Raw genomic sequence first — 274,059 nt, 5'->3', positions numbered from 1 at the left:
AGATTGGTACACGGGATATAAACGGGTCTGTGTTTCACGTGTGATTTAAAAAGGTAGATTTGTATTTAGGCACGAGGAGAGCACAAATCACTTCACGTGCTGGTTAAATGTAATATGCGAGCACGGGGTTGCACAGAATTAATTCACGTGCTGGGATTCAAGTGAATAATTAATTAGTAATTGAATCCCAGCACAACAGTATATATAGACACATTTTCATTCACTCAGGGTTGGGTGTTCGGTGAGTGGAGAACGGGATTGGAGACGGAGGTAATTGTGAATAGTAAAAAGTGATAAATAGTAAAATCTGCTCACCGTGTTTGTTTGTTTGTCTGTCTAGTCCGTTTTTGTTCGTCTGTTTATTTTGGCTTAAAGTGCCGTGTCCTGTGTTTTGTCTGTTCAAACCTTTTATTTTCTGTTCTGTTTATTAAATGCTGAGCGAAAGCATTCGCTCAGCTTCACCAAACCCCAAATCTCTGTTGTTTATTTCCTGGCTCTGGTCTGACGCCACCCACTCCGGCCGTCTTTGTGACACGTAGTGTCAGAGTGGGATCTACAGCGCCTCCAGGACTCAGGCCAGAGCAGGAACCGCATATTTGGATTAAAAAAAAAAAAAAAAAAAAAAACAACAAAAAAAAAAGTGGCAGAAGACGCCATCAAACTGCGGGACTGGATTCAGGAGAATGCTGGGCTGGAGGCCCAGTCTATCCCAGTAGCCGTCCGGTTCCTGCGGTTTATGGATAGGGAACGATGGGAGGCTTATGCAAGGGAACAGACCGTAAGCACCTGGGAGGAAGGTGTGGGGTTGGTCCTCAGCTACCTGGAGGCAATTATAAGTGGAACAGCAGCCCAGGTAGCAGGTCCACCAGCAGAGGAAGAATGCCTGCTGTCCCCGTCTCCACCAGCAGAGGAAGAATGCCTGCTGGTTTTGCGTCCACAGCCCGAGCGGGAGGAGCCAGAGCGTCCACAGCCCGAGCGGGAGGAGCCAGAGCGTCCACAGCCCGAGCGGGAGGAGCCAGAGCGTCCACAGCCCGAGCGGGAGGAGCCTGAGCGTCCACAGCCCGAGCGGGAGGAGCCTGAGCGTCCACAGCCCGAGCGGGAGGAGCCTGAGCGTCCACAGCCCAAGCGGGAGGAGCCCGAACGTCCTACGCCTGAGTGGGAGGAGCCCGAACGTCCTACACCTGAGTGGGAGGAGCCCGAACGTCCTACGCCTGAGTGGGAGGAGCCCGAACGTCCTACGCCTGAGTGGGAGGAGCCCGAACGTCCTACGCCTGAGTGGGAGGAGCCCGAACGTCCTACGCCTGAGTGGGAGGAGCCCGAACGTCCTACGCCTAAGTGGGGGGAGCCCGAACGTCCACAGCCCAAGAGGGGGGAGTCGGTGCGTCCACAGCCCAAAAGGGAGGAGTCGGTGCGTCCACAGCCCAAAAGGGAGGAGTCGGTGCGTCCACAACCCAAAAGGGAGGAGTCGGTGCGTCCACAGCCCGAAGAGAGGGAAGTCGGTGCGTCCACAGCCCTAGGACCCAAGCTGCCAGCAGAGGGAGAATGCCTGCTGGTTCCACCTCCACCAGCAGAGGGAGAATGCCTGCTGGTTTCCCCGTCAAAGGCGGAGCCGCACCAGTTCCCTGCAAGAGAGGCAGAGCAGCACCAGTCCCCTGGAAAAGGGGGAGACTACACGCTGCTCCCATCTCCATCGGCAGGAGACTACACGCTGCTCCCACCTACACCGGCAGGAGCGGAGCAGCAGGAGCTGCCTCTGCCTCCGCCACCTCCACCGCTTCCTCCACTAGGAGCAGAGGAGCAGGAGCTGCCTCTGCCTCTGCCACCACCACTTCCAGGAGCAGAGGAGCAGGAGCTGCCTCTGCCTCCGCCACTGCCAGAAGCAGAACAGCAGGAGCCGTCTCTGCTTTCCGTACCTCCACCACAGGGAGTACGGTGGCCGGAGCCCCAGAAAGGGGAGCTGTCGGCCACGAAGATCGTGGGGGAGGTCCGGAGACCTGCTCCCACTGCAGCAGTTTCGCTGCCGGAGATCGTGGGGGAGGTCCGGAGACCTGCTCCCACTGCAGCACTTGTGCTGCAGAAGATACTGTGGCCGGAGCCCCGGAAGAGGGAGCTGCCGGCTACGAAGAAGAGGGGAGGTCAGGAGACCATTCCCCAAGCAGCTTTTCCGCTGCCAGGACTGCCCCGGCTGAAGGAGTCAGTCTGGGAGCTGTCAGCACGTCTGCTGACAGCATGGCCAGTAGCAGCCTGGCTACTGGCAACATTGCCACCTGTGGGCCCCTGGAAGCCTCCCTTCCCAGCCCGAGACTTTGGCCTGGACTGCTGGATTTTTAAGGGGGGAGGTGGCCGTTGAGGCCATGTGTGCTTTGCACAGGGGGGGGTATATGTGGCAATGTGCCCCGCCCCTGTGTGCTTATTATGTGTTGTATGTTGCGTGCGTGTGTAAATGTTGGTGTATAGATTGGTACACGGGATATAAACGGGTCTGTGTTTCACGTGTGATTTAAAAAGGTAGATTTGTATTTAGGCACGAGGAGAGCACAAATCACTTCACGTGCTGGTTAAATGTAATATGTGAGCACGGGGTTGCACAGAATTAATTCACGTGCTGGGATTCAAGTGAATAATTAATTAGTAATTGAATCCCAGCACAACAGTATATATAGACACATTTTCATTCACTCAGGGTTGGGTGTTCGGTGAGTGGAGAACAGGATTGGAGACGGAGGTAATTGTGAATAGTAAAAAGTGATAAATAGTAAAATCTGCTCACCGTGTTTGTTTGTTTGTCTGTCTAGTCCGTTTTTGTTCGTCTATTTATTTTGGCTTAAAGTGCCGTGTCCTGTGTTTTGTCTGTTCAAACCTTTTATTTTCTGTTCTGTTTATTAAATGCTGAGCGAAAGCATTCGCTCAGCTTCACCAAACCCCAAATCTCTGTTGTTTATTTCCTGGCTCTGGTCTGACGCCACCCACTCCGGCCGTCTTTGTGACACGTAGTGTCAGAGTGGGATCTACAGCGCCTCCAGGACTCAGGCCAGAGCAGGAACCGCATATTTGGATTAAAAAACAAAACAAAAAAAAAACAACAAAAAAAAAATGGCAGAAGACGCCATCAAACTGCGGGACTGGATTCAGGAGAATGCTGGGCTGGAGGCCCAGTCTATCCCAGTAGCCGTCCGGTTCCTGCGGTTTATGGATAGGGAACGATGGGAGGCTTATGCAAGGGAACAGACCGTAAGCACCTGGGAGGAAGGTGTGGGGTTGGTCCTCAGCTACCTGGAGGCAATTATAAGTGGAACAGCAGCCCAGGTAGCAGGTCCACCAGCAGAGGAAGAATGCCTGCTGTCCCCGTCTCCACCAGCAGAGGAAGAATGCCTGCTGGTTTTGCGTCCACAGCCCGAGCGGGAGGAGCCAGAGCGTCCACAGCCCGAGCGGGAGGAGCCAGAGCGTCCACAGCCCGAGCGGGAGGAGCCAGAGCGTCCACAGCCCGAGCGGGAGGAGCCTGAGCGTCCACAGCCCAAGCGGGAGGAGCCCGAACGTCCTACGCCTGAGTGGGAGGAGCCCGAACGTCCTACGCCTAAGTGGGGGGAGCCCGAACGTCCACAGCCCAAGAGGGAGGAGTCGGTGCGTCCACAGCCCAAAAGGGAGGAGTCGGTGCGTCCACAGCCCAAAAGGGAGGAGTCGGTGCGTCCACAGCCCAAAAGGGAGGAGTCGGTGCGTCCACAGCCCGAAGAGAGGGAAGTCGGTGCGTCCACAGCCCTAGGACCCAAGCTGCCAGCAGAGGGAGAATGCCTGCTGGTTCCACCTCCACCAGCAGAGGGAGAATGCCTGCTGGTTTCCCCGTCAAAGGCGGAGCCGCACCAGTTCCCTGCAAGAGAGGCAGAGCAGCACCAGTCCCCTGGAAAAGGGGGAGACTACACGCTGCTCCCACCTCCATCGGCAGGAGACTACATGCTGCTCCCACCTTCACCGGCAGGAGCGGAGCAGCAGGAGCTGCCTCTGCCTCCGCCACCTCCACCGCTTCCTCCACTAGGAGCAGAGGAGCAGGAGCTGCCTCTGCCTCCGCCACCACCACTTCCAGGAGCAGAGGAGCAGGAGCTGCCTCTGCCTCCGCCACTGCCAGAAGCAGAACAGCAGGAGCCGTCTCTGCTTTCCGTACCTCCACCACAGGGAGTACGGTGGCCGGAGCCCCAGAAAGGGGAGCTGTCGGCCACGAAGATCGTAGGGGAGGTCCGGAGACCTGCTCCCACTGCAGCAGTTTCGCTGCCGGAGATCGTGGGGGAGGTCCGGAGACCTGCTCCCACTGCAGCACTTGTGCTGCAGAAGATACTGTGGCCGGAGCCCCGGAAGAGGGAGCTGCCGGCTACGAAGAAGAGGGGAGGTCAGAAGACCATTCCCCAAGCAGCTTTTCCGCTGCCAGGACTGCCCCGGCTGAAGGAGTCAGTCTGGGAGCTGTCAGCACGTCTGCTGACAGCATGGCCAGTAGCAGCCTGGCTACTGGCAACATTGCCACCTGTGGGCCCCTGGAAGCCTCCCTTCCCAGCCCGAGACTTTGGCCTGGACTGCTGGATTTTTAAGGGGGGTGGTGGCCGTTGAGGCCATGTGTGCTTTGCACAGGGGGGGGTATATGTGGCAATGTGCCCCGCCCCTGTGTGCTTATTATGTGTTGTATGTTGCGTGCGTGTGTAAATGTTGGTGTATAGATTGGTACACGGGATATAAACGGGTCTGTGTTTCACGTGTGATTTAAAAAGGTAGATTTGTATTTAGGCACGAGGAGAGCACAAATCACTTCACATGCTGGTTAAATGTAATATGCGAGCACGGGGTTGCACAGAATTAATTCACGTGCTGGGATTCAAGTGAATAATTAATTAGTAATTGAATCCCAGCACCACAGTATATATAGACACATTTTCATTCACTCAGGGTTGGGTGTTCGGTGAGTGGAGAACGGGATTGGAGACGGAGGTAATTGTGAATAGTAAAAAGTGATAAATAGTAAAATCTGCTCACCGTGTTTGTTTGTTTGTCTGTCTAGTCCGTTTTTGTTCGTCTATTTATTTTGGCTTAAAGTGCCGTGTCCTGTGTTTTGTCTGTTCAAACCTTTTATTTTCTGTTCTGTTTATTAAATGCTGAGCGAAAGCATTCGCTCAGCTTCACCAAACCCCAAATCTCTGTTGTTTATTTCCTGGCTCTGGTCTGACGCCACCCACTCCGGCCGTCTTTGTGACAGTGTTCTAAATAGATAAAAATGAACTACGCATTTTCTGCAAAGGAGCTGGTCATTTTACAGCAGTACCTACGTAGGGGCTGGTCATTTTACAGGAGTACCTACATAGGAGCTGGTCATTTTACAGCAGTACCTACGTAGGGGCTGGTCATTTTACAGGAGTACCTACGTAGGGGCTGGTCATATTACAGCAGTACCTACGTAGGGGCTGGTCATTTTACAGCAGTACCTACGTAGGGGCTGGTCATATTACAGCAGTACCTACGTAGGGGCTGGTCATTTTACAGGAGTACCTACATAGGGGCTGGTCATTTTACAGGAGTACCTATGTAGGGGCTGGTCATTTTACAGGAGTACCTACGTAGGGGCTGGTCATTTTACAGTCATGCAGTGTAATTACGAGAGTGGCCAATCACCTTCGGGATAACATATTTTTCATTTCAGACATGAAATATACTTTTAAAATATCAAGAATAAGGAAAATTGCAAATCATGGTGATGAGAGATTTTCTTCTACGGTGCAAATATAGATTTGCTGAGTGCTGCCAACTTCTTGAGACAGACAGTGTTGACAGAAGTGTGGAGTAGTGGTTAGGGCTCTGGACTCTTGACTGGAGGGTCGTGGGTTCAATCCCAGGTGGGGGACACTGCTACTATACCCTTGAGCAAGGTACTTTACCTAGATTGATCCAATAAAAACCCAACTGTATAAATGGGTAATTGTATGTAAAAATAATGTGTAATAAAAAATATAGTTGTATGTAAAAATAATGTGATATATTGTAACAATTGTAAGGTGCCCTGGATAAGGGCATCTGCTAAGAAATAAATAATAATTATGTTTCTCATAGTATTTTAACTGTAGTACTATTACGTGCTTTGATAGTTATGGATGGGGAAATAAGTCACACAAAAATTATAAAGGGGCATCCCTTTTAAAAGTTTACCCTAGCAAAGTGTAAAAAGCTTAGTGAAAGCATTGTGAAGCTCAGAGTGATAATGTAAAGCATTGTACAACATGGGAAACCTGCACAATTACCATGCAAACTCACTGAGGTCAACTTTAAGGGATAAAGAGGGTTGCTATTCCTGGATCTTAAAATGAAGGGTATTTTTATACCCTTTATAAAGCATGGGAATCACCCAGCCTTACTGTATAAGAGTATGCAGTTAGTCTGAGAGAGGTGCCTGTTAGAAAAGCAACAAGTAAAAGTAATTGTTTCATTGATTTACATTTACTATAATGCTAGTAAAAGGAAAACTACTGTAAATATTTTATATTTTATACATTTAAATCAAACCAATTTTCATAAATGCCATAGCAAACTATTAGTGAATTAGTTTAATTTAATTCATTCATTATATTTAATAAAAAGGACAGCCAGCATTTCTTATTCAGCTGAGTTCGAGGGAAGGATTTATATCAGGTCTTGTTTTATACTTATCCATGTAGAATGACTACTGTTTTATCCCATACAAACTCCCTACAGACAACATATCCTGGTATCCCTAAATACACAACAGATAATCAGGTATTTGTACAAAAGATTTTAATGAACAAGCAAAAACAACATTAGCAATGTAAATGCATACTGTAGTGTCACCATGACAAAGGCATCCCAAAGCGCTTTCAATAAAAATATAAAAACATAATATTCTACAAAACAAAATAATAAAATACAATTACGTCCATTTTCTAGAATTGAAAAAAAACAACAGGCTGTGGGGTGTTTTTTGCCTATTATACTTCAAGTAAATATCTTGCTGTTCTTCAATAGATAACCATCTTCAAGTCCATGCAAATTATATTAATGAATAATCTGTTCCACAAGTGCAGTGATACCCCAAACATCCATTTGCTATCAATGCAGAGACAATGGAACATTCATTTATTGACAAAATTCACCATTGCAGTAACATGAAATGTATTCATTAATAGAAGTATTACACAGTACGAGAGCGCCATACATGATTACAGTACTGAACTATGTAGTCAACCTGATATGCTTCAGTGGGTAATTATCTGTCTTCATTCCTCCTGACAAATGGAATTTACAAACATTAATTCATGACCACTGACTTCAGTCTATCACATTGCTAACTCCCAGCTTGGCTAAATAACCTTTCACCTTTTATAACAAAAGCACTACTTGTCAAGGATGGACACAACACCCACATGAGTCCCTTCCATTCGTTTACCAGAAAACAAATCCCCCCTGCATCGACAACACTGAGAGGCACGGGAGAAGACACATCACCAATAAGACAAAAACCCCTGTCAATTCATTTCACAGAAAATGGCCTATCTTGTATTTGTCTCCAAGATGAATTGTTTAATGAATGTGCTGTGGCTACAGTCTAGCCTGCTTCAGTCTCAAACACAGCCCTGTCTCTGTTTCAGAGATATATTTTTAAAATAAATAAAAAATGTGGGTGGGTTTTGCGACTTGTTTTGACTTCAACACCGGGATTTTTTTGTTCAACAGGCATTCTTCTGCTTTTTTTTCTTGCTTTTTTTTTCTTAATAAAACAATGTAACTTAACTAAGTAAGATTGTGGGGACTTCAAATTGGGTGAAAGTTGCAAGTTTGTGTACTGGGTTGGAAACAAAACAGAGAGTCATTTGTTAATCCAAATTGTATCATAATAATGATAAAATAATAATAATAATAATAATAATAATAATAATAATAATAATAATAATAATAATAATAATAATAAAATTGAGTGTTTGTATTCATAAAGCATTATCATTATCAATTTGACAAAGACCAGTTTATGTAACTTAAATTTGTTTAAAAATAAGACCTTAAGCCTTATAGTCTTATTTTTAAGTGAACTTAAGTCGCATAAACTGGTCCACAGCCCATGTTTATGATGGGCCCTGGAGAACGGATGACAAAATGTCCTTATAGTCTAATCCATTCTCCACCATCAATCAAAACAATAGGGATAAAAACATGTAAGTTTTTCTGTTACAATGCCTGAATGTACTTGTAACAATAAGTTGGCTAGAAGATGTGGTGGTCTGATATATTACTTTCATGCCTAAGGAAGTCTGAATCCTGGAGGTCACAAGTGATGCTGACTCATTAGGCATGGATATCATAAAACCAGCACAATCTGTACCATCACTACAGTATTAGTGGTCTTTGCATGAGAGAGGATTGAATGGCACAAAGTGATCAGGTCAGGATTGAGGAGTGATTGCCCATAGGTTAAGCACTCATGGCATTGTCCATTACTTTTCATGCGCACTAAATCACAAGTTTTTTTCCTGTAACAGGAGGCCATCCCTGAATACAATACTGTAAATATGAACAATCATTCCAGTACATATAGCCCTAGGCAGTGCAGGCTTGGCAGCCCTAAGCAGTGCAGGCTTGGCAGCCCTAAGTGATGCAGCCCCAGGAGTTGCAGGCTTGGCTGCCCTAGGCATTGCAGGCATGGCAGCCTTAGACATTGCAGGCTTGGCACGTCCAGGCGTTGCAGGCTTGGCATTCCCAGGCGTTGCAGGCTTGGCATCCTCAAGCGTTGCAGGCTTGGCATTCCCAGGCGTTGCAGGCTTGGCACGTCCAGGCATTGCAGGCTTGGCACGTCCAGGCATTGCAGGCTTGGCATCCTCAGGCATTGCAGGCTTGGCAGCCCTAGGCATTGCAGGCATGGCAGCCTTAGAAATTGCAGGCTTGGCACATCCAGGCGTTGCAGGCTTGGCATTCCCAGGCGTTGCAGGCTTGGCATCCTCAAGCGTTGCAGGCTTGGCATTCCCAGGCGTTGCAGGCTTGGCACGTCCAGGCATTGCAGGCTTGGCATCCTCAGGCATTGCAGGCTTGGCATTCCCAGGCGTTGCAGGCTTGGCATTTCCAGGCGTTGCAGGCTTGGCATTCCCAGGCGTTGCAGGCTTGGCATTCACAGGCGTTGCAGGCTTGGGATCCCCAGGCGTTGCGGGCTTGGCAGCCCTAGATGTTGCAGGCTTGGCACGTCCAGGCGTTGCAGGCTTGGCATCCTCAGGCGTTGCAGGTTTGGCATTCCCAGGCGTTGCAGGCTTGGCATTCCCAGGTGTTGCAGGCTTGGCATTCACAGGCGTTGCAGGCTTGGGATCCCCAGGCGTTGCGGGCTTGGGATCCCCAGGCGTTGCAGGCTTGGCACATCCAGGCGTTGCAGGCTTGGCATTCCCGGCCGTTGCAGGCTTGGCATTCCCAGGCATTGCAGGCTTGGCATTCCCAGGCGTTGTAGGCTTGGCATTTCCAGGCGTTGCAGGTTTAGCATTCACAGGCGTTGCAGGTTTAGCATTCACAGGCGTTGCAGGCTTGGCAGCCCTAAGCAGTGCAGGCTTGGCAGCCCTAAGCAGTGCAGGCTTGGCAGCCCTAAGTGATGCATGCTCGGCAGCCCCAAGTGTTGCAGCCTCAGGAGTTGCAGGCTTGGCAGCCCTAGGCGTTGCAGGCATGGCAGCCTTAGACATTGCAGGCTTGGGATCCCCAGGCGTTGCAGGCTTGGCATTCCCAGCCGTTGCAGGCTTGGCATTCCCAGGCGTTGCAGGCTTGGCATTCCCAGGCGTTGCAGGCTTGGCATTCCCAGGCGTTGCAGGCTTGGCGTTGCAGGCTTGGCATCCTCAGCCGTTGCAGGCTTGGCATTCCCAGGTGTTGCAGGCTTGGCATTCCCAGGCGTTGCAGGCTTGGCATTCCCAGGTGTTGCAGGCTTGGCATTCCCAGGCGTTGCAGGCTTGGCACGTCCAGGCGTTGCAGGCTTGGCGTTGCAGGCTTGGCATCCTCAGGCGTTGCAGGCTTGGCATTCCCAGGCATTGCAGGCTTGGCATTCCCAGGTGTTGCAGGCTTGGCATTCACAGGCGTTGCAGGCTTGGCATTCACAGGCGTTGCAGGCTTGGCACGTCCAGGCATTGCAGGCTTGGCGTTGCAGGCTTGGCATCCTCAGGCGTTGCAGGCTTGGCATCCCCAGGCATTGCAGGATTTGCAGCCCTAGGTTCTGCAGGCTTGGCAGCCCTAGGCATTGCAGACTTGGCAGCCCTGGGTGTTGCAGGATAGGCAACCTCAGGTGGTGTGGCACAGGGCAGGAGCTGACCTCTGGTGGTGGAGGTGGGAACAACAGTTAGTCTCCCTCTGGTGGCGGAGGTAGCGGCATCTCTTCTCCCCCTGGTGGTGGAGATAGGAGCAGCGGTAGTCTCCATCTGGTGGTGGAGGCGGGAGCAGAGGGTAGTCTCCCCCTGGCGGCAGGGGCGGGAGCAGTGGGTAATCTCCCTTGACTCACCCTCCAAAGCTGGAGACAGCTGGGTGTCTCCCTGTAGCTGGAGCAGGGGACAGTTGCCCGGGAAGTGCCCACACTGCCCGCAGCGGGGTAGCAACTCGAGATCTCGAGAAGGCGGAGGTAGGCGTCCCAATGTCCCTCCGGAAGTGGTTTCTCCTCCTCTCCTGGGAGGGGGCAGTTAGCCGGGAAGTGCCCACACTCCCCATAGGCGGGGCACCAACTCGAGATCTCGAGAAGGCGGTGGTAGGCGTCCTAGTGGCTCTCCTGCTGTGTATTATTATTATTATTATTATTATTATTATTATTATTATTATTATTATTATTATTTTAGTTCTTAGCAGACGCCCTTATCCAGGGTGACTTACAATTGTTACAATATATTACATTATTTTTACATACAATTACATTATTTTTACAGTTGGGTTTTTACTGGAGCAATCTAGGTAAAGTACCTTGCTCAAGGGTACAGCAGCAGTGTCCCCCACCTTGGATTGAACCCACAACCCTCCGGTCAAGAGTCCAGAGCCCTAACCACTACTCCACACTGCTGCCCTCCATGAATAAAATACAGACGGGATCTCCAGCCCTTACTGACGAAATAGAAGAAAAATCTGCCAAAAAAAAAATTGGATGCTGTCATTTTTTTACTGAATTGCCCACTTTCAGTTTTCATAATTAGAAATATTCACCAGGATTAGATAACTAATTGTATACTCATGAATAAGCTGCTATCCTCTGGGAAATGAGAGGTACGTAAATCCCTGTAAAGCCCTTTAGGGCCACCTCAGTATAATGGCCAGCTCACAGCTACAGTCCTCAGTACTAAAGGCACCATCAGCAGTAGGGGTGTAACAGTGCACTAATGTCATGATACAACACGTATCACAATATACATGTTGCGATACAATATGCACCATGATACATGTGATGGCCTTGGTGGTCTACTTGTATTATGCTTAATAAGGTCAAATGATGAACTATTATGTTAAGAGACATAAATTAAATGAGTTAAAGGGAGTAGGTATTCATGAAACACACGCCCTGTTCACACTAGCATTTTTATACCGGTATCGTTGCGGAACCGTACCGAAACAGTAACTAAACATCTGTCCAGACTGGAGTTCTTATCGGTGTCGTACCGATACAAACTCAAAAAAGAGTGGGTTTCGTACCGGTTCTGTTTTGATACAACTCGGAACAGCTTAAGTGTGGACAGGTAACCCGACACGGTATCGATACATTTAAGTTAATATTATGAAGCACGCCCACGTCTTGCTTTACAGTTTAAATACTTAAACAGCTTTACATTTTACGGTGAACAGTACCTTTATCATGGCTGCACCAAAAAATGCCAAAATAAGTGACAAATAAGTGACAAAACTATGAGGTAAAGCATACTAAAATTTTTAGTGCTGCTCTGAAATAAAATCCCTTGCGAGGGAATATAAAAAAAAAAAACTAAAAAAACATGCATTCCCAAAGCCGTGATGCAAGCCCATTGTTTTGGCAACCTCATGCTTTTAAAGACGGCTAATTGTTTTCGCCTTTTTGTTCGTCTTTCCTTTCACGTTCGTAATAATGATTGAACACAAAAACAAAATACTATACATGGACAGGACGGCAAAACATGCTGTATTACATACTGTAAAACTTCAAATAATTGCCTGTCTCCAATATGCGCCGGGTCTGCTGGCAAATAGTGTAAATAAACACCGGCTCTCTGTCATTGCCATTGAAGCTGAGGAGGAGCTTGAGTGTAATGAACTGATAATAAGTGACAGCGATGAAAGTGACTCTCAAGATTAATAAATAATAATAACCGAAAAAGTTTTTTTTTTTTGTTTTAATTTAGTCGTTGCCAATTATTTTTCATTATTTTCTCCCCAATTTGAAATGGCCAATTATTTTTAGGCTCAGCTCACCGCTACCACCCCTGCGCTAACTCGGTAGGGTGAAGACGCGTGTGCCGTCAGCTGACCGCTTTTTTTCACACTGCAGACTCACCATGCAGCCACCCAAGAGCTACAGTGTCGGAGGACAACGCAGCTCTCGGGCAGTTTACAGACAAGCCCGCAGGCGCCCGGCCAGACTACAGGGGTCGCTGGTGCACGGTGAGCCGAGGACACCCTGGCCGACCTAACCCTCCCTCCCCCCGGGCGGCACTCGGCCAATTGAGCGCCGCCCCCTGGAAGCTCCCGTCCTCGTTCGGCAAAGGAATAGCCTGGACTCGGACTCGCGACTTCCAGACTATAGAGCGCATCCTGCCCTCCACATGGAGCGCCTTTACTGGATGCTGTAATGTTTAAATTTAAAGTTACGATGTTACTACAAGGCTGTGGGTTTGCAGCTTCTCAATGACCGCATAAAGTGTAGTGATCTAATATGAACGCCGGTCTCAAATAATCGCTGGCCTCCAAAACGCGCCGGGTCTGCTGGCAAATATTATAAATAAATGCCTTAGGCGTTTAATTGAAGTTTTACGGTAACAACAGATCAATTTCTAACAGATGTGACAGCGGTCGTCATGGAAACGAGTTCAGAACCCAAACACTGTCGATTTAAACATACATGAATGTGGACAGGTATATCGCAACTGTATCGGTACTGTACCGGTATTGAAAAGTCAGTTAGGACAGAAAGTGATTTCGTACCGGTATATTCTATACCGAAACAAACTGTACTAGTATCGTGCGAGCAGAGCATCATTCTTCAATGAAGAACCACTTGGTGGACTGCAGTGTTGGGCTCTGGTCTTGTACAAATGATATATAGCTCTACTAGGACATGACGTGTCATATAAAGAGTGTGTCAGGCGGAATTGATTCAAGCTGAGTCGTTACACCCCTAATCAGCAGTCCAGCACATATACAATCCAAATCCTAGGAGTTATCTGTCCCTGCAAGGTCACCTCCAGCCCACTTCTCCAGCTTGGGAAGGGGCTTTGGATAAAGGGTGCTACTTTATTATAAAAAAAATTAAACTGAGCTTTACAGGGTGATAAAAACCCTGTGATTTAATGGAATCCACAAGTAGTCAATGCGTTTTAAACAAATCTATTGTGCATTGATTTGAGGGAATGTTTTTGCAAGGCTGCACCCCGAAGAAAGCAAATGTCAAACCCTGGCTATTCCTGGATCCTGCTTTTATTGTCCTGTATTGCTCCTGTTAGTTATTTTCATCAAAGGAAATGTTTGCAACTCTAAAGCACAGCTGTAATACAGTGTGGAATGGAATGCATTTTATAACAGTGTACTTCTATTGGTCTCAAATAGGGAACCTCGACAGATCAAAACTGACAAGTGTTGCCATTGTTCTCATGTGAAATATTTGAGAGGTTTGAGTTCAACAACCTTTCTCCAACCTTATGGTGTTTTTGTTTTGTACAGTGTAACAATTGTTTTCCTCTCAAAAGCATTGACAAGGTTAACCTGCATTATTGTGCAGTATTGAAGTTTTCATTTTTCACAAAATAAATATTTCATAAAAGTCTTACATCGAGTCCTTCAGATGCCATGATGTACTGTGAGCATCACACTCATGACCCGCTTGTTACTTCAGTTTACATCCACAATGACTCAGGCCTTGCTTTCTAGCTATAGTTATTTTAGTTCACATGATGTATTCCTGTAATAAAATCACACAATCAGAAAGGGCTAGTGTGGCAAGACTGAGACCCTGCACAAGTAAAGAATATGTTTGTTTCTTTTTAAATTTGTAAATAAAGTTTGTTGAAATGTACACGTTTGTGTAAATATGTCAGGGCTGGAATCCCCTCCCTCCTAAGACAGGTGTGGAGTCAAAGCTAGGCGTTAATTGATGTATTGATTACCCATTAGCCCCAGCCACATGCTTTAAAGAGCAGCTGGAAAGCCAGTTCCTTTGTTCTCAACAAGCTGAAGGTAGAGGTCTATCGATCGGCTGTGAACCTGCATGAGTGTTTTAACCAGGGTGAGCGACTCATCCCACCAAAGTATACCAGGGTGTGTCAGGGAGAAGTTTCCTGGAGCGGGATGCTGTGTCGGCCAGCTTTTGTTTTGTTCGCCCATGTGCTGTCCCATTGTTAGTATAGCCACATGGTCTCAACAACCCTCCTCTATGTATTGCCATTGCTGGTACAATAAGGTGGCCACTACAATTGTATTGCAATCCCTGTTAGTATTGTAATGAAACCTGGATGCCTGTGCTGGCGTGTCAGCCTCAATCCCTCTGTCTCTCTCAATCTCATGCAGTGGATTCACACACCTCTCTTACAGCTACATTCAAACATCCATGGAATGTACAGTACATGAGTAGGGTACCACAATTCAGTGAGATTTTGGACAACCATCCTGTCATTGGATTCTAAAATTAAATCTGGGAAAGCATGCTGTAGCACTGAACACAAAAATGTTGGTTAACAATAGATCTTTCAACACGTGTTGTAGAAACATATTTCTACTTCAGTTTGATGTGCTTCTTAGAGTTTCTGAACTGTGCCTGGAAATCTACAAATATAACTACGTCATTCCTCCCTGTTGAGTTATGTGTAAGATGTCGCCATCGAGGAATGGCAGAATTTGGAAACATACAGAAATAAACACTGATCCAATGTGAACTGTAGTCAGCATTCTTAAACACTGCTATAGCCTCAAGTAGTAAATGATTCACTTCCATACAAGTGTCCATCATCTTGGTTTGTTTCTTTCCAGCTAGTAGTGAGTTTAAAATGTGGTCACACAGTCTCACAAAGTTCCCCCATGCTCTGTTGCTTCAAGCAGGTCAAGTGGGACTTCTGAAGATGCTGGTATACCTGATGCTTTAGTTGGTCCTATATTTAGCAGGCTATGGTTCGCCATTTTCTGAATCCTTTTAGGTACTGAGGCTTCCTAGTCAGTTCCAGAATCACCCTTTGACAGGCCTGCCATGTCTCTGTATCTCTGAGTGAGAACCTTTGTACTAAATCCCCCAATTCCTTGTGGAGTCTTGCTATCTCAATTTCCAGTCTGGTTAATCATCTGGTTCACATGGTACTCAACAATAAAATTCCTCTGGTCACCCCGTATAAAGGTTTTGCAGTCTTTCAATGCATTTACCATGGTTGCACTATGCTTGTACCATAGTTTGGCATGTTTTTTAAATACTCCTCAGGGATTTAAAGTTCTTACCTGTTCTTTACCATGCTTTGTTATGCTTTTACTATATATTTTTTTTTATAAGGGATGTGTTTTACAACACCATCATTACTCTCCATAATATATATCCATGCAGTCCTCAAACAATATGATCCATTACTTTTATTTCATGTGTGCTCACCTAGGGAATCTAAATCTAAATGAGGGGCAAATACTAATCTCCAATAACAAAACAACTGAAATAACTCACATTACAAAGGTTAAAACAATTACTGAGAGGCTCGTTAAAGACACACTGGCATCCGGGATAGCATTCCACAACCCCAAGGCTGTGCCGAGAAGGAATGCGGACACAACCAGAGGGGATAGGAAATGGTTGTCAAAGCAACAGTGCAACCAAGTGGCCCAATCTGCTTGTATCTATCTGTTAAGGACTCATTGAAAATGCAAATGATAAATGACTGCCGATCTACATCATCTGTGTAATTAATAGTTTTAAATATAGTGGGGTTTGGATTCAAGCTTGAATTTCAAACAGCACAACTGTAGTCACTACCATTGCTACGTCATGTGTGTTCTAGTAAATACAAAGCATCTATGGTCTTAAAAAAAGCTTACCACAATAAATGTGCATGATAATTTTGCAGTTTTCCCATAGTTATACAATGCATTTACCATAGTTTACCATGTTATTTAACATGCTTTACCATATCACTCTGGGCTTTACAATGCTTACCCATGCTTTCACTATGCATCATTACACTTACACATAAGGGTGGTTATACAGTATAGATTAAGAATGAGAAACTCTCCTGTAACTGTTCTACTTGCTCTGCTGGAAAGACTCATTCAGTTGCATATGAATTACAGTTTCATCAATACTCTTCAGATAATAAGCATTTTGTTTGTTTAAAAGGAATAAACAATATACTGTATTAAAAATTGAATATTTTGTTGTTGTTTTTTTTCAAATTTAGGTTTAAACCCTGCATTTGGATCACAACAACAAATAACCTCCTCACACATTATCATTATCACCTAAAGTCACACACTTGCTTTTACAATTATCAATACACAACCTATCTACATGGTATGTCCAAGTCTTGGAGTGCCCGGATATTTTCTCTGGAGTCAGTCTTCACCTTGGATGTGGGTGTCTGGAGTCAGTCTTGACCTATGATTTGGGTGTCTGGTGTTAGTCTTGACCTATGATTTGGTGTCTGGAGTCAGTCTTGACCTATGATTTGGGTGTCTGGTGTTAGTCTTGACCTATGATTTGGGTGCCTGGTGTCAGTCTTGACCTATGATTTGGTGTCTGGAGTCAGTCTTGACCTATGATTTGGGTGTCTGGTGTCAGTCTTGACCTATGATTTGGGTGTCTGGAGTCAGTCTTGACCTATGATTTGGTGTCTGGAGTCAGTCTTGACCTATGATTTGGGTGTCTGGTGTCAGTCTTGACCTATGATTTCGGTGCCTGGTGTCAGTCTTGACCTTGGATGTGGGTGACTGGCCTTAGACTGAGGAATTCAATATATTTAAAGAAAACAGTTCACATTGAACTACTCTAATGTAATGAAGTAGTTTAATTTACTAACCGTTTACAGCTGACTCTGCCCTCGAGCTATAAGGCTTCCAGTCTCAGCCTCAACCTCAACCGTGCGGCTTGTGCCCTCATGCTAGCCTCGGATCGACCTTGAATCGAACACTGCTATACACCAACATCAGGATTCATGATGATGTTGGTGGACATTTTGTGTTTTGATTATTATTATTATTTGTGTGCCAGTGAGGGAACTTCTTTGAATACTTTGCAGCAATGTTTAATAACAAATAATAGCTGATGTTATTAGTTACTGCAAATTAAAAAAAATTACAGAAAAATCATATCACAATATACCTGCGTCGATTAAAAAGGTGATTTAGAGGGGCAATCAAAAATCAAGTTCCTACAAATTGGACCAGTAGTAAATCAAGAATAATCTTTACAAAAGCCTTCAATAAAACTGAAAAATGCAAGTGCATATTATTACACTTAGTAATATAATATATACAACTTTAAACTAGCATGGGTTAGTACATATATTATAAACATTAGGTTCCTAATAGGGCTCCAAGATTAATAATTATGCAATCAATGTTTACTCGAGGCTCGCAAAATAAATGCCATGATAACCAATTCATCGATTGCATCTTCAGGGATTTGAAATAAGTGGTCAAAGCAGCACCTATTTCCCAGACAGTGTCACCCATTGTAAGCAGGTCATGTTGTAATGAACTCTTCTAGAACTGTGTTAATGATGTCCTTCTCTTTCAACGCAGATCCTGGAGACCAGGTTGATCCTCACTTACTTTGTGGAAAGCTCACAGACTTCCCTTTCCGGCTGCTCCTACAGGAACACCCACTGGGGAGAAACCTGGCCGCTGAGGGCCTTTGGGGAGAACGCAAATAGAAGCACATCCTTAATCCTTTTCTAAATATTCTGTCAGGGAGATCAAACTAAAAGCAATGTTATAAACCTGAAAAGGATTGGTTCCTGTCCTTGCTGCCTTTGAAAACTGTTGGCAACTTACAACTTTGACCTTACTTGAACTTACAACCTAGAATTGTGTCCTTGGTCAAAATTCTTACCAAAATTTGGACTCAGATCTGAAGCTGGAGTATCTACTGAGCTGCAAATGGCAGTGAGGTACTATACACATTTCTTCAACAAAACCAAAGATAATATTGAGGTTTCATTTTTCCTGATAGCAATACTGTGGACTTTGATATTAACATTTATTAAAAATGCAGCTTTTAAATACACATTATTAGTACACTGAAGATGGCTTTGGAAGTGTTACTGGATGTAGAAACCCAAGGAATTAATTTGAAACTACCAGATGTTTAGATGCATTGCCAAAATCAAAATCTTATTCACATTCAAGGTTACAACTTCTTGGTGGTAATACAAGTTGGGCTTTTATATTGAAAATACATTTTTTATTTTACAGTTTTGAAGCCATTTATGTTTTTAGCATTTAAGATTCATTAAATTGCATTTTATGCTGATATAAAGTAGAGGTATGCTTGGTCCTAAATTTATATTATTATTATTATTTATTTATTAGCAAATGCCCTTATCCAGGGCGACTTACAGTCATAAACAAAAATACATTTCAAGAATCACAGTACAAGTAATATTAAGAGCAATGACTTTGGTTCTAGCAAGTACAAGTATGACAAAATACGATTCAATAACGGAGCAGATAACAGTGTCAGTGATAGTTACATCAGGATATAATTAAATACAAAATACTACAGATTAAATAACACTTGACAGATTACAGTACTCTAAAGTACAGGATTAAATGCAGTAAAATAGGGGGCAGATAAGAGCAAGTAAAGCACATTTAAGGAAGAGTGATAAGTGTCCAGAGGGAAAAAAAGAGGCGTTCTACAGGTGCTGTCTGAAGAGGTGAGTCTTGAGGAGGCGCTGGAAGGTGGTCAGGGACTGGGCAGTCCTGACATCTGAAGGAAGGTCATTCCACCACTGCGGGGCGAGGGTGGAGAAGGAGCGGGCTCTGGAGGCAGGGGAGCGTAGAGGAGGTAGAGCCAGTCTTCTAGTGCAGGAGGAGCGGAGAGGTCGAGTGGGGGTATAACCTTTTATAACCTGATCCGAACCCGACCAAACAAATCTGAACCCGACCTTTGAAATATTTGCATACCCGACCATCTCCACAAATATATTCCAAGTATATTCTCTACCTTCAGTGGAGAGTATTCAAATTAAAACATAAAATAACGAAAGAAAAAATCACTCTCAATTATCAGATCTCATTTACTTCCTTTCCTAGTAATCCAACACTGCGTGATTTAAAAGAAGACAACAACAGGCTTCTTCAGAACTCTGTTACCATAAATAGCCACACAGAAGATGCTCTTGCAAATTCTCATACTCATTCTGGACAAGCCTATCTCATATCAAACCGCTAAACTAACATTCAACAACAAACAGCTACAGGACAAATACATCACTTTTCAGTGTGCTGCTGCAGAGATGAATTTCCTGTCTTTTTGCTGTTGTATTTCAGTAATATTTAGCAAGATTTGCATTGTATAAAGCCACATGGACTTTTATTCTCGCTGAATACAACAATGTCGTAAACAGTGGATTTAGACGTACCCTGTCCAGCAACAGCAAATTTTTTTTTTACTCCATCAGCCTATATACAGATGAACCTGCTTTATATCATGACTGCTGCGCAGGCATAATTTGTGATATAAAACGGGTCATGATATAAACTTTCATGTTTGCCTATGACAGCACATTACGTGTGTGAGAAAAAAAAGAAAGAAAACTAACAGTGAATTAAAGAGCAGTGTTTTAATACTGTACATTTAGTCATTCTTTACATTTAAACAAATGCATATACTTTACTACAGGAGAAATACATTTTGTATCATAAACTGGAACAAAACAGTTTGTGTCGTTATGTAAAAGGCATGACTTGTCGACTGATGAGAGCTATCAATTAGGCGTTACACTTGTGTGCATTTGTATAAGACTGACTACCGGTATGTTAACATTTTGTGTAGTTGGTGTTTTGTAACTGAACTTTATCACGTTAAGATGATTATTGGTTGTTTGTTGCGTTGGAAATTAATTATATCCTGTGGTTACTTAGTAAAGCCCGGCCACGGAGCATTTGACAGGCTCTATGGTCAGAATCTATTGTGCATGGCGAGTGGTTTTTCAAAAATCCTGAAGCAGGAAGTGAGTTTTAGGAAACACTTGCACACTAAAATTAAAAACGTCATAAACTGCTCACTGATAACGCTGATAGCCCGAACTATAATACACAAACTAAACCGGACCCGACCCGAACCTGAACTATAATATACAAACTACACCGGACCCGACCCGAGCCCGAACTATAATACACAAACTAAACCGGACCCGACCCGAGCCCAAACTATAATATACAAACTACACCGGACACGACACAAGCCCGAACTATAATATACAAACTAAACCGGACCCGACCCGAACCTGAACTATAATATACAAACTACACCGGACCCGACCCGAGCCCGAACTATAATATACAAACTACACCGGACCCGACCCGAGCCCGAACTATAATACACAAACTAAACCGGACCCGACCCGAGCCCGAACTATAATACACAAACTAAACCGGACCCGACCCGAGCCCGAACTATAATATACAAACTACACCGGACCCGACCCGAGCCCGAACTATAATATACAAACTACACCGGACCCAACCCGAACCTGAACTATAATACACAAACTAAACCGGACCCGACCCGAACCTGAACTATAATATACAAACTACACCGGACCCGACCCGAGCCCGAACTATAATACACAAACTAAACCGGACCCGACCCGAGCCCAAACTATAATACACAAACTAAACCGGACCCGACCCGAGCCCAAACTATAATATACAAACTAAACCGGACCCGACCCGAGCCCAAACTATAATATACAAACTAAACCGGACCCGACCCGAGCCCGAACTATAATACACAAACTAAACCGGACCCGCCCCGACCCGAGCCCGAACTATAATATACAAACTACACTGGACCCGACCCGAACCTGAACTATAATATACAAACTAAACCGGACCCGACCCGAGCCCGAACTATAATATACAAACTACACTGGACCCGACCCGAACCTGAACTATAATATACAAACTACACTGGACCCGACCCGAACCTGAACTATAATACACAAACTAAACCGGACCCGACCCGAACCTGAACTATAATACACAAACTAAACCGGACCCGACTCGAACCTGAACTATAATATACAAACTAAACCGGACCCGACCCGAACCTGAACTATAATATACAAACTACACCGGACCCGACCCGAGCCCGAACTATAATATACAAACTACACCGGACCCGCCCCGACCCGAGCCCGAACTATAATATACAAACTACACTGGACCCGCCCGACCCCGAACTATAATATACAAACTACACTGGACCCGCCCGACCCCGAACTATAATATACAAACTACACTGGACCCGACCCGACCCCGAACTATAATATACAAACTACACCGGACCCGACCCGAACCTGAACTATAATATACAAACTACACTGGACCCGCCCGACCCCGAACTATAATACACAAACTACACCGGACCCGACCCGAGCCCGAACTATAATATACAAACTACACCGGACCCGACACGAGCCCGATCTATAAAATACAAACTACACCGGACCCAACCCGAACCTGAACTATAATACACAAACTAAACCGGACCCGACCCGACCCGAGCCCGAACTATAATATACAAACTACACCGGACCCGCCCTGACCCCGAACTATAATATACAAACTACACTGGACCCGACCCGAACCTGAACTATAATATACAAACTACACCGGACCCGACCCGAAACCCGATCTGGGCCCGAACTATAATATACAAACTACACCGGACCCATGTCGGGTCCCGTCAGGGGAAGGGGACTCTCAGATGATCGAATGCGAGTGGTCACCATGCTGGAAATGGACATTGCATGGTTAGCAGATTGTGAGCGAAGTACAGAGCCAATAGACCTTGAAATGGGCAGCCAAAAGTGACCAATGGCAGACAGGATATAAGACTCATCATAGCCTCAAGAAATCACACTAGAAATGCAACTCATCTCTGTCAAGATGCTGGCTATAATTTATAGATTATATGTTTACAGACCCAGACATTCAGAAATCGCCCACACAGCCATGGGTTGTATGCACAACTCCCCTACATGCCACTTCTGATGACAAATCACCCTTGTCAGGCTCCACTTCATAGTGCTGTGAGCAATTCAATTTTTTTTTTCAATTCAAAGTGCTTTATTGGCATGACTTATTTTCCAGAGTGTTGCCAAAGCAATTACATACATATTACGAACAGATATATATATATATATATATATATATATATATATATATATATATATATATATAGAGAGAGAGAGAGAGAGAGAGAGAGAGAGAGAGATATATAATGTACAAACAAGGAACCATGGTAACAAAATAATAATAAATAAAATAGAAGATAAATAATAATAATAATACAGAAAGTCAAATAAATATTTAAATAATAATATTGAAACTATTAAATTGTTAAATTGTGCCGTGTCACTGCGTGCCCCTCAGGTTGTGGCAGGTGGCTACATATTTGGCAGCCAGTGGAGCTGTGTGTCCCTCCCCTAGGAGGGCAGCAAGTTTCTCTGAGTCTGCCATTTGTCTGAAAACAGGATATTTTTGTTGTATTTTATTGAAGAATGACTCTCTTGGCTGTATTTTATACAGTGTAGGAGAAAGTGCATCTCCGTTTCCACCTCTCCTGTCTCGCAGTGACCACAGAGCCGATCTTCTTTGGGCAGCCAGGTTTGCCTGTGTCTGCCTGTCTCTATGGCCAGGCTGTGGTCACTGAGCCTGTACTTGGTCAGGATCTGTCTCTGCTTCGTATCTCTGACAGTGGAGAGATACTCTGCTAGGCTGTAGTTTCTTTTTAGGGCCCAATAGCAATCAAGTTTATTTTGGGATTTTATTTCTGTGTCCCAGTGTTCCAGATAGGAGTTTTTGGTTTGTTTTATAATTTGGTTTACTCTGACTGGGGACTGGTAAGCAGTGCTGACCTGAAGCTGGTTGGAGTTAGTATTGAAGGAGGTCAGTGTGATGAGCTTCAAAGCCAGCTGGCATAGGGGACTCTTTTCAGGGCTGAGCTCTTGGGTCTGGAGGGCCTTGTACTGGAGTGAGTCAGGTTCACTTTTTTCAAGGTGCAACCAGAATCTGAGTGCTCTTTTCTGTATATTAATAAGAGCTGGGTATCGGCCTAATTCTGCCCTGCATGCATGGTTTGGTGTATTTCTTTGCACCTGCAGTGTATTCTTGTATAGTTCAGCATGCAGGGTTTTAGTGTAGTCTTGTTGACTGAGTGGACCCCATACCTCACTACCATACAGTGCAATGGACTGGATAACACTGTCAATTAATTTTAGCCAGATTTTGACAGGTATATTGATTTTATAGAATCTTCTTTTGATGGCATAAAAAGCTCTGCGTGATTTTGCTTTTAGTGCATTCACTGCCAGGTTAAAACTGCCTGATGCACTGATGGTCAGACCCAGGTAAGTGTAGCTGGTGGTGTGCTCTAGGGTGGTGTCTGTGTGAATGTTATATCGGGGGTCTCATCAATGATAAGTGAATAAAAACTGTTACCAATATCTGCCAACAGTTCTTTGTGCAACTCAGGACCCACAACGTTAACAATCAATGCAGTACACTTGGTGCGATGAAGTGCAAGCGCCTTTAGAACAGAAGATTGGGGATCTAGAGATGGTAGTAGCTCTGATAAATGGTCAGTTGTTCTAATTGGACAGTGCTCTGCTATGTAACAGGCAAATTTAAATTCTGCTTCTTTGCGTGCTCTAGGAATAGTGACAGTAAAATAGGGATGAATTGGCTAAAGTTCACCTGCAGGAAGCAAGCGTTACTTCACCAACGGGGAAATGAAGAGAAGGACAGAGGATACATTTGAGAAGACCAGAAGTCACCCCGACTAACAAGGAATGCCTACGCTTCAGGAGATCGGCACAGCCAGACCTCCGAGATAGAGCCACGCAGGGTGACAGGAATTCTGAGAGAGAGAACGAAATGAGCATGCAAAGGGGCCAGAGAGGAACACTGGCATAGATGAATACAAGGTTTCCCCCTGGAGAGACAAGCCGATCAGGCTACAAGGCTGGGAGCATGTATGCTGCCCCCAGGGGGATCCTGGAATGATAGAGAGATTGTTAGAAAAGAGTGCAGGGTTTCCCCGTGCCTCAGGGACAGCCGCCCTCTCGGAGGTGAGACCAAACTGATCAGGCTGCAAGGCTGGGAGCATGTATACTGCCCCCAGGGGGAATCTGAAATGATAGAGAGATTGTTAAGATAGATTTGGTCGGGTGTCCCCTCTGGTTCAGTAAACCTTCCTCTCGGAGGTCGAGGCCAGCTTGGCTGGGCATAAGGTTGGGAAGTGAACGTCATTTGCCCACAAAAGAGGACCCCTGGATCCCCGTATCTGTGCTACCAATAAAAAAATAATAATACAAATATGTGTAAGTAAAGAAACACATGGGTTAATTAATTAAATTTTGATGAATATAATTAAGGACTAATCTCACTGTTCAGCGGAAAGAAAAAAAAAACTTTTAGGAGGAAACCTCTGGTGGTCCTGGCAGAGAGATGGCCTCCACTCCGGGCATGCTAGCAATATTGTATTTGGCCGAATAGATATCAGAGAGAGCGAGGCAGACCGGCTGGTTGCGTAAGAGGAGCGAGAATGTAATAGGAGAGAGTGCAGCGGCCGTGTAAACTTGAGTGAACGTGATGCGATAGCGCAGTGTGATGAGATTACGAAATCGATGAATTTAGTTGAATATCAGATCTCTGAATTGGTAGGTTATCTTATATGTGAACAAAGAAAACAAAATTAAATCCTGGTTGGCTTTGTGTATATGCTTTCAGGAGGAGGGTATCAGTGTACCTGTGAGAAAGGGGTCTGAGTGCCCAAAACAGAAAATAAAAATATATATACATACACCCCCTTTCAAAATTTTCACCTTTTGTTGCCTTATAGCCTGGAATTAAAATGCATTTAAATAGTTTTTTTTTTCATTTATCTACACATCCTACCCCACAACTTCAAAGTGAAAAAATATTCTAGAAATTTGTAGAAAATTAATTAAAAATAAAAACTGAAATTGCTTGGTTGGATAAATGTCCACCCCCCTTGTAATAACAATCCTAAATTAGCTCAGGTGTAACCAATCACCTTCAAAATCACACACCAAGTTAAGTGGCCTCCACCTGTGTTAAATTGTAGTGATTCACATGATTTCAGGATAAATTCAGCAGTTCCTGTAGGTTCCCTCTGCTGGGTAGTGCATTTCAAAGCCAAGACTCAACCATGGGCACCAAGGTGCTTTCAAAAGAACTCTGGGACAAAGCTGTTGAAAGGCACAGACCAGGGGATGGGTATAAAAAAATATCAAAGGCCTTGGATATCCCTCGGAGTACGGCCAAGATGATTATTAAGAAGTGGAAGGTGCATGGCACCACCAAGACCCTGCCTAGATTAGGCCGCCCCTCCAAACTGGATGACCGAGCACGAAGGAGACTGATCAGAGAGGCTACCAAGAGGCCAACCTCACCTATCATTTAAATAAGGAATGTTAACTGAAACCTTCTGAACTTTTTTAAATATATTAATTTCTTTTCTTTTCTTTTCTTTTTTTTTAACCTAAGGAAATTCATTGCAAAAACTGTGTTAGAAGGCAGTGTGGGCCAGTCAAGGAGGCAGTGTGGTCCAGTGTGGTTAAAGTCCAGGGCTTATAATCAAAAGGCCAGCGTTTCAAATCCCACCTTTGCCACTGACTGACTCACTGTGTGACCCTGAGTAAGTCACTTAACCTCCTTGTGCTCCATCCTGCGGATGAAATGTTAAATCAATGTCCTATTGTAAGTGACTCTGCATATAATGCACAGTTCACAGCCTACCTCTGTAAAGTGCTTTGTGAGGGTGGTCCACTATGAAAGGCGCGATATAAAAATAAAGATAATTATTAAACCGGTGAGGATGCAACCTCTAGCATGTAGCTGGTACAGCAATTGCAAGCAACAACACTGTTACAGTACAGATTTCTTTCAGAGGTACGTACTGATGTCCACATTTAGCGAAGGTTAAAGGGGAACCCAAACAAACATACCTATGTTCACACTAAACTATCCGTTGATATCATAGAAATACGATATGATGTGTCTTTTTTCAATTTCCAATTTAAAAATAGGTAATTAGCGATTAAGTCTGGATTTTCTTGAACCTTCTTTTACTTCCGTGATCTCTTACTGTGACGTCACGACGTGAACGAATCCAACATTCTACTGCTATTCACACTGAAGACAATGATACTATCCGTGACTTACTTTTAACATAATGCCATGCCGATGTGTTTGAGGTGGATGCAGCAATACAAATCAAGATGGTTTTAACCCACATAAGTGGCCAAATAATCCAAAGGTTGCCAGGGCTTGGACAAAATTTGTTCAACTTACGCGAGTCTAGACGAAGCCGAGCAAATGGTCACGTTTGTGTTCGGCACACTTTGAGAACCAGGGCTTCAACACATCAGAGACAGCCTGATCCTTTGGTTTTGCTCCCAGATTGAGAGATGATGCTGTACCAACAATAAGAGCCAAGAAACAAACAAAAACAATGACCTCAGAAATGTGTAAGCTACGCGATGCGAGAAAGCAAACAGAGCTGTATGAGTTTGTCACGCAGGCCACCTAGATATTTGAGCTCATACGCCAGCAAATGTGTCATACGCCGAAGAAGACCGTGATAAACAACCGAGTCTCTCATCTGTGTCATACGCCGAAGAAGACCGTGATAAACAACCGAGTCTCTCATCTGTGTCATACGCTGAAGAAGACCGTGATAAACAACCGAGTCTCTCATCTGTGTCATACGCCGAAGAAGACCGTGATAAACAACCGAGTCTCTCATCTGTGTCATACGCTGAGGAAGACTGTGATAAACAACCAAGTCTCTCATCTGTGTCATACGCCGAAGAAGACCGTGATAAACAACCGAGTCTCTCATCTGTGTCATACGCCGAAGAAGACCGTGATAAACAACCGAGTCTCTCATCTGTGTCATACGCCGAAGAAGACCGTGATAAACAACCAAGTCTCTCATCTGTGTCATACGCCGAAGAAGACTGTGATAAACAACCGAGTCTCTCATCTGTGTCATACACCGAGGAAGACCGTGATAAACAACCGAGTCTCTCATGTGTGTCATACGCCGAAGAAGACCGTGATAAACAACCGAGTCTCTCATCTGTGTCATACACCGAAGAAGACCGTGATAAACAACCGAGTCTCTCATGTGTGTCATACGCTGAAGAAGACCGTGATAAACAACCGAGTCTCTCATCTGTGTCATACGCTGAGGAAGACCGTGATAAACAACCGAGTCTCTCATCTGTGTCATACGCCGAAGAAGATCGTGATAAACAACCGAGTCTCTCATCTGTGTCATACGCCGAGGAAGACCGCGATAAACAACCGAGTCTCTCATCTGTGTCATACGCCGAGGAAGACCGTGATAAACAACCGAGTCTCTCATCTGTGTCATACGCCGAAGAAGATCGTGATAAACAACCGAGTCTCTCATCTGTGTCATACGCCGAGGAAGACCGTGATAAACAACCGAGTCTCTCATCTGTGTCATACGCCGAGGAAGACCGTGATAAACAACCGAGTCTCTCATCTGTGTCATACGCCGAAGAAGACCGTGATAAACAACCGAGTCTCTCATCTGTGTCATACGCCGAAGAAGACCGTGATAAACAACCAAGTCTCTCATCTGTGTCATACGCCGAAGAAGACCGTGATAAACAACCGCGTCTCTCATGTGTGTCATACGCTGAAGAAGACCGTGATAAACAACCGAGTCTCTCATCTGTGTCATACGCCGAGGAAGACCGTGATAAACAACCGAGTCTCTCATCTGTGTCATACGCCGAAGAAGACCGTGATAAACAACCGAGTCTCTCATCTGTGTCATACGCTGAGGAAGACCGTGATAAACAACCAAGTCTCTCATCTGTGTCATACGCCGAAGAAGACCATGATAAACAACCGAGTCTCTCATCTGTGTCATACGCCAAAGAAGACCATGATAAACAACCGAGTCTCTCATCTGTGTCATACGCCGAAGAAGACCGTGATAAACAACCGAGTCTCTCATCTGTGTCATACACCGAGGAAGACCGTGATAAACAACCGAGTCTCTCATCTGTGTCATACGCCGAAGAAGACCGTGATAAACAACCGAGTCTCTCATGTGTGTCATACGCTGAAGAAGACCGTGATAAACAACCGAGTCTCTCATCTGTGTCATACACCGAAGAAGACCGTGATAAACAACCGAGTCTCTCATGTGTGTCATACGCTGAAGAAGACCGTGATAAACAACCGAGTCTCTCATCTGTGTCATACGCCGAAGAAGACCGTGATAAACAACCGAGTCTCTCATCTGTGTCATACACCGAAGAAGACCGTGATAAACAACCGAGTCTCTCATCTGTGTCATACGCTGAGGAAGACTGTGATAAACAACCGAGTCTCTCATCTGTGTCATACGCCGAAGAAGACCGTGATAAACAACCGAGTCTCTCATCTGTGTCATACGCCGAAGAAGACCGTGATAAACAACCGAGTCTCTCATCTGTGTCATACGCCGAAGAAGACCGTGATAAACAACCGAGTCTCTCATGTGTGTCATACGCTGAAGAAGACCGTGATAAACAACCGAGTCTCTCATCTGTGTCATACACCGAAGAAGACCGTGATAAACAACCGAGTCTCTCATGTGTGTCATACGCTGAAGAAGACCGTGATAAACAACCGAGTCTCTCATCTGTGTCATACGCCGAAGAAGACCGTGATAAACAACCGAGTCTCTCATCTGTGTCATACGCCGAAGAAGACCGTGATAAACAACCGAGTCTCTCATCTGTGTCATACGCCGAAGAAGACCGTGATAAACAACCGAGTCTCTCATGTGTGTCATACGCTGAAGAAGACCGTGATAAACAACCAAGTCTCTCATCTGTGTCATACGCCGAAGAAGACCGTGATAAACAACCAAGTCTCTCATGTGTGTCATACGCCGAAGAAATTCAGAATCAACCAACTAAACAAGACGCAATTGTTCCCAATGCTATACAGTAATATAGTAATCTTACACTGTGTATTTTGATTATATATATATATACACACACACACACACACACACACTAGGCTTAGAAAAAAAACATTAAATATTTTCGTAAATTACTACGTAATGAAATGTGGTTACCACGTCTGTAATGAATAAAAGACGGTTGTGTATAGCTACTGTATATATCCCCCCCCCCCCCCCCCCCCCCCCACTCTCTATACATATGTTTTATTTGAATCATTCTGGGCTTACACTTTTCAGACCCGAAGCTGACTTTTCACAGTAATAAAGGACTCCTTGATCTGAGAGCTCGTCTTGATGTGTTGTGTTTTGGTTTTGTGGAGCTGCAGTGGGAGTGGGATATCATGTAAGCATATAACATGAGAGTTACACAAGCACACTGTCTTTTATGTTAACTGTTCTGTTTTGGAAACTGCTAAAATAACATAATCTGTGATTTTATTTAACATTTTAACTTGTTTTCACGATAGTAAATGTTAATAATCTAATACAAAACTTTACAAAAGTGGAAAATATGATTTACATACTCATCCGGGCGTTTCTTGGAATCGTCTCGTTGTACTGTTGTCAGTACTGGTAATAGGCTGTATCCAGCACCCCGCGGTTGAGACATACTGGGTTGAAGTCTGGGTGACAGGTTACGCATGTAACCGACGGGTCATTATTTTTAAAGATCTCCTGAGTTATGTCAATTTCCTGACAACAAATGCTCTCCCTTTGTGTACCCATTTCTTGGCAGTTACCACAAGAGCACCTGAGATAAGGAACGTGAAACACATACCAGTGGAATTAGGCTTTATTCTCGTTTGTATTCAGGAATCTGTGCATGGACATTGTTGTTGTTTTAGCTGCGTCTAGCGGATTTTGAAGAAACGTTTCTGAATAGGTGAGTTTTTGTTTTTTTATTTAGCTAACTTACATTTTTTACAAAGATATGGTACCCAGCAAAATCCTTACCAGTCAGTGTTTAAAGGATCACGAGATTGTTGTGATCGCTGCTCTTTATCCTTACCAGTCAGTGTTAAAGGACCACAAGATTGTCTTGATTGCTGCTCTTTATCCTTACCAGTCAGTGTTTAAAGGATCACGAGATTGTCTTGATTGCTGCTCTTTACCAGTCAGTGTTTAAAGGATCATGAGATTGTCCTGATCGCTGCTCTTTATCCTTACCAGTCAGTGTTTAAAGGATCATGAGATTGTTGTGATCGCTGCTCTTTATCCTTACCAGTCAGTGTATAAAGGATCACGAGATTGTCCTGATCGCTACTCTTTATCTTTACCAGTCAGTGTTGTTAAATGATCACAAGATTGTCGTGATCGCTGCTATTTTCCGTTTCATCCGTTTCGCTCTCATACGGTTCGAAACTATAGGGCTCTATCAGGCTATCTGAAGATAGTTGCTCCATTCCATAAGGCTTTCATTATTTTACATTGTTTCTGAATATAGAGACACTGTGATGGGGTGCAGCCTATTTTGTGGTGGTTTTGTGTTTTTTGTATTGTTTAGAGTGGATATGAGTGAGTTTGTGTGAGGAATGTGTGGAATGTGCCTGGGCTAATGAAGTGCGAATTGCCCAATTAGCCCAGGCATCTGTATAAAAGGGAGTGGTTGGGTATGTTAGTTGGTGAGTGTTTGTGAGAGTGAGAAGACCTGTGTGAGAGAGTGAGTGGTTCTTTTTGGTATAGTTTGTTTAAAGCCTGTTTTTGTGTTTGTCTTTTTTGTTGGCCATCGTGCCTTATGTTTTGTGTATTTTGTTTAATTAAAAGTCTTATTTTCCCTGAAAAAAAAAGGCACGATGGCCAACCAAAAAGACAAACACAAAAACAGGCACATTCCACACATTTTTTATTAGATTTATTTTTCTGTTTGGGTTCCCTTTAACAATAACAAAATGTTGGTTGACAACAAGACATAAATGATAACATGCTCCTGGTTCAGTTTTTAAAAGAATATTCCAAAATGAAAATGATTTTGTAAAGACATGAATGCATTTTATACGTTTATTCCTCCCAAAAATTACTTATTTGGAATGTCACTTGTGCTGAGTTAGAAAATAAACATACTGCTCAGTATCACCGGATTTATATAGCACCATTTTAAAATTCAAACACAGAATTCATTATCCTCCATATTGTTTATTAGTTTATTAAAATGATGCGATATTAAAATTAATACAGCACTTACCAATTTCAAGCATGACAGAGTTATAATTGATAGGAACACACTTTAAACTCTGGCAATTGTGTTGCACAAAGGGAAAACCATCAGCCATGGTCACTATGATGCCTGGGTGCAAAAAGATGAGCAATGGTTTCAATGTAATGATGCGCAATGCACACAACGCATCAGACTGCATCAAAAACCTGCAGGATTCTTACATGATCTTTCTAGAGAGAGTGGACAGAGCCACACAACATGAAGAATAACTGCCCTCAGCACTACTGTTCAAATTTGTCCCCACCTCTCCAGTCTCAGGTACAGTCGTTGCTGTCCCCACGTCTCCAGCCTCAGGTACAGCCGTTGCTGTCCCCACCTCTCCAGTCTCAGGGACAGCTTTTGCTGTCCCCTCCTCTTCAGCCTCAGGGGCAGGGATTAACATTTTTCACATTTGATTTGTCTACAATAAATCTGGCTTTAAAAATACTTTACATACTTGGTGCATGTCTCTTTCTTCTGTGCTATTTAGTGTCTCAAGTTGTGTTTTCACCACTACATTATGGGCAGATGTGGTTGTTTGATTTTCCAGGATACCATGATTTGCAACTTTCCTTATTCTTGATTTTTTTAAGCGTATTTCATGTCTGAAATTAAAATGATGTTATCCCGAAGGTGATTACGCTGCATTACTGTAAAATGATCAGCTCCTACGTAGGTACTACTGTAAAATGACCAGCCACTATGTAGAAAATACATAGTTAATTTACATTCATTAACTGGCAACACATGAGAAAAAGCGGACTGGGAAATGCCAGCACCAATTGTGACTGTTTAGTACATCTCATTACAATATTTTTGTTCCCTCATTTGCGCTATCTCCACCCTGTGTTTGCAATTTCTGTAGGAACGCCCAGAATTACATATTCATTTAAGGCTAAAGCACAAATAACTGCAGCTTTAAAGCATTCGTTAAAATGATACTAAGAGCGTTGCATTTGTTTAGTACATTTCACACTGGTTTGCAACGATTGTGACAGAAGCAACACTTCATTACATCTACCCGTAGTATTTTATGTGTTCTGATTGGTCCAAGTCAATATCATACATGCCAACGGTCCCTATATGATCGGGACAGTCCCGATTTCCTAGTAAATGTCCTGCGTCCCGATGCATTGGAAGAAAGTCCCGATATATACCCATAGAAAAAAATCATTTATTCTGCACAGTAGAGTTTGTGAAAACCACACGCTGTGCTCTTCGTGCGGCTGACACATCGGCTGATCACTAACTTATACAAAGGTAAGAACGCCTCATTATGTCTATTTTTCCTGTCATGATGTCAATATATGATAATGAGTGTTTTTTGCGTATGGCCCCTCCCATGTGTATGATGCATATGACCCCCTACCCCCTAATCCTAACCCTAACCCTAACCCTTCCCCCCCCCCAGCCCCCCAGGGGTCAAGCGTCCTGCCAAACAGTTTCCAAATGTTGGCAAGCATGCAATACATTTAAAATCGTACTATATATTTAAAATCGCGTACTAAATAACACTTTTTGACCTTCCATAAGAATGTTCATGTAGGACACGTGCTTCCAGCATAACGAAAAACGAAGGTGTAATAACTAATAACTCTATGGACCTTTTAATTCAGGATCTGCCTGGATATATCACTGTCAAGCCGATATATTTCTTGACATCATAAAGAGATGCTCGCCAAATCTCAGAAAATGAATCTCTCTCATCCCTCGTATCACCTTCTGGCATCAGCATCAAGTGTAATGCTTCCCATCCGCGGCACTCGCCGTCATATAAATTACAATAAAACAAATAAACAATACAAAATAACACAGGGGCGGAGGGGGACCCCGCTCTAGAATAAAATAAACAAAACAATGTACAGGGCTGCTTGCCCTGTTACACTCCCAATAATACATTCTTTTAGTTTAATAACTGGTTGTTGTTCTGTTTGAAAGTAATGATATTGTAGCGTAGTATACTGGCAAGAATAGGGAATAGGGGACCCGGCATCAAGCTTTGCATGGGGCCAGCAGGACAAACGCAGCCACTGCACCTATGCCTGCCTCAACTATATTCCAGTCGCAAGAGATATGAAACAGGGGCATAATGTTAGTGTTAGTATGGTTTGCCCAGTTTACAATATACTGTCTCTGTGAATATAACAGACCACATAACACTGGAGACATTCACAGACGTCTAAATCAATTCCTGCACGGGATATGAGTTACCTTCGCCAGGTCTGGTATCATTGGGAGGTTTGCTAATCAGAGAGGGTAAAATAGTGAAACGGTATCTGTTATTCTGCAACTTAGGAATTGGTACGGATGAATACTGGGACTGAAATTGTTGTATGCAGCCGAATGATCCAGGTCTGAGTTTGTATAGTTTTCTGGAGGCCTAATTAAATTAGAACTATTTGAAGTGGCACAAACACTGTTTGTTGTGTAGCCCCCAAGCATTCCATCTTCTCCAGCTGTTTGCTTATTTAACACATTGTGTTGTCTTGGGAATAGTAATGTCACCCCTATCTGAGGGTCACGGGCACTTCACATTGAATGAAACATGGGCAGTGAATCAAAAATGTTGGGAAGCCAAAGGAGAAATGGATAATGTAGCAGTTAACGGTGCATTTCTAGCCTTGATTTGAAGGCATATCATCGTTTGAACTCCCATATCGCTGTCCACTTTATTTTATCTGAAGCAAACCAGGCCGATCCCTGTTGCCACGTTCCTGAAGTGTGCCTGTAGCAGGTGTGGTCTTCCTACTGTGTGTCAGCTATCTCCTGGTTTACTCAATTCATGCAGTTGTCCCTGACATAAAGAACCTCTCTTTATGATAAAACACACATGAACCAATTGAATTGACAGTCTTCCAGATGGAAGTAACCTTGTTCCTCACATTTTTCTAATGCCTCTGTTATTTCCTCTACATTCTGATAGGCCCCTGGTGGCTAGATTGCACGTTGACATCACAGATGTGACATTAGGTCACTCCTCTCACAAACGATGGTGGTCTTAACCCTGGGGAGTTTTAAAACATGGTAATCTATAAGTGAGCTGATTTAAGTACCTTGAAAAACTTTCCAAGCTTGGCATCCCAACAGTGTTTCTATGACCGTCTAACCGCATTTCCTTTGAGCACTAGTCCAGCAAATATCCCTTTGGAGACCGTTTACACTGCAATGAACTTATCTGCATCAAGCAGCTTATTATATGTTGCTGCCAGATTGAACATTCTGTCCTGAAAAGCTGAAATGATATATATATATATACACATCAATGTTTGATATATATGGATTGATATTTGGTATATATATATACATCAATGTTTGATATATGGATTGATATTTGAGATATATATATAAATATATATATATATATATATATATATATATATATATATATACATCATTGTTTGATATATGGATTGATATTTGATATATATATATATATATATATTTATATATATACATCAATGTTTGATATATGGATTGATATTTGATATATATATATATATATATATATATTTATATATATATACATCATTGTTTGATATATGGATTGATATCAGTATTTGTGAACCACTGCATAGCGTTAAAAAAATAAATAAATAAATAAATAATAATTCGAATATAAGGTAAAATCAATATAATGCAACTGCTCATTTTTGTGCTTCATTTGCCGTTTGATGTTTCTGCATTTTTTCTTGCTGAAGCACACCTGGCTTCAGATGGAGAGTATTTGCATACTATTACGATTGAATATCGACGAACAGAAAATAAATAGCGACTAAGTGGATGCAAAAAATAAATACATAATAATAATAATAATAATAATAATAATAATAATAATACATAAGCATTTTATTCATTCTTATACAATTGTATGATGCACATGGTAATTAAGCACCATTATTCATTTTAGCAAAGGTGTAATGGTTAATTTACACATTAATTGCTTTCAGTTAGGGACAAGTTTGAAATCCTGTTGTCTCAATGCGACCACCCTAAGTACAACCTTAGTGTTATAGCTGAAAGCAAGATTGGAAAAGGACATGCTTTCTGCAAGCTGGAGTGATTTTAATGTGGAACACGGAATGATGTGCTTCAGCACGAAAAATCACAGAAACACCAGAAGGCAAATGAAGCACAGAAATGAGCACTTGCATTATATTGATTTGACCTGAATTATTATATTGTTTATTTGCGCAGTAAGTTCCGATTTAAGGTATCGGTAAAATATACATTTGGTATGGTAGTGCATGAAGAGCAATAAGAAATGCAGTTGAAGTACAATATGCAGATGATCTTAAGGACATCTGGATGTGCGTTCAAAACAAAGTGAGCCTGTGCCGCATCACAAATGCATCTGTCTAATTCAAGTAAATACTCTCTTAAACTGTATCTGCATTTGACATTTTAGCGGCAATAATCAATTAAAGTATAATCTTAAACAGAGTTGTTGGTAGTTGGGATCAGTGGACGTAGTTTTAATTACAATAACCATTAACCCTGATGCAGAAAAGGTTTCCTGTCTATGCTCTTGACAATATAAGGAGACTTTTTTGTCCATCCATCTTTTTTTATTTATTTTTTTGACGCTATGCAGCCGTTCACAAATACTGTACACAACACTCCTATTATTCATTACAGATTAGGAGGTAAAGTCGAAAGCCCCTTAGTAGTCCAACGGAAAGCCTAATTCAAAATAATATACCGGTATATATTAATTACTTATTATTTTTTCAATTAAAAAATATACCATTTTAATAACGCTTTGGTTAAAATGAATGTTAGGCTACATGTACTACAAAAGTAAGTATCAGGACCCCACTGAGATTACTAACAATGTGCCTGCTCCAAGTCAATACATATATATCAAACATTGATGTATATATATACCAACAATCATCAATCCATACATAGCGAACATCAATCCATATATGTCAAACATTAATCCATATATATCAAACATTGATGTATATATATATATCAAACATTGATGTGTATATATCAAATATCAATCCATATATCAGACATTGATGTATATATATATATCAAATATCAATCCATATATATCAAACATTGATGTGTATATATCAAATATCAATCTATATATCAAACATTGATGTATATATATCAAATATCAATCCATATATATCAAACATTGATGTATATACTGTATATCAAATATCAATCCATATATATCAAACATTGATGTATATACTGTATATCAAATATCAATCCATATATCAGACATTGATGTATATATATCAACTATCAATCCATATATATCAAACATTGATGTGTATATATCAAATATCAATCCATATATCAGACATTGATGTATATATATCAACTATCAATCCATATATATCAAACATTGATGTATATATATCAAATATCAATCCATATATATCAAACATTGATGTGTATATATCAAATATCAATCCATATATCAGACATTGATGTATATATATCAAATATCAATCCATATATATCAAACATTGATGTATATACTGTATATCAAATATCAATCCATATATCAAACATTGATGTATATATATCAAATATCAATCCATATATCAAACATTGATGTGTATATATATATATATCAACTATCAATCCATATATATCAAACATTGATGTATATACTGTATATCAAATATCAATCCATATATCAGACATTGATGTATATATATCAAATATCAATCCATAAATCAAACATTGATGTATATATATCAAATATCAATCCATATATCAAACATTGATATATATATATCAAATATCAATCCATATATCAAACATTGATGTATATATATCAAATATCAATCCATATATATCAAACATTGATGTGTATATATCAAATATCAATCTATATATCAAACATTGATATATATATATATACATCAATATATATCTCAAAGTTGATATATTGCCTGTTTGGCACCCCATACACATTCAGTATTTTGAGGACTCAAAAGTATAGTGCACTCATGATTTGTTTCAATGATGCAATGCTGAACAGTTTGCAATGTGGAATTAACTGAAACAGAGCGAGTAACCCTAGATGAAATAGGCAGTGTGGAAAGGGTTGACTGGATTCTACCTTAGCCTTGAAACACAATTGATGAAGGCCAGGCAGAGGGGCTGCAATAGCACAGCGTGTCAGGAACATTCCTCTGCGTCCTTGGAGAAGATAACGTATGCTCCTCGCAATGATGACATTGGTGATCCACTGATGATCGGGTTAACAAGTGTGATTTGTTAACAAAAAAACAACAAAACACACAATACTTGGCCTTCATATACAGCTATGGAAAAACAAACAGGGCCCTAATGGTAGTAATACAAAATGTTGCTCAATCACTCATTGAAAAACTTTTCCATATTCTAACATGAGTGAACTTTTTTTTTAACTGGGACTAATTTTGGTGATGCTAAGGATTGTAAAGTCATGCCTGACACTGCACTCACTGGCACTGCTGTAAGTGATGTGTATCATGTCAGCATCTAAAGCATGTTCATCCTGATTGTGCACAGTAACTCGTCTGGTCAAAACTTACAGGGAGAAAACCGAGGCAAGCTGTGATTTCAGCACTATTACTGTTGATGAAAAAAACTAGTAACAAGAGATACGAGAACTTGCACAGAGGCCCGCTGCCAGCACCCAAATAATTTGAGCTATAAACTAAAACCCAGGATCCATGCAAAGTACAGAAACACTGACATGAACTTCTCCCTCTTCACTCTCAGCATACAATTTATAATGTGAAATGTTCATTTATTATTGGTTGTTTAGATCTACCTGTTGTGTTGAATTTTGTGTCAAGTTGAGAATATAAACAAATGTTTTAAAAACATGTTTTCTTTATATTCTGCATGTGTACAGACCCAGAACTTAAAAAAGATCTATCTGAGGGGGCTGCCGTCTTGGAATGACAATAGAAGGTGTAATAGAAGGGGAATTGCATCGGCATTCAACGCATGGTAAACATGAAGTGAGATGCATGTGTGAAAAACCGTGGGATCTGGTCAAGCAATGTGGCAGTGAAACGGTTAATCTGTAATGGAACTTTATTGAGTGAATCATAAAATTCAGCTGTGTACCAGCTGTAAAGACATCCTTTCAAGTGTGTTGTCTGTAGCATCACATAACTTATTTTATAAATCAACTTTGTCTGCCTCCAAGATGTGATACAAGAGAACAAAGACTAATGATGTCACACAAGGCCACAAGAGCACACAGACTAATGATGTCACACAAGGCCCCCAAGATCTGATACAAGAGCACACAGACTAATGATGTCATACAAGGCCCCCACAGCACATCAGCCACCCCTGGGGACATTCTTTGAAATCCATTGTTTTGTAAGAGGTAGGATTCTGTGCACTGAATGATAAAAAAAAAAAAAAACCAGTGATAAGGATATATTGATATTAAAATATAATGCTCATAGCTCAATGTTCTTGCACTCAAAAAACAGAATAAACTTCAAATCCTGTCTAAAACATTTGAAAGGGGTTCCATGAACTGCAAATGTGATTTAATTAATGACAACTTAAAACAAAACAAAACAAAAAAAAACATTCTTTAACATTCTTGGAGCCTGTGTGGTCCAGTGGTTAAAGAAAAGGGTTTGTAACCAGAAGATCCCCAGTTCAAATCCCACCTCAGCCACTGACTCATTGTGTCACCCTGAGCAAGTCACTTAACCTCCTTGTGCTCTGTCTTACGGGTGAGACGTAATTGTAAGTGACTCTGCAGCTGATGCATAGTTCACACACCCTAGTCTCTGTAAGTCGCCTTGGATAAAGGCATCTGCTAAATAAACAAATAATAATAATAAAATAAAGCAGTCCTTTTGGGCATGGGGCCCAATGTATTTTTATTTTGAATATAAGACGTAGGCAACTCATCAATTCATAAGACTATGCTTATATTTTCTGCATACAGTAGTAGTAAAATATGTTCACCACATTGTTGTACATGCTCTAAAATGATGAATAGTGATCAACCTATTTTGTTTGACAATATAAATATTGGAATCTTCCTGTTATACTATCTGTCTCCATATTCAGCACTTCCTGATTTAAAAGAGGTCTTCCTTTAATAATCATGACAGCAGCTTGTCAATGCTGTGCCCTTCTGGCAGCCACACGCTTTTTCTAGGAAACAAGAAAACTGGACAAAATGAAGAGGCAGAAGCAAACAGCCCCACATAATTGTCGGGTTGCTCCATAAATAGTTTTTCTGTAGCCACTTAAAGGCCTGGAGAACAGTAAGCAATGGAATCAGTGAGGAAGGATATCCTGCCCAAACATTCTGGACAGCTGCAGGCAGTTGGCTATTGCAAAATGCTGAGTAGAGGAGCTCAATGAATTGAGGAATTTGCTGCTGTATTTGCAAAGTCAGCACTGTAACGTCATAACACATACAGGGGATATGTCATGCAAACTCATGATATATGTTTTTTCTGTCATGGGCTGGGTACGGGGATAAACCGTATAAATAGCTACAAACAAGATATCAACAAGTGCATCAGTAGCAGATCCCCCATTGCTACAGCTCTAAATTCAGTATGATTAAAAAGAGGGTCAGCATGACATATAGCATCAGTACATGCAGAACAGTACACAATAAGAATTACCAAGTTTCACAACGACTTGATCATCGATTATCCAGATATATGCAAAAATGTAAGTGTGATGTACAGACAGGCGGCTGAATGGATAGGCAGACACCCCAGGATCTGATATATCCACTAAGATCCACTCACTTACTAAGAGCACCCCTCTTATCCCCTTTGCAAAGGATTTTATTAAGAGCGCCCCCTGCTTATCCCCTTTGCAAAGGAATTTATTAAGAGCGCCCCCGCTACATCCCCTTGGCAAATGATTTTACTAAGAGCACCCCTGCTACAAACTCATTTAAAAGGAGAGTAGACAGCAGCCTACTGAGCTCGTCCTTTCAGACAGACAAGCTGGTTTTTACAAGGCAGAACAGAGTAGACAGGAGCCTACAGATCCCTTACACCCTTCCCTCCAGACTACAAGAGCATATCTCAGGAGCCTTTGGAAGTGCAGCAGTGAAGTGCTGTGTTCTCTGTTTCTTATGGTTTCAAGTCCGTATCTCACATAGAAAAGCATTTTTTGGCTTTGGGGTCATACTTGGTTTACTTTCACAATGAGCAAGAAATTAAATCTCCACAATCAATTTTAGAGCACTGAGAGACGTAAAACTATCAATAATTCCAGAAAATACCAACAACGCACCAATGATGCAGGAAGTTGGCGTGACGTCACTAGGGGGAACACATACCAGGAACAGCTGAGAGATATACATAGCTTCAGACTGTGAAAGCGATCATTACGAATTTCTCAGACGTTTTGAGTAGTCTGTATTACAATAAGGACAGTGGGAGTGTGGTGTGTAATGAAAGAAAGTGTGGGGAGGAAGAATAAGTGGTTTGAGGCCCAAGTCCGCACTGTTTTGAACCTCCAGCAGAGAAAATAACCACGCTGGCATGAGCAATGCGAGCGACACGCCCCCTTGTCTGCAGGTCTGCAATTCTGAATGTTGTTCTTGTATACAGTTAACCCTGGCTAGCAGTTCATTTATGACAATAAAAAAATGTGTATTTCTATATTTGGTTTGTTTTACCATTTATATCTTGCAAATAGTGTTTACTGTTTCCCATCCACTTAAAAAATAAAGCATTGAATATTACAGGGCTGAGATGACTTGCATGGTCACATATAGCTCTTCAACCTCATTCATGAAATAAACACTTATGCTTTCCCCGATTTAGTGAAATTAAATAGGCCTAACCGCCTTGTGAACTGCATGTAATTATTATTTCTTGGTAGACGCCCTTACCTAGTAATGTGCATATGAACATTACCTTAAAGATAAAATTGAAAATCGAAAGCTTACCTAAAGAAGCTGGATGAGTGGATTCATTGTTTTGATTTCTGCATCAGAAATCTTGAGCACACAAGGTGTTTGTACTGGTTTATAGTACTCTGATGTTATTGTCAGCAATATGAAAGCCGTGCTCATGTTTATTTTCTTTGGGTAGTTTTGGGCCACAGAGTTTATTTGATAACGGTATATTATATAGTAATAATTATGATAAGAATAATATCTGACGTCTGAAAAAACAAATGCAACACTTGCAGAGAACTGATTATGGGCAGTGAATAGCCTATTAGTATTGAGCACTAGTGCACAGGGTAAGAAAAAAAATCTATGGTAATCATTTTTATATCTGTATGAAGTGTCTTATAGATGCAGCTATTTAAAAATGTATTTTTGATATACAAGTAAACGGTACGAAATTGTTTAATTAAGGCTGGTAAAAAAAAAAAAAGTATTGTGATTTCTAAATGGTTCCGCTGTTGTCGGGGGAAAATGAATCAATGGTCACTTGATGATTACCTTTGTGAACAGCTGTCTTTGTAAAGGTCTGCGTGTGTTTGTGAACTTGTGTACCAGTGTCTTACAAAAGAGAAAAAAATAAAATTTGTATCTGCGAGAAACAAACAAACAACCGACCTAACCCTCCCTCCTCCCGGACGACGCTCGGCCAATTGAGTGCCGCCCCCTCGGAGCTCCCGTCCACGGTCGGCTGTGGAATAGCCTGGACTTGAACCGGCGACGTCCAGGCTATAGAGCGCATCCTGCACTCTAGCGAGTGCTTTTACTGGATGCGCCACTCGGGAGCCCCGGAATACAGTACTTTTGATGTGTGCAATGCATTCCCTTGTGCCTATATGAGGTGAAATGTATTTCTGACACCATTTAACCATCGCGAAATAGGCCTGTATGTATGATCATTTTGTTTATTCCATAGACATATGTACGCATGTTTATGGTTTATGGTTGGTGTTTTCCTCTAGTGACGTCACAGATGTCAAGATTCGAAATCAGGGCTTTTTGGTGGAAGCACTCAAAACAAGCTTTAGATTGTAAACTTCTTACAGTTACAGCGCAAAAGTAGAAATGATATATATATACAGTGCCTTGCGAAAGTATTCGGCCCCCTTGAACTTTGCGACCTTTTGCCACATTTCAGGCTTCAAACATAAAGATATGAAACTGTAATTTTTTGTGAAGAATCAACAACAAGTGGGACACAATCATGAAGTGGAACGAAATTTATTGGATATTTCAAACTTTTTTAACAAATAAAAAACTGAAAAATTGGGCGTGCAAAATTATTCAGCCCCTTTACTTTCAGTGCAGCAAACTCTCTCCAGAAGTTCAGTGAGGATCTCTGAATGATCCAATGTTGATCTAAATGACTAATGATGATAAATAGAATCCACCTGTGTGTAATCAAGTCTCCGTATAAATGCACCTGCACTGTGATAGTCTCAGAGGTCCGTTTAAAGCGCAGAGAGCATCATGAAGAACAAGGAACACACCAGGCAGGTCTGAGATACTGTTGTGGAGAAGTTTAAAGCCGGATTTGGATACAAAAAGATTTCCCAAGCTTTAAACATCCCAAGGAGCACTGTGCAAGCGATAATATTGAAATGGAAGGAGTATCAGACCACTGCAAATCTACCAAGACCTGGCCGTCCCTCTAAACTTTCAGCTCATACAAGGAGAAGACTGATCAGTGATGCAGCCAAGAGGCCCATGATCACTCTGGATGAACTGCAGAGATCTACAGCTGAGGTGGGAGACTCTGTCCATAGGACAACAATCAGTCGTATACTGCACAAATCTGGCCTTTATGGAAGAGTGGCAAGAAGAAAGCCATTTCTTAAAATATCCATAAAAAGTGTCGTTTACAGCTTGCCACAAGCCACCTGGGAGACACACCAAACATGTGGAAGAAGGTGCTCTGGTCAGATGAAACCAAAATCGAACTTTTTGGCAACAATGCAAAACGTTATGTTTGGCGTAAAAGCAACACAGCTCATCACCCTGAACACACCATCCCCACTGTCAAACATGGTGGTGGCAGCATCATGGTTTGGGCCTGCTTTTCTTCAGCAGGGACAGGGAAGATGGTTAAAATTGATGGGAAGATGGATGGAGCCAAATACAGGACCATTCTGGAAGAAAACCTGATGGAGTCTGCAAAAGACCTGAGACTGGGACGGAGATTTGTCTTCCAACAAGACAATGATCCAAAACATAAAGCAAAATCTACAATGGAATGGTTCACAAATAAACATATCCAGGTGTTAGAATGGCCAAGTCAAAGTCCAGACCTGAATCCAATCGAGAATCTGTGGAAAGAACTGAAAACTGCTGTTCACAAATGCTCTCCATCCAACCTCACTGAGCTCGAGCTGTTTTGCAAGGAGGAATGGGCAAAAATTTCAGTCTCTCGATGTGCAAAACTGATAGAGACATACCCCAAGCGACTTACAGCTGTAATCGCAGCAAAAGGTGGCGCTACAAAGTATTAACTTAAGGGGGCTGAATAATTTTGCACGCCCAATTTTTCAGTTTTTTATTTGTTAAAAAAGTTTGAAATACCCAATAAATTTCGTTCCACTTCATGATTGTGTCCCACTTGTTGTTGATTCTTCACAAAAAATTACAGTTTCATATCTTATGTTTGAAGCCTGAAATGTGGCAAAAGGTCGCAAAGTTCAAGGGGGCCGAATACTTTCGCAAGGCACTGTATATATATATATATATATATATATATATATATATATATATATATATATATATATATATATATATATATTTATAATCAGATTGTAAGTGAAATAGGTGACATATGGACTTTAAGAACGCTAGTGAATCTGTAAGGGTCAAGCCACTGATTTTACACTTGATGTGGCTCACCAGTTCAATCCATACCTATCCAGAAGACATCTAAATGGTCAGTTGAAATGGATTTTGGTTAGGCAGTCAACATTAAAACTTTTTGATAAGTCAATGGCAGTTTGTGTAAAGCTGTGTGACAAACAAGGTACTGCGGCTACAGTGATGCATGGGGGTGGACCTATCAATCCAATCTTTCTTTAACATGCCTTTGACAGTTCAGCAAAGGACAAGGACTAAAAGGAAGCATGCTCATCATGCGATTTTTTTCAAAATGTATTGGCATGTAGCAAATACAAAAAGCATTTGAAGCTCTTTATTTTCATGTAGTTTATTTATTTATTAAGGTTGTACTATTAGAAATGTTATCACCTCACAAGACCATGCTAAAATAGGATATTTAAATGTTATCAATACCCTGGTATACAAATCTCATCATTTTCCATTTTTCCTTTGTGTACATTTTAGTTTTGCTTCTCTGAGCTAAGACAGAGCTTTCATATGGCATTCATATCATACCCCCTGCTGATGCAGGTAGTGGCACAGGGTTAATTGGGAGAGTGGACAGAAAGCTTCAAGGAGTATCTTGTGAGCCAAAAAGTACCTCCAATAATGTAAACAAACTTATAAGTCAACCAGACCTGGTTTCTGAGGAAGCAGAAAAAGCTACGGAAGAATAAAGTAAACATTCACCCATCATTCCTGTTTTAGTGTATGAACATGAAACTGCATCCAGACGCAAGGGGGGGATGTTAAAACTGTAAACTCAATTTAGAAATCTTCTATTCATCCAATTGAAAACATTGATATTATTAATACTATAGTATTGACAGCCAGTAATATTGTATGCTGATTTACCTAACTTGTGCTCAATTTATGGTATGATACAAAACCCTGATTCTGTTTCACCAGCTATACGCACCCCTGATTCTGTTTCACCAGCTATACGCACCCCTGATTCTGTTTCACCAGCTATACACACCACTGATTCTGTTTCACCAGCTATACACACCCCTGATTCTGTTTCACCAGCTATATGCACCACTGATTCTGTTTCACCAGCTATACGCACCCCTGATTCTGTTTCACCAGCTATACGCACCCCTGATTCTGTTTCACCAGCTATACACACCACTGATTCTGTTTCACCAGCTATACACACCCCTGATTCTGTTTCACCAGCTATATGCACCCCTGATTCTGTTTCACCAGCTATATGCACCCCTGATTCTGTTTCACCAGCTATACACACCCCTGATTCTGTTTCACCAGCTATACGCACCCCTGATTCTGTTTCACCAGCTATACGCACCCCTGATTCTGTTTCACCAGCTATACGCACCCCTGATTCTGTTTCACCAGCTATACACACCACTGATTCTGTTTCACCAGCTATACACACCACTGATTCTGTTTCACCAGCTATATGCACCACTGATTCTGTTTCACCAGCTATATGCACCCCTGATTCTGTTTCACCAGCTATACGCACCCCTGATTCTGTTTCACCAGCTATACGCACCACTAATTCTGTTTCACCAGCTATACGCACCCCTGATTCTGTTTCACCAGCTATACACACCACTGATTCTGTTTCACCAGCTATACACACCCCTGATTCTGTTTCACCAGCTATATGCACCACTGATTCTGCTTCACCAGCTATACGCACCCCTGATTCTGTTTCACCAGCTATATGCACCCCTGATTCTGTTTCACCAGCTATACGCACCACTGATTCTGTTTCACCAGCTATACGCACCCCTGATTCTGTTTCACCAGCTATACGCACCACTGATTCTGTTTCACCAGCTATACGCACCCCTGATTCTGCTTCACCAGCTATACGCACCCCTGATTCTGTTTCACCAGCTATACGCACCACTGATTCTGCTTCACCAGCTATACGCACCACTGATTCTGTTTCACCAGCTATACGCACCACTGATTCTGTTTCACCAGCTATACGCACCACTGATTCTGTTTCACCAGCTATACGCACCACTGATTCTGTTTCACCAGCTATACGCACCACTGATTCTGTTTCACCAGCTATACACACCACAGTTCATTCATTAAAAAGCACCCGGTGCAGTCTCTTAAGTGCTCCCCTACTTCTCTCAGGTGTGATGGACAGATGTGAATACCAATCATACTTCATTCCACATAGTCCACACCCTTTTGCCTCTACTGTCACCAGAGTAGGTGGAGACAGCAGAGTTCAAAGGTCTTATTAAAACTAAAATTATTTTTTAAAATTGGGTTTGCTGCATTTCTTTCATAACATCATGTTTAAACTCATACTGCTGAAAGCTGCCCACTAGTTTGACCTTATCACCTGCTTCTGAAATGAAATCGTCTTCACAATCAATCAAAAGGAATCTTACACAGTAGCAATTTAACTGAGGCTCAGGCAGACCTAGGAATGCCTAATATTGTCGAAATACCTATAATTGGGCTTTGCCTTTTAACTCTAAAGCTAAACCCACCTTAAATATATAGAGGGATGATGGGCAAGTAAGAGACACCTAGTGGTAAGATATTTAAAGTGCATTACTCCAGTTTTTTTCTTAAAGATAAATTCAAATTGAGTGAATTCATGTTTCTTGAAAGGCTACAATTACAATAGTATCAAAGGTAAAATAAATATGACTAATCAAAGCCTGTGATATTTTGGTGGATGTTTTTCTTATATATTTACCTCAGTATTTCCTATTTTACTGTTTTTGCTAAACTGGTTTAAAATATAGAACACAGCAATGTAAAATACATTCCTGCAATGTGTTTAGTATGCTCTTAGATTCTGCCATATGCTGGTCAGAGCTGTTAGTTTAGTCGCTGGCTGTCGATCTGTATGGTACTAAATTCTCTGGGAGCATCCACACTTACAGCATCTATTGTAGAATATTATTTCAATTGTACCACTGAGGGACTGAATAGCACTGTTGTGATTTAATAGTGACTTTAAGGTTTGCATTAAAGTGATTGTAACTAACACAATAATTCCCTCAATCTTACCTGTAACATTAAGGCACATTTTGACAGGATGTAAGGTGGCTCTTAGCCAAGGACGGTTTACTTGGCGCCATGACCAGGTGCTGCGATGTTTGGCCTTAGCATTGGAAGACAAGCGTAACATGACCAATAAGTTGTCACCTGTTCCATCAAAACATTACACACAAAAGACAACATTCCTCCGCCCAGGAGAGCAACCACCAAGAAAAGGTGTTAAAACCAATCCTCGCCCAGGACAACTGGAAGCTGCTAGAGACTGGAAAATGCTGGCAGATGTTGGTCAACGGCTTATTTTTACACCTGAGATTGCCACCACTAACCTTCGACCAGATATTGTCTTGTGGTCTGGATCAGCACGCCTTGTTCACCTGGTAGAGTTAACAGTGCCATGGGAGGATGCTGTAGATGAGGCGTATGAGAGGAAGAAACTGCGGCATGCTGAACTAGCCACTGAAGCGGAACAGCGAGGATGGAGAGTTCGGGTTTACCCAGTGGAAGTGGGTTGTCGAGGATTTGTGGCACACTCTACAACCCGGTTTCTCAGAGACGTCGGATTCAGTGGCCAAGAGTTACGTCGCACAGTGAAGAACTTATCTGGAGCAGCAGAGAGGAGCAGCAACTGGCTGTGGTTGAGACGGAAAGATTCTGGCTGGGGATCTCAAGCACAATAGAAAGAAAGAAACACTGATGTACAGGTAAGTAAGCTGGGCTGAGTTGAGTGGGGGACGGAGGGGGGTGATGCTGGGACGCCAGAATCACCGTCGAGCCCTCTTGAGGTGTCGTGGGCTAGTTGACGAAACACTGAGGATGGAAGGTGCCCACTTGAAAACCCCAGAGATGTACCCTACTTAGCTCAGTCCAGACGGTTGTCATGCTGATGCGCTGGGGAGGCCGCACTGTGGTTGATCCCTAGAGCCAGCATCGCAGCCGTTGTGTGTGCTGATGCGCCAGGAAGGCAAAATAAGCTGATCCCTGGAGCCAGCATTACACTTCAGCCATTAACACCAGACAGAAGGATATCTACATCATCATATGGAAGGAAACGTAAATGGATGGAGACACATATGGATCACATTAGTTTACTGTAAAGCTACGTCTTAGTTGGTGCTTATCTTGGCGAGAGCCGAGTTCAAATCAGCATGAAGTTTTAACATCTACTCTCGTGTAATGGAAATCATTATGCACTTGCATTCATTACAGAGATCTTAAATATGCAGTTTTGAAAGCAATACGTAATTCTATTTTAAAACATGATACCTGGTACTCTACCAGGGTTTCAGATATTGTTGCACTTCCTTGGTTATTTTAATTGGTGGTTCAAATTGTCCCCACCCCTTCAATAACTTATTTCCTGCCATTAACCAGCCAGATGCTTGCCCTCTCGACTGGAATGATTTCAGCCAGTAACTTGCTTTGACTCAGAAGACACTGAGGTGAAATGCTGTGAAAGTGCGAACGTAATATATCCTGAGAGTAAATCATGGAAACTAAGAACTTTCATTACCCTTAGTGCCAGATACCATGTAAATCATGGAAACGGAGAACTCAGTACCCTAAGGCAGTGCCAGATACCATGTTTTAAAATGAAAATCTATGTTTGCTATGACATGTCCCTTATAACGTTTACCATGGCTAATGGAAATCTGTGTTTGCTATAACATGTCCCTTATAAAGTTTACCATGGCTAATGGAAATCTATGTTTGCTATAACATGTCTCTTATAAAGTTTGCCATGGTTAATGAAAATCAATGTTTGCTGTAACATGTCCCTTATAACGTTTACCATGGTTAATGGAAATCTGTGTTTGCTATAACATGTCCCTTATAAAGTTTACCATGGCTAATGGAAATCTATGTTTGCTATAACATGTCTCTTATAAAGTTTACCATGGTTAATGAAAATCAATGTTTGCTGTAACATGTCCCTTATAACGTTTACCATGGTTAATGGAAATCTGTGTTTGCTATAACATGTCTCTTATAACGTTTACCATGGCTAATGGAAATCTATGTTTGCAATAACATGTCCCTTATAAAGTTTACCATGGTTATTTTGCAGACGGATTTGGTAAAAGGCTTGTAGAATCTGTTTCTGTTTTGTTCACAATGCGAGAAACAATATGAACGTCACATTCAATTATAGTAAGTTCTGAGATAAAACTATAAGATGATATATAGGCAAGTGCTGAAGTGTGGAAATTATGGGAATGCCGGAACACTTAAATATTTAAATGGTGCAGCGCAGTTAGAAAATACTGACATTCTGTATCCTGGTTGTGTACCCCATTAGAAAAATGGGAAGCAATTAGTTTGAACAGGACAGAGAGAATCAGCAAAGTGGAAGAGCACTTCTTATTCTATAAACAGCTAGTCTTTGTGCAATATGAACAGGAGGGGAGGCCATGCATAAAGGATGCAGCTGGTCCTAGTGCTGAACTCATTCCAACCCATTATCTGTCAAGAGCATTTCAAAATGTTATCAGTACCATTATCTCTGTAAATATCACAGATAATGTTTATACTAATATGACCTTTATCCTACATATTTTTTATTATTTTTTGGACAAGCTTGGTGCCTAAAATAACTATACAAAGATGTCATTTGCTTTGTCAGCTTTTTCTCCCCAATAAATAATGTGCCGGGGCCGGGGTCATGGCCATGTGTTCCAAAGCGGCCGTTTTTAAGCTTACTTTGTAGCTTGAGAAATACAAACCAATTGGTAAAATGATTTATAATCAAGAATTAGAAATGCATGAAGCTAACTATTTATAGATATGAGCTTGCCAGCACGCCACACAGTGCAGCAGTCTAAAGTGTCTTTCATTTTCAAGTTGGATACTTTTTGGCCACTGCACCAACACATTGTGTCCACCTGTGAAATCAATCGATCACTCACTAATTCTGAAAAATGTAGGCCTAAAAGATACTTTTATGAGACGATTATCTATTCATGGATACCAAGGGGCATGACGGGTACAACGAAAGTTGTGTATATGTACGCCTGTCCGTGTTTTAAGTAAACTGTTCATTTTCCAACACTGAAAACATGGCTATGACTTCACTCTGTGATATTTTGCCTGATCTAATTCAACTGAAAATTGTGATTAATAGCCATCAACATTTGTACTGTAATTTTTTTAAATTAATAATATATATTCTGTGATAAACAACCCTAGCAGCACTTGAAAACAATGGACAAGATTCAGATAAATTCTTTCTCGTCTTGTGTATAGTTATCATGGCGATAAATATGAAAAGTGTGTACATCCCCTTGCACCTACAAATATAGCTTAGATTAAAAATAAAAAGACAAAACTTTGCATAAGATTCACATTTATTTTTCAAGTTGTAAGACATTGTAAACATGCTTTTAACACTTATTGGTCACATATCCCACAGGTAGTTAAGCTGCAGTGCAGTGCTCACAGACACTCACAAAGCCATATTTCTGGGATATTAAAAAACAAACAGTGCTGTTATACAGAGCATTGACTTCAAAGGCAGCGGTGACGACATATACAGACAACTTCAAAATAACACCCTACATCAGTGCAGAAACTGAAACAATGAAATAGATATGCTTCAAACTGCTTCAATGTTTTATTGAAATATGTTGTATGTTGAATGTTATCGTCAACAACTGTACATTCAGCTGTCATAGAATTATGAAGCGTGACAATGTTTCCCTGAATTTTACAACATTTTTGGTGCTGTTTACTTAAGAGACACACCCCTTCCTTGTGACACATTCTTTAAAGAACCAATCAGCGTACCCGTAACAGTTTAAAAAATAAATGCTGGTCAGTCAGGATGTGTCACACGAACAGGTTACATGTTTTAAATTTTTTTTTTTTTTTAGTATTTAAAATGTAATTTCATCACGAATAATTCAACTGCCTAGAAAAGTTTTAAGTCTTTACAAGTAGTGGTATGCGTGGTAGGGAGAGCAAAACTTTCAAAAGTAATACAGTATTAGTTACTTTCACTATGATTGACAATTTATCTAAAAAGATCTACTTCAAAAAGTGCCAATTGACACAATGAAATAAACACTTATTTAAAACCCGTTCTAGAAATGTTTACAATAATTTATTTTGTGAAAATGAACACACTGAACCCAGATTAACCAAGTACTAAAATGTAAACAGCAGGACATGGAAAAAAATATTATATATTATTGTTTAAATCCTGCCAAAAGCAATACATGTAAACTGCTCTTCTAAATGAGCTTCTTTCCTGTAACATTCTGGGATGTGGAAGCATCTTACATGAACAACACATTCATCTGTTAAAGGATTTACACACTTAGAACTGTGTATTAAAAACAGTTTAGCAGATTACATGTGTGGAAGTATCATATATGAACAACATCATATACACCCAACGCAGTAAAGAAACAGTCAGTTACACACACATATTCTCCTTTGTTACAGCTGAAGGGTTTGGTGTAGTTATGAGTTCAATAGGCAAGGTATATGTAAATATTCAGTTTACACTGAATATGGATTTAATGGATGAGGTAGGGTTATAATGTGCTTTAGGCAAAAAAGCGAGAAAATAATGTTTCTACATTTATGTATAGGGAAAGGTTGATACCAAAATTAAAAGAGGTGGACTTGACACAGGAGTTTCAATAACAGCGAAAATTCTCAGCATTTTTCACCTGATCTCTTTATGACAATAAACAACAAGATGCCACACAAGAGGTAGTTTCAGCATTGAAATAGGAATCAATTTATGCATCAACTAGAATAACACATTCCACAATTAATAATAATAATAATAATAATAATAATAATAATAATAATAATAATAATAATAATAATAATAATAATAATAATAATAATAAAAGAACAGGCAGTGTCAGCTGATCTGGAACTGCATGCCTGAGCGCTCATTTGTACATGCATTGCACTTCTTTCATGAACTTTTAAGGAACATCATGCACAAGCCCAGGATATGGCAGGATTATTCAGCAAGACTAAAGTGGGAATTCTGTTAAATAAAACAAATTGTAGGTACTGGGGAGAAAGCAATTTATCTAACGAAATTGATCTTGGGCAAAATTTGAAATGTGACTGGTGACAATTTGACAAAATAATGGACAACTAGCCTGCAATAACCTAGAATTTACTCTCTGACAAAATGACAGTTTGTTTGGAAATCCGGTTCGCTCTGAGCTTGCACAGAATCTTAGAATAAAGTTGCATCCTCGGTTTGGGCTGCAGTTCTGATGTTTCTTAAACAGTGCATGAAAGAAGCTATCAACCCAAAGCTTGGCTCCCCAGTGGACCAGTACATATAAAGATCCCTGAGCTACAAACCCACCCTGCAAGCAAGGAGGTATGGGCCCATGGAGAACCAGCCATGGGGTTCTTCAGCAATGTAGCATTACTTTGTTTTACACTTTGTCAATAATCTTATACATTAGTTCAATAGTTTTCCTATACAGCTAGTCCGCCCCCCCCCATCGTTCCCACACATACTTTTTTCTGCCCTCGGCTACATGGCAGGAATGATTGCCGTTTATCATCCTGAGAAAAACAAGGAGATACATCTTCACAGACACCTAGCTTTAATTAGCAAATTAATACAACAAAAACAACAACAGAAATAAAACCCTTCACTTAATGAAAACAAAAAAGGAAAACATTCACAAATAGGTTTCAAAGTAAGGAAATAAAGAAATTCAAGTTCAACAGAAGTCATGGATTTTAAGGAACGGATTGGGTAAACCCTTAAGTTAAAATCACAGTTCTACAGTACTTCCGCTTGTACATTCTTGAAGCATGCAGCTATGCAAGGACACTGGAAATCTGTTCTACAAAGTGGCAGTAAAGGCTTTTGTAACACAGTGAAACATCTTTAACAACTGTTATGCCAGCTTCATCTTAGCGACCATGTATGTGCATTAAAAATGTGCATTTATCATTGTCTGGTGCAAACATTACAATTGTAAACACTGTGCTATGCAACTTATCTTCAAAACTCAATATTTCCTTTCCCATCTACTGTTTATACATGTATTATGTTGTTCATACTAATAAGCACAAACCCTTGGCACCTAACCCTGAAAACACATTTTATTCCCATGAATTTTAACCAAGTTTTTCTTTATAAACCTCAAGACCTAAATACCCTTCAAACCCATTTTAATAAGAAATGCCTACAAAAGGACCTAAACGTCTCCAAATCTAATCTAGCACACCTTAAACTACTGTACTTCAGCAACACAATACCTGAGTAACTTCAGAATGCAACACAACACATTCACTTTACCCTGTTCAAAACACAAGTCATAAAAAGGACCTGAGAAAGCATAAACAAAACAACAACAACAACAACAACAACAACAACAACTGGTAGGGACCAGTTGTTCTGCATAGCATACATGAGTGCAACATGCCTTCATATCTACCTCCTCGGATTCATTCAGGAGCTGGACACACAATGTTATTGGAAACTTGGAAATGCCTACTTTGTACTGAGGCCTAACAAGAAAGGCCTGAACCACATTCTATTCAAATCATTACTGTGATTCAAGAGGTTGCAAAGCACAGCCATACTAGAACAGGACTAAAGCCCACCTACAGTAAGAGGCTGAAATAAATGAAGGAAGGCAGAGCTGAAACAGTATCTTAAATGCATACAAGCCTTTACATTCTTTCAACAAGGTCATTCTGCAACAGCACCGCCTTTAAGAATGCACTTTGCTGCTGTTAAAACACGGGGCATAGCATTTTCTAGCTGTGGTTAGGGAACATCTTTTTCTTTTTTTCTTGTGGATCCCAGTCAAGTTTTCTTTTTTTTTTTTTTTGAATACCTGTATTTATTGGTCACATTGTGTACTCTGCCTTTCTAACAGCTGAGTGAGGTAGAACTGCACATGGAGGGATTTTGCATTTCAATTCTGGATTGAGACCGATAACAAAACCACCTTGTAGTTCATTTTGATCATTATTATTATTGTTATTATTATTATTATTATTATTATTTATCAACAGCATTAATAACAGGCAAACAAATAAAAAACAATTGTTACCCATAGATTAATAAAAGTTTTTTACGGCTGTTTATTTAAACAAATTAAATTCTGATAAATCAAAAGTAATTTACTTGGGGCTTCATTCGGCTTGTGTTTGTTTGGTTTTCCATACAGACCAAAAGTAATTAAAGGTGCAGCTTCCCCCAAAATATTATTTGCATATTTATTTAAAATATCATCTGGTCTAGACGTTGCCTGTAAAATGTTAAAAAGCAAACATACCACCAAGCAGAAAATGTGCTGCTTACTGAGTTAAAATAGAGCTTGAAAATACCCTCCTGCTTGTGCGAGTGGCAGCCAGAGCACCAGAGCATGCCTTCTTGACATATGACGAGGCTGGTAGCCTACAAGAGTACAGGAAGCTTGTATCCCTACTGTTAGAACTACCGTTGGGGTAGGTAAACAAATTGGGCATCTGCAGACATATACACTTCTATTGGGGTGGACAATTGATCAGGACTGTTGCAGCTTGAAGCCTCTTTGGTTAAAGAGGAACAACAACTCTTCAGAATGAAATCTTCAAAACTGAGAGCACTTACCATTATTCCCATTTGAAAGATAGCTTGCTGTTTAGGGATTTTTTCAGCCAAGGAAGTGTAAGTGTACCAGCAAATGATACAAAAGACAAACATGCAAACAACAGATAACATTAAACACATTCTGAATTGGTCGAATTGCAAAGACTGTAGTATCTTTGGCAAACAATTAGCTGTGCAATGGAACTAGAAGATGGCAGCTTTCAGACACAGACCATATGATGTCGAAGAAAGCACTTGACTGGGAGATGTATTAAAAGCAAAATGGTACCATATTCCTGAGGTAGTCTTAATAAAAAACACAATTCAAATATTTGTCTCAGCCCCTACTCAGAAAGAAATAAAAATCAAAAACAAAAATATAAAAGAATAACTAGTCCTAAAAATGGCAACACTGTAACAATTTAACACTGAACACACTGTAAACTGCAAGAACAATGCATTTTCTGCATTTTTTGTACAGAAGCATGTGCACTGTGTTGAAGATCATACATTCAACTCTGTCGTGAAATAAATATACAAGAAAAAAAGTAAAAAAACAGCTGCTTGTCACATTCCTGGGGAGTCCCCCGTCCCCCCGCCATTTGTATCAGTTCCCTGCTGGAGGCAGCGCTGGAAGGCAGTGGAACTGGAGGCCTGGAGCTGCCCTCTTCACTCTTTGGTAATGCTGGACTTGCAGGAGTGTAGGACTGCTTTGAACAGCAGAGGCAGTTGCTCCAGGGGAACATTCACCATTTTTCCTAAGGAGAGAAAAACACAGAATCAGCAACTGAGCTGACAAAAGTTACACACACTAAAGGACAACCTGCAAAGCTGAACATTAAAGGATATCACTGCCTAACGCATATGAAAACATACTATTCAGATTGTTGGCCCACATGGCAATGAAATGACAAAACAGGGACAAGCAATAATAGGGAAGAGATTACAGGGTTTTTTTTTTCCGCTGAATGACTGTTTTCCGTTTTTTATTAATTTAATTTTTATTTTTAGCTATTTTCAAGTTATAGGTAAATCGTTTTTTTTCAGGGCTTTCACTTGTTATATACTGTTTGAAAATATTGTTTTCAGTTACTTTCGTTTTTTTCTGTCACAATATGTATAGTAGGGTAACTCGACAGTACTTGCACATGTTTCCTGTGCTGTCTTCCACAACTAAACCCTTACGGGCACATTCTTCTGTGGAGGCATTCTTTTACATTTCGCCACAATTTGCAATTCTGCTTTAAATTCCACAAGCGTGTAAATACTGCCTGTCGAACTGGAATATAGCTTTAAATCTCGCCAGCAAGAACAATCCTCCGTTCCTTGAAATCTCATTTTAAATCTCACAAGCGTGTTACAATCCTCCAATAGAAATGTAGGAATTTGCTGCTACTTGGTAGCTGGGGTGGGTTTAAGTATTCAGAACGAATCAATACAAGTCCGAAATACAAGTCAGGAAGAGTTTATTGGATGTAACCAATTTCTTTTTTTTTGTATCAGGGGTGTTTTATAGGTTTTTATCGGTTAAAACCGAAAATCAGAAGCCCTACTTATAATAAAGAGGTCAGTGTAACATTTTTTTTGTTGTTTTTAAGTTATATGAATATATTCATAAAAAATTACAAATACAATTTCTAAACATTATTTTAAACAGTGCTTTGAAAGTGAAAATTAATTCTAACCCTCTCTATAACAGTTACAAAAGGTACAGTATTAGCTTACTATATGCTCCTTGATAGCCTGTGTATGGATTCTTTTGAATACCCCAGATAACTAAATCTATGAGTGTGCTTTAAGCCCCTTACCGCTTGAATTTATTTATTTATTTATTTTTAATTTAGTAGTCACCAATTGATTTTACCCTGTTTTTTCTCCCAATTTGAAATATCCAATGCATTTTAGGCTCAGCTCATCGCTACCAGCTCTTCGCTGACTCTGGAGCAGCGATGATGAACACACATTGTCCTCCAAAACGTGTGCCGTCAGCCGACCGCTTCTTTTCACTTTGCAGGCCCACCATGCAGCCAACCCAGAGCTACAGCGTTGGAGGACAATGCAGCTCACAGGCAAGCCTGCAGGCACCCGTCCAGTCTACAGGGGGAGCCGAGAACACCCTGGCCGACCTAAGCCCCCCCGTCCTGTGCGGCACTCGGCCAATTGTGTGCTACCCCCTGGGAACTCCCATCCACGGTCGGCAGTGGAATAGCCTGGACTCGAAACGGCGACCTTCAGGCTATAGGGCGCATCCTGCACTCCACGCGGAGCGCCTTTACTGGATGCACCACTCAGGAGTCCTGCTTGAGTTTAGTTTGAGCAGTGATGGGAAGTTTGAACGCAGTCAGTGCTGGCGATCCCCAGCCTGAGCACCACCGCTCTCATTAGCTTTGAGCAGTGATGGGAAGCTTGAACGCAGTCAGTGCTGGCGTTCCCCACCCTGAGCACCACCGCTCTCATTAGCTTTGAGCAGTGAGGGGAAGCTTGAACGCAGTCAGTGCTGGTGTTCCCCACCCTGAGCACAACCGCTCTCATTACCTGCAATGTAGCGGATCTCAGGCAGACACATCATGAGCTCTGGGAAGCGCTTGGGCTGGTGTGGATACCTGAACTCTGTGTAGTCCTGGCACACGTACCAGTAACGCTTGTTCAACTGCTCCAACTGGGACACATTTGTGAGGCCTCGGATATCTGCTTAAAGAGACGCCAAACCATTGCTTTAATAAGCATGTAACATCACAAACGCTATCATGGTATATCATTTACTAACAGTATTGTTGACTTTGCATCACTAGGATTTAGAGCTTAGGGAAGCATTGCTCTCCTGTTTCTGCATCACTTTACATGTATTTAAAGTGTGTTAATCTGCCACCTTTTAGGGATAAAGATCTTTTACAGCAAATCCTTTGCAGTTGTGCTCAAGGGGCATTTAGACCCATATTCCCTGACATTACAATGGCAAGTATAAGTGAATGAGATAGGGAACACCCTCACTGTAACTATATTTGAATCAATTAAAACATGTATGTTTGTACAACCAAAAAGGAAAGCATATGTCTTATAAATCAGAACAGTACAGTTATATTTTGCTTAATTCATCAGTGCGGCATTTGCGGCTTCCCTCTTTGGAGGTGCTGGTTTGCAAGGTCTACATAATACAGCACCTCAGTAGAAAGAGAGGGGTGTTCCTATAGAGTGGTAACTATGCACTGGACTGGTTACGAATCCCTTCATTACCTTGATTAAGGAAATTAATGGCCTTCATGCAGGCATACTCTTCATTGCTGACCTTCAGCTGATTGAATTTCCGAAAGAGGTATATCAAACGCTCCATCACCTCCATGCCATCCTCGCTAAACCTAAACAAAGAAAAAGAAAAACCTTTCAGCCCATCTTGCTTGTTTGGTTGTTAGTAGCTTATTGATCCCAGAATCTCATTAAGCAGCTTCTTGAAGGATCCCAGGGTGTCAGCTTCAACAACATTACTTGTCAGCTTCAACAACATTACTAAAATGTTTAAAAGGAAAACCCATATTGCCCTTCCTGGTGTTTTGCTATACAACATTAAAACACAGTGTACTTAAACCCCCTTAAAAGAAGTGTTTCACCCCTTATTAACATTTTATAAAATACAATAGAAATGATTGGGGTAGCTGTATTAAGATCTGCAGCTAGGTTTAAAGGAAAGCAATTTGGGATTGTCCTATACATTGCAGGTGCAAAACTGCAAGGACAGTCCTTGTAATGAACCAAGTGGAGAGACTCAGTTGGCAATAATAAATTCAACCTAACTGCAGGAATTAGTTACTTTTCAAAATTCATAAAGTATCTGTCCAAAATATTTTCATGTCTTTCTTTTCTCATGTCTTCCTCCCTTCCACTCAACAAAGCTGGTCTGTTCATTTCACCCCAGACCTCACTCCTCCACACCTCCTCTCTATGCGGTGTTAAACTGCTCCAGCACTACAACTGCAACACAGTATTCTACACGAGGTAGCAAGCTGCATTGGAAAAGAAGGGGCCCCCGTTTTATCACAGCTGAAAGGAAAATAAAGCTGACAATGTTACTAAATTAGTCTGAAACAGCGCAGGTGGTTAATTTAAGGACTCCAAAGTCAACCTAAATGCATATTTTTAAAACATCTTTAAATCTTCAGGTTTTTGTTTTGTAATAGGTTCATTTAATCTGTGCTGTCCTGGTTGCCTATGGGGTCCCTAAAACCATTTGTTTTTGGGTTGTATTCAGTAAGAAATTCAGTATTTATTTTCAGTACAAAATGCTCAAAAGCTCTTGTCACATTTCAAATAAGACTTTAGCAGTATTTACAGTAGTAATCAGATAAACCATACTGGACAGTTTCCACTATATGAAGCAATGCAGCATTAAATCACCCATCCTTTCCAAACATACAGATTAGCCGGAGAAACAGAAGCCATAAATCTGATAGAATATTAGGGGCAGAGGGTGAAAAAAAAGATAATTCAGGCATAATTTACCAAGAAAGAAAACATTGATCTAATAATTCCAAATGTATGCACATTTTAAGACAGCGATTGTCCTTGTTCCTGATACTGGTGTTATATTAAATTTACACTGTTTCTAGTTTCTCCCTTGTACAATGCCTCCAGTGTAATAGGCTTTTAAAGATAGGGCCCTGTTCAGTCAAAGGAACATTTTCAGACAGGAATAAAACTAAAAACAACCATTTACCTGCTCGCTCTGAAACAAAGTTTTTGTTTTATTCCTATTTGAAAACGTGAATTTTGCCTTTGCTTTGACTGAAATATATTAGAATTAAAATAAATATTGATAGGTACTTTTTTGTGCTTATCTTTGTTTTGTGCACGTTTCACCATTTCTTGGATGTAATGTTTAGTCTCTTCCTTGCTTTTTTTAAGACGTTTTTGCATTGTTTTAGTTGTGTTTTGGTCTGGCTTTCACCCACTCCCTCCTGTAAAAGAACATGTCCAGCTGTTGTCCTCAAAAAATAGTTACTTCTAGCCACTTACTCGTAATCAGCGGGTCCTCATAATCGCAAAAGTAAGAACTGGTTCAAATATTTGTATAAAAGTATCGGATTATAGCCAATCAATTTGAAACGACTATATGAGGCTCGGGTGGTATGATAAATGTTGGGTGAAGATTGTGTGAAATTAAGCCAGTTATCGTGCTCCCCATGTAGAGTGTGACAGAGTCCGATGGACACAGACACGATTAGACAAAACTGTGAAAGAGAAAGGCTGACGTGACAATGCCAGTAGAGGTATGTTTCTGTCAAAAAGCAACGTTACAGTTACCGCTAGCAGTTCAAATGGCCCTTCCAGCTAGGCATATCTCTTTATAGGCATAACTGTTACATCACTGTAACAGACAAATATGTACCAATTGCAATACTGTATCATGAAAACTTACTCACAGAAGCAGATGTACAATAGAAAACACTTTTTTTTTTCTTGATACTAGTATTTCTGAAAAAGCTTTATGAAAACTTTTGTAATTCTGTACGGTAACTGCAGTTGTGTCCTCCAACTCCAAGACTGGTATTCATTTTAAACGACATTACATTCAATTAAAACTACGTACATTTGTTTTTAAATCACATGATTGAAGGAGAATAAAATCCATGCTTCTTTTTTCTGCACTGATTTGTGACTGCTTGAGGTAAATTACCTTTCAACTACAGTAGAGCCCTTCATATCTGATTGAATTGGTTCCAGGGGTCCAGCGGATATGTAAAAATATCCTCAGTGAAAGTCGGTATATTACATTGCAGTTGCTTTATTAACATCGGCGCATTATAAGGTTCTACTGTAGTTTGGTATGCTGGGTAATGTGTCAGAGGTCATTCGTACTGGCCCCACCCAATCCTCCAAGGTTCTGAGGCTGAAAATGTACTGACTTTAAAAGAGCAGGGTAATGTTACACAAATATAACAAGGTTGCTTCCCTTTGAGACTTTGCTTTAAATGTGGAATGATATGTAATGTATGATCATTAAAAGTGGACAATGACTTGTTTACACTGGGTAGCAATATGTATATGTGGATTTATTTATAACCATGTCTAAATGATTGCTATAAATACACTTCATTTTGCGAGAAGAGTGACTGCTCAGATAGCGAAGGTCAAACAGGGCATCTGATAATGCTGTTTCCTGAACATTACATCTTCCAAACTGCTCTAGAATATCAACTGGTGAAACCAAATACATCTTTCCTGAGCACGTAATCACCATTAATGATTTGGTGCTCCCCTGATAGTGCATTTCAGTGTCATGGCCAATGTAGTCATTACTTTGAGTCAACATGAAGCAGGAGGTCCTGAAGAATAAGCAGTTTTGCATCGTAAATGAATGTGAAGGGGATAATCCACGCCATTCGGTCACCCCAAAGAAATACAAAGCAGACCGACATGAGCCTGCGATAAGCACAACAGCATACTGTATATCATTAGATTTGTATCATGTGATAAGTCAATGCTGAAGATTAGGCAATTGTAAACATAGAAAACGTGTTCCAATCAAAGTGCCATTGCTCGAAGATGCATTATTAAATCACCACCATTAAGACTGGGGTTTTTAAAATCTAGTTTTCTAATTCAATTATACTGTGAAACACACACTTAATACATACATTAAGGGCATGTATTTGAATTGCTCATGCTTACCTGTGCAGCTCATCGGAGGAGGAGGGCGTGTATTTGAATTGCTCATGCTTACCTGTGCAGCTCGTCGTCGGAGGGTGTGTATTTGGAGGTGACGGTGGCCAGGTCTCCAAAGATCTGTGTGCTGTACACTGTGAGGCAGGACAACAGCAGCAGCTCCTGCCACGTGGAGCTCAGCAGGCAAGTGTAGTCTTTGATTGACAGCTCGCAGAAAAAGGGCAGCTTCTTGATCCAGGCTATCTGCCTGAAGAGCAGCTCATCCGCCAGCCGGCAGAGCAAGGCGAAGAGCTCAGCCTGCGTCACTTTGTAGCTGAGACACAGACAATGTATATTATAAAACAGCAGAAAGTGCTTGATGAGTGGATAGCTTCTTCAGCTTGTACTGTATATTATTTTACCTAGATACCTTGTACCTAGATTATTTTGTTGGAAGTATAAAACACAGAATGCGGCTGGTACGTTGGGCTAGAGTCTCAAAGTTTGTTAAAGGAAAAACACACCCAATATCAATCAATCAATATAATCAATTTATTTTATATAGCGCCTTTCATAGTGGACCACCATCACAAAGCGCTTTACAAGATGCACAAAAGCAGAAATAAACAATTCAGACTTAATTAAAAGGACCTGTAACAGTGTTTCTTGTTTGTTTAAGAATTGTATTGGGGTTTGTCCTTTCAGAAATACATTTGGGATTATAAAGCTTTGAGAATCTGTCAATTTTTGTAATCTGATAAAAGAGAAAAAATGGTAAATGTACTATAGAAATGTATATTCTATGTTGCCATGGAAACATAAAGATATACTGAAAATATATCCTTGTAATCTTCAAGTAAATATATAGGTACATGCCAACAATATAAATAGAATAATGTATGGGTCAGAACATATTATTGTGATTTGCATCACCCTATAGAATTAACTAATTTTGCTTCATAAAGTTGAATGAAACCTGCTGAATAATGTTACATTAATACACTGAATTAAATACCGCTTTGTAGTTTTCATATACTTAACGGAAAAACTGACACAAATTGAAAAATGTGACATTTTGAAATCTAACATACATGAAATACTGTACTACTATTATGGCTTCCGGTAGACTTTTGCAATATCATGTTGTAGTTTCTTTGATTACATGATGTTAAATAAAAGATTTTGTTCAGTCCTAGAATTCAAGGTGATGCCACACGCTTGGCCGCAGCTGTATGTGTTGAGTTGATTTTGGGCACTGATGCACGTGTGGTGCTTGGACCACACGGCTATACTATACCATCATGTGATCATTAGGGCACGCAACTTCTGAGAGTAACGTGTACATTAATTAACTTCTGACTTGACCCTCTCAGCATACCTTAATTCATTCAGGCGGCACTATTTTAATATACTCGAGTGCGTGCAACGCAATAAGGGCACTTCTTATTTCAATTCAGGATTTCTGCAAGCCTGTGAATCAAGCTACATCATGTCAGTACGATACAGGGTGTCCCACCTGAAAGTAGCCTCGTAAGTATTCCAGTTAGGTGTTGGCATTCAGTCCATGTCCACATCGGGGGTGACACTCCTGTATAAACCGCGTTGTAATAACGAGGATTCCTGTACATGTCTGTGCTGCTCCATCATGGGATTATGTTATTTATTATTTATTTGTACGTTGTAATACGTGTATTACTTACTGGGCTACTCTCAGTGGGACACCCTGTATAACCAATGCTGTTGCAAAGTGGATAGCTACCGATTTTATTTCAATGACCACATTTATTTTAAAATATTTTTTTTTAAATGGCAATGAAAAACAGTTTATGAGTATATGAGTATAATGGATACCCTTTTAAAAGGAAACTGATAACAGAAATGCAGTTTAATTTGAAATGCAGTAAGGTGAGTAATAAACTGACTCTGTTGTGATTGAGCAGTTGGTTCAAACAATTTAACAGCAAACGCCTGAGTTTTTCTGTATAATTCTGTGTAAATAAATATAAAACCATAAAGAGGGGCCAACAATATGATAATAATAGCAATAATAATATCAGTAATAAAACAAATTTGAATGAGATGGATGCAGTAATTTTTTTAATCGCTTGACAGCCCTAGTGATAACATATTCTGACCCATACATTATTCTATTTATATAGCCTTAACCCTAATCTACCCAAAATGTAAATTTAAATGTCAAGGTTCCAAACGTTTGAATTCAATAACCGCACAAAAAATACTGATGTTTTCTTTTTGTTTGCAATTTCATTCCTGCTTAGATGATTAGTGTCTATTATAAAGTGCCGTGCCAATGTACAGGTAGTGGACAAAAAAATGGAAACACCAATGTAAAGTCACTTAATAGGGCGTTGGGCCAATATGGTATCCCGCTCTGTGGAGTTCTCGGCTGACCGTTTTTGATGAAACTGGCTGCTCGTGCCCAAGGTTCAAATTTGCAGTCAATTGATCTGCAGTTGCTCGCCTGTTTTGCCTTGCACTTCGAATGAATGCACGGATATCACGATCCTGGAGTATGCGCTTCCGCCCACTGTTGCTCACTGCTGATGATGTCTTTCCCTCGGAGTTCCATGCCGACATTACCTTAGACACCGTTGCTCGTGAAACATCAGCAAGTTGAGCTGTCTTGGTCACTAAAGCTCCTGCCAAACGCGCCCCAACAATCACCCCTCTTTCAAAGTCACTGAGGTCTCCTTTTGCAGCCATGCTAACCATAATTATAGGCAACCAGGCCTGTCCAACATTTTTATACATGACCCTAAGCATGCTGGGATGTTATTTGCTTAATTAACGCATGAGCCACACCTGTGTGGAAGCCCTTGCTTTCAATATACTTGGTGTCCCTCATTTACCCAGGTGTTTCCATTTTTTTGTCCAATACCTGTAAGAATCAGTCTTACCTGGGCTGTCTCAGGAGCTGTGATCACGTAAGCACTTTGGCAACACAAAAAGCATACTTTGAAGTACAAAATAAAAATAAGACAAAAATACTAGTACTAACGGACACCGTCACATACACAACATACAATAACTTCAAAATTACCTTGAGAATACAAAACAACTGCAGAATCATATCCGCCGCAATTACATATTTCTTCATTTTAACCCTTCGTATTTGTGCTACGCAACTGTGGGTGCACTAAACACAATAGGAAGCAAAGAGCCCCGGTGAATAGTGAAGATACTTACCCGTCTTCTATTAGCATCGGTGTGCAGAGAGGCTCCAGGTCTTCAGACGCCACTAACTGAGTGACTAGAGACTGTGACTGAGGGTCCAGGCTGCGCGACTGCTGGGGCAGCAGGCCGGACTGTGCAGCGTAGCTCAAAAGGTGCGGCAGGTACTGGTAGTGCGAGGACACTGGCATCCCGATGTACTGGTCCCTGAGTGCAGTGGTGTATCCATTCAGCTCCACTGACCTACTGGAAAAGGCAAGTCCACACATGTTAGATTCTAGCCACCACTGTATCACTGAATTAGTTCATCTTACACAAACTTAGCTTATTACTAATAAACCACTTGGTTCACAATTGTGGACAGGGCTCTCTTATACATGGTTTCAAAAAGCTGACTGGCACTAAAACCAGATTTCAGTATGAATTTTACCCCAGTGCCAACTTTTTATTTTCTTTCTATTTAGTGCCATTCAGTTCTCTCCAGTGAGACTGCTGTATTATGCAGTGGATTTGTTACGGGGGCTAGACTGAAAGCACTAACCCTGAGCTGGATTCAATTCCTCCAGGGGCCTCTAGGCCTGCTGAATTAGCCCCATTCACTTTTCACTGGATTCGGCCCTATATCTAAATTGAAGCTTAACATCACTGTGAAGAGACAGGAGTTATTTGTGAACTGTACGTGTGCATATTGGTTAAGGGTGCTGAGCAGGGATAGGGCCGCAGGCTCTAGCTCGAAACATCTCAGTGCGACTCCCACCTTGATGATAGAGTGGAAACAGGTGACGGCTGGTTGCCCTCGGAAACCCCATTGCCTGGGGAGCTGTGATCACTGTCTCCATTATTACTCCAGGGTATGCTGGCCTCCTCCTCAAATTCTTGCCCAGTCATAATTCTCTCAATCTCCTCGTCTGTTATCTGCAAAACACAAAGAAAGAGTCCAATTCAACCCTGCTTCCTCCCCTTCTCTCAGGAGTAATTCAATTAAATAGGCTGGAGGAAAGGAAAAATCTAACTGGTGATTTTACAGCACTAGGAAGAACCTCCTAAGGTGTGTATTTTTCATCTGGTCATCAACATTGTACTCCAAAGACTGAACACTGTAAATACTTGTATTACATTAAATATAATTCCAGTCTACTAATTGTAGTTAATCTAATTGTAAATAATATTACCAAGTGCAGCAGTAAATATGTGCAAGCCTTGTAATTATGTGTTTTTCGCTTATGAAAAAAAAAGCAAACATTTTTGGCACGAATATCAAATTCCACTAACAATACATACTTTGTATATTGCAACAGGTCGCCAACATTTGTGGAGCAAAATAGGTTTTATGGGTGTGATTTGCCAAATATTTTGGTTGCAAATATTGATGGCTTTACAGTAGTTAATAAACAAATATTAACACTGCTGTCACTATACATTGATAATGCGACCCATTGTATGTAGCAAAAACTACTAATAGCTCTGTATACACAAAGGAATTCAAAATCTTTAAAGTATATTTTGAGACCCTGTGACAGGGAGGACTGGTTCAGCTACGCTGCTGCTTTGGTAAACAGGAAGGCTTTCCCAGAGTTGAGCAGATTGGGAGGTTCTGATTGGCTGCCTTCTTATGCCCGTTTAAGAAGGCAGCAGAGCGAAAGCTTGATGTGTTTACATCGAGGAGGAGAGCGTCCACTTCATGGCGAGAACTACTAGATGAAACCCTTGCACTCCAAAACGGTACTCGTGAAGGCGTTGCCCAGCCGAGCCGTCAGAAAGAGGCCGGCGTCGCCAGCAGGATGCCGGGACGGCACTAGGTCAGTTTAGGGGACTTGATCCCAAACTAGAGAGGTTTCGTAGTGTAGTAAGTCCTGGAGCAGGATGTCTCTTTCATTGAGGTAAACTTATTTTTAGCTTTGTTTTGTTTTCTTTATTATGTCCTGGGCTAGGATTACCATTATTGGTACCCGAGCGTCGGGCCTGTGTTGTTTAATAAATCTGTGCATCTGTGCGGCGTGTCAATACCCATTGCTCTGTGTCTGATTCAGTATCAACACCCACTGCTCTGTGTCTGATTCAGTATCAACACCCATTGCTCTATGTCTGATTCAGTATCAACACCCATTGCTCTGTGTCTGATTCAGTATCAACACCCACTGCTCTGTGTCTGATTCAGTATTACTCAGTATCAACACCCATTGCTCTATGTCTGATTCAGTATCAACACCCATTGCTCTGTGTCTGATTCAGTATCAACACCCACTGCTCTGTGTCTGATTCAGTATCAACACCCACTGCTCTGTGTCTGATTCAGTATCAACACCCACTGCTCTGTGTCTGATTCAGTATCAACACCCACTGCTCTGTGTCTGATTCAGTATCAACACCCACTGCTCTGTGTCTGATTCAGTATCAACACCCACTGCTCTGTGTCTGATTCAGTATCAACACCCACTGCTCTGTGTCTGATTCAGTATCAACACCCACTGCTCTGTGTCTGATTCAGTATCAACACCCACTGCTCTGTGTCTGATTCAGTATCAACACCCACTGCTCTGTGTCTGATTCAGTATCAACACCCATTGCTCTGTGTCTGATTCAGTATCAACACCCACTGCTCTGTGTCTGAGTCAGCATTACTCAGTATCAGCACCCAATGCTCTGTGTTTGATTCAGTATTACTCAGTATCAACACCCACTGCTCTGTGTCTGATTCATTATTACTCAGTGATGACCCACGTAGGTAACATCACCCTGTTACAGACCCCTTTCAATCCAGTTAGTACACTGCAGTTTATCTAAACAGAGTAGATTATATGAACCAGATGAAGAATATATACCCTAGGTCAGAGGGAAAGCCTTGTGCTCTGTAGCAATGTAACATGCAACTGAAAAAGATTGTAAATATGTATAACAGTTTGAAATTGAGTTGTTGTCCTGTATTACCTGGCTTTTAGAAGATACATACTGATGAGTCACTCAGCACATACATCAAAGGGAGCTGTTCACTTTCAATGAATTAGAGGCTGTTGTGTACAGACAAGTCACATGTTTCTTTAGTGTTTTCAGAATACAATGCTATTTAGACAAAAGGAAAAAAATGCCTTTGCCACTAGATTGTAGCTTCCACCCCAGTCAGCAGCACAAAGAACAATAAAACCTGTTTTATCTTGTGAAGCAACTGTCCCTGAAAAATCTCTACTGGTTTCTACACATTGGGGGTTAATGATTTTATTCCACGGGATGGGTCTCAGACACGGGGGTATTTGTATCTGCCGCAGATAGGATCCTTAAGATAGACTCCATTCACTGAGTTACGTTTTTCAAATGAATTTCATCAAGCACCAGGAGTGGTAATGGCCATTGATGGGTGAAGTGTTATTTAACGTGGTCACAGCAAAGCTGACAACATGTACAAGTTACCTGGACAGGTCCGATGCTTTTGTTTCTACCTCCTGGCATCCCATCTTCCCTGATTGCTGTAAAATAAAAAGGGAACAGGTAAGACAAGTTCCATAATGACTTATGATATTAAGATTTGAACCCATTTCTGAACTTCTGGAATCGTAGCTCCCAATGTTTCTTTTATAATTTCATATGAATGTTAGTTCATATTTGCTGGGTTTTATTTAGCTACACTTCAGCCACATGGGTACGTTTTATAAGATGGAAATGGAGAGTAATTGCTACTTAATTATTATTATTATTTTAATTTGTAACCCTGTTCAACAATCCATTATTCAGAAACAAAAGTGAAGATGATGGCTCCTTCTTGTACTTAGTATCTTATATAGGGCACTATAATACTTCTGCTTGTGAGAGCTTGGGTCCCTCTAGTGTTGATCAGAGTGAAGTCTCTACACAGAGTGATTCTCACTGCGCTGTAGTCACTCCAGAGGGGAGGACTGGAGCATGAGGTGCTTACTTGAGCAAGGCCACTTTCAGATAAGATAAGGACGTCTTCTAATGTATAATGTATATTAACACAAGCTGTCTTCCACGGTGTACCCCTATTTTAAGGTATACCAAGGTTAAAGCATAGTGTAGGAAAGCCTAGACAAGCAAGGTAACAAACAGGAAAGTGAAGCATAAGGGGACACTATTGTAGCCTATGGAAATAATATGAAAATTGAAACTGTTAAACTTTTAATGTGGTATCAAATCAAAATGAATATGTTGGCCTATAGTAATATCCATCTAGGTTAGGTGTTCTTCAGTTGTACAATTGAGAAGTTTCACAGAAAGACTACCCTACTAAGGTTAAGGAATCAATACATTTTAGCATCTTCTACTAAAAAATAATTACAAATGGGCATATACAGGGGTGAAATTCTCAAGAAAAAAGTGCAGGTTTGCACAGCTGGGTGTAAACATTAAAAAAAACTGAGTGCCAATGAATAAATACTTTTGAATTAGCATTTTTGGAGTTTTGCAAAAAAAAAAAAATGCTGAAATAAATAATTGTAGACATCTATTTCTTGCTACAAAAGACTTTTCCTAAAATTCTTTGTTTTCCAGGAATTTCGATAAATTATAAATTTCCATTGGGGTATGTAAACTTTTGACTACAACTGTAGACTATATATATATATATATATATATATATATATATATATATATATATATATATATATGCAACAAGGCCTGACGGGGTGTCCGTATATGTGGAATATATACAGACGCCTTGTTTTGTGGCATGAGAAGGGCATTACTGCATTTCTAATCGAGGCCAAACACTGAATTTTTAAGAAAAATAGGGCAAAACATGATTTATTTTTATTAAATATCCTTACGCCAATAAAGTAGTCCCATTTATAACTTTGAACTACACACTAAGTTAAGATGAGTAAATTAATTTAATCGAAACATGCAAAAGTAAGTACATCTTGATACTGTGTTGAGTTGCACATTGCCACTGAAAAGATCCGCCAGTGGGAGGAGTTGAGAAAACACCGAGTTCATTTTTTTCCCTTAGTTTTTTGTTTTGTCCTGAAAGAGCGATTATTATTTTTATGCTATTTTTGGTATTTTTTTCTGTTTTGCTAGCTTCCAGTTCATTTAATTGTTCTTCATCCAAATCGTCTACTTACTACTTTTGGGATTTTTTGGTAATCGGTCACTCAATTTCATAGTTACTAACTAGATGGCTACCGGTTCGTTAAATTCTGTGAGGCAGCGCAGTGATTTAGAATATGTGACAAGGCTCCAGCTGTCTGTATCCATCCAATATACGGACAGCTGAAACCTTGCTCGAACAATCATTGTTTGTTTCATGTTCCATTGCCAGACCTGGATTATAAATATATACATATATATTAAGGCTGTCAATTAATCACGGTTAATCTCGTGATTTAAAAAAATAAATAGTAGTTCATTTTGGTTTTAATTGCATATTTAATTGATACATCCACTGCATCAACTATAAGGCCTTACATCGTCTTGGACCTTCTTGTCTTCAAGATCTGCTGACCCCATATGTCCCTGGTCGTTCCCCGAGATTGGAAAATGCTAATCTTCCAATTGTCCCTAAAATGAGTTTGAACTGTCAGAGCCAGGGCATTTAGTTATAATGCCTCTCGTCTTTGGAACTTACTCCCGATTCATATCAGGAATGCCAGCACAATTGAATCTTTAAATCCAGTTTGAAAACATGTTTGTTTGGGTCTGTTTATTTGTAGCTGGATTATATGTTAGACACAGGCTTTTTTACATTTCTTTTGTAAAGCACCCTGGAATGCTTGCATGAAGAGCGCTATAAAGTGAAATTTGTATTGTATTATTATTATTATTATTATTATTATTATCATCATCCAAAAAACAACCCAGCATAAAAAAAGATTTCTGGATTTAATATTGTTGCCCCTTCTTTATAGTTTTATATTTATTTACACAGAATTCCAGCATTTGCTGTTAAATTGTTTGAACCAACTGCTAAAACACAATGGAGTCAGTTTATTACTCATCTTAATGTATTTCAAATCAGGCTGTATATTTTCTTATCAGTTTCCTTTAATATATATTGTTTATAATAATAATTATTATTTTATAAAAATGTATAGTAGTCATTAGACAGATCATAGGCATTGTTCTCTGTTTCATTGGCTTGCTGGCACATTATAGAACACTCTTTGACAAATCCATAAATGTTTCATATCAATTTGTAATCAATCTGTAGGTATGAGCATTTTGTGTTTAATGTAATTTAAACCACGTTAAAAGCTGTATATATTATATATATATATATATATATAGTGAGATAGTGTAGTCCTGGGGGAATGGGACTACATCTCCCAGAGGGGAACAGCCTTAGTTTGTTTAATTGTTTAATTTAATTTGATTAATTGTTTAATTAGTAATGATCCCCTGCACCTGGCTAGCATTGTAAATTAGAGCCAGGTGCAGGGTATTATTTAAGAAAAGCAGCCAGTGTGTTTGGGGCTGCTGTGTGAAGAGCCCGCTTGCGAGTGCGTGTAGGTGTACAAAGAGAAAGGTAGTGTGAAACCTTTGGAGGAGTGTGCTGTGTAACTTTGTGTTTGTTTTGTTTTCTTTGCCAACATGTAAACAGCTTAGCTGTCCTGTTTATAGTTTAGGTTCCTGTTTGGTGTTTTAGTTTAGTGCTCAAGCAAAGAGCTAGGTGTTTGTTTTGTTTATTTTGTTTTTGTATTTGTTTATTAAAAATTAGCGCGTAAACGCTGGAAAAACCTCAATTTCCTGTGTCCTGGGTCTGTTTTAAAGGGGCAACGAACCCAGGGGTGCGGTTCTGTTACAATATATATAATATATACACATACACATATATACACACACATATACACACACATACACACACACACACATACACAGACACACACACAGTATTTGTCAGGTTGAGATGAATTGATACGTTTTCAGGTCCCGGGAATGTATAGAGTGTCAGTGTGAGTGATGTAACAAAAGAATCATACCAAACGTAGCATCGCCTGTTTTATAGAGAACTACACACTAAGTTAAGCATTAATATACAAAACACGTTTTTATTCACTGATATGTAAATCTATACGTATGTATTTTAAAAAAATACCTGCAATAGGAGTCGAAATTCACTAATGAGAAGAATATTCTGTATAAAACAGGTGATTCTACGTTCAGTATGATTCTTTTGTTACATCACTCGCACTGCATTACACTGCATATAATAATAATAATAATAATAATAATCTTTATTTTATATAGCACCTTTCATAAAGGATTATCATAAAGCGCTTAAAGCAAGGGAAGACAAGTAACATAGCAATAAAACAAAACTCATGACCTATACAGAACTGGATACAAACTACTAACAACATTAAAAATCAGGAAAATAAAAACAACTAAGAATCTAAAAGAAAGCCAATTTAAATAAATGTGTTTTAAAAACAGACAGGGACTCGAATCTCGAGTTGGGGTGAGTTCCACAGCCTTGGTGCACAGGATGAGAAAGCCCTCTTCCCCCACTGTTCACAGCCTGGTTAAGGGAGCAGTTCAAAGACCAGCATCGGCAGACCGTAGAGCGCGACCGGGAGGGTAATTTGACAGCAGGTCAGAGATATAAGGAGGAGAAATTCCCCTATTGGCCTTAAAAGCAACAATAAAATTGTATAATCAATATGGAATTTGACCGGCAACCATTGTAGAGATTTTAATACCGGGGTTATATGTTCACTGGAGTGAGACCTGGTTAACACCCTAGCTGTTGAGTTTTGGACATACTGGAGTTTTTGGACAGTATTCTTTGACATCCCAGCAAGTACGGCAATGCAATAATCAAATCTGGAGGAAACAAAAGCATGTACAAGTTTTTCTGCATCAGACATTGACAAGACCGGGCGCAGTCGAGCAATGTTCCGAAGATGAAAAAAAGACAACTTGGTAATATTCCGAACGTGCGGCTCAAAAGTTAGACAAGGGTCAAAAATGACCCCCAAGTTTTTCAATTTCGAACAAAACTCAGCTAGTACCCCATCAATAGTCATGTTTCGACAACCCAAGGGACTTTTTTGACCTGAAAAAAGAAACAAAGACCAGGAGTCACAAATGATTAAAGGGGCATTCAGAACAGAAAATAGGAGGCACTTATTTACACTGAGAATTGTGAGGGTGTGGAACCAACTCCCCTGTAATGTTGTTGAAGCTGACACCCTGGGATCCTTCAAGAAGCTGCTTGATGAGATTCTGGGATCAACATGCTAATAACAACTAAACGAGCAAGATGGGCCGAATGGTCTCCTCTCGTTTGTAAACTTTCTTATGTTCTTATGTTAACTGGATTTACGCAATTGATGCAGAGTACCTAATAACATAACTTCAGTCTTGTCACTGTTTAACTGCAGAAAGTTGTGTTGCATCCAGAGCTTGATGTCAGCAATACTATTTGTGAGCACAGAAACAGCCAAGTCAATATCAGGTGTGGTTGCAGATAAATCTGGGTGTCATCGGCATTAATGTGAAAATTTACACCGTGACTTCCAAAAATGTGACCTATCAGAAGCAAATATATGCTAAATAGGATAGGTCCCAGTATGGAGCCCTGGGGAACACCAGAAGAAACCAACCCAGTAATAGACCTGAAACCGCCCAAAGAGACAAAATGCTTTCTGTCGTGGAGGTAATAATTAAACCAGCCTGGGGCTGTACCAGATAAGCCAAGCATGTTCTCCAGCCGGGCAAGGACAGTATTATGGTTCACAGTGTCAAAAGCAGCACTAAGGTCCAGTAAGACCAAAATAGAGAGGGCCCCAGAATCAGAAGCCCTCAGCAGATCACTGACAACCTTGACCAGAGCTGTTTCAGTGCTGTGCAGCTGTCTAAAACCTGACTGGAGTGGTTCATAAAGATTATTTAACACAAGATGATTATTTAATGTTGTGCCACAACACGTTCAAGTACTTTAGACAGGAAAGGCAGGTTTGAATTAGGCCTATAACTGCCCAGGTTATCAGTGGGAAGATTTGTTTTTTTCAATACTGGTGTGATAGCAGTAATTTTTAATGCAGAAGGCACATCTCTGGAGCTCAAGGACTCATTAATGATGTTAGTCACAAATGGACCAAGAGCCTGAAAACAAGAACGAACGAGGAAAGTAGGAATGGGGTCTAACAGGCAAGTAGTGGGCTTCATTTTATGAACCAATTCAGTAAGCCTACTGGGGGTGACATGAGGGAAATTAACCTGTGTAATGCCGGTAAAGACATGCTGGTGATAAAACAAAATAGGTGGAGTAAAGGCTTGGAATTGACGTCTGATATTGTCGATCTTAGCAATAAAAAATTCCAAAGAATCATTACATGGGGCTTGAGAAGCAGGTAATGCAGAAGAGCTACTCGGCTCTAGCAATCTGCTTATTGTAGAAAACAAAATTCTTGGATTGTCATGACCATTCTCAATAAGATTGGAGAAGTATGTTGATCTAGCAGAGGAGATAGCATCCCTATACTCCAGCAGCTGTTGTTTCCAGGCCTGCACATACACAGTTAGCCCAGAGTCCCTCCACTTACACTCAAGTTTACTGCAAGCAGCCTTCACAGAGCGCAGCTGATCTGTATACAAGGGTGAGCAGCGAGTATAGGACACAGTTCGAGTTTTTTCAGGGGCAGTATTATTGAGAATGATAGACAGATTGTTATTATAAAGTTTAACCATGTCTTCCAAAGCCACCCTTAACCCTGTAGTCCCCTCAGTAACCACTAGGGGGACATCAGGGAGTGCAGGTGCTATTGTTTCAGAAACTAGCATGGTCAACAGATCTCAAATTGCGAAAAGTCAATAATCATTTGAGATTTGGTGAAGAATAAGGCATTTCCAGGTCAAATTTAATGGCCATGTGATCCGAGATGCCTAAATCATGGATCAGTACGTCTGACCCTGGAACATGTCAAACAATTACTAAGTCTAGAATATGGCCCCTATTGTGCATGGGGGCATTTACTAGTTGAGAAAGGCCAAAACAGTCCAGGAGTGCTAAGAATTCACTCACCAGAGGAGATTCTGAGGAACCAACGTGTCTATTAAAATCTCCCATAATTAAGATCCTGGTAAATTTCAGAGACAACACTGATAATGACTCAGCAAATTCAGAGAGAAACAAATTGTTACGTTTAGGAGGTCAGTAAATTAAGACCATAACCAGAGGTTGGGGGGATGACATTTTAAAAATTAAATACTCAAATGACTGAAAATCAGAAATAGGAAATAAACAAGGATTAAGCTCCAAGTTATACACCACTGCCAGGCTGCCACCACGACCCATGGAGCGGGATTTATCATGAAGCCCAAACCAGAGCTGGCAACCTGATTCAGCAGGAGACAGGCATTTTGTTGATGCCAGGTTTCCGTCAGACAGAGAAAATCAAGATTACTGTCAATAATAAAGTCACTCAGTTACAGCTCCTTATTATTTAAGAAACGAGTATTAAATAAGGTTATTTTAAATGGTCTGAGTGAAAGCAAGTTCGAAATGTTAAGAAAAGTCTCGTTTGGGGCTCCCGAGTGGCGCATCCAGTAAAGGCGCTCCTCGCAGGATGTGCCCTATAGCCTGGAGATCGCAGGTTCGAATCCAGGCTATGTCACAGCTGACCGTGACCGAGAGTTCCTAGGGGGAGACGCACAATTGGCTGAGCGCTGCCCGGGTAGGGAGGGCTTAGGTCGGCAGGGGAATCCACGGCTCACCGCGCATCAGCGACCCCTGTGGCCGATAGGGCGCCTGTGGCTCTGCAGCGGAGCCGCCAGATCTGTGTTGTCCTCCGGCACTATAGGTCTGGTGGCATTGCTGTGGATCTGCAGTGCGAAAAATGACGGCTTGGAAGGAGCACGTTTCGGAGGACGCGTGTTCCAGCCTCCGTTTCCCGAGTCGGCGGGGGGGGGTGCGAGCGGTGAGCCGGGGATACAGATAATAATTGGGCATGCTAAATTGGGGTGAAAACCCGGGTAAAAATAATTGGCGACGACTAAAAAAAAAAGAAAAAGAAAAGTCTCGTTTTTCGCTATTTGGAGAAGACAGCTCGAGTCAATACCAACACGAGAGGCAGAAACACTTTTTGCCGACTACACCATATGGTAGAAACATGTGTTGTTGATGAAGTTGAAAACCTGGCGCCCCAAACTACGATACAGATATCTTGGTCTGCGTAGAAGTCCAAGATCACGGCAGATATTCATCACAAATTTTGACAGCGAACAAAGGTGATTGAACTGTCGCAGCTGAAAAGCAGAGGACCGTAGGAACATTATCAATTTATCCCGGTCAATCCAAGAATAAAAAGTCGTGTGCAATTTATAGGATAAGCCAGTGAACCAAGTCAATATGCTGATCAAGATAAATGTAGGCTGCTCGCTAGACAAGGCGAGTTCATGGGCAATGGGCAGTTCACAACCCAGGGACTTATCAGGCAAAGCCGCTGCCGATGAAAGACAGACAGATACAGGGGGAAGACAGTGGCACAGTGATCACACCAAGAAAACACACGGTCTGAAGTAAACAGGCAGCCCTCTCTCCAGGCCACGCAGGGGTAGCAGCAGCTCACAGCAACAGCAGATCTTGTCAAACACAGTCGCCATGGGTGATGGATGAGACAGAGCAAACACAGGCAGGCAAGGACAGTGGTGTAGCTTTTAGCTCAATGCAGGATACCGGTATGAAGAGCAGCCTTCCCTCAGCCTTGTTCTCGCGGCCCAGGTAAGCGGTGGACAGGCAAGATATCCGAAGTAGCCCTCCCTGAATGTTATTAAAATAAACAATCACCAAAAAAAAACTACTAGTACTTAAAAGCATGCCAGAGTAAGATAAGAAAAGAAAACTTCCATACATAAACAAAAGCGTTATAAAAATAAAAACTTATCACTGATATCACTGCCTCACATCAGCTGTGACAGAAAGAGACACTTATTGCAAGGTGGGAGTTTTTCTTCCCCAATCTCGCCCCTCCGTTAACAGGGGAAGTCAGGACCAGGAAGCAATCGGCACAGCGCACAAACAAACTAGATGCTGATAAAAGCCTGATGTATTACAAAAATAAGTTTAAAAAAGGAAACGTCAAGAAATAATAAAGACAAACGCACATTAAAAAAATGAATCTCCAAAGCCCTTTAATAACTTTTGAGTCGTTTAACGGATTTGTCTGAAATTTGGTATGCATTGTCCCTTGGGGTAGATCTCTTGATATGGAAAGTAGCGTTCCAGTTGCTTGTGTGGTTTTTGAGATACAGATAGTGAAATAATCACTATTTTTTGCAATTTTTTCCCTCACCAAGACGGTTTGGAATTTTAAACAGAATGTTTTCCACTGCTTGTAAAGGGGTGGGAGGGAAAGCACACACACACACAGTTGCATACAAAAGTATTTGGCAGTTAAAAAAATGAGAAAAACCACAAAGAAAGTGATTTCTATCATTTGTAACTGCCCAAATACTTCTGTGTGCGACTGTACATACATTGGTATATTTGACTAGTCAACTGGTCTGCAGTTTCGAGTGGTGTTATCTGTATACAGGTAAGCAGTTTGTGGAATATCTCCCACTGGTAGGATAAAGATAGCTGGGATACAAATCCACAGTCTCCCGTCTCTCATTGCCCCCCTCCCTGATTTAGGATTTATTTACCTTACAATGTGTTGAAGGTATTATCAGTGAACAGCAGAGGGCGCTCAATCACTTCTACAGAACATTCTACCTCAAATTTAACAATGCTGCACATGGCTAATAATCTAAACACACAACCTGTAATTAGTACAGTGCAATATCAGAATTTGGTTTTATTCAGGGCTTGGTTTTAAAATTTTCCTTAAGCATCATAAATTCAGAGAATAATTAAGTATTGAAAACTATACTGAATGCACATTTTAATAATTGCAGAACAAATAAACTCACTATACTTTTACCTCCTTGTGTAGTTTTAACAGCATATTCAGAATAAACTATGAGACAGCAATTCAGAATATGCATTTGAAGATTGAAGTTGATGGTAGAATTTTGAGTACATTTACTGAAATGACCTTTGTTTTGGTGACCGCACAGCAGGACAGTATACATTCTCATATTAATAGAGGACATTCACATCTAATTCTCACAGGAAGGGGTCTAATACATCATCTAACACCACAAAACAGCACCCTTAAAACATTACACTGCTGACTTATATTGTGTTTCGCCTGATATTGCCATCACTGCTGATCACACTACTGCAGATTAATCATCGCTTGATGGTGCAGCAGCACAGCAAATCATTTCCATTCAGATCCTTCAGCAGTGAGCCTGTGATATAAGCTTGGAGCTCAGGCTAAGGTGATTTAACCAACCGGCTTCTGTTATAACAGCACACTGATGCAATCTTACAACTTTGGTAAGTGTTTGCTCGTATGAACAGGGTAAAAGATTGAAAACTGTAACCAGCCTCTAATGTTTGTATATATGTTTGCTATTAGTACAGGGCTGGTTTAATAGCTGTAGATATTTTCAGGACACACAGAGCAGATGAATCTGGGAGACTGCAGTATAAGCGTTCTATTCCTTGTCTAGTGCATTCTGCAGTTGTGCTGGGGTTTGTAAGCAAGGAGATCCGAGCCTGATACGCTGTTCTAGTTCAATTGAGGCTTTTGAGCCAGTCTGATCCAGATTGGAATCTGCCTTGCTCTGCCTTGTGGGGCACTTTGTGCAGGTCAAACACAAAGGCAAGCAACTTAGCAACTGCTGACTTCCATTTGCCCACACAACAATGCTAAACAGTCGACTTTGGGATAGAAGTAAGCTACATGATTTAAAACGTTGTGCAATACAACATTGGGAAGACTAAAGAATGCAACCCAGACCAGCTAATGCTCTCTACCACAGTGAAAGAGGACCCCTAATATTTGTAGGAGGGAGTGTATATTGCACCCCCATAAGCCAGACAAAGGCATATTTCAACTGGAATTAATCATTATTAACTGCTTGGTAATTTCAATGCACATGAATGTCAGCGTGGCTTTGACAGGTAACATCAATACATTGCTTTCTATGGTGAGGAGAGATCCCAGTGGAATATTTTTGTCTTAGATTTCTCCTGCTTTAAGACTCAAGGAAGCCACTTGAAATGTCAGAATACTGTACTATAAAGAGGATGCACAGCAATTTCATTGCAGGATGGCATTCTGTCATGCCACTGGAGACCAAATCCATTGTGCTAATTATGCAGCAGCCTGTCATCCACATACAATGAACGACTTCCAGTGGAGAGACGACTTCAAACCTAATGTCTTCATTTCCAGCTTGAACCGGTACAGCCTGAGCCATTTGATCTAGGGTTCAAAAGGCTTTAAAAAGGGAGTACCCAAGATCTAGTTAAATACACAAACAACAACAGCTAGTGCCTGTGAGTGTATCTGGAAGAGATTCCATCCATTACTATAAACACGCAGTCTAATATCTGAATCAACTAACAAAAACACTAGCAGGACATGAGGGGAAACAATTAAGAGGGAAACAAAACTAGAATTCATTAGATTTAGTATCTTCATTGTATGGAATGCTATTTGTGTGGGTTCACATTGCATGTCTGGCTCAGGACCACAAAGGAAACAGACATTTACAACAAAGAACGAGCCTGCCAGCTCTAGGCTCATCCCTTAGGCTACACTGTATCCCCATAGTTTAATAGTTCTGTTTTATCAAAGAAAAGCTGCAATTTAAGGAATTTAAAGAACCTGGCTTTGTGGATGATACACATCAACACTGCTGGAATAGTATCAACCCTTTCAACATACCATGTCAAAGGGCAAACTGCATTTATCAATAAATACAAATGTTATTATTACTAAACTAGTACACAGCTTTGGAGTAACAGTTTAGAAATGATCAATACAGTGCTGCACCCAAATACTAGAGGCCTGTTTCCTCTGGATTTGAATTTTATTCAGTGATGTTAATAAAACATCCCTCAGGGAAAACACCAGGGGAGTTTCTGTAGAGTTTACAGGGCAGAGAAGGTGCTGTTTGAGCATTACAATAGACCCTAATATGGTCATATCTACGAATAAGTTAGCAGAGTTAGCTTTTTGGACTGCAGTACTGGTTTGACATTTTGAGTTAAAGCAATCCATATTAACATACATGACAAATTAATTATGTGACAATTCTATGGTAACTGTGCAGATCATTTACAACTTTCCCAGTATTTTTTTTCAAAGAGTTGTTAGTGTTCAAATATCTTTAGTATGGTACAGGTTACGATTAGGAATCACTAATCTGAACAGGGTCCAATATCACTTGTTTAGTGAGATTCTACTGTTCTATAATAGTAGTTGAAGAGTTAATAAATACTGGTATATCAATATAAATGGCAAAAATATATATTTAAACTACTTACGTTGCGTTTACACTGCCACCTTGGACCTAAGCCAACTCAGGTCCAACTGATCGCGGAGATTCTTATCATTTTTCACGTAGCGTTTACACAGCGGTTGTGCCCTGAGCTGGCTTAGGTCCGAATGCACGCGCATACCATCTAAATTACAATACGTGCTCGGTGACGTCATAACGACCACTGAAGGGATGACAGGTTTTCCCCTCCCCACACTACAAAGGCAGAAGAGGCAGAGTGGTATTATAAACAAACAATACAGTGTCATGTTCAAATTGCTTGTAATTATTCAAAACATTTCCTTCTTTTTTTTAAAAATTACTAAAACAATCATTATTTAAAACTTTGAACATAACATGTAAAACACAATTGTGTAACAGATAATCAAAAAGTGCAGAGAGGGGGTTGCACAGATCTTTTGCCAGACCTGCAGCTATTTCTCGGTATATATGTTTATTTTGTGTTTCCGCATAGTGCACTCCGGATTTGAGTTTCACCCCACAACGCTATGACAGCTCTGCTTTCTTGCTCTCCCCAGTTCATGCCGCGGTTATCAGAAACAAACAAACAAACAAACAAACAAAAAAAACATTTGTAGAAAAAAAAAAACTAAAAAAAAAACTATTCCGTGTTTTTAAGCTAATCATTGGTACAATCAAAATATTTATTTAAATAACAATAAAAACAAATGACAAAAAATGTGTTTGAAACTAAACCAATAACTAGGTGGTTTACAATAAAATAACTGGGAAAAACAAAAAGGTTTTGTATAAAATTATTTTTGACAGCATTTTTTTAAATAATTCTCACCGATATAATCAAATATTACATTTTTGTTTCTTTGGCGTCCACCACCATCTGCACCTGTTTAACAAAGCAAAAAAGTTATCGTCAAAAGTTTACGTAGCCCAATGTATGGATATTTGGGGTATGTACACTTTTGACGACAACTTAATAATGAAACGTAGATATTTACAAATACTCCCCAATATAAACAGTTAATAAATTCAAATATTCAGGACACTTGTGTCTCAAGTTGTTCTTCTCTTTTTGTGACGCTGCAACGGCAGCTTCTTCCTGTTTAGATTCCGTGGGGAGGAGCCGAGCGGCACTCACATCGTGTGTGAGCCGCCCTAAAGTCTGGTGAGTTTACACTGCCTTTCGGACTGACCTAAGCTGGCACTGAGCCACGTCTTTGGTTGGCCATTTTTAGGACAGCTGAGAGTTGGCTGTGTGCGTTTACACTGCAGAAAAAAGACCTGAGACAGCCCAAAGCGATCCTAAAAACGGCCAGTGTAAACACACCATTAGCTATGGGTTGTTTGTAGGGATTTAAATGTTTTAATCAATAACTTCTCGAATGTATTATGCAATAAATCATGCTAGATCTTGATTACGTACTGAGTGATTTTCTATTTCAACCTGCAGAATTTCTAATCAGCTGTAATCAGTCTTCTGCATATCAAACGTCAGGAAATAAATCTTTGTTTTTGCATAGCAACCTTATCTCTGTCTTATCTGAATAAAAAAAAAAAACCCAGCAAATTCAAGGTGTGCTTATTCTCAGTTAAAGATGAAAAATAAGACTGGGATTAAATGTGTAGCAAGAAAAATAAGAGATTGTGGAGGATCCCTCACGTTTACATTTTCAATGCTGTTTTGTAATTTTGGGGATCTAAAAAGATCTTTAATGTAATTTGTGGCCTAGAAGCACACTTGCACAGATAACCAGTCAGACAGTAAACACATGTATTTATTATTTACTGCATTTATATAGTGCTTTTATACAGAAGTATCATAAAGCACTGTACAGTACATACAAGAAGTTGGCTATATTTCTCAAATGGTAAAAAGATACTTTAGTAACTTCCCAAATATGAGTCTCAAATGACAGCTCAGGATCAAATATGACTCCCAAACTCTTAATTTCTAATTTAAGTTTTGATAAGAGACTGCAAGGGTCAAGCTCATGTAATCCCACATTACCTTTTAGTTGATTCTGTGAACCCACTAGCATAACCTCGGTTTTATCTGAATTCAACATTAGTCAATTCTGTGACATCCAATGCTTGACATGGGATCCCTTTTCATATTTTCATATACAATTTCAAAACAATCAATCCAAAATATAATGCAAATCTTATAAGACTAAGCGTTGACTTGCAGCTAGTTTGAACACTGTCGAGATAAGACACGTGTGGATTTTTTGAAGCATTTTACTGCATAAGGGAATCCACCTCGACTACATCAATCACTTCTTTTCAGGAGGAATCTTAGAATAAGCACAGGTGGGTGGATGATGCAATCCAAAGTGATGAGACCCTTAGTTTCTTAGAAGTGTTACTTTATATTTCATAAGATACAACAGGATTTAAAAAGACATGAAAAAAAATCTCAATCTCAACATTTCCACTGAAGTTAAGTGTTTCCAATCAGCACTCATTTATCTGCCTCTCATTAACCCCTTGTAACAGATTGATTGTATTATAATGTTTCCTAAAAGCAGCGCTCTCATTTATCGATCTGGGGAGCCTGTGGCAGGAGGGGCGGGTAAACAAGTGCCCGACTCTATCGGTTATCCTGGTCTGCCTGTGCAATAGTTAAAAAAGTTATTGTGCAGCTGTGGACATGGCGCTTATTAAAATAGCACATCTCTGTTTGAAACCCTTAAGCCATCTGAAACATGACCTTGTCTGAAAGTGGTGGAGTAGACAAAGACCTTTCTCTCCTGTCAAGCAGCACAAAGGGACTTCTACTCACAGATGACTTTCAGAATGAATCCTGTCGTGGAGACACATCTCAGGGATGGCCATGATATCACCTCTGTCACAAACATTCCTCTTTAGACAGGCATGTAAAATGACAGTGTACTAATGGAGCAAAATATAAACCATTTTCTGGATCTAATCTCATCTCATAATCTTGACCTGCAAAACATACTACATTAAAAAATATATATTATTCATATACAAATTTTCCCTTCTTTTTACATTTTATTTTGGATGAATTTTTAAATCAATGTGGATTATTCAGTAAACCAGATCTAATGAATCATTTTGTGTTGTAAGTATGTTAATTTAAATTTAAGATGATTTGCATATTTCCTGACATGAATCTGAACTAACCCTTTTGGTACCCCTTTCTAATCCAGTTTGAATACAAACATGAAGTAAATGCAGAATGCATGTATTTTAAATGTTTTATTTGCACAAGAATCCAAACTGTTACTGAATGTTAATTATGTTGCTGCTATGCTTATTTTAAATAAAAATAAAAAATGAGCCGAACATAATTGATATTTATGGATGTTTTTATAGGCACGTGAACTTTAACAGCTTTTGTAATTGGGTACTTCTTTAACTATAAAGACAGCAGTGACATCATTAAAATGCAAAGCTAGCCACGCTCTCAAGAACTCCAGTACTGCTTGGTAAAAATGACTGGAACAGCTACTCTCGTCATAAAACAAGCATTCTTCTCCTAAATAAATAGCAGACTTTGCCCTAAATAAACAGCAGACTTTGTAAGGTATAATCAGTGGGAAGATACTGATCTCTGAGCAGAAACACCTGGGGTTAAAACAATCATAGCCTGGCCATGACCCTTTCAGAAAGCTTACTGGCTTCATGCTTCACAGAAGAGTGAGAGATACACTAATCACCTCAGATGTGAAAGCTCCTTGCAAGAAGGGCAATTACATTTAAACACTGTGCTACCAAGGCTTGATTCTCAAAGCTCTACACTCTGAATCATTACTGAAGTCACCAAGGGCTTGTAAGTAGTCTAATGTTGTTTTAAAGACAATGGATAAAGTTCCTGGCACTTCGTGTGTCGCAGTTCGCTGCGATCAGACCTTGTGATCCACAGCAAGGGACGAGGATTCAGCAGTTTATATTTCAAACTCTTACATAAGACTGTCTGGTTAGCTAATATTACAAATTAGCAAGATGGCCTCACGTTTCATGTCTTAATAGGTAACAAAGCCAATTCATTGTCAGTATCAGTACTGCTAATCCTGCTCTCTATTTCTGAGCTTACCAAAAAAACAGCTTGTGACAGGGAGGACCCTTTCACTGGTGCGCTGCTGCTTAGTGGGCAGGAGGGCTTGTCCAGAGCTGAGCTGATCAGGAGGTCCTGATTGGCTGAGGGAGCGTGCCCGGGGAGCCTACGCCTGTTTAAGAACACAGCAGCACCAGTGTTTGAGGCTACTGCATTGCTATAGGCATACAGACAGGCGCTGAGCGAATGCTTGCTGTATTTACATCAAGGAGGAGAGTGTCCGCTCCGCAGGACAACTACTATGAAACCCTTCAACTGCAAGATGGCCTGTGAAGGCGCTGCCCAGCCAGGACCATCAGGAAGACACAGAGGCCAGAGCTTTGGTTAATTTAGGGGATTGATCCCAAACTAAGTATAGAGAGGTTTCGCAGTGTAGTAGGTTCCTGGAGCGGAACATCTCTTTTAGTGAGGCTAGCACTCGCCTTGTGTGGCAAACCTTTAATTTTAGCTTTGTTATGTTTTCTCTTCTTTATTAAGTCTGGTGCTAGGATTACCATTGTTGGTACCCGAGCGTCGGGTCTGTGTTATTAAATCTGCCACCTGTACAGCGTGTCAAAACCAACTGCCCTGTGTCTGATTCAGCATTACTCAGTATCAACACTCACTGCTCTGTGTCTGATTCAGTATTATTCAGTATCAACACCCACTGCTCTGTGTCTGATTCAGTATTACTCAGTAACAACACCAACTGCTCTGTGTCTGTTTCAGTATTACTCAGTATCAACACCCACTGCTCTGTGTCTGATTCAGTATTACTCAGTATAAACACCCACTGCTCTGTGTCTGATTCAGTATTATTCAATATCAACACCCACTGCTCTATGTCTGATTCAGTATTACTCAGTATCAACACCCACTGCTCTGTGTCTGATTCAGTATTATTCAGTATCAACACCCAATGCTCTGTGTCTGATTCAGTATTACTCAGTATCAACACCCACTGCTCTGTGTCTGATTCAGTATTATTCAGTATCAACACCCACTGCTCTGTGTCTGATTCAGCATTACTCAGTATCAACACCCACTGCTCTGTGTCTGATTCAGTATTACTCAGTATCAACACCCACTGCTCTGTCTGATTCAGTATTATTCAGTGACGACCCATGTAGGTATTTTCAGCAGCATTCTTATTCAGCACCACATCTTATCCACAAACATCTTACCAAAAATAACTGATATACTGTAAATCAACAAAACTAACAGGTCACCAGAACATCAAATCACTATTAAGGTGAATTGGAGCCTCAAGCCCAATGAAAACCGACTCTTCATTATAGTATTTCCCAACCTTGCCTGTGGTATTGTAAACACAGAATGTCATTGTTAAATCAGATTGTTGGTCCAATCCTGGTCCCACTCAGGTTTTAATAAGATGAGATTTGAATTATTCACAAAAAATAACCGGTGGTATTTTAGTGGGGGTTGTAGTACACCAAACCCAATATAAATTGGATCTCACAAAAAATGACTGTTGTTACAGTGTTTCTACAGTACTCTATAATGCCTTATTAAGGAATTTAAATCTATTAGGCATGAATAAAGTGTTAATGAGGGGAAAATGAGCTACTCCAGAGTGTTGTATGTGCACCAGGATGCAGTGCACATTGAAAATATATAAGCAGGCCCTTGTCCCCGAGGGGTGCAGTTTGGAACCACTGGATGCATCAACAATAACGGTCTCTCGTTACCTTTCCGGTTCATTCCCATCTGTAAACACTTGAGCAGCCGGCAGTACTGGCATCTGTTCCGCTGCTTGCGTGACATCTCGCAGTTCTTGTCCCGGCTGCAGCGGTACACCCGCTTGTTGCAGATGCTGCGCTTGAAGAACCCCTTGCACCCCTCGCATGAGATGATGCCATAGTGCAGCCCTGTGGCTCGGTCCCCACAGATAAGGCAGGTTCGATCAGCACGGTCATCTGAAAAGAAGAAAGAAAAGCGCTTGATTGAACTCCTTGGCTGGCTCTCTTTATATACAGGGAAGAGACTCCATATACGCTAGTCAATAGTGAGGTCATTCCTGAAGCTGAATTACTGAGTAACTTATATAGATTTCTGTGTTTAAAAATCAGGTAGGAACTGGTTTTATATTTAAAGCAGTACCATACATTCATGTGTGTAACGTGTAGAGAGATTCGTAATGCTAAGGCTACGTTTACTGTCACATAGAGATCAACAGCATGGGCTGATAGAGGGTATTTATTACAGCGTAAGATGCTACTGTAAATATTGTTTTCAAATGAAAGTCCTTTAAAAAGTTTATTCGACAGAGCTTTAAAAAAGAAAAAATCTCCATACATTATTTTCAAGTGAAAATAGCACACAAATTATTACATTACTTCAAGCACTAGAAACTGTCACATTAAATTGGGAGACTGAGGCATATTTTAACATCCTCATCATGACAGGACAGGGCTGAAGAGCAGCTGAACTAGATTCTATCAACGACTAATACATTTAATAGGCAGAATTGCCAGAAAGAATGGAACAACAATAAGAGGCTCAAGTGACTAACATTAGTTTGCTTTGATCTGCATGTATTCCACACTGCAGTTAGGCTTGAACAGAGAAGTACATACATTTTTTTCTGAATCTGGTGGCTCCCATAAAAAAATAAATAAAGCTGAAACAAGATATGGTATATGCTACTAAATAAGTAAAAGGTGCCAGTATTTGGTAAGCCTCACTGCACAGCTCTTAGCGTCTGTGTGATTATTATTATATTATATTATTTATTTCTTAGCAGACGCCCTTATCCAGGGCGACTTACATTTGTTACAAGATATCACATTATTTTTACATACAATTACCCATTTATACAGTTGGGTTTTTACTGGAGCAATTTTAGGTAAAGTACCTTGCTCAAGGGTACAGCAGCAGTGTCCCCTACCAGGGATTGAACCCACAACCCTCCGGTCAAGAGTCCAGACCCCTAACCACTACGCCACACTGCTGCCCAGTGATCTTGAGCAGAAATCCTTCACATCCAAGAGGCCAGAAATAGTAATGTTGTCAGCCCTCTGTTTGCTTGTTTAGATCAGAACAGCTTGAACACAAAAGCAAGGTTCAATGTAAAGACATGCTGAGATGCAGAAATAAAAAGACTGGAATCACAAGAAGGGTTAGAATGGGGCTCCCCTCAGGCGAGCCGTGCTGTCTTGATATTTGTCAGGAAATCAATGAAATGAAATACTGGAAATCAGGGCGGGCTTGGAGACACTAAACACAAACAGATGCAAGATCATTTGAAAGTTCAGGGACAGGGTTTATGCTGGAATGAAAAGTAAGGAATAGTCACTTAAAATAGCACACTGAATTACACAGTATTACAGACCTTGGTTTCCAAATAGACCACACAAGTATAAGGCAACTATATACAAACAGCTCTCATTTAAAAAAAAGGTTACAATTGGCAGAGCAGGCAAGTGCATCCCCACGCCCCATATTAAAATTCTAGAATGTTCTCCAAAAATTCTGGAACAGCCTTGTTCATGTTGTGCTTTCAGAGAATGACAAATAAATGCCTTTCAAATTTCACCTTAAACAGTTAACAGTCAAATATTATTTATTTCACTTTTTCAATCCTGTAATCACTGTTCTGTAAGATTACAAATATTTTTGTACTGCAGTTGACTTTAGTTTTAAGAACTTCTGTTGCACTATTTATCACTGCTTTACACGGGCCTTTATAAGGACGATGTTTTCACTTTAAATACAGTGAGAAATAAAAGACTGAAATAAAATGCATTTTGAGTCAGTCCTTTACTGTTCAACAGTTAGGTAAGCTAATTTCATTAATAAAACTCCCATTCTGCGGTAAAAAGCAGGGTTCTTTTATTTTAGAAAGTGTAAAACAACATTTTAAAATAACCATAAGATAAAAAAGAAAATCTGTTTTGATATGCTCCTATTAGAACAGATTATTGTTTACCACCCACCCCCACTTCCCATTTGATTATCTGCATTCATCTAAGATTTCATTAGTGACATTTTCATATACATGCAGAAGGAACTTATTCATGAGCACTACAAGGGAATCTTTCTTTATTCTGTGGACATGAAATCTAACGCAATCTGCCGGCTGAAAATGCAGTCACCTAGGTAACAGCTCACAAAATACAGCACACAATTTAGGGTAAAAAACTGCTTCAAATCTTAAATAGTATAATTCCTACCTTCATTTACCAGATGAAAAACGCAAATCTTAAATAAATAATCCCTACCTTCATTTACCAGATGAAAAAACGCACATTTTAAGTAACATAATCCCTACCTTCATTTACCAGATGAAAAAACGCACATTTTAAGTAACATAATCCCTGCCTTCATTTACCAGATGAAGAAGCGCAAATTTTAAATAACATAATCCCTACCTTCATTTACCAGAAGACACGCACATTTTAAACAGCATAATCCCTGCCTTCATTTACCAGATGAAAAAATGCAACACTGGGTGAGTATTAGCTAAGGCCTCTTAAATTTCCTTTTCTTGTCCTATCTAAATTGATGGGGACTAAACTCAATCTAAACCCTACCCCCACCCTGTCATAAATCCCTAACAGATGGGAAGATACCATGGTTACCATGAATAGCAGAGCTTTGCAAGCCTTTGCACTGCAAGAATGCAGTTCTATCCAATTTACCACATTCATGCTTCAGTAAATCGCCAAGGGTTATAAAAACACACACATATATATATATATGCTCATAATTATGATATCATCTAAACTGTTTTTTGACAGCAGACCAATGAGACGTTATACAGTATACGCCACGATAGAAGTCCCTCGATATACGATTATCATGTGGCCTGAATATTGTCCTCAAGTCTAAATGCAAATCGTCATAATTAAATGATTAGCCTTTGCCATAAATATTAGGTCATGAAAATAAAGAATCTTTGAAGAGCAATACTTATTTGAACAGAGTGATTTAAGAAGGCTGTATAACAATAAACCTTGGTGACTTACTATAGGATCGCAGACTATCTCTCCCCCCTCTACTTTAAAGTCAAACTGCTAGTTTTAAGCCCAATTAGATAACTGCAGAAGCACAGCTACTGGCTCCTGCTCTGAATACCCCTAAAGGATTTCTCAGTGACCCCTCTCAGGAGCCACCCTTGCCTAATGGTCACTGACTCCTGACCTTTGGTATTTGTCACCCCCTCTAATTAATGCAAGCCTGTTGAATAAGAATGCTGGCTTCAGCAGGCTTGCACTTGAGTTAGCAATGACCTTTACATTCCCCCTGCTTTTCATTTTATGAGAAATAGTTTTGTGGTGGGACAGACCTCATCTGCTTCTGGGGGATGTGTCAACAACATGCCAAAAACAACAAACTGTTCTTACACCTCTCACTTAGATGGGGATGGGTTGTTTTTTATTGGAGTTTGAGATATTTGTCAAAACATCAGCCAATTACTTATGTTTCATTTTGTGCTACTACATAGTGTCTAAAAGACTGCATTTACAGTAATCTCTTGAGAGGAATTAATAAAGCTGTTACTTCAGTGTAAATGGTTGTTCAATTGTTTAACGCCAGTAAAGATGTAACTTATTTGCAATTAACATGATCATTGATTACTGTTCTGTCACCGTCTCACAAACCTTATTAAATCCTGCCTTTAAAGTGTATAACTTGAACAGTTTTTTTAAGCAGAATTATTTGCGCTGGTGCAAAGATTGAGCTTTTCTCAATGGAAAGTAAGAGCAATGGAAAGTAAGTGCAAAGATTTAAAACCAGGGTCTCTTATTTCCCACATGGAAGTAAAATGATGACGCAGATGTTATCAGCTAGGAGACAGCTCGGGGGTTCATGTACTGAATGCAATGAAAGTGTAAGGAATGCGCATTACACAGACACTCACACACATGTGCTAAATAGTGAGTAGAGAGTTCTAAAACTCAGTGCTGAAGTGCAACCAAGATCAACGTAACATGTGAAGTGGAGACTGGAGAGCGGAGCTCGTGATTGGAGGAAGAGTGTTCTAGGAAGGAACTATGTACTGTATTACCAGGACGTCTAAACCGTGCTTGATATCCATTCCAGTTTCCTACAGTGAAAGCTTAAAAGGCATGAAAGAAAATGTGCCCAACTAAAATGCCAAAAGCAATTGTGGTCAATTCCAGTGCAATTAAAGACATGTAGTCTTTACATTGTATATAGCATATTCAATCACACAAACCACTGCAAAAACTAGCAAAGTAGCACAAACTTGTGTTGAAATTGTAATAACTTCATTTAGAACCCAACGTTTAGTTGAATTAAAACAATGGGTTGGTTGTTGTGCAGAGTCACATAACATTAGTTGATTCTTGATTTGAGCGGCGTGAGTTTCATGTATTTGTTGTTTGTTTAAACAACAACAAATGTATCTGCTACTTGGGGAAGACAATAATGACTTTTTCCTACTTAAATGTTTCACTTAAAATATGATTTTTTTGTGTAGTTTACTATAAAACTACATTAGGGACATGATACCTGATGCATTGGCTTTGTTCCCCTAAAGCTATTGTAACAGTAGTGTTAAATCAAACACTGGTGCCACTGCGGTGGTGTGTGAAAATGACAAAGCATTCACAAACCCTCAACCTCATCTTGAACTCTAAGCATTTTATGGTCTACCTAATAAACCCTCCCCCATGGCACATTAAAGGGGCATTGTTCCCCAAAGGTCACAGGAGGTTTCATACCAGATTTTAATACAAAATGAAATACAACTGGCTTTTTAAACCCTTCCGGGAGAGATGCCTTTTAATGTAAGAATCACAGTTTCTAAAGTTGAGGGGCGGTGATCTTATCTTAACATGCTTCTATTGTCATTTTAAAGTTAACAATGCATTCAATCAGACTGTTTGAAGTTGTAATAAAATTGCATCCATCTGTAGATCATCTTTCAAAATGTTTCCCGTGGCTAGGGGTGGGTTTCACTTAAAAACAAACTTAAAAAAGGATTCTCTGCATATTACCCATTCAATCACATGTTTCAGAGGCGCAGTATGGGTTTCAAATGAAGGCTTATTGAATGTTGACATGAATTTTGTGCTTTTATTATGTGTGGAAGTTTTATTGTTAAGTGCTGCAGTACAATGAAATAATACATGTCGACCTGTTCTTATCCAGTTTTAAATAACTTTAGCATAACAGAGTGTTAAAGGGACTAGGAGCTCTTAAAATAAACAAATCCCCAGGGCCGGATGAGATCCTCCTAATAGTACGCAAAGAAATGAAAGAAGTTATTTACAAACTGCTAACCAAGATCATGCAACAGTCTCTTGACATACAGGGGTTGTACCGACAGACTGGAAAATAGCAAACGTAATACCGATCTACAAAAAGGGAGACAAAACCGAACCAGGTAACTACAGACCAATAAGCCTGACTTCTATTATATGTAAACTTATGGAAACTATAATAAGATCCAAAATGGAAAATTACCTATATGGTAACAATATCCTGGGAGACAGTCAGCATGGTTTTAGGAAAGGGAGATCGTGTCTAACTAACCTACTTGACTTTTTTGAGGATGCAACACTGAAAATGGATAATTGCAAAGCTACGACATGGTTTATTTAGATTTCCAGAAAGCTTTTGACAAAGTCCCGCATGAAAGATTAATTCTCAAACTGAACGCAGTAGGGATTCAAGGAAATGCATGCACATGGATTAGGGAGTGGTTAACATGTAGAAAACAGAAAGTACTGATTAAAGGAGAAACCTCAAAATGGAGCGAGGTAACCAGTGGTGTACCACAGGGATCAGTATTAGGTCCTCTGCTATTCCTAATTTACATGAATGATTTAGATTCTGGTATAGTAAGCAAACTTGTTAAATTTGCAGACGACACAAAAATAGGAGCGGTGGCAAACACTGTTGCAGCAGCAAAGGTCATTCAAAATGATCTAGACAGCATTCAGAACTGGGCAGACACATGGCAAATGAAATTTAATAGAGAAAAATGTAAAGTATTGCATGCAGGCAATAAAAATGTGCATTATAAATATCATATGGGAGATACTGAAATTGAAAAGGGAACTATGAAAAAGACCTAGGAGTTTATGTTGACTCAGAAATGTCTTCATCTAGACAATGTGGGGAAGCTATAAAAAAAGGCCAACAAGATGCTCGGATATATTGTGAGAAGTGTTGAATTTCAATCAAGGGAAGTAATGTTAAAACTTTACAATGCATTAGTAAGACCCCACCTAGAATATTGTGTTCAGTTCTGGTCACCTCGTTACAAAAAGGATATTGCTGCTCTAGAAAGAGTGCAAAGAAGAGCAACCAGAATTATCCCAGGCTTAAAAGGCATGTCGTATGCAGACAGGCTAAAAGAATTGAATCTCAGTCTTGGACAAAGAAGACTACGCGGCGATCTGATTCAAACATTCAAAATCCTAAAAGGTATAGACAATGTCGACCCAGGGGACTTCTTTGACCTGAAAAAAGAAACAAGGACCAGGGGTCACAAATGGAGATTAGATAAAGGGGCATTCTGAACAGAAAATAGGAGGCACTTTTTTACACAGAGAATTGTGAGGGTCTGGAACCAACTCCCCAGTAATGTTGTTGAAGCTGACACCCTGGGATCCTTCAAGAAGCTGCTTGATGAGATTCTGGGATCAATAAGCTACTAACAACCAAATGAGCAAGATGGGCTGAATGGCCTCCTCTAGTTTGTAAACTTTCTTATGTTCTTAATACAGGTCAAAACATGTTGTACTTTCTAATTTAACCCATCTACCAAATACATGCAATTTATACCCCCAAATGGATTTCATGTTTTCAAATAATATGATCACTCCACTTCATAAAACAAACAAAAAAAAATTAGGTAGAACACAGTTAAGCGATTAGCAGCCATTTAAGTTAGTGATTAAGCCAGCTAAAATAATGGCATTCTAATAAAATTGTAGTTAAGAACTGTAAAGCAATTCACTCAAAAGTCGTGGGATATTAGGTAACCCTTTACCAATGGATAAGTGACATTAAAATAAAATGACTGATGTATTCAGTTCTGTTTGAGGCTCTCCAGTCCTAATCGTTTGTTCATTTGCTTTGTCTGGGGTGGCTTCTTCCAATCTTTTTATCAAAACAATTCCCATTGAGAAATACAACCGGTCCAGAGGGGAGCTGCTGCTCTCAGCTGTATTTTTCCATTGTGTGTTCTTCAGCTTACTAAACAGCAGGCAAATGAGGCTTTGTCTTACTTAACTAAAGGCAGCACAGTCAAGCATTGGATTGGCTGGACTTGGGATTCAAATGTAAGCAGCAACAACGCAGTGGTTTATGCGTGGTTTGCCAGTTTTATCTTAAAGGGCTGCATCACAAACTTCACTCCTGTTCCTGTATAATTTCCACTACCTTTACCCATCTTCCCCACTGGAGTCTACCTCCTCTCCCCTTGGGAGTGAGGGATAGGGAACACATTCACTGGTTACTTTAGCTTTTATGACATATGGGCCCAATTCACGTCACATTTGAGCAATTAACATATCATTGTTGATGGCATGTTTAATTAATCCAAATAAAATATTACTGATTTGCATCCCCTTTGTTTAATGTGTTACATATGTAGTAACATTTACCTAAATTAGTCTGATTCTTATCTGCTGGTATAACAATATTAACACCCGTGTATTGTTAACAGAAAAATCCCTGGAATGCCGAGTTTTGTGAAAGTGTGTTAAAACAAAATAAATAAATAAATATATATTATATATATATATATATATATATATATATATATATATATATATATATATATATATATATATATATATATACACTGTTTATGTGAGGCCAATTTCAATAATGATGTCTTCTTCATAAAACTAGAACAACAATATTAAAACATGAAGCCATGTAAGAAATGTACACATGTTTTAAATGTTAATTGTTTTAATTTTTGATGAAATTATCTTTAAACTTAATTTTAAAGGAAAAGCAGGTTAAGACACAGGCAGATGTTTTTCTTAAATTATAATTTTGATGGTGTCAGTTTCATGGTAGCAACGAAAATGTTAATTGTGCATTCAACATAAAGAGTACATGTATGGGTGTTATGTACCCCGATATCCAAGAATTTATGGTAATACATTAAAAACACAGTCAGGTTACAGTTAACCCTTTACTGGCATCACATTTTGGACTCAGTCCGTGTTCCCTAGTTGTTTCCAGATAGCTTTCTGTAGAAAATTGTTTAATTTCTGTTTGGTTGGTTTTTTTTTAGGAAAATATAAATACATGCAATAAACAAAATGCATGAGACACAGTATTCATTTTCATTAAATCAACACATCATCAATAATGATGCAACATGAAAATAAATACAAATTGAATTGCTCTGTTTATTGCAAGAATTTGTGTTTTACTAAACAAAATTCTTAGCTAAAAACAAATTGAATTGGTCCTTTTTTATAGAAAATAAAGACATCTAAATACGTTTCTATTCACAGTAGAAGGATAACAAAGTGAGTGCTTGGGTTTTGACGTATCATAATGTCAAAAGTAACCCATGTTGATCACTGGCTAAATATAGCCTCCATTATTGTGTGCAAAGCCCTGACCTTACCCACTGTTATTGATCTTCACACAGGCTTTATTTCCCTCCCCCAGTCTCAGCACCAGCCCCATCCCCCATCATGGGGAATCACTAAAGAAATAGGACTTCCTGCCTGAGGAGAATGACATGGTGAAAGACCGGATTGTACTGCCTCAGAGATATGACTCAATAGAATCAGTTAAAACAAAAACCTGTGTGTGGCCAGCTGCAGCAAGGATTCATTTAAAAGAACAATACCACACAGTATCAAGTTGCATTCAGTTCCATTCAAGTGGGGCAATAACATTAAATACATAGGAATTAGATTGAAAAAATAATGTTTTAAATTAAAAAAGCCAATTACAGGTTAGTAGGAGGTAATATGATTCAGAGAATGTAAAATGAAATGAATAATAGAAAATGGGCAGAAGACAAATGACTGTACTCTATTTGTTTTGACACTTTACCAGCAGTTTAGCAACTGCAGATGAATTGCTTTACTAAAGAAATGCTTCTCCTTAATGGTTAGTCCTAATTGTCTTAAACTCATCCCCAGCTGTTAGGCACAGAAGCAAGGAAATGTTACACCACAAAGCTCCTGTTTCAGCTGATCACTGCAATGAAACACGTTATCAAGGCATGCGATGACAAAAAACAACAACTACCACACCTTATAATAAAATACAGAGAAGCCCAACATACGCACATGTATGCATCTCACATTTACAAGGGCAAGCCAGTTTGAATTGGATTACTAAAACAATGCACAGACATCCCAGTGTAAACATTTCCAGCAGAGGTATTTCAATTAGCTGTGTTTAATTCTCTCATTAAAATCCTCATATAAGCAATAGTATCTACACACTGAGAACTGGCTCTTGTTTTCTCATATCAATTCAAATCAAAGTTTTGCATGTGATGAAGATTTGAAAATCTGCTCCGCGGAGCAGTCCCAAGTCATCTATGGAAGATTTCCTCAAAACAAATTGGATGGTCTGAGGGTCCATGTTGATAAAGAAAAATCCCTTTTGAGATTTCTTAACCCTTGTATTCCTAATTTCTGAAAATAATTGTTATACCTTTCAGTTTGATTCAGGCAATGACTAATAAACAACTACCAAATGTTTTAGGTACAGTGCCTCAAACCAAAAAAGCAAATTTTATTTAAGTAATTAGGATTAAATAAATCCAATTAGAAAACAATGTGAGTTCATTACACAAGAGAAGGGAAATACGAGTTTGACTGGAGCAGTGGGATGTCAGCCCCAAGCTGAGGCCTGGAGGCTTAATGAACATCAGATGCTTTTAGCGCTTCAGCTGGTCAACCACATAAACAAAAGAAAATGAAAGATGCAGCAGCACAGGTATTGAAACAGTAGATTTAAGCTTACACCCCACTACCCCCTTAAGCATTGTGCTTTTATGCAAACTAAATCAAAAAGATGTAAAGTGGAAAGCAGCTGTGGGCCAGTATCAGCCCCCGGGGGGCAAAACGATCTTATCTGGAGCCGCCCTGACCCTGCTGCTATCAACAGAGAGGGGAGCAACATTTCCCAGGTGGGTCAGTGAGTAAGAAATTAATAATACACCACTTAACCCCCAAATGCAAAAAACAAACAATGTCTTAAAAAGACAAGGATATTGTAGCTTGTTTAACAAACATTTAAATGAAATAGAATATTTTTTAAAAACAATGAGGTCCCTCTTCAATAAATACACTCACACACTTTCAATTAAGAGGTTAAGAAAACAAAAACCATGCCATGACTGTACCTTCCCATGTATCCATTTCATGCTTCTCCCAGTTTGCCAGTCACTTGCCTGGCAGCCATTAAAACATGTATCTGCTACAAAACAGCCCCCAGCAGCAGCAGCACAACCACCTCATGTTTCTTTCTCTCACTAATGCCAATCTCTCTCTGCTAGCTGAGCTTGGGATGCAACAGTCAGTTTACAAGCGATCATGTGACTGCAAAGTTCAAGCCCTAAGGTCACAACTTTACTGAAGGGCCACTGCTGGCCAGGGTTATCAAAGTGGAACTGATAGCACTATTTTCTCCACTTAACAATGCTACCCCACCCAAATGAACCCTGCATCTTCAATTATAACATCTAGTTACATGTGTTCAAGTATATATACATATATAAACATTGGATTCAATCAGTGATAAAAACCAACACTCAAGCATACAGCTGCAATGCATTAATTGCTGAAACGTTTAAAAAATTGTTTTACTAGGCTTTACTGTATATATAAAAGTCAAGACAAGAAACTATTGCTACACAATAGCCAATGAAACATAACTTACTACTCAACCATAAAACCGTATGTGGTCAAGCAGACAAACGTTTTGGCAAAATGTCTTCGCTGAATCTCATAATTTAGGCAGCAACCTAAAGTATTACTTGAGATTAATAGTAGTGAAATCACTGATAAAATCACATTTTTTTTCTTAGAAAAAGTAAGTCATTTGTATTGTTTGAGCTAAGCAAGGCCATCCATTAAGGTCTACAGTAACCTCCCTGCACTGATTCATCGATTCCACTGTAGATCCAAGGACTGGAAATGAGCACAGTTCAATGAATGAGTTCCAATCACCCTTTACTACAAACACAGAAACACATCCGAATCTGGCTGAAATCTGAGTAGAATATGACATGTATTACAAATGCTGACCAAAAGCCAGCTGGCAAGCATTTACCTTCCATAAAGTTTGTCTCTTGCTTCATCCCAGGTATATCACAGAAGCCTTCAGAAAGTCATGTTGTGTTTGTGCTCCTGATCAGTTAGCCATGTCTACTGCAGGAAGCACATCTCCCTCAGCCTGACACTATGCTGAATGCAAGAGATCTGATCCTTATGCTAATGAGCTGTGAGGTCACAGATAAGAGGCTTTTCACATTCAAACGCAAGAACTTGAAGTGAAGAATTTGAAAAAGAAGGTGAATTTAAGATCAAGAGATTTCTAGCTGTCGGTATGACAATGGGAGAAGTGGGCGGAGAGCATTTACAGTTTTTTTCAATCCTCATGCATCTGCAGAATGTGTAAACATGGGCCACTCCTCTCCTCATGGATGTCCCTAATGTTGCACCTCTTAAAGCATTCCTCACCAGCAGGACCCTCATTAAGCCAGGGCCAGTGATTGATCACTGTCCTCTGATTGGAGGGCAAATATTTGCAAGGGCCAACCATCAGTGTCCCCCCGTCCCCCCCCGTCCCCCCCAGAGGACTACCCTGCCTCTATAGTGTGTGGCTGATCAGCTGACCGTAACACCATCCAATTCATAAGTAGTGCATCACCATATGTGTACTGGTAAGAGGTTAGCAGTGGTAGAGGCTTTTTACTAAATTAAAACCCACAGCAAATACTACAGTAATCTGTATGCTGTATATTCTATTCCATGCAAGTATAAGCCCCTGCACTCTGTCCTCACTATACCTTAATCAATACTGTATATAATAAAAGCATTCTTTCAATGCCGATATTTTAACATACTGAACAGCTTTCCTGCACCTTTATATATAAAAGCAACTTGGTTAACATTTTTAGGCACATACTGGTACAGTTCTTTCTTTAGTCATATAATGTTAACAGAATTTCTTAAAACCATTTTTACACTTGGTAAAAACAACAAACAACTCTGTGTATATCTCAAAAGAACTCCTGCTAATAATCCCTTTTGGAACAGTTTCTGTCTTTTCTTCAATGGCTAAAAGCCTGTTACACAACACAGTATATACAGCACATACTGTACAGACTTTAAAATAATACATACTGTTCTACACTTCATTTTAAAAGTCATTATTGTCATTATTATACAAAATATGCTGCAGATCGTTTTGCAGTATTCGCAGTTCTATAAGCTCTAGATACTGTTTAACTGCAGAGACATTCATTCTACAGTAAAGTGCTACATTAAAAAAGGGTTTGTTCTTAAACACACACAATTCACACCAACCCCCTTTGTTTCCTTAAGGCACACCCATCCTTAAGAGCCACATTACTAAATGGGAAGTTTGCACTATTCTATTCAGTGGTTTGCCAAATTACATTTCATGTAAAACAAACTTGACTGTGGACCTTATGTTTTTGTGTCATTGAATTTACACAGAACTTTATTCAGAATGAGATACTCAAGTTAACACATTCAAATTTGTTTTACTTATACTGCAAAAAGATAATTACTTGATACTAATAATTGTTATAAATAGCACAAAAGTATTATTAATTACATTTTATTTGTTTTTATATAAAAAGTACCTATATTAGCGATGGCTAAATACAGCAAATTAAAACATGTTACACTGTACTAAGAATTTAATAAAATGATATACAAATTGCTAAATGTCTAAATCAGAAATGACAGGAAAGCAATTTGACTACTTCAATTTTATATTGTACCTAACAACAATATGTTACTGTCCATGAAATCTCTGGACCTGGCAAGGAAGCTACTGTTTTTAATGTTTTTGTGGATGTAATTTTCTGTGATGTGTTTGGAACAGATACTCAAGGCATTCCCACTCTGAATCCACTATGAGGCACTATAGAGCAAAGCCATGAAGTTAAACAGGCACTTTACACTTCCATTGACAAATCAAATAGAATTTACCTCATGTGACAACTCGATAATGTACGGAAGCTCATTAGCGTCACAAAGGAAAAAATATTTATTGCGTTATTATGAGATAATTAAAATTGATTGTTTGTATTCTATGATAAACTACCTGATAAAGTGAGGAGGGGGTCCCTGCTTCTACGTGAAGTTTTTTCAAAAACTGTAATATACATTCTAGAAAACTTTTATTTTTAACAAAACCAAGCATTCCGACTTCCACAAACTGACACCACTGCAAACACATTCCGACTTCCACAAACTGACACCACTGCAAACACATTCCGACTTCCACAAACTGACACCACTGCAAACACATTGTTTTACACTGAGGGAACTGTAATAGAGGTGCTTCAGATTCTCACTGTTCAGCTGCACTGTGACATCTTTATCGCTGATGAAAACTCTCTCATAAATAACGCAATCATTATTGTGAAATGATGCAATATTATCTCGTAATAACGTAATAAAACGTTTCTTTGTGTCGCTAATAAACTTTCGTAATAATGCTAGTGCTTTGTGAGATCTTTGTTTTTTGTTATACCTTTTAGACAACTTAATTTGATTCAAATCTAACAAAGAAGTAGAATAGAAGATTAACATTGCAACTCTGTAATGTAAGAAGAATAGTGGAAGAGAAGGGTTTCCTCCCATCTCTAGAATACAGCAAACCGTTTGTTTGTTTGTTTATTTGGTGGAACAAATGGTTAAAAGCAGCTGCTTTTTTATAACTACAATGAGTCGTAAATGAAGACCTTACAATGCAAAGATTTCAAATGACCTTTAGCTTTAAACAGATAGGAAAGATACACTCGTATCTTGTAAAGCGCTTTGTGATGGTGGTCCACTATGAAAGACGCTATATAAAAATAAAGATTATTATTATTATTATTATTATTATTATTATTATTATTATTATTATTATTATTAAATATGCACATTTTCTTGTGCATATTTGGTACTACCAGGACACAGTTGTTTTAAATATATATTTGCATATCCTGAATTAATCTGAAAATATTCAATCAAAAAAGTGAAAATGACCCTCAGCACAGTAAAAAGGGAAAAGTTATAATCTTAATACAGGTAATAAGAAATACATTGACTTTAAGACTTTGTTTAGCTCTTTAAGCTTGTGAGATGCTGGTAAAACACAGATATTCACATGCATTTAGACAGACGGGCTGATAGATTGATAGACCTACAGGCTGTTTAATGTTACTCTGCTGGTCTCTGTCGTTTCGTTTTCTAATCTGGAATGATGGAGCTTAACCCTGTGAGAGCCGGGAGGAATGTTTTGCAAATGAAACAGCCCAGGGATGGGTCTCATTCAGGTTCCCAGAGCCACTAGCTGTGTCAGCAATCCTTTTGTTCAGTCAATGGAATCACTTGCTTTGATTACAATAACAGGAACATTTAAATGGCAGAAGGATAGTTTAAATGTGAATTAGCTACCTACAGTTTGCATTAAAAAACAGCATTGTAACCCTAACAATGCACTGTCATGGGTTTGGGGGCTTGACACTAAATATATGTAGTTCAAACGAAGTGGAAAATGCCAGCAGATATCTTGATCATTTTTCTGTGTAGTGCCTCTTGAAGAGTTCAAGTTTCCACCTCACAAAATGCCTAACCTGCTGGCTTCCGTTCGGCTGTCTTTCTGACCCGATAAAAAATGTGACATTATTCTGGAATACATGTGGATAGCGCATGTGTCAGATGTTGTTTATGACGAATTCAAAGGCATGTGTGACTTCTAAGGTCTTATTTTAGCAATGAGATAACTGACAATTCTACAGATAAATACATTCCTACTGAATAGTCACTATATACATGTATTTGAAATCTAACAGTTATATACAAAAGGAACAGACGCTGAATCGAATCAAAGACAGTATACAGAAATGTAATGTAACAATTCCCGTTTGGTACATTATTTCGAATTTTCTCACAATTAGTAGTAACAATGTTTAAATCCTCACAAAAGTAACTCCCACTTTGCATTGTTTCTGCAAATCCACGTGGTACCATTTTACTGGAGACCCCGACTTGTCACTCTTCTACACAGCTTCTGACCCATTGTGTTAAATTAAACTAAGAAGATTCCTAAGGGTTAGCAACTCTGCCTTGCTTTTTGATTGATGTTGACAATGACAGAATGACAATGACTCAACTTAATCTTATTTATGCAGATTTTTTGTAAACCAGCATAAAGTACTAATTGATTTTTTTTCCTTAAATAACTTTATTCAGCTAAACGCCAAACTGCTGTGGACAGCAAAACTCTTGCCATGACCAATTTGAAAAGCAGTTTTTGTTTCCCTTATAAAACTGCCCCAAAGTGTAATATGGTATCGTGAAACCATGGTAAAGCACGAGGAAGCCTTGTAAAGCCCAGAAAGGTATGGTAAACCATATTAAATGACAAACCATGGGAGACTACAGTAAATGCATAGTATAACCATGGGGGGGATTGCAAAATAACTGTAAAGTTACTGTGGTAAACTTGTATTTAGGTGATGCCTCGTGGTACAGTAAATCACAGCTTTAGGAATAAGACACCAAATAAAACAAATGTTGCAAAGTGTATTACACCCACTGTGACTCTCTGAGATTCGTTTGTAATCTGTGCATGGGGCATTGATGAGGCTGCCCTTGTTTTCCGATTCATAGGACAGGATGGCAGGGCTGTAGAAGTAGTATTTTGCAAGCAAACATTTTAACCAATGCTTTCATCAGTGATACAATGAAGGCATTACCTATCTTGTCAGCTTGACTAAGGGGATAAGTCACATTGTCCTGGATTGCAGATTTTTTTAAACATTTTTTTTACGTTAATCCATGCTAACAACAGATAGGTGGTTTATACAATGCAGAGCTCTGATAAAATCCTACTGTTCTGTACATACATATGCAGAGCACACTGCTTTACTATAGCTCTGAACTAGTTTTAGACCGAATTTCTCTAGTTTTACACCGAATTTGACAGGTGAATTCATGAACGTTGCTTGCAAACAGTGATGGCATGGGGGAAATTTGTGGAGATTAGAAGCAAAGTACAGAATGTTTAATCACACAGCGACTTTCTGATATGAATTAAGAAGCTCTAAAAGTATGACTAGAACTTATATGATTATTCTTTTTAAATTACTTGTTGTTTTCAGTAAACAAATTACTAAGATGACCAATGTTCTATTGTTTTCAGTGCAAATAAATGACATTCCAGAGATTCAGGGAGCTCAGCAGAATGTGTTTTTCAGAAATGCAGGCTAAGAAATGCATTTCTACAGTGCTTAAACTTAGAACATGCTTTAAAGTAGTAAAGAGAAAAAGCCTGTTAAAAGCCAAATAATGATTTACTTGTTAACCATACTAACATTAATTATTCCTTATACAGCTTAATGCAATGCTTGCAGTTGGCTCTGTAGCTGGACTGGGGGTGTGTTTATGCTACAACCTAACTTGCTTCCAATCTCTTATTCTTACTATGACTGTCTGCAAAGACAACAGGACAAACCAGTGATTGGATAATGTTTTGTTGGTGGTTTTTTATTGTGCACAGTTTCTTAGCAACTGAAGACATTGTTTTTTGAGAGATGTAGTTGTTGGTAGAAGTTTTAGAAGAAGCGGGACTGGAAAGATAGAATTTCTTGTGCAATAGAAAATTTAAAAAAAAGGACTCGTCATTAATATGTCCGAGTCACGAAGCCCGAATGTCTGAGTCTGAGTTACAAAGCCCAAACGTCCAAGTCCGATTCCGAGTCACGTAAGGTCGAGTCCGAGTCACAAAGCCCGAACGTCCGAGTCCGAGTCACGAAGCCCGAATGTCTGAGTCCGAGTCACGCAAGGTCAAGTCCGAGTCTTCTGCGGCCGTGACGTGAGTCCGAGTCCGAGTCTGAGTCACGCAAGGTCGAGTCCGAGTCTTCTGCGGCCGTGACGCCTGTCCTAGTCTGAGTCACGCAAGGTCGAGTCCGAGTTACAAAGCCCAAACGTCCAAGTCTGATTCCGAGTCACGCAAGGTCGAGTCCGAGTCACGAAGCCCGAATGTCCGAGTCAGAGTCTTCTGCAGCCGTGACGCGAGTCCGAGTCACGAAAAATGCAACGAGTCCGACTTGAGCCCGAGTTACTCATAACGATTGTCATAGTGTGTCTAGCAAAATACTTTATTTTTCATTACTGCTTTAATAAAGATTTGTTGCTTAATGACATGTTGTGATCTTGCTTGTAAGTTCTGGTTGTAAATTAAAAATGAAGGCTTGGCCTATTTAAAAGCCCAATAAATTACTAAATTAAGCCCTATATATAAATAAATGTATAAAAACTGTGAAGCAATATGAACATATCATAGCACCAGGAGTAGAATAATGGTCTGTCTTGATAGAGGGCAAGCATTAATTGCATTATTACAGAAATGTTATGCAGTCTAATTATTCAAACAGTGCTACAATCTAAATCGCTAACCTATCCTACTTACTGTATATAAAAGAGACAAGAACTAGTTATGGTCATACCAAACTGACTTTATTCCAAGTACAGCATCAAACTAAACCAGCACCTCCCTCGGTATAGGGGCAAACTAAAAAACAAAAACCACCACGGCATTCTGGCTCTACAAAACACATTAACCTGTTGAATCCGGTATCCTCCACAATTGAAATGTCAGCTGCAATCGTCTCAATAATCAGCCGTGTTTTGTTTTCAGCCAGAACTTTTTTGCATTTCCTAGCACTACTAGCATACGCGTGCATTGATGTTTGTCTGGGCCCACCTCCTCCGCACTAGATCCAGCACCAGCACCAGCAGTAGAAGCAGACATTGTATGTACAGGATACTTTATTTTCATGTGCTTTAACATTGTTCCTGTACTGCTGCTGTAACTAAGCTTTTTGGTCTCCCTTTTAAATCACTGCTCTGTGACGAGGAGAGAAGGAATCTGAGGTGCAAGTCTAGGTAAGGTTGGTGGTATGCTTTTACAGGAGATGGCCCGACACGATGGTAGGATGGAACCAGAAGTCGGCCATTTTGTAGAACGAGCGTAGTTCTAAACAAATCTATTGTGATCAGCTGTGGGGCACGCAATGATTGGGTGTTCACAGATGAGTAGAAGCTAGGGAGCTGCAACCACGGAGCCACCACTACCAACGCACAACACTGCACAGCACAGCACCACAAGAGCACCACCTGTCCTGGAGCACTTTGCCATGCACGGGTGGATTAAAAGACTTGTTTATTATTTAGGGAACCTTTTTGTTGGGGACTGAAAACCTGCCGTTTTACCCCTATACCATTGCTGGTATAGGGGTTGACAGGAGTTAAAATAAACTGATGTTCTGTACTGAAAACTGCCATTCTTTTGACTACTGATTATTCCCACACCACTCACATCCTGACATGCCCAGACAGGGCTTCGCTGATTTCGAGTTCCCGAAGATGTCCTTGTTAGTCACGTGACCAAAAGCATGCTGGCCATTGGGAGGTGAATATCCAGTGACAATGAAAGAAAACTCTGAGTAGCCGTTAGTTGCAGATACCCTCTTGTTCTTAATATTTGACCTGCACATTTTTGACAAAGTTTAAACGATTAAGCAAAATTAAAAACATTTGACAGTTTACTGACGTTTAAATGTTTAAACGTTAAGTGATTAACACCCCTAGTAGCTACCAAGACGCATGCAAAATGCTGAGGCTGCATAGGCCTTCTTCAGCATCATCCCAGTGACGCAGCATTGCTTACTGGGACATGAAACGTCTCTTTACAGCAAGGCTAGATTGGGCATCTGCACTAGAGAGGCGATGGAAGACTCAATAGGCAGAAACTGGGCAAGGCCCAACTTATCTGCATCGTGTACCCTATAAAAGCTGTCCAATGACCTTGAGACAGCCGGGGCAGTCACTGGGTGCTCCCAGGACAATTGCACCTTGTGCAGAAAATCTGTGAGAACCAGGGGGCAGGGCACTCGTGCACAGCAGTGAGCACTCTATCAAATATAGTGTTTAGGCTCATCTTCCATGGTCCAAGGCACTTGAGCGCCGTGGTAGCACGGAAGATAAAAGAAGTGAGCTCCTCCGACAGGGAGTGGTTTACCGTGGGAGTCAAGATATCTGATTCCGCTTCCTCAGACAGGAAGATTCATTCTTTGGTGTTCATATCCAATGGTGCCTGAACCCTGGCGACTCAGACAACTGGGGGGCCTCACAGCAGCTCGATCAGAAGGGACTGCTGCCAGAGGCGCTGGAACCATTTTTATAGTGGGGGTGCTGAAAGCTTTTCCATTTGCCCCACAACCCAGTCAGTATTGCCAGAATGCCTGGTATGGCAGCTTCTGTTCCCTTTCCTTTGGCAGAGGACAGGGGGAGCCAGAGGACAAAGTGTTGGATTAAGGGAGCACAGGGCTCTTAGTCCTGTTGACCGCACTGCAGGGGAAAATGGGGCGAGTCATGCTGTGCCAGTGTCAGAGATGCACAGCAGTCTCTGGAACAGCGGGCCAGCCTGCTTTCCAGTGTCCTCTTAGCAAAATGAGCACAAGATGCTCAAGAGCTCGTGGTGATACAAGTTATAGGTCTAGAGTGTTTGGTCTACCACATTATTATTTAATATTAATGAATCAATTGTAATATTAATAAATTAACTACATTAAAAATGTCCTTAACATAAATTCTAAAACTATATTTTAATTATACATTCCAGACATATTTCAAATTTCTTAATAAAAATACTAAAAATATGCTTTCGGTTATAAATTCAGGGTTCATTCAAAGTACTTGACCAGTGCATTCACCAACAAGATAAAAAGGGACGGACTCAACGAAGAACAACTCTTTAATTTGTAATCAATGTAAATGATTATTATTATTATTATTATTATTATTTATTTCTTAGCAGACGCCCTTATCCAGGATGACTTACAATTGTTACAAGATATCACATTATACATTACTTCACATTATTTTTACATACAATTACCCATTTAAACAGTTGGGTTTTTACTGGAGCAATCTAGGTAAAGTACCTTGCTCAAGGGTACAACAGCAGTGTCCCTCACTGGGGATTGAACCCACGACCCTCTGGTCAGGAGTCCAGAGCCTTAACCACTACTCCACACTGCTGCCTTATTATAAAATCATTTAAAATAATCTTCAAACCATGAAGATTATAACCAATAACCATGTATTTAATTAACAAAGTTATACCAGGTTCAGAAAAAATATCAAAGGTTTATAAAAACTACTGTATCAAAATAATCCACAGTATCATTCATTTTTCTGATAAATGCCCAACAAGTTCTACTTAGTTAAAATCCTATGGATTATAGAAATCTTAGAAGTAATTTAAACAGTTAATTTGCACAGCATATTTTATCATGAAATTTCTTAAAAATAAGATAAATAGTAAAGGCGCTCCTCGTGGAGTGCAGGACACGTCCTATAGTCTGGACGTCATAGGTTTGAGTCCAGGCTATTCCTTTGCCAACCGAGGATGGGAGCTCCCAGGGGGCGGCGCTCAATTGGCCGAGTGCTGCCCGGTGGAGGAGGGCTTAGGTCGGCCAGGGTGTTCTCGGCTCACCGCGCACCAGCGACCCGTGACCTAGCCGGGCGCCTGCACCCAGAGCTACAGCGTCAGAGGACAACGCAGCCCTGGGCAGCTGCATGGTGAGTCTGCAGTGTGTAAAAAAGCAGGTGGCTAACGGCACACGCTTCGGAGGACAGCGTGTTCGTCTTCGCCCCCCCGAGTCAATGCAGGGGTGGTAGCAGTGAGCTGAGCTAAACAAAACAATTGGACACTACTAAATTGGGGAGAAAATAACAAAAAACTAATTGGCGACTACTAAATTTAAAAATAAATAAATAAGCTAAAGAAATTTAAGAATTGTATTGACACATTCTTAAGCAAGTTACATCAAGCATTTTAACATGTTTAATACATTTCAAATAGTATTACTATTTAGGCACCATCAAGAATTGATAAACTATATATATATATATATATATAAAATCCATACAATATATATATATATATATATATATATATATATATATATATATATATATATATATATATATATATTGTGAGACAGCAGGGAGGGGGTTAAATCCTCCCTGCAGAAAACATGTGCAAATGCACATTGGTTGATGTAATTGTTTTGTTTTATTATTTAATTATCCCCTGCACCTGGTGATCATTGTAAATCAGAGCCAGGTGCAGGGTATTTAAAGAGAGCAGCCAGTCTGTTCTAGGCTGTTGTATGGAAGGAGGCAGATAGTGTGCTCTGTCTCCAAGCAGTCAGACAGAAGTAAGTGCTGTGTCAAACCTGTGTGGTTTAATTAAGTTTTGGGGCAGGGAAACGGCTTAGCCGTCCTGTGTTAGTTAGGTTCCTGTGTGTGTAGTTAGTGCTCGATAAGAGCTAGGTGTTTATTTGGTTTTGTGTGTTTGATTTTTGTGTTTATTAAAAATAGCGCACCAGCGCTTAAAAATCCATTTCATTGTTCTGGGTCGTATTTTTAAAGGGGCAACGAACCCGAGTGAGTTGTGCTTTGTCACATATGGTGGAGAATGCGGGCAGAGAGTGTGGGCACCCCTACGACCCAGAAAATGGATTTTAAAGAATTGATCGCAATGATCAATCATAACACCGCTGCTCAGAAAGAGCAGACAAAGAAGTGGAGACAGGAGTTGGGGCTACCGGATCCGGAGCCGACGGAGCTGGACCTGCTGCTCCAAAGGTGGGAGCAGGCAGGGGGTGCCCCACTGACTCAAGCCCCAGAGCCCAGAGGCGAGGAGCTGCCGCTTCCAGAGCCCAGAGGGGAGGAGCCGCCACTTCCGGAGCCCAGAGGGGAGGAGCTGCCGCTTCCGGAGCCCAGAGGGGAGGAGCTGCCGCTGCCGGAGCCCAGAAGGGAGGAGCTGCCGGAGCCCAGAGGGGAGGAGCTGCCGGAGCCCAGAGGGGAGGAGCTGCCGCTGCCGGAGCCCAGAGGGGAGGAGCTGCCGCTGCCGGAGCCCAGAGGGGAGGAGCTGCCGCTGCCGGAGCCCAGAGGGGAGGAGCTGCCGCTGCCGGAGCCCAGAGGGGAGGAGCTGCCGCTTCCGGAGCCCAGAGGGGAGGAGCCGCCGCTTCCGGAGCCCAGAGGGGAGGAGCCGCCGCTTCCGGAGCCCAGAGGGGAGGAGGTGAAAAGCATACCTCCACCACAGCCCCGACCACCACCCCTACAGTCCAGTTCGGCGCCGCTGTGTCCAGTCCCTCACCCCTTGCTCCTGGACACCCTGCCGGTCTTCCTGGACCTCCCTGTGCTGGACCTGGAGCCCAGGAGTCTGCAGCACTGGCCACAGCTCTGCCCCTGGTTACCTGCTCCGCTCTCCCCGAGCACCCAGACGTCGCTGGGCTGCTGCCAGACGTCGCTGTTGCTCCCCCTGTTAGCTGCTTCGCTCCCCCTGGGTGATCGGACATCACTGCACCAGTTCCCAGGGGAAGACCTGTGTCCACTGCGGCATCCTCCAGTGCCCCGGCCTACGCTTCGGTCGGCCCTGTTAGCCCGGTGGGGTCCCGTGTCGCCGGTTTGCGGTCCCTTCCTGGCAGCGCCGGAAGGACCGACCCATCCTCAAGCCCGCCCGTGGAAGAGGGCGGCAATGGACATTGCTGGACTTGAGGCTGGGTGGTCTTTTAAGGGTGGAGGGAGGTGGCCGTGGTATGGCCGGTGTCTTGAAAAGACATGGGGGGGGATGTGTGAGACAGCAGGGAGGGGGTTAAATCCTCCCTGCAGAAAACATGTGCAAATGCACATTGGTTGATGTAATTGTTTTGTTTTATTATTTAATTATCCCCTGCACCTGGTGATCATTGTAAATCAGAGCCAGGTGCAGGGTATTTAAAGAGAGCAGCCAGTCTGTTCTAGGCTGTTGTATGGAAGGAGGCAGATAGTGTGCTCTGTCTCCAAGCAGTCAGACAGAAGTAAGTGCTGTGTCAAACCTGTGTGGTTTAATTAAGTTTTGGGGCAGGGAAACGGCTTAGCCGTCCTGTGTTAGTTAGGTTCCTGTGTGTGTAGTTAGTGCTCGATAAGAGCTAGGTGTTTATTTGGTTTTGTGTGTTTGATTTTTGTGTTTATTAAAAATAGCGCACCAGCGCTTAAAAATCCATTTCATTGTTCTGGGTCGTATTTTTAAAGGGGCAACGAACCCGAGTGAGTTGTGCTTTGTCACAATATATATATATACAGACAGACATGCTCAAATTTGTTGGTACCCTTACAGCTCATTGAAATAATGCTTCATTCCTCCTGAAAATTCCTCCTGAAATTAAAAGCTATTTTATCATGTATACTTGCATGCCTTTGGTATGTCATAGAATAAAGCAAAGAAGCTGTGAAAAGAGGTGAATTATTGCTTATTCTACAAAGATATTCTAAAATGGCCTGGACACATTTGTTGGTACCCCTTAGAAAAGATAATAAATAATTTGATTATAGTGATATTTCAAACTAATTAGTTTCTTTAATTAGTATCACACATGTCTCCAATCTTGTAATCAGTCATTCAGCCTATTTAAATGGAGAAAAGTAGTCACTGTGCTGTTTTGGTATCATAGTGTACACCACACTGAACATGGACCAGAGAAAGCAAAGGAGAGAGTTGTCTGAGGAGATCAGAAAGAAAATAATAGACAAGCATGGTAAAGGTAAAGGCTACAAGACCATCTCCAAGCAGCTTGATGTTCCTGTGACAACAGTTGCAAACATTATTAAGAAGTTTAAGGTCCATGGAACTGTAGCCAACCTCCCTGGGCGCGGCCGCAAGAGGAAAATCGACCCCAGAGTGAACAGAAGGATAGTGCAAATGGTAGAAAAAGAACCAAGGATAACTGCCAAAGAGATACAAGCTGAACTCCAAGGTGAAGGTACGTCAGTTTCTGATCGCACCATCCGTCGCTTTTTGAGCGAAAGTAGGCTCCATGGAAGAAGACCCAGGAGGACTCCACAGAAAAAAATAAAAAAGCCAGACTGGAATTTGCTAAAATGCATATTGACAAGCCACAATCCTTCTGGGAGAATGTCCTTTGGACAGATGAGTCAAAACTGGAGCTTTTTGGCAAGTCACATCAGCTCTATGTTCACAAACGAAAAAATGAAGCTTTCAAAGAAAAGAACACCATACCTACAGTGAAACATGGAGGAGGCTCGGTTATGTTTTGGGGCTGCTTTGCTGCACCTGGCACAGGGTGCCTTGAATCTGTGCAGGGCACAATGAAATCTCAAGACCATCAAGGTATTCTGGAGCGAAACGTACTGCCCAGTGTCAGAAAGCTCTGTCTCAGTCGCAGGTCATGGGTCCTCCAACAGGATAATGACCCAAAACACACAGCTAAAAGCACCCAAGAATGGATAAGAACAAAACATTGGACTATTCTGAAGTGGCCTTCTATGAGTCCTGATCTGAATCCTATCGAACATCTATGGAAAGAGCTGAAACTTGCAGTCTGGAGAAGGCACCCATCAAACCTGAGACAGCTGGAGCAATTTGCTCAGGAAGAGTGGGCCAAACTACCTGTTAACAGGTGCAGAAGTCTCATTGAGAGCTACAGAAAACGTTTGATTGCAGTGATTGCCTCTAAAGGTTGTGCAACAAAATATTAGGTTAGCGGTCCCATCATTTTTGTCCATGCCATTTTCATTTGTTTTATTATTTACAATATTATGTTGAATAGAAAATCAAAAGCAAAGTCTGATTTCTATTAAATATGGAATAAACAATGGTGGATGCCAATTACTTTTGTCAGTTTCAAGTTATTTCAGAGAAAATTGTGCATTCTTCGTTTTTTGTGGAGGAGTACTGTGACGGGGGACTGCCCCGTCTTTATGATCATGGTTGGGACTGGCAGGGAGGGGGTTAAAATTCCTCCCTGCCAGGAAAACATGTGAGAATGTGGCTGGAGCCCTAATTGACTAATCAGCAATTACTGAATTATTGAATAATTTCCATAGGGAGAGTTGTAGAGGAGAGTTCTGGAAAGAGAAGGAGTGTTTTGTTTGTGCTGTGTTTTCTGTTCCAGTGAAGGCAACGCCCAGCCTGGAAACCTTTATTTTTGTAAGTTTTGCTTTTTGCTTTGTGTTTGTTTTATGTTTAAACCTTTTTTGTTTGGCCCTTGTGCTGGTTTATTTTGTATTTTTGTTTATTAAAACTTTATTTTTGAACTTTATACTGTCTCTGAGTCTCAAACCTCGGTCAATCCTGTCACAGTTGGTGTCAGAAACGGGATAGCGCCACCTGGAGGCTCAGAGCAGTAATTTTTTATTTTTTTTTTTCTTGAATTTTGGGAGGTTTTTTTTTTTTTGGGGGGGAAAATGGGGAAGAGCAGACAGCGGCAAAGGCAGGAAATGCAGCAGCCGAAGAAATGTAGGCTGCTGCAACAACAGCCACCCCAGCTGGAGGACCCAGCCAGTCTTTTCCCCTGGTGCTCATGGTGCGGGATGCTGGATCATCGGTGGAGGTCCTGTCCAGATGGGCCACCAGCTGACTGGTGTGGGCGCTGTGAGGTGGATGGCCACAACTGGGCAGGATGCCCCCACAATCGGGACCAGGAGCAGCTGCAAACCCCATCCTCGGCAGCCACCCCACCACTTCCAACATCACCACCTTCACCACCATCCCAGGAAATATGGGACTGGTTGATGCACCCTGAGGCGGACCTCTTCCACGACCTCCCCATAGTTATCAACACGCTGTGGCGTCGAGATGGGGGGAGGTGGGAAAAGTGGGAGGAACAGCATCACCCAGCGTCCTTCGCAGAGCTGGCCCTGATGGTCGTTAATTACCTGGCGATAGATATGGGAGATGCCCCAATTATTCCAATAAAGAAGGTGGAGCCGTCGTCCCGAGAGCCAGAGAGGGGTGAGCTGTCGTCCCGAGAGCCAGAGAGGGGTGAGCTGTCGTCCCGAGAGCCAGAGAGGGGTGAGCTGTTGTCCCGAGAGCCAGAAGGGGAGGAGCCGTCATCCCGAGAGCCAGAAGGGGAGGAGCCGCCGTCCCGAGAGCCAGAAGGGGAGGAGCTGCTGTCCCGAGAGCCAGAAGGGGAGGAGCTGCCGTCCCGAGAGCCAGAAGGGGAGGAGCTGCCGTCCCGAGAGCCAGAAGGGGAGGAGCTGCCGTCCCGAGAGCCAGAATGGGGGCCGCTGCCGTCGCCCAGAGAGGGGGAGCCCGAACGTCCACAGCCCGAGAGGGAGGAGCCCGAACGTCCACAGCCCGAGAGGGCGGAGCCCGAACGTCCACAGCCCGAGAGGGAGGAGCCCGAACGTCCACAGCCCGAGAGGGAGGTGCCCGAACGTCCACAGCCCCGAGAGGGAGGAGCCCGAACGTCCACAGCCCGAGGGGGAGGAGCCCGAGCGGGAGGAGTCGGTGTGTCTACAGCCCGAGAGGGAGGAGCCCGAACGTCCACAGCCCGAGAGGGAGGAGCCCGAACGTCCACAGCTCGAGGGGGAGGAGCCCGAACGTCCACAGCCCGAGGGGGAGGAGTCGGTGCGTCCACGGCCCGAGCGGGAGGAGTCGGTGCGTCCACGGCCCGAGAAGGGAAAGCCCACAGGCCCAGGGCTGAAGGGACCCGCAGGGGAAGAATACAGGCTGTTCCCACCTCCACCGCCAGCAGAGGGGGAACAGTCGGAGCTGTCTCTCCCTCCACCGCCAGCAGAGGGAGACGAGCCGCCGTTCCCGCCTCCGCCAGCAGAGGGAGACGAGCCGCCGTTCCCGCCTCCGCCAGCAGAGGGAGACGAGCCGCCGTTCCCGCCTCCGCCAGCAGAGGGAGCCGGGCCGCCGTTCCCGCCTCCGCCAGCAGAGGGAGCCGGGCCGCCGTTCCCGCCTCCGCCAGCAGAGGGAGCCGGGCCGCCGTTCCCGCCTCCGCCAGCAGAGGGAGCCGGGCCGCCGTTCCCGCCTCCGCCAGCAGAGGGAGCCGGGCCGCCGTTCCCGCCTCCGCCAGCAGAGGGAGCCGGGCCGCCGTTCCCGCCTCCGCCAGCAGAGGGAGCCGGGCCGCCGTTCCCGCCTCCGCCACCAGAGGGAGCCGGGCCGCCGTTCCCGCCTCCGCCTCCCGAGGGTCCGCTGCTGCTGCCGTCGCCTCCCGAGGGTCCGCTGCTGCTGCCGTCGCTTGGGGTCTTCGGGAATCCTGCTTCGCCTGGGGTCGCTACACTATGGCCGGAGCCCCACGGAGGGGAGTTGCTGGCCATGAAGAGGGGGAGGGAGGTCAGGAGACCAGCTCCCCCAGCGGCACTTTCGTGGCAAGATAGTGTGTGGCCGGAGCCCCGGAAGAGGGAGCTGCCGGCCACGAAGAATTGGGTGATGCCGGACGTCCCACCATGGCCACCCCCATGGACACTGTGCTTCCCCCTCTTCTGGGACTGAGACTGAGGGGGGAGGTGGCCATTTAGGCCATGTTGTGCTTGGCACAAGGGGGGGGGATATGTGACGGGGGACTGCCCCGTCTTTATGATCATGGTTGGGACTGGCAGGGAGGGGGTTAAAATTCCTCCCTGCCAGGAAAACATGTGAGAATGTGGCTGGAGCCCTAATTGACTAATCAGCAATTATTGAATTATTGAATAATTTCCATAGGGAGAGTTGTAGAGGAGAGTTCTGGAAAGAGAAGGAGTGTTTTGTTTGTGCTGTGTTTTCTGTTCCAGTGAAGGCAACGCCCAGCCTGGAAACCTTTATTTTTGTAAGTTTTGCTTTTTGCTTTGTGTTTATGTTTAAACCTTTTTTGTTTGGCCCTTGTGCTGGTTTATTTTGTATTTTTGTTTATTAAAACTTTATTTTTGAACTTTATACTGTCTCTGAGTCTCAAACCTCGGTCAATCCTGTCACAGGTACCAACAAATTTGAGCACGTCTGTATATATATATATATATATATATATATATATATATACACAGTGCCGTGAAAAAGTATTTGCCCCCTGTCTGATTTTCTGCATTTTTGCACATTTTTCACATTGTATTTGGTCAGATTTTTTTTATGGGTTGTAGTAGTATATAGAGGGAGTCAAAGAAAAAATGACACCACAGTTTGGTGCTTCTTTCATTTGTTTGGTGTGCAAGGTAATCAAACATGCAATCTTCAGGTGTGAAAAAGTTATTGCCCCCCCCAGTTAACTCAAACCAATTAAAGGGATAATTAGGGTCAGCTGTTTCAGTACTTTGGTTAACAACCAGGCCTGATTTGGGCCAGCCCCGCCCAATATAAATCTGACTAACTTTGGCCCTTACCATCAGAGTGAAGTTGGTCAGCACACAGGTTCTAGAGGCACATCATGCCACGAACAAAAGAAATTCCTGAAAACCCCCGGAAAAAAGTTGTTGATGCCTATCAGTCTGGAAAGGGTTACAAAGCCATTTCTAAGGCTCTGGGGCTCCACCGAACCACAGTCAGATATTGTCCATATTGTCCAAATGGAGAAAGTTTCGGACAGTAGTGAATCTTTCCAGGAGTGGCCGTCCTGCCAAAATCTCTCCAAGAGCAAGGCGTAAAATCGTCCAGGAAGTCACAAAGAACTCTAGCAACATCCAGGGATCTGCAGGCCTCTCTCGCCTCGGCTAAGGTCAGTGTTCATGACTCCACCATCAGAAAGACACTGGGCAAAAATGGGATTCATGGCAGAGTAGCAAGGCGGAAACCGTTGCTCACTAAGAAGAACATGAATGCTCATCTCAAGTTTGCCAAAAAGCACCTGGATGATCCTCAAGAGTTCTGGAACAATGTTCTATGGACAGATGAGTCAAAAGTGGAACTTTTTGGCCGACATGGGCCCCGTTATGTCTGGCGAAAACCAAACACTATATTCAACGGTAAGAACCTCATACCAATGGTCAGGCATGGTGGTGGTAGTGTCATGGTTTGGGGACGCCTTGCCATCATTGAAGGAACCATGAATTCTGCTCTGTATCAGAGAATTCTACAGGAGAATGTCAGGTCATCCGTCCGTGAGCTGAAGCTGAAGCGCAGCTGGGTCATGCAGCAAGACAATGATCCGAAACACACAAGCAAGTCTACATCAGAATGGTTTAAGAAATTTAAAGTTTTGGAATGGCCTAGTCAAAGTCCAGGCGCTGTGAGAGACTAATCAATAACTACAGGAAGCGTTTGGTTGCAGCTATTGCTGCTAAAGGTGGCGTAACCAGTTATTGAGTCTAAGGGGGCGATTACTTTTCACATGGGGTCATTGGGTGTTGCATAACTTTCTTTAATAAATAAACAAAATATGTATCAAATTTTTGTGTTACTTGTTCACTTAGGGTCCCTTTTATCTAATATTAGGTTTTGGTTGAAGATCTGATAACATTCAGTGTCAAATATATGCAAAAATGCAGAAAATCTGACAGGGGGCAAATACTTTTTCACAGCACTGTATATATATATATATATATATATATAGGAAAAAGAAAAAAGAGAAAAGGATATTTCAGGTACTTAAAAAGGTAGAATAATTGATTACAATTTTTGTTTTTTATCAACTTCTTAAAGCACTGTTTTTTTGTATTCAGCCGATGAAGTACTTGTAGTCCGAAACGTCCTGATAATTGATTTGTAATCAATTATTCTATCTTGGTACCAATAAAGGTGACTGGCACCTGCTGGTACCGGGATACTTACTCTGGTACCGACCAAGTCGCTGGTACAGGCTCTGGTACCGACCAAGTCGCTGGTACAGGCTCTGGTACCGACCAAGTCGCTGGTACAGGCTCTGGTACCGACCAAGTCGCTGGTACAGGCTCTGGTACTAGGACAAGTGGCTTGCAGGTCAAGACCTGAAAAAAACACTGGCAACTGCAAGCATGCACAGTTAAACAGACAGAATAAATCTTGTAGCTTTCATTGTCAGTGAAGCAAAAAACAGACACAGCAACGGCACAGAGACACTCGGAAAATATTCTCTGGTCGAAAGGCTCCTGCCAATTCGACAGCGCAGTGAATCTTAAAAGCAGTTAACACTGGCAGTGTCTCCACAATGGAAAAAGCTGACTGGAAAAAAAAAATAAAAAATGTCTGTGTACAGAGGCAGACCTAGTACAAGCAGAGAGCCTGAATGAAAAAAACAGAAATGTATTAAAACCTGCTAAAAATGTATATATAATACTTTATAATATATATATATATATATATATATATATATATATATATATATATATATATATATATATATATATATATATATATATATAATATATATATACACACACAGTGCTGAGAAAAAGTTTGTGAACCCCAATGATAATTATGGAAATTCCATAGTTTTACCATGATAGCCTTCTTGAATCAAAACCAGTCTTTTCTTAAATAACCAAAACGGTTTACATTAACCAGTTCAATGTCTTTTGAAACCAAATTATGTATGAATTAGACAAACAATGAGTAATTAAGATCCAGGGTATGTGAAAAAGTAGTGAACCCCTGGTTTTATCAGCTCAATTAAGGGATAATTAGAATCAGGTGTTTAAATAATTAGGTAGATCTTCAGGGGTGAGTTTGGGAGGCATCACCCTATATAAAGATCAGAAACTTTGTGAGTTTGGTCTTCACCATACAGGTGTATGGAAACACGTCATGCCACAATCAAAAGAAATCTCTGAGGACCTCAGAAAAACAGTTATTGATGCGTTTAGAAAGAGTTACAAAACCACTTCTAAGGATTTGGGGCTCCACCAATGCACTGTTAATATATATATATAATGAAAAGGCGCCAGCAAGAATTATATCAACTCATGGACAGCTGAGCAGCAAGGGAGAGCATGAAACTTAGCCATAACAAGCAACTGAATCCTGGGAAGGGGTGAGGAGAGCTGCCGGCACTTAACCAGAACCTAAGGCTAAGAAAGAATTATACTCTTAAAATAAGCAAAATTATTTCAAAAAGTAAATATATCAACTTCTCTGTAGTCATGATTAGAAAGTCAGATTTCAATCCTTTCCCAGGCAGGCTGAAAGAAAAATGGCGCTGAGCCTTATGTGTCACTCGTATTTATCTCCTGGGGTGGCGACAACATCTGACGCTCTTCAAGGAGCAGCTTTGATAGAAGTGCTCAGGTAATTCGGGCTGTAAGAGATATATCTCAAACGGTAATGGTTACATTTCGTAATTGAAAGGGAACTGATGATTTATTTAATACCCTACAGAGTGGTTTTTATTGAACTTCAGGACTGGTTTGACAAAAATGATTTGATTTTAAATGTGCGAAAAATTTGCAAAATATCAGTTCACATTTTAATATTGTCAATTGTAATAATATACCCTTGGAGAATTTTAAATACCTACAACTAACATTTAATACAGTTTTTAGTACCTAAAACAGTGAGAAGTACTATTGGAAGGAAGGCTCTTGTTTTTGCTGCCCCCGCAGACTGGAATGAACTACCCACAGAACTCAGATCCAGTGTCACTTTCTCCTTCCATGGGATTGCTGTTTGGTGATTTGAATCAGCCTTGTGATTGTATGTGATGTGAAGTGAATACAATAACACATGGATTGTGAAACTGTGTGCGTGTTGTATGCTTGTATATACAGTAACTGTAACTTGCTCCTGCCTCTCTCCTGGGATGTCTTTGTACACAAGTTGTTTGCATATAAAATTGTGGTTTATCTCAGCGGGGCACAGAGCAACAATCAGACCTCTGCTCTACATTTCTACATTAGATTTACAGAAATTAAACAAAGAGCAATTGAAATACATACCACGGCAAGTAGCAGAGCACACCTGACTACTACATGTTGAATGGAGTTAGAAAAAGCCAAGTCTCAATTTAACCTAAGTGCTGATTCAAGTATCACTGGGTGGAGTCTGAAAGGACCCATGATAGGATGTAAAACAAAGGTCCAAAGGTTTTTCTGAAGTTCACAGATCATGATTTCTCCAGTTAAAATGCATGTTTCAAGAGCAGTGCTGTTTCTTCTGGATTGTGTGCCCTTGAAAGCTGTTGCTTTGAAAGTTTGCACAAAACATTGGGAGAACACCATCACATAAAAGAGCTCTTGATGATTCCAATAGTTTAATTTGTCTGGGGGGGGGGGGGGGGGTATGCGATTACTATATATCTTTAGTGTTTAGTATAGATTGGACCCAATTTAAATATTTGTCTTGATGTATATCAAGCACTTTTATACATCATCCAAGTCATTAGACTGAAATAAAAGAAACAGGTGAAACGCTGATACTTCCACATGGAATCTGTTTTTTAGAGCCTGTGGGGGTTTAAACATTTCAAATGTTTTGTCCTTGTCATTCTGTGTGTGAGATGCACACTCTCGATGAAATGAAGTTGTAGTGTAGTTGCTGCTAATAGGGGATGTAACTTCTAATGCAGAATACAATAGGATGATTTACTAAGGTTAATTTCCAGGTAGATGGACAGAAGTGAAGTGCACGAGTTTGCATTCATATTCAAGCACACACATGGCAAATCAAGCACAGTCCTTGTTCTAACACTGCAGGGCCTATAAACCTTTCTTGCATCTGACTTTATTACTTTGGAGTGTTTGCTGTTTTGAAGAAAACAAACAAAATTAATTTAAGACATATGACTAGGATTGGTGATCTCTAGCGAGACAAACATGCAGCCCCCAATTCATTATATTATAGGCTCAGGACATTTTTAGAGTGGGTTGTGGGGCCACAGAGTAACAAATCTGCATTAAAAGAGGAGGGCTTTGTCCAAACCAATATCTCAAACAGGTGTGCGAGACTCTAGAGTATTTTTGTCTTTAAAAGTAAATCAAATGCCAGGGTTGTTGCATCACTGTTTACACCAATTAAATATACCTTGTAGGGTATTCATAATACTATAAGCACTGTTTTAAGGAGTTTTTTCCAAAAGTGTTTATGAACATTGTTAGGTTAAACTGTGTTTTGAAAACTGAGAATAAACTTCTCAAACATTTTAAAAATATGAACAAATACAAAAATGGTTATTTCTGCCAACAAATTCATTCTAAGCAGTGTTTTCTTGTATATTCGAATATTTGTCCAGCACTATTTTAATGTGACTTTAAAAGTGTTTGAATGCAGCTTGTATCATTCTGTAGTCTAGTCCATGTATGCATTCATATGGACCTTCTTGCTATATCCCAGGAGCCCTCCCCTGTAAACAGTGTTTACACAAGCACGTCCTGGCACTGAAATGTTTCTAACATATTCAGGAGCAGAATTCCACTGTGACATTGCTGACCTGACCTTTGATTTCACTCTCCAGTCAATATGAAAGGCAACGGAAATCCTTCCATTGGACCACATGTCCTACAAGCTGTTTGGTGGGTGTCAGAGGGATCAAAGTCATTCAAGATCCAGCCTCTTGATGGGTTTACAAGTAGATCTGCAGGACTGCTTGCTACATGAACCCCCTCTGGACATTGTATTCAGCTACTGCACATCTTGGTTATTCGCAGGTAGCAATCTTTCAATCGTTTATCTTTATATTCAGATTAGACAGACCATGAAAAGGACTGGGTAAGAAATGATATATTATTATCAGACTTGTAGGACTCAAGTCCGGGAGTGCTTCATTTTCTCTTCCCAGTGTGCATCACTCGCGCTGCAAACTGCTTTCTAACCTACCCGTAACCTGCTACTTACAGCTTAAAAAAAAAAAAAAAAAGAAAGAGAGAGAGAGAGAGAGAGAGCGAGCGAGCTTCAGCAACCCTTGGTGCCTCAGAACCTAGGTACATACAGTGCCCTCAGTGCCTCGGAGCTCCAAAGTTTAAGTGCCCTCGGTGCTCGGAGCCCCTCAGTGCTTCAGCACTCTCGGCGCCTCACAGCCTTGGTGCACACAGCGCCATCGGCGCACACGGTGCCTTCAGTGCTTTGGCACCCTCAGCCAGTCACACTCTCGGTGCTTGTCACCCCTCGGTGCTTCAACACCCTCGGGGCATCAGAGCTTCGATGCACACGATGCCCTCAGTGCTTCGATACTCCATTTATTAGACACTCCTCTGTGCTTTTGCACCTCAGATCCTCAGAGCCTCTTGCTGCACTCCGTGACCTCGGTGTTTCAATCTTTGGAAGCCCTCTGTTCTTCAACGCCTCGGTGCCTTAAAGCCTCAGTGCTTGGGCAACTGATATTTTCACCCTATCGTGCCTCGCTTTTGACACTGCATGCACATAGTGCAACCATGATTATGAACACACAAAAGTTCCACGCCTGCTCATCCTGCAGCAAGAAGTTTCCTCCGCTAAGTGGGCGAGACAATTGAAACAGGCATAGAACAAATCTCACTTAAAGGACCAAATGGCTCAGGTCCTAGAGCCCAACCTCCTGCTCCGGTCCTGGCTCAGCTGCTAACACCTGCCCCGGAACTGACCCCGTCTTTACCGGTGGTCGCCCCGGATGTCTCAGAACTGGACCTGGCTGTGACCGAAGAAGACCAGGATGCGATCTCAAATCGCGGCCTCCTGGGATGGTAGCCCCTTTCCTCAGGATGACAAAGGAGGGGATACCCAAGAGCTGACCTTTGAGATGGGTCCCAGCTCCGAGACAACCTTAGACGTTGGGCTTTCCCCTCTTCCAAGCTCGATCCTGGCACTCATAGAGCGAGCTTCCAAGTTCCTACAAGTACCTTGGACAGCGGTCGATCTTCAGCATGCAGGCAGCACTGCCCTGTCTTCAGCCCTTCCCGGTGTTCCCTGACTTCCTGAAAGACGTACAGTCCTCTTGGAACCACCCGGCCTCGGCACCGAGTGTGGTCAAGCGGGCAACCCCGTTGGCTTCCTTAGAAGGCGAGGGGGCACTGGGCTTGGCGGAATTTCCACCAGTGGACTCGACCATCGCTGTCCTGGTGCGAGTCCCTTCAGTAGAGGGTTTATCTAAAGACCCTGCATGCCCTAACGCCCAATGCAGAGTAACTGAGATCCTTTTAAAAAAGGCTTACACGGTGGAAGCACAAGGCATGTGCCTGGCCAACACGACAAGCCTCCTTATGGCTTACTTGGATGGCATACTACAGTCGGCGCCCCTCCCTGAAGCGGTGGCTTTGGAGCTGTGCATAGTTTCAAGCACCCTGCTCCAGATTTCCAGCTGCCAAGGACAGGCTCTGGGCCGGAGCCTGGCAAGCCTTGTAGTAGCTTGCAGGCAGCTTTGGCTGTCCCAAGCAAGGGTTCCTGATGCGGACAAATCGGCCTTGCTCGATGCGCCGATATCTCCCGGCCATATCTTTGGGCCAGTGGTAGAGGAGATACTCCCTTCCCGCGCTTCAGTGCGGGATGGAATGAGACACGGTGACTCGGACAGTCCCAATCCCCACTGCCCCGCAGGGTGACCTGAGGCATCACCTTCAGGCTTCCATGGCAGCAAACAGCTGGGCCTACCCGCAAGGGCGGGGGAGCGCTGGACGTGGGGCCCCAACGCAACAGTGCCCCCGGAGGCAGGTCCACTGCCGCCCTAGGCAGCCCATGCAGCAGGCTTTGTCACAGCCTCAGCAGCTCAAGCTGGGCCACTGAAGACTTGCGGTCTCAGACCCACCCTTTCACGCAACACCACCTGCAATATTGGTGCTACTGCACCTCAGACGTTTGGGTGGTCAACACCGTACACATCGGTTACACGCTTCAGTTCCGCGCGGGTCCTCCTCCCTTTTGAAGGATCACGATTGCATCCGTGAGCGACCCTTTTCGAGATATTTTCTAGTGTCAAAGAAGGATGGCAGCCTTCGCCCCATCCTAAACTTGAGACACCTCAACGGGTTCCACAGGGAGAGGAGGTTTCAGATGGTCAGCAGTGTGGAGTAGTGGTAGGGCTCTGGACTCTTGACCGGAGGGTCGTGGGTTCAATCCCAGGTGGGGTACACTGCTGCTGTACCCTTGAGCAAGGTACTTTACCTAGATTGCCCCAGTAAAAACCCAACTGTATAAATGGGCAATTGTATGTAAAAATAATGTGATATCAATTGTAAGTCGCCCTGGATAAGGACGTCTGCTAAGAAATAAATAATAATAATTATTATTATTTACCACTGTGGACTTAAAGGACATGTATTTTCACGTTCCAATTCGTCCCGCCCACAGGAAGTACCTCCACTTTTCATTTCAGGGAAGCGTCTTCGAGTTTTCCCTGCTGCCATTCGGCCTCTCCTTAGCCCCCTAAGGAGCAGTGGCCCACACGGCGATCATGACGGAGCATCTGTCAAAGCTGGGTCTCACTCTCAACGATGCCAAGAGCCAATTAGTGCCGGTGCAAAGTACAATTTACCTGGGACTCTGGCTGGACTCCCTTACAATGCGAGCTTACCTGTCAGAAGAGTAACCGCCATACAGAATTGTCGATTCCTGTTTCAAGAGAGATTGATAGTACCTCTGGTGTTGTGTCAGAAGTTGCTAGATCTGATGGGTAGACTCCAATTATGGGTCTGTCCCCTGAACGGGACCATCTGTATGCTTTAGACCTTTCAGACGCAGTCGTAAGTACACTACAGAATGCTAGGGCCTCCTCCACAAGGTCGCTGTACGCCTACAAGTGAAGTTATTTTCAAGACTGGTGTCTGACCCAGGGTCATGACCCTATCGCTTGCCCTATAGCAATTATCCTACAATTCCTACAAGAACTGCTGGAAGTGGGAAAATCCCCTTCTACGCTTAAAGTGTACCTGGCAGCCATATCTGCATGCCATATCCCCGTTGACTCTGTGTCCCCAGGTGCTCATTTCCTGGCAACCCATTTTCTGAAGGGCGCTCGGCTGCTACGTCCACCTAAGAGGGATGTCCTCCCCGAGTGGAGTCTAGATCATGTATTGGAGACTCTCACTAAGGCCCTGTTTGAGCCTAACATTTCACAGAGTTAAAATACCTCTCTACGAAGACAGCCTTTCTGTTAACCATCGCCTCTGCCAAGAGGGTTAGCGAGCAACAGGCTCTGTCTGTGCACAGCTCTTGTATGCGCATCTGGGATGACGGAAACAGGGTATTGTTATGTATGAACCCCACATTCCTCCCTAAGGTGGTTACAGCTTTCCACTTAAATCAAATCAGTGAAGCTAGAGGCTTTCCATCCCCCTCCATTTTCTTCGGAAGAGGATCGAAGACTAAACTCCCTCTGCCCGGTTTGGGCATTGAGATGGTATGTTGACAGGACAGGAGTTCTGCGTCAGTTTGACCAGCTCTTTGTCTGCTATGGTGCAAGGACCCTGGGTCAAGCCCTCTCAAAGTAGCGGCCGTCTCACTGGATTGTGGACGCAGTTTCGACTGCATATACTAATGCCGGTCTGCCCCCACCTGGGCGAGTGGCCACGCATTCTACCAGAGGTGTGGCTACATCGTGGGCCCTCTTTAGAGGAGCTTCACTATCCGACATATGTACTGCGGCTAGTTGGGGCTACCCCGCATACTTTCACCAGGCTCTACCGACTTAATGTGGTTGATCCCTGTGACAGAGCAAATTAACCTGTGAGGGCGCTGTGTAAAGGGAACAGTCCCCGGACTAGATGGTTTGACAGTTCATACCAGGGTCAATTGAAAGTCGGTCAGTCACTGATTGGAGGATACGTGATTGGACTCGCCACCGAAGGGGGCATGACTGAGGGTATTTCAGAGGCTGAGCAATCTGTTCCTTTGTTATGGTTATGGACAGACCTGTAAAAGGAGTATGGCGAGTGCTGTATTTTGTTTGTGTTTATAACTGTTTATTTGTAATTATTAGACAGCTAAACACCTGCGAGCTGTCGCTGTCAAGCCAGCATTAAAATCCGGATTACAACTACTGCTAACTATCACTAATCACTGTGTATTCACCACCAGCACGGGAGCACTGTGAAAGGACGCAGAGTCGTGCCGGGACATTGCCTTTGTTTATTGTTGTTTCGGGACTGAAACCCAGTATTTCGCTTTGCAAACTACACATTGCTGTGTAGATGCCAGCACTATTATTGAATGGTGCAAAACTGTGACAAATAAAACTAAAAGAACTGTTTGTACCGTGAACTCTGTCTGTGTGTTATTGTTTGAGCACTGCATCACCTCTACACCTGCACACTACAAACCACTTTGCCACAATCCCTCTATGCCTTCATTAGACACAAGGGTCCTTGAGGTTGCACACTCGCACCGCTTACCTTGGTTTTGTGGTCTCGAGACGACCCTCGTCTGCTGTTTCCACTCACGCTCCCTCGCGACAGCTTTGGCATACTTTCCCAAAAGTATTGTTGTTAACCCTGGTTCCCTGAAAGAGAAGACGACCACCAACCTGCGAGGTCGTATCACTCGCCTTCGCGGGTTCGATGCAAAAGAGGAAGTGAGCTCCGTAGAGTGACTATTTGTTCCCTCGGAAGGCAGGACCGAGGACGTCACTCCCCGGAGGGATCTATCGGCAGCTCTAATATAAAATACTCAGTGAACAGTTGACCTGTGACAGGCATAGCCCAAAAGTATTGTTGGTGGTTGTCTTCTTTTTCAGGGAACCAGGGTTACATCCGTATACTGACGTTTCGGCAATGTGTAAATCAGATTGGCAGATTTTACCCGAAATGAAGTCAAAGTAGATGCTATAGTCAGAAGTGAAAGTAACTTTAATTTCTTACAGGTGTAGTGTTATTTTCAGGTATGCGTTAAAAAGTGGTACGCAGCGCACTGCGCTTGCTTGCACATGCCTGAACAAATACTGCTAAGAAAGCAGGGAAGCGCCTGTTCAAATCTGGTATGTTATGCTGTTTTCGGTCTTTTACATATTTTCTATTGAATTTATCATATTTTCCAGTCTTTTATGTCATTTTTAATGTAATTTATCATTATCATGAAAATAGTATGCAACTATTTATCATATGAAATACATTGGGTCTTGTACATTTGTTTTTACTTGTGCAAGCTCCCCATTGTTTGAAAACTCCCAGACTTCCAACATTCTATTTACTGTAAACGATGTAACTTTTGACACAAATCAGCTACTTTGACCACTTTCCCAACAAGTAAGACAAAAAGTTAGAGCATATGGAATCTTCCTCTACTTCTCTGCTATTCAAATCTGAAATCGGGTATCCCGAGTGGTGCATCCGGTAAAGGCACTCCGCATGGAGTGCAGGATGCGCTCTATAGTCTGGACGTCGCCGGTTCTACTCCAGGCTATTCCACAGCCGACCGTGGACGGGAGCTCCCAGGGGGCGGAGCTCAAATGGTCGAGCGCCGCCCGGGGGGAGGGAGGGTTCGGTCGGCCAGGGTGTCCTTGGCTCACCGCGCACCAGCGACCCCTGTAGTCTGGCCGGGCGCCTGCGGGCTTGCCTGTAAGCTGCCCGAGAGCTGCGTTGTCCTCCGACGCTGTAGCTCTGGGTGGCTGCATGGTGAGTCCGCAGTGTGAAAAAAAAGCAGTCGGCTGACGGCACACGCTTCGGAGGACAGCGTGTGTTTGTCTTCGCCCTCCCGAGTCAGCGCAGGAGTGGTAGCGGTGAGCTGAGCATAATAAAATAATAATTGGCCATTCCAAATTGGGAGAAAATAATAAAAAATAATTGGCAACGACTAAATTTATAAAAAAAAAATAAAAAAATATCTGAAATCAAAACAGAAATAACTTTTACCAATCAAGAGGTACAGCTGTTTTAGTAACCGCATCAACTAAATTTTCTCTAACTTTTAGAAATAACTGCCATTTTGACCACTTTCCCAACAAGCTAGACAAATACTTAGAGCAAAGGTCTGAATCTTCCTCTACTTCTCAGCTATTCAAATATGAAATCAAAACAGGAATGGCGTAAACCAACCAAGAGGTACAGCTGTTTTAGTAACCGCATCAACTTCTTTCAGTAGGCTACTTCCCACTGTTGAATTAACTGTCATAGAACTTTGAGAAATTTCAAATTATAGCACATTCTAAGCATGAGACAATTAGTAAACAATGTGACTTTTGACACAAATCAGCTACTTTGACCACTTTTCCAACAAATTAGACAAAAAGTTAGTGTATGAAATCTTCCTCTGCTATTCAAATCTGAAATCAGTTCAAAAATATCTTCTCCCAATCAAACGGTACATGTCTGATGAAATGTGTGATCTAACTGCCCCACAGTCCAAAGTAATAAGGTTGATATAGGAGTCTATCAAAGTAACCAGACCAATTATTTTACTAAATTTAACTTTGAATGTATGTAACTGCTTTGCTTTAAAAAGTAAAACTTCCACTACCACAAAAATACTTCTTCCACTACCACAAAAATACTTTTAAAAGAGCTAAAGCAAGCCCCACAACTTTACTTGTAAAGTTACCATCTAGTTATAAATGTTATCTTAACTTTTGCTGGAATTTTCTACTTTCAATGTAGTCAAGTTGCTATTTTATGAAGTTTTCATCAACATTATTTTCACAAATGTTGTTATGGGCAAAAAAAAAAAAAAAAAAAAGATTGTCTAGCGTGTTCAGCAAATTCTGTAATAAATGAAGGCTTACCTTTAAATTAGCTTTAGTGCCATTCTCAGTGCCTGTATGCATGTTGAGCATTTATTCTTGTACATGTTTTGTTTTACATTTGCAGAAGTAGTAATTTTAAAAAGAATTGTCACTGAAAACCTGGAATGTTTTTTATGTTTCATTGCATGCCTTCCTCATAACACAAACATTTTCACTGGCAAACACAACAGCGTTCACAAACACACCCATTTTATTTTTTACATTTCCACAATCACAAAAAAATACACAAGAAAAGCTGTATTTTTAGCATCATAAAATATCATAACATACGCAGACAGAAAATGATAGATTAAAAAAAAATCTTGTCAAGAGGCACTCCCAAGTTTTAATGCCAAATATGTAAAGTATTATCATGTGAAGTCTGGAGACATGGTCAAACCTGTACAAACTTGCCCATTACTTGACTAACACGCACAAAAACAGACTGACTCATATTCTCACAGGAATTCAGCCCCTTTAGCATTCTGGGTCTAAAAAGTAGTATTACATCATTTCCAACTAACTCCTGTGGTACGGTAATGTCTGAAGTTTGCAACAGCATTGTCATGTTTGGCTGTGAGAGTTTCCTAGTAATTGGGTTGAGCAGTGAGGATTGCTGCAGTAGCCTGGGCTACAACACCTAAAATACCTCTGCAGAGAGGAACCCGCTAAAAATAACTCATGTTTGTTCCGGTGGCTGACTTTTTAGGACAAGACTCCAGCAAGTCTATACTGGCAACATATAATGACAGCTTGTGCAGCAGCATTGGTCTGTTCTTCAAAAGATAATATCTATTATAATAACAGAAGAATGGAGCCATGCAAATTACAGTGTGCCTGTTGTGTTATGGCGTCTTTAGAGAAATCTGGGCAATTACCAATCGGCTGTTGCCTCTTTGCAAACTCTCTGCCTCTCATTTAATCCAGTGATCCTGAAGGTAAATGCATTTCAGTGAAGCCAGCAGTTGAGGGGCCACAGGAATCTTCAAAGTCAGGTTTCCAAACAAGTGGAAACTTGCAGTAAAGTGCGGATGTTGAAAAGAGAAATGTGTTTCTGTGTATCTTTAAAACATGAACCTGAACCTGTACCGTATAACTGAAACTAATCTGCAAATGACGTGGCACATGGGTTAGAAGATGGATTTCAGATGCCATATGATCCGGCACACTCTTGTTATGTATGGTATGTGTTTTTGGTATGTGGCTGTAAAAGGTTTAAGTAGCTCAGTTAGTTGCAGTGCTGGCCATGTTTATTGCATCACTTTACATGTTCCAGGCTTTCTTAAAAAGTTTTAACTTCACAGTGTGGCTGAGCTGTTATTGTTTTCTATGATATATTGTTTAACATATTTTAATACGTTACTTTGTGTTTGCTATAGGGTGCATTGAATGTAAAAAAAAAAAAAAAAAAAAAAAAAGGCAAATCATGTTTTCCATGGGCATCATCACTGAAACAGTTCTCATATAATTTGGGTATCCTGGGGCATGACCATTCTGCTTAACAGTTTGGTCTGCCAGCACCCCCTCCTGCACCTAGTTCTCCCCTGAAGGTCACCAAGGGCTTGCTGAGCTTCTGAAAGTTGAGGGCCAGACTCCAAGGTGCTAGAACTGCAGGCAAGTACTGGCATTTTTCGGTCAAAAGGGCTGCTTTATTGCAAATAATTAATGAAAGCTTTCCTCTTTGTGCTCTCAATAGCTAGCGTACACAAGCTGTGGAAAGTGTTGTCATTTGCTGAACAACATTGCAGTTCAAGTGTATTATGACATGACTTATAATTTTGTTCCACAGAATGCTTTATTATAGGAAATAAATTAACAGCTTTTTTCTACATGAGTAAATGCCTACAATTCCACAACAACAACAACAAAGAATACTGCAGTTTTTAAATTAGCAGGAACCTGGGGCTATATTTATCAATCGTGTATAAAAACATTCCTTAAATGTATCGTACGCACAGAGTTTAGAATGTGCACACACACAATTCAATTCTGATTTATCAATCATGTGTAAAAACATTCTTTAAATGTATCGTACGCACAGAGTTTAGAATGTGCACACACACAATTCAATTCTGAATTATCAATCTTGTGTAAGGCACTCGTACGCACGTTTCTTAGTAATATGTGTTAGTAAATCTCAATGTCACTAGAATTTGCATTTGATATGCCCCAGTATAGCCTTATATGGTAAATGTACTGTCTGTCATGGCTCTGTTTTCTCTGCAAATGCCCACACTGCTGTTTTGAAGAATAAATGAATCGTGGGTTCCGCCTGGTCATTTAGCCACAGCATTTAAGTAGAAGGAGTTCAGCGTCACATGTAACCTGCACATTAATTGAGTGGCACTCTCCCCTGTTCACGAAATGCAATTCATTCAATGTCTGTGCTTTAATCTGCTGTCCGTCACTATAAGGAAACTGAATGTACTAAGGACAAAGGACAATGATGGAGTCCAAAACCACTACAGAGGCTTGTGAAATGCCACTCCAATCTGTCTTTGAAAGGCACTAGTGGCCAAAAAGCCAAGAGTTGCTGTCAACTGCAGGACTTGTATATGTGCAGGAATGGGATGAGTGCGCTTGGTTGGTCTGTGTAGCCTAGGTCCCAATATATTGCACAATTCCAATAGGACTTCCTTGGGAAAGCTGTATCTTGCAAAAGGTGTTTCTGTGCTTTGTGCAACACTCTCTCTCTCGACGAAAAGTGGCAAGGTCTTCCAAAAGGACGAGATCAGCCATTTTCAAGTGGTTTACAATTATTCTGAGAATTTATAGGGAAAATGTTATGTGTTAACAGGCTGCGCGTCTGTTTCTACTTATGATATTATATTGCAATTCACAATGCACGACAGAAAGGACTAACAACAACAGCAACGTTTTCTATTTAGTTTATAATACTCGTGGTGGTGATAATCAATACTGATACCACTGGGTGGATAATAATTAGAATATTAAGCTGATTACATAGGCACGTCAAATTTCAGTTATACAAATTTCAGTTATAAACTGTTTTTCATTATGCAGTGATGGTGTATCTTTATCGTGAATAATAGGGGTGTAACAGGGCGAGGAGCCCTGTACAGTGTTTTGTTTATTTATTTTTAGAACGGGGTTTCCCCCTCCGCCCCTGTGTTATTTTGTATTTGTTTTGTATTAATAATAATAATAATAATAATAATAATAATAATAATAATAATAATAATATTGTTAGGATTTATTTATATGACGGCGAAGCGCCGCAGGTTTTATTATTGTTTATTTGTATTTATTTAAAAATGTATTGACGGCGAAGCGCAGCTGGTTTTGTATTGTTTAGTAGCGTGGATGGGTAGCCCCATCCACAGTAATTTAAACTTGTGCAGATTGTGGCCGAGGGGTAATAGAATAATTGCCAGCTAGTTAAACCCCTCGGCCACAGTATAAAAAGCCTGCAGCTCTCTGCAGTCAGGGTGGGTGTTAGGAGCGAGAGCGGAGAGAGCGAGAGGAGCGAGAGAGAAACAAAACTAAAATGAAAACTATATAGAAACAGTGAAGGCGATAGCCCAGCCTGACCTATTCAGTTTTGTATTTTGTGTTCAAGATTTTGTTTTGTTTAAACCTTTTTATTTTGCTCTGTGAGCAAGTCTTTCTTTTTGTTCAAACACTTTATTTATTTTTGTTGTATTTAAATAAACGGTGCGCAGTGTCTTTTTGAATCTGCAGCACTGGTGTCAGTGTTTTTGGTTCCTACTTCTGGCCTGACGTCACAACTCGTCCACCCTGTCACAAGGGGTTCTATTTTTTTTCTTGCAGTACCATCATTCTAACACACGGAAACAATCGTACGCATGGTCCAGAGTGTGCGTGAGTCTACGAACATTTCCACGTAAAGTTGTATGTTGATAAATCTCATACTTTCTGTTAGACTGTGCGTACTCACAGTTTAGAATGAAATTTGTGCATATGCATGATTGATAAATATAGCCCCAGGTACTCAAAACCTTTATTATCTATTTAACATTTTTGGTTTATATAACTATGTTTTATTCTTTCAGACTGCATTATTGATGTCATAACTTGTCAGGCTTTTATCCATCCAGCCTCTCTTTTTGCTCCAGATCTGTCAGATTTCATTAACACCCTTCATATTCACCGCATGCAGAAATAACAGCCACAAACATTGCTGTACAACCCAATTCTCTTGCTCCAGTTATCTTCTGACAAAACAGATTTTGTTGGAAAGATGCTGACATTATTTTATTCCTGCTGTGGTCCACAAATTTGCAATACACCATACTAAATTAAACAACTTATTGGGGAGAGGGATTATTTATTAATGCAAATAATATCAATAACAACATTATTTGATTACAGCCGCCTGCCAGCTATCTTGAAGAAAGTAGCTTGCATGTGATGACCAAAAGTGTCATGATGCCAGCAGCACAAATATATGATTTGAGAACCTGCTTATTACTAACCAGACTGCTAATTCTACCTGCAGTGCAGACAGATCCAAATTTAAAAAAGGAAACTTAACCACAGCATCATAAATGTGTCCTTGGAACAGAGATCAACAGATACATGTTAGGTGTGGCTGCAGTATTGAGTGGCTATAGCGCTGAAGAAGGCTTATCATATAATTCAATTATCATCACGCCCAGACTGCTCCATATATCTGAAGAACCGCTTTTCCAGTTGTCATGAAACTTGCTAGTGACATTATTTAGCAGAAGTGAGTGAGAAAACCAGATAGATTCGCCATAGTCTGTGATCCTGGAAACCAGGGTGTTCCCTAGAAAAGTATCTATAGTTTATCCTGGTTTGCCATGTTTATTAATAGGCTTTACAATGCCTCACTATTCCTGACAATGCTTACGTATGCTTCACCACCCTTATTACACTTTGCTATGCTTTTACTATGGTAAACTTTTACAAGGGTTAGTCGCTACCTCTATGGGGCCTCTAAAAGGTGTCTTTAAAAACTAAGCAGCACCCTCCCTGAGGTTTACATTTTGTACAGACAGAAATGCACTGAGGGGTAGATGTACTTAAGTGTTGCGTCTGTCTCAATAGTCGCAAACGAGTCGGAAGTCTAGGGTGAAATGTACTAAACAAGCGCAGTGCTGTTAGCGACTTTAAGGAATGATTTGAGGCAGCAGTTTTTCTTTGCGGTTCAGCCACAGATGAATATGTAATTATGGGCGTTCCTGCAGAAATTTGCAGAAGTGGGGTGGAGATAGTGCAAGTGAGGGTTCTCAAATATTATAATGAGATGTACTAAAGCTGTCGGCAAGTACGACACTTACAATTGCATCACTTTGTTAAGAACTTTTGAAAGCATGTTTTAATTAGCAAACCCTTAAAAGACAGTATGAAAAGCACTATCCCCTAACCATGGCCTCTGTATTTGTAGCAAGAAGCTAGGGTTGCAATGAAGGGTACATTTAGACCTTCGATGGTTCGGAACACATTACCAAAGGAAGGTTCGAGCCTTCAACGGTACTAATTTGCATAATTTACTGGTGATGGCGTTATAGTGACTTGTTTATATTTTATTGAAAATCCTATTATTTTACAGGCAATCCACATAAATGGAATAAAACATTCACATGTAGTTTAAAAACACGTTATATAGAACATTGTTTGATTGGTTGAGCCGGACAGTGGCAGGAAATGATGAGAGGATATATAAGGGGGTGCATGAGTGACAAAGGGGAAGACAGAAAGATAGCGAGAGAACAGTGAGAGTGACAGCGAGGAGAGACTGCAGTGAAAGCGAGAAACATATTAATAAAAGGGTTTATTATTCTGGTGGCGTGAGTTCTGGCCCCTAACAGGAATTCTCTGTTTATTATCAAGAAACCTTAAAAAGTCTCCCTGAGTCCTGCTTTATAAACCAGACAAAACATTACAACTGGATTGCTTGTAACGTTTAGTTTCTAGGCTATCGCATCGTCTCTTAAACACTGAGAAGAAAATAAATTAAGTGAATAAAATAATCTTTAGCACAGTTATTTTGGTTTCTCAGTTTAGAGTGCAATTTAAAATATATTGCATTTCAGTCCTTATTTGCAAAGTAAAACAAGTTTGTTGCCAATCAAGTCATTGGAAGCCTGTTCATGTAACAGCACACAGTTACAATGGAAGCCTATTCCTCATGTAACAGCCCACAGTTACAATGGAAGCCTATTCCTCATGTAACAGCACACAGTTACAATGGAAGCCTATTCCTCATGTAACAGCACACAGTTACAATGGAAGCCTATTCCTCATGTAACAGCACAGTTACACTGGAAGCCTATTCCTCATGTAACAGCACACAGTTACAATGGAAGCCTAATCCTCATGTAACAGCACACAGTTAGATCAGCTTCTCTGTTTGTTTCCTTTTTTTCCAGTCATTCCTGGTGTTGCAGACAGCAGCAGAGTCAAGACATACACACAAAAGCTCAGATATAGATAGACATTGCCTTTGGGTCCTTTCAGGGGACTGAGGCAGCTGTTGCTGGCATTTCCTAGTGTGCTTATATAGTGTGTTGCCAGTTGTGCTCAATGCATTTTTGAGGTGAACACCCAAATACCAATTTTTCCCTAAAAGCAGGGTGTATTTACAAGCCTTGAAAACACATTTCTATGACATTTCTGGTTTCTCCAACATGCTGGGAGCAATAGACTGCACACATGTGCTGCTAACCCCTCCAGCTCATTTCTGAGCATCTGTATAGGAATAGGAAACACACCTATTTTATTAATGTGCAGGTGGTTTGTAATTGTGCACAATTTAGCACTGCACCACTGACTAACTTAAATAAAAACAGACAGTACACATTTGGCTTATAGGTTACTAGTGATAATACAAATTAGTGGTATAATGCAAAATTAGTTCCTGGTCCCTTGATATTTATATTTTTACATAACGTAATATGTAGCCTACCCAAAACCCATTAGTGCTATTTCAGCGCAATGATTTATATATTTAAAATACATTGAGCACTATACATGTATGTGTGTGCGATTTTATTGTAACTTTTTTAAACCCGACACATCCTTATGTCATACAAACATGTCGGTTTAGCGAGGGGCTACTGTATGATTCTGAAAAGCTTTTTGCATTTTTTTTTTTTTATTTGGGGTGAAGGTGGGGGCCCTACTATAGAATCTGATGGGATTAAACTGCCTTTCACTATTCAGTCGATTTGCAATGCTAGAGATCTCTGCCTAAGAGGACACAACACATATTTAAATTGATGTATTGCGGCTCTCTTCATTAACCATATTTTCTCTTAGTACATACGACAAAATGTATACTTTGAGAACTGTTGCAATGACAATGCAAACTGTGGTATGTTTGCGCTGCGACTGGCCCATCTTAGTACATTTACCCCTCAGTGTCTTAGGAACAGTGATGTCTCTTCCTGGCAGAGTCAAACTACTTCCTTGTGCAGTCTAAGTTTTTGATTTCAAATAAAATCGTGCTTGATGGATGTTTCTATGGTACTGCTCTGTAGAAAGAGGCAGACAAATGTTGAACCTGCTTCCTGCTTTGGGGACTGCCCAGTGTAGATCTTCCAGGCTGTCTTTATCTATTTATATTTAAGCAATGTGTGATTCTATTGTCTGGCCAGTCTGTCGTAAATCAATCAATCAATAAACCAATATACTTAAATATCACGCCTTCACTGCATTTCCAATCCCCCTCTCGGACTTTGCAATGGTTCCTTCCGGGAGTCAGTGTCAGTGCAGCCACCCCGCCTTCCATGTCCATCAATGCTCTGGTCTCACCTCTGGAGGGCGTGAATCTGGGCAATGGGCTAAACTGAGTGACCCATGCACAACCAACTCCCCTCCTTTACTGTACTAGCTATGTGTTATGTGTGTATGTGTTTTTCAATAAAACATATTCACATTCTCTATTAACATGTGTATACAACCCAGACAATGAGAACAACTTGCTACAATGAGGAGAGCACTTGATGCTAGCACCAACGTGAACTGCAATTTCAGCTAAATTATACACAGCTCTGGGTGGAGTGGTATTACTACCTTGTGCAATATACCTATTAGACAACCTCTTGACAGGAAACTGGAGCACAAAACCCTGTCATTAAACCAGTAAGCATTATAATCTTATAAACAGATCACACTCCCCATTACATGAACATGGTTATGATGTGCTGTGTAGGAATCATGTCTTTGTGTTTTTAACATGAGGAATGAAGGTGTGTGACCGCCATCTGATTATATTTGAAAACCTGATAGGTAACTAAACCACCCGGAGAGCACTCATTACATCCTGAGATTGAAAAGCTGCAGCATGTTCCTTAGGTAGCGTATCAGTCTGATAAACAGTGAAGCCCCCCATTGTCTTCACATAGAATGCCTCCCTGTCTGTGTTACAAGGATGTTAACTTCATGCACAACAGCCTATACAGGATGACTAATTCCAACAGGTTTCGATTCTCTACAAGTGCGAGTTATTATGAGAATTCTTACCTCAGTCACGTCTCTACTTAATAAAATTGTCAAAACCGGGATCAAATTATTTTTAAACTTACTTTTCAAAGATAGTTATACAGTAGCTAGTTGAACTGAGGGGAATTGAAGAGTGTACATTTTTTAAAGGTGTACTAGTTATGGTTTTCAAACATTCGTACCATTTAATAGCTTCAGAGTCATTTTCACTTCTCCAGTCGTCCCAGAGGTATGGTAAAGCATATTAAAAAAAACATGGCAAACCATGGTAACTATGGTAAATGTATTATATAACCATGGTAACTATGGTAAATGCATTATATAACCATGGTAACTATAGTAAATGCATTATATAACCATGGTAACTATAGTAAATGTATTCTATAACCATGGGAAAACTGCCAATGTTGAAATGTACTATGGTACACTTTTATAAGGGATGGTTGTCTTGCAGTACTTTTAGAAATACTAAACTAAACTTCAATTCAAAGACAAAGACCAGTTTGTCATTTAATTTAAGTTTCTTTTAGGTTTTCTAAATTTCGCTTTTATGGATGTCTTATATTGCTGTATATCGTTTATAAATTAGGGAGGCTAATCAAGTAAAATATTACATGTAAGTTAGCTTCAATCAGTTTCATTATTTAAATGGATGAAATCAGATCTGCCTGGTAAACAAAATATATTATAAACCAAATAAAATGTTGGACTGTCTCAGCCTATCAAAATACAGCATTTCAGGGCCTGCTAGTGTAAACAAAAGGCCTCAGTTCTGTGTTTTAAACAAGCAATATAAATCCACTTTAATTAAAAAAGTAAACAAAGATGTATCTGAGTATTTAGGAGCCTGACAGCTCTGTTGTTAATACTATTACAATGTAATTCATTCTAGACCCATCTAAATAAATGCAGGTCTCCTCTTCACCTCCCTGAACTGCATCTCCCCAGTTTAACATTCAAATTATAATTCTCATTTCCAGGGGTTGCATTGGTCCCCACAGAACATTGCGGGAGCTCCTGTTAGTCAGTTGAACTGTTTTATACTTTTTATATAAACAAAATACTCTATGGACTTCCATGGATTTCAGTCATGAGGAGCAGTAAACAAGCCACTCCCCCGGGAGCTCATGGGTAATTCAGCTACCCTCATTAGTGAAGTAGCACACAGTACTCTATGAATGTTCATGCTGTACCCTCTATATATCCCTCTCCAGTACACAGCTACCCTCATTAGTGAAGTAGCGCACAGTACTCTATGAACGTTCATGCTGTACCCTCTATATATCCCTCTCCAGTACACAGCTAACCTCATTAGTGAAGTAGCGCACAGTACTCTATGAACGTTCATGCTGTACCCTCTATATATCCCTCTCCAGTACACAGCTAACCTCATTAGTGAAGTAGCGCACAGTACTCTATGAACGTTCATGCTGTACCCTCTATATATCCCTCTCCAGTACACAGCTAACCTCATTAGTGAAGTAGCGCACAGTACTCTATGAACGTTCATGCTGTACCCTCTATATATCCCTCTCCAGTACACAGCTAACCTCATTAGTGAAGTAGCGCACAGTACTCTATGAACGTTCATGCTGTACCCTCTATATATCCCTCTCCAGTACACAGCTAACCTCATTAGTGAAGTAGTGCACAGTACTCTATGAACGTTCATGCTGTACCCTCTATATATCCCTCTCCAGTACACAGCTAACCTCATTAGTGAAGTAGCGCACAGTACTCTATGAACGTTCATGCTGTACCCTCTATATATCCCTCTCCAGTACACAGCTAACCTCATTAGTGAAGTAGCGCACAGTACTCTATGAACGTTCATGCTGTACCCTCTATATATCCCTCTCCAGTACACAGCTAACCTCATTAGTGAAGTAGCGCACAGTACTCTATGAACGTTCATGCTGTACCCTCTATATATCCCTCTCCAGTACACAGCTAACCTCATTAGTGAAGTAGTGCACAGTACTCTATGAACGTTCATGCTGTACCCTCTATATATCCCTCTCCAGTACACAGCTAACCTCATTAGTGAAGTAGCGCACAGTACTCTATGAACGTTCATGCTGTACCCTCTATATATCCCTCTCCAGTACACAGCTAACCTCATTAGTGAAGTAGCGCACAGTACTCTATGAACGTTCATGCTGTACCCTCTATATATCCCTCTCCAGTACACAGCTACCCTCATTAGTGAAGTAGCGCACAGTACTCTATGAACGTTCATGGCGTATCCTCATTAGATATGTGGTTAATTTACTGGTAGCAACACCAATATTAATTATTATTATTGTTATTATACTGAACAGTAAAACAAGGCTCCTTTCTATAAATAAAACCTAAACAACTGAATATTTCATTTAGAACAGACATACCCACATGGTTTTCCTTCATCATTCCATCTGCAAAAAGGAAAGAAAAACAATGTAATTATTAAACAGTATTTAACATTCTTAAGTGAAAAAAGCACCTGTAACTGGGGAATTAACTGAGCCAGCAGCCTGCTGAATATGTCAGCTATTTGGAAATAGTCCAATGATATGGCTATATGTTCCAACAGGCCTGTTCTGTTAACGCAAGTAGAAAGAGATCGCAAGCTGTTTTAATGGGTGCCAAGGCTGTTACTAGGTTTTAATGTCCACATGGTTATTTAATGAATTGCGACTTTAAACATATTATTGAAGAGGTATAGAGAATATGTATGGGGCAGGTGTAGCAAATGTTTCAAGTGGGCAATTTGCCTACAGTGGAAAACTGTGGCTATGGCTGCAGGGCGGGCCTGCAGAGTGAAAAAAAAGTGGACAGCTGACGGCACTTGTTTCAGAGGATGCGAGTGCGAGTGCTCATCTCTCCTGAGTCAGTTCGGGGGTTGCAGCGGTGAGCCAGCTTGAATAATAATCGGACATTCCAAAATTGGGAGAAAATTGGAAAATGAATCAAAATAATTGTTAAAAATAAATAAATAAAAAAAGAATTACAAAATTGATGTGACTCAAGTGGGAGAATGCCTGTTTACATAAGAAAGTTTACAAATGAGAGGAGGCCATTCAGCCCATCTTGCTCGTTTGGTTGTCAGTAGCTTATTGATCCCAGAATCTCATCAAGCAGCTTCTTGAAGGATCCCAGGGTGTCGGCTTCAACAACATTACTGGGGAGTTGGTTCCAGACCCTCACAATTCTCTGTGTAAAAAAGTGCCTCCTATCTTCTGTTCTGAATGCCCCTTTATCTAATCTCCATTTGTGACCCCTGGTCCTTGTTTCTTTTTTCAGGTCAAAGAAGTCCCCTGTGTCGACATTGTCTATACCTTTTAGGATTTTGAATGTTTGAATCAGATCGCCGCGTAGTCTTCTTTGTTCAAGACTGAATAGATTCAATTCTTTCATTCAATTCTTTCTGCATACGACATGCCTTTTAAACCCGGGATAATTCTGGTTGCTCTTCTTTGCACTCTTTCTAGAGCAGCAATATCCTTTTTGTAACGAGTTGACCAGAACTGAACACAATATTCTAGGTGAGGTCTTACTTATGCATTGTAGAGTTTTAACATTACTTCCCTTGATTTAAATTCAACACTTCTCACAATATATCCGAGCATCTTGTTAGCCTTTTTTATAGCTTCCCCACATTGTCTAGATGAAGACATTTCTGAGTCAACATAAACTCCTAGGTCTTTTTCATAGTTCCCTTCTTCAATTTCACTATCTCCCATATGATATTTATAATGCAAATACAGGTGGAGCCAAACATCATTAAGAGAGCAAAAGGGTAAGCCTTTCACGGAGAAACTGAAGCTCTGACAGAAATTTGTCCAGACACCAAAACCCAAGCCGAACTGGACAAAACAAAAATAGTAAAATATATTTTACTTAAATTACTTTGTTTAATTCTGATAGTAGGAGAAACTGCATTTCTTCAACAAATGCACAAGTGTTGAGAGAAAACAGATTTTTTAAAAAGTTACAAATATAGTTCCAATATTTTTATTTTATTTTTTTAAGTGAACTCGAATTGTATCGTTGAACACTTGCGCAGGGACAATGTAAAATGCTGTGTGTCTTGTGCGGTATCGAATCCAGCCAGAATAAGCACATTGTTTTGAAGTGAATATCTCCAAAAGCTAACATGTTGACACATGAAAGGGGATATTTATATCAGGCAGTCAAAAATGACTTTTAGCAAAATGCTTACATGTTGAAGTGTTTAGTGCAGTAGTCTGTTCGTGTTAATCAGTTGTAAGAAAATTAAAGCTTGTTGATGGGCACTCGCTGTATGATATGAACACAGTCAATAGGTCTGGAGCAGGGAATCCAATTCCAGACACTTTTCACAATCCTGGATGCTTTTCCCCAATTCCAGGATTTAGGGATTGATTTTTATTTATTTTTTTAATCCTGCGATTCCATTTTTGTAATAATAATATTGTGATTTTGCTTTTATTAACAATTAGCGGTCCATTTATTCAGCGTGTGTCAGGCTTGTCAGGTCCAATTTATTTTCACATGCGCAGTTTATTTTAGTCGCGCTGTTTAAAAGTATTTTTTTTCACAGTAAAACAGGTTTAAAAGGCACTGCATATCAACAGGACACTCAGTACTGCATCTCAAGCCCCGCCCCACCCCTTGTTCGCTATATTTTTCACATACCTCTTCATCATAATAATAATAATAATAATAATAATAATAATAATAATAATAATAATAATAATAATAATCTTTATTTTATATAGCGTGTTTCATAAATATCGCAAGCACTTAAAGTGAAAAACTGAAAAAATAAAACAAACATACACAATATATAAAAACAGTTAGAATTAAAAATACAATGACAATAAAAGTCATAAGAATGCCAATTTAAATAAATGAGTTTTGAGGCGGTTTTTAAAAATAGACAGAGAATCAGAATCACAGATCTCAGAAGGAAGTGTGTTCCACAGCCTAGGAGCATAGGAGGAAAAAGCCCTCACCCACTGTATGCAGTTTAGTCAGGGGGACAACCATAAGGCCGGCATCGGAGGACCGCAAAGACACTTAACTGATTAAACTACTAACACTGAACATTTAAACTCCAGAAAGTAAACTTACCTAGTAAATACTACACATTTCTAAAAAGATGCAACATCGTACAATGACAATCTTGAGGTTTTTTTTTTGTTTGTTTTTTTTTAGCCCACAGACTGCAGTAACCAAAGTCCTGCTATTTAAATATGTAAATGATGGCTGGGTGTTTATAGAGTTGAAAGGAGATTCAACATTGTTGATTCAATTGCTAAGTTGTAAAGTACTACAACCTGGTAAAAAATCATTACAGGATTTTTCTCACGTACCATGACAAGAGCTCATATCCCCCGACGCGAGCTTGCGTCCCCCCTGACGAGAGCTTGCGTACCCCAGTTTGAAAACCACTGGTCTAGATGGACGGTGGGTTTTCTATCATAACTGCTTTTAGGCTGGCATTAGTATATGCAGTCGAAACTGTGTCCACAATCCAGTGAGACAGCCGCTGCTTTGAGAGGACCTGAGCCAGGGTTCTTACACCATGACAGACGAAGAGCTGGTCAGACTTACGCAGAGCTCTCATCCTGTCAACATAACATCTCAATGCCTGAACCGGGTAGAGGGAGTTCAGTCTTTGATCCTGCTCCGAAGAAAAAGCAGGGGTATGGAAAGCCTCTAGCTCCACTGACTGATTTAAGTGGAAAGCCGTAACCACCTCAGGGAGGAATGCGGGGTTCTTACATAACGATACCCTGTTTCCGTTGTTCCAGATGTGCATACAGGCACCGTGCACAGCTCACTAACCCGCATAGCGGAGGTGATGGCTAACAAAAAGGCTGCCTTCATAGAGAGGTATTTCAACTCTAAGGAATGCATAGGTTCAAATGGGGCCTTAGTGAGAGCCTCCAGTAAAATATCTAGACTCGACTCGGGGAGGACGTCCTTTCTAGGTGGACATAACCACCAAGTGCTCTTCAGAAAATGGGTCGCCAAGAAATGGGTGCCTGGGGACACCGAGTCAACAGGGCTGACTGGCTGCCAGGTACACTTTCAGCGTAGAGGGGGATTTACCCGCTTCCAGCAGTTCTTGCAGGAATTGCAAAATAGCTGCTATAGGGCAAGAGATAGGGTCATGTAGGCAACCTTGTGGAGGAGGCCCTAGCATTCTGCAGTGTACATACGACCGCGTCCGAGAGCCCTAAAGCGGACAGACAGTCCCGTTCAGGGTCCATACTTTGAGTCTGCCCGGTTCTGGGTGCCAGAGAGTGCCTCTTGTCTGACAGAGATCCAGGCGTAGTGGGATCTCCCTGGGCTGGCCTTGTAATAGCTGGCAGAGAGTTGAAAACCAGATTCTCCTGGGCCATCGGGGGGCCACCAGGAGAATTGTCGCCTTCTCTTGGAAGGCCGGGAGCATTATGGTATTGTCAGGAATGTGTACAACAGCGTCTTGGGACACTTGTGGGCTAGGGCATCGACGCCTAGTGGACCGCTGAAATGGTGGAGGGAGAACCATAGTGGACAGTGAGTCTTTTCTGCTGTGCTGAAGAGATGTGGGGAAGCTATAAAAAAGGCAAACAAGATGCTCGGATATATTGTGAGAAGTGTTGAATTTAAATCAAGGGAAGCACTGTTAAAACTTTACAATGCATTAGTAAGACCTCACCTAGAATATTGTGTTCAGTTCTGGTCAACTCGTTACAAAAAGGATATTGCTGCTCTAGAAAGAGTGCAAAGAAGAGCAACCAGAATTATCCAGGGTTTAAAAGGCATGTCGTATGCAGACAAGCTATTCAGTCTTGAACAAAGAAGACTACACGGTGATCTGATTCAAGCATTCAAAATCCTAAAAGGTATAGACAATGTCGACCCAGGGGACTTCTTTGACCTGAAAAAAGAAACAAGGACCAGGGGTCACAAATGGAGATTAGATAAAGGGGCATTCAGAACAGAAAATAGGAGGCACTTTTTTACACAGAGAATTGTGAGGGTCTGGAACCAACTCCCCAGTAATGTTGTTGAAGCCGACACCCGGGGATCCTTCAAGAAGCTGCTGATGAGATTCTGGGATCAATAAGCTACTAACAACCAAACGAGCAAGATGGGCTCAATGGCCTCCTCTCATTTGTAAACTTTCTTATGTTCTTATGAGAGTAGAGCTGCCATTGTGTGGTCCAGTGGTTAAAGAAATGGGCTTTTAACCAGGAGGTCCCCGGTTCAAATCCCATCTCACCCACTGACTCATTGTGTGACCCTGAGCAAGTCACTTAACCTCCTTGTGCTCCATCTTTTGGTTGAGACGTAATTGTAAGTGACTCTGCAGCTGATGCATAGTTCACACACCCTAGTCTCTGTAAGTCGCCTTGGATAAAGGCGTCTGCTAAATAAACAAATAGTAAGGACCATGCCTCTAGAGGAGGTCCACCACCCAATTCACTACTCTGGAAGATTAACAGCCCGAGGGATAGCAGGTTCCATTGTGCCCAAGTCAATAATTGGAAGGCTATGCGATGTAACCCCGGGAACTGAAGTCCTCCCTGGCGGTTGACATACGCCACTACTGACATGTTGTGCATCCGGCCCAGGACATGTCTCCCTTGGAGCGGCAGGAGAAAATGCTGGAGAGCAAGGTGAACCGTTTGCAGCTCCAGTGCATTTATATGCAGGGATGTCCAACGGCCCGACCAGGACCCACAGACTCCTCTAACGGCCCAGACCGCTCCCCAACCTAAGATGGATGCATCTGTTGTCACCATCTGATGGCTGTGGATCACTGCCATTCATAGACCTTCGTGCAGGTGAGAGGCTTGCCTCCACCAGCGCAAGGCTTCCCAACATGCGCGAGACATGGTCAGCCGATGGTGTCTGTCGCCTTTGACACAACACCAGAGGTACTATCGATCCCTGTTGAAACAGGGATAGACAATTCTGTATGGTGGCCACTCGTCATCTGACAGGTAGGCTCGCATTGCAAGGGAGTTTATTTGGAGTCCCAAATAAACCGTACTTTGCACCGGTACTAACTGGCTTTTGGCATCGTTGAGGGTGACCCAACCTCGACAGATGCTCCGTCACAATTGCTGTGTGGGCTACTGTTCCTTCCTGCGACTGGGAAAAGATCAAGCAGTCGTCCAGGTAGTGCGGGGGGCTAAGGAGAGGCTGAATGGCAGCACGGAAAACTCGAAGACGCTTCCCTGAATGACGAAGCAGAGATACTTTAATGTGCGTGGGACGAATAGGGATGTGAAAATACGTGTCCTTAAGTCCATGGTAGTAAACCAGTCGCCCGGCCAGACAGACTGCAGAATGTGAAGGTGTGTGACCATCTGGAACCTCCTCTCCCTCAAGAGCCGCCATCCTTCTTCTGCACCAAAAAGTACCTTGAGTAGAACCCCTCCTCTTGGGAGGTGGATTCTACGAGGCGGATAGCTTGTTTGAGAAGTAATGCAGCTACTTCTTGCTTGAGGGCCAAGACCTGGAGACGGTCGCTCATGGATGTAACCTGTGATCCCTCGAAAGGGAGCAGGACCTGTGCGGAACTGAAGCGCATAACTGGTGTGTACGGTGGCGAGCACCCAAGTGTTCGAGGTGCAATTGCTCCAATATTGCAGCTGGTGTAGTGTGAAAGGGTGTGTCTGAGGCCGCAAGCCTTCAGGGGCCCTGCTTGGGGCCCCACGTCTGATGCTCCCCCGTCCTTGTGAGTGGGCCCGGCTGTTAGCTGCCGCGGAAGCCGGAAGGCGATGCCTGAGGTCACCATGCGGGGCAGTGGGGATCGGGACTGTCCGAGTCACCATGTGCCACAGGTGGATGCTAGCATCTCGTTCTACCTCGCACCGGAGTACGGGAAGGGAGCATCAAGGCTACGTGCCGAGACACCTCATGTTCTTGGTGGGAGCATTGTAATATCTCATCGACTGCTGGCCCGAAGGTATGGCCGGTAGATATCGGTGCGTCCAGCAAGGGTCATTTGTCCACATCAGGGACCCTCGCTTGGGACAGCCAAAGCTGCCTGCGAGCTACTACAAGGCTTGCCAGGCTCCAGCCCAGGGCCTGTCCTTGGAAGCCAGAAATCTGGAGCAGCGTGCTTGATACTAGGCGCAGCTCTGAAGCCACCTGTTCAGGGAGGAATGCTGACTGCAGTATGCCATCTAGGTAAGCCGTAAGGAGGCCTGCCATGTTAGCCAGGCGCATACGACACATAGGCCTTTTTTAAATAGGCCTCTGTTACCCTGCATTGACCATTAGAGCATGCAGGGTCCTTACGTAAACCCCCTACTGGAGGGCTGCGATGGTCGAGTCCATTGGTGGGAATTCCGCCAAGCCCAGGGCCCCCATGCCTTCTAAAGAAGCCAGAGGGGTTGCTCGTTTCACCACACTTGGTGCCGAGGCCGGGTGGTTCCTCTTCCAGGAAATCAGGGAACAATGAAAAGGGCTGAAGGCATGGCAATGAAGCCTGCGTCCTGAAGACAGACTGGCGCTGTTCGGGCGCTGCGTCCAAGGTACCTGGAGGAACTTGGAGGCTCGCTCCATAAGTGCCGGGATCTAGATTGGAAGAGGGGAAAGCCCAGCGTCTGAGGTTGCCTTGGAGCCGGGACCCGTCCCGAAAGTTAGCTCCTGGACATCTCGTCCTCATCCTGAAGGAAGGAGTTACCATCCCAGGAGGCCACGATTGAGATTGCGTCCTGGTCTTCCTCAGCCACAGCCAAGCCTGGCTCTGAAACGTCCCGGGCGACCACTGGTAAGAGCGGGGTCAGTTCCGAGGCAGGTACTAGCGGAACAGGGGGTTGGGCCTGCTGCCTGGCCAAATACTCCAGGACTTGAGCCATTTGTTCCTTCAAGTCAGAGATGTCCTGTGCCTGCTTTGACTGTTTCACCCGCTTCGCACTCTGCGCAGGAGACTTAGAGCGGCTGCAAGCATGAGGCGCCGGAGACTGAGCTCAGGGAATGCTTTGCAAGGGGCTCTGGGATAGATGGAGGATGGGGGAGACCAGGGCTCCCAGCGCCGCGGATGGCTCAGCCGAGCTAGCTGGAGAAGCCGCACCAGTGAACCTGGTGAGTCTGCTGCATAGGACCCGAAGATAGAATGCTGCACAGATCTCGCAAGACTATCTAAATAGTCTATAATGTTTCTTTAATTCATTAAAGGAGTCATTGTGTAAGGTAACAAAGTTACATTTTGTGTGCAAATGTCACACCCATAACACTGGAATTGCCCATCAGTTTTAATGGACCTTAGTGCTGCTTTTGATACAGTAAAGCATAACATTCTACTTGCTTGTTTAGAGCCTATTAGATATTTTTGGCCCTGTCCTTAGTTGGTTTAGCTCTTATTTCTCTGAGAGAAAGCATTTTGTCTCTCTGGGTGGCTTTAGGTCTGTTACTGGGACAGTTTCCTCGAGGGTTCCCCAGGGCTCCATATTGGGGCCTCTTATTTAGTATATATATGTTCCCACTTGGTCAAATTCTTAGACATCATGGCGTGAATTTCCACCTCTACGCTGATGACACTCAGATTTACTAAACCGGACATTGAAGTGGCTGTTTCCGTGCTTACTAATTGTATAACTGATATTAAACTTTGGATGCAACAAAATGTTTTGCAATTGAACTGTGATAAGATTGAGGTCATGTTACGAGGTTCTCCGCACCAACTGCGTACATCTAACAGTTTAAGCATGGCTATCAATGGTGTACAGATGAGCTTTGCTCTAAAATGAAAAAATTGGGGGTCATTTTTGACCCTAGCTTAACTTTTGAGCTAGATGTCCTTTTTTCATGTTAGGAATATCGCCCGGCTACGCCCTGTTCTCTCTATGCCTGCTGCAGAAAAACTGGTCCATGCCTTTGTCTCGTCCAGACTTGACTACTGTAATGCCCTGCTTGCTGGGGTTACCAAGAACACCCTCAACAAATTGCAGTATGTTCAAAACTTAGCCCTGTTCTGGAATCCTTACACTGGCTTCCTGTTAAGTTTTGCATTGAGTGTGTCTCCCCCTTACATAACTGACCTTTTGTCTATTTATAGCCCTAGACACAATTTGCGGTCCACCGATGTTGGACTCTTATGTGTCCCCACGACCAGTGGGTGATTGGGTCTTCTGTTGCTATGCCCCTAGGGCTGTGGAATACCCTTCCCAAAGAAATTAGGGACTCTGAATCGTTGGGTGTTTTTAAATCTTGCCTTAAAACTTATTTATTTAAACTGGCTTTTTTTTTTTTTTTTTTTAGATTTAATGTTTGATATTTTTCTTATTGTTTATTTTTATTTTTATTTTGTGTACAGCACTTTGTGATGACTTGTCATGAAAGGTACTTTATAAAATTATTATTATTATTATTATTATTATTATTATTATTATTATTAAAAGTTGCCTAGAAGAGCAAATTAGGCAAATTCATGCTGGCTACTCAGATGACTTAAAACAACCATAAAATGAATGGCTGTGGAGCATTTGAGATTGAATATATCATGTTTTCACACAGAAATAAACTCTGGTTCTATAGAAGCGAGTACCACAGAACCTTTCCAGTTTAAGCCAATGTAATCAAGCTCTTGCCTGCAGGGATGGCGTTTTTGCATTCATTAGTTTTAAGCTAATCTAACCCTTTTAGTTTATGATAGCTGTGCTGTGGAGTGAGCAGTGACAGTATAACATGGTGTCCTGCTGGGATCCAAGAATAGCAATGCCTTAAACAGCAGAAATGTTGAGATCACTGAAAAAAAAGAAATGAGGGCACAGCTGTGGAGTTCTGTGGGCTAAAACGTAAACTCAATATGTCATAGAAAATTAAATCACAAAGCTGCATATGATTTGCTGCCCTGCTTTATGATTTAAATGTACACTGTACTGATTTATGACTAGGTCATAGCTCTCTGTTGCATTTTTTGTCTGAAAGCCATCAATCTGTGTTTGAAATCTTTTAACGCAATAATGCTTCATTTAAAAGAGGAAATGTACAATCAGTAATGTGCCTATTGTTTTATGTACTACAAATAAATGAGTCTATTTTTTAATGATGAAATCAGTGAGTCCCTAAAAATTGCATGTGATTTGTTTAAGTACCAAATACCAAAATTAGCAAATAATTTACTACACAAAAAACCTTTAATTGAAAATTGAATTTTAATTATTGAAGAGTGCCATCTGGCAAGGAGAACTAGTATTACTTCAATTTTTTAAATGTATTTTTGATGTCTAATGATAATATTCATTTTTGTAGTTCACAGCAACACCAAAGAAAATGTTTTTAAATGAGAAATATATAAATACTGGTAAGCGCATGAACTGGTATCTCTGCTCGTATAAATACTGTACACATTCATGTTAAATATTTTGAAATAGAAAACATTATAAGAAAAGCTACGCTATAATGGCACAGGACATACAAGTATTTTTTAAATGTTCATGGATCCTCTAAACAAGAATAAACAAAGATCAGTTTTAATTTATCAAAAATCCTTAAATAAACCATATATTGAAACACTAACTGTTAACGCATCTGTGACAGTGGGTTGCCCAGCCTGAACAGAAAGAAATAACAGAGAGAGAGTAAGAGAACACCAAGATAGCCGATGCTTGGGTGCTATAATTTGTTTGTTTTGAGTTTGTAGTATTTTTGTTTAAACCTTTTTTTTTTCTTCCTGCAGCTCTGTGCTAGGTCAGTAGGGGGTGCTACCCCAGCACTCCCGGCATAGTGGCGGGCGGTCAAGGCTGGTCAGCAGCAGAAATAGTAAACCCCAAACACAGAACTTCAATTTTTTTTTTTTTTTTAAAGATTTAGTCGTTGCCAATTTTTTTTTATTATTTTCTCTCAATTTGGAATGGCCAATTATTTTATTATGCTCAGCTCACCGCTACCACCCCTGCGCTGACTCGGGAGGGCGAAGACGAACACACACTGTCCTCCGAAGTGTGTGCCGTCAGCCGACCGCTTTTTTTCACACTGCGGACTCACCATGCAGCCACCCAAGAGCTACAGCGTTGGAGGACAACGCAGCTCTCGGGCAGCTTACAGGCAAGCCCGCAGGCACCCGGCCAGACTACAGGGGTCGCTGGTGCGCTGTGAGCCGAAGACACCCTGGCCGACCTAACCCTCCCTCCCCCCGGGCGGCGCTCGGCCAATTGAGCGCCGCCCCCTGGGAGCTCCCGTCCTCGGTCGGCAAAGGAATAGCCTGGACTCGAACTCGCGACGTCCAGACTACAGGGCACATCCTGCACTCTACACAAGTGTTTTTACTGGAAGCGCCACTCGGGAGCCCAGAACTTCAATTTAACCCTTTGCGGTCCATTTATTCAGCACGTCTCAGGAGCGTCAGGTCAAATTTATTTTCACACGCGCAGTTTATTTTAGATGCGCTGTTTAAAAGTATTTTTTTCACAGTAAAACAGGTTTAAAAGGCACTGCATATCAACAGGACACTCAGTACTGCATCTCCAGCCCCGCCCCGCCCCTTGTTCGCTGTATTTTTCACATACCTCTTCATAGTCGTGCATACCGATAAATCATCTCCTGATCACTCGTTTTATCACCAAACTCCGCAATAATGCGATCCAAGTCATTATTTTATTACTATAACATCTCAAAAAGCGCTGCAAATGTCCGTGATATTCTTTAAGCGCTGGATACAGAAGCAGCTATCTTGTTTGTTTATGTCCATGTTATCTATGTGGTGCCTGGGCTATGTGTATTGCTGAGATCCGCCCCTTCTCTCGGCTCCTATCAGTCTCACTCAGCCATTGAATGGTTTTCTCAGCTTTTTCCGGAAAAAAACGTCTAGAGACCTGTTTTTTACATCTTTTTGATAATGTCGGACAGGGTCCGATATCGGACCAGAAAGGGAAAATTGTAATGTCGGACCTGGTCCGACATAGGACCGTAATGGGTTAAAAAGCCTTGATGTACTTTTATTCAACAAAATAAATAAAAACAGGAACAAACAAAAAGTTTAGACAAAAACTATACAAACTCTTCAAATAAACAAAATATAACACCCAAACATTGGCTATCCCGGTGTTCTCTTACTCTCTCTCTGTTCAGGCTGGGCAACCCACCTTCACTGAACTATCTCCTACACACTCTCTCCAAACAAACACTCCTTTGTTCCTTCTATACCATGTGGCCAGGGGCTTGATTGATTCCATCAATCATCCAATCACCACCTGGCCACATTCCACAATCTTCCATTCAAACTTCAATCACTCAACCAATCAGACAATCAGACAATGAAACATTGCCATGTGGCTGGCAAGTGTGCTGTCTTGATTCAAGCTTTCTTCACCAAACTCTCACACACACACCCGTGCATCCATGGGCAAAGCCTCTGCACTGATGTGTAATGAGTTCAAGCTATGTGAAAATCAACATCTAAATTAATTCCTTCATAATGTAAATCGTATGTCTATGTCCGTTTTTGACTTTTCCTAAATATATGAATTAAATATCCTGACCCCGTTTGATAGCCAGAATCGCAAAAATGATAAAGTTATAAACAGTTCTACCTAGAACCGCCACGTGGGTCAATGTGACCCATGCGTTACAATACATGTCTTTTTTTAATATAACGTAAGATATTCTATTGTTTTTATAAATGCAGCAAACAAGACACGCCTCCTCCTCCCAGCACACGTTTTTTTTTTCAAGCCTTTGTTTGTTTGTAGACTGACTATGAGACAGAGATTGCTATGATTGTGGATTTGTCAAGATGCAAACTCAGTGAAAGCCTAGTTGCTTATTTTTCAATGTACCTGGGAAACAACAATCCTTCGTTTTGTTTCACAAATGCAACTGGAAATATATCAGAAGGAAATATTTAATCTTGAAAGTAGTCATTTTGAATGGAGTACGGCAAGCTGCACTCAGACGCATACAGCAAACTGAAATGACAGATAGGATAACAACTTATGAGCCTAATATGAAATGTATTTTATATATATATTTTTTTATATTACTTTTACAGGTTTGTATGTAGAAGTTTACACAATAGTGTTCAATGGAACTGCGTCTGTGTTTACAACACAGCTCCTGGATGCAGGCACAGTCAGCTGGCAGACGTGTACGCTCCTCCATAGAGTACAATGCAGCCGTCATACCGGAAGTAGTGTTATATTTTATTTTTATGTAGCATTAGAAACAATGATTCTGGTTTTATAGTTTTGTATGTACATATACCCATTTACACCTGTACACGGGTATATGTACATACCTGTTTCTTTTGAAATGTATATTTTATTATATTTTTTCACAGTTTGTAGTCGTGCAGTATATGCGCTCATTTTAAAAATAAAGCCTTTTATGTTTAATTTTCCATTTAAATACAGTGTTTCTGAGATGCAAATGTTAGATATGATGTTCATGAATAAAACCTTTCAGTTGTATCCGATAGTATTTTCATAACGAAGCAGTTTAAAAATGTATGGGTCAAAGTGAACCATGTGGCGGTTCTAGGTAGTTCGAAAATCTGGCGGTTCTAGTGTTAAAATGGACACAAGCTGGGAACACATTTTAATTATGTTGATGATTTACCATGATTAACCATTGCCACCACAGCTAAATCGAACTCCTACACATTTTCATTGTCAGATAATGGAGTTTGAGAACTTGGTTTTCAGAACAGATTGTTAAGGTTCCTTTTCTTGCTGCTTACCCTGAATTATAATATGATCTAGTCTGGTGCCAGGCCTGTCATCAGAGACGCTCACGCTGTATTCAATTTAACTGTCATCAAATGAATCAAAGAAACCCAACAACAAAACTGGAAGCACAATATCTAGCAGCGTCCTGCTGATTCCGGGTTGGAATTTGGTGTAAATTCCAGCAGGGCAGTGACCTCAAGTTCTCTCTTCCCAAAGTGTTCTCTGACCCAGGAAGCAGGAATCAGTAAGCTGACTTTCACCCCAGAGTTCACTTGTGCTCCTAAAGCACTGCTAATGTGCTGCACTCACTCAGACAAGGCACAAAAGCATAGAACAAAGATAGGCAAGGACTTGCTTCAGTATTAAATCTACAGCTTTGAAGACAAGCTGAGCAATTACTTCAAGCTAGGTCGTGCTCATCATAGCTTCCTTTAAGATTAATGTTGTTCTTGCGAATTCTCAAGTTAATGTAGAGAGGCCCTCCAATACATGGGAGTTCTTTCCTCTTTGAAACTTACTCGACAGTGTCCTTCAGTAAGCCAAACGGAAACGTGCCTGCTACTGTGCCAGCCTGTGTCTGTGTGAGTGGGGGAGGTGGGGGGACTTTAAAGAGGCAGATTTAATATACACATAATCCTCTTTTATCAGTATTGGGGGAGTGCATGGATAAAATATATGGGTTAATGGTGGTCTTTTCTGCTAGACTACATAATTTTATTTTTTATATACAGTGGAGGCAGTGGCATGGAGGGATGCACATCCCCACCGGAGAATACGGTGGAGGCAGTGGCATGGAGGGATGCACATCCCCACCGGAGAATACAGTGGAGTCAGTGGCATGGAGGGATGCACATCCCCACCGGAGAATACAGTGGAGTCAGTGGCATGGAGGGATGCACATCCCCACCGGAGAATACAGTGGAGTCAGTGGCATGGAGGGATGCACATCCCCACCGGAGAATACAGTGGAGGCAGTGGCATGGAGGGATGCACATCCCCACCAGAGAATACAGTGGAGTCAGTGGCATGGAGGGATGCACATCCCCACCGGAGAATACAGTGGAGTCAGTGGCATGGAGGGATGCACATCCCCACCGGAGAATACAGTGGAGGCAGTGGCATGGAGGGATGCACATCCCCACCGGAGAATACAGTGGAGGCAGTGGCATGGAGGGATGCACATCCCCACCAGAGAATACAGTGGAGTCAGTGGCATGGAGGGATGCACATCCCCACCGGAGAATACAGTGGAGTCAGTGGCATGGAGGGATGCACATCCCCACCGGAGAATACAGTGGAGGCAGTGGCATGTCACACATTAGTGTTTTGCATATATCTAGAGAACCGCTTGTCTTATTGTGATGAAACTTGCCAAGGACCTTTGTTAGCACAAGTAATTGACTAATCTTGGGGTATATATAGGGCAATATATAGGGCAGCAGTGTGGAGTAGTGGTTAGGGCTCTGGACTCTTGACCGGAGGGTCGTGGGTTCAATCCCAGCTGGGGGACACCGCTGCTGTACCCTTGAACAAGGTACTTTACCTAGATTGCTCCAGTAAAAACCCAACTATATAAATGGGTAATTGTATGTAAAAAAATAATGTGATATCTTGTAACAATTGTAAGTCGCCCTGGATAAGGGCGTCTGCTAAGAAATAAATAATAATAATAATAATATGGAGGCTGTCTATCTGACTGACTTTCAGTATGTCACAATTACATTTGTCTAGATTACTACTTATCCAATTGTAAATAACCTTGTTAAGGACATTCTTCAGCACCACTTATTGACAGCATCAGCTTAAGAATGAAAAAAGAAAACGTTAGGTTATTATCATAACGTTAGGTTACGGATGTAACCCTGGTTCCCTAAAAGAGAAGACAACCACCAACAATACTTTTGGGACATGCCTGCCACAGGTCAGGTATTTATTGACAATGTTATGTCAGAACTGCCAGTAGGCCCCTCCGGGGAGTGAGCCAGCATTAGTATATGCAAGCGAAACTGTGTCCACAATCCAGTGAGACCGTCGTTGCTTTGAGAGGGCCTGACCCAGACAACGACCTTGTGGAGGAGGCTCTATTGTTCTGCAGGGTACTGACCGTGTCAGAGTCCTAAGGTGGACAGACGGTCCCGTTCAGGGGCCAGATCCATAGTTAGAGTGCCAGAGTGTCTCTCGCCTGACTGATGAGATCTGGGCGTAGTGGGAACTCCGAAGGCTGGACTTGCAGTAGCTGGCAAAGGGTTGAAAACCAGGATTCTCCTGGGCCATCTGGGGGCCACACAGAGAACTGTCGCTTTCTCTGTCTGGACCTTCTCTAGGAAGGCCGGGAGCAACATTATTAGTGGGAATGTGTATAAGAGCATCCTGGGCCACTTGTGGGCAGAGCGGTGGAGGGAAAACCATAGAGGGCAGTGAGTCGTCTCTGCCGTGGGATATAGATTGACTTGGGCCTTCCCGAAACATTCCCAAATGTGCTCTACCTGAGGGCTCTACCAGTCGCCATGTAACCTCGGGGACCGAAGTCCTCCCTGGCGGTTGACATACGGCACTAACGACATGTTGTCTATCCAGACAAGGAAATGTCTCCCTTGTAGCACCAGAGGAAAGTGTTGGAGAGCAAGGTGAACCGCTCGCAACTCTCGCGCATTTATGTGCAGGGATGTCCAACGGTCCGACCAGGACCCCAACCTGAGTTGGATGCATCTGTCATCACCACCTGACGGCTTACACCTTCGTGCAAGTGAGAGGCTTGCCTCCACCAGCGCAGGGCTTCCTAGCATATGCGAGACACTGTCAGCCGACGGTGTCTGTCACATTTGGGATGTAGACAGAATGCACTGACCCACGCCTGAAGCGGGCGCATATGGAGGAGCCCCAGCTGGAGGGCTGATGAAGCCACGGCCATCTGACCCAGCAACTTGTGACACAACACCAGAGGTACTATCAACCTCTGTTGAAACAGGGATAGACCATTTTGAATGGCAGCCACTTTGCACCGGAATGAATTGGCTTTTGGCATCGTTGAGGGTGAGGCCCTGCCTTGACAGATGCGACTGGGAACAGATCAACCAGTCATCCGGATAATTCAACACCCTGATCCCCTGCAGCCGCAAGGGGTCTAGGATGGCATCCACACACTTTGAGAACATGCGGGGGGCTAAGGAGAGGCTGAATGGCAGCATGGAAAACTTGAAGACGCTTTTTTGAAAAGCGAAGAGCAGATATTTCCTGTGTGTGGGATGATTAGGAACATGAAAATACGCGTCCTTTAAGTCTTCAGTCGTGAATCAGTCACCCGGATGGACAGACTGGAGAATGTGACAATGTGTGATCATTTGTAACCTCCTCTCCCTCAAGAACCCGTTGAGGTGTCTCAGGTCTAGGATGGGGCGAAGGCTGCCATCCTTCTTCGGCACTAGAAAATATCTTGAGTAGAACCCCTTCTCTTGGAAGGTGGGTTCTATGAGGTGGATGACTCATTTGAGAAGTAACGTAGCTACTTCTTGTTCGAGGGCTGCTCACGGATGCAATCGTGATCCCTCGAACAGGAGGAGGACCCGCGCGTAACCGGTGTGAACAGTGTCAAGCACCCAACAGTAGCACCAATATTGCAGCTGGTGTTGTGTGAAAGGGTGGGTCTGAGGCTGCAAGCCTTCAGAGCCCTGCTTAGGCTGCTGAGGCTGAAGTGGAGCCTGCTGCAGGGGCTGCCTAGCAAGGCGGTAATACTTCTTGTAGGAATGCTGTTGCATTGGGGCCCTACGTCTGATGCTTCCCTGTCCTTGTGGGTGGGCCCGGCTATTGGCTGCTGTGGAAGCCTGAAAGCGATGCCTCAGGTCACCACGCGGAGCAGTGGGGATCGGAACCGTGTGATGTATGATGATGAAGATTATTATTACTAGTTATCATTACTATTTACTGTCAAATATCATTGCACCTGGATTATCGTTGTCTGTTCATTGATCACTGCTGCATTCCTGCACCTGTACACTGTACACCTGAACGCCGGATCTTAATAGTAAAATATCATCGTGGGGAACTGTAGCTTTAAATACAGTCACTGGGAATAGGACACTGACAAGATAGACAATACAAATGCATCCTTTGTGCCAGGAAAGGGTTTTCACATGTGGTAGGGATAAAGATGCATTAACAAAACCATGGGAATTATATTTCAATATTTAATTATTTAAATATTTAGCCAAGTGTCTGTTTTAAAGCCTTATAGCTTGCTCACAACTTTGATAGATTTTAATATGTCACAAATAAGGTACAGACAGTTCAAAGGAGATTGTTGTATGGACACAACTGCCTATCCTTGTAAAACATCCTTTAGTTATATAAAAGTCCCTGTTTACAGCTTTAAAGAAATGCCACAACTGGCAGTGCAGTAAAATGACCTAGTTTCCCAGTGGCCCAGAAAGTATAGAAACCAATCCCAAGGTCCCCTAGTTGAGAGTGATGAGAGCAGACTGTCTTGCATGATTAAAGGCTATGTCACAGCTCACTGGAGACTCTGCTTTTCATGCCACCCTGATGGCAGTGAGCTACGTGCCTGCATGTCAGGAAGCCAGGCACATTAAAGGCACGCTGCAGACACAAGCTACTCCCTTCATTTACACTTACTATTTATCTAATGTGCATCACAGGCCAATATACTTGAATATGAACTGCATCTATTCATATTGTAATTATTATCATAAACGGTGGAATAGACTTCTTACCATTTCTTTCAGGAAAAAAATATAAAATAAATTATATATATATATAATTTATATATATATATATAATTTATATATATGCCAATTGGATGTGGCAGCAACAATTCAAATGAATCAGTCAGACGGAGGCCATTACACACAAGTGTGTGCCACACACTGTCCAATCCTTGTATATGTTCAGATATTAATTTTGAATGGGGGTGGGAGTGTCAGTTTCTTGAACAGCTTACAATACCCAGTCAGGCTAAATCTCCTGCAGAAAAATGTAAATGTGCTGCTGACCCTGCTCACGTGTATTTATGCCAAAGGCATTTCTCTTTTGTTTTCTGTTAAGCAGGCAGTAATGAACTAAACGCCACAGCTTACTAGAATGCATGACAAGGTTCTACATACATACTTGTTTCTGAAACGGTAGGACCACTTTACAGGATTATCACTTCATATTTAATTCATAAGAACACGAAAATTCTGTTACGTGAATTTATAATATTTTACAGTTTTATGGCAACAGCCTTCTATTTATATATATATATATATATATATATATATATATATATATATATATATATATATATATATATAAACACAGTGAAACTCTGATACAACATACTGCCTTGGGACTGTAAAAACAGTATGTTATAACCGAGGTATGTAATAACCAGATACATGCACATACCTGCCGCACAAAAATCAAAACCTAGTACACTGCTAATTGATTAATGTACATATACAATGCATGTAGTAAAAAGGTTTATTACATGCTAGTTTCTGAATAATAGAAAAATTGGGCCACCAATTATTTTTTTATGAAAAAGAAACCTAGTAAATGACACGGAAAAGAAAAATAAAATTCTGAGAAAGGCATACCAATTGACATAAATATACTGATGCACAATGAAAGTTTTACATCAATAGCTCATTAGGCACATACATAATGTTAATTTACATTTTAAATAGTGAGCAGATAGGTTTGTTGATTGTTTGAGTAGTATTATTCCTTGGGTTAACAAAATACTGAGCTCAAATGTGATTTCATAAAAACGCCAGGTGCTGTGTGTTTGGTATCGAAGTTGAGTTCAAATTGCCAAAATGAGTTAATTAAGAATCTGTACAATAGCATTTGACATGATTTTAATTAACGCAAGAACAGCGAGAGAGATGGCCAGCCCTACCTGAGTAATGAAGATCGCCTGGTCGCTATCGGCATGATTGAAGGCGGCCTGTCTGTGAGAGAAGTTGCCCGGAGAATGAGAAGTTCTGCTTCAACAATCAGCAGACTAGACCACATAAACCAGGAAACCGTCTGTGTGAGGGACAGGCCACGTCCTGGAAGGCAGAGGGTCATCACACCGGCCTAGGACTGTTATGCTGACTGTTGTGTCGTTCAAGCCAACTGGTGGGGCGGGGGGGAGTGTGATGATGTGGGGAGGAATCTCCTTTAACACAAGAATGCCTTTGGTGCAGATTGAGGGCAACCTTACTGCTCAGCGACACATTGACAAAGTCCTTGAGGCAACCGTTTTTCAGTTCTTGGAAGCCAAATCAAGAAGTGTCGATTTTCCAGCAGGACAATGCAAGACCACACAGTGCTAGGATTACAATTGCACGACTTCAGAAAAAAAGTGTCTGATGAAGATCTTTTTGTGAACTGATACTGCATTTTGGTAAAGGTTTTGAAGGAAACTGTTGACACAGAATGCACGTTTCAATGGTTGCGTTCTGTTACCCAGAGCTTGCTGCACTGGCTGCTCTTGGCTGGGTTCTTTGTGACGTCACATGCAGCTTCTAGAGAAACGCCTTCTCCAATGCAGCGCAGCAAACATCCTAGATTTACATTTGTCTGGATTATCAACCTATACTGAGTCAGTTTGATGTCATTGATTAACATTAACTTTATTGTAACATTATACATTATTTATCACAGATTTAAAATAATTGATTTATTTATTTAATATAGCGTTGACAAGGCTGTGCTATAAGAACACAACCAATGTCTCAATTAAAATGAGCAAAGACAAGCGACTGCAGCAGGATAGCCAATTATCAAAGTAGTTTTGTTTAAACAAGTTATTTACAGTATTCATATTTTCTTAGGTATGTGAAGAAATGTGTAATAATCATTAGTAACAAACAGCATTGGAAGCTTACTTGTGCAATGTCATGTGACATGTAGCTATAAATCCAATAACATATTTTGGTATTAAAATACATTTTTAATGGTGTTGCTATACATATTTTATTTATCGGGTGAAAAAATGAAAAACTCATCTCTGCTCTTAAATAATATCCATGTATTGGTACATGGATTCTAGGATCAATAAGCTACTAACAACCAAACGAGCAAGATGGGCTGAATGGCCTCCTCTCGTTTGTAAATTTTCTTATGTTCTTATGTGTTTTAAACAATAAGACCGATCATTTCCTAATTCTGTTTACTAGCAGCTGAACAAAGTATTTATTTATTTATGTATTTATTTATTTAATTTTATGTTAAAATGTTGCAACAAACTGCAGCACCTGTTGTAGTATAACAGTGGTTAGGGCTCTGGACTCTTGACCGGAGGGTCGTGGGTTCAATCCCAGGTTTGGGACACTGCTGCTGTACCCTTGAGCAAGGTACTTTACCTAGATTGCTCCAGTAAAAACCCAGCTGTATAAATGGGTAATTGTATGCAAAAATAATGTGAAAGAAAATAATGTCGTTGTATGTAAAAATAATGTGATATCTTGTAACAATTGTAAGTTGCCCTTGATAAGGGCATCTGCTAAGAAATAAATAATAATAATCATAATAATAATAATAATAATAATAATAATAATAATAACAACAACAACAATAATAACATAGAGTGTACAACTTTAGGGTGTTATTTAAAAAAATCTGATTGTCTTTATAAAAAATAAAAAATAAAACTTATAAAAAAGTTATTTGGGTAGTAAAATACAAAATACCAAATGTTGAAATCATTCTGTGAAAGGAAGTGTGGTTTGTTGGTTTTAGTTGTGTGAATTACAGTAATTGAAGTAATTTACATAAGTCTTCATTTTCTGTAAGCCTTTATTGTATAACTTGCATGATGTACTGTAACCGTGATATTAAGGTTACCGCGGTTTTTATTTTTAACGGATATCATACTGTGCAAATTTTATACTGTCCCATCCCTCCATGTGAGCATTTCAAAGATCCGATTCTTTTGTTTTCATAGCCTGGAAGTTGTTGTTTCCCTATCGAATATCCATTTACAGAGAGCGAATGTAAGTCTTTTACTTTATCTTTTACCTTCTATGAGCCGACCTGCTAGTGTTCACTGTTTAACCCTTGCCCCTCTGTATTTGTGACGGATTTCAACACGAGCAGGGCTGATTCTGCAGGAATATCCCACACGCACACATGAACCCAGTAACCCCAGATGTTGTTTTTAGCTCAGGGTTATTAAATCCTTTCTGGCAGGGTATTACTGAAAGGCAGACCTTGCCCTTTGTCTGTGGATGTGATGTGTTTATATGTACTGCATACATTGGGGAAATTCCAAACAAAATGAACTATACCAGGGATAAAATATAATAGCTTCTGATTTATTAAAATAAATGGTACAGATCACAATCAAAGAAATGCATTCAACTACTTTAATTACAGATTATATTACTATTGATAAATCCTCAATACTTGGTGAAAATACCACCTGTGCAATTCACTGATCAATACAGCTTGCTCACTACCCATATGTTAAGCTGATTGATTAATGTCATTAACCTATTCCTCTGCAGCCGCTGTCTTCCTCTATCAGTCGCTTCCAGTCATTTGCCTTCCCTTAAAGAATTCCTGGTTGCAGTTTGGGATACAGAACCTCTGAGAAGTCAGATAACACCTTATCAATCAATTTGAACTAAACTCCACACCCCCTGGCTGTGCGAATAGGATGCAAGTGGTGACTCAGGGCTGTTGAACAGATCTCTCAATAGAAACAGTCTTCCGATTTGTGCTGTGATGTCACTACATAGTGTCTCACTGGCACAGGTGTTTGGCACATTCAGTCAAATGCTAAGTGTCTCCAGATAATCAATAAAAACATTCAAAGCTGTCTGAACAATCTTGTATCTTAAATGAAATAGCCACTTCTTTATATAGCATCTTTCCCACTGTTTTAGTGACTGTTGTAAAGCAGATTTCCAGCCAACTTTACTGTATTTAATACAAGCTCTTTCACTTTAACTTTGTCGCTTTTTCCAAATAGCTTCTGGGTTATCGTAATAAATATTCTACTACATTAAAAGATGTTTGTTCTTTTTGGATTAGAAGTTCTAACATTTTTCTCCTCTTTATTGAACTAAACCCCACATTTGCACATGTATCCAAACTCATGATATTGATAGTACTGTATTTAGTACTTGTAGTAGCTCACAAACCAGTTTATTAAAAGCACAAGGTATCTCATTCTGTTTAGGGACAGACAGCGTTTGACTTCAAGCTTTTCAGCTGCTTCCAGGAATGTTCCGGCAGGCAGAACACAACACAGAAAATGATCACTTTAAAGCTATGCATTATAATTGCTGGAATCCAGACACCCTATATTGCAGCATTTGAATGGTAAGAGCTTCATGTTTCAATGACCAGGGTTGGGCCAATCAGAAGCCGTAGCCCCACAGTGCTCCAGCTCAGCAAATAGCTGTGCTCCCTGCCCTGCACATGACTGAATGTGCTCCTGTCCATCATCTGGGTCATATATAGTTCAATTCAAGTGAAGCAGACAGGGCTGCAAGGAAATCTGGAGCTGTTCAATATCTCGCCTAGTCTGCATTTTGAGCTACTGGTATTTGCTGACAGAACTAATGGCCGAATTCCTATCTGTGAGGCCAGGGAGCATGACGACTGGCAAACAGAGGGAAAGAGAGAGAGAGCTGCAACTTCTTTACACTTAAGGGAAGTTATCCTTCCTTTTACACCAGCTACAACTGGTTTTGTTTGTGTGTGTGACAGCAACGTGGCTGATGTAATGCACCTTAACCGGACTTAATCTCCTCTTTGTTAGGTAAGCATTTATTATTATTATTATTATTATTATTATTAGCTTCTATGTGGAAACATGTTACAGATTTTGAGAGAGTTGTTATGACGATCCTGTCTTGTCACTACTACTGATTTCTGCATCCTTCCACTCTTTCTTTGTTCTTGGCAATTTTCCTAAAAAAATTTTTTCGATTATTTAATATAAATAAAAGAGATTTGAATGATACCTTTCTTAAAAAACAAATTCTTGATGTATTTTGTGTTGCTGTTGTGTAAAACTCAAATGCATATTCCAAGTCTGTGCTTGTATGGAAGGGAAAGCTGACTTTGCCTAAAGCGTTGGTTTCGGTGCAGGCAGACAGGGAGGAACTCAGCCAGACATGGACAAAAGCATGAGCCAAAACCAGACAGTCCAGGTCAGTCAATAGGCCATCAGTGCAGGAGCTGGGTCAGCCAGCTGCTGTGCACAAACAAAATTGATGTGAGAGGTGCTCGTGTGGGACTTCCTGACTGGCCTTCAAAGAGACGGACAGTTGTTTTTTTTGTTTCTTCTCCTTTTTCTTTTTTTTTTTTATTCACAGATGTTCTCATCCAAAGGAATGTGTACCGGTAAAAAAATAAATAAATAAATAAATAAATAAATAAATAAATAAAATAATTTAAAAAAAGCTCTCAAACTGGCATTAATTTCCCCAAATAGCTGTATTTATGAAAAAAGGGTGTGGGGGAATTTTTTTTCAGTTTTGTTTTTAAAAAACAGAGCAGGAATGTGCTGAGTGACAGGAAGTGTTCCAAGCCTCCCTGTTTTTAGTCGCGCTGCTTTTGTCTCAAGCTTTTAATCCGCATGCTGCTGCTTAAAAAAGCTGTCTGAGTTTGAGACAAAAAAGGGACAAAAAAAACCCCCGTCCGCCAGTGCTGAGGCAGTAATGCTTTAATTGATCTTAATAATGAATGTAGTTGATACTGCAGTAGAGTTCTCAAACATTACTTTAGATTAACTTCTAGACAATGCACTTGTGTGTGCCAGCTCGACAGCAGTGTGCACTGTTGTTATCTCTGAGGAATTGTGCTGTACACCCTGATGGGTTTTTGAAATGCCTTTACGTGTAAAATCTTGTAGCACTTCATAGATAATTCCTGCACTGGCATTACTGCAGAGATGGATGCAGGACTAGTTTTAAAAGACATTTTAAAATATTTATAAGCTACATTTTGACTATATAAACATGACCTCTTTAAGAGCTTTTCCAAAGATTTGCTTCTTTTCACATATACAATATATAATCCTTACTAATCTTACACTATAAATATTACATGAAAACAAACAAAGTCCCTGTGGATTATACAATCATTGATTTATGTTTGAGTGATTGGTTAAGATGTTAGTTTAAAATAATTAAATAAATCAACCGTTCCTCTAGTCAGGCACTTGATGTGGTCAGACTCTGTCCCACCATTCAGTGACTCTGACTCTACCAGGATTTGAATAGAAACCAGACAGTAATTCACCACACTCAGTCCCCATTCCATTCACTGGACAATAGAGATTTGTTAGCACAGAGTCACAAGCTCTGGAATACAAAGCTTGATGCAGCACCGGTGGGGGGGAGGGGGGCAATGAACAGGAAATGACTGCCTTTGACAAACCACTGGCAGGTCTGACAACACAAGGAACATTACTGTGTCGTGTTTAAGACTCCTCGATTGGCTTTCTTTACCATTTAAATCTTTAAGGAGAAAATAAAAAGTGTGTGTGTGGCACTTCCCTTTTTTCAATGACATGGTTGTTAAACACTCGGGTACTTCATAGACATTGTAGCCATTCCTTTTCTCCCTGTCTCTGCCAGACTTCTGGTTGTAGCCATTGCTTTTCTCCCTGTCTTTGCCAGACTCCTGTACCTTAAAGCTTTAGGTCACATGTTTTTAAAAGCAACTGGTTATAGTTGATAAACTAAGTTTAAACAGCTATTGGAAGTTGAACAGTAGATTAACATCTACTTTGATGTGTGTTTACCTTACCTTACAATTAAAAGATGAAATATTGTTGATATCTAATCTTTGTGATTACCCTTTTAAAAGCTTGTGCTGGACCCGTATATTGTATCATAAAAAATGAAAGCGTCTTTATTCTTTTAACACTGGAATCTTTGAAATAAAGCAGGATGGGGGCCTGTGTTTGAAGTCTATTCAAGAAATAACATGTCTGGGGTGACCTTTACAGGTTATTAGGGATTTCTACGAAAGGGGAGATAAAAGTTGTAATTTCTGGCTCTTTATATTAGATGACAGGAAAACTCAACAGAGACATACATGACTGTTGAATAAGTTACAAAAGTTAAAAACTGATAAAAGTTATATTTAAGGAAATCAGCAACTGAAAGCATTATACATATATTGCAAGACACAATATGTTAAACACATTGTTTTTAAAGTGTTCTACTATATAGATATATGTAAGGGACACAATTGAAAATAGTTGAGAAAAGTTTTTTGTTTTCCATTGCTTTATATTCGGAAAAAATGGCATCATGCACTTGCGTCTTCCATATGTCCCCATTAAAAACACCCGTCCCCGTGTGAGGTCACCATGCATGAAAATTAAAAACACCCGTCCCCGTGTGAGGTCACCATGCATGAAAATTAAAAACACCCGTCCCCGTGTGAGGTCACCATGCATGAAAATTAAAAACACCCGTCCCCGTGTGAGGTCACCATGCATGAAAATTAAAAACACCCGTCCCCGTGTGAGGTCACCATGCATGAAAATTAAAAACACCCGTCCCCGTGTGAGGTCACCATGCATGAAAATTAAAAACACCCGGTCCCGTATGAGGTCACCATGCATGAAAGAGCTACATGGTTACAGAAACATAATTGAGCATCACAGAATGTATCCACTATGAGAAATATGTCTCTTAAAAACAAACAAACAAAAAAAAAACCTATGTATACTTCTATACTTAAAACCACACTTGTTGGATAGCATTTATTGTTTTATTGGACATAATCCTTTTGTTAGGCCAGGAGGCCAAGCCAGAAATGACAGTTATATCCCAGGTGTCATGTAAGCTGCTCTTCATTCTTCCACTGCAGCTGCACAGTGTGGCTAACCAGCTCCTAAACATACACTTGTGTGGGGAGCTGATCGCACGATATTCAGGTAATACAGTACATATACGCTGCAAACACTGACTTTAATCTTGAGCACCATCATGGAAATATTACTCCCTTACCTTTGTATCCATACTGTATTCTCACTAGCGTTGCATATCAGTTCAAATGGGTTTGCTTGTATCACTGAAACCCTGATTTGTAAAAAAATGTTTTACAATAAACTGAATTTCAGTTTCTAAATAGCAAAACCAAACAAAAAAAAATGTAATAAATGGAAATACTTACAGTTATTACAGCTAACTAGCGTTATATTTGAACTACTGTTTCTCTATCTGACTTACACATCAAAAAAACAAAAAACCCGTGAACTACTGAAAACAGTGAATTGGTGAATGTTCTTTAGACAGTAAAATACAGTACATGTACAGTTTACTGACAACATACTGAATTTTGGAATATTAAAATCATGAAATCAGCACTGTATATTTGTACTATCTGTGGCATCATCATCTTGTAAATTAGCCTCACGATTATTATGATTATGATTATGATTATGATTATTGCTTTAGTAACACAGGGAAGAATAAGATATATTTAATCTTGATGCCTTTCTGGCCGTTAGGAGATGCACATTTTTGTTTTATTCCTTCTTGGTTTTGGTTTCACGACTGTAATTTCTCTCTCTCATCTGCGGATAGCCACCACTGTGATGTAGAAACTCCAGACTGTCTCACTGGGAGATGCCAAGATGTGATTAAGGGTAACAGAATGTTCAGTAGAAGGTGTGGGCAATGGAACTAGCACAGAAGCACATGCGATGCTGTCTCCACATGCCCTGAAAAACCCTGAAAGGAAAACACCTCCTCTTCAGACTGAAAGCATTCTTTTGGAAATATGAGCTGCACATTACCAACAAAGTTATTTGATGAGCAAGAATGTGCAAAGCATGAATAAGTAGAAAAACAATGTAGTAAGCGTGAAACAAAACCGCGCTGGATGACTTCTGATAGGGACTTGGCAGCAGGTTCATTTTTAGGTTTGTTCAATACGTGTTCATGACTATTCAACATCATTCATCCACAGATCCTGCACTGTCAATACAAGTTTACTCTGATTTCAAATGTAGCTTTGAAACCACCAGCAACAGGGTTAAGTACATATATTTTAGTACCATGTATTATTTAGCCTTTCATTGACAAAAAAAAACAACTAATTTTTGGGTGCTCCATAACTTAAATATTGCATGAGATTACTGCAGAAGAGCAATCTGAAATGAAATGACATGTGCTTCGTCTTGAGAGCACTTTCTTTCTAGTCCGTTGTGCTGAAAATATAAACCCTCTACTGCACAAGCAATGTTATGTGTTAGAGAAACTAATACACAATGGGAATAGGTGCTATTAAGCAGATAACAGAGGCACAAGTAACCACAGAGCTTCAGCAATGCATACTTTGCTTAGCCCAGACCGACTCAATACACTTTGAGCGCTGGGGAATAGCAACATCTTACTTGCAGATAAAGCTTTTACTGTAATATGTGTGGAAAAACTCGAGAGAGAATTGTCCAGTATTTCTATACACTGTACATGGTGAAGACTTTAGCTCAGCAGGAATTAAGGTTATAAATGAAATAAATCAGTGTTTAAAGTGAAGTAAAAATGACGGTACATTTGAATGAGTGCATCATTTATACATGGTTCTCCTCTTGCATTAAAAATCAGGAAACCATGTGACAGGCTTTTTTCTGTTCAGTGACTATCAAGGTCAATTAGAATCCATGTCTGCTGACTATTCTCAAAGCATTAGAGCAGATTAGACAGTCACATCAAATATTAGGACTCGGAGCAGCTCATCTGCTGCTCTGACCTACATTCATTTTGATGTGTTTGTCATTTCTTGTTATACGAACAATGTCAGCTATGTCAGCTACATGTCCCCTTTTAAGAAGGATAACAGAACTGTACAATTTAAAGCAATTTGTCAAATAGAATTTGTATGCTATGCTTATCATTGATAATATACTATTGTTATTGCAGTTTATATGTTACCTTTGTTTTTACTTTTGCATACATTTCAAAAGATTCAATTATAGTTCAGTATGGAGAATCCGCAATGTGGATGATTTAAATTGCAATTAAAACAGACAAATGAATGATGATAATGAATTTGGCCGGAGACCTTGTCCGTGGGTGCTGACAGCTATCTGTAATGTTAGCCGGCTAGCGAAAACATGATGACATAATGAAGTCTAGTGCCGCATATAGGAAGTGGCTCGTAGGCCAAACCATGACTGGAAAAATGACAATAATCAATGGTTAATGCAACACCTGCAGTGGCACAATGCCACCTACCCCCCCAAAATAGGAAAAGCATGAATGAAAAGTAAGCAGCTGAAACATGGAGAACCCAGCCTCTCCGGCCTGCCACACACCCTGCACAAACTAAGAGGGAGAACCCAGCCTCTCCGGCCTGCCACACACCCTGCACAAAGTAAGAGGGAGAACCCAGCGTCTCTGGCCTGCCACACCCTGCACAAAAGCAAATGTTGCTGTTCGAGGAGGATCAATCGACACATATAACCGAACATAGAAGTGCCTCAGTTATTTTGCTGGATGTACTGAATCTCCAGAAATCAAATAATCCCCTCTGAACACTACCAGATTAACTAAAGACAACACAGAAGAAAATACCAGGGCTGCTAATGCAGTTTAGAAGCTTGTTTAATCTGCAGTGTATGATTTGACTGTTATTGTACATTCCGAAGGAAGCTGGAGTTCATTGCTTTATTCCCTTCTATGCAAATCATTTACTTTGAGGGTTCCAAATTACTAACTGGTCCGCTTTACCTAGCTGTAAAATACAACTTTAGAACACTGGGTTGATACCTGCTATCAGTGAGCAAGCAAGGAGGCAAGATATTTACTGTTAAGACATTGAATTGAATCCACGAATGGCCTTTTCTCATTCTCATAACATCAGCTTTATGCCGCAGTATTTAAACAATTCCCTTGCAATTGTAATGCAGTATGACTGCCGCATTATTGTGCTCAAAGCATTTTTTCAGTATAAATAAATAATCAATTCCTTTTACAGTGGAAACAAAAAAAAAAAAAATTGTTCAAATATAAAAAAGAAAGGTTTGCTCGGATAATACGATCTGGTAATATTGTATTTATTCAGCTGTGAGAGCACTTCAGACACCACAGCCTTCTTTGACTTGTACCAGAGCTGATGCAGCTGCAAACTCCCCTGCAGCCCCACTGCTGGGTCAGTAGTGACCACTTGAATTTGCAGTGGGAGAGTGAGAAAACTGTGGGGCTCCAGCTTCCCCCTACCCCGGGATGACAACCTCTCTCTGTTTCAAAACTGTGGGGTTCCAGCTTCCCCATTTCAAGGGATGCATCTCCTATGGCCAAGTACGAGAATTCAGAGCGCAGCCTGAGACACAGAGAGAAGGGATGCTGGGTCACCCATTCGGGGCTATCAACATACCCAGCACCGCACTGTTTCACAGAGATAAGAAATATGGAAAATGGCATTCCGTGGCCACCGCTACACATTTCTGAGGCGCAGATTTTTTATGAACTGTTCTTTTCTGCAAACCCTGTCTGTTTTCTTAGCAGGGGGGTCAGCAAAGATGATGAGTCGTTGAATAGTTTATGTATGCAGATTATTCAAATCAAAATCAATGAGTTAAACACTCGCAAAAAATCTATCGAGAGATACTGTCCGAGATGAAATGTGCTGACTGGATGGTGTCTAGTGAAGATATTAGGTTCATGGTTTAAACAAATCATAAACAAATGCTACGTAACCTTTTATTTGATTTGAATGCCTCGTTGAATAGAATGTTTTATCGCTCCTACCAGTCAAATATGACGCCACACAACAATAGTCATGCTTAAGTTATTGAGCTGAATTGTAAGGAATAATTTTCACTTTCTCATATTAATACAATATAAATGGTAAATGCATAGTATACGCATTAGGCACATTTTTTTACAAGCATCTATTCAAGATAAGATTATAATTGAAAACGTTTGTTGGTGGTAGCCCTTTCTTTAGTTTTATGATTGAGATTTTCATGTTATTTAAAAACATAGCTGTAAATCTATGTTTAATATATTAAAGCCTTTGCGTTAGAGGTACAAAGTACACAGAGTACTTGGAACTGCAAACACCAAGTCAAAAAGGTTAGAAAGGCCAAGAGAGAGATACAGATAAGCACTGCTAAGGGGGCTAAAACCAATTCCAAAAAGCTTTTCCGATATTATAACAGCAAGAGAACATTCAAAGAGGAGGTAAAATGTCTAAGAAATACAAATAGTAAAATCATAGACGAAGAGAAAAAAATAGCAAATATTAAATGATTACTTTTCACAAGTTTTTACAAATGAGGATATGGGCAACATGCCACACATGTTGACCTGTTCCTATCCAGGTTTTAGATAACAGAGGCAGACGTGTTAAATGGACTAGGAGCTCTTAAAATAAACAAATTCCCTGGGCCGGATGAGATCCTCCCAATAGTACTCAAAGAAATGAAAGAAGTTATTCACAAACCGCTAACCAAGATCATGCACCAGTCTCTTGACACAGGGGTTGTACTGACAGACTGGAGAATTGCAAACGTAATACCAATCCACAAAAAGGGAGACAAAACCGAACCAGGTAACTATAGACCAATAGGCCTGACTTCTATTATATTTAAACTTATGGAAACTACAGTGGCTCTCAAAAGTATTCACCCCCCTTAGACTTTTCCACATTTTATTGTGTTACAACATGGAATCAAAATAGATTTAATTAGGAGTTTTTGCCACTGATCAGCACAAAAAAAGTCCATAATGTCAAAGTGAAAAATAAAATCTACGAATTGTTCTAAATTAATTACAAATAAAAAACAGAAAATAATTGATTGCATAAGTATTCAGCCCCTAGAGTCAATATTTGGTAGTGGCACCTTTGGCAGCAATTACAGCCATGAGTCTATTTGGATAAGTCTCTACCAGCTTTGCACATCTGGAAACTGCAATTTTTGCCCATTCTTCTTTGCAAAATTGCTCAAGCTCCATCAAGTTGGATGGGGACCTTTGGTGAACAGCAATTTTCAACTCTTTCCACATATTCTCAATTGGATTGAGGTCCGGGCTTTGACTGGGCCACTCCAGGACATTGACCTTTTTGTTTTTAAGCCACTCCAGTGTGGCTTTGGATGTATGTTTGCGGTCATTGTCCTGCTGGATGATGAATCTTCTCCCAAGTCCCAGGTCTCTTGCAGACTTCAGCAGGTTTTCCTCCAGGATTTCTCTGTATTTTGCTGCATCCATTTTGTCCTCAATCTTCACGAGCTTTCCAGGCCCTGACGCAGAGAAGCATCCCCATAGCATGATGCTGCCACCACCATGCTTCACGGTAGGGATGGTGTTCTCAGGATGATGTGCGGTGTTAGGTTTGCGCCAAACATAGCGCTTAGCGTTGAGGCCAAAAAGCTCTATTTTGGTCTCATCAGACCATAGAATCTTCTTCCACTTGGTCTCAGAGTCTCCCACATGCCTTCTGGCAAACTCTAGCTGAGATTTGATGTGAGCTTTTTTCAACAATGGCTTTCTTTTTGCCGCTCTCCCATAAAGGCCAGTTTTGTGAAGCACCCGGGCTATTGTTGTCTTATGCACAGTGTCTCCCAGCTCAGCCGTGGAAGACTGTAACTCCTTTAGAGTTGCCATAAGCCTCTTGGTGGCCTCCCTGATTAGTGCCCTTCTCTCCCGGATACTCAGTTTTTGAGGACGGCCTGTTCTAGACAGATTCACAGTTGTGCCATATTCTCTCCATTTCTTAATAATGGACTTTACTGTGCTCCGGGGGATATTCAATGCCTTGGAAATGTTCTTATATCCTACCCCTGATTGGTTCTTTTGAAGAACCTTATTCCGGATTTGCTTTAAATGTTCCTTTGTCTTCATGATGTAGTTTTTGTTAGGAAATGTACTAACCAACTGTGGGACCTCCCAGAGACAGGTGTATTTAATCTGAAATCATGTGAAACACCTTAATTGCACACAGGTGGACTCCATTCAACTAATTATGTGACTTCTAAAGACAATTGGTTGCACCAGAGCTTATTTAGGTATGTCATAGCAAAGGGGGGTGAATACTTATGCAATCAATTATTTTCTGTTTTATATTTGTAATTAATTTAGAACAATTTGTAGATTTTATTTTTCACTTTGACATTATGGACTTTTTTTGTGTTGATCAGTGCCAAAAACTCCTAATTAAATCCATTTTGATTCCATGTTGTAACACAATAAAATGTGGAAAAGTCCAAGGGGGGTGAAAACTTTTGAGAGCCACTGTATAAGAAGATCCAAAATGGAAAATTACCTATGTGGTAACAGTATCTTGGGAGACAGTCAGCATGGTTTTAGGAAAGGGAGATCGTGTCTAACTAACCTGCTTGATTTTTTTGAGGATGCAACATCGACAAAGCATATGACATGGTTTATTTACATTTCCAGAAAGCTTTTGACAAGTCCCACATGAAAGATGAATTCTCAAACTGATCGCAGTAGGGATTCAAGGAAATGCATGCACATGGATTAGGGAGTGGTTAACATGTTGAAAACAGAAAGTACTGATTAGAGGAGAAACCTCAAAATGGAGCAAGGTAACCAGTGGAGTACCAAAGGAATCAGTATTAGGTCCTCTGCTATTCCTAATCTACATTAATGACTTAGATTCTGGTATAGTAAGCAAACTTGTTAAATTTGCAGACGACACAAAAATAGGAGGAGTGGCAAACACTGTTGCAGCAGCAAAGGTCATTCAAAATGATCTAGACAGCATTCAGAACTGGGCAGACACATGGCAAATGACATTTAATAGAGAAAAGCGTAAGGTACTGCACGCAGGCAATTAAAATGTGCATTATAAATATCATATGGGAGTGTGGCAGGATGGCTTGCAGTGGTGAGGTGTGGTGACGTCACGGACCAGGAAGTAACTGAACCAAAACAATGGATGGGCGGGTGAAACTGAACGCAACAGCGTTCAGCTGATTTATTAACCAAATAAACAAAACAAAAGATTTTAACAAACAACAAAACACAAAACAAAAAGGTGCGATGGCCAAACAAATAAACAGAAACAAGTATATGTTAAATATAGCAATTGTTCGTTATATTCTCCTCACTCTCTCTCTCCGCTCTCCCGTACTCTCCTCTCTACACTCAACAACCCCTCAGCACGAACAGCTGCAGGTTCTTATACTCTGGCCGAGGGATTAACTAGCTGTTAATTATCTTATTACTCCTCGGCCACACTCTGCACGCGTTTGGTAAGGATGTGTGACTGTCAGCTAGTTAAATAATCAGTAGCTGATCAGCCACGCATCCTCACGGGTTTTAAATTATAAATAACAAGAAATACGCGGCGCAAACAATAATACAAATAATAATAAATAAATACATAGGGGCGGGACACTCCGCCACAGGGAGATACTGAAATTGAAGAAGGAATCTATGAAAAAGACCTAGGAGTTTATGTTGACTTATGAAATGTCTTCATCTAGACAATGTGGGGAAGTTATAAAAAAGTCCAACAAGATGCTCGGATATATAGTGAAGAGTGTTGAATTTAAACCAAGGGTAGTAAAGTTAAAAATGTACAATGCATTAGTAAGACCTCATCTAGAATATTGTGTTCAGTTCTGGTCACCTCCGGGTTTAAAAGGCATGTCATATGCAGACAGGCTTAAAGAATTGAATCTATTCAGTCTTGAACACGCGGCGATTTGATTCAAGCATTCAAAATTCTAAAAGGTATAGAGAATGTCGACCCAAGGGACTTTTTCGACCTGAAAAAAGAAACAAGGACCAGAGGTCACAAATGGAGCTTAGATAAAGGGGCATTCAGAATAGAAAATAGGAGGCACTTATTTACATAGAGAATTGTAAGGGTCTGGAACCAACTCCCCAGTAATGTTGTTGAAGCTGACACCCTAGGATCCTTCAAGAAGCTGCTTGATGAGATTCTGGGATCAATAAGCTACTAACAACCCAACGACCAAGTTGGGCCAAATGGCCTCCTCTCGTTTGTAAACTTTCTTATGTTCTTATATAATCTTATACTTGTCTTTATAGTAGTACTTATATTTAGTACTTATGTTTTTACTGTATTTATTTCAAATTTTACATTCATTTTCACATTCAGTATTAAGATACGTGCTGAACAATATATCAAGACACAAATAATAATTTCTTAATACATGTTTAAAATCAATACAGTCCTCATAAAGGTGTGTTTAATAGAATACTGCTGTTTAGCATTCTTTCCATTTAAACTTTGAATCATTAAACAGTTCATATGTAAATAAAAAGGATTTTAGTACACTTGTAATATTCATTTATCACAATTAAGACTTAACCAAATGCTTAATATTTCCTGTAAACTTAGATAAGAATGAAATCTACTAAGTTTTTCCAAGAGTAATTTGTTAAAATGATTTAAGTATGAAAGAAAGTAAAAAGGTTCAAGCTGTAGTGTGTTCTTTAATTTGTACTATGTATAAGTCTGTCATGATATCTACATAGTGGTTAATGTACATTACTATCAACAGTACATGTTTGCTTTATTTGTAATGGCTTATCTGAATGCACCTTGCTGGTATTGCTCTGAGAATCCACTGTGAACTCTGGCAGGCAGATGGTGTTGAAATACAACACCCTGGACCTTGGCAGCTGCACTGTGCACTCTTACAAATTCGCACTTCATAACTCTTGTGGGAACTCCTGTGAATAGTTGGCAGCCCGCCCCTGTGGTTTACTGAGGGGTTTTCTTGTTTCTCCGGGTTTCCTGTTCTGTACTGTACTGTACTGCACGCAGCAGTTTCACTTAAGTAGATGAGCACAACGTTTTGATGCCCATTCTGCAGTCAGTGTGTTTCCGTTATCAATGTGGGAATCACATCAGCTTTTGAAATAATAAGGAATATGTTCTGTCACGGTTTATGCACAGTATGTCTCATGTTGTGCATAACAAACGGTACATTTATTAATTCTAGAGCGCCTTCTTTTAGGTAGGCTGTGGTGTTACATTGCAAAAAACTGTTTTTAAGAAGAAAAACAGTTTGAAAATAAATAATGTAAAAATTATAATACTGAGACCTAAACCATGCCTTGCTGGAAATCCAAGACAACACATGATTTACATATACAGTATACTGTACTGTATAACACCTGGGTTTGTGTTGATTATGTTACTGTACACATGCATATGCAGCAGTGCATTTGCCAAATATTTTTCATAACAAAAACAAAAGCAGCAGCCTGTAGAATGGCATCTTGTATGTTTTTACCTCGCTGGCTGCATCCTCTCCTGCGGTCACAGAGATTTAGCGTGTTTCACAGCACTCGGCTTTGCTGCCACAGCTTGTCTTCGCACATTACGGCTGTCTGGTGATCTTTGATTTTCAGTGGGGCTGTTAGCCAGAACATCTGTTCATGTATTTCTTCTCAAGCATTTTGAGATGGATGGTAGCTTGCCTATGTTACAGTGTCAGGTTACGTTGGGTACCATTCGTAGTGCATTTTCTTTCCATTGAGTTACTAGTCATTATACATGAAAGCACTGGAGCCTCAGGCCTCAACAGCAAGACTAAGCCCATGTATTGTCTGAGGCTGCTGTGGGGTTTCACTTCCTACATCATTATTATCATTAATATTATCATGCGTTTTAGTATTATTTGTATTATTATGATTACAGACAGTTGAATTAATTCAGTCAACCCTAAATTCTGAGGAGAAGGTATATGAAACTGAAGACGGCTCCGTTTACTTTGTCTACTTCTACACTCTCACCATAATTTGCCTCCGTAATGAGAACATTACAGTAGAAATATTTTTAATCTTGCTGTTACCATGACGTATTACTGAAATACCAGAAGAATCGTGACACATTCAATGACAAACGTTTCAACTAGAAGCCTTTTTAATGTCTACTCGAAACATTTGTCATTTAATTTATTAAGATTGTTTTAGTATTTATAAAATTCAGCACTACTGAGTGTTTAGTAGTTATGTGTGACATACCATGTATTATAACAAATTCAAAACACAAAAATTGTACAAAAAAATAAATTTGCTTCCAGAATCATTTGTCATTGCAGCCTTTTATGTACACCCCATTCTTTAGTTGTTTATCATTATTTAAAACATGTTAGTATGGTTAAACGTTTTCAAGGAAGCATGATAAAATAAGGAGGGATTGCACCTGTTGGTTTCCGGCTGCATGGCAACTTGTTTAATTACTATTTTTCTCCATTTATAATTTGACAACCATAGCTTTCGAAACGTGGTGCTTCCCATTCTAAAGCACTTGAGTAACACATGTAAAATTAGCCCTCTTCTTTCACCATCAAGAATGAAAATCTTTTTAGTTAGAGGGCACAAGGCCAAAGAAGCAGGGTGCAGCTGTCAGACAAGAAAGGATAGTAATTGTCAAACTGAGTCATTTCATTTCAAGTCTGCTCGGTTCAAAATCCTCTGCAGTGGAACCTGAGAACAATTACTTCTTTCAAAGCCTCAGCTAACTACTGTTCGATTTACAACATCATTACCAGCTACCTGCTATTTGCATTCCTCCTGAAGAAAGTCATATACTGACAGTATGCATTACTGACTAGTGTTTTTTATTCAAAGTAAATACTAAAACATGTGAACTGTTACAGATAATGTATAGAGATTATAGGATGAAAAATAACAGTATTGTGCTGTAGTCTGTAGACAGAATAATTGGCCCTATAGACTAAGGACTTTCTTTGAACGTTTTTGAAGGACTGTTTTGTTTTTTGAAGAATGTTTAGAAACATTCTCTTATGTTAAACAGTGCTTTGAAAACTAAAATAAATGACTAACCTTCTCTAATAGAAAACCAAAAAGGTTTTATGAACTGCAAATTTGATTTAATTAATCAAAATGGGTTTAAAAAGAAGTACTTAAAACTGACGCAAAGTTTTTTCTTTACTTTTTAATTTTTTTATTTTATTAAGTCTTGTATTTCAGCTGAGTGCACAGATCTTGGTATAGTACAACTTATAAAGGATCTTAGTATTTGCAACCAGACTGTAGATGATATGTGCATTTGCACTGTAATTTAAATCTTTCTAAAGAGTTTTAACCCCAGTATCCTCCTCCTCGCTGGCATGCTGAGTATTAGTGCTATATATAGACTGGCATGGTTGAATGAAGACTATGCCTTAATGAGAATTCCCACTGTGCCCCAAATCCGACAGAGAAGTGTCTGAAGCAGACGTCAAATCCTGCTCAATAATTCATAATTACACTTGTATCCCTTTTGGATACTTCAATCTTTGTGAGTCAGTGTTGCTTACCAAAGTCACTTCATAAAAACGCAAATGTTCCCTTTATTACTGAAAGCCCAGTTGACCTACTGTGTGCAACCAAACTACAGTTTCTATAAATGGTAATATACTGTAGTTTTATTATACCTTTTAACGTCACAAACTAAATTACGAGGTGAAGTTTGCATTAGTGCCCTTACCACATGATCTTCAACTGGCAATGGCTTTGTACTAACGGGCAATGACAGCTACAATGAAGGTTACCATTCGCAGAATGGAACAACAGTGGAAGTATTTACATGAGCAATGACATCACAACATTATGAACCAATGCACACTGGTAATCCACTGCTAATACACCAATGTGCAATACTTGTTCCAATTTCGACATCCACTGTGCTTTCATTACTGCTAATGCTGTGCTATTGTTTCTGCTCTGACTTTAAGTTAATGCACAGGTATTATAATGTTACCCAATGGGTATATAGGCTGCAAATGAAGCAAGACTGGTGGGTAAAATGCAGGCAAACTGCCCACTTCATAGTAAATGTATAAAGTGGGCAATTTGCCCACAGTGGAAAATCAGGCCCTGTTTTTGCTGAAAAAGTGGATTCTTGTCTGATCTTTTTCCTTGAATAGTGAAATATACTATATTTCTAAACACTAATACTGGATTTAAAAAAAATTCAAATGAATTGTCTTTGTGTCCACTTATTGTTTCTACAGGAAATCGCTCCTATCCAACAAAGATGAGAAGTAGGAGTAAGGCGCTAATTAAGAGTTCTCTGACTGATGTCTGCCACACTACCAGAAGGTGAGAACAATGCATCAGAATGAACCCTTTTAAAAGGAGGAGGTTCACAAATAGACAACCGTTAAAGTAACAGTGATCATAAACATCGCAGCTAACACTGGCTCATGCAAAGCCAGAAGACAATGGCTGATACATCATCTTATATCTGTAATACATGCTCAGAATAGATTAAGTAAATATAAGGCAGAGGTGGAACTGTTAATGGCATCTGAGAATCACATATCAGAAGAAATCTGTGGTGGTTAATAAGGTGAGATTTTCAAATACAGTAAATCAAATGCAACATGTGAATAAATCCGGACCTGGCAAAGTAATGAGAGGAAGAGAGGTTAATGAGTCCCTAAAGACTAGCTTACTTCAGAAAGCTTCATACAGATTATACATGTAGTCACCCCCAAATCATTAAAGAGAACGCCTCGAGGTTAGACATTTATGTAAGGCCCCTGTATTTCATTGAATATAAATCTAGAGGGGCCAAATCTTGGTGACATCTAACTGACATGTAATGCACATTTTAACTGGCCCACAAAACATGTGACTGGCAGTGATCTACTCTCTTTGTGTGGGGCATTGGACATTGTTTTCATGCCAATAGCGGTACTACGAATACAACCAGGCTTTTGAGTAAACGTGTTTGGAACAATTGTAATGATAAAACATGATGTATCCGACATTGGATCCAATATAAAATTTGTCTAAAAACAGTTTCACTGAACTTAAGTTTCTTTTAGTATTTCTAAATTCAGCACTACTGGGTGTTTCATAGGCAATAACGCATTTAAACTACATAAGATTTCAATGGGAGTAAACAGTGAATTTGATGCATCATGTTTGTTCTGGAAAAGTACATTACCGTTTTGTTTTCTTTTATGAAAGAAATGTGTACATAACATGTGTACTGGATTTTAAATGCTGAGTGAATCTAGTCTATGCGCATGGTAAACGGATTTGTTTGCGTTAATAATATTCTTTGCTTCCATTAACATAGGCGGTTTTAAACTTTGCTGAAGCCTGACCAAGCCAATCTGATACAGGACTTGTCAACCTAAATGAACAGAGATTCATATTAAATAGCGTTCAGTGTTTCACTGGCACACACAGAGTTGGTAGTGGTTTAAACCTTTCAAAGAATTTGGAGAGCTCAGCTCTTCTCAGATTGATGTGTTTCTAAAGTGCTAGTTCAGGCTCCTGTAATGGGACCATCTACAGTGACGACTCTGGCGGCTTCAGTGAACATTCAACGCTGTCGGTGAGTTTAAACTGTTAATGAAAACCATCGAGCGTTGGGTGTACCTTGAGGTTTGCCACAGGCATATCAGCTCCTGAATCTCCACTAACACTGTCACCTAACTCTCAAACATATCTCCTCTCAAACATATCTCCTGGATCTCCACTAACACTGTCACCTAACTCTCAAACATATCTCCTGGATCTCCACTAACACTGTCACCTAACTCTCAAACATATCTCCTGGATCTCCACTAACACTGTCACCTAACTCTCAAACATATCTCCTGGATCTCCACTAACACTGTCACCTAACTCTCAAACATATCTCCTGGATCTCCACTAACACTTTCAACTCTCAAACATATCTCCTGGATCTCCACTAACACTGTCACCTAACTGCCAAACATATCTCCTGGATCTCCACTCTTAAACATTCTGTTTAATTTATGTTGAAAAAAAGTGACATCAAACATTTGTTATTTTTATATAAGGGTTCTGCTGTGTATTTAATTATTTAAACATAATCAAATTAGTCTCAGTTTAATCAATTATGTCAGTATTAGTAATGCAAAAAGTAAATGACTAAAGCTAGAAGAGATTAAACTGGGAATATTGACTACTGAAATGTTATTGGTGCCACTGTATATATAAATCCTGTATTCAAAACAAATCATCTGTCTTCCATTTGTACTCCCTTACAGTATCTTAAGTTGCTACTGAACATAACTGCAGCGTTTTCACAGCGTATTGTTGCATTGGTTTGAAACACAATACATGGATAGTAGGAGATCAGTATAGTAATATTAATAGGTAATAAAGTAAAGACCTGGTAATAAAGTAAAGAATTGTGCTGCATTATTTGTATCCCCACAATATGTAAACTATAATGGGCTGCAATAAACATTCATTGCTGTCGGTGGGTTTTATTTGAGCACAACTCACTGATCAATGAATGGAAACTGCGGTGCAACAACCTCAAGGAAACGGAGACACTGAGGGGTCTATTCATAAAGGGTTAACGCCTGTCGAAATGAGAGAACAGGAGCACATGATCGGATTTCATCCATAGCCGCCTATTTAATGGCAGTTGCTCTTCATAAGAGATCATTTAGATGCGTCGTTAAGCCCCATCTATTTTCGTCTGTGAATGCATGTTTTTAACAAATTGAGAGAAAGGTTAACAATGACCTAATTAGCATGAAGTTTTCATCGGTCCTGAGCGTCAACCTGCTATTCATAAGAGTGAACGACAGCAAAATGCTGTCGATAATTAGGAGTTATTGAACGCTTTCTACAGTCAAGTCTAAACTAATGACAGCCTCGGCAGACTATTTTTTTAAAGACATATTTTATTACTACACTTGCTCTGTTATACAGTTTGACATACCCGTGATTAACACTGCCTATTTTGAAAATAAATAAATAAATAAATAAATAAATAAATCTGAAGCTTTATATGAAGGAAAATGTTTAATATAAATATATACTCCCACAAGAACATATTCTCTGGCATAATCACTGTATACCCATTCATAAGGTGCTTTGCGACAGTCGTCCATTTGCTCAGATCATTTTATGAATAGCAATATGGACGACTTTTGTTAGTGTTAAACAAAATTTGTTTTATTACGGCAGTCGGCAAGTACTTTTATGAATAGGGCACTAAATGCTTACAAAACCTCCCTGTACAACACTGGATTAAAATACCAAGATTTGCATACAATATTGTGAACTAGCTATTATGAATTAAATCAGCTCACTCCTTGAGCTCATTCTGTATAGAACATGATTAACACATTTAGCAGTTCATCTTTGAGAAATGCTAAATCTCTTAACTAGGAGCTCAATTCAATCGTTTTATTTCCTAAAAGAAACATGCTTATGTAATAAACATTGCAATTCTGAAACTATTTATTTCTATTGCATTAACACATAATTCAGACCGCTAAATACAAAGCATACACCCAAGTGCCAGACTGACACTCCCCATATACATAAGGGGAAGCAATAGAAACTGCCAGCCTTGCTTGTCAAGCAGTAGGGAGTGCAATATGTTAATACAATTAAAATAAGATTCCAAATTCACCTGTTATATGACTTTCTGTTAACATTTATCTCTTACTGAAAAATGTAATTGTCTTCCAAATAACCTCTCACTGTGCACCTAGTATAGCACTGTTTGACATCGTGAAGTAAAATATTGCAGTAACAAACTCTTCAATCCTTTAATAAGTGTATACTGTGGTAAAGTAGGTATTAAAGTAGGTTCCCGTCCAATCAGATAAATGCATATTGCATTGCTGGCGATGGAGGGGGAAGCTGCTGTTTGGTACTTCTTATTTCACCACATGGTTTAAATTACTGTATGTTAACTGCAAGAAATAAGAAAATAAAAATGGAGGGGGAAGGCATTTTTCGTGAGATCATGCATAGTATTTACAGTGATCCAAACCCAGCTGCTAGAGATTCCTCAGTTTCAAAATGGGAATGGCTTTCCGATACTGTACAGTGTAGAAACTCATTGTGCCCGCGAGCAGCTGCAATAATGACATGTATGACATGCCCAAGTTTACATGAAAGGACCTGTGAACACAGTGACACTGTGGCGCACTGGAATTGAATCCACTTTATCTTGAATGCTGCAACCCTGCAGGGATTTTTGGATTGTAGTCTGGTCTCCGAGGCCTGCTTAAAAAAAAAAAAAAGGCTTCCTGGCTTCTATCCAGCATCACAATGTAATTTTTGTAGAAAACACACACATTATCAGTTGTGTCTGAAGAGAACATGTAAAATAGTCAAGAAGTCGTTTCTTCTGATCTGCTGTTGATCTCATTACTATGCTAAATATTACACAGCATATTCATAAGGTTTATTCTTATACTGATGTTGTTTAAATAGCAAGCACATGTCAGGTGTAAATAGCAGAAATGGGATCAGGGACCTCAAACCCCAGTGCTATATGAGGGTTTCCTCTGTACATTCAGAGTAGAAACACACCTTAAAAGGCAGATATGTGGCTGCTATAGAAACATTCTTATTTTGTGTGAAGAAAGAAGGTTCAGTCTTGAAAAAAGCTTATTTTTTTACTTATTTAGAAAACAGCAGGCCAAATGTCCTGGACTTAAAGAGTTAAACATACTTCAGAAACATGTATAAAATACATGTATGTAAGATTACTGTGTATTAGTGCATATTTCTAGTTCAAAAGTGATTATGCATATATTTTTATTCACATGTATACGACGGATTAAATAGTGAACAACCATTTACACTAGAGATGTGCAACTCAATTCAACATATACTGACAGTCTTAATCAAAACAATACAAAAATAAATGTGTACCAATACAAAGAAGAAGTACAAGAGGCAGAAACCGCAGGTTCCTCCATAAGTCAAGCAAACGTACGTTCAGGTTAATGGCAGCGTAATAATATGGGTGACAGTGCTTTAAATGTTCTACATTTTTACCACCATAGACCAAGTTATTCATCTATTTTGACAAGGCTTCTACAGTGTAGTATATGTTCACTGCTGAAATAAGGAGGAGATTTTTAAACATAGGTTAACCGTTTCCAAGAGCCAAGATAACTCAGTCTGCCTCGCATCTGACTCCAGTATGAATTTACAGAAAAGAAACAAGTACTACACAAATACAATCCACCCTCATTAAGCTGTCTTTAAGAGGGGACGTAACATGTTTTATTTTCAAACATGGTGCCAGCGATAGTTAGGGTGATCCTAAAAGCATTAGACCAGCAAGGCTATTACTGCTTAAAAATGCAGACTGCATTTGATGAAAAGATCTTTATAGAGGGGAGTGTGCTGTGTGTGTTTGTTCAGTCGTCAGAAGTGGAATTGATTCAATGTATTAATCAAAGCAATATACGGCTGCAAATCATGCAGTGCACATTCACTTAGGATCATAAGGACCATGTTTTCAAAGCGTTTCCTCCATTCTTTAATTAAATCCTTTTTTTTTTAAAGGAGAAAGAAAATCCTGTTAATGTTACAAAATGAAAAACAAAACACCTTGAGGGTACCGAAGAGAACTTGAAATATAGAAGGCAGTTGTTTGGTTTTATTTGTAAAATGAATCTGTGTTTTACGTCTTTAAAGAAATGTAGTTCATTAAAGACTGGAGTAAACACTTTGAAAACACGGTCCTAAGAATTAGGACTCCTAACCTTTAGCCGGTAATGTACATGCTGTAAAGATGCTTGCACAGTTGTTTTGTTGGATATCTCTGCTTCATTTCATGATTATGAACAGAACAAATGAAAGTGTACTCCTTCTGTTGTATAATTTTAAATAAATAAATCAACCAATAAACTCAGAATGAACCCATGTGTATTTTCTTTATGTGTGTTTATTAACATTAGAGCTGGTTGGCAGAGTTGAATCCCGAGCTGCTGCTGGAATGTTATATCTAAATACTCAATACATTCAGTAACTCATGAACAACCTCGTCATTGCAATTCTTTTTGTTAGAGTTAATGATGTTTTGTGGGGTCTGGGGTGGGGGAAATCTTTCCTCCCGAACTGAAATGAAAAACTTACAAAGACAGACAGATATTCAGGGACATGAGAATTAAGAAAAAAAGTTATACAAAAATCAGTGCACCAAATCGCTGTATAAATGTGTCAATCTATTGTTTGAGAGAAGAAGTTATCATTCATTAGTCATGGTACTCTGTACATGCGGCTTGTGACATACATTAGTCACACACAAAGACTTGTTGTTTATAATGCTTACGTGCCAATCTATCATTAAAACGCAGCAATGCAGTGAAGTTACTGAAAATGACAAGTGCCTTGCCTGTCCAGTACATCGTGACCCACTTGCAAAGAGTGTGATGAGGACGTGTATACAGCTGCATTAGAGAATTAGGGTGCAGGGGGGTATGGGGGTCCTCCCCCAGCAAGGGTGCAGGGGGGCATGGGGGTCCTCCCTCAGCAAGGGTGCAGGGGGGTGTGAGGGTCCTCTCCCCCGCGAGGGTGCAGAGGGGTATGGGGGTACTCCCCCAGCGAGGGTGCAGGGGGGTATGGGGGTCCTCCCCCAGCACAAGTGCAGGGGGGTATGGGGGTCCGTCCCCCCCCGCGAGGGGGCAGGGGGGTATGGTTGTCCTCCCCCCTGCGAGGGTGCAGGGGGGTAAGTCCACATATTTAAGCAAAACTTTTTGGTTTTGCAATATTTTATTACACACAGAAAAAGTGGTGAAAGACAGAATCAGACATCAATGAAACAAATAAATTATATTTCAGGCACAAAAACAAACAAGGTCACATTATATAGATACCATAATACCAAGTGAGCCAGAAGAGAAGAATGTGAAGCAATTTCTAAATTAAAGACAGACGATAAGAAGCAGTATTAATTGGTAGTAAATTTGAATACAGAAAAGGTAAGCAAGTTTTGTTTTGTTTTCTGTTTTTTCATGGATTCCATTTTGTCTTTTGCTTTTTATACAAAAGAAAACAAAAACAAGATTAATTTTAAGTTTCTAAAAATATTCATGGAACCACCAGTCCTTACATTTATTTTTAGTCTTCCAAGATTCTGAGTATACATACTTTCCCATAATGCCGTTTCTCGTTAACTGCCAAGTACGAGAATGCGCAATTTCGAACACTGTTGATTTTAGTTTTCAGAAGTTCGTTTCTGTTGCATCTTCTGTAAACATTAATGCAATTTCTACAGTAAGCTGTATTATTGTTTTCTTTTGTTTATAATATTTTTTCAATGCTGTTAACTGTTGCTAGATTAAAATAAATATAAATAACAATAAATAATGTATTTGCATTTACTTAAACAACGTATCTTGAAAGTGAAAGTCCAGCACACGGCTTACTAGCTTTAATTTGTATTAAAAGTAGGACTACTTACTGTAGAAATCACATTTATGTTTATGTAGGACCCTGGAAAAGGGTACAAGTTATTAACGTAGATAGTATACAGTATATTTAGGACTTGTAATACTGTTGTAGCTCAATTTTGCCAGAACATGTCACCACAAGAGCCACTCAGATCGATGAGTGTAAACTTTCTTATGTTCTTCTTATACAGCTGGTGAGTGCATAGTAAAAAAAGATTAAAAGTGAAAGCAAACACAGAGTTAATCCATTCATTAATGCCTACATTTGTTGTACTGTGTATCTATGTTTGCAACATGCCTTTTCGCACACCTACACCAATTCCCTTTCCCAGGTAAATTAGTACTTTATACTTTATAGCATTACATTTTGCACGAAAATACCCTCCCTCCCCCAAATGTTGCACTTATCTAATACACAAAGAAAATATGGCTGTTTTGGGAAGACATGGAAAGTGTGACGTCAACAGAAGAGGAGGAGGAAGAAGAGATTCGTACTGTACATACATTTCCATTTGACTTGAACTACTTAAAAAGATAATTTAGATAGTCTTCTAAAATACAGAACTTCTGTCTTTAATCATCTTTAGTACCGTGCCTATTTAACAGTATGTGTTTCTGCATATTTGGATGTGCGTGTTTGTGTGTGTGTGTTTTTTTTTTTTGATTGTACAGTTCTGCCTTCATCACCAACATCGTTTGTAAACTCGAAACTGATTGGTCCATCGTGATTCACGGTGTCCATGGAAACATAAGCCCGGAAATGAATTGCCCTCAGAGAAGGAATCTTTTAGCAGCGCCTACAAAGGTACCACGAAATGTTCCTGTCAAGACAACTGAGGAAGTCAGCACCTCCGGTCACTTTTTCTTTTTTAAAAGTAACAAAAACGCTTATTCACTGCCAAACATGAACTACTTTAGATGTGTAATGGCTGCAGTATAGGATACTGACCTTAGGTTAAGGGTTTTGGTGTTGGTAGAGGATCATTCATTGTTTTATTAACAATAATATGATAACCAATCAGAGTGCAGTGTCCTGACAGGAACATTTGGTGGTACGTTTGTAAGGATAGCGAATGTTTTACTCGACTTGCACACATAATGAGTTGTGGAAATTGCTGCTATTTACTGGAAGAAAATAAACATTTTGAATATTACTCACTGGAACATACGAGCACAGTAAACTTACACAGGAGTACTGTAAAAATAACTTTTTTATGCGGCTCATCTGGCAAATTAGACGGCAATTTAGCCGCCGACTGGAAATGAGAAGACTGTTCATGTGTCATATTTTTTTCAAAATGAAACAAATATTATTTCAATTTGAATTAGCTGAAAAACAAAACTCTTGGGCGTAAAATAAAACTCCTTAAAAGAAAGGAGAGAAATATGCTTCTGTACAGAAGACTTTTTTCAGACCTCATCTACCTTATGCATTGGTTTCCTTTGCATGATACATTTTTGATAGTTATTTATAATTTCTAAATATGAACTTGGTCATTTTTGACACTGGATGCATTTCAAGCAGTGTTTGTTTGGATATTTGTCCATCACTAATATCCTGATAAATACAGAATAAGTATTAAACAAAATAAATCACAAAATACTTGAGGACCCAGAACATTTATACACCATACCACATTTCCTTAAAAGAATACCACTTTATTGTCTTTAAATACAGCATAAATATGAATGGCTAAATTCTGCTTTTAGATACCAAGATAAGAATATAAAATAATCTAGACTTTAAAAACATGTATGATGAGGCACTTTAGAAGTAACGCTTCATAGTCTGAAAATAGAACAGCTGTATGTGGACATGGGAGAGGGGAGAGAATCCCAGGGCACGGCTTCCACACTCGTTCACTAGAGGAGAGAATCCCAGGGCACGGCTTCCACACTCGTTCACTAGAGGAGAGAATCCCAGGGCACGGCTTCCACACTCGTTTCATTAGAGGAGAGAATCCCAGGGCACGGCTTCCACACTCGTTCACTAGAGGAGAGAATCCCAGGGCACGGCTTCCACACTCGTTCACTAGAGGAGAGAATCTGCGGTGGATCTGGTAAGACTTCGAACTGAATAGCTACACTACTGTATATGCAATGTATGCAACTCCTACATTTCTATAAAGCAGAGACCACTTGATAACCTACTTCTAGTTAAATATAAATGAACACTCAATAGTGCTACATTTGGAAAGGAACTTAATAAATTCAATGACAAACTTCTTGTCATTTAATTTTTTACGTTTCTTTCAGTATTTCTAAAGATAAATTCCACAGAAACTGCTATAACCTGAATAATAGTTTGCTAAAAACAAATCCTTTACTAGTCTCATACATGTTTATCATACAATGTGTTCAGTGAAATATTAGATTAGATTTTCTTAAACATATAGAATCCTATTTGTATGAATTTGTAAACAAGCAACCAACTTTAAGGATATTTACTGCTTATGGTGTTTTTGAAAATGACAAAATCAAGACATTGGTTAAGACAACAGCTCAAAACGGAACGAATTCCTCATGAAATCATGAACTTGACTATTTGGTAACGTCAGTGAGTTCACCCTAGGATGCCACCAGATTTGGCTAATTAACATCTGAACCTCATTTTTGGAGTTTCTGCACACTGTAGTCTTTATTTGTGACAGTTCAGTGGGAATCATTGTAGTTTGTTTCAGACAGTGATTTGTGTGTGAAGCCATGTGCAAAGAGAGAGACTGTCCCCTTAGAAGCATTTTATAAGACACTCATTACTTTCTATTACTTCTTTATGAGGTCTATTTCATTAAGTAGCTTTCATGGAGGGGAACAAACTGTGTTACATAAATCTTGCATAAGCCAGAGTGTTTGGTAATGGTGTAAATCTACACTTAATTAATTAAGTTTTAACATTTTGTGTGCATGGTCATTGTCTAAACACATTTTCAGAAAAAGAAATATACTTTGTATATATAGTAGTAGTATGTATATACAGTATTACTTTAGTATTTATTTCCCATTTGAAATTCATAGTCACATATAGTATTAAGGTACAGTTTACAATTTGACTTGACAGTTGAATTGATAAAACATTGAAAGCATGTAAAAATCTAGGATTAAACAGTACATTTACAATTAAACATTTACTACACTACTATATTGCTTAGAAACTCTGTTTAAGGTGTAAACTTGTACAGTCTAAATAGGTGATGAATTTGTTAAGGATTTATGCAGGTGGATGACAGACCTCTGTAACCCACATGGCTACCCATCTCTGTGTATCAGTATGTACATAAGCTTTGGCCAGCCATCTCTGTGTATCAGTATGTACATAAGCATTGGCCATCCATCTCTGTACATCAGCATGTTTTCAAAACACCAAAATATCAGCTTTTTACCTTATTCAAGGCAGTACCATGAAGTGAACATGTTGACATTTAGTAGGTCAACTCCCAGAAAACTGATGAAAAATCTGCATTTCCCCTGGCTGTTGAATACAATGCCTTAACATATAACTATCTAGCAAGTACTGATTTATTTTAAACAGAACTACAAAGAAACAGTTTGAACGTGTGTGTCTTAGATATTTCCAGGCAGCAATACAGCATGTACATTATAGAAGACTGCCTTTATCTTTAGATTAGAGATTAAAAAAAAATTATCAAATTGTAGTAGTCATGCTTTTTTTTCTTTTCTTTTGTAATTAGTCAGTAAGTAGAAAGGGGAGCTTGTGGATCTCTTTGGTTGCATATGACTGAAAACAAATGGTAAACATACCAAATGCTTAAGAATTAAAACATTCAGTAAATCGTATGCAAGGGATTTGAAACACATTTGACTTAGACTTTACACTAATGTTTACTTTGGAAACTCAAACAATTAAAATAAACAATGTCCATAAGATGTGTGTTTAATTCTTAAGCATTTGATTTTACAGTGTGGATGATGTCCTTGTTACTAGTAAGGCAGACTATAAGACAGTGTAGTTGCCATGTTCAAAGCATATGCGTATAGGAATTGACAAAGTGGAATGGCGCAGAGGCACACCAGGCATCCAACTGCACTCCACACACCGCACAATTCTACATGCACAGATCATACCCTAGGATTCACCTTTGCATCCAACATGCCTAAAAGAAACAAAGCCAATCACGTCAATTGCTTTTTTTATGGCCTGAAGTCTGTGATCATTTCTGCAAGCAGTGAGATCTCTAATGACTGTGAACTGCCACCCAGTGGCCATGTAACAGCATAACAGATGCTGGTCAGCTGAGCTGTATTACTGTCTGTGCCCACTAGGAGGACCCACACTGTTTCAGAATTCATGCATAAGAAAATATTCAGTGAGATTCTTGACCCTGCAGGTTTTGGGAGGATTGGAACTTTGCTGAGGAAATGCAGCAGTTGTTCAGACTATGCGTGTGAAGAAAACAAAAATTTAAATCTTATTGTGGCATCTCTATTCAATGAAGTAGCAGAGAGCCACAGTCACTTTCCATTAAAATATTAACTGTTAGTTTCTGTTTAGTACATTAATCGTTTAGCCACTCTCAATAAAGCTGACCTTTTCTAGAATGTGGGCTACAAAGATGTAAGCATGCTCCTGATATACGTCTGCAGCTGGTATCCATGCATTACAACGTCCAGCTGTTATAAGCCAGGAAGCAACATGTAAAAGGTGGGGATTTTTTGTCGTTGTGACAGCATTTTGAATTTTAATATGTAAAAACGATCAGTACGATCAAAACAAAAATTTCTGAACATGATATTGGCTATCAGGTGTAACCTTTTAGATTTCCACATTATTACTGCTAGGTATTGTTAATTTCAGGGGTTGGACAAATAATTAGAAACACTCACAATGTGTAGTGTGCATTTTTGTGTGCTGTCCCTCATATGACAATGTATGTTGTCAAAATAAAGGAGTTGGTGGAACCTCAACCTTGTGATATTTCAGATAGAAGTTGGGCAGTAAATCCACATTACTAAATCTGGAATACTGGCTAATGCAGTGGATGCCTCGTGGGTTAGGGTTAGGGTTAGGGTAACTCCTTTTTGATCAAAGTAAAGGTTAGCAAGTTCCTACCAGCTCTTCAAATGCTCACGCTACTGAGTGGTGTACACACAATACAAAATAAGAATTCTCCAGGTATAATGTGAGCACAAGTTACCACAGCCAATCTGCTACGCATCTGTATTTGAAACCAGTTCAAACTGTTTATGGTAATAAGAGCTATAAAACACGGCAAGGAGTTTCTCATATGGGTAACTTCAAGAGCCCATTCCGACACGTGTGAATAATGTGTTTATGTCAGTTTGCACCTCTGTGCTTTTAGTGTGGGACAGAGGCTCGTAAATTGCTTTTATGAAGTTAGGAGAGCGAAGTTTTCTGCATTTAAGGGCCACAATCCTGCATTGCTAGCTCTGGTTAACTCCAAGCAGGGGCAGCAGTATACTGCACACATTTCCAGTGATGAAACTGATCATTGCAATCTGCTCACACATAGGGGTCTGTTTTGAAGATCTAAACAGTGACAGATCTAAATACCGCTGCTCTGTAACTAACATCCTGCAAAACAGCATTTAAGCTACTTAGTCTAACATGAAAGTATATGATCACTAAAAGGCACTCGGCACCAGAGACCTACAAATAGTGGACAAATGTGCTGCTCCTCGCATAGAAATGTAATAATCTAGCTTTCATAGATTTCAGCAGCGAAAATGGTATTAAAGCCTTCAAGGTAAAACAACTAGGGCACCATTTCGGTATGTGACTAAGGGGTTTAGACTGGTGACTTGTATGTGCGATTTTCAAACGTGTAATTTTAGGTGCTTCCAGGCATTTAGTCATCCGTCTTATTCACGGCTAGTTAAATTAGCCGACATACCAAATTTCCAAAGCATTTACATGTCTTAAGGCTTTTAGGAATTTGAGTTACACCTGCTTCTACTTGTTGTAACTTTAGTCACTATTGTTTAAAAGATAGACAAGTTACTACCCTTTTGAAAGTGAGAATGGCAGATTTCTTTTTTTTCGAAATGCTTGTGGTGCAGGCAGAGAGCAGGAGAATAAGGAGGAGGGGGGGTATACTTATTTTTTTTTTTTTTTTTTTTTAGATTATACAGACTCCATTTTCCACTAAACTACACAAGCAATATTGAATTTATGTGAGGAGTTATCAGAGGATTTGGAGAATTTGCCGTTCCTGTCGCAGTGAAGATAACCACTGCCCTAAGATTCTAGGGGGGGCTTTCAAAGTATGGAGGATATTTTATGCCAAAATAAAAAAGAAAATACATAAATAAATATTTATTTATTTATTTGTCATTTTAGCATATGGGGTATAAAGTCCAAAATAGTGACTGAAGGGACTGCGCGTGAATAATATATATATATATATATATATATATATATATATATATATATATATATATATATATATGCTTTCCAAAAACTACACAGTTGTCACAAAAAAACTAAAGAATAATTGTATACAATTGCAGCGGTTCAACACGTTATCCCATCCTCTTTTTAAAGAACATAAGAAAGGTTACAAAACAAGAGGAGGCCATTCGGCCCATCTTGCTCGTTTGGTTGTTAGTAGCTTATTGATCCCAAAATCTCATCAAGCAGCTTCTTGAAGGATCCCAGGGTGTCAGCTTCAACAACATTACTGGGGAGTTGGTTCCAGATTCCCACAATTCTCTGTGTAAAAAAGTGCCTCCAGGACACTATTCCATTGGAACACTACTATCATATTGGTTAATTACTTCACAGAAACCTTGCCATAACTATTAACAGACCACAGTATTACCAGCACTGGCAACACAATGGCTTTGGAACCAATATTTCAGGCCATGGTCCTAATAAAATAGCACACAGGTACTTATATTGTAATGCATTCAAAACAATTAGTCATTTTGTAATTGGCTTTGCTAGATTGAATATGTTTGTGTATCACTTTGCTGGTGTGCCGTCATGAGTTCCTCAGAGTCTGAAATCCCACTTGCACAGACAGCATGTTCTGTTGTAAGTGAAGATAGCAACAAGTACTTTGTTTTAGATCTAGAACATGAAAGTGGCAGTAGAAAAATAAAAATAATTTAAAAAACAAAAGGAGAAAGTGGAAAGTACTGAACGTTTTGCTGAATCTAAAACGGATGAAGACGTAAATATCCTTGCCAGCGATTGGTTTTCAGAAAGCACTCAAGCAAAAAGTAGATGCGCTGTGAAGTTGTTTGAAGCATGGTTAAAAGAAAGAAATTTAAAAGCTTTTAGTTTAGATCTAACGTCCGTGTAATATTGCTACTCTGTCATACAGCCTTAGTAGTTTTGTGACAGAATTAAGAAAATGTAATGGAGAGGAGCACTGTGGCAATTCACTATATTAACTTGTAATTCCCATACAGCATTTCCTCAGACTAAAGGGACGCACTTTAAGTTTGTGAAATGACCCAGAAAACAAACATTTTCTAAGTGTTCTTGATGTGAAAACGAAAGCTTTGGCAAAATCAGGAGTTGGTTTGCATAAAAGAAAAGCAAAGGTTATGTCCATTAAGACCAGAAAGAAATTTTATGGAAAATGTGACTTCTCAGATCTGCTACCCCTGGGAACCTGCTGAATACTCTAGTTTCTCTGTTTGGCATATATTTTACTTTGCAGGTTGGGCAAGAGCATCGTAATCTAAGAGTTGGAGTTAATAGTCTACTTCAGTTGGGCAAGGACTCATTTGGACATTTTTTAAAATACAAAGAAGACGTAACTAAGACAAACAGAGGTGGTCTACAGCATAGAAAACTGGAGTGCAAAGAAGTTATTGCATATGAGAACAGTAGCAGCCCTGACAGATGTGTGGGTCGACTTTATGAAAAATACACACGGGTCAACGGTATGTGTGTCTTTTAGTTTATAACTTGTGCTTATTATAAAACTACTTTAATTACGGTTGTGCTACAAACTATTACATTGTCACACAAGTCATGTTTAATAAAAGCCTATTACTAAGGATGTTTTCCTTTACATATTTGTAATATCACATACATATACATTTATTTAATTTACAGATTGAAAGATGGGAAGTGTAAAGCCTTTTACCTGCGGCCTTTGTGTACTGTCAAATTAAATCAATGGTATAGCAACCAAACAGCTGGCGTTAATCAATTGAGCCAGATTATAGAAAGATGTGTAAACAAGCTGGATTTTATACAAATCACAGTGTGAGAGATGCAGCTGCTACATGTTTGTATAATAAAGGAGTTGCTGAACAGTTCATTTGTGAAACAACTGGCCATAGATCGAATGATGTACGTGCATACAAGAGGACAAGCGACGAGCAAAAACACGAGATTTCTGAAATACTGTAGAGTAAGAAACCAAGAATTGGATCAGTTTGTCATGATGAGATTACCAATGTTGTGTGTGACAATGAAACTGCTGGTGATCGTGAACCTGTCCAGAAAATGTGTGAAATAAGAATTAGAAAGGGGGATGTTTGTGTGGAACTGAGTTTGTAATTTATTTATTTTTAGTGTTAATAGGCCTATAGTATATTATTTATGTCTATAATTGTTCTTCAATTTGGTGAAATTGCAAAATATGTTTAAACTGTGTAAAGGTATAGGCTAATTGATGAAATAATTGCTGCTTAATAAAATGTCATTCGCTTTTTTGTTGAATTGTTGTGACTGGTATTGTTTACGAATCAACAGTTTTCTGTGGATTCGTCGCTCAAACTCTGGATTCGTTAATCAACAATACATCTTCCCCGCACTCCCCTTCTCTTCACAGCTACTTTTAGGTAGTAGATTCGTAGACTGAATCCACTGAAAGATCAAAGGGTGACGTCACAGAAATCTTTATAAAAAGTACTCTCTCTCGCCCCCATTCTCTCACTTCCCAAACATGTACACTGAAACCATTCTACAGCATGTACTTTTTCAATATAAAGTGCAATATTCATCCTGGATATATGAAGACATGTTCTTCCTCTGACCCCCTCCTGTCACTGTGAATCATTTATAAAAAAAATTAGCAGTGTTTTTAACACAGGATGACAGCGCTTCTCCCTCACTGCAGATGCAGACAACTTGAGGATGCTGTGCAGACGTGTTTGAAATAACAAAATGGCTTCTTGTCAGATGTAAAATTGCAGCAAGGCCCAAGGCCCTCATGACGCACTGACCAGCCTTGAATCAGCTGCTGTGTCACAACATATCAGTGAACCTACAAACAAAAAGCTACAGTACAAAGACAACATTCCTTAAAATATTAATTTAGTAATAATAATGGGGTCTCTAAAATATTACCTCTACAGAAACTCCAGAGATCAGACTTCCATGTATGAATACGTATGTTAGTAACATATACATCACTCCACCAACAATCAGTATCAGAAAAGCCTCGATCACCATGACCTACATCCACAGTGTGTACATGTTTAATGACAATTGGATAAGTGGTATTGAAGACCTAGATGTCATTAGGTAAAAAAATGAGGTGTTATTATCATGGTAAAGTATATTAAAATGAATGACTTACAGTAGGTGGAATGACTTCTTGTGATTCTGTATGTAAAAATATAGCATACAGACATATGGATGTACAGACACAGACACCTCCATATATCCCCACAATCTGATACTCCTACTAATGTATGCTAAATCATGTAAACACCAAGTTTCATCACAATGAAATAAGCAGTTTTCCAAATATATGCAAAAACGTAAGTGTGACACACAGATGAACACGTCTCCAGACAGACCGTCTGCTTCCACTCACCGTTGCCAGGGAGTCGAAATCAGTGTTATGCTGCCCATGGTGGCTCCCCCTATTGATAGTGTTATGGCAGGTCTTTCACATTTTTTTGTCCATTCTGAACTTTATTGTATATAAATTTAATATGCAATGTAATCCAGACCATTTTTATTACTTTTATTACACATGTGTAAGCCTTCTATTGAAGCATACAATCACACTGCTTCAGCAGACAGGCTGGTACAGTCTGGAGCTGCCCCTTGGCTCCGCGTGGTGCTTAAAGCAAAGGTCAGCAGATGGTCACTCCAAGCTTACCTGCTGCTGTGTGTGGCAGCTGCCTCAGCAAGGCTACCAGATGGCAGTGGACACTCCGAGTTGGTAGTGGACAGCACAGAGGGACTGGTCATCTGAAGACTGACTCACTTCAGTCAGTAACCAACACCTGCTAACATCTGGAGCAATTGATCAAATATCAGACACTCAGTAAGTCTGAACCACTGGGCATTAATCTGCTGCTAAACAAACGAATGGTTACCCACAGCGTTGCTTACCGTTCTTTAGACATCCCCCCCCACGTTTAAAGAAGCAAGTCTTTGTTTCTAATAGTGGAAAACGTTTGTGTAAATGCTGAAATTGGACGATGTAACAGGATAGTGGCTAGAGAGACTCAGGAGGCAAAGAAGATGCAGTTTAAGTGCTAACGCGCACTTTAATAAACACAAAGAACACCAAACAAAAGGGCACCAGGGATTAACCCCATCCCTGCCACCCACCACCAAAACACACACAATATTTACAGGCAGAGCTCTGCCACATACTACTATAAAACTAGAAATCAATCAGATCAGCATCAATCAATTAATCAAGTAATGATATTAACAAATAATATATTAAACATTACAGAAAAAGACACACACTCTTGATTTGTGTACCAGTGGAAATCAACATTGAGAACTAAATTAAAACAAAACTAAGCAATGTAGATGCTTCGAAAACAGTAATAATGTAATGCTACTAACTCTGGTACTCTTCATTCTAAAAGAAAAAGAACAGCAAAAAACTTAGGGAACTTTGAGAACAGCTGTTGTCAACTACTTCTACTCTGACCTTTCCTCCGGACAGCAAATGGGGACGACCAGGTCTTTTCTTGCATTACACTGTTTACAAGCCCTGTATGGCATCAAAAGAATGAATCATTTAGCTCTTATAAAACCGTTGACCCTTATTGTAGGGATTCCCATTGACAACACAAGAAATCACAGTAAAGGTTCTAGTAGAGTCTTGTGGTTGCTTTTACATCCCTCTACAATTTACAGCCTAATTGGCCCCCATAACATAAATCAATTATTTCTCTGGCTTTAAGCAACAATACTGCCCATTCTTAACAAACAGATTTTACAGTTCCTCTGAACCAAGTTATTCCTTGTTCCCAAAGTTTTACAGCTTCACAGTAAACATGGCCACTGAAAAAAGGCCTGGCTAAAGTTTAGGGCTGTTGGGTAACACAAGGAGAGAAGGGTCATGGGGTGGTGAACTGTGGATGACCTTTGACTGCCCTTGTCACAGGCAGTGTTGAATGAGGGACTCTGAAGTGGATCCGTGTAGAAATGAACTTCGCCTGAACCTGGCCCATAGCACTGGACTCCCAATAACACCTCAGCTATGTGAACCATGCGTACACAATAAGGTATCGGGGCCAGCTTGTTTCAAAGTTCACGGACAGAAGCTTTTAAAAATCGTTCCACGCTTACAAAAACACCAAGAGGCCCCTCTCTGCTTTCTCCAATGACTAATAATCCAGAATTTCCACCATCACTTTCTGAAGGTGGGTTTAAAAAACTAGTAGGAGCAGGTGTCGGTAATTTTAGTAAACAAAGGATCAAACCCTGAAATAATGTCAACAGTTGCAAAATGAATTTAATTTAGATATACTCTTTTTCTTTAGATTTTCAGTTAAGACATTACTAGAGGGCATGCAGGCAACTTTACTCACACACTGACTCCATTAGAAACTCTAATAAACTCAACTACTAGATCAATGAGACTAATCCACAATCAGAACTCTTAATTTCACAATACATTGGTGCTATAAAGAGTTGGCTGTAATATTTTTTAAATATAAAAACTGATGTAGGCGAGAGGTGTACAGGATTATGGGGGACTGGGGAACCTTCTCGAAGGGGTGTGGCCTGTACAGGTGGGACTGCACCTGAACAGGAGGGGATCCAGTACACTGGGGGAAACAGTTAACAGAGTAATCAGGCAGAGTTTAAACTAGGGAATTGGGGGGCAGGGAGGACAGGGGGAGCTACACTACAAACTACACAGCAAACAACAATGTGCAACCAAATTGTTGCCGATGTTCATAAACTGAAAAGCTTATATTTAAATGCAAGAAGCGCTAGAAATACATTTCTAAAATTAGTAGTCAACGTGGATAACTATGACATTATAGGGATAACGGAATCCTGGTTAACTCCAAATGATGGAGACGAGTTTAACATGGAAGGATACAGGTTAGTTAGGAAAGATAGACACAATAAAAGAGGGGAAGGGGTCGCAATATACATTAAAAATGTACTTACTTATTTACTAAGAATGGGAAATAAAACTGCAAAACTTATATGCAAGCATCAAAAAAATAAAGTAAGGAAAGGGACACCCTAATTATGGGAGACTAACTTCCCAAACATAAACTGGGACCACATGACCTCAGACAACAGTTCAGACATGGGAATGATAGAGTTAGTGTAAGACTGTGTCTTATCACAAATGGTGAATGCCCCGACTAGAGACAATTCATGTCTAGATTTGGTATTAACAAACAATGAAGCAAGGACACACAACTTGCAGGTAACAGAACCACTCAGAATAAGTGACTATAATATGAGTTTGTGGCAAATAAATCAAGGGCAGTACATAAATCAAAGACAATGGTATACAATTTCAGGAGAGCAGATTACATAGGATTGTAACAGGAGCTTCTAAACACAGACTGGGATAGAGTACTAAAAGATAATGAAGTTGAAAACAATTGGATTAAATTTAGGGATATAATGTTAGAAATCCAGGATAAACTTATCCCAAAAACCACGATGGGTAAATCGATCTATTAAGCTGGGTATTAAAAATAAAAGAAAATTATATCTTTCTATTAAATAAAAAAGGGAGCAGCCTCATAAATAGACTACAGAGAGGCCTGTAGAGACCTTAAAAAGCAGACTAGGAGAGTGAAAAGGGAATTAGAGAGGCAAGTAGCGGTAGATAGTAAATTTAATCCAAAAGGGTTTTTTCTATATGTTAATGCTGAAAGGAAACTAAAAGAGTAGTTTACGTGACAGCAGTGGTCATTTAGTGACTAAAGACAACCAAATCACAGATGTACTTAATCAATAATTTGTACAAGTACTTACAAAGGAGGATTTATACAATATACCAAAGTTAACAGAATGTACACAAACATCATTACCAGAGTTTGTTATAAAAGAGAATGTGAAGTACTAAGGGAGCTAGCAGCACTCAAAATAAACAAATCCCCAGAGCCTGATGGAATCTGTCCAGATGTCCTCAGGGAAACTAGAGAACACATTTTTAAACCAATATGTTATATATTCAACAAATCTATAAATAAAGGAGCCTTCCCACTGGACTGGAAAATTGGCAATGTTGTTCCTATAATTAAAAAGGGAGATGAATTTGACCCTGGGAACTACAGACCTATACTTTTAACATCAATCACAACATTATAGGAGACAGCCAGCATGGCTTAGAACATAAGAACATGAGAAAGTTTACAAACGAGAGGAGGCCATTCCGTTGCTGATTGGGTAGCCAACTCCCAATCAGCAACTTTAATAATACAAAAGAGATTCAGACAGGATTCAAGCTTGGGCTGACACATGCCAGATTAAATTAAATGTGAATAAATGCATAGTTTTGCACACAGAGCACAAAAACATTAGAGGCAAGTACAGCATGAATAGTAAAGAAATAGAGGAGGCTATGTATGAAAAAGGACTTGGGGGAAGTCGTGGATGAATCTCTGAAGCCAGTGCAGAGAAGCTATGAAGGAAAAACTGCATTAATCTTACACATCTTTGTTCCTACTGTATTTAGAAAAACACATTAAGAACAGGACAGTCTGCAATCCGTATGACAGTATGACACTGCAGTTTAAAAACGCTTCCTCAAAAATTATTATTATTATTATTTGTTTATTTAGCAGACGCCCTTATCCAAGGCGACTTACAGAGACTAGGGTGTGTGAACTATGCATCAGCTGCAGAGTCACTTACAATTACGTCTCACCCGAAAGACGGAGCACAAGGAGGTTAAGTGACTTGCTCAGGATCACACAATGAGTCAGTGGCTGAGGTGGGATTTGAACCAGGAACCTCCTGCTTACAAGCCCTTTTCTTTAACCACTGGATCTCACAGCCTCCTATCCTTACTGACACTCCGTGAACGACAGTGTTTACATCATTATTCTGGACAAGAATACACAAGTCTTTACAATAAGCGTGTCTGTCCAAAGAATTATGTATTTTAATGAGGCTCGTCTGCCTCCTGCAAACAGACAACAACAACACCACCACGCATCTGGATCGGTTTGGTGACCACAGCTCTTTATTATAAGCCTCACAAACATCAGCTTTTACACCCCATGAAATGGCTGCCCTGGACTCAATGAATATGAGCACGACCCTGCTTCTCTCCGGGTCTCCATTCCAGCAGGTTTCACACTAGGACAGGGCTTCCCAACTGGTCTTGGGGAGCCCATGTGTGTCTTCTGGTTTTCATTCCAATTGAGCTCTCAGTTACTTAACTAGACCCTTAATTAAATTAAATGTTCTGCTTAATTACACCTTTTTAATTGTTCTCAGCTCCTAAAAAGTTGTACAGTTCAAGTTACTTATAAAATGTTATAGCTAACTTGAAATCTGCAACTGTTTGGGAGCTGAAAACAAGTAAAACGGTCTAATTAAGCAAATTATTAGTTTGATTAAGGGTGTAGTTCAGTAATTGAGAGCTCAGTTGGAATGAAAACCAGAAGACACAGGGGGTCCTCAGGATCAGGGCTGTGAAGCCCTGCATTAGGAGATTTGCTGGCAGGTGCTGCCATATTCAACAATAGAGAGATTACTTATCTTTTGAAATATATATTTATAATGAATAGGTCGTTCACATATCCCTCCTTACAGTGGCTGTAGCTAGAAAACACTTTCATACATCTTACCTGTCTTGCAATTCTACCTGTCGAATGTGCAGTTTCATCAGAAACATGATATCACAAACATATTCATTTTAAAACGTGACATCTGAAAAGTTATGTTTGCTTGCCTTCTCTTCCAGGAAATCTTTTACACTTTCTGGGTAACTTCAGCTCAATGTCTTCGGGGTCAAGCTTCGTACTGGCTGCAATAGGAGAAGCCGCTGGTTGGTTACTAACAGGAAAAGGCATCCCTGAAGAGGTGGGGACAATTTCACTCGCCCAGTAGAATGACCATGAAAGTGCTATGTGATGGGGTACTCCCCATCTCTCTGCATATTATGTTTTGTATTTTTATGTAACACTTGAAATGTATCTTATTGTAACACTTGAAATGTATTTGCTTACGATTGTAAGTCGCCCTGGATAAGGGCGTCTGCTAAGAAATAAATAATAATAATAATAATAATAATAATAATGTTTGGCAGGGTGAGCGATGTGCCGTCCACCATTGTTTGTTGTTGTTCTAGATTTTAAATACCTCTCATGAGAATGCATGACATTCGGCTAGTAATTACTGAATTAGTTGACAGTGACGCAGATTTATTAAACTCGTGCAGATTATGGCCTAGGGGTTAATAAGATCATTAATAGCCAGTTAATCCCTCGGCCATAATATAAAAGACCTGCAGCTTTGGCTGCACGGGGTTGAGTATTCAGGAAGTGGATTACTGGAGTGAGAGAGAGAGGAAGTAAAACAATAATTAAAAGAACTACTCGTGCTGGAACAACTAGCATGATATTTGTTATCATTATTGTTTGTTTGTTTTGGCCCTCGTGCCGTTTGCTTTGTGAAAATCTTGTGTTTTGTTTAAACCTTTTATTTTGAAATAAACGGGCCGCAGCGCTTTTCATACACCAGGTCGGCTGCTGTTGTTGTGAATTAATTTCCTGGTCTGACGTCATCCACCAGCCATCCTATTCACATGCTATCAGAAAGATATGCCTACAGTCAGAGATGTCTTTAAGCTAGTGTACTTCCAGGTACCATGTCTTAAAATGAAAATACAGTTGATAAAAAATTGATTTATTTCAAAATGACACATTTGAGGCACATAAAATAAATGGCTGTTTGCTAGCTACAATCACTAACAATTTAAACACATTGAATCAGTGTCATCATGGCTGCCAGTGAACCTTTACCCTTTTTACAGTAGTACGTCACAACATATTTTTAGGAACTGTATATACAGGGCACATCAATGACATGCTGACAGGAACTGTATATACAGGGTACATCAATGCCATGCTGACAGGAACTGTATATACAGGGTACATCAATGCCATGCTGACAGGAACTGTATATACAGGGCACATCAATGACATGCTGACAGGAACTGTATATACAGGGTACATCAATGCCATGCTGACAGGAACTGTATATACAGGGTACATCAATGACATGCTGACAGGAACTGTATATACAGGGCACATCAATGACATGCTGACAGGAACTGTATATACAGGGTACATCAATGCCATGCTGACAGGAACTGTATATACAGGGTACATCAATGACATGCTGACAGGAACTGTATATACAGGGCACATCAATGACATGCTGACAGGAACTGTATATACAGGGTACATCAATGACATGCTGACAGCTGTCTAACACTACAGGCAATTTTTTCTTACTTTTAATTCAGACTAAGGTAACTAGGGCATATTACGTGCATAGAGATAGCAAATGGCAATGTGGTCATTTCATCTGGCTGACCTTATGTGAAAATAAATTCAACCTTCCCTCTCATTATTATAGAATGTCCAATAGATCACCTTCCATCAATATATCATTCTATAAATATTATTCTGTCTACACTATATTGTACAAGTTGATTAAGAAGTAAATAAGGCACTTCAGCATGGCACAATCGTAGATATTGATCATATGAATGTTCTGATACAATTCGAAACCAAAAGGATGCCCCACCAGTGTCTTGGTAACACCAATGCTCTAGTTTTGTCACTGTCCCTTTATTGTACATTCATATGTACAATGCATTTGCTGCTAAACTAGTCTAATTTATAAAGCCCCATGCACAGCTCATATCATTTGAAATTCCCACCAGAAGCAGAAATATCCTGCATAACTTCCGCACTTCCTGCTTGCAGTCGCTGGGTTACCGACATCTTTCAGATTTCTAAGTCCTCTACAGCCACCACATTCACCATTTGTGTAGTACAGTAGTCTCTGTGTATAGGAACACCTCCTAAGAGAACACTTCAGCTTAGGAAACAACCTTGTGGTGAAAAGGTATTTCCCCATTGTAAATGCTCTGTCTAAAAGGAACAGGAATTTCGCTTAAAAGAACACCTTTTTGGCACCAATAGCAATTTGTTGATAACTCATCATCATCAAACTCAAATTCAAATAGTTTATTCAATCTTTTCAAAACTGACTTGGCATCATGAGAGTAATCTAGAGCTGCTGCTGCATTTTTTAAACGTGTGTAGGGGGTGCTGTGTTAATAACCATTGTGTTAAAATGAACGCTCTTATTCATAATTACTGTTAGAGCCACTGCTGCATTTCTACCCTATGTAGGGGTGTTTTGTTAATTTAGTTTGTGGGTTAGGTTATTAACGTTAGTTTGGCAGTTAGTTTATTCTAGTTTATTAACATACACTTGCCTATTGCTTTTCTCTTATTCTGTTCATTTCAAGTTGATACACGTGCGTCATGACATAAGTAATAAATACCTTTGTATTTCTTGATTCATATCGTGACTGTCCTGTGGTCAACACTTTGCTTGCTTCCTGAGAAGTGTTCTCTTAGCCAGAGACTGCTGTACTGCGAATAGACAAGCCAGGAGTTCTCTGTGGTCAGCACTGCCCCGCTGTAGTCACGAATACAGATTCTTTGATTGACCCTTTATGCTGCACAAGGCCACATGTGCCTGCCTCGTTTTTTTTATGCATAAATTAAATAATGAATACATTTTTCATGCATGTTCTCATAAATAGCTCTGATTCCATTTCCATTCAACCGTTTTCGTCGAGAACGATGTCTGATTCAATATCCATTCCTTCCTGCAGAAATATTTCTTACTAACTGTCAGCTCTGCTCTCCTTTAGTTTCCTTTTAATGTTAAAGCCAAATAGCAAATATGTGACAGGCAGAACACAGCACGTTCAGGGGGAGCTAATGCATCAGTAATTTATATAAATAGTCGACAGAGAGCACTAAAAACTAACATTTAACACTGCAAAGTGACAGTGTAACAGCTGCGGTTACTAATTAAATTACTATCGCCATGCCAAAGTGCTCAGTAATTGAAAAGTATAACATATTGCTGTTTGTTTAGGTTCCTTTAGACAAATGCAACCAGTTATTTAGACAGCTTACAAGCCTAATGAAGTTTTAAAGAAATAAGTGTTTAAGAGACCATATCTCCTTTCAGTTCCTTACTATATATAACTGTTTCAATTGCAGATACAGCAATCATGTATGTACCATGTTCAGTAAAAGGGAGAACATTGGGTTATTATCATAACTCTGGTTCCCTGAAATAAAAATGTAACCATTACCGAAATGGGTATTAACCTCTTTAAACCTGAATAAATATATCAAAGCTGATCGCAGAGCCTCTTTCCTTCAAGTCTGCTGCAATCATGAATGCAGTGACCTTGAAGGTTAATGGTTACATTTCTATACCCTTTCAAGTACGAAATGTAACCATTACCGAATGGGTCAGTATACCCAAACCATCACAAGGGCAAGATTGTTGCACGACCGGAATGCTACGAGGCTAAGGCGAGGCTGCCCTGTGCGTTACCATTCGGGACCCCAGTAACAAGTAGCTACGGCTAAAAAACTCACCTTTGTGCCTATGTTGTAAGGGTTGACTGGGAAGCCACACTTAACACTCTAGTTCCAAAGCCAGGCTTTTGAGAATCCATGACACTTAGTCTGTAGAACCTGGTAAAGGTATGGGGAGCAGCCCACACCGCTGAATTGCAAATGTCCCTGACAGATGCACCCTGGAGGGGCAAGTTGGCTTGCTCATAGGCAGTCCTGACTGTATCTGCTATCCACTTTGACAGCTTCTGTTTAGACAGGGCTTGACCATGGGACTTCGCCCCATAGCAGACCAAAAATTGTTCGGACTACCTCCAACTTTTCGTTCTGTCAACATATGAGTGCTTCAAGCACCACATTAAGCTTCCAGCAAGGAACAATATCCTTCAAAGGTGGCAGAAGCTGCCAAGCTCCTTTTAAAAATTGCCATGTCAAGTTTGACATGGCAAGCTGTAATTGCTGCCAGAAATACCTTTAATGTAGAGGGGGATTTCCCCTCGTCAAACAGGTCCTGCAGTATAACTGCCATCGAACAGGTCGTGGGGTCGAACCCCCGAGGCAGGCACCACGTCTGAAAGACGACCCACTTTTACTCGTACTCGGAACGCATGGATGCTGCTCTGGCATTTTGCAGGGTGTCAACAACCCTATTGGACAGCTCCAGATGCTCATATGCAGCCATTCGGGGGCCAGAACCTGAGTTGCAAGTTCGATGGGTCGGGATGTCATAACGTCCCCCGAACTTGACTGAGCAGGTCGTGCCGCTTGGCAAGTCTCCACAGCTGGCCACTCTGAAGCTGCATCAGGGCTGAAAACCCTGATGCAGGCGCATGGCAAGTGGTAGGAAGGCATATAACAGTTGTCTAGGCCACTGGTGTGCCAAGGCATCTAATCACCAGTGGGTCCCCGCCTCCTGTAATGGAGAACCAAAGGAGACAGTGGGTTAATTCCTGGGAGGCAAAGAGATCTATCTCTGCTCTCCCGAATCTCTCTCAAATGAGGCTCACCACCTTGGGGTGAAGCCTCCATTTTGAGGTGCTGGGAACTCCTCTTGAGAGGAGGTCAACCACCCAGTTCATCACCCCGGATGGAGACTGGGAGACCTGAGGCCGTCCTGGTGGTTTATATAGGCCACCACTGTTGTGTTGTCTGTACAGACAAACACATGTCTCCCTCAAACCTCCTGCAAATAATTCTGCAAGGCCAGGTAAAACTGCCTGCAGCTCCAAAATACTGAGGTGGAGACCCTGCCAAGGGAGGTTCCACACCACCTGTGTCCCCTGCCATACCACACAGTGCCCCAGCCCAGGCTGCACACGTCCGTGGTGACGACCTCCCTTCTGGTGACACTGCCACTACGTGTAGATGAGCAGGCTGTTTCCACCAAAAGAGTGCCTTTAGATAATAATGAGAAACTATCTAGGCAGTCGCAGTTCATTGCGGGGCGAAAAATCCTGCTGTTGAACTCGGCTTGCAAAGGGTGCATGCGCAGAAGACCCAAATGTAGGGTCTGAGGAGCTGCTGCCATCAAGCCCAGAAGTTTCTGGAATGTCACTACCGTGAGTGCTCTGTTTAGCTGAAATATCTCTAAACAGGCAGCTATTCTCTGCACTCTGCCGTCCGACAGAGTGGACAGCATGGACCTGGAGTCCAAGCACACTCCTAGATAGGAGGATGTCCGAGAGGGCGTGAGTTGGCTCTTCACATGACTTACCGCAAGACCCAGTTGGAGTGAGTCATCCAAATAATTGAGTACTCCGATACCTTTGAGTTTCAATGGGGCCAGTATGAAAAGTCATGGGGAGCTAGAGAAAGGCCAAACAGCAAGACGAGGAACTTGTACACTCTTCCCTGAAAGGCGAACCACATGTACAGTACTGTGCAAAAGTTTTAGGCAGGTGTGAAAAAATGCTGTAAAGTAAGAACGCTTTCAAAAATAGACATGTTAATAGATTATATTTATCAATTAACTAAATGCAAAGTGAGTGAACAGAAGAAAAATCTAAATCAAATCCATATTTGGTGTGACCACCCTTTGCCTTCAAACAGCATCAATTCTTCTAGGTACACTTGCACAAAGTCAGGGATTTTGTAGGCATATAGTCAGGTGTATGATTAAACAATTATACCAAACAGGTGCTAATGATCATCAATTCAATATGTAGGTTGAAACACAATCATTAACTGAAACAGCTGTGTAGGAGGAATAAAACTGGGTGAGGAACAGCCAAACTCAGCTAACAAGGTGAGGTTGCTGAAGACAGTTTACTGTCAAAAGTCATACACCATGGCAAGACTGAGCACAGCAACAAGACACAAGGTAGTTATACTGCATCAGCAAGGTCTCTCCCAGGCAGAAATTTCAAGGCAGACGGGGGTTTCCAGATGTGCTGTCCAAGCTCTTTTGAAGAAGCACAAAGAAACGGGCAACGCTGAGGACCGTAGACGCAGTGGTCGGCCAAGGAGACTTACTGCAGCAGATGAAAGACACATCATGCTTACTTCCCTTCGCAATCGGAAGATGTCCAGCAGTGCCATCAGCTCAGAATTGGCAGAAAACAGTGGGACACCCATCTAGTACACCCATCTACTGTCCGGAGAAGTCTGGTCAGAAGTGGCCTTCATGGAAGACTTGCGGCCAAAAAGCCATACCTCCGACGTGGAAACAAGGCCAAGCGACTCAACTATGCACGAAAACAGAGGAACTGGGGTGCAGAAAAATGGCAGCAGGTGCTCTGTAGCAGAAGGCAGTTTGTTCGCCGAAGGGCTGGAGAGCGGTACACGAATGAGTGTCTGCAGGAAACAGTGAAGCATGTTGGAGGTTCCTTGCAAGTTTGGGGCTGCATTTCTGCAAATGGAGTTGGGGATTTGGTCAGAATTAATGGTCTCCTCAATGCTGAGAAGTACAGGCAGATACTTATCCATCATGCAATACCATCAGGGAGGCATCTGATTGGCCCCAAATTTATTCTGCAGCATGATAACGACCCCTAACATACAGCGAAAGTCATTCAGCGTAAAGAAGAACAAGGAGTCCTGGAAGTGATGGCACGGCCCCCACAGAGCCCTGATCTCAACATCATCGAGCCTGTCTGGGATTATATGAAGAGAGAGAAGCAACTGAGGCTGCCTAAATCCACAGAAGAACTGTGGTTAGTTCTCCAAGATGTTTGGGCCAACCTACCTGCCATTTTGTTAATTGATAAATATAAACTATTAACATGTCTATTTTTGAAAGCATTCTTACTTTACAGCATTTTTTCACACCTGCCTAAAACTTTTGCACAGTACTGTACTTCCAATGACTGATGTTGGAGTCACGCCCCGAAACGGAGGAGGACCGTGCTTGAACTGCAGCGAGTAGCCAGTTTGAATGGTAGTAAGTACCCAGATGCCAATACTCCAGGTGGCTCCCTGAGAAGTGGCCCTGGTCCTGTGGCAGCAAACCTCTAGGGCCGCTGCTCACTTTGTGGCTTGGCCTGAGGCTTTTGCCTCTGCGTCGGGCGGCAGAACCTATTATAGCCTCCGCAGCGAACAGCTGTGGGCCAGTTCTGAATTACCACCTCTGGCAGCAAGTGCAGCACGCTATGCCGGTCCATGAGGCTGCTGGGGCCAGGGTCGGCAGTTTTTGCCGTTGGTTTGTTCAATTGGTGTGGTCGCTTTTTTGGAAGCAAGTGTACCAGCTCCTTTGTGGATTCTTGCTCACGGTGAGAGCGCTACAGCATCTTGTCCACCATCGGACCAAAGGTATCCCCTGGTGTAATAGGGGCATCCAACAGTGGCACTTTGTCCACATCAGGCACACGTGCCTACAAAAGCTAAAGCTGCCTGCGTGCTGCTACCAGCGCAGACAGGTTTCTACCCACTGCCTGCTGTTCAGTTTAGACAGACGGAGCAGGTTTTTATGAACCAGGTGCAGCTCATCCAGCCATAGTGGTGATGGCCTGTGGTTGTCAGAGACCGCAGCAAATGTGACTGGTAGGCTACCAGAATGCTGTTAAAGTTGCCCAGCCATGCAGCGAACACACTGGCTGAATCTGCACGTTAAGGATCACCTCCAAGACCCGACACTGCTTGTTGGGGCAGATAGCGTCCTTGAACAGGAGCTCTAAATTAGGCACCTGTACTAGCACCGCAACAGAAGCCTCCACTGGTGGAAACTGGGCCAGGCCCAGCTTCTCCGCATCGTGCACCCATCATGTTCAGAGAAAATACGGGGTACAGGGACATGGGAGAGGTGGCAGACTCATCATTGAAGATTGACTGCTTTGCCTCACCTTCTGTAGACCAGGGCACCTGCAAGACAGCAATGGCCCTCTTGATCAATGGCATATGCTCTGCTGACAGAGCAAGCCTAACCGCAGGGGACTCCAAGTGCTCAGACGGGAATGCCAGCTCCTGTTCGCCCAGATCTGCTGCAAAAGCATGCTATTCATATGGTACACCCCCTCCAGTTGGAGGAAGGGTTCTACTCCAGGTACTTCCTGGTGCCCAAGCGGGATGGTGACCTCAGAGGCGGCGATGGACAGCATGTCATCCTGCTGCCAATCTGCACTCGTAGTCCCCTGGCACCCCAAAGGGATAGGCAGGGCCGAACATTCACACAGTAACTCTGCATGGACAGTTCCTTGGTGGGAAACTGCTGCCCAGAGCTTCTCCATTAACGGACCGGTGACTCTTCTTCCTCGGAGGAGGAGGAGAGGCAGAGGAGAATGAATAAGACCATGAGGACAGCTTCCTTCATGGGCTACTTTCCTGGGTGCGTCGTCCGCTCGCCCTTGGTATGGGGGTAGAACGCAGCCACCTCTCTAACACTGTACCGGTGGGGTAACCTCAGTCCCGGTTCGCTACGGTATGGTACTGGGTTGGGAACACAGCAGGTTGGTGACCTCACTGAGATGCTATGGGAGGGATTCCCAAAGCAGCCTCTCGGTCCTGCGCAGTGCTGCTGAGCCCAGCAGCTGCTCTCACTACACGATGTTGCATCAGGCAACATGTACCCAGCAACCACAACAGCATTGAGCATTGCTTGGCATGCCAAAAAATATGGAGGTCTGATCAGCATTTCTGATCTGTCCAAGCTAGTACTGTTTGTTAGTTTACTGAAATCCTTGGCACAAGGCTGCAGTGGAATGTAACAAACAACAGGGTGTAGTGCACAAATACGTGTAATTTGAAAAATTTAATACAGCGATTATTTGTAATATCACATATACATTTCTGTAAATGTGAACATTTTTAACAGAAAAAGTAACAAGTACTTATCTGAATAGGCTCTTCCCTTCAGGTCAGTTCTTGAAAAGAAAAATGGCGCTGAGTTCTGTGCATGCAGTCCTTTTATTCCCTCAGGGGCGGGCATGACTACATCACAGAGGCTCTGCCAGCAGCTTTGATATATTTATTCAGGTTTCGGGTCTTAGAGGTTAATACCCATTTCGGTAATGGTTACATTTCGTATTTGAAAAGGAACACTGAAGTTTATAGAAAATAAGTTTATAGAAAATGATATATTCACCATGTACTATATATAGAATAATAGCATATGTGTGACAGGCAGAACATAGCATGTTCAGGGGGAGCTAATGCATCAGTAATTTATATAAATAGTCGACAGAGAGCACTAAAAACTAACATTTAACACTGCAAAGTGACAGTGTAACAGCTGCGGTTACTAATTAAATTACTATCGCCATGCCAAAGTGTTCAGTAATTGAGAAATATGACATATTGCTGTTTGTTTAGGTTCATTTAGGCAAATGCAACCAGTTATTTAGACAGCTTACAAGCCTAATGCAGCGTTAAAGAGATCAGTGTTTAAGAGACCATTTCTCCCTTCGTTTCCTTACTATATATAACTGTTTCCATTGCAGATACAGCAATCATGCACATACCACCTTCAGTAAAAGGGAAACCAAAGCAACCTGCAGCTAACACCAAAAAGAACATGTCTGTCAAATACAATAAAATAAACAGCCTCTAGGGTTTTGAAACAATGTCACTTCTGAGAGAACATGTACAGAAATGATAATGAGCACAGCTCAGCAGCCCACAGCATTGACAGCAATGACGGCACAGTTGATTTGGAACGGATACGCTTACGTGGTACTGCAATGAACTAGCAGCAGCCAGTTATTTGTTGATATCATTGTGATCCCATTGGAGGTGTGTATGCAGATAAAACACATGGGTGCCACATCTGAGGGCTAACCAACAGCCTGCTGTAGCTTCATTGCCCCTCAGTATAAAGTCATTGCATAGCCTTTGTACTGCCCCTGCTTGCATTGCTGTAAAGGTTGGTCTAGATATTCACTGGCCAAAGCGGAAACAGATTCAATCTACACTACCGGTCAAAAGTTTTAGAACACCTCCATTTTTCCAGTTTTTATTGAAATTTATGCAGTTTAATGTCTCAGTGTACTCTGAAATTAAAGCATAGAACAAATAAACAATTGGAGATAAAAAAAAGAAATCATGGAATCGTTTTGTTTAACAAAATTTAATCTAAATTTTTGACTTATCAAAGTAACCACCTTTTGCAGATATAACAGCCGAACACACTTGTGGCATTCTTTCTACAATGGAAATCAAATATTGTTCGGAAAGTTCTTCCCAACACTGTTGCAGAAGTTCCCACAAATGTGTTGCACTTGTAGGTTGCTTTGCTTTCACCCTTCTGTCCAGTTCATCCCAAACCAGCTCGATGGGGTTTAAGTCTGGAGACTGTGCTGGCCATTCCATGATTTGAAGCCTACCATCTTGTTCTTTTCTTCTAAGGTAGTTCTGACATAGCCTGGAGGTATGTTTTGGGTCATTATCTTGCTGTAGGATGAACCCCTGACCTACTAGGTGTATACCAGAGGGTATTGCATGGCGCTGCAAAATGCTGTGGTAGCAGTTTTGGTTCAGGGTGCCACTCACTCTGTGCAAGTCGCCGACTCTAGATCCAGCAAAAGAGCCCCAGACCATCACACTTCCTCCTCCATGTTTGACAGTTGGTGTCACACACCAAGGAACCATCCTTTCGCCTACTCGACGGCGTACAAAAACCCTGCGTGATGAACCGAAGATTTCAAATTTTGATTCATCAGTCCATAAGACCACCTTCCAGTCTTCAGTAGTCCACTGGCGGTGCTTCATGGCCCAGGCAAGCCTCTTTTGCTTATTTTGCCATCTTAGCAATGGCTTTCTTACTGCCACTCGACCTGTCAAACCTGCAGCTCGAATTGCAGTGCGTAGCCGGTGTGTACGGTGGTGAGCGCCCAGGAGTCTGAGGTGCAACTGCGCCAGTAGTGTAGATGGTGTTGTGCGAACAGGTGGGTCTGAGGCAGCGCGCCTTCAGGGCCCCTGCTGGGGCTGCTGAGGCTGGGGCGGAGGCTCCCTGAGCGCTGGAGCGTCCGGCATTCCCCCATCCTTGCTGCTGGCTCCTTGCCACGGAGGCATGGAGGCGGTGCCTCAGGTCACTCCCTGGTGCCGTAGGGACCGGGATAGTCCGTAGTAACTGCCAGACGCCAACACCTCACCTTTTCACACACGTGCTGAGGCACGGGAGGGGAGCATCACAGCTACCTGCCAGGACGCCTCTATGAGAGCGTTGCAAAATCTTCTCTACCACTGGTCCAAACGTATGGCCAGTGGAGATAGGTGCATCTAGTAATGCGGACCTGTCCACATCCGAGACCCGCGCTTCAGACAGGCATAGCTGCCTGCGTGCCACCACTAAGCCCGCCAGGCTTCTGCCCAGGGCTTGCCCCTGGAATCTGCAGCAAGGTGACCGAAACTGCGCGTAGCTCTGAAGCTAGTGGCTCAGATAGGGTAACCGAGCATAGCATGCCGTTCAGGTAGGCCATCAAAAGAACTCCTGTGTTAGCCAGACATGCGACCTGTGCTTCCGCGGCATACGCCTTTTTCAGGTGAGCTTCCGTGATCCTGCACTGGCCATTAGGGCATACAGGATCTTTGGACAGGCTTCCCACGGGGGGGGGGGGGGGGCTTGTACTAGGGCCGCTATGGTGGAGCCCAGCAAGGGGAACTGTGTGAGCCCTACCGCCTCTGCTCCCTCCATGGAGGCAAGGGCGGCTGCGCTCTTGGACACGCTGGGCGCTGAGGCCGGGTGTTGCCAAGAGGATTTGACCTCCTCCAGGAAGTCCGGGAACGGCAGAAAGGACTGGTGGGGTTGAAGTCTACACTAGTCTGAAAACAGACCTGCGCTGCTCAGAACTTGCCTTCCAGGGTACCTGGAGAAAGTTGGCAGCCCGAACCAAGCTCGGGGGCGCTGAAATCTGGAGAGTGGGGAGGGGAGGCCTGGGACTCCGAGACCGACAACAGCTCTCCTAGAGAGGCTGTAGGATTCTCGGTGAGTCCTCGAGGCATCAAGGGTGTCGAAGCACCAGGGTACCGAGGTTATGGAGCACTAGGGGCCTGAGAGTCTCGAGGGTACTGGGGCGAAATGCTACAAAGACCTTGAAGCATCAAAGCGCTGAGACGTACAGTCCTCGAGGTGCTGAGGCACTGAGGCCACCAAGGGCACAATGTGCAGAGCTCAAGAAACCTTGAAGCGTCAAAGCGCCCAGGGGTGGAGTCCTCGAGGCACCGACGGAGTCATGCTGCCCATGCTACCAAAGGCTCCACTGCATAGGCTTGAAAAACATTGAGGTGTTGAAGCGTTGAAGCACCGAGGCGTGTAGCTCTCGAGGCACCGAGGATGCAGATGCACCAAGGCTCTGGGGTAGCATGGCACCAAGGGCGGCGCTGCACAGGGCTCGAAAGGCCTCGAGGTGTCGAAGCGCCGAGACACCGAGGACCCGAGGGTACTTCGGGCAGTCGAAACCTAGACACGGGGGCACCAAAGCACTAAGCACCAATATACACTGAGTGTACAAAACATTAGGAACACCTGCTCTTTTCATGAAATAGACTGACGAGGTGAATCCAGGTGAAAGCTATGATCCCTTATTGATGTAACCTGTTAAATCCACTTCAATCAGTGTAGATGAAGGGGAGACAGGTTAAAGAAGGATTTTTAAGCCTTGACACAATTGAGACATGGATTGTGTATGTGTGCCATTCAGAGGGTAAATGGGCAAGACAAAAGATTTACAGTAAGTGCCGTTGAACTGGGTATGGTAGTAGGTGCCAGGCGCGCCGGTTTGAGTGTGTCAAGAACTGCAACGCTGCTGGGTTTTTCACGCTCAACAGTTTCCCGTGTGTATCAAGGATGGTCCACCACCCAAAGGACATCCAGCCAACGGCAGGCCAGTGGTTGAAAACGGCTCATTGATGAAAGAGGCCAAAGGAGGCTGACACGAATTGTGCAGAGCAACAGACGGGCTACAGTTAGTCAACTGACAGTCCAGTACAACATTGGTGCTGAAAGACCCATAAAAGAATGCACAACTCGTCGTACCTTGACACGAATGGGGTATGGCAGCCGACGACCTAACAGAGTTCCACTTCTTTCAGTAACACACAAGAAACAAGTTTGAATGCCACAGGATAATTGAACATCATTGCCAATCAGGTGCATCCCTTCATGGCAGCAGTGTATCCATCTGCTAATGGATTTTTTCAGCAGGATAATGCCCCATGCCACAAGGCTAGGATTGTCCAGGAATGGTTCCACGAACATGACAGTGAATTCAGCTTACTGCAGTGGTCTGCCCAGTCACCAGATCTCAATCCAATTGAGCATCTGTGGGATGAGATGGAACGAGCTATTCGGAGTAGAGATCCACTACCAGCCAACGTGACACAACTGTGGGAAGCATTGGCGTCAACATGGGCCAGCATCCCTGTGGAACGTTTTCGACACCTTGTACATTTGTACAAATATAGTACATTTATTTCAGTTAAACTCATATTTTTGGGGAATTCGACATTTAATGGTCTTTAGCAATTAAAATCGAAAAGTAGCAAGTCTAGCTATAACTGAACCACATAATAACCCCACAGAGGCTAAACATTATTATTTATTAGCTTTATCTAGCTTTTCAGTTTTCACACAAATCGCTTTAAAAAGTATGGCCAAACTGAAATATACACCTCATAGTAAGGAAACCCGATTTGTCAGGAGCTACATTACAACGATCCTTCTGTGCGTAAGATTTCTGTATTTACTAGTGAGTTGCTAATGCCATATTGTTAATTCTTAATAGAGTATATGGTCACTTTATTTTAAGGGTTGTTTTTTTTGTTTATTAACTGTTAACAAACATTGTTAATTTTTAGCTAAGGGTTAGGGTTAATAAAAACTTAATTTAATTTGCTAAACATTACTAGAGTAACAATTTTAACCGATTTCAAGCATATAAATCGACTTGGTATTGATCATCCATACGGCTCTGGTGTTTGATTGATCCTCCATAGGACTCTGGTGTTTGATTGATCCTCCATAGGGCTCTGGTGTTTGCAGTTTTAGCTGGCCTATTATATATATATATATATATATATATATTACTAACTAACAGTTAACAGAAAATACATAAATGTATATTAACATGTTTATTAGCTGTTTGTTAACTTCAAATAAAGCGTGACTGAGTATATATTTTTACAATTAATAAATACTTACAGGGAGTACAAGTTAAATGTTAACTTACTTATGACACATATTTTTATGAAAAGCAGCAGCTGCTTCTCTGTTGCTATGTCTGTGCTTTCGTCTAAAATCAAAGTATGGGACCTCGTCTCTCACAAAGCACTCTTGCAGAGTCTCGCAATTGACGCTTACCCTGCAGATTACGTTCATGCGGACTCGGAGCTTACTTCTATTCCAGGCTGATCTACGCGGCTGGTAGATTCACTGTCGCCCGAGCGAGCTCTGCATGATCGGGACGTGCATTTGTACAGAGGCAATCAGCTGCAAGACTGATGTGCATATGCTTGTTAACACTTTGCAAGAATGCTCTCAAAATGATACGTTTACCTCGAGATGATGGAGTCTTGATTTGAGGTCAATATTTATGATAACTTGCGAAAGTTAGTAAACTGAGTGCGAAGGCTGTTGCCAGTTACTGTGAAAAGTGCGCGCATTTTAGCCTGGGAACGCTGCTCGGCACTACCAGACAGTAATGCCCTCTAATCAGGGTACTGGTCAAGTCCTTCATTTATCATCTGAGCAAGCAGACAAAGGCAAATGTCTTAACCTTTCACAGCCAGTACCACATTGAAGGGAACTTGCTGAAATTGTTCCAGAAAGAATAAGCCTGATTATGGCTTCCAAGACAGATGGCCCAAACAATTAAACAAAATGTTACAGGAACATTTATTTTACATTACATGAATCACAGAGGAAGCTCCCCGCCATAAAAAGACAGGGTGACAGATTATAATAGCTGTAAAACAATTTACTTATGCCTGAATCATCAATAAATCATTCCTAATTACCATCGTGGAACACCCTGGTGTATAATTCGATACAGTAGCTTTTACATTAAGGCATGCTTCTTCAGTTGCAACTACTGTTGTGGGACAATAAATTCTGAGAACTAGTGAGCTCACACAGCATTACATCGAGGAGGACACAGAAAATACAGGACAACAAAAATACATTAAATGGTAAGTGTGTAGGTATAAGGGTTTCTTATGTGAAGAGTTGGTCGTTGTGTTTTTTGTTTTCACTTCCCTTACAATTCCATGGTATTTCCAATCATTCGCAGTGGTTCTGGGTTAGGGTGTTGACATACTGAGTTATAATTTTTCTCTGTCTCTACCTGACTGTTAGCTTGCTTTGAGCTTCAGAGTCGACACTGAATCCACTTCCTCATTCCGTTCAAATCAGGCGACAGTGTGACTGTTCAACCATGCCAGCCCCTACTCTAACTATACATATAGACACAGAGAGCAGGTGACAGTGTGACAGTTCAACCATGCCAGCCCGTACTCTACATATAGACACTGAGAGCAGGTGGGGCTGCAGAGTTGAACGGCTACATTGTCACATGATTTGAATGGAATGAGGAAGGATGTTAGTCCCATTGTTTCTCCAGACAAGCTCAGAACCCAGAAACATTCAGAATACCTTATTGAAGAGGTAGAAGGTGCAATATATACTTCACACTGTGCAATTACGTTTAACCTGCAAAACAAACATCTTCTTAATTTACAATACCATACAGAAAGGAATGTGATCCATCTAAAGCAAGAAGCTTTTATCTCACACGCCTTCTTATAGAATCTGCAAGCCTTCTTCACTTATAATGATTCACCCTGAACGTGCTGGCCTTACCTACAGTTCCACAGAACTCATCTCTGTGTGCAGGGAGAAAGGTCATTCAAATACTGCTTCAGTCGGAAGTTAATGGTCCTTTCTACAGCAGGCTGTACATTTGTTTCAGGATTTTGTATGGTTTTATATACCAATGCATTGCTTAAATGCTTCGAACAAAAAAGCATTAACAATCTTTCACACCCGACACGAAATACCAAGCAAGGTAGATGTGAACCGCAATGCAACTGATAATAAGAGTCAATGCAGGACTTACCAATCCCATTCGCCTGGTCTTTTTCTAAGGTGTGATCTGCGTAGAAGCCTAGAAAAAAAGAAATAACCATTCATTGTTTTGATTTGCACTATTTGTTTGTAAAGCGGAAATCAAATTGCTAATGTAGTAACTATGTTTTATCATGAAAAGACAGAGTTGCTAAAATCATTTCGATCAGTACAATATTGTAATGCTTAGTAAATAATGATGCAGTGATACACTATGAAAAACATTACATTTAATGTAGCTATTAAACTACATTTGTAGTACAGTAGTCTCTGGCTAAGAGAACACCCCTCTGGAAGCAAACAAAGTGTTCTCCAAGGTGGAGTTGACCACCAGACACAATATGAAATCAATAAATAAATTAATATTTATTACTTGCCATGACACACAGGCATCAACATGAAATGAACAGAATAAGAAAAAAGCAACAGGCAAGTGTATGTTAATAAACTATAATAATAAAGTAACAGTCAAACTAACTTTAATAAACTAACTGTCAAACTAAATTAACACAGCAATCCTACACATGTTAAAAAAATGGAGCAGCAGCTCTAGATTAATTATGAATACCTGTACAGGAGCAATATTTAAGACATGTAAACAATTATTGGTGTCTGCTATTACAGTTGTGAATAGCTCACATTTCTGTGCACTTATTTAAGATATACCTTGTTGGCAGTCAAGTCTGTTTATATACCCGACGGGAGTTTTAACGTAGGTATCAAACAATGTTCTTCCAACCTGCTTTCATGTCACTGGATTATTTGCAGCAGTGGGGTTCTCAGTTACATCTTCAATCTAAGTTATGGCTTGTGAAGCAAAACAGAAATTTAAAAAGTTGCCTTTTCTTTACAAATATTTTATATTGACACCATTTTTGTAATCCAGTCTGAAAAAATGGGGTGACAAACTACCTTTCCTGAAATGACTTATTACGTGTCAAACTGACTAGTATCTCATTATCCAAAACTATTAAACACTCAAATCATAGGATATGTAGAAATAGTACAAGTAAAATCTGTTGACAAAACTGTCATCTTTAACAAAGACTGTGATAAAGACTTCGCCAAATTGTTTGTCAAAGATTTAAAAAATATTTCTGAATAGCCTGAATAGTTTCACTACACTATACGATATTCACCTTTGACTCTATCTTAAAAAAATAACACATTTATTTTGACATAAATAAAATATATATTTTTTTAAAACCACCTAAATCTTTTCAAACAATGCAAACAAATGAAATGATGCTTTGAATGGATGCCCGTGGCTGGCCTGCACTGATCCACTGCAGTTCTCAGTATCGTGAGCACGCTTCTCTGCTTCTCTGCCCATTGTTCCTGCTGCACACCTTCAGTCTTCTATTGTCTAAGTTCAGAGCAGGCTACTGAGAAGCAAAGTGGCTGAGAGAGAGGCGTTGGGGGGAGGGGAGGGGGGGTGGAATCTAGCCCCCCAGATTAAGCTACCCTACCCCCAGCTCCACCCCCACCCCCACCCCTCCGTTTGCATATTGTATCACTGCCTGCTGTGCAAGCTCAAATGTGCCAGCACTAGAATAAAGTCATCAGGCTGAATCTGCCGAATGCTGTTATGCGGAGTTGGAGGTTCGCATCCATTGTCTTCACAGGCTTTTGTTTTTATTAAAGCTAGCCTACAAGCCTGCTTAAAAAAAAAAAAATGTTTCAGTACATTTTTTTTTTCAAATGGCCTAAAACTATATGTAAATGTCCATAAACTCATTATGTAGACCTTACCTGCCACATAATCCCACATTTTAGGCAACTATTAAAACAAACTAATTTAAATAAAAACATCTTCATTTCGACCTTCTGAATATTAGTTCACCCTGTGCATGCATAAAAGTCAGAAACACAAAATTGGAAAGGATTACTGATTTCATCAAGCATGTTGCACCGGCAATGGCACATCTTAAAACATCACAACCTGGATTGCATAGATGCAACTGATATGTGACTTGACTGAAAGCACTCCTGCACACACTGTATTAGTATTGGTGTATGTGTTGTTCTGAAGTGTGGCATCACCCTAAGGTCTACTGAATTGATCTAAAATCACTAGAAATACCCTCCATGCTTTTTGGAGACTGGAACGCAATAAAGAGATGCCCATGCCCAGTTAGATGTTTGATTTTATAAATGTAGAACACAAATAAGATTCTCACTCGATGCATTTGGATCCGCCACTGTTTAGACCAATTGACTAGATCTAGCCTGTGCTGGAAAACTGTTTTGATACAAGCTGAAGTCTAATGCATACCGATTGTAATTGAAATACTTCATGTCATTTAAAAGCTATGTTTGTGGAAGTAGACGAGACTAACAATTCTATAGTATTTGAATAGCCGCTGATCATTCGTCACTGAAGACGCTGGGCATGCTAGGCACAAACTTCATCCTTCTGGTAATTTCAAGCACAGAAAGCCTGCTAAAAGTTTGCTAAAAGACAGCTGAAGGAAGAAAACACAAATTGTTGTAACAAATTATACATTCAAATTAAATCGGGGAAAAAAATGTATTTGTTAAAATCAGATTATTCAACAAATGACCTATTAAAAGAAAAGAGAGAAACACTCCTGTCCAGTAGAATGTGTGGTATTTCATTTTAAATGGCATGCTAGACCACCAATTCAGGCGCCGAGCAAGATAATGTGTTATACAATGACATTAGAAATGCGTGTAGCAAAGGAGAAGCCATACTAATGGGGGATTTCAACTTCCCCCGTATAAAATGGGAAAACTTGGTGGGGAGCAAGATGGACAAAATTGAAATGGTTGAAATGATAAATGACTGCTTCCTAACGCAATCTGTCAATGCACCGACTAGTGGGGAGGCATGCCATGATTTAGTCTTTTCAAATAATGAAGACAGAATAACTAAAACAGAGGTCAGAGAACCATTGACAAACTCAGATCACAACATGGTCTCATTTGAAGTGCTTTTTTAAAACCACAACAGTAACGACTAAAGCTGAGGTTTACAATTTTAAAAAGGCAAACTATGAAGGTATGAAACAGACTAACAGAAGTAGATTGGAATAAAATACAGAAAACATCCACTGAGAAAGGATGGCTATTTTTCAAAAATGTAGTACTAGAGGCGCAAAACAATTACATCCCAAAAGTAGACAAATCAAAATATAAAACAAAATGACTAAAATGGTTTAATAAATCAATTAAAAAAAAAAATATTCAGAGAAAAATGCACTTTATAGAGCATTTAAAAGGGACACTTTCAGTTTTATTTATTTTTAATTACTTTTTGAATATTTCTATAATTGTTCTTTCACGTTGAAAGTGTAGATGATGTTGTGTAGATCAGTGAAACAAACTCCTACTTTAATGCATTTTGAATTGTATTTTTTAGGCAGTAGAATGTGAAAAATGTTCAAGGGCGTGAAGACTTTAAGACACTGTATGACATGGTTTATTTAGAGTTCCAGAAAGCTTTTGACAAAGTCCTGCATAAAAGATTAATTCTCAAACTGAACGCAGTAGGGATTCAAGGAAATGCATGCACATGGATTAGGGAGTGGTTAACATGTAGAAAACAGAAAGTACTGATTAGAGGAGAAACCTCAAAATGGAGCGAGGTAACCAGTGGAGTACCAAAGGAATCAGTATTAGGTCCTCTGCTATTCCTAATCTACATTAATGATTTAGATTCTGGTATAGTAAGCAAACTTGTTACATTTGCAGATGACACAAATATTGGCAAACAGCGTTGCAGCAGCAAAGGTCATTCAAAATGATCTAGACAGCATTCAGAACTGGGCAGACACATGGCAAATTACATTTACTAGAGAAAAGTGTAAGGTACTGCACGCAGGCAATACAAATTTTTTACACAGAGAATTGTGGGAGTCTGGAACCAACTCCCCAGTAATGTTGTTGAAGCCGACACCCTGGGATCCTTCAAGAAGCTGCTTTATGAGATTCTGGGATCAATAAGCTACTAACAACCAAACGACCTCCTCTCGTTTGTAAACGTTCTTATGTTCCTATGTATTCATTGGTTTCCTTTGCATGATGTCTTTTTCATCCAATCATTTCTAAATGCCGTTATAGGAACCAATACGAACATCGTCTTTGTTACCCCCAATACATACCTATACACTGTGTATTTACTGTAGAAAAGGGACGGTATGGGAGAAATTCAATTCAATGTCTGTATTAATTGCAGAGTTTAGTTTATTTTACCTGGCTGCTGGAAAACTGTTAACACGCTGGGAGGCTGTAAAACAGTAACAAATAAGATAGTATGGAATATTACTCAAACTGTTTTTGAAGCAGACTGCAGATGTACTGATGCAAACGTAATAAATCCTAAATGTTTTTTTTTTGGTATACTCTTCTGTATATCGTGGATGTGAGAAACTGATTTAACAGAACTACTGCTACATATTTCAAAAACCTCCAAGAAATAACATAAAGCTAAATAAAATTCAATTTGAGAATCAATTGTTTTTTTGTTGTTTTTCTTTTTTACATGGAAAGTAAGCACTACATTTTACGAATTAACAATCAGCTCTTTTCAAATTTTAAGCTTTAATCAAAAATGTTTTCAATCCCATCATTCTTCAGCTACAAAAAGAGTGTCTCCCTGCAAGAGGCAGGGACTCTGAAAGTGTGAGACAAATAAACCATTCTGCAGCAAAACTGCTCATTCACTCACTGTCATGTGTAACCTGCCTTTCATCCCTGCGAACAAAGACAAGCATTTTCAAACACAACATTTCTCTACTGTTACTCCTCTCAAAAGACCTGACATTGGTCATGTAGGTCAAATGTAACAGAACGGTTAGCACAAACCATAAATATGTGAAGACCGCAACGAGAAACCGACTGTACAAATCATATGAGTAGGTTTTATTACATACAAAAGGACAAATGTCTCATTTGTGTTAAAAACACAGAAGTTCAATTCATTTCCTTAGTAGCTTCTAGTTGTACGAAGTTATAACAGGTGTTCAGCCAATATTCCCAGGGTTTAGGAACCATCTGAAGGCTGATGCACCTACATTTTGACTTTTAAAAATTGTAGCATACAAGTCAAACTAGTTAACCTATTATGCAATGTATTCTAATCCAGCTATTAGAATTACAGTATGGAAACTCAGCACAGAATAAGCATTAGCTGAATCGTTAGTGTTTTTTGAGGTTTATTTTAAATTTTACCTCAGAATTCAAGATTACGTGTTTGAAGTTATGGGTGAATCACAGTCTATTCTGTTAGTTTGGGAATCTAACAAAATGACTATTTGTAAAATTGTGTAACATTACTGTGCAAGCCAAAAAAAAGGCTTGTTGATATCTAAAATAATTATTCTATTAAATATTTTATATATTGTAATTAAAAGACAGAAAAAATCAGAACAGACCCAAACAGTAATCTAAATGAATCTTAATAAACTAATTTGTAAATAAATTAGTTTATTTACAAATAAACTATTACTTGTACTGTGATACTTTGAAATGTATTTGCTTACGATTGTAAGTCGCCCTGGATAAGGGCGTCTGCTAAGAAATAAATAATAATAACCGAGTAAGAAAGACATACAAAGGAAAAATACCTTTTCGTCTGGTAAAAGTGGAGCAATAAACATTACTAAAGCAAGCTGACGGACCAGTTCAGCATGTTTGCTATTCAGAGACTGCCGGTTATTCAGGACAAACTGATTCTCAGGATCCGCGCTGCCTCATTAGGGCTGTGATAGTTTTATTATTCCAGAGCTCTATAAAGGATCAACTAATCCTGCCCTAAACTCCTTTGCTCTTTGTTACAAACTTGTTTCACTGTTCACATAATCACTTTGACCTGAACAACATGCGCACTTGTAACTATAAAGTAGTATTAATATACTAAACTACACTAAACTACACTATAACCCCTTCTGTCACTATTTTCATATATTTTTAAACGTTTTAGGTGAACTCTACAGGGTATGAGAAGTTGCCTGGCCAAGACTGACATATATGCATTAAGTATAGCATGGAAAGGAAACTTAACATGGTACAATTATACAAGCAGTGGCTGAGGAGAAGTGAACCACACTGGCCTGGATGCTACTTGTGACAAAGAAGGCAAAGTTAGCCAAAAGAAAGGAAAAAAAAAAAAAAATCATCCTTTCCATTAATAGGGATTTTCATGCCAAGTACACACATATGAATACCAGACAAATCTATAATTAAAAAAAAAATCTGTACACCTGCAGGTTTTCTGTATATGGTGTTAAACATCAGGCATCTCAAAGTTTTTTACTTATAATTTTAACCTCATCTGATTAATTAAAAAAAAATAATGAAAACATTAAAAAAACGCAAGTAGTTCATATATAATAAAATGATCCCCTGACTTACCCAACATTGCGATTCTCTGAAAGCCCCTTCACAAACAATCCCTAAAGTTTAACCCATCTGGAAGAGGCAGGCACTGTGAGCCCTGTGTTCACCGCAGAGCCAGAGAGAGAGGGAGAGCTGTGACTTGTGTCATTGCTTCAGGGGATTCTCCTCCTCACACACACTCGCTCATTCAATTTTGGCAAATTGACTCCGACCATCAATAACTGCAGTTTCTGTACTGTCACTATCTAATCAGCAGGCCAGCTCCTCCCTGACATCTGCAGCTTTTCTGACCCGGCACACGCCAAACAACCTCCACCACTTGACCTCTACCACACACCGCTGAGCAGCAGCATATGCTCCACATCCAGGGGGCCCTCGTCAACCAGCTACCTGTAACAGCCTGTACTGCACCCATGCACCCTAATAAAGTGTGCCACGGAATACGAGAACTGTGTTGAATTACTTCATGTTAGTACTGCATCAAATGTTAGGTGTTTGTTTTGTTTATTGCCATAATTAAAATTAAATCAGGCGTGCTCAGAAATCTGCAGCAATTGAAAACTGACACTGTTTTAACTACAGAAAACAAACAAGAAAAACAACTTTCTTTTAGGGGTTTTATCAGCTATCAGTTGAAACATTCTGCAACTCAACAGATATTTTAAAAACAAATATCATACTTGACTGTCTTTTTAATTCCAACTTTTGATAACAGCATGTGAAATGTGCTTAGTTTGAATGTCGTTCTTTCCCATATGATGGCTTTGAAAGGATAGCGTTTTACTTTTTGTAGTATTGAAAATATCAGATCACAACAAAACAAAAAACAAATGTGAGTTTTAATTAGACTCAAATTTAAATTGCAGATTCTGACTTTTAATGTCAAATGACCAGAAAATGGATCCTACTCTTATATCAGCATTTGTTCCTCTTTTGATATTTCTATACCGATAGAACTGGTCTTAAATTCGAAGATAGCTGAGGTGCACAGAAACCCAAAGTAAAATGCTGTAAATTCCAGGACCCGTTTGGTTTTCTCTAAAGCGGTGATCTCTTGTCCCGCGGAGCCCTTGATTAGCTGTTACTGCCCGGACCACCTGTGACTCTTCACCACTCGTGGTGTTTGCATGCTGGCCACTAAAGCCTATTGTATGGCAACAAAGAAATACAGCATCTATAACCTTTAACCTCCAAAATCTGTGCAACATTGGAGACATTTAACAAGCACAAATGCAATCCTTTTTTTCTTTCAATTTTCATTAAGAAATGTCACATTCCATGGAAGTACAGATTTCTGATTCTATGCGACTATTAGCTTGACCACTGAAGTCGCAATCCCTCTATTAATAAGAAGAAATACAGAACGGAATGATGTATTACCCAGCACATCCATTTATTATTATTATTATTATTATTATTATTATTATTATTATTATTATTGTAGTAGTAGTCGTAGTAGTAGTATTACTAATATTCTTCTTGTTATTATTATTAGCATTATTATTTGTTATTACAAACATAGCCCATAAAAGTAATTCAATATTGAATTATTACATTAGATATCGAAATTATGTGATCTATATATTTTTGATCACTTTTATATATTTTAACTAAATATTATGGATTTGTATAAAGAATTGATTCCATAAAAGGTAAACCTGTCTTAGCCACAAATGCTAAAAGTCCAGGCCTTTTGAGGCTGTTTTTTTTATTATTGTTTTTACTATGTCTGCAATTTCATCAAATGTACTGGATAAACTATATTTTTTCTTATGGAGAGATAATATGCAGCTAAAACTTTGTTGTGTTTGTTTAAAACAGCTTGCTTATTTTTTTTTCTTTCATAACCTAGTTAATGTTCATTAGTGTAATTAATATACAAAAAAACGTACAGCAAGATGGGTGGTTACTGTACCACCCATCTGCTAAAAATGCTTTGAGTATTTGATACTGTAGCATCTGGTTACTTATTACACCAGCATTTGCATTCAATATACTTAAAATAAAACAAGAGTGTTCCTAGCAATCTTCAAAGAATGCAGCAAATAGCTTTATGGTTTAGGAATACAAAATTGTACTTAGTGTGTATATTATCAGGTTCACAGCCAACTTAACAAAACTATTGCTTTTTCTTTATTTGTACCACTGTGTGCTTTTCTCTTCTGTGCATCTGACACAAACTCACACCCCGCATTTGCTTATATTTAAACAAAGGCTTTTAATAGACTACACATTTAAAACGCATACAATTTCAATAATAAGCTAGGCTCGATTTAGTAGTCATATTTAGATTTGACTGATTTATTTAATTTCAAATGACTATTCTTTCCAGATAAAATATGATGTGGTTTACAATGTTTCAAGACACCATTAATGATGACAATCACTGCAAGATTCTCAGGAAACTAGACATTTAATAAAATGCTGGATGTTTACTTCACTCACCATTTAAATATTTAAGCTTTTATTAACAGTAACTCAACAGAAACTGGCAGTGTAACAATTAAGACTTCAAAAATTCAATTAATGTTGCTAAAATGTAGGAATGTGAACAGTGCCTATTCAAGAACAATATAATCATTACAAATACAAAAAGTAAAAAGGGCATTTTATCCAGGCGTATAATATTATAATTCTGTAGTATCAGAAGATTGTTTTGATTTGTTCAGATGTGCAGCCTTCTCATTTCCAGCCGGCTAAATTGCCATCTACTTTGCCAGATGAGCTGCCTAAAATAGTTCAAAAAGAAAAAAATATATATTTGACAGTGCTCGTATGTTCCAGTGAATAGTATTCAAAATATTTATTTCTTCTAGTAAAATAGCAGCAATTTCCACAAATGTATGCATAAGTAACTTTTACTTCCTCTTTAAATCTCAATGCCTAAAATCATAAAAAATTAACTAAGTTATACACTTCTTTTGAATTGTGGGTCCCTATTAAGGCACATATCTAGGCCCAGGATATGCAGTTTTAGACCCTTGCAAAACCCTGAAATTGGTTTTCGGTGGGGGGCGTTGCCTCCTGCACCCTCGCTGGGGGAGGACCCCCATACCCCCATACCCCCATACCCCCATACCCCCCTGCACCCGCGCTGGGGGAGGACCCCCCTGCCCCCGCGCTGGGGGAGGACCCCCCTGCCCCCCTGCCCCCCTGCACCCGCGCTGGGGGTGGACCCCCCTACCCCTCTATACCCCCCTGCACCCGCGCTGGGGGTGGACCCCCCTACCCCCCTATACCCCCCTGCACCCGCGCTGGGGGCGGACCCCCATACCCCCATACCCCCCTGCACCCACGCTGGGGGAGGACCCACATAACCACCGGCACCCACGCTGGGGGAGGACCCACATGACCACCTGCACCTGCGCTGGGGGAGGACCCCCATACCCCCCTGCACCCGCGCTGGGGGAGGACCCCCACAGCCCCCGCCTTCTACTTAGGATTTTTAGCCTCCTACTTTAAATGAAAATGAAAAGACTAGATGTGAATCTGCGCACCCTGAGTATTTACCTCGGCTGTATTTGACACATCAGTTGACAGGCTAAGCTTTAAGGCACCATTACGGTGCAGTTGTACGAAAGCCAGCATGCTCAGCTAAGCCCTATTCGTGCTTCACTGTGACTGAAGAAAGGGCCAGTTCAAAGTGACCCAAGGGTCAGTCTCCATAGCTCCAAACCACCCATCCAAAACTAAACACAAACCACAGAAGCTGATTAGCCAGTACATTCGCTTGTCAGGTTAAAGAATGTCTAAATACATCAGCTTGTGAACAATGGGTTTTACAAAATCTGCCATTGTATCCTCATGCTACAGAAGATCAAAGGAACACAACTGGCTTTACTCAGTAGAGATTTTAATTGATGACAAAGGTCTCTTATTAATACATTATTAATGCTGATGTCCAGGGATCCTATTTTTCCGCAATAAAAAGAACACAATTCTGATTTAAAAAAAAAAAAAAAAAATTCAAATCTGTGTTATTTCCGCAATTAAAATTGAGTCATGTCCGTCCGTCCCCACCCCACCTCACATTTTAAGATACGCAAACAGTATTATTGAATAACACTTAACACAGGAAGTATTTATTGGTACACTTTTAAAGTCTAAGTTAGATGCGCACCAGTGCCAGTCAATCAGTAATATAAACAAACTTACCATTTTACTTTAAACATTACAAAAACGTCTGTATAGTAATAATAAAACCCCAAAAATAGTATTCCTATTAGTTTCTCTCTGACTTTCCGGTAATCTTTGTCGTCTGGATGGCTATTGCCAAACTCATTGACCTGGGGCTCGTTTCCCAAAAGCCACTTGAACCGAAACAACATAAGACCATCGTACGATCAACGCTTCAAAACTGCAGTGTTTCCCAAACACCATCGTAACACAAGTAGCTCTTGAACTCCTTTGTGAGTTTACGAGCAGGTCTGGGGTAGTCGTGAAATATTTGTGGAGGCTGTTAATGCACAGCAAGACCATCAAAACCTAAAACACAACAACTGAGCAAATGAAACATGGCTGCTATACACAGAATACTGGAGTTAAATCATTGACATCGTCGCAGAAGTCCACGTAGCAGACTAGTAAAGATTAATGCTAATATACGGAGTAACTTAAATCCATTAGACATTCTAGAAGATTGTGAAATCATAAGAAGATACAGGCTGTTAGAACTGGACCTAAAAAGAAACACACAAAGAAATGTTGCCTTGACCGCTGCTATACAGTTACTCTGTGCCCTGCGTTACTTCTTTGAATAGTCAGAGACAATCTTGGATCAAGCAAAGCCTCTCACGGTGTGTCCAGGCAGTGACTGCATCGCTAGTAAAGCATGCTTCAGAATTTATACAGTTTCCAAAAACACAAGCTGGAATTCGTGATAGTCATGATGGGTTCTATGAAATCACAAATTCTCAGCGAGTTGTGGGTTTAATCGATGGGGCATTAATTCCCATAACAACCCCATGTGATGACGAGCCTCTCTATGTCTCCAGAAAGGGTTATGCTGCCATAAATGTTCAAGTGGTGTAGGGCTGTGTCTGAAGGTTCGAAGGTTTGTTCGCTAGCCAGGGATTCGAGGACTGTTTTAAACCTTCGAAGATTCGTCAGATGGGTTCACAGACTGTATTGTTATTTTTTTTTTTTATTTTCCTGTTAACAGAAACTTTCTGGACAATGTGTGAATACTATAAATGACACATTAAATGTCACTCGGATGCAAAATTCGATCTTTTGATTTGCATAATGCATATTATGTAAACAAAAGTTGTTATTAAAATCCGCTACCATATCGTTATGTAGCAGCTCTACATGGCACCGCTGCAGTGTATGGAGCAGGGTATAAAGCACCCAAAGCAGTGGGCTTGTACATCTAGGCTGTATTGCTTCAGTAAAACATATATTGAATACCTAGTGTACAAGACAGTGTAAGAGAAGGGTTATGGTAGAATATGTTTGAAACATACAAAATATATGCTAACACTAATCATTTTAATTTAGAAAACTGAGCACCGTCCGCCCCTCTCTGCTCCAGCTCGTGTTATCCAGAAGCAAACCTTTAATTTCTTCATTGGCCGTCTCGACAGCAAAGCGTTGTATCGTGCTTAAGCTGTATTAAAAGAAATGTCTCGAAACCCCTCTGCTGTTTGGGATTTTTTTGTTAAATGCCCAGACAACAAAAAAAAAAATTGGAATGCAAACTGTGCAAGCGACTTGTATCATCATGGAGGCATAACCAATCTCTGGGGTTACTTGACAAGCATAAGTTCATATTATTATTAGTATTATTAATATTTTTAGTAGTACTAAAATGTGGCTGATAACCTGCTTGGAACGGTGACTGTTAAATAAAGCTTTGTCCGCTGCAGTTGGTGCTGGTGCAATGCTCACTGTAAATAAAAAAACATGATTATTGTTCAATATATCATTTTTAAACGACATGTGAATGTTTTATTCCATTAAAATGGATTATCTGTAAAATAATAGGATTTTCAATCAAATATAAACAAGTAGCTATGGTGACGTCACCAATAAATTATGCAAATGAGTACCATTGAAGGTTCGAACCTTCCTTCAGTAATGTGTTCAGAACCTTCGAAGGTCAAAATGTATCCTTCGTTGCAGCCCTAAAGTGTTGTGTGATCATCTTAGACTCGTAACAGACATAGTGGCAAAATGGCCAAGGGGGACCCACGATGCTTTTACCTGCTTCAACTCTTTATTATGCCAAGCAGCAGAAAATGGGATAGTTAATGAAGGGTGGTTATTGGGGGACAGCGGCTACCCTTTAAGACCATATCTTGCATGTTTTTTTCCCCGCCCTAAGTGTAAAACTATCATTAACCTAAGCGCTATAACAATCATAAAACTGGAGAAAAATGTTTTCGTCACCTAGACCACCATATCTACAAGTGTGTATCTTTCCTTTCTATTCTGTTTACACACTAGTTCTAGTGACGCTGGTTTTGGTTCATTGTAGTTGCTTTTTGTTATACATGTTATTACGATTTCACGGAGCGATTCACAGTGTATAGCCACAAATGGGCTTCTAAAAGATTGTTTCTCAATTGTTTTAATCTGAATTGTAATCAAATCGGAATAGATCAATTGAATCATTCCTTCTTTCTTGTGAAAGCCTAAAAACAACCAAAAGGCAAAACCTAGTGATTTTAATGGTACAGAAAAAGGATCCCTAAAATACGTCAAATTAATAAATACAATTAAAATAAATAAAAAAGGAAACCCACTGACAAAACAATCTTTAAAAGCAGGACTTTACGGCTGTATAAACAAATGGAAAACAACAATTTTCTAAAATTAAACTCATTACTAAACATAAGAGTGTCCGATTTGTAGAAACAAAGATTGCATCTTCGCTCAGCTGGGTAAGCTCAATTCAAATTCTCAGTTGACTACATTTATGTGATTTTGTCCAAGACCCAGGTGTCAGTTCCCTCGCATTTGTAGCTCGGAGGGTGGAATGAATCACTGTGTGTTTGTACTGTAGGCCACCTAGGTGCTCAGACCCAGCCACCCCACCTTCAGCCAGCCTCGGCTCAATTCATCACTGTCACTCCCAGATGGCTGCTGTTCCGCTTGGCCAGCGCCTGTAATCTGAGCACAGGTCTGCCTGTCAGAGCACACTTTTATCTGACCATAGAACTTAAAATAAGATCTCTCCACTTTCAAACGGGAGCATGTACATCGCTTTGGCTGTCGTCTAATAGACAGGAAGCAGAGATGCAGGAAACAGCTTGGAATGAGGGAGTCACTGGAAAACAATCTCCAGCTGCCCTACAAAAGAGTGCAGGAGGCTGTGTGGTCCTGTGGTTAAAGAAAAGGGCTTGTAACCAGGAGGTCCCCGGTTCAAATCCCACCTCAGCCACTGACTCATTGTGTGACCCTGAGCAAGTCACTTAACCTCCTTGTGCTCCGTCTTTCGGGTGAGACGAAGTTGTAAGTGACTCTGCAGCTGATGCATAGCTTACACAACCTAGTCTCTGTAAGTCGCCTTGGATAAAGGCGTCTGCTAAATAAACAAATAATAAGAGAGGAAGCTGGCAGGACATGTGGAGATGATGAGCCCTTCACTCAGGAAAGGCAGATCTTCATTCAATTATTCATCTTATCTAATTACTCCCATTGCATCCAATCAGACTCACAATTCTTCAGCTTACCAAAAGTAGTATTTGCATAGGTTCCACTGTGTGTTATTATTTAATTTTTTTTGTGTGTATGTAAAAGCGCTTTGTGGCAGCCCTCGTTATAGGAGCTATACAAAAATAAAGATTGATTGATTGATTGATTATACAAGACACTTATTTTAAGTGTTTTCTTGTTAGATAAAATGCTTTAAAACTCATCTGATTGGATAAAAAGTCATATATCCCTGGTACATAACATTGAGTCGGTAACACTACTTAATTAAAAAGTAGTTTGAAATGTATTCAGTGTCAAAAATGACCACGTTCGTATTTAGTCATATAATATAATTTACAAATGACTGTATCAAAAATATGTCATGCAAAGGAAACCAATGGATACACATCTGAAATAAATTACCCAAATTCTACTGTACAGAAGAGTGTTGCTCTCTTTCTATTGCTAGGTAATGTAATTGGGTACCAGGGTTATTTTACTCCTGAGAAATTTGGGACTATGTACTGTATATAGAATGAATTATATTTTAGTTTTCTAGCTAATTCAAAATTAAAGAATGTTTTTTACTAAAAAAGAAAGCACTAATTCAAATACAGGTACTGTACTAGTCTAATTCTGATTTCTGACACTTGGTATTTTAACATGGGTTACTGAGAGTATCTGGATGATTAGCATTAAGTGTTAAGTGTGCAATTTATAATGAAGTGATGGTTATTCATATGGACTAAATAGGATGTATTTTAATTCAAATATAAAATGGTATCAAACCCTCTTTACACACTGTCTAACTGAAATCCTTTTTTGAAGCAGTACTGTAGCAGTAACGGAGAAAGGGCAGTGCCAGCATTTTAAGCCCATTGAACCTCAGTCAGTGGGATGCAGTTCAGCCCCTTGATGATTGCTATATTGTTATTTAACATGCATGTGTGTGGGCAGTGCTGAAGCTGTCAGTAATGAGATCTATTGAGGGTAGATGTGCTACAGGCTGCCTCAGTATGATCATTCTTCATCTTCATCTAATGAACAGCATGCCTAGCCTCCACAACAGCACCACCTGCTGGGGCACCATCAGTAACACACTCAGGTCTATATCAAGACTTGCAATACATAACTTAAACACACAATGAAAAAATAAGGTTCGGAGGGATTTTCAGTAAGGCTTTAGACAGCCCAAATTACTTTAATTCCGCTGACCCGATTAATACTATAGGTCAGTGAGCTGATTAATGAGTTGGGAGCTTGTATATACCTCAATCCCATGCTGGCTCCCCAGGTGCAACATCCCTTTCTGCTTGTCCCTCGTTAAAATCCTGTTTCACATCGGATTCTTAAACTGACTGCAGGATTACCTCTGACCAGGACTGGGGTTGGTCTGATTTATAAACTGAAATAAAGGATTGCAGTCCCTTCAGACAAAGAATTGTTACATTATAATGAATGTGTTAACGGGCTTGTCAGCGGCAGGAGTAGCAAACACACAGATGCAGTAACTGCAGGTCAGCTCTGCTGCACACTTCATTATTTACAAAAAAACAAAAAGTTTAACCAAAACACAAATCAAAAGTCCCCCAAGCTCAGCTATCTCCCGCCTGCCCGTTTACCAGCACCTTCACTGAACCCCTCTCTCTCACAACAAACATGGAATTGTTCCTTTTTCTAGGGTGTGGCCAATGGTAATTGACAAATCAGCAATTCAATCACCACCTGGCCACTTTCCACACTTTCCAATGAACTAAGAAACAATAAACAATTTACATGGTGTGGCTGTGCCTGAGCCAAGACGGCCGCTAGCCACAAAACACACGATAGAGTCCTGCATCAGGTTGGGTACCCACGGGTGCACTGCAAAAGCTTTTGAATCAGCAAAAACTTTCTGTCCTTTAGCGTACTTCTCTATAACCCTTTCCCAAATAAAGTATTAGAAGGTAAATGTACCGATTAGGGAGGAGTCAGCTGACTAAGCAGTGCTCTCGGTTTGTATTTCTGCTTGTTTGATACATTGCAAGATCCTTTTATCACGTCTGCTTGGTGACATTAAAAATGCCAGTGGACAAGGTGAAACAAAAGCTCAGAGTTTATATCATGTAGTGGATAATAGTTTGAGAGGTAAATCACAAGTGTGGAATTCTTTTGGAATCATAGCGAATGAAAATAATGAACATGTGACTGGATTCGTTGCTTGTAAAACCTGTCATTATGTTTTTGTGAACGACCACAAAACTGGTACATCTCTGAGAAAACCCAGGTGTAGCTCCATTTCAACTGGTGGCACGAAAGGAATAGACAGGTATTTTATAGCAAAGTAAGTAAAGACAGTTAATGTTACAATGTTAAAATATATACAGAGCACTAGAGAAAGCTACCATGCTGTATAGCCTATTGTGTAAACTCAATCTGTGCAGAATGGTAGAGATATCTGTGTGTGAATGTGAGTGCGGGAGAGAGCCAGTCGACACAGGCAGTATAAAAGGACACACAATTGCGGGTTCGGGTCGGGTTGCAAGTCTTATTAAAGTGGGTGGATTTGTGTCAGGTCACGGGTAAGACCGTTTTGCATTGGGTTGGGTCCTGCAGTAGCGGGTCTGGGTCGGAAGCATGTCATAAAAATCTGACCCGCGCAGGACTCACGATACGATACAATACAATACAGGCCAAAAATCTGGAAGCAACAAAATCATTTGCAGAATGACTGGGGTGGGGATTTTATTGCTCATTTTCCCTCACTCAGACCGCTTACTTACTAAATATCTTCGTATCCCTGAATAGATTATCATCTCCTCTTTGAAATATAGACAAGCTTTTCATAAGCAAGACATCTCACTAGTAGAATGGTACCCCTAAATGTTCTTGTTATAGGAAAGCAGTACAACTTGGGATGAGGAGTTTGTTGCCTATAACCTAACTTAGACTACTTGGTCACTAAAGGGTAGATGTAAGGATACGCGCAGAGTGACTTGCGGGTGTAAAACCCCCATAATGCGGGTGTAAATTGGGTTTAGCAGTCGTAAACTTTAGCGTCTGCTAAAAATGCAGCATATGTAAAGAATGGTGTTTTGACAGTCATTAGCACACACTTAGTTTATTAATTGTATCAAAAGCAAGATAAATCAAGGGACCACACTTAATAGGAAGTGTGAGTAACTGGAAGAGAAATACTTAAAGAAAATATGAAGAGATTTCACATGTGTTCACACTAAACCCAAAATCAACAGTAATTTCCCATAAACAGCCTTAATTTCATGTAAAGCTGATGTACTAGTAATAGTGCTGGGACAAATATCCGAATATTCAAACAAATATTTTTTTACATGATTCAGGTACAAAATTCAGATCTTCGTATTCGCTACAAATGACAAAAATACCTTGCGCTTATTTACCGCCTCACCAGAAGTTGCATGACAGTTTAAAAAATGACAAATGAAAAAGAGCTCAGTGTGAGATTGTGGCAAAGCGCCCCGCCCCTGTGTGCATTTGTGTTATGTGTTGTATGTTGCGTGTGTAAATGTTGGTGTATAGATTGGTACACGGGATATAAACGGGTCTGTGTTTCACGTATATTTAAAAAGTGTAGATTTGTATTTAGGCACGAGGAGAGCACAAATCACTTCACGTGCTGGTTAAATGTAATATGTGAGCACGGGGTTGCACAGAATTAATTTCGTAATTCACCTTTCCTATAGCCCGAATCACCTCATATGGCCCTTGCCATTTAGCACATAGTTTGGATTCCGCTGAGGGAAGTAGCAGCATTACCTTGTCTCCAGGTCGAAAGGTTCGGATTAATGCATTTTGATTGTAATGCTGCTGTTGTCGATGCTGAGCCGATCTGAGATTGTCTTGGGCCAAACGACCGACCAAATCTAGGCGATCTCTCAGTAGGAGCACATGCTGCACTACATTTTTGGACGAGCCTTTGTGCTCCTCCCACCCCTCTCTCAACAGATCGAGGATGCCGCGAGGCTGTCGGCCGTACAAGAGCTCGAAGGGGGAGAACCCTGTCGAACTCTGCGGCACCTCTCTCACTGCAAAAAGGAGGTAGGGGAGAAGCGATGCCCAATGTTTTTGCTCCTGATTCACAAATCGTCTCAGCATCGCCTTTAGAGTCTGATTAAAACGTTCCACCAAACCGTCCGTCTGTGGATGGTAAACCGACGTTCTGATGGGACGTATTTTTAGTAATTTATATACCTGCTGTAGCGTGTTTGACAAGAAATTAGTTCCATGATCAGTCAATATCTCGTTGGGGATCCCTACTCTTGCCATAATCTGCACTAGTTCTTTGGCTATCGCAGCAGCACTAGTGGACCTCAATGGAACTGCCTCTGGGTATCGCGTTGCGTAATCTACCACCACTAATATATGCGTATACCCGGAGTCAGAAGGTAGCAAAGGGCCGACTATGTCCACTGCGATGCGTTCAAAGGGGGTGGAAATAATCGGCAGTGGGACCAAAGGGGCGGGGCGCACTCGACCCGGCGCTACTCTCTGGCAGTCTGGGCATGTGGCTACATATTTCGACACTTCTTTATAAACACCCTTGCACCTGTACCAACGTCTGTCCGTGTGATTATTCTGCACTGCACTCACCTGCACGTCATTACCACTTTGCCACACGTGGTGTCATCGTGGGATAATAGCGCCTCCAAGCGTCAGACCAGGAGAGGGGGTTTTGTGAAAAAAAAAAATAAAAAAAAAAGTAAAGCGAGGATGGGAAGAAAGAGCTGCAGGAAGCAGCAGAAGCAGCAGCAGCAACAACAACAGCTGCAGCCCTCATCCTGCATGCCGGGCTGGGAGGAGGACAGCCACAACGGGGCAGTAGCCACCCCTCTACCCCCACTGCCACCGGGTTCCCCACCGTCCCGGGAAATATGGGACTGGCTGGTGCACCCCGAGGGGAACTTCGCCAGTGACCTCCCCATGGTTATTCACGCACTGCAGATGCGAGATGGGAAACGATGGGAGGACTGGGAGCAACAGCACAACCCGGCATCCGTTCGTGACCTCACCATTGTGGTGCTGGGTTACCTAGCTGCAGACATGGGAGGGATGCCTTCCAGTGAGCAAGAGGGAGAGGAGCAGTCGCTGCCCTCTCCAGTACCTGAGCGGGAGGAGCCTGAGCGTCCACAGCCCGAGTGGGAGGAGCCTGAGCGTCCACAGCCCGAGTGGGAGGAGCCTGAGCGTCCACAGCCCGAGTGGGAGGAGCCTGAGCGTCCACAGCCCGAGTGGGAGGAGCCTGAGCGTCCTACGCCTGAGTGGGAGGAACCCGAACGTCCTACGCCTGAGTGGGAGGAACCCGAACGTCCTACGCCTGAGTGGGGGGAACCCGAGTGTCCACAGCCCAAAAGGGAGGAGTCGGGGCGTCCACAGCCCAAAAGGGAGGAGGTCGAGGATGATGGCTGGGAGGTTTTTTTAAAGAACCTCGCAGCAGAGTTATGCTCCGGCTGTGGGGCTTATGGGCACACGTTAGCCATATGCCCCACCCAGTATGAAGAGGAGGAACCAGCGCCCAGACGGGGGGACCGCGAGCATCCAGCGCCCAGACGGGGGGACCGCGGGAATCCGAAGCCTGAGAGGCAGCTGTTCCCACCTTCACCAGCAGAGCAAGAATGCCTGCTGGTTTCCCCATCACAACCAGCAGAGGTAGAATGCCTGCTGGTTTCCCCAGCACAACCAGCAGAGGAAGAATGCCTGCTGGTTTCCCCAGCACAACCAGCAGAGGAAGAATGCCTGTTGGTTTCCCCAGCACAACCAGCAGAGGAAGAATGCCTGCTGGTTTCCCCAGCACAACCAGCAGAGGAAGAATGCCTGCTGGTTTCCCCAGCACAACCAGCAGAGGAAGAATGCCTGCTGGTTTCCCCTTCAGGAGCAGAGCCGCACCAGTCCGCTGCAAGAGAGGCAGAGCAGCACCAGTCCCCTGAAAAAGGGGGAGACTACACGCTGCTCCCACCTCCATCGGCAGGAGACTACACGCTGCTCCCACCTTCACCGGCAGGAGCAGAGCAGCCGGAGCTGCCTCTGCCACTTCCAGGAGCAGAGGAGCAGGAGCTGCCTCTGCCTCCGCCACCTACATCGGCAGGAGCAGAGCAGCCGGAGCTGCCTCTGCCTCCGCCACCTACACCGGCAGGAGCAAAGGAGCAGGAGCTGCCTCTGCCACTTCCAGGAGCAGAGGAGCAGGAGCTGCCTCTGCCACTTCCAGGAGCAGAGGAGCTGCCTCTGCCTCTGCCACTGCCAGAAGCAGAACAGCAGGAGCTGTCTCTGCTTCCCATACCTCCACCACGGGGAGTACGGTGGCCGGAGCCCCAGAAAGGGGAGCTACCGGCTACAAAGAAGGGGGACGAGGTCTGGAGACCACTTTCCCCAGCAGCAGTTTCGCTGCAGGAGTTCTTGTGGCCGGAGCCCCACAGGAGGGAGCTGCCGGCTACGAAGAAGGGGGAGGTCGGGGGACCACCTGCCCCCGCAGCTTTTTCGCTGCAGGACGGGACCAACAGGCTGTCAGCCGTGCCACTACCGGCAGGGGTGCTGACAGCATGGCCAGCCATGGGCCCACTGAAGCCTCCCTTCCCAGCCCGAGACTTTGTCCTGGACTGCTGGATTTTTAAGGGGGGAGGTGGCCGTTGAGGCCATGTGTGCTGCGCACAAGGGGGGGTATATGTGGCAAAGCGCCCCGCCCCTGTGTGCATTTGTGTTATGTGTTGTATGTTGCGTGTGTAAATGTTGGTGTATAGATTGGTACACGGGATATAAACGGGTCTGTGTTTCACGTATATTTAAAAAGTGTAGATTTGTATTTAGGCACGAGGAGAGCACAAATCACTTCACGTGCTGGTTAAATGTAATATGTGAGCACGGGGTTGCACAGAATTAATTCACGTGCTGGGATTCAAGTGAATAATTAATTAGTAATTGAATCCCAGCACAACAGTATATATATAGAGACACGTAGCATGCAGTCGGGGTTGGTGTTCGGTGAGTGGAGAACGGGAGAGAGAGAGAAGGAGAAAATAAAACAAAGTAAGAACGTAAATTAGTTGTATCTGCTCACCGTGTTTTGTTCGTCTGTCTGCGCACTGTTTAGTTCGTTTCGTTTGTCCTTTTATTTTGGCGTGTAGTGCCGTGTCCTGTTTTGTGTGCTGTTTACAACCGTTTTATTTGTTAAATAAACGCTGAGTGCAGCCATTGCACTCAGCTCATCACAACCACTGTCTTTGTTTGGATTCCTTTCTGGTCTGACGCAACCCACTCTGGCCGTCTTTGTGACAGAGATTTAAAAGATATAAAAAGCCACAGGAGCAACACAGCTGCTTTAGCCTCTATTTAAATGTTTTAGACAGCAAAAAGTAAACAAACCAGCTTATGTGCGCCCACACATAGTGATCTCTATGGAAACCATCTGGATCAAAAAAGCGTTGTGCTGCTTTACAGCGAGTCAGAATCTCATGGCAAGCACGTTATTCTCAAATGCCTCGCTTAACCCTTTGCGGTCCTGTGTCGGACCAGGTCCGACATTAAAATGCTTCCTTTCCGGTCCGATGTCGGACAGGGTCAATCAAAAAGGCGCCAATCACAGGTCCCTTTTCTCCGGAAAAAGCTGAGAAAAGCTTTCAATGGCCGAGAGAGGCCGAGAGAAGCCAGATAAAAACAGAGGTGGATCTGAGCAATACACATAATCCCTTCACCACAGACATAACACTGACATAAACAAACAAGATAGCTGCTTCCGGATCCAGCGCAGTACTGAGTACCATGTTGATATGCAGTGCCTTTTAAACCTGTTTTACTGTGAATAAAATTACTTTTAAAACAGCGTGTGTAATTTAAATAACTTGTGTGAAAATAAAATTAGACCTGGACGCGCCTGACAGGCGCTGAATAAATGGGCCGCAAAGGGTTAAACAGTGACCTACTTTCTGGAAATGTTGTGAAGTGATTTTTTTTATATAGATTGTATATATTATATATTTTTTGTTGCGACTTTTATGTGGAATGTAATAAACGAGAACCAAAACGGTGTGTCTTTTTCCCCTCATTTTACAACGTCATTTCCTCGTTTGTTTTATTTGAAGTGTTTCAAGTTACATTTCAGTTTTCATTTGCTTGTTGAGCTACAAAAAGGCACAAGTAAACCTCATGTTATTACTTTATGAAAACGTGTCGATGGCCACTGTTTACTCTGGAGAAATGGCAATGGCAAGGAATGAAAAGTAATAAATAAATAAAATGCGGTTTCACCTTTATGTACTATTTATTTCAGGAATAAACAAAACAACGTTTAACTTGAACTGCTATTTGGCATCCTTTGTTTTCTAGTTAATTCACTGGGGTAAAGTAAGGCCTAAACAATGTATTATTTACTCCTGGGATATTTTTCTATTTCAACGTGTTACATAGTGCAACGTCTTGCTAAAATAAAACACAAAACACACAGGGGCCATGCCCCCTGCTATGCTGTCTCTGCCTGCGTTCTGAGCAAAAGAATGGCTTTTATTTTGAAAACGAATGAATATTCAAACAATATTTAAATTATGAGCGAATATCTGAACATGAAAATGCTGCGTTCACACCAGCACTAAAAATATTAACCACAACAGACTGCTGTTTTTTGTAAGATGAACCCTTATTGTTTTAAAAATATTGTCTTTAAAGTGTTGAAAGAGAAAAATCAGTCCAGCTTACTCCAGAGCATTTTTCTCTAGTTTACCCTTCTGGGAACGCTACTGGTTTGTTTTCCAGTTTGTTTACATGCTCTAACAGTAGTTTCAAGATTCTGGGTTTAGCACCCCTAACTCTCATCACGTATCTAAAATTCTGATTCTACAGTGCATATATGCAACAGATATCTGCTACTCACTGTTCCACAATAAGGTTAGTGTAAGTCTCAGATGCACTAGTTTACCCGTATTGCAAACTTAAAGCTATGGATTGTAAGTTCATAAAATCGTAACCTTATGTATTCTGTCCTGCCTTCTGAAATACTTGTTCAGTAGGCGCTTTATGAAATATTCCAATAATATCTCTCACAACCAAAATAAAGGACCTAGTCTATGCTACACCCATTCCTCATGGCACTCCATAATCAACTCTTTCTGCTCACTGCGGTAGTCCCAAGGCTACCCCATAATGTCCTGGAACACAATGTACACATTCTATAGAACCTTTGTTGCAATTGAACAGAAGCTGATCATTTAAGCTAGCTTTTGTTGTTCTGATAGATCCAAGGTCATCTCAAGGCCTTAAAATGAATCACTAACATTTGACCGGTTTCAGTTGCCAATTCCCTTCAAAGAGTCCCTGTCATTCTCCTTTAAAGGAACTTCATACTTCATTAGAGAGAAAGATAAATGGAACCAAATTTGTTGTCACAAACTCTACCAATACATGATTGTTGTGAATCTACTAAGATTGCAAAGGTTTACCAACATACTCAAATGTAACCGAAAATGTCTGTTTTTGAGAATCTTGCAATGATTTTTTACGTTTGCTGACTTAAGCCACTGTAATTGAATACAGTATTTGAAAATCAACGCAACATTTGAATAAATAGTGAAATATAAATTATTTAATATTAAATAATTGTATTGAAAACATATAATACAGTTTAAACGGTAAACAAATGTTTACACAAAATATTTTAAAGTTACATCTATCATGCATAGATTTACAGTAATCAGGAAGACCTTACCAATAACTTTCAACAAAACAACTTATAGCTAATTTGCAACTGGTCCATCCTTTACCTTAAAATAAACTGTAAAAAGATACATTTAACAAAGATGTATATTAAGTTTGTTCTGTTTAGTGTTTACTCAGTGCCAATGATAATGGGCAAATGTTTTTGAGTAACTGTACAGTCTGGCACTGAAGTATCTGCGGATAACTCCATCATAATCAGTTATCTGCTGGTTGTGGTATTTGTGCCGTCACATAACAGTCTCTATTATCCCCATTATCAATGTTTGGCAGAACATTAACCTGTTGCAAGCCACGCTCAAAGACCAAACAAAACATACCTTAAAATGCCTTTAGCTGTACAAGAGCAGGGTGTGAAATAACCGACGCACCAGCGGCAATTGCCACAGTGCCCAAGCTGCTTGCCACAGTGCCTCTCAAATAAAAAAAATTAAATAAAAAACAAAAAAACTTACTAAAAAACTGAATTTCCAGAGTGTTTTTTTTATTTTTTTTATTTTTTACCTGAATCTACTACAGTATCAATTTATATAATATATATATATATATATATATATATATATATATATATATTATATATATATATATATATATATATATATATATATATATATATATATATATATATATATATATATTATAAAATTAGCTCATAGAGCCAGCTGCCCAACGTTTCGATATGTTGTACATATCTTTCTCAAGGGAGCCTGTGTTTGAATCAAAACATTGGAGGTATTTATAGGTTTTTGACAGCAAGACAACTACTTGTTATTGTCATTCAAATCCATGATTTATTCTTACATGATGTAATGGTGTTCTATATATTGTGACATCATTTTTACTTCTATCTTTAAATCTGTATTAATTTAATTAACATTATTTTATATAAACTTATATTTATATTATCATGCAATGCTGGCTAATGAATTTTGCTTATTTATTTATTTAAATGTTATATATTTATTGGAGTTAATTAGTTCATTCTTTTCTGTTGAGTCCTGCTGGCATAATTGTGTTCAGTCTATTTATCCATTTACTTTCTTTTATTCTTCTATATGTCGCATTGTCTAATTTTATCTGTTCTAATATTACAAACTTTACATCATTTCTGTCATGTCCCTGACTGGTGAAGTGCTGTACTATTTATTGGTTCATTATTTCTTTTTTTTCCTATTTAATGAAAGTTGGTTCTGAATTATTTTATATAAAGTTGTTCCAGTCTCTCCAACATATTTTATTTCATTACATTTTTCACAGGCTATTCCATAAACAACATTGCTATTTTTACAGTAGGTATTAGTTTTTAGTGGATATGTTTTTGTTGTTATGTTTAATTATATTTTTACTTTTGTCCATGTAGTTACACTACATATATATGAAATAAGTGTTTTATATCCTTACATGTTGCATTTTTAAAGAGTCCACTATGAAACACCGCTTCTACTTTGTCTTTAGGCAAAGGCTGGCCGTGATTCTAAACTCGCAGCATCATTTTATTTTGTCAAGATAATCTCACCTACAAAAGGTCAAATCTTGGTCATTGACAGTGACTGGTGATTTTATGACAGGGGTTAATAGTAATTATACTGGACTGAGCCACAAGCTCAAAGGGAACTCCTGAATTGCCCTTTCAACATAAAAGGGTTTGTAATTTACGGAAGACAACTGGAATTTATTCAAGGGGCTGATAACGCTTACAAAATGGCTGTTTCTCTGGTGCCAGGCTGGTGTGTACCTGGTTTCATTTGTAGGTCTGCTTTTTGTATTTAAAGATTGTTAACAAACTCTGGTTCCTCTGTACATCTCACTTGGCATGACTTCCTTAACTTTGATAAGCACTGGCATATAATTGTTTCGGCTGTCTTATAGTAGATATATCGTCACATTATCTCAATACATTACTAGTCACTACCGGTAGCACTTATAAGACACAAATGGCAGGATTTTCAAAAGGTCGTAAATGATAACTCCAGTGTTAAATCAGCAAATCGGTATATAGCATTGATTTTGGCAATTTCAAGCTGTCATTTTGCCTATCTTGTTATTAAATAATCATGCTTGCGTGATTTCTGAAAATATGTTGATTTATGAAATAATGTTAATATTGTAACGAGCAGTGCTTCTTGCGAATATTTCTTTTGTTTGCGTGGGAATTTAAAAGCAAATCTGTGTTAATTGTCAATTTATCAGACGTTAATTTGCACTTGGAAAAGGAGGCTTTTAATTAACGAAAGACTATAACTCACCTTGAAACAGAAATTTAACATACCGCTGCTGTGATGCCGACGATTCAGAGACTGCCCGATGAAATCGCAGGAAGGGATGCATGAATGCATAGAGTACAGTGGCAATGGGGTGAATCAATAGCCGAAAAGATAAGGCTATGGCAGTAATAAATATCTACAATTTTGACTAGAACTTAAGATGACGTGATCGTGAAAACCACATATGACGGGGAGAGAAGCATGTATTCTCGCTCTCTATTAAATACACACACACACACACACACACACTCACACACACACACATACGGTATTGCATTGGTTTGTATAATGTCTGTACCGATATTTTCTGAAAACAAGATTAGAGGAATTCACTGAACAATTAATTATAAACAAATTGTGTATGGGTTAGGGAGTTCTATCGTTTTAAAAGCTTAATAAATATATAATGAAGTGTTACATACATGGTATACATGTATAACAACTATACAAATGACACTTCAAAACGTATTTATTTATAGCCTACAATCATACATACTAAAATACATACAAAAGTAGATGTCAACATAAGAAAGTAAATTCCAACCAATATATATATAGATGGCTTACCCCCCCCCCCATCCAAAATATAAATTAAAAAAAAGTAATTCTGTGCCATCCGATTTATACCCATGCGCCAGATCATCGTAAATCAGCATTTTTTATGTGAAGCTATCGAAATAAATGTACATTCTGCATGACAAAATGCACAACTTTAAATACAGTTTACAAATTACACACAAAATAGATATTCCCATTATTTTTGATTTCCATTTGGCTGCTGCTCACTGGTAGGAGAGCCGTCTCACTGTACGCTAGTAGTTTCAGTAGTTAACAGCAAGTTATGCTTCCATTCATTTCTTCATCTCGTTTACATTAATTTTGACCAGGTCTCCTTAGAAAATAGATTGTCATCTCAAATCAGATCTCCTGCTTAAATAAAGGTTAAATAATTAAAATTAAAGATGCATCATTTTCATCAGGTTGCATTTCGAAGGCCAGTGTTAATTGTACCCTGTAGGAGTTGGCTGTGCCGTTTATGGTTTTTGAAGGTATCGATCAGATTGAACTAGACTCATCGATCCGTAGTTGTTACTAATCTGTAACATGCCTTGCCCACGGCTACTTTACAAAACCAGTTACCAATACCACAATATATAAGGATGAGCTTACAATGGTTTACAACTTACGACAGGGCCAAGTCTTTAATGACGTCTTCACCGCTTTCCACTCATTGCTTCAGATAGAGCAAGAATTCTAGTTATTGTACTTAGCTTGTGTTAATAAATCAGTAGGTAAACGACAACAGTACCGTACGACCCCTTTATTCTTGTGTCATTCATTTTAGATAATGTCTTTGAACTTGTGGCTGCAAACTGCATTTCTGCTGCCTAATGTGGTGTTTATTAAAACAGATAAAACAGTCTGCAAATATAAAGAGTTTATTCCAAAAAGCTACTTTTATTTAATTTCATTTCATTTAATCTGTATACAGTATTCCGACAAAGGAAGCAGTTGTTGAATTACTTGGGCAGTTTCAGCACAGAGGAAGTTCATTGTTGTTCTCCCTTGCTGTCTCTAGCCCAAGACTCGCTGAAGACTCCTTGGCACCTGGTTCCCTGGGTTCCTCACATTCACGTCCCAAGTTCATTGTTTTATTTAGCCATAAAACACTCTTCAAAAGACTCCGAAAAGCAAATTGGAGGTTTTTTACGACATCAGGCTTCCAGTGTGGTTTAGCATTGCAGATCCACAACAAAGGGATGCATTTCACACCAGCATTGTTCCTGTACTACCTGTTCTTCCCTTCGTGTAACACATTTCACACAAGGTTGATGCCTTCACATTTGAATAGTGCTGTGTGTGTCGATGGTCTTACATACATAAATGATTAAACTGAGAACTATATCAACAGTATGTACAGTAGGGATCCAACGGGTATGATTCTGAAACCAAAAGCAAAGTGAAACCGACACCAAACCGAATGATACCAACAAGAGAGAAACTGAAATGAACCGGAGACGATGAAAAAGCACCGTCAACACGTAACATTGTGTCTGCTGCGTTTTCAGGAGCTCATCACACAACCCTTAATTAATGTTACTATAGCAACATAAATGAAAAATTATGACTAGGTTTACCGGATTCATTTTGACAGCCCTAGGAATAACCACTGCTTCATACATAGGTGCTGGTGCTAGTACTAACCTTTGTTTAAAAAAAATATATGCATCACAAAGTGAAAAGCTGAAAGGTGGAAGTTTTTGAGATAAAAAAAAAAAAAAGCTGTTGAGTCTGTTGTGCCCGTTAGCTTGTTACTGTTAATAACTTAGGCCAGTAAAAATAAAGAATGATTCTAAATGGACTAAAAAAGCCAAATACAAAAGCTTTGAAAGAAAATCAAATGTCAGCTGAGGTTCTGAACAACAGTAAAAGTGGAATAAGAGGTGAACCGGGGGAAGCTGCAAAACAAGCATGACAACATTGTTTCTTGGTTATGGAATACGGAATTCAATATTTTAGTATCACAGCAAAGAGACTGAGCAAACGCGGTGACAATGAGATGACTATCTGGAGTTCATCGATAACCTGGCAAAATAACCCTTAAAACACAAGTGTTGATACAAGAAATGCCCTCTTTTTTACAGTAGAATGCTTAACATAGCCCAAGTACTGCATTGGTTCCAGTAGTGTTCATGAATCCAGTTTCCACTCAGCGTACACATTACAGTGTGCTGTGTGCTAGATTGTGCTACTTTATACATGTACATATCATTTTCCAATGCTGTTCAACAACTTGCATGCCTTATTCTCCAAAGCGATATTAAGTTGGGTGGTATCCGATGTATGACTAACAAAGATGAGTGACATTAACTAGAGTGTGACAAGACCCAAAGCAATATTATCAGGAGCTTGTAACTCCCATAACTCCCTCCCAGCACACAGTCGCGTGTGCTACAGTACCCAATTTGGCCACGTTACACGTCATTTTTTTGGTAAATTACATTACTAATGCCAACTAAGATTTAAATAAACAAATACATAAAAATAAATAAAATAAAATAAATCATGCACTTTTCTCTAAATTAGTAAAAATGTTTAATGAAAAACAAACAAACAAACAAACAAACAAAAAACACGGTACCTTTTCATCATACCATACTTATCTTAAAGTTCTTTTCAATGTACAATTAGTGAAAAAATAAATAAAATCAGCCTCACTAAGTTAGAGAACTGATCATCAACCTTCTAAGAACCTTTGAATAATTATTTTAACACTAACAGCAAGCCTTATTCCCATCTAGTTAAGACTGTAAGTGACATGGCTCTAGTTACTAATCCACACAGCCTTCCAGCAGTCCAAAGACTATTGGTCACACTGGTTGCTGGCATATCCTTCTCATCAGGAAGATATACTGTAAGGAAGTATGTTGCCTAGCAACAGCACAGTATGTAATCTCTCTATCCCATCTTAACATGTAACACCATGGAGTCCTTGAATTCAGGTTTTGTACAACTGAAGGTATACGTCCAATGTTATGTAACTGGGCCTTATGAAATCTCAGTATGTAAAGTTCAATTAAGCCAAGGTTTGATAGTAAGGTATGTCTACAATGATAGTGCAGCAACACTGTATGATATATTAGAAACAGAATTTAAAAAAAGACAAAAGAAAGAGTAAAGTTTAAAATTACAATTTCATTTCACAGGACAGGAGCCAGGCTACCTGTAGTGACTTCGCCTAACTTCTTGGAGAGCCACCCACAGTTAGGACCAAGCCCTCGGCAGGGCGAGGTCGGCATCGTGGTGAAGTCACCGCCAGAGTTAGGTAAGACCGCGTCGTGGTGAGGCAACCTCCAAGGCTGGGTGCACTGCACCCTCAGGGACATAGAGTTACTAAAGATTGAATACATATAGAAAAGGGGTCCCGTCTCTTGGGGGATCCGACATACGAAAGAGGGGCCCCCATCTCTTGGGGAGCCCCCTACATAAATAGAGGCTCAAGCACCTGAAAAGGAGAAAGAAAAGGGGGAACTCTGGCTCAGAGAGCTGCCCTCAATGAGGTGAAGTATAGACGTCCAAAGCTGGGACAGAGACGCACGCCCAGAGAACCTGAAATAAGAAGAGAGCCTTGTGTTACGAAGGGAGAGCGCCCACAGCAAGGTTTAGCAAGAATAAGCTTAGTCCCTCAGATTGCGAGGGTAGTGATAGAGGATGACTTGCTAAAAGGTTGGGATTGGCCGGGGGTCCCATCTGACTCAAGGATGACCCCATAGTTGTGCTGCTGCGACTATTGTGTAAATGTCGAGAATAGCTGTAGATTTTAGATGGGTTTTCAATTTGTAGTGGCCATGCTTGTTTAAAAGACCTCCGAATCCCTTGAGTGAAGCGTCCGTAAACAAAGCCAGATCGTGCAGTGCTGAAATGAAATCTTCATAGAACAGAGAGGCCGTTCCAGTGCTGTATGAGAGCTGACCACATTTTAATGTCTTTTCTAGCTTCTGATGAAATATTGATGTAGGAGTCCAAGTTTTTTGCTGTTGATGAAAGAGCAAGTAAAATCGAGATATAAAATGTCCGTCCCTGGGGGATAACGTGAATTGCTAAATTAAAATGACCCAGCAACGAGAGCAGTGCACGTTTCCTGATCGTTTTATCGATCTGAAAGTTCTGGATAAGGGAACGGATATTATCGAGTTTAGATACGGGGAGGCTGGCTTTGAACTTTTCTGTGTCCAGTAGGATTCCTAGAATTTCCAGTGAATGAAGGGGGCCGATTGTTTTTTCTTCTGAAAGTGGAACGCCAACCTCTGAAAATAAGCTTTTAAGATTGGTGATGGCTTCCGTTGGTGGATCTGAGGGAGAAAATATCAAGAGAAAAACATTGGGTAGGTGGAGTAGAAACAGAACATGATATGAATGGAGAGGTATCCAGCATAAAGCCTCAGACAGTATCATATATTTTTGGGCTGCTACGGCAGCCGAAAGTTGACTGCGTAGAAAAACAGAATTTTTCTTCCTAGCATATCCCGAACAGGTGAAGAGAAGGATGGATTGGCATTACTTCAAATGCGTCCGAAATATCTGCTTTTGCTAACCAGGAGCAGGTCATGAAGTTAAGGTCATGAAGGGCAAGGCAATGTTACCATCGTTGGGCGTGGAAATTCAGGGGCACCAAGGGAGTTCTAGGGGGTAAAAAGGCAAAACATAAATCTAACCCAAGGGCACCAAGGCGATTTCATACTCTTTCATAAAACAACAAAAAAATAACTACAGAGCCTATTATTGTTGAATAAATGAATTCAAACAAACACAAATCAATGTTTTCTGAGTGATTCGCACATTAATTGTTACAAAAATAAAATATGGGTCACTTTTCTATTGTAAAAATAAAATGACACTGCCAGTGAACATGTGTGACTGAAAATTCCTTGAAGCGGGGTCATATTGAGCTCAGTCCAACATCGTCCCTCCCTCGGTTTGCCCCTCATTAACCAGCGATACAGTACGTCTCTCGTGGCTTAGTGCTGGGAGGTGCGCAGTAAAAATAATGGCAACAATAATCCATTATGATAATGAGTAATTTTCTTGCAGGACGAGATTAGACAGAGAACGAGCCAGCTGACCGGATGAGCTGAGCTGATCAGATGTGTTGGTGCTGAGGGGTGATGGTGTCTCCCTTCGATGACGACGTATGAGTTTTGTCAGCAACTCTTGGTGACTAAATTTGTTTGTGTGTTCGTTCATGAGAAATAAGGTCAATCCTTCATCGGCAGATGTGGCCACAGGTGTTGCAGGTGAAACCTGCAGTTGATGGAATTACTAAAATGGCCTTTCTCCTCTCACTCTTTTCCTTCCTTGTGTTTACTCATTTAATTTCAAGGTTTTGGATGGCTAAGTGACAATGTTGCCTCCAGCTGTCCCTGTCCAGGGTCATATCCTCCCAGCTGTTGATTTTGTTTAAAGGTGTCCTTATATCTCAAGCGTGACCTTCCCTGTGATCTTTGTACATTTTTCAATTGACTGTAAAGTCCAACCCACCGGAACTGGGATCTCAGCACCAAGCCTTCCACACTTGTGATTTGACACTTTAAGGACTTCTGTAGTGGAGATTTTGTCTTGCCATCGGATTTTGCTGATGGATCTCGGGGAGCGCTGGTGAAACTGCTCAAGTTGCTTGAGGTGTCTGCGGTAAAGCGTCCATGCTTCGCATCCGTACAACAGTGTGGGCAGTACCACCGCCTGGTACACCTTGATCTTTGTGGGTAGTCTCACCCCTCTCTCATTCCAGATGGTGACGAAGTCTGCCGAAGGAGGAACTTGTCTTGGCAATGCGTTGTGCGATCTAAATGTCAATGTTGGCAGTGTTGGAAAGTAAGCTTCCAAGGTAGCAAAATTTGTCGGCAACTCCAAGTTGGGTGCCCTCGATAGCAACTACAGGCTCAACGTAATCCTTGGATGGAGCTGGCTGAAGCGCCTAGCTGCTTGTGCGAACCGGACGGTGATAAATTGGATGTCCTCCAGTGAGTAAGCTAATATTGCACAGTCGTCTGCGAACAGCAAGTCCCTAATCACTAGTTCCACCACCTTTGTAAGGGCCTGCAGACACCTCAGATTGAGCAGCCCTCTGTCTATGCGAGATTTAATGCAGACGCCCCGATCCGTATCATAAAAAGGTGTCCAGGAGCATCATGGAGAAGACGATAGAGAAGAGTGTTGGTGCCAGTACACGCCTTGTTTTGTTCCTTGAAAGGCCTTCGCCAAGTCTATAAGGCAATGTATAGATCCTGGTTTTGCTCCAAGCACTTCTGAATCTGTCTGGCCGCAAATACCAGCTCTGAATCCACACTGTGATTCTGGGAAGACAGTCTACGAGTTGCTCAATCATTCTGTTGAGTATTACTCTTGCCAGTATCTTCCAGCAATGGAAAGGACAGAAATCTTGCGGTGGTTGTCACAATTGGCTCTGTCACCAATCCTCTTGTACAGGTGGACAATTGATGCATCTTTGAAATCCTGGGGGACTGACACATGTTTCCAAATACATTGGAAGAGTTGTGTAAGTTTCCTGTGCATGTAAAATTACCCCCTTGTTTGAAGATCTCAGCTGGTTTGCCATCTGGTCCCGGGGATTTCCCTGAGGGGCCTGCCTATTGATGCTATTTCTCGCTGAGGGATGTCATTCAGAGCTTTTTCAGACATACTGGAGGGGAGATTTAGAAGGAAGTTGAAGTGTTCTGCCCAGCGATTCAGGATTTTGGTCTTCGCAGTCAGGGGATTGCCAACATCTGCTGAGCGAATGGGTGTACTTCCGTTTGATGCAGGGCCATAGACAGCTCGAAGACCCTGGTAGAACAATTTAGTGTTGTGTTTATCGGCTGCTTCGTGCAGTTCACTGGCTTTCTCTTCCCACCATTTGTCTTTTATCTGCTGTAGACGGGTTTGAACTTGATATTTGGCCTGGAGGTAGCGAGCCTTCATTTCTGTGGATGACTTATCAGCAATGTATGAGCTATGAAGCGTGTGCATCTTGTCCAAAACTTGACCTCTCTCTACATAGTTTTCATGAAACCAGTCTTGATGTTCCTTTTGACGAAGCCATGGACCTCGGCACTTGAAGAGTAGGTGGCATCATGGAATTCGTTCCATACCTTTTCGCAGTTGGTGTCTGTAAAGGTGGAGCTTGATAGTTTGACAGCCAATTTGTGTTGAAGTTTTTCCTGGGTACACAGATGTTTGAGTTTGGCAGTTGTTAATTTCTTTGGAGGTTTCTGTCTGTGCTGCCGTTTTTTCAGCTGGACATGGAGAGACATCTGGCTTCTGGCCAGTCTATGGTCAGACCAATAGACTGCTCCTCTAATGATGCAGGTGATTTTTACATTGTTGAGGTCCTTCTGTCTTACAATGATATAATCCAAGAGATGCCATTTCTTGGAACAGGGGTGCATCCAAGTGGTCTTGTACTTATTTCGCTGCTGGAACATAGTGTTGGTGATCGATAGGTTATGTTCGGTGCATTTGGACAGAAGCAGGAGTCCACTGGAGTTGGCTTTACCAATGCCGTGGTGCCCTAGCACTTTGTGTCATGAAGCTACATCGCAGCCAACTCTGGTGTTGAAGTCACCCATGATTATCAGTTTGTCATTGCGAGGGACATCCTTTATGGCTCTGTCAAGTTGCTCATAGAAGGCCTCCTTAACAACGTCAATGTGTGTCATGTTAGGGGCGTACACACCGATGATTGTGGCGTGTCTGCCCTTGGAAAGATTTATGCAGATGGTCATCAGTCTGTCGCTGGTTCCTTTTGGGAGTTTATCCATGTCACACACTAAGGATGTACGGATGGCGAAACCCACACCAGATGTTCAGGGTTCACCTTTAGGTTTTCCTATCTAGTAGAAGGTGTAGCCTGCGCCAACCTCTACCAGACTTGACTCCTCTGAGAGCAGAGTTTCACTCAGTGCTGCTATATTGATGTTGTATTTCTTGAGAAACTAAAATGGAACTTTTTGGCCTAAATTCAAAGCGTTGTTTGGCACAAACCCAACACAGCGCATCACCCAAAGAACACCATCCCTACTGTGAAGCATGGTGGTGGCAGCATCATGTTATGGGGATGTTTCTCATCGGCAGGGACTGGGGCACTTGTCAGGATAGAAGGGAAAATGAATGGAGCAAAGTACAGTGAAGTCCTTGAGGTAAGCCTGCTGCCCTCTGCAAGAAAGCTGAAACTGGGACGGAAGTTCACCTTTCAGCATGACAACGACCCAAAGCACACAACCAAATCTACACTGGAGTGGCTAAGGAACAAAAAGGTAAATGTCCTTGAGTGGCCCAGTCAGAGCCCCGACCTAAATCCAATTGAAAATTTGTGGCATTACTTGAAGATTGCTGTACATCAATGCTCCCCAAGGAAGTTGACAGAGCTTGAGCAGTTTTGTAAAGAAGAATGGTCAAATATTGCCAAATCTAGGTGTGCAAAGTTGGTAGAGACCTATCCCAACAGACTCACAGCTATAACTGCTGCCAAAGGTGCTTCCACCAAGTATACATACATACATACATACATACACACATACACTAGACCCTCAGAGTTACTAACACCAAGCTTATGAACTGACAGGTCTAACGAACACCCCACTTTCAACCGGAAGTATGCAATCACTCACTGATGCACGCAATGTAACCAGATAGGCGCTCCTATAAGCGGCGTGCTGGTCATGGAGAAGACAAAATTACTGAACCAACAAATGCATCCAGAAAGGTGAGGCAGATTACAAAGCAAGTCGGACAATCTTTCAAGGAGTGTTTAGTTTTAAATAAAAAGCAGTTTGTTTTCAAGCCAAAGGAGGCTGAATGTCTGAGCAAGCTGCAGGAATGCATTTTGTTTAAAATAAAATAAAAACAAGCACATATCAGACTTACGAACAACCTCCATTCCCACTGTGTTCGTAACTCTGAGGAGATAGATGGATAGAGAGAGATGGATAGAGAGATAGATAGAAAGAAAGATAGATAGAGGTAAGCAATAAGGCACGACAGGGTGTGGGATGTACTCCAATATCCATACGCCCCAGGTGCGTTACAGTAGATTTTTTTTTTTCCCATGTCCAGAAGCTGTGCTTCGGTAAGTTCGATGTCTAGCAGTATTACTTTTTTTTTTCACCACTTGAATAAGTGTTGGTGTCTGATCCAGAATCTCATCTAGAGTTTGGTTTCCCAAAAGATGATATACCATCAGTGATCTTTATTGCAATTTTGTAAATATGTCTACCGTTATTTTTTCTAAATGATATATTAAAATGTGGTTAGTCATGTTTATTAATATAAAACTTAAATATGGCTACCTTTTTTTTTTTTTTTTTTCAAAATTCTAGTGGCATATGGATCTCTACAAGGATTCGCACCTCTGAAAAAAAGTTTCAACCCATGGGAATATGCTGTAATATTCACACCCATGTGACCTGTTTTGACCAATCAGGATATAGCATTTAAAAGACCCATTTTATAAACAGATAGATTTTTTGACATAACAGGGACAACTGTTAATGCATTTAAAAAAGAAACAAAAATACAATACAGTACTTTGCCAATATTCAGAACAGAAGGTAAATAAAACAAAATTTGTAAAAATGTATGTTCGTACCGATAGTTTAAAAACAAGAAATATGCTTTGTATTTCATATCAATGTATATTATTTTATTGTAAATAAAACGTATTGCAATGTTCTGTGGGGTTCTTACATATTAACATTTGTAAGATGTAACCCTATACAATTATATTATACAGGGGCACTGGAGCTTTTATTAATGAATACCAGTTTTTTCTATTATAATGATATCGCTAACCTTTTGTTTCTGGCATTGCTTCATATCTTACCAGCCAGTGAATTTTGGATGCTGCTTCAGCAATACCCAACACAATTATATTACATCCCATTTCATACCGTAACCAGGGTTCTACAACAAACCTCCTCTACAGTAACACTATATTAACATCATTTTCATTGTATCATTTAAAAAGATCATTATGACTATTACTAAGATCACACATTCTGATTTTACATAGCTTAATATATATTTTATATCTATTAAGCAAACTTGGAAATAAATATGTATATACATCCAAAAAACAATATATATTTGTTTATAACTGAAAAAAACACACATTTACAGTTTCAGTGCCTTTAATGTAGCAACCTACGGCAAATTAAAAAAAAATGAAATTCTTGTTAAAAAGTAACTCAGATTAGACGAACCTACTGATACTATGAATTATCTACATGGTCCCGGACAAATTCAGCAGTAGCTTATTGTAAAGGATTTCTTATGTTAGTGCAAATTACTTTGGGGTGTGCAGGACATTGACACTTGCTTCCACATTAGAACCTCCGATCAGTATTTTAGGGCTGTTTTGCTGTTATGATGCATTGACATAGTGCTCAGACTTCAATGCCATTTCCATGAAGCAGTGTATAAAACATGCATTATCCTTGCTTACAGAAGTGGAGGTGTTGAAAGGGGTGGATAATGCACCACCATACAAGAAAAAGAAAGATGTTGCTGCAGATTTCAACATTCCTGCAAACTGTCAACCAATCTGAAAAAACAGGATACAATAATACAGGCCTATGAACAGCAAGCTGTGGATGCAAGTCGTCAGTGTTTCCGATTTGCTCAAAACCCTGATGTTGAGGACGGCTTACTTTTGGGGTTTAAAAATGCTTCTGATCCAAATGGGACATCATGCAGATTTCAAAGTACAGGTCATTTGCAATGTCTTTTTTTTATTTTTTTATTTAAAGTTCACTTACAACCGTATTTCAATAAAATGCACAGCACTTTTAACTGAATACTTCTTCTCATTAAACTGTAATTAAAAATTGATTTCAGTGTTAATAAAACTGATTGTAGGGGCTCCCGAGTGGCGCATCCAGTAAAAAGCGATCCGCGTGGAGCGCAGGATGCGCCCTATAGCCTGGAGGTCGCCAGTTTGAGTCCAGGCTATTCCACTGCTGACCGCGGAGGAGAGCTCCCGAGGGGTGGCGCACAATTGGCCGAGTGTCGCCCGGGTTGGGGGGTGGTAGTGGTGAGCTCAGCCTAAAATAATTGGCTATTTCAAATTGGGAGAAGATTTTTTTACCCAAAAATTGGGTAAAAATCAATTGCCGACATTTTATGCAAACTGTTCTGTTTTGCAATAATTTATCACATAGAAAAAATGGTATTAATTGGTAGTAAATTTCAATACAGAAAATAAGCTGTGTTTTATTATTTTCTCATGTATTCCATTTCTTTTGCATTAATAAATAATAATAATGTGCTTGCGAGAACTGTGATTTCAAACACTTTTACAGTTTTCAGAAGTTTGTTTGTGTTGCAATTTCTGTAAACACTGAATGTGATTTCTACAGTAAGCTGTATTTTTTTCCTTTTGTTTTTAATATTTGTTCAATTCTGTTAACTGTTGCTTGCACCAGGTTCAGCTCTACTGTACCTCTTTATAGTGCCATTCACAGAATCAGCAGGGCATCCTCCCAACCCCCAATAACAATGCCTTGAGGACAGCACACGACACCCAGCGAGCAGGCTGGGTCTGGCTGGAACAACACTGACCCCCACTAGATGTTTACTGGGAGGCTCAGCACACACACACACACACACACACACACACACACACACACACACACACACACACACAGACACAATCTCTTGACTGTACTCACTCCAGCTGCTGAGCTTTATCATAGCAGAGCTTTGACCTAACACACAACAGAAGGACTTTCTGTTAACCCCCTTTTGTTCCTCACCGTACTCCCTCCAGCTCCATGAATGTGCCCTCCTGCATGTTGAATTACAGACAGCATACTTTTCCCTTACAACACTGTTGTAAGAAGATACTGTATATATAATTAAAAAAAAGTGTGTGTGTATATATACACACATACTTTTGTGCAAAAGTCTTAGACATGTTGCACATTTCTACTCTGATGCATCATGCTAGTGTTTTCTACTATTATAACAACCTTGACTTGCATATATTGCATCACTCAATTTTCAAGGCGTGGTATCCGAAGCATAATCAACAAGTACAGAGAAACATCATTTGTAATTGACAAACCCAGGACTGGAAGACACAGAAAGATGTCTAACAAGGATGAGCAATACTTCAAGATAATATCCTTAAGGAATAGAAAGATGACAAGCGTTGAATTGACAAAAGAATTGGCAGAAGGCACAGGTGTCGTCGTCCATCAAATCAACAGTACAAAGGTCCCTCTTGAAATCAGGACTTAAAGGATGTGTTGCAGTAAGAATACCTCTGCTAAGAAAGGGGAACAAGACTAGAAGGCTCAAATATGCACAGGAATGCAGAAATTGGACTATGGAACACAATGGTCAAAGGTGCTTTGGACTGTTGAAGGATGGACAACGACACCTGTGCCTTCTGCGCCTTACATTAGTGTTGTAAATCGAACCCTGATGTTGCCATAGATTATCGTGCAAATTCTAATGACGATTATCGATCATTATCGAGTAACAATTTAAAAGAACAATAAGTCCTCTTTTTATAGAGCATGGTATAAAAAACGAATTCAAACAAATCCCAGTGTTTTAAGACATGTTTAATAAATACATTGGCATTCAAATGTAGCACTCTCCAATTTTCATATTCCTGCCATCACTAGCCTTTACCTGACAAATTTTCAGTGTAAACCAAATGGTAAATTAAGAAAAGAAGAAAAGAAAAAAAAAAACACTGTCCAATGGAGTAAAACAAGGTTTGAAAACTACATTAACATTATGGCCTATTCACATGGAAATAATTCAATCTCTCTTATTTTTATTTTTTAATTTGCTATTGGTTACAATTAATGAACTACGTGTCTCAGCTTCTGCTAGCGAAAGCGTGAAAATTAATTCTTCACTGTGAAAAGCCTGACTTCTATTATATGTAAACTTATGGAAACTATAAGATCTAAAATGGAAAATTACCTATATGGTAACAATATCCTGGGAGACAGTCAGCACGGTTTTAGGAAAGGGAGATCGTGTCTAACTAACCTGCTTAACTTTTTTGAGGATGCCACATTGACAATGGATAAATTGCAAAGCATATGACATGGTTTATTTAGATTTTCAGAAAGCTTTTGACAAAGTCCTGCATAAAAGATTAATTCTCAAACTGAACACAGTAAGGATTCAAGGAAATGCATGCACATGGATTAGGGAGTGGTTAACATGTAGAAAACAGAAAGTACTGATTAGAGGAGAAACCTCAAAATGGAGCGAGGTAACCAGTGGTGTGCCAAAGGAATCAGTATTAGGTCCTCTGCTATTGCTAATCTACATTAATGATTTAGATTCTGGTATAGTAAGCAAACTTGTTAAATTTGCAGACGACACAAAAATAGGAGGAGTGGCAAACACTGTTGCAGCAGCAAAGGTCATTCAAAATGATCTAGACATAATTCAGAACTGGGCAGACACATGGCAAATGACATTTAATAGAGACAAGTGTAAAGTATTTCATGCAGGCAATAAAAATGTGCATTATAAATATCATATGGAAGATACTGAAATTGAAGGGAACTATGAAAAAGACCTAGGAGTTTATGTTGACTCAGAAATGTCTTCATCTAGACAATGTGGGGAAATTATAAAGAAGGCCAACAAGATGCTCGGAAATATTGTGAGAAGTGTTGAATTTAAATCAAGGGAAGTAATGTTAAAACTTTACAATGCATTAGTAAGACCTCACCTAGAATATTGTGTTCAGTTCTGGTCACCTCGTTACAAAAAGGATATTGCTACTCTAGAAAGAGTGCAAAGAAGAGCAACCACAAATATCCCGGGTTTAAAAGGCATGTCGTATGCAGACAGGCTAAAAGAATTGAATCTATTCAGTCTTGAACAAAGAAGACTATGCGGCGATCTGATTCAAACATTGAAAGAAAAAAGAAACAAGGACCAGGGGTCACAAATGCAGATTAGATAAAGGGGCATTCAGAACAGAAGATAGGAGGCACTTTTTTACACAGAGAATTGTGAGGGTCTGGAACCAACTCCCCAGTAATGTTGTTGAAGCTGACACACTGGGATCCTTCAAGAAGCTGCTTGATGAGATTCTGGGATCAATAAGCTACTAACAACCAAACAAGCAAGATGGGCTGAATGGCCTCCTCTCATTTGTAAACTTTCTTATGTTCTTATGTTCTATTTTGTGTACTTTTACCCTGCACTTAAATCCAATTAAGTTATGTGTATTGGTCCAGGTTCCTGATGTGATTATAAGCTTGTTTCAATTTCAAAAAGAAAACTGGACAGGATTTAATGATTGACACTTAACAGCAGCCAATAACCACCCTGGGCCCTCCTCACCGATTGGTAGATATTGGTAGATATGGGCATCCAGGGCAGAAATGCTACAATATGTATAAAACACATTACCAAAGCAGGTCAGGGCTCCAGGTTGCGACTAAAATGGTCGCAAATGCAACCAAAAAATATTTTTGGCGACAGTTTTTTGGGGGTTAGTCACCACTGGTGCCTGCAACACAAAAATACTGCCTCTCTCTTTAAAAGGTCAAGCGAGAGCACCAAAAGCGTCAATCTCCCACGTGTCAGTGTACGTAAGCGCACGTTTTAAACTGCTGTCTTATTATTATTATTATTAAACTACTGTAATGTGTGAGAAGAACTGTTGGAGTGAAAATGAAAGAACTGAAGCTACAGAAAAAACTGAACACACACATTTTCTTATTCTACATGGTGACAGCATCAGTGAGTATTAGTTATTTATAAAAATAAAAAATAAAAAAAAAGACTGAACTTTATTGAGAAAGCGTATGGAAAAAATAAATTTGGAACATGTTATGTTTTGCACACGTGTCATTCAAAGCGTGCCACAAACAGTGTAAGAAACGATAAAGGGGGGAATTTAAAAATTTGCCATACCATGCTGAAAGAAATTGTACAGTCTCCCATAACCAATGTAGACTTTGCTGGTACACTGTAGTAAAGAGCTTTATTTCGAGTCATGTTGAAAAGAAAAATATCCGATTTTTTCTCCAGTTTGTCTGCTGCATCTAGCACTAGTACTGCAGAATCTGCATCAACTGTACATAGACTTGTACAAAGTCTTGCGAGTCAAGAGTTTGCTGAAGGTGACAGAAAAACTTGCACGGCAGTTTAAGAATTAGTGGCTTCAAGAATTTGCCAAGTTACATTACAATGGTGAAAAACAGAAATGTATTGCGAGTCTTGCACAAAAGGCAGGGCCCGTTATTGCAGGGAAAAATGATTTTATTTCTGGAACAGACCATTTCAAAAAAGGAGAATGTGAAAATGCACGGTGAAAGTAGAAATGCTAGGGACTGCGTTACTGCAAAGTGTACGAGACACCGATGGCAACGGTACATGCTACGGAAATCAATGCAGAAAAAAAAAATCACAGGGAATTAAAAATGAAATTCAATGCTGCTTATATGATTGCAGTAGATGAATTGCCATTCACTAAATTTAACTCACAGGTTGTTCTCATGAAGAATGGTTTGGATGTATCCAAAACATATGACAATGATACAGCATGTGCTGAATTGTTGCTGTCATTGCTGAAGAAATAAGAGGAGATTTGCAGAAAGGGGTTCACAGTGCAAATTACATTTCTGTTTTAACTGACTGTGGAACAGATGTAGCTGGGAGAGATAATGTAATTGTGTACTGTAGGTATGTTTCTGCAGGTGTGGTAGTGAATCGTCTGGTAGGCTTTGCTGAACTAGATCATTGTCATGCTCAAGGAATCTTAAACACAACCAAGAATTTGCTTGGAAAGGTTGACAAATTATGTTCAGATTGGTGGCGAGACAAATTAAGTGCTTTTGGAGCGGATGGTGCCTATGTTAATACTGGAGCTACAGGAGGGGTAGGAGCTCCCTTGAGAAGCGAGATTGGACAGCATATTCTGTCATTTCATTGCTTACCACATAGGCTTGAATTGGCAATGTTAAGTGCTCAAAGATCAGTTCTGATGATTGAGAAAGTATATGACCTTCTGCAGTTGGTGTGGAAAACCTACCACTTCAGTCCAAAAAGTAAGCGTGAGTTGAAAGTCATTGGGGCTGAGTTAGGCTGCACAATTTGGACACCTTCAGCTGTAAAAACAGCGCTGGCTGCCACACATTTAAGCGGGCGTTGTCTGTTTTTTTGCAGTCAAATGAGGAGAATGATGCTACTGGACTGAGACAGTTCACTGCTGTGCATCCCCACATGGAGCACCTTGCTTCCACTTCCAAAAACACAGACATTAGAGGAAGAGCAAAACATGTTCTACAGGAAATGGAAAAACATGCTTTTGTAGGGTTTGTCATTTTTTACATGATCTCTTTTCAGAGGTGTCAAAACTTAGCCTTACACTGTAGAAGAAAAGTCTTATTCTTCCCAAGGCTGTTGCAGCAATTGAGAACGGTGTTTTGATAATTAAAAGTTTGAATGAAAAGGCATACTAGAGAAATGTTTGCAGCATGTGGATTCCCAACCCCAGGCAGGTGCACAGCAGCAGGATCAGTCAGGAAGCAGGAGGGGCAGGGCTACCAGCAGTAGCTTTACCAGCATTACATTTCAGCACATTAAACTTAAGGGCCCCCACACTCATGACATTTTTAAAAATGACTTCAAGACACAAATTGAAAAAACTGTTGAAATCACAGTCAGGGGGTTTGAGTCCAGGTTTGACAACATAATTAAGCTTTCCGTAGAGGAAGGGGTTTCAGGAGGACCCAGAGTGATAAAGTGCTTTTTAAATTTTCTGCCATGATGCATGGCCTGATGATCTTGTTAACTTTGGAGATGAGCAGTTAGAAGTCGTACTGAATTGGTAAAGTGACCTTTTAGAGAAGAATGGATACAATGTTGATGCAGGTCAAGCAAGATGGAGAATGCTTAAAACATTGGTCAGAGGTCAGTTTATGGATAAATGGGCCTTGCCTGGGCCATGAAGCACCGCCAGTGGACTACTGAAGACTGGAAGAAGGTCTTATGGACCAATGAATCAAAATTTGAAATCTTCGGTTCATCACGCAGGGTTTTTGTAGGCCGTCGAGTAGGCGAAAGGATGGTTCCTCGGTGTGTGACACCAACTGTCAAACATGGAGGAGGAAGCGTGATGGTCTGGGGCTCTTTTGCTGGATCCAGAGTCGGCGACTTGCACAGAGTGAGTGGCACCCTGAACCAAAACTGCTACCACAGCATTTTGCAGCGCCATGCAATACCCTCTGGTATACGCCTAGTTGGTCAGGGGTTCATCCTACAGCAAGATAATGACCCAAAACATACCTCCAGGCTATGTCAGAACTACCTTAGAAGAAAAGAACAAGACGGTAGGCTTCAAATCATGGAATGGCCAGCACAGTCTCCAGACTTAAACCCCATCGAGCTGGTTTGGGATGAACTGGACAGAAGGGTGAAAGCAAAGCAACCTACAAGTGCAACACATTTGTGGGAACTTCTGCAACAGTGTTGGGAAGAACTTTCCAAACAATATTTGATTTCCATTGTAGAAAGAATGCCACAAGTGTGTTCGGCTGTTTTATCTGCAAAAGGTGGCTACTTTGAGTCAAAAATTTAGATTAAATTTTGTTAAACAAAACAATTCCATGATTTCTTTTTTATCTCCAATTGTTTATTTGTTCAATGCTTTAATTTCAGAGTACATTGAGACATTAAACTGCGTAAATTTCAATAAAAACTGGAAAAAGGGAGGTGTTCTAAAACTTTTGACTGGTAGTGTATATATTATATATATTATATATATACAGTGCCTTGCGAAAGTATTCGGCCCCCTTGAACTTTGCGACCTTTTGCCACATTTCAGGCTTCAAACATAAAGATATGAAACTGTAATTTTTTGTGAAGAATCAACAACAAAGTGGGACACAATCATGAAGTGGAACGAAATTTATTGGATATTTCAAACTTTTTTAACAAATAAAAAACTGAAAAATTGGGCGTGCAAAATTATTCAGCCCCTTTACTTTCAGTGCAGCAAACTCTCTCCAGAAGTTCAGTGAGGATCTCTGAATGATCCAATGTTGACCTAAATGACTAATGATGATAAATAGAATCCACCTGTGTGTAATCAAGTCTCCGTATAAATGCACCTGCACTGTGATAGTCTCAGAGGTCCGTTTAAAGCGCAGAGAGCATCATGAAGAACAAGGAACACACCAGGCAGGTCCGAGATACTGTTGTGGAGAAGTTTAAAGCCGGATTTGGATACAAAAAGATTTCCCAAGCTTTAAACATCCCAAGGAGCACTGTGCAAGCGATAATATTGAAATGGAAGGAGTATCAGACCACTGCAAATCTACCAAGACCTGGCCGTCCCTCTAAACTTTCAGCTCATACAAGGAGAAGACTGATCAGAGATGCAGCCAAGAGGCCCATGATCACTCTGGATGAACTGCAGAGATCTACAGCTGAGGTGGGAGACTCTGTCCATAGGACAACAATCAGTCGTATACTGCACAAATCTGGCCTTTATGGAAGAGTGGCAAGAAGAAAGCCATTTCTTAAAGATATCCATAAAAAGTGTCGTTTACAGTTTGCCACAAGCCACCTGGGAGACACACCAAACATGTGGAAGAAGGTGCTCTGGTCAGATGAAACCAAAATCGAACTTTTTGGCAACAATGCAAAACGTTATGTTTGGCGTAAAAGCAACACAGCTCATCACCCTGAACACACCATCCCCACTGTCAAACATGGTGGTGGCAGCATCATGGTTTCGGCCTGCTTTTCTTCAGCAGGGACAGGGAAGATGGTTAAAATTGATGGGAAGATGGATGGAGCCAAATACAGGACCATTCTGGAAGAAAACCTGATGGAGTCTGCAAAAGACCTGAGACTGGGACGGAGATTTGTCTTCCAACAAGACAATGATCCAAAACATAAAGCAAAATCTACAATGGAATGGTTCACAAATAAACATATCCAGGTGTTAGAATGGCCAAGTCAAAGTCCAGACCTGAATCCAATCGAGAATCTGTGGAAAGAACTGAAAACTGCTGTTCACAAATGCTCTCCATCCAACCTCACTGAGCTCGAGCTGTTTTGCAAGGAGGAATGGGCAAAAATTTCAGTCTCTCGATGTGCAAAACTGATAGAGACATACCCCAAGCGACTTACAGCTGTAATCGCAGCAAAAGGTGGCGCTACAAAGTATTAACTTAAGGGGGCTGAATAATTTTGCACGCCCAATTTTTCAGTTTTTTATTTGTTAAAAAAGTTTGAAATATCCAATAAATTTCGTTCCACTTCATGATTGTGTCCCACTTGTTGTTGATTCTTCACAAAAAATTACAGTTTCATATCTTTATGTTTGAAGCCTGAAATGTGGCAAAAGGTCGCAAAGTTCAAGGGGGCCGAATACTTTCGCAAGGCACTGTATATATATATATACATACACAGCTCTGGAAAAAATTAAGAGACCACTGCAAAATTATCAGTTTCTCTGGTTTTACTATTTATAGGTATGTGTTTGGGTAAAATGAGCATTTTTGTTTTATTCTATAAACTACTGACAACATTTCTCCCAAATTCCAAATAAAAATATTGTCATTTAGAGCATTTATTTGCAGAAAATGACAACTGGTCAAAATAACAAAAAAGATGCAGAGCAGAAGGAAGCAAGTTTTCTTCCAGGACAACCTTGTACTTGGCTTGATTCATGCCAAAGCTACCCGATTCCAGCCTTGCTGAAGCACCCCCAGATCATCACCGATCCTCCACCACATTTCACAGTGGGTGCGAGACACTGTGGCTTGTAGGCCTCTCCAGGTCTCCGTCTAACCATTAGACGACCAGGTGTTGGGCAAAGCTGAAAATTGGACTCATCTGGGGGTGCTTCAGCAAGGCTGGAATCGGGCAGATTTGTCTTTGTGAAGGACGCATGAATCAAGCCAAGTACAAGGTTGTCCTGGAAGAAAACTTGCTTCCTTCTGCTCTGACAATGTTCCCCAACTCTGAGGATTGGTTTTTCCAGCAGGACAATGCTCCATGCCACATAGCCAGGTCAATCAAGGTGTGGATGGAGGACCACCAGATCAAGACCCTGTCATGGCCAGCCCAATCTCCAGACCTGAACCCCATTGAAAACCTCTGGAATGTGATCAAGAGGAAGATGGATGGTCACAAGCCATCAAACAAAGCCGAGCTGCTTGAATTGTTGCGCCAGGAGTGGCATAAAGTCACCCAACATCAATGTGAAAGACTGGTGGAGAGCATACCAAGATGCATGAAAGCTGTGCTTGAAAATCAGGGTTATTCCACCAAATATTGATTTCTGAACTCTTCCTAAGTTAAAACATTAGTATTGTGTTGTTTTAAAATGAATATGAACTTATTTTCTTTGCATTATTCGAGGTCTGACAACACTGCATCTTTTTTGTTATTTTGACCAGTTGTCATTTTCTGCAAATAAATGCTCTAAATGACAATATTTTTATTTGGAATTTGGGAGAAATGTTGTCAGTAGTTTATAGAATAAAACAAAAATGCTCATTTTACCCAAACACATACCTATAAATAGTAAAACCAGAGAAACTGATAATTTTGCAGTGGTCTCTTAATTTTTTCCAGAGCTGTGTATATATATATATATATTATATATATATATATATATATATAAAGCATTAACATAACAGACGTTAACAGATATTTACATATGAAAAGCAATAACTTACTTTAACAGTGGTGCTTTGCTTCATAATATCCATGGAGAAAAACAAATTCTTATAATATTTTACAATTCCATCATGATCATCCACCTCAAAACCAACATATTGTCATACTGCACTGTGCACAGACTTCAGGGTTGTTAATTTTTTATCCATTCTGAAAGTAATTGAATCTTAAGGTGCTCGGCAGATAAATGCTAATCGCTTAAACATTAAAATTAACCTTTAAACGTTTTAACTTAAACAGATAACCCTCAACAAGGAGCACTCCATTATACTTCAGAATAAATTACGTTATTAATGTGTTTATGACTACTGTACATGTCGCCAGCACTGAGGTGGACGTGGAATAGACTGTGAACAAATACTGAATATAAAAAAATGAGCTCACATTAAAATCTCCAAGGCCAACATCTATAATTAACATGCATACTTCTGAATAATGATTAAACATTTACATTCAAAACTATTAACATCCCGATAGACAGACAGACAGATACAGATAGAGATAGATACAAAAGGAGGAAGACATACAGTGTTTTTCTTAAGGTCATTTGTTGAAGTACTGGGTTTAATTTTACTCCTTGGATATTTTTCCACTGAAAAATATATCTGAATAGTCATCTGAAATGCAAAAGAATATTTGAAAATGCTCATCCCAAAAGTAAAATAACTGCAGCTCAGTAAGTAGGGATCCCACTGAATAAAAGAACATGTTATGGTATCGTGTGGCAGCAGCAAAATCAGTGTTTACCCATGAACATTCAGAAAAGAGCTTTCGCAAGTAACGCGGTAGAGAACACAAATCGCAGACACACAATCTGTATTAGAAAGTAGCAACTTTCTAATCAAACATGATTCATTGATGATGGCTTATTTAAATGATCAGAAAAATCATTGATTAAAAAAATCATCCATCAAAGTGTGATTACTGTAGCTCTTGGGCTCTTCAGCAGACAATACAAACAGCAAACCAAATGCAGCAGGGTTGAATTGGAATGACTGTAGGTATGATGTTCATGCCATACATTACAGTTGATTTGCTGGTCATGATGGCGTATTACATGTACCAGTTGCAATTAACATTTTATACAATGTTCTTTATACACAAAGGTGATTTCCTCAATCTAATTGCTAGAAGACATACAAGAAACAAATGCATTCTTTATTTTAAGGATTAAATCAACAAAATATAGTTCAAAACGATAGAGAGTAGAAGCAGTGCAATCTAACCTAAACATCATTGTGTAAGGAATGAATCTGTAATTATACATAGCCCAATGAAAATTATTATTATTTTTAATTTCTGAATTGATGAATTAGTACTGTAATAAATTACATACATTAAAAAACAAAATTTGCCTAATGTATGTATTAAAACATATGGCTTGCAATAATGTATAGCAAGCCATATTCATGATTTACATGTCGGTGTTTTAAAACGATGGATATGCTATATGTAGTTCTATTAGTATTGACTGTATTTAACTGAAATTGGAATTTGCATTTATATTTTTATAAATCACATTTTTCCTGGCAATGTGATTTATGTTATGTCAGATCCCAACACAGATAAGGCTGGTAGACTATAGGAACATATTTAATTAATTTAACATCAATTAATCTTTTGTAGCAAAAGTTTTGCTTTTGTGGATGAGGAAAAAAAAAAAAAAAGTTACAAGAAATAGATTGTTGATGCACCTTTAGCAATAACCTCTTTTAAATGATTAGGATATTTGTCAAGGAGCTTTTGGCATGATTCTTTAGTGATGTTTGACCATTCTTCAACCCAAAATTGTTCCAGTTCATTTAAATTCCGAGGACTTCTCTTGTGCACAGCCTTCTTCAACTCATACCAAAGATTCTCAATCGGATTTAGATTGGAACTTTGACTAGGCCATTCCAGAACCTTGATTGTATTCTTATTTAACCATTCTGAAGTAGATTTTGATGTGTGCTTTGGATCGTTGTCGTGTTGGAACTTCCAGTTGCGCTTTAAACCAAGTTTTGTAGCGGAGGGTTTCAGATGATTGGCCAATATCTTTTGGTATGCTATGGAATCCATTTTACCATGTATTGGAACAATGTCCTGTGCCATTAGACGAAAAACAGCCCCATATAAGGATATTACCACCTCCATGCTTGACAGTAGGTATGGTGATATTTTCTTTGTACGCCTCGCCAGACTTTCTCCAAACATAACGACATCAATGTGATCAAATAGCTTGATTTTTGTTTCATCACTCCACAAAACCTTTCACCAGAACTCCCATCCAGCATTCATGCCATTTTGCAAACTTTAAGCGAATGTCCTTGTGACGTTTTCCTAAGAGTGTCTTTTTCCTTGGCCTGCGACCATTGAGACCTTCACCATACAATACTCGACCTATGGTTGAAATGGAAACCCCAGTCCCACTTGCAGCAAATTCACTTTGAATATCTTTGGCAATCAATCTCAGATTATTATTAACCTTCCTCACAATTCTTCTACTTGTTCTTGGTGAAAGGACCTTCTTTCTTCCAGACCGAGGGAGCGTTGTGACAGTAGAGTCTTGTACTTCTTGATAATAGTTGAAATTGGGATACTCAAATGCTTGGAAATATTCTTGTATCCCAAGGTCTTCAGATCTTTACTTTTTTCCCCCATGTTGACTTATTGGTAATGACAGCAATCATCCTATGCCTAACCCTTTTATACTCTCTAAGAATGTTCACCTACAATCCAGCATTTTCTAGACTTTTGTAGAATTAGGTTCTGCATTAACATATTGAAATTTCTAGCACCATGTAGACAATACTATCATAGCATCAAAGGGTATGAATACTTTTCAATTGGCATTTTTTGAGTTTTGCAAAACAATTAGTGAAATAAATAATTGTAGAATAAATAATATATTTCTTGTAACTTTTTACTCATCCACAACAAAAGCAAAACTTTTGCTAAAAAAGATTTTTTGGAATATTCAATCCTAAAATGTTTTTTTTTTTTTAGATTTCTAGAAATTACAAAATTTCCATTGGGGTATGTAAACTTGACTACAACTCTGTGTGTGTGTGTGTGTGTGTAATATATATATATATATATATATATATATATATATATATATATATACACACACACACAAAAATGTGATGTACTGTGAATAACTGATCATTGATGTTAAATTAAAGATGTTCCTATAGTCTACCAGCCTTATCTGGGTTGGGATCTGACATAACATAAATCACATTGCCAGGAAAAATATGATTTATAAAAAAAAAAAAAAAAAAATGCAAATTTAAATTTCAGTTAAATACAATCAATACTAATAGAACTACATTTATCATCCCCATCGTTTTAAAACACTGACATGTAAATCATGAATATGGCTTGATATACATTATTGCAAGCCATATGTTTTAATAAATACATTAGGCACATTTTTTCTTAAAATGTATGTAATTTATTACAATACTAATTCATCAGTTCAGACATTTGAAATAATAATTTTCAGCCTGGGGTCTTATCTTTAAAGATGTGTTTTGTTTTAATACATTTGTCCAAACAAACAATATTACATTTTTTTTAATAACGGAAAATGTCTCCCGTATAGACACGGTCTGTGGTAGATTATTTCCTTGCTTATGTCATGTTAATGAAGCATCGTAATTATTTCATGTAAATACATAATACTCGGCTTTCAAATGTAATGTAAAAGTGTCTACATTAAGGGTTTGGAGTTGGTAAATAATATTTAAATTTTTTTATTTAGTACAATAAACACAAAGATTTCACTACTCCAACTCGAGTAAATTTACAAGATAAATGAAATAGGCGGCACTGTGTTAATCAGAGTAAAAGCAAATCGAATTCAAACAGGACTGCAGTACTACACATAATACTACTTCTATACAGTCGTGTAACCACAAGAATAACCACCTATTCAGGCTCGGTCCAACAATTAACATTGTCAGATAAATTCACTGTAAATAATGGAATAAATCTCTCACCAATCAGAACACAGTTACAGGAAAGCATGTTCCGATATGGTGCCAGTCAACATCAAAGAGTGTTTTCTTTAGCCCGACACTGTCAATAAAAAGCTTAAGACAATGAGGCGGACGCGGTACATGCACTGGCGCTACTTTTAAACTAATTAACGATATGCTAAATAAAAACACGTTGTTTCAAACACACGTTTTAAGTTTTAATTCAGAGGTATTAAGCAAATTATGTTATGTTTAATTTACACATCACAATTGATCCTATAAAATAAAATATATCCAGAATTTAAAGTATCTAAAATAATAATAATAATTTTGCGTTAATGGTTACTATAAATTAAAAATATGACACAGAAGTGCAAAGCATACATATGCATATACATATAAGCATAAATATATAAATGCATTTTCTATTTATGCTTTTTGTTTGTGTTTTTTTTGTTTGTTTGTTTGTTTTTTGACAATTTCGGGTAATGAGAATATTTTGTAAACCTACCGAGCTTATATTTAATTTTTTTCTACCGACATTAAATAAAAAAAAAAAAAAAAAAAAAATACAGCCACTTGCAGCCTACCATGGGATGTCCATTCTATTGCGAATGATCCTAAACTGATCGGGGTTTACAGCAGTGCTGCGCTTCCTCGTACATTCATTGCATATCCTTTGTGACGCGGGACTCGCAGTGTTGTGTTGCTTTACCTAATTGCTCGAGGGCGCTTCCTCAAGTTCAAAAGTTCACCTTTTACGACCTCATAAAGACTATGACTAAACACTTCCCAAATAAAACCACCCCCTTCCATAGAGCAGCTGAAACTTTCCCCACATTAACGAAATTAACAGCATTCGCCTTTACCATATGATGCGTCTTACCTTACCGTGTAAGCTAAATGCAACTGGATAGGTGAAAATTCAGTGTGGCAGCTCCACAATTATAAGCCTCCCTTTGATGTCAGCCAATGTATATAACCTTTTAAAAGGTATGTTATAAGGTTTCTTTTAATTGCAATCAACAGGTATATTGTATATGGTTTTAATCTAGCTGTAAATTTTTTTTTTTTTTAAACCACACACAACATAAAAAGCAAAAGCTTATTTATATTCTTAGACTGGACAAACTGTTGCTTTCCGTTTACAAATATTTCACGTGTTAATTATTACGCAGAGAATATATTACTTAGACCTTTCAAAATATAGTAAGCTATGTCATTTCGCATTTGAATTGCGATTAAACATAGTTTTTATTATATGTGCAATGGCGCGCTATATTTTTCTGTCATTCCCTCAATAAAATAATAAACAGATAAAACGGTAAGAAAGGTTGACTGGCGTACACATAACGGTGCACAGTTGTATGGGAATTACATCAAATATTAACTGCAATGAAACTGGGCAGGAAGGGTGACTTACCGTTTACACGTCTTTCCTGGAACTCAAACCCATTCGTTCTCTTTTCTATTTCCATTCTGTTTCTTTTTTTTCTTGTGAGTTATTTCTTTTAAATGCAATATATCTTGCAGTCAATGGCAGCAGCCCCGCTCCATGCTGATATGCGCTGTCAGTAAAAATCAGAGATCCGATCCACGCTTTTTCATGCACAAAACAGCTCTTCTTACAACAATGACGTAGCAGGGTGCCACCGCGCAGGACTAGCAAGGAACTTTGGGATTTGAAGTCTTTTCATTCCAAAGCCGCTCGGCGATTCTGAAAATGCATATTGCCTGCAACCGTAAGTCTAGTTTAGATTTGTCTTAAGTAATTGCAGGGGTGAAATTCTCAAAAAAAAAAAAAAAAGAAAAAAAAGTGCGGGTACTCATATGCGCAGCCGGGTGAAGAAGACCTGTGATTTGTTTAATTTTTCTACACGTAAACATTAAAGACAATTTGAGTGCCAATGACCAAATACTTCTAAAATGTATAGATATCGGTAAACAATACATTTTTAAATACAAAATAAGCCTTCAAAAATAATTGATATTTTATAACCAATTCACCATGAACAAAGAAGCTGAAAATAGTGAAATCGTTGTGCCCTTTGTAGGTATCATCATGTACTGTAATATAACACTTCATTTAAATATTAAATGAGCAGTATTAATGCATATTACACTGTGCAGTAGCTGCTGTAGACAGGGAGTTTTGTTTCAAGATATCCTGAAAAAGGGATGATGTTATAAAAACAATTGTATAAAAAAAACAACTGTGCAATGAACAGATTATACAAAAAGGTCCAAGTGAAACAATGCACAACAGCGGCTGAAATACCCCTGTGTTTTTAATCTTACAGGCACTACTCTTAAAAAAAATAATGTACTTGACATGGCCATTTTAATCTCCATAGTATTCTCTAAAATCATACTTTCCAGACCCTGGGTACTCGCCTACAACACGACCTGGCCGTGATACATTGATAGCCTCGGATTAGAACAGATGTCCCTGTTATTTATTTGTTTCCTTCCTGCTTATCTACAGTGATCCCTGTTATTTATTTGTTTCCTTCTTGCTTATCTACAATGATCCCTGTTATTTATTTATTTCCTTCTTGCTTATCTACAATGATCCCTGTTATTTATTTGTTTCCTTCTTGCTTATCTACAATGATCCCTGTTATTTATTTGTTTCCTTCTTGCTTATCTACAGTGATCCCTGTTATTTATTTGTTTCCTTCTTACTTATCTACAGTGATCCCTGTTATTTATTTATTTCCTTCTTGCGTATCTACAGTGATCCCTGTTATTTATTTGTTTCCTTCTTGCTTATCTACAGTGATCCCTGTTATTTATTTATTTCCTTCTTGCGTATCTACAGTGATCCCTGTTATTTATTTGTTTCCTTCTTGCTTATCTACAGTGATCCCTGTTATTTATTTATTTCCTTCTTGCTTATCTACAGTGATCCCTGTTATTTATTTGTTTCCTTCTTGCGTATCTACAATGATCCCTGTTATTTATTTGTTTCCTTCCTGCTTATCTACAGTGATCCCTGTTATTTATTTGTTTCCTTCTTGCGTATCTACAATGATCCCTGTTATTTATTTGTTTCCTTCTCGCTTATCTACAGTGATCCCTGTTATTTATTTGTTTCCTTCTTGCGTATCTACAATGATCCCTGTTATTTATTTGTTTCCTTCTTGCTTATCTACAATGATCCCTGTTATTTATTTGTTTCCTTCTTGCTTATCTACAATGATCCCTGTTATTTATTTGTTTCCTTCTTGCGTATCTACAATGATCCCTGTTATTTATTTGTTTCCTTCTTGCTTATCTACAATGATCCCTGTTATTTATTTGTTTCCTTCTTGCTTATCTACAATGATCCCTGTTATTTATTTGTTTCCTTCTTGCTTATCTACAATGATCCCTGTTATTTATTTGTTTCCTTCTTGCTTATCTACAATGATCCCTGTTATTTATTTGTTTCCTTCCTGCTTATCTACAGTGATCCCTGTTATTTATTTGTTTCCTTCTCGCTTATCTACAATGATCCCTGTTATTTATTTGTTTCCTTCTTGCTTATCTACAATGATCCCTGTTATTTATTTGTTTCCTTCTTGCTTATCTACAATGATCCCTGTTATTTATTTGTTTCCTTCTTGCTTATCTACAATGATCCCTGTTATTTATTTGTTTCCTTCTTGCTTATCTACAATGATCCCTGTTATTTATTTGTTTCCTTCTTGCTTATCTACAATGATCCCTGTTATTTATTTGTTTCCTTCTTGCTTATCTACAATGATCCCTGTTATTTATTTGTTTCCTTCCTGCTTATCTACAATGATCCCTGTTATTTATTTATTTCCTTCTTGCTTATCTACAATGATCCCTGTTATTTATTTGTTTCCTTCCTGCTTATCTACAATGATCCCTGTTATTTATTTGTTTCCTTCTTGCTTATCTACAATGATCCCAGTTATTTATTTGTTTCCTTCTTGCTAGACAGTCGGCATGGTTTTAGGAAAGGGAGATCGTGTCTAACTAACCTGCTTGACTTTTTTGAGGATGCAACATTGACAATGGATAACTGCAAAGCATATGACATGGTTTATTTAGATTTCCAGAAAGCTTTTGACAAAGTCCCGCATAAAGGATTAATTCTCAAACTGAACGCAGTAGGGATTCAAGGAAATGCATGCACATGGATTAGGGAGTGGTTAACATGTAGAAAACAGAAAGTACTGATTAGAGGAGAAACCTCAAAATGGAGCGAGGTAACCAGTGGAGTACCAAAGGAATCAGTATTAGGTCCTCTGCTATTCCTAATCTACATTAATGACTTAGATTCTGGTATAGTAAGCAAACTTGTATTTGCAGACGACACAAAAATAGGAGGAGTGGCAAATACTGTTGCAGCAGCAAAGGTCATTCAAAATGATCTAGACAGCATTCAGAACTGGGCAGACACATGGCAAATGACATTTAATAGAGAAAAAGTGTAAGGTACTGCACGCAGGCAATAGAAATGTGCATTATAAATATCATATGGGAAATATCATAACCTGAAAAAAGAAACAAGGACCAGGGATCACAAATGGAGATTGGATAAAGGGCCATTCAGAACAGAAAATAGGAGGCACTTTTTTACACAGAGAATTGTGAGGGTCTGGAACCAACTCCCCAGTAATGTTGTTGAAGCTGACACCCTGGGATCCTTCAAGAAGCTGCTTGATGAGATTCTGGGATCAATAAGCTACTAACAACCAAACAAGCAATAATGGCCTCCTCTCGTTTGTAAACTTTCTTATGTTCTTATAAATATAGCAGCCCTCAGCTCTACTGGATCTGAATTCCCAGTCCTTCTAGTAATAATCTGGAGACAAAGATCAGGTTTCTGCTAGATTTTCTTTTTTATTAGTATTGCTCTTACAATAGGTCAAGCTTAATAGTTTAATCAATCATATACATTGATATAAATTAATACAATACCCAAGCTAAAATACATTACTAACATATTGAAGTTAAATAAATACAAAAACTACTTTCACTTTCCTGTTCCAATAACATGCTGCCAAATTCTCAGCTAAATCTAACACAAGTATAACGATTCGCAATGCTGTTGTATCATAATATTATATGTGAAACTGTAATATTCCAGAATAATAGGTTATGAATGCTTTCCTTTGCCCAACTGAATTAACTATAAAGCAGAGGATGTCAAACAGTAGTTCAAATTATACATTTTTCTTGTGTGTATTTCAGGCAGAAACATTGCCAAAGTAGACATCTACAGTGCCTTGCAAAAGTATTCAGACCCCTGACCAATTCTCTCATATTACTGAATTACAAATGGTAAATTGAAATTTCGTTCTGTTTGATATTTTATTTTAAAACACTGAAACTTAAAATAAATTATTGTAATGTGACATTGGTTTTATGTTGGGAAATATTTTTAAGAAAAATAAAAAACTGAAATATCTTGCTTGCATAAGTATTCAACCCCTGTGCTGTGCAAGCTCCCAGTTTACACCGATGAAAGAAATTGCCCTAACGAGGTCACAATTACCTTACCATTGGCCTCCACCTGTGAACCATTAAAGTTGCTGTCACATTTTCTGGATAAAAACCCCACTTCATTGGTCAGGCTGTGAATCTGAAGGAAAATGAAGACCAAAGAGTATTCTACAGAAGTTAGAGATAAAGTAATATAAATGCATAGATTAGAGAAAGGGTTCAAAATAATATCCAAGTGTTTGGATATCCCAGTGAGCACAGTTGGATCAATAATCAGGAAGTGGAAGCTGCATCACACCACCCAGACACTGCCAAGAAAAGGCCGTCCCTCAAAACTCAGCGCTCAAACAAGAAGGAGACTTGTGAGAGAAGCCACAGAGAGGCCAACAATCACTTTGAAGGAGCTACAGAGTTCAGTGGCTGGGAGTGGAGTAATGGTGCACCAGTCAATCATATCAAGAGCTCTGCATAACACTGGCCTGTATGGGAGGGTGGCAAGAAAGAAGCTGTTACTCAAAAAGTACCATCTGAAAGCACGTCTGGAGTTTGCCAGAAAACATGAGAGTGACCCAGCTGCGATGTGGGAAAAGGTTTTGTGGTCAGATGAGACCAAGATAGAGCTTTTTGGCCAAAACTCAAAGCGCTATGTGTGGCGCAAACCTAACACTGCCCATGCCTCAAGACACACCATCCCTACAGTGAAGTATGGTGGTGGCAGCATCATGCTGAGGGGATGCTTCTCATCAGCAGGGACTGGGCATCTTGTTAAAATTGAAGGAAGAATGGATGGAGCAAAATACAGGGAAATACTGCAAGAGAACCTGCTTCAGCCCGCTAAAAAACTGAAGCTTGGGAGGAAATTCACCTTTCAGCAGGACAATGATCCCAAGCACAAGGCCAAAGCAACATTGGAGTGGCTCAAGAACAAAAAGGTGAATGTCCTACAGTGGCCCAGTCAAAGTCCTGATCTCAATCCCATTGAGAATCTGTGGCACTATTTGAAAATTGCGGTCCACAAGCGTCGTCCAACCAACCTGAACAACCTGGAGCAAATCTGCCAAGAAGAATGGGCCAAAATCACTCCGACACTGTGTGCAAAGCTGGTACATACTTACCCCAAATGACTTAAAGCTGTTATTGCAGCGAAAGGTGGCTCTACCAAATATTAATGTGTGGGGGTTGAATACTTATGCAAGCAAGATATTTCAGTTTTTTATTTTTCTTAAAAATATTTCCCAAAATAAAACCAATGTCACCTTACAATAATTGATTTTGAGTTTCAGTGTTTTAAAATAAAATATCAAACAGAACAAAATTTCAATGTACCATTTGTAATTCAGTAATATGAGAGAATTGGTCAGGGGTCTGAATACTTTTGCAAGGCACTGTATTTTTTTTAATATGCTGCTATTGTAGTTTTTGCACAATAAACAAAGTGGCAACACATTTTCCTAAAGTAATAGCTGAGGTTTACATATACCGTTTTAGCTGTACACGTAGATGAAAACTGTCAGCTTTAACTTAAATAAACTCTTAAAAAAATAATTGTGGAAAATGGGGCGTTGTACAAATAAAAAAATCTCCAGTTTGCTTTTCGTTTATTTGTACTCTCCTCATAACAGAAAATAGCATCACAACAAAACAAAACGTTGATCACTATCCATAACCTTTTACCTTGCAAGATGGGCCTGTGCTTGGGAAGCGTGAAGCCCACCTGCACCTGCCCACACATTGGGATGCGTATTTCTAGTATCTATCAACTCATTATGGCGGGGATACAGATGTGGATTTTTGCCTTCCAATGAATAATGTGTAGCAATGTTCGTTCACATATTCAGCTCGTTTCTCCACACTAAAGAAAACTTTACTCACTACCGTTGTTTTCACGTCGCTTCTCTCATGGATCAGCCAATGTAAATTTCTAACGCATGCCAAAATGAAACTGTCCGACTGGTTTAATAATGATTGGCACCAAGGCTGCCAAATAACTTGTCATGATCTTACTCAGGTCAACAGGTCATATATTGGTTCATTTTGAGAATATTTTACAGAGTTCAGTTGCTGTGACAAGACTGCTTTCCAACGGAGCGCTAGTGGTCTGTGTAAGAGTGGATGAAATGCATGCGCATTGAATGAAAAACAGATCAAATAAGTCCCGGTACCAAGTACCGGTGCAGCATGCGAAAGTACATCCTGTGAGTGCATTCCTTCAGCGCCATTGGCTTTACCACGCATGCATATGTTATTTGATTTACTTGCATAGCTATACCTATGACAAAGTAGGTATAGTCCAACAAAAAGCAAAGGGGCTGCTATTAGATGAAGGACGAGGTGGCTTGAGGAAAGAGAGAAAAATACATGTTATTTCTTTAATTTGGAAAAGAGAGATGCCAAACATAAATCTATTACCAGATTAAAAATTGATAACCAATTATCTGAGGACCCAAGAATTATTGCAACATTTGTTTCCAGATTTTATCAATCTCTTTATAATTCGTCAATTCCAGAAATTAATTCAATCTCCTATTTACAAAAAATAGCAGAAAATATAACTACTATCTCAGAGCCCTTTAAAAAATGTTGTGATTTAACCATATTCGAAGAGACGCCGTTTCAACACTTAAAAATAATATCCAGGGAACGATGGTTTTACATCTGAATTCTACAAAAAAAAAAAATTCGGAAGAATTTCAGTACTTTACATTGAAGCTATTGAAAGAGAATTATTACCCCCATCAAGAAAGGCGAATTATTACCCCCATCAAGCAAGGCCTTATCATTTTGATTCTCAAGCCTAATAAATATACAACATGTTTGGACAATTGGAGACCTTTAAGCTTATTAAATCTTGATTACAAGATACTGGCTCATATTTTTTCATCAATACTTAAATTTGGCTTAAATGAAATAATAGATGAATCACAGTAAGGCTTTATGAAAAACAGACACATTGTCAACAACATCCGCCTCGTCCTTGATTTAGTTGATTACTCCAGTCTAATCTATTTCACTAGAGCCATATCAACCTTGTATAAGGAGGGTAATCACTCTATTAAACTAATAAATTGTGCCTCACCAAGACTTAATATAGAGAGAGGTATAAGACAAGGCCTTTCCTATTTCTCCTTTTCTTAATATAGAGAGAGGTATAAGACAAGGCCTTTCCTATTTCTCCTTTTCTTAATATAGAGAGAGGTATAAGACA

The 274,059-nt window shown here is 40.5% G+C and overlaps 1 protein-coding gene and 1 long non-coding RNA gene across 6 annotated transcripts; one reads left to right on the top strand and one right to left on the bottom strand.

The window, feature by feature from the left end:
- Positions 1-50,735: 50,735 nt before the first annotated feature.
- On the bottom strand, positions 50,736-267,079 carry LOC117422123 (nuclear receptor subfamily 6 group A member 1-like). Of its 5 annotated transcripts, none has more exons than XM_058987152.1 (11): positions 266,818-267,079; positions 214,215-214,262; positions 137,556-137,582; positions 85,886-86,113; positions 68,216-68,271; positions 65,568-65,725; positions 64,826-65,053; positions 61,698-61,952; positions 58,217-58,338; positions 57,518-57,673; positions 50,736-55,740 (listed from the first exon to the last, which is right to left on the bottom strand). In XM_058987152.1, exons 1-11 carry the CDS (start codon positions 266,870-266,872, stop codon positions 55,652-55,654), a joined length of 1,422 nt encoding a protein of 473 aa, XP_058843135.1. In that variant the 5' UTR covers positions 266,873-267,079; the 3' UTR covers positions 50,736-55,651. The 5 variants fall into 5 exon arrangements, with proteins under 5 accessions (XP_058843135.1, XP_058843136.1, XP_058843133.1 ...); XM_058987153.1 differs by having other exon boundaries at positions 57,518-57,670; positions 266,818-267,076; XM_058987150.1 differs by having other exon boundaries at positions 64,826-65,056; positions 266,818-267,072.
- On the top strand, positions 160,276-181,921 carry LOC117422124 (uncharacterized). Its single transcript, XR_004547611.2, has 3 exons — positions 160,276-160,560; positions 175,738-175,825; positions 181,040-181,921. It is a non-coding gene; the product is annotated as an uncharacterized LOC117422124 (long non-coding RNA).
- Positions 267,080-274,059: the final 6,980 nt, after the last annotated feature.

Source organism: Acipenser ruthenus, chromosome 15, assembly GCF_902713425.1.
Source record: "Acipenser ruthenus chromosome 15, fAciRut3.2 maternal haplotype, whole genome shotgun sequence".
Classification (NCBI taxonomy): domain Eukaryota; kingdom Metazoa; phylum Chordata; class Actinopteri; order Acipenseriformes; family Acipenseridae; genus Acipenser; species Acipenser ruthenus.
The sequence above is the reverse complement of the archived record's forward strand: the minus strand, read 5'-3'. Positions and strand labels throughout refer to the sequence as shown.

Bases quoted from the DNA above. Each gene is read 5' to 3' on its own strand.
- LOC117422123 (XM_058987150.1), bottom strand. From the start codon at position 266,872: ATGGAAATAGAAAAGAGAACGAATGGGTTTGAGTTCCAGGAAAGACGT. The intron at 65,726-68,215 runs GTAACTTGTACA...TGTGTTTTGCAG, and splicing joins AAAGCATCGGACCTGTCCAG to ATAACAGACGAGGAGATTGA. The intron at 65,057-65,567 runs GTGGGAGTCGCA...TGCCTTTTCCAG, and splicing joins GTTTCCACTCTATCATCAAG to TAGGTCAGTGGAGCTGAATG.